Below are 240,352 nucleotides of genomic sequence, written 5' to 3' on the forward strand. Positions count from 1 at the left end.
ACCTGATGGTCGCGTGACCATCAGCTGAACAGTGCCGGCAGCAATCATGTCTCATGACTGATCATCTGATGCTTACCGTGGGGACATTCACAAGAATGTTCCCACGGTCTCTAGGTCACCGGGGCTCATCAGCTGATCTTCAGCTGATGAACCCCAGTGACCTCCTGCATCATGTATACTGACATGGGGTGATTTTACACCCCTGTCAGTATACAGTGCTGTATTCTACAGCAGTGACATCAGTGTTGGCTGATGTCACTGCTGTAGAAGTGACCCGGACCGTCGTGGGACACTCTTTGGCGGTATGTGGACTGCGTTGTTGACGGCGGACAGGTGAGGAATATTGTTTGTTTTTTTACGCTTTTTTCAGGAGAATGAGGGCTTTGTGGAGGCGTGTAATAAAAAAAACTGTAGAACTGTGTGTGTTTTATTTCATTAAAATACTTTATTCTGGCCGTGTCTTTTATTGAAGAAGCGACGACCATTTTACCACGTGGTTAGTAATGGGGTCGTCTTATAGACACCCTCCGTTACTAACCTGGGCTTCAGGTCAGTCACCAATAATGTCAGTGTCCACGGGTGGTTCGCAGCCTCTGATGCACGTATAGCGGACATGAGATTTCTAGAGATCCCATCCACTATATCGTAACATCTGGGCGCTGCGGGTTTGACGTTGTATATACACTCAGCGTCAAACCTGCAGCGGCTCCTGATCGTGGCCGCATACCCAAACTCACCCGCAGCATGTCAATTTCTGTAGCGGACACGCTCGTGTCTGCTGCAGATTTATACCGATTGATGTGTCATTATATGCATTGGATTCACATGTACCGACAACAAAAGTGCGGTATTAGAACACCGCGTTTTGGGCGCAACATAAATATGTTGTGTACAAAGCGCTGCTGAGTGCTGATTGGGGGTAGCAGCTAATAATTAATAATAATTAATGTTATTTAATTGCCAGTGAAATATTTACCTAATGGCACCTTCCCAGGCTAAAAAAAGCAGCTCACAGCAGTCGCATAAATTACATGAATAGAAATGCTAATGAAGATTGGGTGAATGGGACTAGCTGACACCCAGCTCTTTTGTTTGGTAATGTCAAGGTGTCAATCAGACCTTTTCATGACCAAACAAAGTAAAGAAACAGACAGACACAGTGTAAACACTTTATTTGAAATACAACAGACCTATTCTTTAAAAATTTAAATGAACCAATATACTCACCCCAGTTCTAGGTAATCCAAGGGCTTAAGCAATGTCCCACCAAATAGCTTTATTTAGCTCCAAAATCATTAATTGATGCTCAAAAATGCTTCAAAAACTGCTTCAAAAACGCGTGTAAATCCGCATGCGTTTTTTTCTGTCAGGGAGAAGCAAAAACGCTCAGGAAATTTCTGCTTCTTATCCGCATTGTGTGCACATACCCTTTCTGTTAGTGCTAATGTTGCACTAGCTGTAGAGCAATATAAAATCAAAGAATACATTAATTGCAATTCCCAGAACGTAGTCTATATGATTAGATGGGTAGGGTGCAACGTAGTTTATGTCGGCTGCACTACCAGAAAATTAAAATTTCATTTTTTCTGAGCACCTAACTGACATTATTTCTAGTGTTGAGCCACCCCCGTAGTGTTCGAGTTCGGTTCGGTTCGTCGAACACCTTCGAACACTGTTAAAAACAATGGCAGGCAAACAAAAACACATAGAAACACATAGAAAACACCTTCAAAGGTGTCCAAAAGCTGACAAACTGCTCAGAAGACATAACTAACACATGGAAAAGTGACAAGTACATATAGTCATGCGAAAATAAAAGAGGTGGAGGAGTAAAAGGAGGGGGAGACACAGATATAGGCATGTCATGCCCTTCTAAAATCCAAAAAGTGAGAAGCCGACACGGCCAGTCCGCTCCTGCCCGTGCCACCTCCGTGTCGCCGGGTTTGTGCCAGAGCCGCGGTGAACCCTGACGGCCAGCCCCCCTCTCCCAATACTGGTGCCTGTCCGCTGGTGGGTCGAGCGAGCCCCCCTGTGGTGGAGGCAGCTCTAAGCTTTTTAATTTAAATTGTCTCTCTAATTTGAATGAATACACTTTAAATCCATTTACAAGGATCTATTGGAGGGCAAGTCTCATGCCAGCAGCCGCGTAATTCCAGCTCCAGTAGCGTCCACTAAAGCTGCTGCAGTTAAAAAGCTTTTATAAGGATCGAGCTCGGCTGTCCACCGCAAGGCATCCTACTGCCAGTCCCAGCCCCTATGCCTTGGGGTGCCTCCTGATGCTCTTCACTAAGTATCCCATGGTCCCGAATCATTTCCTTTGAAAAAATTAAGTGTCTAAACTACAGGTGGTGTGGCTTGCTTAACAGCCGGGATAATCCGCTGACTAGCAGACACTGCTACTAGGCACAAAGTATTTCCTGGGCTAGATGCAGTTAAAAATTTGTAATTAGATACTGTCGTTGGATGCTGAGAAAGCATTCCATAGAGTCTCCTGGCACGCCATATATGATTCTCTTAAAAAGCTTGGGGTAGGGGTCTAGGGGACCCTTTTATAGCCAAAATCACGGCCCTGTATCGCAATACGTCACCTAGGCTGAAGATAAATGGAACTGTAGCACCCTGAGGGCTCGGTTGCTACAGACGTATTGCACCTCACCCAGAGGTGTGATATCTCACTCTCGGGTAAGGATGGAGTGTGGATCAGGACCCGACACCTGCATGCATTACACCACATTGCCGTGGGGCAGGGCGACCAATATGCCCCTGAGATGGGCACGACAGTCCCTGTCCCTGGCTGGAGTGGGGGGAGGGAACACTGAGGAAGGGGAACCCTGTAGTGCAGGAGCAGGGAGGAAGCAGTTCCTGGGTGCATTGAGAAGGGAGTATAAAAGGTGGGCACCATCTTAGTTCAGTGCAGAGAAGTCTGAGCAAAAGTGGCAGGGAGCAGGGGCTCTGCATGAGCTCTGCTCCGGAGGCGGGCCTAGTAACAGAGGCCCAGGCCTGGAAGAGGGAGAAGGAAGGAAGAGGAGCGGAGAAGGCTCCAGGAACGAGAAATGAAGGGATCCCAGGGGTGCGGACGGGCGAGTCGCCACCGCACGCCCGAATCCACCTGCGTGGAGGGGTCAGGCCAAAGGGGGAGACCGGTCCCCGAACTAGTGGAGGCAGGAAACGACCCTCAGCTAGAAACCGGAGGCTCTGACATTTTATGTGGCGCAGCCCCTCGCTACACCCGCTAGGAAGGCACCACATAGGGTCAGGGAAACTGGCGCCAAGTTTACCAAGAGGAGGCCCGAGGCAGCCGGACAGAAGTGTTGGTAAGAAAGGCCAGACAAAGGACACACAAAGGGGGTCCTGTGAAGTGCTCCAAAGTTATCTGGGAGTTGTCTGAGCCCCTCACCTGGTGAGCACAGTACGACGTGGGCAGCCGTTACCTGCAGACGTGGTCTGGATAATAAGAACTGTGAGTAAAGGCCCTGGACTGCATCACTGACTCCGTGTCGTTACTGCTGCTGCCCTGCACCATCACCCCCATCCTCCGCATACACTGCCCTAAGGCTATACTCCTCCCGTGGGGAGTTATGCTACGCTCTGCTGCACCCACAACACCAGCCTCAGCGGTCTGCCCTGGAGCGGCGGTTCACTCTGACCGCAATCCACGGGTGGCGTAGTCGGACATTTAAACATCAAAACCACATAAATAGTTCTGCCACTGGTTTGACCGCCCTGAGCCACGGAACCCGGTTGCCGCCACGGAGACTACAACCACCAGCATCCACCAAAAAGGGTCCGGCTCCGGGTGTCCCAAGGCCCAGGGGGCGCGTCAGAACATTTTCATCACCTTTCACAATCACCAATGGGACAAGGCAGGGATGTTCTCTGTCCCCTCTCTTATACATCCTAGTGACGGAGCACCTGCTCTCATCAATTCGCCATAACCCCAATATTAGGTGGATTGAGGTGGGAGGCACCGAGTACAAGTGCTCTCTATTTGCTGATGATGTCCTAGTATATATCACTCAATCACATATATCCATCCCTGCTGTTATGGCTGAAATAGATCACTTTGTTACATGGTCAAATTTTAAAATCAATGCAGCGAAGTCTGAGGCCCTCGATGTCTCCCTCCCCAAATCCATATAGGATTCCATCCAGTCCAACTTTCCCTTTGCCTGGCCCTCACAGGGTATCAAATACTTAGGAATTCCTATTCATAGAGACCTCTCCCATCTATGTTATCTTAATTTTGGGCCCTTTATTGAACAACTCCATACAGACCACGGTTGGCAAGTTAGAACTGTAAGATTCACTACGTGAACCGCTGGTGTTTTGTGGAAAAGCACATGTACACTGCGTTCCAAATTATTATACAAAAAGTGTTTAGGAGTGATAAGGGAAGAATTTGTTTGTTTGTCAGTTAAACTCATTGATGGTGATGTGTGTCAGGGCTCTTTATATCACTGTAAGCAATTGCAGACACCTGTGCTAATTAGTTTGGCAGGTGTGTCCAATGAAAGGCAAGACTACTTAAGAAGGCTCTCTCACATTATTAAGCAGCCTACATTTTCTGCCAAAATGGGAAAGAAAAAGGATGTGTCGGCTGCTGAGAAGCAACAAATTGTGGAGTGTTTAGGTCAAGGCATGACTACAATCAACATTGTGCGATGATCAGGATGAAGTGTCTTGGCAATCAAGAAGTATGTAGCTGATTCACAGTACACACGTGTGCGTGCTGATAAGGGCAAATTGAGGACTCTTTCCTACAGGCAATTACGTCAGGTTGAAAGAGCAGCGGCCAAAAAGCCTTGTCATAGCAGCAGACAAGTTTTTGAAGCTGCTTGTGCCTCCAACGTCCCCCGAACAACAAGATGCAGGGTCCTTCAGAGGTTTGCAGCTGTGCATACGCCATCCTGTCGACCTCCTCTATCCACTTCACACAAGCAGAAACGGCTCCAGTGGGCCAAACATTACATGAAGACTGATTTCAAAACAGTTTTGTTCACGGATGAGTGCCGTGCAGCGCTCGATGGTCCAGATGGATGGAGTGGAGGATGGCTGGTTGATGGACACCCCACGCAAACACGGCTACAGCGCCAACAAGGAGGAGGTGGAGTAATGTTTTGGGCTGGAATCATGGGGAGAGAGATTGTCGGCCCCTTTAGGATCCCTGAAGGCGCTAAAGATGAACTCCATAATGTATGTGGATTTTCTCAAACAGCACTTCCTGCCATGGTTCAAGAAGAAGAACTGTGTATTTCACAGCAAGATCATTTTTCTGCATGATAATGCACCATCTCATGCTGCACATAAAACATCTGCATCTCTGGCTGATATGGGCATAAAAGGGGACAAACTTATGGTGTGACCCCCATGCTCCCCTGACCTCTACCCCATTCAGAACCTTTGGAGCATCATTAAAAGGAGTGTCTATGATGGCGGGAGGCAGTTCACATCTAAGCAACAGCTCTGGGAGGGTATTCTGTCCTCATGCAAAACAATTGAAGCAGAAACCATCCAAAACCTGACAAATTCAATGGACGAGAGAGTTCAGAAGCTCCTTTCGAACAAGGGGTCCTATGTGAAAATGTAACATCACCTAGAATAAAGTTTTGAGTTGAAAACTGTTTGATTTCAGTTTCTAACAACCTGCTAATGCTTATAATTTCAAAAATGACCATTTTTTTGGTCTTTATTAAAATGAAAAGGTTGATCGAAAAGTTTGGGGGATCTAAGAGTGTGGCAACCCAGTAGTCATGATTACTTCGAATTCTGACAATATGAGGGTCATGCTGCAGGTAGTGCAGCAAGAAGGCACTTATGTGTCTTGCGCATCTCGGAGCCCCAAAATTATTTTCCGGGCTAGATGCAGCTAAAAATTATTTTTAATTTTAAATCTGGTGAAGCTTTAGTATAGATGGCCTAATAGGATCAGTGCTGCACACTGCTACAAAGCCCAAATTATTTTCCAGTCAAGATACAGATAAACATGATTAGTAATTTGAAAGCTTAAAACGGTTGGTAGGGTGATTTTAACCAATCATCAAGCTTTTACTCTCCCCAGGATGACACAGGGGTAGAAAAGTCGTTTCGGATCCATGATTTGTTCATCTTTATGAACGTGAGTCTGTCTACATTATCAGTGGAGAGCCGCGTGCGCTTATCTGTCAGCACACCACCAGCAGCGCTGAACACACGTTCAGACAGAACGCTGGCTGCGGGGCATGACAAGATCTCCAAGGCGTAAGTGGCTAGCTCCGGCCATTTATCCAGATTGGAAGCCCAAAAAGAGCAAGGGTCCAGTGACACAGTCGTGGCTTCAATGTTTACTTGGAGATACTCCTGTACCATCGTCTCTAGGCGTTGACTATGTGTCAGACTTCTTGTCTCCTGTGGCCTTGCAAAGGATGGGCTAAAAAAGTGGTGAAATGATTCCGCAAAATTGATGTTACCAGCAGATACTGTGGTTCTGTTACGGTTTGAGTGCTGAACACTTGACGGTCCCACGGTTGGCAAGTTGGAACTGTGAGATTCACTACGTGCACCACTGGTATTTTGTGGAAAAGCACATGTAAGATTCTGCAACAGTCTCTGCTGATACTCCTGCATGCGTGCATCCCTTTCTATGGCAGGAATAATTTCTGCAAATTTACTTTTGTACCGGGGATCTAACAGTGTGGCAACCCAGTAGTCAGGATTATTTCTAATTCTCACAATTCGAGGGTCATGTTGCAGGTAGTGCAGCAAGAAGGCACTCATGTGTGTTGCGCATCCAGGAGCACCAAGTCCCTGTTGTGTTGGTGGCGAGGTAACAATCATGCTTCCTTCCTCTGTCCTCTCCCCCCAACCTCGCACAACAGAAATGTGATCAAGGTCTCCCTCATCTGATGAGTCTTCCATCAGTTCGTCCTCCACTTCTTCCTGGGCTCCTGCACCTTCCTCACTAGTTTGGCTGCTACCATGCGCCCTGGTAAAACCATCTCCCCCACCCTCACATGCCTGCCGCCTTGGTGCTGCCGACCGTCTGGACCTTGCAGATGTTAGCCCTTCCGCATACAACTCCTCCTCCTCTACTTCCTCCACCTCCTCTTGTGCCACCACCTGACTCCGAATTCTGTTTAACATGTGCTCCAGCATGTAAATCACCGGAATAGTCATGCTGATAATGGCATCGTCAGCACTAAACATCTTCGTCGCCATTTCAAAACTGTGCAGAAGGGTGCATAGGTCCCTGATCTGAGACCACTCCTCCAGCGTGATTTGCCCCACCTCTGAATCTCGTTGGCCCAGGCTATACGTCAGAACGTATTGCACCAGGGCTTGTCGGTGCTGCCACAGTCGCTGCAACATGTGCAGAGTTGAATTCCACCGGGTAGGCACATCGCATTTTAGCCGGTGAAGTGGCAGGCCCAACGACTTCTGTAGAGATGTAAGTCGCTGAGCTGCGGGATGCGAACGGCGGAAGTGAGCACACAGCGACCGTGCCCTCTGCAGAAGGCCATCTAGTCTGGGATAGTGGGCTAAAAATTGCTGGACAACCAGGTTCAACACGTGAGCCATACAAGGCACGTGTGTGACATTGCCCCGGCGAAGGGCCGCACCCAGGTTTGCAGCATTGTCGCACACGGCCTTCCCTGGTTTCAGGTCCAGTGGAGACAACCATTCATGAAATTGGTTCTCCAGAGCTGACCACAACTCCTCAGCTGTGTGACTCACATTTCCCAGACATTTCAATGTAAAAACCGCCTGATGACGTTGAGCCCTACTGCCAGCATAGTAAGGAGGTGTGCAGGATCCCTTCTGCGCAGTTAGAAAGCTTGTGGCATGACCAGACAGGCTTTGGGTGCAGGTGGAAGACCGAGAGGAGGTTGAGGAGGCAGAAGCAGTGGAGGAACTTTGACATAAAGAGGATTGACGCACAACTCGTGGGGACGGCAAGACTTGGACAGCAGCCCCTTGTCCTGCTGTCACCATAGTTACCCAGTGCCCAGTCAGCGACATGTAACGCCCCTGTCCATGCCTACTCGTCCAAGTGTCTGTGGTGAAATGCACCCTGTCACACACAGAGTTTCTCAAAGAAGCGGTGATGTTGTGTGCGACATGCTGGTGGAGCGCAGGCACACCTTTCTTTGAGAAGTAGTGCCGACTGGGCATCTGGTACTGGGGCACTGCGACGGACATAAGGTTTCGAAAATCCTCTGTGTCCACCAGGCGGAAAGGCAGCATTTCTGTAGCCAAGAGCTTGCAGATGGTGAAATTCAACCTCTTAGCTTTCTCATGGCTAGGAGGAAATGGTCTTTTACTTGTCCACATCTGAGGGACCGAGGGCTGGCTATTGTGCTTAGACGGGGTTGATAAGGGTGTCCCCGGCAAACTGCCGGTCTGTGAGGAAGATGCAGGCAGACATGTTAGGTTGCCTTGATCGAAAGGTGGTGCTATCGATGTCGGACAGCGCTCAACACCAGCTGGTGTTCCCACCTCCAAAGAAAATGATGACCTGCCAATCACGCTGGCTGTTGCGGGTAAAGAGGTGGCAGGTCTGCGCCCCAAAACAGGTGTGACTGCTGTCCCCCCAGTCACAGAGGATGAAGAGGCCGCGGATGCACAAGATATGGCAGACGGTGGTTGGCCCGGCCGGCTAGGCCGCATTGTAGCACACTGAGCTTCCCACTGCAACTTATGCTTCATGTCCATGTGCCGGTTCATGCATGAAGTACTGAAACTATGTATTTTTTGGCCTCTACTTTGCTTTTGCTGACAAATGTTACAGATAACACGAGTTGGGTCATCTTTATCGATCTGAAAAAATGCCCAGGCTATGCAAGGCTTAGCACCCATGCGACCTGAAGAGCCACCACGACTTGTGGTGAGAGGCAGAGTTGTGTTTGAGGATGCAGTTGTTGACGTGCTTCCAGTACTACGTCTCTGTCCAGGAAGGCGCAACCTGACCTCGTCGTCACTAGCATCTTCCTCCACCTCCTCTGCTGACCTCATCTCTTGGCTGACTGTGGGTTGACAGTAAGTGGGATCTCCAACCTCATCATCATCACCCTGTGTGTTATCACACCCGTCGTCCTCAGAGCCAACCTGTTCCTGCCCTGACAAAAAACTAAAGTTGTCGCTCCAATCAGGTATTTGAGTCTTATCATCGTCTTCCTCATTGTCTCCACCAACAGGAGTTACAGTTTGGGAATGAGGGTCTACATTATGGTCAGAACCTTCTGCGTCTGGTCCTGGATCCGACTCATAAAGATTCTGGGCATCAGTGCAGATCATTTCCTCGTCTGGATTCACAGAAGCGCTGGAGTCGACCTCTGATTCCCAGGCTATAGTATGAGTAAACAGCTCTGCAGACTCAACCATCTGTTCTACCTCATACTCAGACGGGCAGCTGGAGATTTGGGAGCTGTGAGGAAGCAAGTGCGATTTGGGTGACACCTTTGAGGACTGGAGTATTTGTGATGTTGAAGTTGATGTGGAGGAGAGCCCACTTAAAGGAGCACTTGATATCCGTTGAAGCACCTGCTGTTTTTGTGCCTCATCTGGAATTTGTAGCGATTGGCGTGGCCGTAAGAAAGGGATCTTATCACATTGTCCGCTAAAAGAAGTAGACATTTTAGTTTGGCTGGAAGATGGTCTTTCTTCTGCAGATGTTACTGTTGCTTTAACACCTACCCCACGGACACAACCTTTTTTCCCTTTCCCAACACGCCTATTCCCCTTTCCACCAGCAGCAGGCCTTTTTCCACTCATTTTGGTGGTTAACTAATTCACAACTCTGGAGTTGTTTGCACAAAAAAACCAATGGATGGTAACCGAGCAGAGCTGAGTGGCCAAACTGTGGTATTAGGCCAAAACTATTGGCTGGGTTAGATGCAGAAAAAAATTATATTCAATTTGCAACCTGATGGAGGTCAGTATAGATGGATTAATACAACAAGTCCCACACACAGCTAGAAGCCCAATATTTTTTCAGAGGTAGATGCAGAAAAAAATATATTCAGTTTGCAACCTGATGGAGGTCAGTATAGGTGGACTAATAGAACAAGTCCCACACACTGCTAGAAGGCCAAATATTTTTTCAGAGCTAGATGCAGAAAAAAATTATATTCAGTTTGCAACCTGATGGAGGTCAGTATAGATGGATTAATAGAACAAGACCCACACACAGCTAGAAGCCCAATATTTTTTCAGAGCTAGATGCAGAAAAAAATTATATTCAGTTTGCAACCTGATGGAGGTCAGTATAAATGGATTAATAGAACAAGACCCACACACAGCTAGAAGCCCAATATTTTTTCAGAGCTAGATGCAGAAAAAAATTATATTCAGTTTGCAACCTGATGGAGGTCAGTATAGATGGATTAATAGAACAAGACCCACACACAGCTAGAAGCCCAATATTTTTTCAGAGCTAGATGCAGAAAAAAATTATATTCAGTTTGCAACCTGATGGAGGTCAGTATAGATGGATTAATAGAACAAGTCCCACACACTGCTAGAAGGCCAAATATTTTTTCAGAGCTAGATGCAGAAAAAAATTATATTCAGTTTGCAACCTGATGGAGGTCAGTATAGATGGATTAATAGAACAAGACCCACACACAGCTAGAAGCCCAATATTTTTTCAGAGCTAGATGCAGAAAAAAATTATATTCAGTTTGCAACCTGATGGAGGTCAGTATAGATGGATTAATAGAACAAGACCCACACACAGCTAGAAGCCCAATATTTTTTCAGAGCTAGATGCAGAAAAAAATTAGATTCAGTTTGCAACCTGATGGAGGTCAGTATAGATGGATTAATAGAACAAGACCCACACATAGCTAGAAGCCCAATATTTTTTCAGAGCTAGATGCAGAAAAAAATTAGATTCAGTTTGCAACCTGATGGAGGTCAGTATAGATGGACTAATAGAATGATGCTATGCCCAAAAGATTTTACTTCACTAGGTGCAGTAAATAAATTGGTATTCTATACACAGGTGGTATATCTTGCAACACAGATAGGCTACTCCACTGACTAACACACTCTGCAATAGGCCAAAAAGGATTAGCTTTGCTAGATTCAGCCAAATGCTGTGAAAAAAACTTGCACAGCACTGGCACAGACCTGCCTGGCAAAAACTGATAGGAACTGATGTAACCTAGTCCTGAAAATGACTCCAATTACAATTAGTCTTTACTCCCACAACCTATCTATTTAAGAGCACAGACCTGCCTGATAAAAGTCGTAGGAAATGCTGTAACCTAGTCCTTAAAAGGACTGCAATCACAACTATTCCCTACTCCCAAGCTATCTGTATATTTGTGCGAAAATTGGCTTGAAATTAACAAGGTATAGCGCACACAGCAACAGCGGTGCCGTCTAACACGCAGCTGCAGCAGTGAGAAAATGGTGGCGACGGGGAAAATGGCTTGGTCTTATAGGGCAAGGACATGTGACATACACTGCCAATGACACATGCCCTTGCTTGTGTGAAAAAAAGCACTTCGCTCCGTGTGTGCGCTGCTGATAGGCTGACAGATTGCACCTTCCCACTGTAAATGCGGGAAAGAGAAAAAAAAATGGAGATCTTCATTGTTCCTGCAGAGATCCATCCCCTGCCCCTCCCCCCACCCCGCTGTACACTCAAACTGCGTATTAACATTAATTTTCATCATTACTGAGAAAAAATCCAGTTATGATTTTGGTGCACGAACAGTTATCGAACATAACCTCGAACAGCCGAATTTTTCTCAAATTGTTCGTGTTCGCCGAACGGCTCGAACACCGCCCAAAACAGCTCGAATTTGAGATTGGCGAACAGTTCGAGTAGAACAACGCTCATCTCTAATTATTTCTTCATCCAGCTCTAATCGTACTATTTCGTATGCATCTAAGCACTTTATTACCGGTAACGAAAGACGCACATCATCCTTCAGAGTTTCGGGCACTGAACGGGTGATGAAACCTTTGAGGGGAGGAGACATCAGGAGACGCATTCTTGATATTCTATCTCGACACCTGTCATGCTTTAGGTTTACATGTCCGCAAGGAGATTGTTTCATCATTATATCTGTAGAACTTTTATCAATGTTCTATATGGTTGTATATAAAATGTATTGTATTGTATTTTATACATGGTTTTTCTTTATTTCTTTGCATATTTTTGCATTTTATCTTTGGATATTTTACCGATCATGTGATATGGGAATGGTAACACATGGGTAAAATACCCTGTGGAACTCATTATGTTTAGCTTTGAAAAGGAACGCCAGCGAGCGTTTGAAACGCATTGCTACATGGATTGTAATGTGAACCGTTCATTTATTATCAACTTTTAAAGATGTTCTAATAAATATTGAATTTTTTTATGAAGCTGGAACAAAACCACCATGGTTTCATTCTTTTACACTTACGTTATATATTTGACCCCATTTCAGCAGTCCTGCTTCACCAGTGCCCCCTGTTTATGTTGCTTAAGAATTGCTCTTCCGGATCAGCAGCTTCAAGGATCCACCTCGCCAGGTGAAATATCACAAGTAACTCGCAGGCTTGCTGATAAGTCTAACATGACCATGACAGAATAATTCTAAGGTACAAATGACTAAACCACCAGTGAGAAAAAATGGTTATCAGGAAACTGCCAAACATATACTGAGAAGAGTGAGACTAAATGAGTGTAAGGGCTCTTTCACACGTCAGTGTGTCTGGTACGTGTGGTGACAGTTTCCACACGTACTGGAGACACTGACACATGTAGACCCATTCAAATGTATGGGTCTGCGCACATGTCAGTATGTTTCCACGGAACGTGTGTCCATGTGCTCCACACGTTGACATGTCCTTTTTTTTCCGGATGCACAGTCCGCAAAATGTCTCATGCTGAACACACATGGATGACATCCATGTGTCATCAGTGTGAAACGGGTGCTGAACACCGGGTGCTGAACACTGCCCTCATCATGGTTCCTGCCAGTGCTGTGATCAGCACGACCAAGAGACAATGTTGGGAGTAGTAGTCTGCTCCAGCAGTATCCCTGTGTAAAAATAAGAATAAAATAACAAAATCCTTATATTCCTGTCTGGAGATGTCCCCTGCTGTGTCTGACCGCTGACATCGAGGAACCGGGGAAAATGAGCTACTTCAGGTAGCAGGGCCCGGGGCTGCATTGAGCTCAGGAGCGGTGTCCTGTCACTCAGTGAGCTCTGCTCAGTGCAGGGCCCCGCTCCATTCTTCACGGCTCCTCGGCGTCAGCGGTCAGAGGATTACAGCGTGGGACATCTCCCCGGCAGATGAGTATATGGATTTTATTATTTTATTCTTATTTTTACGCAGGGACATTGGTGGAGTAGACACTACAACTCTCATCATTGTGTCTGCTGGTGCTGATCACAGCGCGAGCAAGGAACAATGATGAGTGCAGCGTTCTGCAGCGTTCAACACCTAGCGCTTGGGAACAGCGCTAACTGTACACTGATTCCCAGGCGTCGGTACATGTGATCCTGATGAGGCACACAGTTGCCACACGTGTGACACACACGGACACTGATATCTCCGGTACCAGAAATATACGGACGTGTGAAACCGCCCTAAACATGGCTTTAATCAGCAGACAAACAAGTAAAAAGCTCTTCATCAGCTACTTGCTTCAATTTTGCAGACCTATAAATCAGTTATCGGCAGCACATCTCACTAAACAGAGGTGTGCTGCTGACAATATGCGTGCTGTATGGGGACAGAACTATCATATTTTCAGTTGTTCTGTCCCTAAAGAATTTACCCGTGTAAAGTGAGTAACATTTTATGGTCAGTCAGTGCTGCTTATGTGCAAAAATCAACCCTAGCCAAGGGGAGCCTGGAGGATCATTTTTCCATAAAACTACATGTCTCCAGCCTGCATGTTTGCTATGTTGGCATGTCTAGAGCATTTTGGGGTGTGGACATAGCTATATTAAAGAAAATATGTCACCAGGTTTTTACCACGTAATCTGAGAGCAGCATAATGTAGGGGCAGAGACCCTGATTTCAATGATGTAACTTTCTGAGCTGCTTGCTGCAGTTTTGATAATAACCTGCTGATAAAATGACTACATGATTAGTAAACCTGCTGCCCAACAGTCCTCCATATTCATGATCTCAGTATAACCCTGCCCTCACTACTGATTGACAGCTTTCTGCCTATGCACAGTGTATACAGAAAGCTGCCAATCAGTGGTATGGACAGGATTATACAGAGCTCAGCATTCAGAGAACTGCTAGATCTGCAGCATCAAAAAGTATTATTTATCAAAACTGCAGCAAGCAACCCAGTAAGTGATACATTGCTGGAATCCGGGTCTCTGCCTCAACATCATGCTGCTCTTAGATGGGGTAGAAAAAAAGCTAGTGACAGATTCACTTTAAGAACTAAACTAAATACTATATTCAGGGGGGAGGGGGAAATGTTTTTTCCTAATTTCATTAGTAGGTGAGTTACGGAGGAAGGCAGGGTATATATTTCATATCTATCACTTCTATTTTCTATTTTAAGACTCTGAAAGGTATAAGACACCACATTATTACTAACTGTATATTTTAAACCACGGGTATAATTCTTATAAGTAGCTGTGTGTTTTATTTTCAGGGGAATGTGTGTCATTTGCATATGACAAAGCTATTGACTGGCATTCTTAGATTTCTTCTCTGCCTCAAGATGCTAAAAAGATGTTTACCCAGGAGGATTAGAGGCTGCACCAATGTATTATTTTAATTGGATGTATGTTAAGATTTATTAGTGTCCTAATATAAAATATAAAATGTTGTATTTCTCCAGGACTACTGTTCATTCTCACATCAAATCCCAGCGCATTATAATCAAAACCTATTTAATCCAAAATTTCATTAAAAAAAAAAAGTTTTTATTTACTTGTGTCTGGCAGCTCTGACAAGATAAATTACATGAAGAAATTGGAAGTCGGGATTTACATAAAATGAGTAGCACAGTACTTTGAAAAATACACTCCTATATTTATATCTTGTTCCCCCGGCTCTGATGCGTTCTTACTCACGCTAGTATATCGCCTCCTCATTAATGGTACGACACAATCGTAACCATGATCTTCTCTTCTCATCAGAAATTTCATGAATGACACGAGAGTGAGAGTAGAAGAAAACGCTCAGAAAGACAGATGGACGTTTTGTAGACTTGCCTGAAGCTATGTGAAGACTTATAAGCATAATCTGTAAAGGAGCAGGTCCAGATGGACCCGGCAAGGAAATCATATTGATGTGAGACGGAGAAAGAAAACACTCCGGGATTTCTTCTAATTGCTGATTTGCAGTTTTTCTGCACAAAATCACATCTGAAACATTTTGTTATTAAATATTCAGCGCTATCTTAATATTCTGCCACAATATTTCAGAATTTTCTGGTTCGTTTTATTAATCAGATGCCTTGTGTGTTGAATGGTTTTGCAGCTTTGTACTACGAGACCAAAACCCTCACCCCTTTTACTGAATTAATGCTAGGACATATGTGTCCTATATGAAGCAAGCTTTATGGGTGCTACGGGCAGCAGAGATAACTCTCCTGAGGGTCATACTGTGGGGGCAAACATGGGCCGCTCCAGTCAGTGTCGGACTGGGGTGCCAAGGGCCCACCAGTAACCAACTCCAGGGCCCCACTTTTCAGCTACATGCAAATGTGACATTATCTTCAATCACAAATTTATATAACAATGAACTGGGTAGATTGTTAAATGAATAAGATGCTGCCTTTGTCTGTACATAGTGATTCAAGTATATTGTTCCAAGTACTGCTCCTATAAGAGGGTGGTGACCCACCGGAGGATTCTCCTGTTCTCCTGTGGGCCAGTTCAAGCCTGGCTCCAGTATTTACATAATGGAAGCTTTAGTGCCATGACCCTTAACCCTCTGTCACATACAATATCGGTTCTAACGAGTTCACATACAATGTGACTGTCAGGCGCAGGCTAGAAAAATACCTATAATATCTAATGTTTGCAATTTCAGTGCTCTAAAAGTGATCAGTGACCTTCATAGGGATGTAATAAAAGAGACTACACAATCAGGTGCAAAAAAAACCCATTTACTTAACATAAAACTAATAACTCTGAAATACAATCATTTCAAAACTCCCGCCAAATAGTCCCCAGTTCGACTCTGTCCAAAAACTCTACAAAGAAAATTTATGGAAACAAACTTAATTTTAAGGTACCTTAAGTACTATTAAACACATATTCAATCAGAATTAGATCCTGAAGTTTAGAAAAATTACACTTGCAGAGCAAAGAGCAAGAATTACACATCATTTTTGCATGTGTCAGGCAGATTGCATTATGACATTTGTGACATTCATAATTAGAAAGCCTTCTGATTCCGCTTTCCGTGGTGCAGGTGATGCATCTCCTTCTTTTGGGAGGAGGTGCAGGTGGTGAATTTTCACTATCATCTTCTGGGCGGAATCTTTTGAGCTGAACTTGAAGGCGAGAGGGGATACCGATTGTTTTCATACTTCTCCTGCGTAGCTCTCCAAGCACTAGTTCATGGGCCAATTTTTTCAGATAGAATCGTCTATGGAGTGGTTCAAGCTTGTTTTCAAGGTAAATGACTTGTGAATTTATACCACCCAAATTCAACATAGCAAAAAATATGACCATTGGCCAGCGTTTGGTGTTTCTGCTGACGTTGAAAGTTGAGCACATCTGATCAGCTGTATCAACACCCCCTTTGGTTGCATTATAAAATGTAATTATCTCCGGGGTTTTTTGTGCCTCAGTCCCAGGATCGATGGCATCATCATCATGAAGTGTTGATAGAAGAAGTACAATTTTTTTTGCTTGTGGTACATAGGAAACCAAAACCTTTCCATTATGGAATGCAAACATACTGCTGTACTGTTGTCTCCCTTTCACACTTACAAACTGTGTAGGCAATTCTTTTTTATTTTTTCTTACAGTTCCGACATATGAAAGCTTCTGCATTTTCAGATAATCAATCAGATCACAATTTGAAAACCAATTGTCAGTTGTTATATTGCGACCCGATCCAAATAAGGGCTCAGCCAGTCTTTTTACAACATCACTGGGTTTGTTGCTGACACAGTAAGGACCTTCTGGTTGTTTTCCTGCATAAACTTCCAGGTTGTAAGTGTAGGTCTTACTGGCATCAACAAGGGCATACATTTTTATTCCATATTTGTTAGGCTTTGATGGAATATATTGACGAAAGGCACATTTACCACGAAAACCAGGAAGCATTTTGTCAATAGTGAGATTCTCCCCAGGGCAATAGCTTTTTTTACAGTTTTCAACACATTTTTGGAATATATCACGAATTGGAGCAAGTCGGTCATGTGTTTTACGTTCGGTTCGGGTAGTTCTGTCGTCAAACCGAAGGCAACGAATTAGAAGCTTGAATCTGTTTATGGACATAACAAGGCCAAATTTTTCAACTCCATCCCCATCTTTACTCCAAAGTTCCTTCAAACTTTGTCTATTTGCCCTATAAGCTCCTGCATGGTATAATAATCCAAAAAAAGCACGCAGTTCTATTTCACCTGTGGCCTTGATGGTTCTGTTGCAGATGAACTTGTCCTTTATAATGTCTATATATTGGTTGGTATATGTGACAATAGAGTCCAGAATGTCATCTGTGAATAAACTATTCCAGCATTCAACTGCATTTTTTGCATTACTTGCAGTTCCTATAACTGCAGGAAGGTGAGTAATAATGTTTTGAGGTTTCCTACGTTTTTTCTGGAGTGGCTTCTTGTTCCATTGTTTTTTTTTATCTTTTCCCATATAATAAGATTCTACATCTTCATCCTCATCACTGTCACCATCTTGCTCTGTTTCAGAATCCACTTCACATACTTCCACCTCATCATGAGAATCAATCTCACTTTCCTCTCCTAAATCCTCATTCAGTGTGGGGTCTGCATCATCTAACAGCATGTTTGTTACTTCCTCAACATCAAGGTTTTTGGATAAATTGTACATTTTCCTCTCCATTTCAGCAGATAATCTGAAGCAAGAGAAGGAATATGTGTTAGGGAACTACTGTATATGCCTGAGCAGCACACTTTCTTTTTTAATCTGCCTTATTTCTATGAAATATCCTAACACTTTGTGCTATACATTCATAAAACAAGCTAAAAAAACAATTGTGATGAATAAAAACATAAAATACCAACCTTATTGAGTGTGACGTGTTCACATACAATGAGCCTGAGAGATTAGCGCAGTTATATCTGTCCTCCTGAAGCTCTGCAATCCAACTGTGGTATGAGGTTTCACAGAGCTGCTAGAGACAGGAGACTACCTGGAGGGAGGGGATTTCCTCACAATCTGGTGAGGAAGGAGAAATGAAAGTAAAAGAGATGTGCCTGTCAGGCCTATTGTATGTGACGGAGGGTTAACAGGAGGGATCGTTTTTTTATGCAGCACTCTCCCCTTTATGTAACCAAGCTCACATTTCTTCTGCTACTCCATGCTTAAAGAAGCACTCCTCCCATCAAAGTTTTTCTCCTCTTAATATATTGCAGTCATCATATTATATAGCACTGTATACTTACAATTGCTCCTTTTGACCTTCTACCCAGCTAATGCTTCTCTTTTCCATGTCTATGACATCACGTGAGTAAAACAGACTAGGTGATTAGTTGGGCTACCAGAGACTTTTCAGTGATGTAGGATTGTAGCTCTAGTGATGACTCATACAGGGAAAAGAGGCCTCCTGTTTCTACATAGAGCTTAGAAGGATGCAGAGAGTCAGTTTTTAATCAAGTGATGTCATAGACCTAATGGAAAAGAGAAGAATTAACTGGGTAGAAAGGCAAAATGAACAATTGTAAGTACACAGTGCTATATAATATGATGACTACAATATATTAAGAGGATAAAAACTTTGATGGGAGGAGTTTTTCTATAATATATCTAGTTTATAGAGGAGCCAAACTACTTGAAGTTATTTCTAAACTAATTCATCACTTTGCCTGTTACAGATGGCTGTAATGTGGCACCCCAGGGGTCTGGTTGCCACAGTAATAGAAATAGTCTGAGAGCAAGTGGGAGGTTTCTCTGGTCAGGAGCCCTAAGCATGCAACACTGCCCGCCCAGACCTGGGAGGGGAGGAATCTGCCCTTATAAACTGGGTTTGGGGCGGGATTAGGAGAGTTAGAGCTTGGAGAGGGAAAGATACAGCAGGAGCTCTGTAGGAGCAGGAGTGAGAGCCAGAGGCTGGAAGCTAGATAGCTCGCCTTGGCTGAAGACACTAAACCCGGACACGGAGTCCGAGGCTGTGGGGACATCCAGGTCCAGCAGCAGAATCCAACCGGCAGGGGATTCCAGGTCCTCTGGCCTTAGAAGCCCGGAGGCACGGTTGCAAGCAAGGGACCAGCACCGCCGTCGTGGAGCGGAGGCTAACAGAAGGCCCCAAGTCACCGGCCATACGGGTGAGCACGACACGGTATACTCAGGGACGTGGGCTACTTCTACCCGCATAGAGCAAGGTAGCCAGGAAAGAGTGCAGATAGACGGGGAGGCCTACAACTCCACCTGGCCAGGGGGAGATCCTGCTTGCTCACAGACTGACCAGGCCTCTAATGCTAACCAGTACTCCCGGGAGGGTGTGCTTTATACCATCAGTAAAGACCCTGAACTGCACCACACGTCTCCGTGTTTCATCGCCGCACCGGCACCATTAGTACTGGGACGCTCACACCATCACTCCCATCATCCACACTAGCTGCCCTGAGGCAATACTTCTCCCGTGGGGAGTTATCCCATACTCGGCTGCGCAAACAACATCAGCCTCAGCGGTCTGCAGCGCAGCGGCGGTCCCCACTGACCGCAATCCACGGGTGGCGTAGTCGGACATTTGTTATTACACTAAGACTGCCACTGGTTTGACCACCCTGAGCCACGGACCGGGTCGCCGCCACACTGAGACTACCACCCCCAGCATCCCACCAGCGATCCGGCTCCGGGTATCCCCTGCACAACACAGGCCCAGGGGGCGAGTCAACTTTGGCGTAGTCGGCAGGATTTCGTGCCCGCAACCACCGGGTACTGCGTGCCTGAAAAATACTTTTGTACTTACCTGTGGCGAAGTTTCCCGCCGTCCGGAGTCGTTTCCCGCCATCGGACGCCATCTTGGGTCGTTTCCCGCCATCTTCTGCCATCTTCCCGCCATCCGCAGCCGCTTCCCGTCATCGGACGCCATCTTCGGGACGCCGCACGGGAAGAAGAGGGGCGTGGATGCCGAAAGCGCGCGAGATCCGAAGCTCCGCCCCACGCACTGACGCTGCGCAAGGTCCTGGAAGGGAGGAAGAGCGACGCTGACGTCATCGGAGCGCGACACCAGGTCCTCTACCCCGACGATTGACTGCGGAGCTGCGGCCTACGGAAGAAGAGCATCGCAAGGTAGGCCACGGTCCACTAGGGGGGTAGAAGGATGTCGGATACCGAGGGGAGCTCCACCGCCACACCGGCCGCCAGCGCAACCGCTGCTGCGGTCATGCCATTCACCATGCCCTATATCCCGGGGGCAACCTGGCTACCCCAGTACTCAGGGGAGTCACATACCCTAAGTGACTTTAGGGAAAGACTGGATAGTCTCTTCCAGGTATACCCCCTCACGGAAGAGCAAAAGGTGAGCATCCTGGTGGCCCAGTTAATTGGGGCAGCCCAAAGGGAGGTAAAGTCCTGGTCACCTGGGAAGAAGAGAACTGTCAGAGAAATACTAGCCCGGCAGAAAGACACGTTTGATACCCGAACCTCAGCCGAGATAAAACTCAGATTTTACGGGTGCAAACAACGGGCACACGAAAGTATAAGAGACTATGCTCTAAACCTACAAGAGGCCCTGAGAGCCATTAAGCAGGCAGACCCTGACAGCGTGGGGAATGAAGACAAACTGTTGACCGAACAATTTATTGAGGGCCTACTGTGCAATGCCCACCGAACCCAGTTGCGGGCAATGGCCTTACAGGACCCTGACTTGGACTTTGCACAGTTCAAGGACAGAGCCATCCGGGTGCTCCGAGAACCGGCACCAGGTGGCACTGTGACCCCCAGGCGCCCTGCTATCACTTATCACCAGGACGCGGCGCCCTTGTCTGCAGGGCCTGTGGGAGCTGATGCGCAGGCTTTGAACAATAACCCGGCTACAGACCTGCACCATCAGGTCCAAGAGCTGACTAAGAGCGTTGCCGCGCTAGCCAGAACTGTGCAGTCTTTACAGGTCTCTTCTCCAGGAAAGATCCAGCTGGCATCCGGACCGGAGGACGTCCCGTGGCGCCGACTGAGGAGAACCCCACCGGCCAGAGGAAGACCCAGCGACCGATACAATGAGGACGGACAACCCATCTGCCGCCGCTGCAATCAACCCGGACATATGGCAAGGTACTGTCATTTAAACGGGCACAACCTGGGGTAGAGGGCCAACCCCCAGGCCTAAGATCATCAGGCCCATCAAACTGGCATGACAAATACGTAGGGGGACGTCCGGTCTTGCCTGTGGTACTGGATGGCATTCCTATGAGTGCCCTACTAGACACTGGGTCACAGGTGACTACCATCCCGTACGTGCTCTTCAAGCGGTACTGGAATGACTCGGACATAACCCGCTACCCAGATGACGACCTGAGCATTATCGCCAGCAATGGTCAGCCCGTGCCACAGATAGGATTTAAAGAAGTGACCATCAAGGTCGGTAAAGTTGAACTGCCGGCACAAGGACTGATCATTGTGGACATTGACCATTGCGAGAGTCACCCAAAAATAACCCTAGGTACTAACGTAATTGAAAACTGTCTTGCAGAGGTGATTCTTATTTTGCAGTAGGTTGCCAAGAACGCCAGTTCCAGCCAGCAGCGTGTGCTCCAAAAAGAGATCCGGGCACTGATGAAGCGGCAACAAGTGGAACTATCTGGTGGTGAGATAGGTAGCGTGAGAATGTGTGACCCGTTCCCTATTGCCATGCCCCCAAAAAGTGAGATGATGATTTGGTGCCGGGCTGCTATTGGTCTAAGAGGTAGAGACTACCAAGCAATGGTAGAACCCGTCTACTCAGACAGTAGGCCCACCATTTTGACAGCACGGGGGGTGGTCGATGTACGTCATGGGAGGGTGCCCGTCCGCATCATAAATATCGGGGAGAGAGAAGTATACCTGCCCCGGTATGCCACGCTAGCCAAATTGTTCACCATAAACCAGAACTCTGTACAGGCCATGGAACCCTTGCCTCCATCTCAACCAGAGGAAGGTAACGGCTCTAAGAAACCAATGGAGGACTGGTGTCAGCAACTGCATTTGGGTACTGACTCCACTCCCTCACACCAAAAACAGGGAGTCTACCGGGTGGTTCAGGAGTACGAGAGAGTGTTTAGCAAACACCCGCTAGACTTTGGGCAAGTGAAGGGGGTAGAACATCACATCCCAACGGGAGACCATCCTCCCATAAAGAAGAGATACCGACCCGTACCCCCTGCACACTATCAGCACGCCAAGGGGATGTTAAAGGACATGAAGGAGGCTGGGGTAATTAGGGACAGCTGTAGCCCCTGGGCAGCTCCACTAGTCTTAGTGAAAAAGAAAGACAACACCATGAGAATGTGTGTAGACTACAGGAAGGTCAACCGTATCACACACAAAGATGCGTACCCGTTACCAAGGATAGAAGAGTCCTTAGCTGCATTAAAATCTGCTAACTTCTTCTCTACTTTGGACCTCACTAGCGGGTACTGGCAGGTTCCTGTAGCAGAGGCGGACCGGGAGAAGACCGCATTCACCACCCCGATGGGTCTCAGCGAATTTAACTGTATGCCGTTCGGGCTCTGCAACGCACCAGGAACCTTCCAACGGTTGATGGAATGCTGTCTGGGACACCGGAATTTCGAGACGGTCCTGTTATACCTGGACGATGTCATCGTTTATTCCAAGACTTACGAGGACCACCTGAAACACCTGGCAGAAGTGTTTGACGCCCTGGCAAGCTACGGCCTAAAGGTGAAACCCTCCAAGTGTCACCTCCTGAAACCAAAGGTTCAATACCTGGGACACGTGGTGAGTGCTGACTGAGTGGCTCCCGACCCCGATAAGATCACCGTGATTAAAGACTGGCCAAGACCCTCCAGCATAAAGGAAGTGCGGCAGTTCCTCGGGTTGGTAGGCTACTACCGAAGATTCATTCCCGGTTTCACCAAAATGGCAGCCCCTATGCAGGGCCTCCTGATAGGTCAATCTCGGAAAGCTAAAAACCAGAAGCCGCCCTTCAGGTGGGAAAAGCTGGAAGAGGAGTCCTTCTGCCAGCTGAAGATGGCCCTCACGGGGGATGAAATCCTGGCATACCCTGATTACAGCCAGTCCTTTATCCTCCACACGGACGCAAGCAACATCGGGCTAGGAGCCGTACTGTCCCAGATCCAGCAGGGGAAAGAACGGGTAATCGCTTATGCCAGCCGAAAGCTACGGCCCACGGAGAGGAACCCTGAGAATTATAGCTCATTCAAGCTGGAGTTCCTGGCAGTGGTGTGGGCAGTGACCGAACATTTCAAGCATTACCTTGCCTCTTCCAAGTTCACCATGTACACGGATAACAACCCATTGACACACCTGGACACTGCAAGGCTCGGTGCCCTGGAGCAGAGATGGATGGCCCGCCTGTCCAACTATGAATTCACCATCAAATACCGGGCGGGACGCTCAAATGCCAACGCGGATGCCCTGTCGAGAATGCCAAACTTACCGGACGTAGGGGAAGATCCAGAAGATCTGGAAGAAGTCGAGCTCCCTGCGTTCCACCGTCATGGGATTACCCTGTATTCCCACCGTGTGAAGGACAGGCGCTCTGTGACGTTCAATCCCTTACCCCACTACAGCTGGGCAGAAACGCAAGACAGTGATCCCGCAGTCCGTCTGGTGAAGGAAATGCTGACACAGGCCGATGCCCGTCTTGACCCAGACGCTCCGGAGGAGACCAAGCAACTGTGGAAGGAGAAAAGTAAACTGTTCCTCTACAGGGAGAAGCTGTGCTGGAGAATGGTTAACTCTCGAACACATGAGTTGACCTGGCAGGTAGTGGTCCCAAGATGAGACGCGGCTATGGTTCTGGAGGCACACCACAACAGAGCAGGACATTTTGGATGGAAGAAGCTGGAGTACTTGTTGCGTGAACGGTTCTACTGGGTAGGCATGAGAGGAGCCATCGAGAGGTGTTGCAGAGACTGTGGCCCGTGCAACCTAAGAAGAAAGGACCGTGCCAGCCAGAAGACTCCCCTGCAGCCCATCATCACCAGACAGCCACTGGAACTGGTAGCCCTGGACCATAAGAAACTGGCTGCGAGCAGATCTGGGTGTGTCTACGCCCTCACAATCGTAGATCACTACTCCCGGTTCCTGGTGGTGGTTCCCGTCAAGGACTTAACGGCTCAAACAGCAGCTAGAGCCTTCCACCAGCACTTCTGCCGTCCACACGGGTACCCGGAGCAAGTGTTGACAGTCCAAGGACCAGCCTTCGAAGCAGAGGACTTCCAGGAGTTCTGCAACCTGTATGGCTGCAAGAAGATAAGAACAACGCCCTATCACCCGCAGACCAACGGACTCTGCGAAAAAATGAACCAGGTGGTGATAGATCTGCTAAAAACATTGCCCCTGGAAGAACGCAGCCTGTGGCCTGAGAAACTGCCCGATCTGGTGGACCTGTACAACCACATCCCGGTAGGTTCCACCAACTCTACCCCGGCTTACCTAATGAGAGCAAGACCTGGTAAGCTGCCTATTGACCTGGATATGGGAGTCCTGACACCTGAGGACACCTCGCCAGAGGCAGACTGGGATACAGAACGGCAGCAGCAGTACCGGAAAGTACAGGAGAGCGTCGAGCGAAGTCTCTGTCAATCAAGAGAAAGGCAGGAGAGGACTTATAACCAACATGCTCCCGCTGTTCCCCTGGTACCTGGAGAGCAGGTCTTGAAAAGAAAAAGGCGGCTCCATAAGTTGGACGACCAGTGGGAAAAGGACCCGTACACCGTACTGCCCTCAAGCCACAATAATCCAAAGGTGTACGTCATCAGCAAGGATGGAGGAGAGACCACAGCCACTGTCTCCAGAGACCACCTGAAAAAGTGCCCCGAGAAGTTGCAAAGCACGGATGAAGATCAGGAAGACCCTCAACCCGTAGAGGAAAAGGAGGAAATGATCAGCACCGTACTCGGAGACTTTCCCCGGTCCTGGACACAAGTAAACAACGCTATCGTGGTGCCCGTCCTCACCTTTCTCCAGCCAGCCCCTCAAGTGCCTACAGAAGACCAGGTAGAGCTGGAAGAGCAGCCGGCCCAGGAGGCAGAAGAGTCCACACCAGCAGCACAGGAGCATCAACCCTCTGCTAGTAGTGAGCCTGCCGTGCCCCTAGTGAGCCAAAGAGTGCGCAGACAGCTGCCCAGCTTACCCATAACACCTCCTACACCCTGTAGTGCAGGACCAGTTAGTGAGCTCCTTAGGTCCACTAGAGTCACTAGAGGTCAGATGCCCGCTCGCTGGAAAATATAAAGTAATGCACTGTAAATTTACCTGTTTATTGAGAAATGTTGATGGTTTTTGTTGTTGCCTGTTATTAATTATGTTTCTCAGTTACCCTGCAGATTTATTTGGACTAACAGGTTATGGACGCTGGATAACCGGAACAATCTTGTAGATAGTTGCACACTGTGCCTCTTGCGAAGATGGCCGCAGAAGAGAAAACCTGTCTGGCGTGGCCTCCTTGCGGCCCAAAGAAGCTAGCTTCAGCCTTGCTGCCACGCCCAAGGCCAACGCAAGGGGTTTGCTTTGGACAGGTCCCCTACTTCTCTTAAAGCTTCACCTTGGGTGACATGGACACCCTCTTGTTTCACAAACTTCACCTTGGGTGATATGGACACCCGGTTGCGGACATGCCGTGACCTTTAAAGAACTAAAGCTTCTTGTAAATATGTTATTGTATTATCGTTTATACCCTTGTATTTATGTTTCTTTAAAAATGTGTTTAGTCCCGGAGTACTAAAATTTACTACTGGGGAATGTGGCACCCCAGGGGTCTGGTTGCCACAGTAATAGAAATATTATGTCTGAGAGCAAGTGGGAGGTTTCTCTGGTCAGGAGCCCTAAGCATGCAACACTGCCCGCCCAGACCTGGGAGGGGAGGAATCTGCCCTTATAAACTGGGTCTGGGGCGGGATTAGGAGAGTTAGAGCTTGGAGAGGGAAAGATACAGCAGGAGCTCTGTAGGAGCAGGAGTGAGAGCCAGAGGCTGGAAGCTAGATAGCTCGCCTTGGCTGAAGACACTAAACCCGGACACGGAGTTCGAGGCTGTGGGGACATCCAGGTCTAGCAGCAGAATCCAACCGGCAGGGGATTCCAGGTCCTCTGGCCTTAGAAGCCCGGAGGCACGGTCACAAGCAAGGGACCAGCACCGCCGTCGTGGAGCGGAGGCTAACAGAAGGCCCCAAGTCACCGGCCATACGGGTGAGCACTACACGATATACTCAGGGATGTGGGCTACTTCTACCCGCATAGAGCAAGGTAGCCAGGAAAGAGTGCAGATAGACGGGGAGGCCTACAACTCCACCTGGCCAGGGGGAGATCCTGCTTGCTCACAGACTGACCAGGCCTCTACTGCTAACCAGTACTCCCGGGAGGGTCTGCTTTACACCATCAGTAAAGACCCTGAACTGCACCACACGTCTCAGTGTTTCATCGCCTCACCGGCACCATTAGTACTGGGACGCTCACACCATCACTCCCATCATCCACACTAGCTGCCCCGAGGCAATACTTCTCCCGTGGGGAGTTATCTCATACTCGGCTGCGCAAACAACATCAGCCTCAGCGGTCTGCAGCGCAGCGGCGGTCCCCACTGACCGCAATCCACGGGTGGCGTAGTCGGACATTTGTTATTACACTAAGACTGCCACTGGTTTGACCACCCTGAGCCACGGACCGGGTCACCGCCACACTGAGACTACCACCCCCAGCATCCCACCAGCGATCCGGCTCCGGGTATCCCCTGCACAACACAGGCCCAGGGGGCGAGTCAGTAACGTTGCTACGTTTTAGTCTCTATGTTAGTGCCATTTACCAACAATTCTACTAATCCAAACTCGGGTCACCATAGAACCCTATACAAGTTCTAGTGGCTGTAATACACAAGCTAAAATAAGCCAAGAGCACTGCTATGGGAATTTTGACAGATATGTTTCATCAGTGACACTCACTCACAAACAAGTGCCTTTGCCCAGCAAAGTGCATTTGCATCTTGTCTATTTAGCAAAGTTTCAATATACAGGTATAAAACAGAGACACGGGTCCTGCTCTGCCCCCATCTATTTTGAGGCCTAATGGCACATAGTGAGGTGATTCACTAGAGTTAGGGACCATCCTGATTGGGAGCACCTTGTCGTGGTAGGATGGCTTTTACACTTTTTGATAGAATAAAGTCAACCAAGCACCCTATGTTTTTACACGTATTACTACTATTTGCTTACTTAGTGCAGGGTATCTATTCATTGTGTTTATTTTAGGTTAGACTTTATATATTCCAATAAAGAGAAGCTTTATATATATTGGCCAAGTAAAATGCAATAACTTTATTTGAACAATCATAAATAAAACTAATATATATGAATAGATAGAAAATGGAACAGCAGAGAAGAGGTCAATGGTGGATATAGCCAGACAGAAATATGTACGTTAAGTCCTAATCAGATACAGTGTACATAATAGAAATAAATAGTAAAATCCTGTAAATGAATCAAGATATATACAGTACAGACCAAAAGTTTGGACACACCTTCTCATTTAAAGATTTTTCTGTATTTTCATGACTATGAAAATTGTACATTCACACTGAAGGCATCAAAACTATGAATTAACACATGTGGAATTATATACTTAACAAAAAAGTGTGAAACAGCTGAAAATATGTCTTATATTCTAGGTTCTTCAAAGTAGCCACCTTTTGCTTTGATGACTGCTTTGCACACTCTTGGCGAGATTCAAGTGGTAGTCACTGGAAATGGTCTTCCGACAATCTTGAAGGAGTTCCCAGAAATGCTTAGCACTTGTTGGCCCTTTTGCCTTCACTCTGTTGTCCAGCTCACCCCAAACCATCTCGATTGGGTTCAGGTCTGGTGACTGTGGAGGTCAGGTCATCTGGCGTAGCACCCCATCACTCTCCATCTTGGTCAAATAGCCCTTACACAGCCTGGAGGTGTGTTTGGGGTCATTGTCCTGTTGAAAAATAAATGATGGTCCAACTAAACGCAAACCGGATGGAATAGCATGCCGCTGCAAGATGCTGTGGTAGCCATGCTGGTTCAGTATGCCTTCAATTTTGAATAAATCCCCAACAGTGTCACCAGCAAAGCACCCCCACACCATCACACCTCCTCCTCCATGCTTCACGGTGAGAACCAGGCATGTAGAGTCCATCCGTTCACCTTTTCTGCGTCGCACAAAAACACGGTGGTTGGAACCAAAGATCTCAAATTTGGACTCATCAGACCAAAGCACAGATTTCCACTGGTCTAATGTCCATTCCTTGTGTTCTTTAGCCCAAACAAGTCTCTTCTGCTTGTTGCCTGTCCTTAGCAGTGGTTTCCTAGCAGCTATTTTAGCATGAAGGCTGCCGCACAAAGTCTCCTCTTAACAGTTGTTGTAGAGATGTGTCTGCTGCTAGAACTCTGTGTGGCATTGACCTGGTCTCTAATCTGAGCTGCTGTTAACCTGCGATTTCTGAGGCTGGTGACTCGGATAAACTTATCCTCCGTTCAGAGGTGACTCTTGGTCTTCCTTTCCTGGGGCGGTCCTCATGTGAGCCAGCTTCTTTGTATCGCTTGATGGTTTTTGCAACTGCACTTGGGGACACTTTCAAAGTTTTCACAATTTTTCGGACTGACTGACCTTCCTTTCTTAAAGTAACGATGGCCACTCGTTTTTCTTTACTTAGCTGCTTTTTTCTTGCCATAATACAAATTCAAACAGTCTATTCAGTAGGACTATCAGCTGTGTATCCACCGGACTTCTGCACAACACAACTGATGGTCCCAACCCCATTTATAAGGCAAGAAATCCCACTTATTAAACCTGATCGGGCACACCTGTGAAGTGAAAACCATTTCTGGTGACTACCTCTTGAAGCTCATCAAGAGAATGCCAAGAGTGTGCAAAGCAGTCATCAAAGCAAAAGGTGGCTACTTTGAAGAACCTAGAATATAAGACATATTTTCAGTTGTTTCACACTTTTTAGTTTAGTATATAATTCCACATGTGTTAGTTCATAGTTTTGATGCCTTCAGTGTGAATGTACAATTTTCATAGTCCTGAAAATACAGAAAATCTTTAAATGAGAAGATGTGTCCAAACTTTTGGTCTGTACTGTATGTGTGTATACATAACCAATTTTAAACATAGCAATATTAGTATCTTTATGTAGGGTGGTAAAATGAGAGATCTGGCAAAAATCGATCAAGTAAAGTTATGAGTATAAACACAATATTGCAGAGCAGGTATAGTATTAAGATACATATATGTACTTTTGTATGTAAATAAATATATATATATGTATATGTGTGTGTGTGTATATATCCACACACACAAGGAATGGATGTTGTGAGGATACAGCATTTATTATTTATGCCAGACGTATTTTTCAGTAGATCAAGAGACCTAAGCTATTGTTCACATGAGCCTGAATGTTGACTTTTGAATTGATGTTTGTTGAATGCTCGTTGACTACCTATTGTATCAGTCCCTGCAGCTTATTGTTCTGCTATCCTTGAGGGAAAAAGGCACAGGTTAATTGAACAATTGATGTTTGTTAATTTGGTTAATGTCTGCTGACTACCTATTGTATTAGTCCATACAGCTTGTTGTTCTGCCAACATTGAAGGACAAAATATGCATGTTATTTGAATACTCGAACAATGAGAGATTACCTCCTCCCACCTCCCACCAAACCTGAGGATAATGGCCTGAATCAGAGCTGTGTACTATAAAAGAGATATCTGCCTCTGTTTCCAGATACTCTACATGAGAGTAGCCAAGGAACCATGGCACCAACCGGAGGAATACAGAGTTGATTAACTGTCCCAACCTGGGTTTTCGAAACGTTTCCATGGCTTCAGTGATGGGCAATCAGGTCACCTGGCCATATACGTCCATGGACTCTGTTAGCTTCCTAAGCTTGCAGCTACCTCCTCTCTGTGGGTACCCACCAAAAGCAGGGTGCTACTGGTTGGAGTAGTTGGCCCTGGAAGCCCCGAAGTTGTAGATGTTCTAATTCCCGGCGAGCCAGTGGAAGGGTAAGAAAATGTTGGTCGTCCAATAAAGTATTGCCACACTGTTAACATCATCTTGTGTTGTCTGAGTAGTATTATGCCCACAGAGTGTTCAGTGGAGATGAGCCCTGATCCATGCAGACTTTCTAAAGACAGCTAGGCCACTGACCCTCGTGTGTCCACAGATGTCCAGGGTCCCACGACACCAAACTCATGCTTCGTTCAGGATTGCTACCCCCAAATAGATGGCGCTAGAGTTCTAGTCTTCCTCTCTGAAAATGATATTTATATACTGACTGCAGTAATAAATTGAAAGAAAATTGCACCTCACCCCATAGATATTCGCTTGTGAAATGTATGCCAATAGGAGGTTATTTTGGCAAACATTCATCCATAGAATCCAATGTGGACCTTGTAGGATACATTTCAAACCTTTTTTTTTTATTTACAGGCAAAACATATCCTTTTGATGTAGCCAAAAACTTGTATACAAGGGCCCTTAGGGACTTTACAAGAATTTTCTCCAGTGCCTTAGATCATACAAAAAAAGCTGCCTTCATGTGGCCAGACTGCACAGCGTGACATTTTAGCATGAAAAATGCGCATACGTTAATATTAATCCAACTTGTATGTGTTACTTTCTGTGATACTTGGAAGCTATAACTACTGTAGATGTGGACACTTGCATGTGATTTTCCATTCGCATGGGTCAGAGTAAGATTTTTTTTTTTTTTAACATTCAATAGAGCCATATCACCCAATGATAGATCATTTATCTAGAAGGAACGAAACTGCAGCAAGCAGAAAGTTTGCCTCTCATTGAAGCATTACTTCTATTTAGTGATGAGCGAGCACTAAAATGCTCGGGTACTCGTTGCTCAGGTCGGAATACTCGGGTGCTCGACCTGAGCAATGAGCCCAATGTAAGTCGATGGGAAACTCAAGCATTTTTCAGGCAGCTCCCTCCGGCGGTCTGCAGAGGACCTAAAAATTGCCCAAATCGATGGGAACAATGCTCAAATGACATGGGAACAGCATGGGGAAGACCCCTGGAAGCATCTATGACTCCCAGGTCACTGCTGTCAACAACATTGTCAGAGTATTACGCCACTTTTACAGACTCACAATAAAACATACAAAAACAAAACCAAAATGGATTTTCCTGGGAAATATGTTAAGGAACATCCTTTCCAGAGTAATGACTTGTATATAAGGCGAAATAAATAACCAAAAACAAAAATACTCCTCCACACCTTGGGCTATGTTCACACGTAGCATTTTTGATGCGTTTTTGCACTTTTGCATTGCTTTCAACCAAGACAAATGCATTCACCAGGAAATGTCATTTTAACATTTTACAACCTTATCTGGCCATGTGGTGTGTGACACATCATCAGACACATGCATACAGTGCTGAAAAGACATGGGAACAGCATGGGGAAGACCTCTAGAAGCATCTCTGACTCCCAGGTCACTGCCTAAAAGTGTGCCCATCATAAGTGATCCTTGGCGCATGCGAAGATGCCTCCCGCCATGCACCTGTCGTTGCAGACTTGCAACAATCACCGTCCACGTCCTTGTCCCACTGCAGCATTCAGTTGTCCCTACCCCATCCCTTGGAATGCAAGCGCAAGTATGCAGCCAGCCACCCACCAACCCACAGGCTGCAATACTATACTGCCAAATTTTTGACAGCTGCTTGCACTTGAAATGTGGCCTTTTAGGCTCGTGGAGGCGGAAGCTTTTCAAAACCTCATGCCGGCGGCGGCCGGGTGTCCATACTCGGTCCCCAGCCACCACTGTTTCTCCCGATATCTTCTCTGCCTTCCACAAGCACGGGTCCCACAACATTACCCATGCCCTCCCCAGTGCACTTACTGGGAAAGACCACCTAAGCACAAACACGTGGACAGGTGAATGTGGCCAGGGACAGTACGAAGCCAGTCCACAGCTTTTTTTGCGGAGTTGTATTTCACCACAGCCATATTCTTTAGCTCCGTTAAAGGACTGGCATAGAGGGAAACCGTATCTACTCTGGGTGTCCTTTCTCCCAGGAAGTCCTCTAAAGCAGCTTGTTGCAGAAGCAATGGCAGCCAGTCCAACATCAACTCGCACTTCTCGGTGGTGCTTTGACACACAAACATCTTTCTTTGCGCATTTATCTGATCTGCAATGCGGTTTGAGAAATAACATGCATAAGCATGGCCGATCCACATTAAAAAAAACAGCCATAGAGAGTCCAGGAACCTTCCCCCACACTTTTCTTAGCCAGGGCTGCTTCTCGACAGGGTTGGACGGGCCCACCAGAAAACCGGAGACTCCTCCGGTGGGCCCTGGCTTCTCCTTCAGGAGAGTTCATAGTGCTGAGGTGAGGCCATGATGATGATAGAGGCCACCATCTGCTTAGTTTTCTGTTACTTGGAATGCAAGCGCAAGTATGCAGCCAGCCACCCACCCACAGGCTGCAATACTAAACTGCCAGATTTCTGGGCAGCTGCTTGCACTTGAAATGTGGCCTTTTAGGCTCATGGAGGCGGAAGCTTTTCACAACCTCATGCCTCGTGTCCATACTCGGTCCCCAGCCGTCACTATTTCTCCCGATGTTGTCTCTGCCTTCTACAAGCGCGGGTCCCTGAACATTACTGCTGGCACTTTTCTGTGGGAATTTGCTTGCTTCCTACCAGCCTGGAATATTTCCAGTAAACTATGGTACGACGCCATGGTATTAGCACTGCCCCCAGTAACAGTAGCGAAGCCATCCCCAATTTCCTTCTCAGGAATTTTATTTGGTAGACTGAGTGGCTGCCCAAATACATTAGTTTCTCACAAAGGAGCTGAAGATAGAGTGGCAGTGGGTGCAAGTTTCTCCAGCCTGTTAGATATTAGAGGGTGAACGGCAGCACATTGGATCAGTGGTTAGCACTGAAGCCTTGCATCGCTGGGATCCTGGGTTCAAATCCCAGCAAGGACAACATCTGCAAGGACTTTGTATGTTCTCCCCATGTTTGTGTGGGTTTCCACCTTGGTAAAAAAGCAGCCATAGAGTGTCCTGGAACCTTCCAACACACTTTTCTTAGTCAGGACTGCTTCTCGGCAGGGTTGGACGGTCCCACCAAAGAATCCTCTGGTGTGCCCTGGCTTCTACATCAGGAGAGTTCATGATAGCACTAACTTTGCAGCTACTATGGGGCTCTTGAGCGGGGGAGAAAGGTGAGCCCTCAGAATCAAATCCTCTGGTGGGCACAATGTTTTTCAATCTGAAACAGCTTCTCAGTTGGAGTTGTATTTCACCACAGCTATATTCTTTAGCTCGGTGAAAGGACTGGCATAGAGGGAAACCGTATCTACTCCGGCTGTCATTTCTCCGCCTCTAGGTTCTGCCCATTGTCACACACGACCATGCCTGGCTGTATGTTCATCGGTGAGAGTCACAGATCAAGCTGCTGTGTTACAGCTTTCAACAACTCTGCAGCGCTGGGCGGTTTGTCACCTAAGAATTAAGCATGTTATCTTCAGCACAGGCTGTTGCCGCTTGGCCAAGGCAGTGCTGCAGTGCTTTCAGCTTGTGACTGATGTGGTCATTTCGGAGATGGAGGAGAAGGTGCAGGAGCTGAACAATGTGATTACATTGCGGTTACATTGGCGACTGTTTTTATACCAAAGAAAGATCCTACTGTTTTTTTTTTACGTTATTTTTTAAGGCAAATGCATTCACCGGGAAATGAAATTTTAACATTTTACAACCTTATCTGGCAATGTGGTGTGTGACACATCATCAGGCACATCCTGTTTCATTGATGATGGAGGGACTCTGAAAGACACATAGAGCAGGGCTACAGTAACGAGTACGACATGTTCCCACTAGAAAGGAGAGAGTCTGCTATACAGTTATAGGGTATGTAGTGAGTCCAACGGCTGACCAATTTTAGGAAAAAACCCACTAAAAATTTAAAGACACATAGAGCAGGGCCACAGTAACGACAAATTCCCATTAGAAAGGAGAGAGTTTCCCATAGTGTTGGCCTATGCAGTGGATGCAAGGGCTGCCAAAAATTTGGAGGCACTCCAATGCCCCTTGGAAGAGACGTGGAGGAGGGCCTCATAAAAAAATGTTCCCATTAGAAAGGAGCGGGCCTCCTATACTTGTAATGCCCATGCACTAAGTGTATGGGCTGACAAACATCTACCCCTGGGGGGTATACATGAACATACTGTATAAATAAATTTTTTACGGGCATCATAAGCACCCTTTAAAAAAATTATGTGGGTGTTGCATCACGGACCACGGTCACCTTGGTGATATGGTGGTAGAGGATGAGGAGAAGGAGGAGGACAAGAGCAAATAGCCAAAATCAGGAAGCGTATACCCATGTCTGGATGTGAAAAGGTGCATGGGAATACACCTCCCAAGAAAAGACACTGGATTTGAGTTTATGTTACGCTGCTATCATTCGGTGGTGTTGAGAAGTCTGGCCCAATCCAGCCCTTGTTCATTTTTATAAGAGTCAGCCTGTCAGTATTTTCAGTTGACAAGCGGATGCACTTATCAGTTATAATTCCACCAGTGGCACTAAAAACTCGCTTTGATAAAACGCTGGCGGCAGGGCAGGCCAGGACCTCCAAGGCATAGAGAGCCAGTTCATTCCACGTATCCAGCTTGGATACCCAATAATTCTAAGGCACAGCGGAATCATGGAGGACGTTGGTACGGTCGGCAAGGTACTCCCTCAGCATCTTCCCAAACTTTGCACTCCTTGTGAGAGTACCCCGCGCCTCAGGGCCTGTGCGATGGGAGGGTCTGAGAAAACTCTCCCAGAACTTTGACAGTGTTCCCCTGCCTCTGCAGGATTGAAGTTGTGTCTCTCTCGCCTGTACTCCTTGGTTTTCCAACGAAGTGTGCCCTCTGCCGCCAGCGTTTCCAGACGGGAATTTTTTTAATAGTTCGCAACAAGGGCCTTCTGGTACAGCCCCATTTTTGTAGACCTGTCCGCCTCAGGAATAAGATATATAAAGTTCTCCTTGTAGCGTGGGTCTAGAAGTGTCACCAACCAATAATGACTGTCACCCAAAATTTTGAGAATGCGAGGGTCATGGGAAAGGAAGCGTAACATAAACTCAGCCATGCATGCCAGACTACTAACAGGCAAGACTTCCGTGTCCTCACCAAGAGGATGACTGACCATGCTCTCTTCCTCCTCTCTGTCCTCTGGCCATCCACGCTGAACAGACGGTATGACAGCTGTGCAGGTAGTACCGTCTATAGCGCATGAAACTAGCTCCTGTCCTTCCTCCTCCTCCTCCTCTTCCTCATTGTCACCCAATCCACATTGGGATGAGATGAGGCTGGGCTGTGTGTAATCACCCTGTATGGTTACTTGCTCCATCTCATTGTGCTCCGCCTGCAATGCATCCTCTTTGATTGTGAGCAGAGAGCGTTTCAGAAGACAGAGAAGCGGGATGGTGACGCTAATTATGGCGTCATCGCCACTCACCATCTTGTTGGAGTCCTCAAAGTTTTGGAGGATGGTACATATGTCTGACATCCATGTCCACTCCTGAGGTCTTATGTGTGGAGTCTGAACTGAATACCGACGGCCTTATTGATGCTGGTAATGAACAACTGCCCTCTTCTGCTCACAAATCCTTCCCAACATCTGCAGTGTAGAGTTCCAACGCTCAGTCTGTGAGCCGGAAGCTGCAAATGCTGCTGAAACACGGCAAGGGCGGCGGAAGCTGTAGCTGACTTTCTAAAATGGGCACACAGGCGGCGTACTTTAACAAGAAGATCCGGCAGCTCCGGGTAGGATTTGAGAAACCGCTGAACCACAAGGTTAAGCACATGCGCCAGGCATGGTACGTGTGTTAGCTCGCATCGTCTGAGAGCCGCTACTAGGTTCCGGCCATTGTCACACACGACCATGCCTGGCTGTAGGTTCAGCGGTGTGAGCCACAGATCTGCCTGCTCTTTCAGAGCTGTCCACAACTCTTCAGCATTGTGCGGTTTGTCACCTAAGCATATTAGCTTCAGAACAGCCTGTTGCCGCTTGGCCGAGGCAGTGCTGCAGTGCTTCCAGCTTGTGACTGATGTGGTCATTTCGTAGATGGAGGCTGAAGGGGAGGAGGAGGCTGACGAGGAGGCGCAGGAGCTGTAGACCGTGGGGGCAACCCTGATTGGCCTAGGGCCCGCAATCCTTGGCATTGGGAGGACGTGTTCCGTCCCAAAGTCCGACTGGGTCCCGGCTTCCACTTATGTTAACCCAGCGTGCCGTCAGCGAGATGTACTGTCCCTTCCCACAAGCACTTGTCCACATGTCCGTGGTTAGGTGGACTTTCCCGGTAACTGCATTGTTGAGGGCACGGCTAATGTTTTGGGACAAGCAGTCGTGAAATGTGAGAATTTAGTAGTGTCGCCTGTGGGGCATTGACTGCATATTTGCGCTTGCGTTCCAAGGACTGGGGTATGGACAACTGAACGCTGCGCTGGGACCAGGACATGGACATGCTTCCTGATGCTGCTACTTGAGACTGTGCAACGACAGGTGCAGGGCAGGAGGCATCTTCGCATTCACCATGGACAGGGGATTGGCTTGCATGCACAACAGCGGAAGAAGCAATGGTGCCACCCGCAGACACTGTTCCTGGACCCTGGGGTTCAGCCCACAAAGTCGGGTGCTTTGCTGCCATGTGCCTGATTATGCTGGTGGTGATCAAGCTGGTCGTTTTGCCACCCCTGCTGATGCTGGCCTGGCAGGTGGTGCAAATGGCCTTTTTGGGGTTATTGGCAGAGTCTTTAAAAACAACCAGACTCAGGAAGACCTAACAGTTGTACTGGCAACTTCCTTCGTGTTGGTGTTACAGGGAACGGTTGCCTGCCTTCTGTCTGCGGCCACTACACTGCTTCTTCCTGCCTGTTGGGGTGCTCTGCCCCCCCCATGTGCTGCTGTCCTCGTTCTGCATGTCCTCCTGCCAGGTTGGGTCAGTTAGTATATCACCCACCACCTCGTTTTCCACTTCCGCACCCTGGTCCTCCTCCTGACTTTCTGGCAATTGTGTCTCATCATCGTCCACTTCTTGTGACACTTTCCCACCGTCGCCTTCATGTGACCGTGGCTGCTCAAATATTTAGGCATCGCTACATGTGATCTCCTCTTGCCCCGCTTCAAGTGTACTGGGCGAGAGGCCCGAATCTATAAATGGAAAAGTGAACAGCTCTTCGGAGTGTCCAAGTGTGGGTTCAGTTGTCTCCGGACACTCGGCATGGTGGGAGGAAGGAGGATCAGGGTGAGGAATATGCGGTCCAGACTCACGGCTGCTGAGACTTGACCATCTGGAAGACAGGGTGGTGGTGGTGGTGGCTAAGTGACTGGAAGCATTACTCGCTATCCAACCAACAACCTTTTGACACTGCTCTGGGTTCAATAGTGGTGTGCTGCGGTCCCCTAGGAGTTGGGACAGGAAAGTCGGGTGAGAAGATGTGGGTGTTTGTTGTGGCACAATTTCAACTTGCCCACAGCCTTGTCCTCGGCCTCTGAATGCACCATCACCATCACGTCCAGTTCCCCGTCCCTTGCCACGTGCCACGTGCCTTGCCCATTTTAAATGGAGGACAGTATCTTCCACGCTCACTACAAATGACTGAGTTTGGAGCGAACTTATATGTGATCCGTGTGATGGAGAAAACAGAGTTTTAAATACCTGGCCTGTAGGTAACTAGTTTGAACAACAAACTGGTGTGAATTGCTTCACTGACACACTGAAGGAAATTTTTAATGGAGGCCAGAAATGGCAGTATGTTCTGACAATGTTTATGTGATCTGTGTGACGGAGAAAACACTGGATTGCTTTTTAAGCAAATAATGAGGATTAAGATCCAAAAAAAGTATTCCTGGCCCCTGAGACCTGGGCCTTTGTATAGAAATATCTAACAGCAGCAGAAGGCAGAGTTGGAATGGAGCCTCTTGTGCTATATGCACTGCAGTCTGCTATATACACTGCCTGCCTATACACCCTGCCTGCTTGATATCTCTGCAGATGGATTAGTTAGTCCTCAAAAGGACTGTTTGTGAAGATGGATATGTGTAATGTACTGTTTTTCTCCCTACACTACCTAATGCACAAGCAAATCTCTCCCTGACGCAGCAGCACCTCTCCCTACTCTGGCTGATTCCGGAGTGACTGTGACGAGCATGGCGGCGCCAGGTCTGATATAGACCCGATGACGCTGTGCGGCCAGCCAATCACTGTAATGCCACAACCACCATGGCTGCGGCATTACAATGAGTGGCAGGCAATCCATGCATGTTGATTGGCTCTCTAAAGAGCGCCAAACTTGCAGGGAGGGGACTCGAGCTCCCGCCGAGCAACCCCGGAAATACTCGGCGAGCGCCGAGTATCTCGAGCAGTGAGATGCTCGCTCGGGCGAGCACCGAGCAGTAGCGAGCATACTCGCTCATCACTACTTCTATTTCTTTATGTACATTAATCACAAGTAGAAAAGTGACAAGCTCTTGTCTCCAAATCCAGGCAGCTTTGCTAATTATACAATGTATAGCTCTGTTTTGTCACCTTTCAAACTAAAGTAATAATATTGTATTTTTAAAATATTTCCATCAGCCACTTTTAGCCATTTTAATTTGAAATTTCTAAAACAAAAGAATACCCGTGTCAGCCTTGATATACCTTGTTGACCTCGGTGAATGCAATTATTTAGCAGTTGTATTTCAACTTGTTTTTATTAAAATGTATCTTCTTTGAGTGGATTACACTGAAACAGACTAAATATAATTGGATTTTCGTTATACGGCATTGTCATTGATATGCAACATGCTTTTCAAAATTGCAATGTATAACCTTAATATTTGTGAGTCTATCAGGAGTTTGGCATAAAAATGTATATTTTCTAATATTCTGTCTTGCAGTGAAATGATTTCATTTATATGCAAATGAGGCTCAGCTCGGCACCTGTTTCTTGTTTGTTACAACTATGGGAATTATTTGCACTTAGTAATAAAATTCCATAAACTGAATTTGTCACCGGTATTGTAGAGGGAAAGGAAATATATCTTTTTTTTTTCTTTTCTAGAAACATTCTTTTGTGTTTTTTTTTTAGTTTGAAAGATGGATATTGTCTGAAAGTTTTGTATAAATAACAGAGGAAATGTGTAATTTATCTTTTCTCAGGCTTATGGTTCTTTTCCATTGAGTAGATACTGTTCTGCTAGTATTTGGTACAGAAATTATGGATTTTATAGTTGGAAAAAAACTGAGATGTTTATTAAGGAGTTTGTTCATTTTCTGTGACAAGTCAGTCCCTTAAAATAAGATTACAGTACTTGGAAATTTAATATTCTGGGTACCGCAGTTTTTATCAAACACATTGATATAAAAATGATCATGACTGCACTGATAATTAAAGCATAAAGAAAAACTGTTAGATTTATGTATTTAGGAGGAGACTTGGACATATAATGACGAGCAAAAGGGTAACAATGTTTTGAACTTTTGACTTTCAGGCTCCATATCTCACCATCCACTACTGCTTCCAATGTGAGACTACCAGCATTTTATAGACGATCATCTTGGCTATATCATACATAAATTTGACTTGCAACTATTTAGCATATGATTAGTTATGCAGATTATTGTCGTGTCACTGCATTGTTACTGTTTTGCTGCTAAAAATCTAAATTTTAAGTTAGTATTTTGTAAATCCCACCTTTGGCTTTCAACACTACCTGTCACGGGTTTACCGCTACAGAGAGGAGCCAGAAAACCACAGCGTCTGATTCCTCCCACACCTGCACTCATTAGAAGCCTTTCACCTTCATATTAAACAGTGCAGGTTTCTTTTAGCAGTGCAGGGGTTAATCTACAGCTGAGCACTTTTGGAAGCTTCACAGGGGGATGCTCTCAACTGTTCACTGTTAACCACTCCCCTCTCCTATATATATACAGGACCATGGCTAGGAGTCATTTAAGAGCTAGCTTATGTTGCATGGTTTGGAGTTGATGGTTTGTTGTTGTTTGAGAAGGCATTTGGAGGATTTAGCTAAGACTGTTGCTTTTGGGTTGTGTGTTTATCCTCCTTTTCTCTTACTTCTTTTTTCCCCATCTCCTACTCCCCAGTGCTATTCTCTGTTGTTTGTGTGCATATATTTGTATGACTGCTATTTTCCTTTATCCCTGTTTATATTACCTTGTTCGTCTGGTTGGTGTATTGCGATACACTACTTCTCCCCTCTCCCCTGGGTGGGGGGGGGGGGACAGACTGAGGGGAGATTGAGGCTCTCAGATAAGGTACGTGGCCCCGGTGACTTCACCTTCAGAAGTATTCCTGTGAACAGTGCCAGCTGGGGCACCCCTAGTCTTAGGCACAGGGTATGGGCCCCTGGTCCCGGGATACCCGACAACAGAGTGGAGACACTGCCTGAATCCTTCCGGGCATGCTCAATAAGATTCAAGCATGTCTCTACCGAAATCTGAATCTAGGTCTCTTCTACACCTTCCCGAAGTTGGTGCATACTGGTTGACTCACTTGGGTATGTATACAGCTTTTTCTTCAACTCTACCCACAAGGGTTCAATTGGGTTGAGGTCTGGGGACTGTGGGGGCCAATCCAGCACCTCTATTTCATTGTCATTGAACCATTTATTCGCCAATCTCGACATATGCTTCAGGTTGTTGTCCTGCTGGAAAACTGTCATCCTTTTCATACCCATAGTACTTGAGTGTACGAAGTAACTCGTCTTGTAGGATACTCTAACATAACTCAGCATTGAGACGACCATTGATCCTGGGACAAGCATCCAATGCCTTTGGCTGTGAAACAATCCCATATCATCAAGTTTCCTCCACCTAACTTGACAGTTCCTTCAATTTCTCAATCCGTTAGCCCCTTTTCCCCTTGTTTCTTCCAGACCCGTTTGTACCCATCAGAGCATAGTCCATAGACTTTCGCCTTATTGCTCCAAATCACCTGTTTCCATTCCTCTACTATCCACTTTTCGTACTTTTTTGCAAACTTGAGCCGACACTGCTTATGATGATATTGAAGTCGAGGCTTCTTCACCTTTTTTCGGGCCACCATTCCAGACTTGTGTAGTGTGCGTCGTACGGTGCTTGCATGGACATCTGTGATCTCACCATTACAAAGCATATGAGCCACCTTCACTGCAATGTTTGTCGCACCAGAACTGATAGACCTTGTGATGAGCCAACTTGTTGACTCCAATATTTTGCTCTGTTATTGCACTCACATGATGCAGTTTGGCAATTTTCTTGGCCGGGAGACTGCTATCGATGAGCTGAAAGATGCTGTTTTTCTTTTCTTGGGAAATCTTTTTCATGGCTGCTCCTCAATTCGAGCCAGTGACCTTCGCTTGGGAATTAACCTAATAACACACCGAGCTATTAGGGAATGTGAAAACAGGTTGTAATTTGTAGTATACAGGAAAAAATATATTTTTCCACCACCAAGAGCAAAACAGTAACAATGCAGTGACATGACAAGAATCAGCATAACGAATCATATGCCAAATAGTTGTAAGTCAAATTTATGTATGAGATTGTCTATAACATGCTCGTAGTCTCACGTTCAAAGGAATAGTGGATGGCGAGATATGGAGCCTGAAAAACAATGGTTCAATACATTGTTACCCTTTTTGCTCATCAGTGTAAATATTAAGGCCTAGCTCATGTTAGGGCCTCATTCAGAAGTCAATATTTTCCACGTACAAGAAAAACGGACCGATTATTTTGATCAAAGTGTCATCAGTTGTTCTCGTACATGGACAAAGAAAATTTTCCACCTTTTCCTTTCTGACAGTCCTTAAAAATTGGACCACACTGTAATCAGAGTGCAGTCTGATTTTTACACTGACCCATAGACTGCGATTTTCCATGGACTGCTCAGATCACGGACATATAAATGGCCCCATAATCCATCACATGTATGAGTGCTATCTGTGAAAACCACGGATTGCACTTGTACACGAAATTCAGATGTCTGAACGAGGCCTTATACGGTACTTTACACTGAGCACTTACATCAGGGCTTCTGTGTAGATCTCCGAAAAATGGTATTTCCAAGGAACCCAAGATGGAACCATTAACTATAATGGGGCAGACTCCGTTTGGCCTCTGTTCCAGCATTGTGCCACATTTTTCGGTGGACAAAATATCATAGTAGTCTACGCTTTTTTGTTTGCCTAAAAAGATAGTCACCCTTCATTATAATGAATGTCTTTTTCCAGGGAACCTTCTGAATCCCAATTTTCGGGGATTTAGATGGAAACACTGATTTAGTATTCAGCATGGAGCAGTGTATAAATGTCAACCTTGTTTAGGTACATTTTTGAATGGTAAGACTTTTAATAGATAAATCCCTTGGGTTTAGTAACAAAATCCACAAACATACCTAATAGATCTACATGTCTGCTGTAATTCAAATACATCAAGCTGAAAATGAACACGTTTTTTAACTAGAGTCACACACAGAATTTTGTAGCATTTTTCTTGGTGATTTTAGCTAACTTTTAAATTATAACATAGATACCTGACAAAGCATTTGTGAAACGCGCGTCGGGTGTTTGGTGGGTGAGTTTTTTTTACTATTTACTATACTCTGTACTACTACTGTTTGTGACTTTCATCTGTAAGCTACATTATGCAAAACTTTCTCATGTCCATTATTATATGACTACACTCAAAAATACCGGTATATATTCATATACTTTGTCTGTTTTCCATCATGTGTATACATGTCCTATGGAAAGGACTTTTTTACTATTGGGGTTCATACAGTTGCTCATCCACCAATTTATCCTTGTGTCTGTATTTTGGGATTTTTATTTTGTATTTAATAAAGTTTAACATTTTTAACTAATTGGTGTTATAACTTCAGTCCTGGCGCGTTTTTTGTTTGTTTTTTGTTTTTTTTTGGGGGGGGGGAAGGTGTTTTGGGAAGGGGTTGGTTTTCCTAGTTTTTAAACTGATGGCAAAAAAAACACCAACTGTTAACTTAGATACACAAAAATGGGTCATTGTTTACATATTTAGAACAATAAGGTTTGCGGAGCAATAAAGTACCACCAAGTAACCGTGGAAGGCTTATATTAACACTGCATTCAGGCAGCTGTAATGCAGGAGATTTTTTTATGCCAGTATCATGGACACAACACTAGAAACTCATGGGATTTATTAGAACCAGAGTTAAATCAGCATAGAAGCCTATGACATATAGGTGTTATATCCATAATGCAGTAAAAAAAATCACTTATATCACAGACATCTGAAAGCAGCATTAGGTCGAATTCCAATGTTCATTTTTTTCTTGTTTGCAAAAAATGGACTGATTTTTCTTCAGTGTGGTAGGTCTAATTTTCATTGGACTTTAGACCATGTGTCCGTCTACCATTCATTTGTCATCTGCTCTTCTCCTGTACAAAAAATAAAAATCGCAGGTTTCCAAGGCTTCTCCTAGAAAGCAGTCAGTGAAAAATGGACTGCAAGTGAAACTCCGATGATAGCCACATGATATACATGTTTTTTGTGCAAACCCATTGACTGGACTGATATGTGCATCAAAAGTAGCACATTTCCCATTTGTATTTTAAAGCAGAACATCGCTCAGCTGAAAAAAATAACCCTCAGGCTGTGTGCACACAGTGCATTTTTGGTGTGTTTTCGCTGCGTTTTTTCCATTCGGAATTGGGCCAAAAATGCTAGGGAAATCCTTCTGCCAGCTAATTAAATGAGAATCCTGAAGTGCTGTGCATATGATCAGTCATTTTCCTTTGAGTATTTGCTGTGCGTTTAAATCTGCAGCATGTCAATTTTTTGTGCGTTTTTGCCGTGTTTTTCACCCATTGACTTCAATTGAGTCAGTCAACACCGCAGCAAAAACGCAGGTATGAAAATATTTGTGGATTTGCTGCGGATTTTTGCTGTGTATTTGACGTACTCGATTGAAGTCAATGGGTCAACAACGTGGCAAAAACGCTAGTCTCCTCTGCAGATTTTTTTACTGATTCAAATGTCATTACATGCAGTGGATCCGCATGTTCTGACAAAACAAGTGCGGCATTAGAATGCAGCATTTTGGACACAGCAAAAATACGCTGCATCCAAAGTGCTGCAGGTTCCTGATCATGGGGATGTACCCAAAGGCTAACCAAACACCTGTGGCTAGGATAGTGGTGCTGTATGATGAGAGGGGGGGACGTGTTTGATAAGGGGAGGGGTTGGGGGGAGGTCAGAGGAGCGGCATGCTAGTAATCTAATTTTTTTTTTCCATAACTTAATGTGTGCAAATTGCAGTTAACCAGTCAGGGCGCAGGAACCATCCACAATGTCCTGACACAAGGGTTTGTGCCATTGGCTGCTGAAATCACATGTCCATATAAAGAGCGGACATATTATTTTAGTGCCATTTTGTCAGTATAACAGCTCAGAGAGGATGCGCCTGACGCTGCTCCTGGATACTGAAAGATTTTAGCTGATTAGCTAGGCGGTTGCTTCTAAGTCAGATAGTTTAGATAGATAGGGTCATGTGTGGCTGTGAAATCGACCTTCCAGCAGATTTTTGTTTTTGTGCTATTAGTGAGGTCCAGACAAAGATAGCAGGGCACATTTCAGCATAGAACTCTGTTGTGCACTGCTTCTATTGTGCTCCGAGCACGAGAACACCTTTGAAAATCTATTTTTTTCTGTTGCTAATGTGATACAGCACACCACAACTCAGCTTCTAATTTTCTGGCGGTGAAATTCAACTATTTGCAGAGCTCGTTCAGAGTAAAAAAAATCTAATTTCGTCTGTTAGTAACGTGATACAGCAGGCCAGATCTCAGTTTGAATTTTTTTGGAGCATTTATTCTATTTACCGTATATACTCGAGTATAAGCCGACCCGAATATAAGCTGAGGCACCTAATTTTACCACAAAAAACTGGGAAAACTTATTGACTGGAGTATAAGCCCAGGGTGGGAAAAGCAGCAGCTACTGGTAAATTTCCCCATCCTGGTATGCATGGCCCCCTCATCTCCAATCCTGGTATGCATGGCCCCCTCTTCCCCAATCCTGGTATGCATGGCCCCCTCTTCCCCAATCCTGGTATGCATGGCCCCCTCATCCCCAATCTTGGTATGCATGGCCCCCTCATCCCCCAATCCTGGTATGCATGGCCCCCTCATCCCCCAATCCAGGTATGCATGGCCCTCTCATCCGCCAATCCTGGTATGCATGGCCCCCTCATCACCCAATCCTGGCATGCATGGCCCCCTCATCACCCAATCCTGGCATGCATGGCCCCCTCATGCCCCAATCCTGGCATGCATGGCCCCCTCTTCCCCAATCCTGGTATGCATGGCACCCTCATCCCCAATCTTGGTATGCATGGCCCCCTCATCCCCCAATCCTGGTATGCATGGCCCCCTCATCCCCCAATCCTGGTATGCATGGCCCCCTCATCCCCCAATCCTGGTATGCATGGCACCCTCATCCCCCAATCCTGGTATGCATGGCACCCTCATCCCCCAATCCTGGCATGCATGGCCCCCTCATCCCCCAATCCTGGTATGCATGGGCCCCTCATCCCCCAATCCTGGTATGTATGGCCCCCTCATCCCCCAATCCTGGTATGTATGGCCCCCTCATCCCCCAATCCTGGTATGTATGGCCCCCTCATCCCCCTATCCTGGTATGCATGGACCCCTATCCTGGTATGCATGGACCCCTGTCCTGGTATTCATGGACCCCTCATCCCCAATCATGCTATGCATTGCCCCCCATCCTGAAGTCCATGGCCCCCCATCACCATCACTGCACACATGAAAAAAATAAACACTTCTACTCACCTTCCTCCCCTCTGCTCCAGCGCTGCATCCTGTTCTGCCAGCAGCTGATCTCAGCATCTGAGCAGTGCATGACATCACTGCCATGCACCCTCAGACGCTGAGGTGAGCTGCCTAGATATTCACTCCTCTCCACACCGGGACTCTGGGCGTGGAGAGGAGTGAATATCAATTTTCTTTAATAGCGCACACTGTAGCCGCAGCCGCTGGCTTCCTGCTGCGGCTCAATGATCCTGTATGCCCGCTAATAGAGAGTATGAATATTCACTCTTCTCCACGTCCATAAGGACGCCCACGCCTTGGGGATTCCAAGACTTGTGGATTAGCCCATTCCCCGCCTGCCCCTACAGCCACCAGAGTTACCCAGTGCCCAGTCAGCGAGATGTAAAGCCACTGGCCATGTTTGCTTGTCCAGATGTAAGTGGTGAAATGCACCCTGTCAGACACATATTATTTGAAGGAACGGGTGATGTTGTGTGCAACATGCTGGTGTAGCACAGGCACATCTTAGAGAAGCAATGGTGACTGAGCAACTGGTACTGGGGGACTGCGACAGCCATCAGCTTTAAGAAACCATCTGTATCCACAAGGGGAAAGGAAGCATTTCCGTGTCCAACAGTTTGGAGATAGTGAAGTTCAAGCTCTTTCCTTTGGCATGTGTAGAAGGAAACAATCTTTTACGTGACCACAACTGTGGGATTGAGGGCTGGCTGCTGTGCTGAAAGAGGGTGGAGAAGGGTGAACACGACAAGCTGCTGGACTAAGAGAGAGGTGCAGGCGGAGATGTTACGGTGGATTGAGAAAGATGGGGTGTACTCATATGTGAGATCAGTCAAAAACAGCAGGCATGTCCACTTCCGTAACAGCTGACGGGCTCTCACTCACCCCGACTGTAGCGGGTAAACAAGTGGAGGTTCAGTGGCCCAAGACCTGTGCGAGAACACTTGCCACAGTGATGGAGGAAGAAGAAGCAGAAGATGGGTTCATACCAAGTGGGATCTACAACCTCATCGTCATTGTCTCTCTTCTCCCACTCTTCGCCCTGAGAGTCACCCTCCTCATCTTCCTGCCCGGACAGCACAGTACAGTCCGCATGCGCCTCAAGTATCTCAGTCTCATCAGGATCACCTCCACCCCCAGGGGTTAACGTCTGGTGACGAGGATTAGGATTCTGCTCAGACCCTGCTTTGTCCGGCCCCGGATCAAACTGAAAAAAATGTTGGCCATCGCTGCACATGCTTTCCTCCTCTTGAGTCCGTGAATCTTTGGACCAGCCCTCTGATGCTCAGGAAAAGAATGTGTTAACAGCTCTGCAGACTCACCCATCTGTGGTTCCCCACAGTCGGTTGGGTGGTTGGAGAGTTGTGACGCGGGGGGAAACAAGGGTAATTGGGGTGCCATCTCTGAGGACTGTACTGTGTGTGATGTGGAGGAAGAGGAGTAGAGGCCACTTGATGCAGTGCTTGCCATCTACTGGAGCACATGTTCTTTCTGACCTTCAATTATCCTAAACTCTGCTGGCCAACTAATCCACCTGTCACCCCACTGTTCCCCGGCTTCTCTCCTCTGTCAATCCCTACGCTGGCTCCCCGTTGCTCAGAGACTCCAGTTGAAAACCCTAAGTTTGGCATACAAAGCCATCCAAAACCTGTCTCCTCCATACATCTGTGACCTAGTTTCCCTGTACTTACCTGCGTGCATCCTCACAAGATCTCCTTCTCTACTTCCCTCTCATCTCTTCTTGCCACAATCGCATACAAGATTTGTCCCATGCATCTCCCCTACTCTGGAACTCTCTACCCCAACACATCAGACTCTCGCCTACCATGGAAACCTTCAAAAGGAAGCTGAAGACCCACCTCTTCCGACAAGCGTACAACCTGCAATAACCCTTGCTCCACTATACCGCTGCACGACCAGCAGTACCCTCACCCATCCCTTGTAGATTGTTTGTGAGCCCTCGCGGGCAGGGTCCTCTCTCCTCCTGTACCAGTCGGTGACCACTTTTCACATGTAAAGCGCTATGGAATAAATGGCGCTATAATAATAAATAATAATTATACTACTTGTACTCTGGGTCAATTGATACCACTTTCCTGGTGTCTGCCCCTAATTTCAGCTGTGTTGGCAACTTCTGGGCCCCTTTGAAGGTGTTGTTTATGCGTTTGGTTTTGCCTCCCATTCAATCCAATGGGGTTTGTTATGTTTGTCGAACTGTTTGACTAATTATTCGGCAAACAATGGGAAGTTTGCCAAGCTGGGACAAACCGAACATTTAACGGTTCGCTCATCTCTACTAGTGAAGCCTAAGTTCTTTGTTTATATCCAGTATTGATGTAATATTTCTGCTACTATATATGTTTCTTACAATGTGAATTTATAGATTTCATATTTTTCTACCTTATCTAAGCAATAGGATCCATTTATAATAAATATATGGGCAATGAAATGCATTGCATTCAAAATACATTTTCTAAACACAGTTTCCAAAAAAATGGCTGATTACACTTGGCAGCTTATGTTAGTAATAGGATATGATAAACATCTCCGCTATATAAGCCAGAACCCTGGGGAATTTTTAAAATGTTCTCCTCCGGAGTAAGTGCAATGACACACTGTTTTGAGTTGCTTTGTGAGTTTATTTGGCAGTTAGGAAGAACAGTGAAAACCAGTGCAAAGTAAGCAGCTGAAACTGTAGTGTTAGAAAATAAAAAAATATAATATATTTTAGCTATTTTTTTCCATTTCTGCCTCCCGACAATTGTATAAATACTACTGGGAGAAGGAGACATGGGTACCAGTTAAGGGTGGTATGTGGGTTTGTATGCTTTTTTGGTGTACTTGGGGTTCTTCCTGGACATCTATGTTCAATGTTCCTCCCATAAATGATACCTATTATAAAAATCAACCGTTTTAATATTTTAATAAATTACCCATAAAAAACTTATCTAAATCTAATTAAATAAAAAATTGCTGAGTAAAGGCATTTACATACCATACGAAGGGCGTGCACATGATATGGAAGTCTGGCTGTCTGCTGAAAGTCACCTCCAACTCCCAGCATTCCCAGCGGCACTACATCAGCATGATCTCGCAGGTTAGAGGAGACTGAGCATGTTTAGAGCTGTGGCGTTACAGATAATGTCACTAAATGGAGTAAGATGTTCTAGTGAGGCACACACTTTTCGACACATGCTCCTGATTCATTAAAATGAGTCTTGATGAATTGGAACCATAGTGTTACTTTATTAGAGTAGTTTTCCCTGCCTCTCCATAGCCCTTCCCGGCCTATCACCATCACTGGTCTCACTTTCAATATTAATCTCAATCACTTTTGAGAGGCAGGAAACTCCTCTAATAAAGTGAAACTATGTCCCCAGCAGGAGCGCACATCCTGTGTCTTCTACCCATGCATACGCATTACAAGCATCTATGGGGCAGGGGGATCAATGAGAAGCAGTGCCATCCACAAGATGGCAGCTTGCTTTCATTGAAAAAAATAATCTAAAAACCTTTGATTTATATACTAAAACAAGTAAACATATACAGTACAGACCAAAAGTTTGGACACACCTTCTCATTTAAAGATTTTTCTGTATTTTTAGGACTATGAAAATTGTACATTCACACTGAAGGCATCAAAACTATGAATTAACACATGTGGAATTATATACTTAACAAAAAAGTGTGAAACAACTGAAAATATGTCTTATATTCTAGGTTCTTCAAAGTTGCCACCTTTTGCTTTGATGACTGCTTTGCACACTCTTGGCATTCTCTTGATCAGCTTCAAGAGGTAGTCACTGGAAATGGTCTTCCAACAATCTTGAAGGCGTTCCCAGAGATGCTTAGCACTTGTTGGCCCTTTTGCCTTCACTCTGCGGTCCAGCTCACCCCAAACCATCTCGATTGGGTTCAGGTCTTGTGACTGTGGAGGCCAGGTCATCTGGCGTAGCACCCCATCACTCTCCTTCTTGGTCAAATAGCCCTTACACAGCCTGGAGGTGTGTTTGGGGTTATTGTCCTGTTGAAAAATAAATGATGGTCCAACTAAACGCAAACCGGATGGAATAGCATGCCGCTGCAAGATTCTGTGGTAGCCATGCTGGTTCAGTATGCCTTCAATTTTGAATAAATCCCCAACAGTGTCGCCAGCAAAGCACCCCCACACCATCACACCTCCTCCTCCATGCTTCACGGTGGGAACCAGGAATGTAGAGTCCATCCGTTCACCTTTTCTGCGTCGCACAAAGACACGGTGGTTGGAACCAAAGATCTCAAATTTGGACTCATCAGACCAAAGCACAGATTTCCACTGGTCTAATGTCCATTCCTTGTGTTCTTTAGCCCAAACAGTCTCTTCTGCTTGTTGCCTGTCCTTAGCAGTGGTTTCCTAGCAGCTATTTTACCATGAAGGCCTACTGCACAAAGTCTCCTCTTCACAGTTGTTGTAGAGATGTGTCTGCTGCTAGAACTCTGTGTGGCATTGACCTGGTCTCTAATCTGAGCTGCTGTTAACCTGCGATTTCTGAGGCTGGTGACTCGAATAAACTTATCCTCAGAAGCAGAGGTGACTCTTGGTCTTCCTTTCCTGGGGCGGTCCTCATGTGAGCCAGTTTCTTTGTAGCGCTTGATGGTTTTTACAACTGCACTTGGGGACACTTTCAAAGTTTGCCCAATTTTTCAGACTGACTGGCCATCATTACTTTAAGAAATGAAGGTCACTTGTTTTTCTTTAATTAGCTGCTTTTTTCTTGCCATAATACAAATTCTAACAGTCTATTCAGTAGGACTATGTGTATCCACCTGACTTCTGCACAACACAACTGATGGTCCCAACCCCATTTATAAGTCAAGAAATCCCACTTATTAAACCTGACATGGCACACCTGTGAAGTGAAAACCATTTTCGGTGACTACCTCTTGAAGCTCATCAAGAGTGTGCAAAGCAGTCATCAAAGCAAAAGGTGGCTACTTTGAAGAACCTAGAATATAAGACATATTTTCAGTTGTTTCACACTTTTTTGTTAAGTATATAATTCCACATGTGTTAATTCATAGTTTTGATGCCTTCAGTGTGAATGTACAATTTTCAAAGTCATGAAAATACAGAAAAATCTTTAAATGAAGTGTGTCCAAACTTTTGGTCTGTACTGTACATATAGTTACATGTTGTTGTTGTTTTTAATAAAAGTGGATTTATGCAGATAAGTCCTTTTTAAGTTAATTGGTTTCCTATCAAATTGGTCTTAAATAGTGTTGAGCGAGTATGATCTGCTCCGAGTATGCTCGGGCCGAGCTCCGGTGATATGGTTGAATCGCTCCCGTGTGCATGATTTGCAACTGTTTGACAGCTTTATTACATGTGAGGAATGTCTATTTCTTACACATTCCTCACATGTAATAAAGCTGTCAAACAGTTGCAAATCATGCACACGGGAGCGATTCAACCATATCACCGAGCAGCTATAAATACTCGGAGCTCGCCCGAGCATACTCGGAACAGAACATACTCGCTCAACACTAGTAACTCTTAATCTTCAGCCTATTAGTCTCCTAACCCACAGCACCCCTGCAGTTAAAGAATATATTTCACAACAACTTCTAGTTGATTTATTTGAAGATATGAACAGTCAACCTTTGAACTTGAATGACATAGCGACGAAGCAGATGAGGACATGATTGAAAAGCCAAGTTGTGTTGCTGGCTCTGTCAGCCATGGCACTGGCAGTGACACTCCCAGGCAGGACAAATTTAGAAGTGGGAATCTGGCAGGGAGGCAAGGAGCTCAGAATACAAATGCAGCTGTCAGCCAAATGAGGGATGATGATGATAATGATTGGGTGGTGGAAAGGAAATGGGAGCAGATTGGGGTGCTGAGGAGATGATGTCATTATCAGAGGAGGATTTGGACTCAGCGATACAGAGTGGAGGCAACGTGTGACTAAAAAGTCTCCCAGGGTAAAATTTTCTTCTTTTGCAGTTTGGTCAGGAGCAGATGATGCTGCAAACCTGCTACTGGTGGAAGAGGCTCAATAGCACCTGAAAGCTAGGGTCATGGTGGTGGCAAGCCCCACTTGCAGCTATCTTGGGTGTGGAAGTTTTTGTCCACATTTCCAACAGATGAACCTTTGCTCTGCAGGAGGAAAATAAGCTGTGGACATTCTAGTTTGAATAGACTAGGAACTACAGCTCTCTATAAAGAAATTAAGCGACATCATATATTAATTTGGAAAAAGTAAGCTGGCCAGCAATCTAAGGCTAAAGTTGTCCTTCTACCCCTTTTCCTCACACTCTTCTTTCTGGTAGCCTGGCCGCAAGTAGGACCTGGTTGGTGTAATCATCACCCACAATTACTGCTTGTCATACTCCAACTACTCCTCATCTTTCTCCATTACACCACCAGATATCCATCCATGATTGTTTGTCGTGGAAACAGGAGTATGCGCCCAGGCATCTTCTTGTGTGCCCATTGAATTCCATAGTCCAGTCAATGGTAGTGCAGACGTTGCCCTACCAGTTGTTGGAGTTCACCACCTTTCGAAAAATTATAAAAATTATGGCATGCGTACAGCTTTCCTGGAATATACCCAGACACCACTTTCTTGCAGAGCATGGGCTACTGACTCAACTTGTCTTTCAGCTCCAAAGTGTACTGCACAGTAAACATTTGAAGCAGCAATTATGAACAGGGACAGTACTTGTCTTTCATGGCCCACTGGTTGAATGTTTTGAACAGTGGTGATGCACTACCACAACCAGGAAAGGTGATGAAACCCCCATCACTGGGAGCTACGTCTCATTCCACCAGGGGTGGTTATCTGTCTCTTCCTACACCTCCTCTACAGCCTCTTCAACAGACATGACTCCATCTCCAACAGCAACAGGTGCATATATCATTGACTATAGTGTCTATTGGTACAGTCAAATGGTCTATACCATACGTGCCAAATCTGGCCCGCAACACCAAAACCGCCACCCCTATATGTGGTCATTATTTTGTATGGAGGACTATGTGAGGCTCATTATACTGTATGGAGGACTATGTGTGGCCTATTATTGTGTATGAAGGACTATGGGGGGGCATTATTCTGTATGCAGGATATTATACTGTATACTGGTACACCTGGAATCCTTCACTGTTTGACATATCTAAGCTAAGGATAAGGACATCAGGTAGCACTGTTTCCTACTCACATTACCTACAATAGAGTTGTATTTATCACTTGCACAATTTGTTAAGGTGCGACTTCTACTATTACATTAGTTAATTTAAATCTGATTTGTACATACTAACCCTATAAGTGCTTTTACTAGGTTTACTATGCTGTCTTTTGTGGAAAAAAACAGCAGCAGAGTTGAATCCACTTCTGCCCTCATTTTTTTTTGTTCATGCAAGGTAAAGCGCAGCCAAGTAGTTTTACAGCTTGGGAGTATGAGCGACAAAAACCATACAGCGGACTAGTTGTTGCTATGCATCAAAATGAAAATATGTTGGATGGCTCCGTCAACTGCAACTGGGCATTACATGACAATGAACATAACTTTCTGGCTGCCTTACATTTCGGCATATACTGTATGGTGAACTCAACCATGCAAACTTTATTTAAGAAATATACCTGGTGGAGAAAAGTGGTGGCTATGACCAGGAAAGTGTCTTGTCATTTCAACCGTTCCTACATGGCAAAGCACATCCTCCAAGCTTTGCAAAAGCAGAATCATCTGCCTAAGCACCACATGTTTTGTGGCTTCACAACTCACTGCATATGTTGGAGCATCTGTTTGAGCAGTATTAGGTATTGACATATTATATCATGCAGCAGGCAAACTTGTGCTTGGGTTACTTTGACATCCACAATTGGAAGCAAATAAGGTTCATATCACCTACTGAAGCCCTTTGAAGAGGCTACTAAATTTGTCAGTAGAGAGAACTGTGGCATTAACGATGTCATCCTTCTCATATTTATCAGAAAAATACTAACAAGGATGAAACAGTGGATGGGGGAAGAACATCAATTTCATCACCACCTTGTTGCTGTTCAGGATGGTTACAGCCCGCGATGTCTCTTCCTCCAGCCCCCGAGCAGATTCCCGGGGACCGCAGTGCTCAGGCCTGCGCCTACATTTTACCAGCTGCCAGTCATTTAATTCCTCCTTACACTGTGATTACACGCATACAGCATTCACTATGAACACTGCGGCACATGCAATGAAAGATTAAGTCCTAATGCTCGCCAGTGCCAGGATGTTCTTTGTGGGGAGTTAGCGCACTATGCACTCCTGTCCCTCTGATGAAAACATCAGTAGCTGTGTCTCCTACATGATGTATATGCTTCAGCCCCGAGTGTCTCCTATGTGATGTATATGCCCATGCCCCAGTATATCCTATGTGATGTATGTACAGCAATCTCAGAGTATCTTGTGCAATATATACAGTACAGACCAAAAGTTTGGACACACCTTCTCATTTAAAGATTTTTCTGTATTTTCATGACTTTGAAAATTGTACATTCACACTGAAGGCATCAAAACTATGAATTAACACATGTGGAATTATATACTTAACAAAAAAGTGTGAAACAACTGAAAATATGTCTTATATTCTAGGTTCTTCAAAGTAGCCACCTTTTGCTTTGATGACTGCTTTTCACACTCTTGGCATTCTCTTGATGAGCTTCAAGAGGTAGTCACCAGAAATGGTTTTCACTTCACAGGTGTGCCCTGTCAGGTTTAATAAGTGGGATTTCTTGCCTTATAAATGGGGTTGGGACCATCAGTTGTGTTGTGCAGAAGTCCGGTGGATACACAGCTGATAGTCCTACTGAATAGACTGTTAGAATTTGTATTATGGCAAGGAAAAAGCAGCTAAGTAAAGAAAAACAAGTGGCCATCATTACTTTAAGAAATGAAGGTCAGTCAGTCTGAAAAATTGGGCAAACTTTGAAAGTGTCCCCAAGTGCAGTTGCAAAAACCATCAAGCGCTACAAAGAAACTGGCTCACATGAGGACCGCCCCAGGAAAGGAAGACCAAGAGTCACCTCTGCTTCTGAGGATAAGTTTATCAGAGTCACCAGCCTCAGAAATCATAGGTTAACAGCAGCTCAGATTAGAGACCAGGTCAATGCCACACAGAGTTCTAGCAGCAGACACAACTCTTCAACAACTGTGAAGAGGAGACTTTGTGCAGCAGGCCATCATGGTAAAATAGCTGCTTGGAAACCACTGCTAAGGACAGGCAACAAGCAGAACAGATTTGTTTGGGCTAAAGACCACAAGGAATGGACATTAGACCAGTGGAAATCTGTGCTTTGGTCTGATGAGTCCAAATTTGAGATCTTTGGGTCCAACCACCGTGTCTTTGTACGACGCAGAAAAGGTGAGCGGATGGACTCTACATGCCTGGTTCCCACCGTGAAGGATGGAGGAGGAGGTGTGATGGTGTGGGGGTGCTTTGCTGGCGACACAGTTGGGGATTTATTCAAAATTGAAGGCATACTGAACCAGCATGGCTACCACAGCATCTTGCAGCGGCATGCTATTCCATCCGGTTTGCGCTTAGTTGGACCATCATTTATTTTTCAACAGGACAATGACCTCAAACACACCTCCAGGCTGTGTAAGGGCTATTTGACCAAGAAGGAGAGTGATGGGGTGCTACGCCAGATGACCTGGCCTCCACAGTCACCAGACCTGAACCCAATCGAGATGGTTTGGGGTGAGCTGGACCGCAGAGTGAAGGCAAAGGGGCCAACAAGTGCTAAGCATCTCTGGGAACGCCTTCAAGATTGTTGGAAGACCATTTCCGGTGACTACCTCTTGAAGCTCATCAAGAGAATGCCAAGAGTGTGCAAAGCAGTCATCAAAGCAAAAGGTGGCTACTTTGAAGAACCTAGAATATAAGACATATTTTCAGTTGTTTCACACTTTTTTGTTAAGTATATAATTCCACATGTGTTAATTCATAGTTTTGATGCCTTCAGTGTGAATGTACAATTTTCATAGTCGTGAAAATACAGAAAAATCTTTACATGAGAAGGTGTGTCCAAACTTTTGGTCTGTAATGTATACAACAGTCTGGGACACCGATGTTATATAGATATACAGCAGTCTAGGTGTCTCCTATGTGATGTATACATCAGTTCCAGTGTCTCCTATGTGATGCATACTTCAGACTTCCACTGCTTGATTTCTATGAATGTAACTTGAGAAGTGATGAATTTCCCACTTTGAGGAGACATGAAGTGCAATATTCATCTGTGTTTGGAACAACTTACTGCAAAGAGTTCTTGACGAAACTTATCACAGAGTTAACTGCACTCCAGACCGACATAAACCTGGAAAAGCAGTTGCGAGTAGCAGCATCATCAATACCACCTGGCATCACAGCCTTCACATTAGAGGTGAGTTAATTATTTGTTTGACCAAATATGCAGAATAATTTTCAAGTTGATAATTTTGTAAGGCCCGTGGAATAAAAAATAAATCGTATAGTATGGCATAAGAAATAAATAGTCCTTGGCACAAAAAAGATGCCCACCCCTGCTCAAGGTCGATGTTACATGCAACAGGATGTGGAAGAAAGGGAAGAGGAGCAACAGCATGTGGATGTGGAGAGGGACATTGAGTGATCCCAAGCACAGACAGACAATGGACAAGGTGTGAAATTGATGATTATAATGGTGGCCATGTCGACCAACCATCGCAGCCAGCTGTGGAAAGTGAACCACTCGGACTCTTAATCGGGCTGGCAAGCTGTATGTGTGAGAACCAAATAGGCTTTTTACAAGTAAAAGCTCTGTTGCCTGCTCGGCAAAGCCCTACACTGCCAGAAAGTTCCTTGCCTGTCCCGCCATATTCTATACCGTGCGGTTGCTGCCTCTTGCACTGTCGATACACGGCCTTACACATCTCCTGCTTGTCGATTGTGTTCCACAGCTACACTGTACTGCTACCTGGAACCCTACCCTGTTCATGCTAAATAAATTTGAAACTGATCTCACAAAAGTGATCATTTTTGCACTGTCTTTTAAGAAGCCAATGCTTCTTCACTTTCAAAACAACAACCCTCTTCCCAAAAAATTGATAATTTTTGGACAGCTTGGTAAAACCCATTGTTTTTTTATTTATTTTGCAAACAGCATACCAGTTGCTGATCCCAAAATAATAGGGAAAATATTTTGCATGGCTTGTTAAGAAGTCATTGCTTATTCTCTTTCCAAACAGCAAGCCTATTCCGATCACAAAATATGGATAATTTTTGGAAAGTACTTTAAAAAGCTATAGCTTCTTCATTTAACAAACTTTTTACTGCTTCATAGAAAGGGAAACATTTTGTAACACAGCTTATCAAAAAGCCATGGATTCTTTCGTGTACACCACCTGTGTATAAACAGCAATGCAGGAATATGCCTCCAAAAAAAGGATCATTTATGGAACATTTTTACAATTTAAAAAGCCTAAAAAGTCTGATAGCATTGTTAAACAGGCTGCTGGTTACCATCCATTCACACACAGCCAGATATGCTGACTTTTTCCATTTCTAGGACTGGGTTTGTATTAAAAAGCACAAAAAGGGACTCAATGCTATCCCAGGAGACGTCAGACTATTACACATCTTTCTGGGTTATTGAAAGCTTTACAGTATTTGTGAGTCGCTGCAAATCTAATTTTTTGTAAAAAAAAAATCAGCAAATTCAAATGTCAAAAGATTCAATATCTCTAGTAGCTATCATTTGTTAAAAGTTCCAATATAATACAAGGGTTCCAAAATGTTGGCACTGTGGGGGTCTGGTTCCTGAGACCTCTTAACTTAAAGGGAACCTGTCAGGTCCCCCGTGCCCCCAGAACCACCAGCAGTTGTGTCTGCATATGTAAATACCCTGCCTAACAGTCCCTGTATCACATAAACAGATCATTAGAAAAAGTATTTCTAAAGTCCGTTTATGATCTGTAAATGAGGCCCTTGACTAGTCGACGGGGTCTTAGTCTCCCCAGACTAATCGGCCTACTCAGCATGTTATCACGCCCGTTATCAGCAACATACAAAAGCCTTGTAAGGTATAAAACCTTTTTTTTTTTTTTTTAAAAAAAAAACATAAGCCCTTAAAACTATGGTAACCTGTACACTAAAGCTGCCCCCCTCCCTTCCCCACACTTATACAAAACTGAATTTAGAACACAAGGTGGATATATAGTGATACAAGTCCCGTACTGATAAACCATAGGAGGTGGCTGTATTACAATTAGCTAAAGTGATGTGGCAGTATTGCAGTTATTTGAAATGGGCCTTAGCATGTGAACCTATGAATGGGATTGTAAGCTCCATTGGGGAAAAATTTAATCAGTGCATTCGCTGTACAGTGCTACAGAATATTTTAGCACAACAGTATCTAACCTACCAGTTGAATATCAATGAAGGCTATGTTCACACATGTGTTTTTCAGCGTATTTTGCTGCAGATTTTTATGCAAAATTTCAGTTGTGGTTTGCAGTACCAGCAAAGTCTATGAAAAAACAGAATTCTCTGTTCACACATCTTGTTTTGTTTTTTTTTTTGCTGCGTATTTTGTGCCTTGGTTGAGTTTTTGGAAAGTAGAGCATGTCACTTCTTTCAGCGTTTTTTCACCAATAGGAAGTAATGGGTGGTGAAAAAAAAAGCACCGGAAAATGCAGGTACATTTTTTCAGCATTTTTGATGGCAAAATAGAGTGGGGTTCTTTTTATTTTCACAGAACTTTATGTACATGCCTAAATAGAGACAGGAGGACAGTGAAAAAAACGCATAAAAATACGCAGCAAAACCAGCGTTTTTGATGCAGCTGATTTCCTGCCAGAGATCAGTTTTGCTGCAGATTTTTTTACTTAAAAAACACACAACATGTGGGAACATAGCCTAAAGCAGAATTTCAAGCCACACTTAAAAGGGAAATATTTTATTAAAGATTTGACAGAGATCTGGCTCCTGCCCTTGTGTTATCTGACAGTTATATGTTTTGAACCCTGCCCCCTGGAAATGCTACAACCTCCCAGTCTACAATAGTAGGGTTCACAGTGCTGTTCTGTGTTGGTGAATTTGGCTATCCTGGTATAGATGTTTCATTTGTGATACTTCTGCTAAAATACAGGCGCATTTTCTGTGTGAAACTAGCCTTTCTGGGTCTGTGCACTACTAGCAACTGCCACTCACCCTTCTAAGCTAACTGGCCCTCCATCTGAATCCCATTTTGTAGGAATTCAGACAAAACTTGTGATGTGTCACATCCTTGACTGAATATACTTCGGCAACCCCTAGTCGCTAGGTGGCGCCACACTGACACTACTGGCAGAGTGTAGGTGTTTAGCTTTTAGATTGCTGAGACTACTTCTCCCTTTGCTATACACTTGTGTTTTTCTGCAGTGAGCTGGTATGTAATTAGCTCTCTGCTGGGAGCCATGGTTGGGGCTACCTTCTATATAAACCCCAACAGACAATCTCTAGCTGTCAGTTATTAGTGTTCAGACACTCCTAGACTCTCTGTTTTTTGGCTACTGTGTTCTGTTTTGTATTTCCAGGGTTCTGTCTCCAGCTTGAATTTTGATCACCAGCTTGTCTCCTGATTTTGTCCTTGACGTGACTTCTCGACTTTGACCCCGCTTGGCAACCCTTAATGCCTCAGGTCCGCTTCTCTGAACAGCAGTCCTTCTGTGGAAGCAAACCACTGGACAACATTGTAAGACCAGATCTCAGTACAGAGTTTAAAGGGTGAAGGTCGGGGTTCCTCTGGAATCTGACTGTCATGAGTCTGGGTTCGAACCCTTGAGCCTGTGCTTTGTGATCAGCTTCTCAGTCTGCCGAGCCACAGCAGATGCACCTTTTCTCCAGGTGTTTAGTTTTGGTTATCCTGGCTTCAGTATTTTTAGGGTAACAGGTGTTTTCATTTACTCATTTGTCTGCCTTATCACCTTTTGGGTGCGGCTTTATATTCTTTCCCCCTGCTGGTATTTCCTGCAGTTGATAGTCTCATTTGGATGTCCAGCCATACTGCTGTAGTTTAAGTCAGGCAGTGAAAGACCAGCTAGGGTTTATCTCTCTGCTGTTTATGTTCTTTACCCAGCACCTATCTTATGCTTCTTTTTAAGGACAATACATACTTAATTCTTTATTTTGTGGTATGTTTTACTTACTCTGTATTCAGCACTAGATGCTTACATTAATAACGGAGTATTGCAGAGCTAAAGCAGCCACAAACGTGTGACAATAACTAATCTAATGTTTTATAACTACCATGTAACTAGGCGCATATTCGTAATCACCATGTAAATAGGTATGCAAAAACATAATCACTTCCAAAGATATTATGCTGATAGTCAAATACGTTATTATACACTGTTCTATAAAGTGTCCTTTAAAACCAAGAATCTAATGCTGGAATAAAGTGTCGTTGATTTGGGGTAAGAAACTCTCCGGCTGTTTATGATTATAAATGTTGCGTGATTAAATTGCACGCTTAAAACTAACATTTGGAACATGTTGTTAACATTGAATACCATTGTAGAAAATTATACCATAATTCAGAACACATTGCTCTTTTGTAGCAAGAGCTTAAATATCACCATTTACAATGCTGTTCAGAGGTACTTTTCCATTATTCTGAAGAGATTTTTGTTCAAGTAAATTACACACTCGGATTTATTTATACCGTATAAGTCTGAAGGAACAAGCTTGAGCCCACCCCACCCAATCCTCATTTAATGTGAATTAGATGAATGCATTAACACTTTAAAGTAACTTTATTGAGATTTTACATTGCGTACAGGCGGTCTGATGCCTCCATTTATTTAGAAACAGCTAAAAACCATAACAAAGTGGTTTCTATGCTAATGCTAGCAATAAACGTGCAAAGCTTACAAACACTATTTAAATGAATATTGCTAACGCAGGAAAATATCTGGATAACACATTTGAAAGCAAATTTCTAAAAAAAGATTAAAACTGTAATTAATTGATTCATTTGCAAAAAAAAGTGCAATTTAAGTACAACTATGCTATAAAAATGAGAGCGAAAATGCAGAAATGTGTTAGTACATTGCAGGTTTAAGCAGAAGTTCGACTTTTGGCTATTGATAGATAATTGAGGGTCCTGATGCTGTGGCAATATGCTGATAACTGATGACTTTAAGCCTCGTGCATACGACCATAAAAATAGTACGAGTTCTATCCATTGTTTTGATGGATAGCACTCGTCCCCATGTAATTGTATGGGGCCGTGTATATGTCCGATTTTTTTCTGGGACAGAGTCGGTCCAGGGAAAAAAAAAACCACAGCATGCATGAGTTGCATCCGATTATCATTCATGTCTATGGGTCCGTGGAAAAAAAATGGCATCAGAGTGTGGTCAGATTCTCACAGACAGATTTTAATGGAGAATTTTTTTTTTCTTATCCGAGAAAATCGGATCACAGTGTGATTAGCACAATTGGACCGATTTTCTCAGATGAGAGAAAAATGGTCGTGTGATCCCAGCCTTAGGATAGCTCATCAATATCAGATCATTGTGCAGTGACTGTGAATGGTACTGGATGATCTCTCCCAAATGCTTGTATGAGCTTGTATAGGAGAGAGTTGCAGTATTGAGAGTAAATCTGATATTTAGTACCTTAAGGTCATTAATTTTAAAATTCTGCAAAACTCCGCTAAACCACCCTTAAACATATCAAATGTCAAATGCTAACTATGTTGTAGTTACCCACTAATCAACAAAGCTAATGAAAAACACAATAACTGATATATACTATATGGAGTTTTACAGGAACATGAGTACACTATACCTCTGTCTATAACATCAACTATTAAACAATAACTGGTCCATTTTTTTAACATCCTGGCTTAAATGATTGCAGATACAGCATTGGAGATTAAAATATTCCATCAAATATTCCAATAAATGCCCGGGTTTCTTCATCCTGATTTTCACTGAAAGGAAATTACAAGCAGAAAACAGTGAAAATAAATTAACCATTTTAAAGTACAGGGTGGGCCATTTATATGGATACACCTAAATTAAATGGGAATGGTTGGTGATATCAACTTCCTGTTTGTGGCACATTAATATATGGGAGGGGGAAAACTTTTCCAGATGGGTGGTGACCATGGCGGCCATTTTGGATCCAACTTTATTTTTTTCAATGGAAAGAGGGTCATGTGACATCAAACTTATTGAGAATTTCATAAGAAAAACAATGGTGTGCTTGGTTTTAATGTAACTTTAATCTTTCATGAGTTTTTTACAAGTTTATGACCACTTATAAAATGTGTTCGAAGTGCTGCCCATTGTGTTTGATTGTCAATGCAACCCTCTTCTCACACTCTTGACACACCGATAGCAACACCACAGAAGAAATGCTAGCACAGGCTTCCAGTATCAGTTGTTTCTGATGCTGCACATCTCGTATCTTCACAGCATAGACAATTGCCTTCAAATGACCCCAAAGATAAAAGTCTAAGGGAGTCAGATCAGGAGACCTTGGTGGCCATTCAACTGGCCCACGACGACCAATCCACTTTCCAGGAAACTATTCATGTAGGAATGCTCGTACCTGACACCCATAATGTGGTGGTGCACCATCTTGTTGGAAAAACTCAGGGAACGTGCCATCTTCAGTGCATAAAGAGGGCAACACATCATCATGTAGCAATTTCAGATATCCAGTGGCATTGAGGTTTCCATTGATGAAGAATGGCCCCACTATCTTTGTACTCTATATACCACACCATACCATCAAGATACGAGATGTATAGCATCTGAAACAACGGATACTGGAAGCCTGTGCTAGCATTTTTTCTGCGGTGTTGCTATCAGTGTGCCAAGAGTGGGAGAAGAGGGTTGCGTTGACAATCCAACACAATGGGCAGCACTTTGAACACATTTTATAAGTGGTCATAAACTTGTAAAAAACTCATGAAAGAATAAAGTTACATTAAAACCAAGCACATCATTGTTTTTCTTATAAAATTCTCAATAAGTTTGCCATTGAAAAAAATAAAGTTGGATCCAAAATGGCCGACATGGTCACCACCCATCTGGAAAAGATTTCCCCCTCCCATATACTAATGTGCCACAAACAGGAAGTTGATATCACCAACTAATTCCATTTAATTTAGGTGTATCCATATAAATGGCCCACCCTGTACATTACAAATAGTATACAAGACTGTTATTACAGTGTACTGCAGTAACACCATTTTTGTTGTACCGTTGCTTCTGTCAGGAAAATGGGCCATTTGCAATTGTATAAATGAATGCAGCTGAGGAAAGCATAGGAGGCATAGAGTTGAGGGGCACTGACTTACTGCCACCTCTACAGAGAAGCCAAACATCCATGTGTAAGGGGTTTTGGGAGAAATAGCTTTCGGTCAAACAAAGCCGATGGCTATCCAAAGTTTATAGCCTGCTTTAGATCAGATTCACATGGCTACAACATCCGGACGTCTTGCAATTCTACTAATCAAATTACTATAATATCCTATTGTGATCTAAGTTTGGTTCAGTAGATTGGAAGTGTCACGATTCCACCCCTCAGTGTGTCTTGGAGGCCGTGATTGACAGCTCAGTCATCCAATCTAGTGCAAGGGCATGTTGAGCTGTCTCTGTTTTTATTGACAGCTCGGCAGTCCAATTTGAGACTGGAAGGTGCTGAGCTTCTGTCAGGTGTTCCCTGTTCCAAATTACTCAGCTACTTAACTTGTCTGGCAGTTCCAGATAGCTGTCAGTCGTAGCTTCAGTTCACTGTGCTTTGTTTCTCTGTAGCTTGGGCTTTGCTTGTATATCTATTGCTGACAGACCTTGAATCTTGTTCTGACCATCCGTTTGCCTAGCCCCTTTGCTCTGTTCTGCTATCTTCCTGGGTATTCTGACCTCGGACCGTTACCTGACCATGCCTTTGTCTTTTCCCTCTGTTTATAACGTATTCTCCTGGCTCTTGACCTCGGACTCCTTGACTATGCTGACTCAGGGCTTGTCCTTGCGAAGGGACTCAGCATCACACAGGGATTTGTGTTACTGAAGTGTGGATTGATACTTATATAGTTACACATGCTCATCTGAAAGTAGCCTGAACTGCACTGGGTGATATTTCCCACTGCTTTCCAGGAACAGCTGCACCTCAGAAAATACAATATGATGTTTTAGGTGAATTATTTATTGGTGATATTCAGAACTCAGTCATAATAATAAATTGTCTGACAGGTGAAATGAATAACAAGCTGACCTCTGCCTGCTGCTAAAATCCCTTACCATGGGCACATGAGTGTCAGAACTGGACTATGGAGTAAAAAAAAAATGTGGCCAGAATGATCACATTTCTTTTACATCATATACAGTGGTGGCCAAAAGTATTGGCACCCCTGCAATTCTGTCAGATAATACTCAGTTTCTTCCTGAAAATGATTGCAATCACAAATTCTTTGGTATTATTATCTTCATTTAATTTGCTTGCAAGGAAAAAACACAAAAGAGAATGAAGCAAAAATCAAATCATTGATCATTTCACACAAAACTCCAAAAATGGGCCAGACAAAAGTATTGGCACCCTCAGCCTAATACTTGGTAGCACAACATTTAGCCAAAATAACTGCGAACAACCGCTTCCGGTAACCATCAATGAGTTTCTTACAATGCTCTGCTGGAATTGTAGACCATTCTTCTTTGGCAAACTGCTCCAGGTCCCTGATATTTGAAGGGTGCCTTCTCCAAACTGCCATTTTGAGATCTCTCCACAGGTGTTCTATGGGATTCAGGTCTGGACTCATTGCTGACCACCTTAGAAGTCTCCAGTGCTTTTTTCTCAAACCATTTTATAGTGCTTTTGGAAGTGTATTTTGGTTCATTGTCATGCTGGAAGACCCATGACCCCTGAGGGAGACACAGCTTTCTCACACTGGGCCCTACATTATGCTGCAAATTTTTTTTGTAGTCTTCAGACTTCATAATGCCATGCACACGGTCAAGCAGTCCAGTGCCAGAGGCAGCAAAGCAACCCCAAAACATCAGGGAACCTCCGCCATGTTTGACTGTAAGGACTGTGTTCTTTTCTTTGAATGCCTCTTTTTTTTCCTGTACACGCTATGTTGATGTTGATGCTTTTTGCCAAAAAGCTCTACTTTTGTCTCATCTGACCAGAGAACATTCTTCCAAAACGTTTTAGGCTTTCTCAGGTAAGTTTTGGCAAACTCCAGCCTGGCTTTTTTATGTCTCGGGGTAAGAAGTGGGGTCTTTCTGGTGTAAGGTAGCGCTAGTCATCATACTGGGGGGACACTCGCTGCACCCAGTCAATTAAAGCACACATGCAATGTCTTTCCGGTATTTCACAATGCTGCAGTTTATTGTTTATCATAAAACCGCTTTTCACACAGTCCATCTTAGTATATCACCGGCATGTGTACACACATAACATCAGGGAGTCTCTCAAGTAGCAGACAGGCCCATTTGGCCCAAGTTACAGCCTTCAGCAAGGTAATAGCATAAATGTCCACATTAAGCAGTATTTTTACCTTTGCCGGGTTTTGGCTGCTTCAGTCCGTTTGGTTTGCCACCACTGTGGCTTTAGGGCATTCCCAGGTGGGGGTCTCCAGCCCTCGTTCCCTCAAAGACTGCTGGAATGTTTCACACACACATCCAGTCTTCGCCTTCCAGGACTCTTGCCTTCCAAGCCGGCTTTCCCTCCAAGGCCACTGGCATCTACACACAGGAACCAGCCTCGACCTTTCAGGCTGCCAGGCTTCACTGTATCACGGTGTCCCACATGGGAACAGGCCTCACGCCTAACACACCTGTCTCAAATCTATCAGGGTTTATATATCCTGTAGCACACACACACATACACAGACAGGACCTTAGCTGATGTCACAGTCATGTGTTCAGACCGTCTGTGTGCAAAAGGACCTGTGTGATGTCACAGTCATGTGACCAGTCAGCTGAGGGGGAGGATACATGGTCAGGCAAAACACATCCTGGACCATTACCGTAATGCCAAGCAAGGTGCTGCATTACACTGGGTATCCTACCATACAGTCCCTTTTCTTTCAGACGCCGACGGATAGTACGGGTTGACACTGTTGTACCCTCGGACTGCAGGGCAGCTTGAACTTGTTTGGATGTTAGTCGAGGTTCTTTATCCACCATCCGCACAATCTTGAGTTGAAATCTCTCGTCAATTTTTCTTTTCTGTCCACATCTAGGGAGGTTAGCCACAGTGCCATGGGCTTTAAACTTCTTGATGACACTGCGCACGGAAGACACAGGAACATTCAGGTCTTTGGAGATGGACTTGTAGCCTTGAGATTGCTCATGCTTCCTCACAATTTGGTTTCTCAAGTCCTCAGACAGTTCTTTGGTCTTCTTTCTTTTCTCCATGCTCAATGTGGTACACACAAGGACACAGGACAGAGGTTGAGTCAACTTTAATGCATGTTAACTGGCTGCAAGTGTGATTTAGTTATTGCCAACACCTGTTAGGTGCCACAGGTAAGTTACAGGTGCTGATAATTACACAAATTAGAGAAGCATCACATGATTTTTCAAACAGTGCCAATACTTATGTCCACCCCCTTTTTTAGGTTTGGTGTGGAATTATATCCAATTTGGCTTTAGGACAATTCTTTTTGTGTTTTTTCATTGAAGACAAATTAAATGAAGATAATAATACCAAAGAATTTGTGATTGCAATCATTTTCAGGAAGAAACTGAGTATTATCTGACAGAATTGCAGGGGTGCCAATACTTTTGGCCACCACTGTAGATGGGCAGCTGCATGTGTTACCTGGGATGAGATGCCCCAAATGCACTACAGGAAGAAGTCAAGTTGGTGAGGGGCAACAAAATACTTGTCACTAGGAAACATTAGGTCTTGCCATTCATGTGCATGATACTTTAACAAGTACCAATTGCCTTAACATTGTGTCCTGCGATACTGAAAAAACATTTTCAGGAATGGTGTGAGGAACATGAAAAGTTGACCTCCAAATCTTCCAGAGACCCTGGTTGTAGCGTTGTATTCCCTGGTTATCTTCTCCAGCACTGTAGTCCTCATATTTGTAAGCTGAAGCTCTCTCTGCTGCTGATTCACAGATCTCCCTATATTGTGCAAAGGGAGATACAGCAGCTGTCAATCAGCAGTGGATGGGTGAGGGAAGACCAATTTCCCTCTAAAGCTTCAGATGCTGACATCTTAGTGCCAGTTACTACAGGACACCCTCGGTTATCTAATGGCCTTTATGCCTCAATATGTCTATGTTGTTTTGGGAGCACAAAAGGGACTCGTGCAATATTAGGCAGGTGACAGATCTAGCTGTCCACATCATGTAAATGATCATATGACATGAATCGTCAGAACAGGCTTTCTTTCATAACTCTGGGAGCCATTTCTAATACTTAGGTACCCATTGTAACACTTTCAGCCATGAACTGGCGTCAGTATAGGCACTCCCCATATGGAGCTAGCTGTGAAGCACAGAGTTTTTACTCTGTTAATCTTGAAGAGTAGAACTACTTTAGTTTTTGTGCAGTTTGCGTTATTGCTTTTAAACTAAACAAAAACAACAACAGGCACGATCAATTTTATTCAATTAATACATTTTAGAAGTGATATTTGAACAGAAGACATAATGTTCAATGCCTTTACCTTTCATAACCGGTGCTAACAAAAAAGTCATGGTAACTTTTAGAAAGAAGGGGAGAATTCAAAGTAGTCCTCTTAGTTCCTCCAGAGTATTGTCCTTCATTTGCAGCGACCTAGAGGATAAAATTGTGGATATTAAAATGATATGACACTAAGGCTAAGGTGTCATGAATGGTGTAAATAAATATTCACTTACTATTTTATGTGATTTTGATCCATATTTTACTGTTTCAGGATCCACACAATGTACTTGTTTCTGAATCTCTATATTCTTATCGCTCTTGATATTGGAATATCTACAGGAAGAAGTCATGGTCGTAAATATTACTGAATTGTAACAGAATACAGCCTCCTCGAGTAAATATATGTGTTAACATGGATGGATGTGGATATTTCTACTTTTAAACTCAAACTATTAGTACTAGGCACAAGGTCATGTCAGGTCTTGAAAAGCAAAATATTTGTATGTTAAAAGAAGTGTCATTCCTGCTGTCTTCTTAGCTGGAAACACAAGAAAAACTTAGCAAGGGCATACAAAAGGTGTGTGGACAGTATGATGGATTAAAGGGAACCTTTCGGTAGATTTTTGCTAAGTAATCTGAAGACAGCATGTTGTAGGGGTTAAAACACAGATTTCAGTGATGCCTCTCTTATCAAGCTGTGTGGTTTTGTTTGCTTGCAATAATTGTTGTAGCACCAGGAGCTTCTCATTGCTGGGACACAGCAGCAGGTACCTCCAGGTCCAGCAATGCCCCCTCCTGTGATGGGTACCTTACTGTGTGTAGCTATGTACATACGATGCCTGGTGTGGGAGGAATTAGCTTCCTCAGATCTGCTGTATTGTTAAATCTCTGATAGTTTACTAGGTGCAGTCATTCTGACACAAAGTGATAAGTGGATTCAGGGTTTCTTTGTCTACATCATGCTGCCCTCAGATGAGGTAGCAAAAACCAGCTGACAGATGTGTGTCACCCTGGCCTGGATGCCACAAAATGTAATAAAGCTGTGTCTGAGAGCAAGGGGGAGGTTCTCTAGTCAGGGGAACATTAGCATGCAGTACCTCCTGTCTCAGGCCAGTAGGGGGAGCAGGCTGCCCCTATAAAAGCTGGTGCTGGGGGCAGGGTTAGGGAGAACTGGATGACCTGTCTCAGTACTGAGACTTGTCCCGGAGCAGAGCAGGGACAGAAAGTTGTATTGCACCTAAGAGGAAGTGTGGCAGGAGGAGAACCACAAGCCAGAGACAAGAGGCGAAGTGAGCCTGTCTTAGCAGATAAAGGACTTAATTTACCAGACTTTGGTGTCTGAGGCTGGGAGGATTCCACATCCCACAGCAGATAACCAGTCCGCAGGGGACTGTATGTTCCTTGGCCTAAGAAACCTGGAGGCTCTGCCACAACAGAAGGGACCAGTAAAGCCGTACCAGGCCGGGAGCAGAAAGGAACCCACGTCGCAGGCCATACAGGCGAGAGTACACGGAAAGCTCGGAAACGTGGGCTGTTACCCTATAAGGAGGAGATAGCCAGAAGGAGCACAGAAAGCACGGTAGGCCTACACCCTCACCCTGACCAGGGCCAATTTCCCCATTGCTCTCAGACATCCAGGTCCCCTCCTAGCCGGGACTGTTTATGGGTCAGTTTACCTGTTTTAGTAAAGGCCCTGGACTGCAACCTGTTGTCTGTGTGCTCCTTCGCGCCTCCAGCACTACCGGTACTGGGACTCTCACCACCATCACTCCCACCATCCATTATACTGCCCTGGGGCCGCACTCTTCCCGTGGGGAGTCACACTACCCTAGCTGCACACCTCATCAGCCCCAGCGGTCTGCATGCAGCGGCGGTTCCTAATAACTGCAATCCACGGGTGGCGTAGTCGGACATAATCATCAGCGCATAACGAACTACCACTGGCCTGACCACCCTGAGCCACGGAGCCGGGTTGCCACTACTACTCCCATCGTTCCCCTACTGCCCGGATCCGAGTGCCCACGGCCCAGGGGGCGAGTCAGATGCTCAAGGTATTTTCCCCTGCCAAAAAAAATTGTTGCAGAAATTGGTATGCATTCCACCAAAACACCTCCATTCAGATGAATAGGACTGACTTTCACTCACACACATTTCTGAAATAAATTTGCTATGGGCAAACATAGAATACATTTCTAGTATTCATATCAGCTCCTGTATACTTGAGGCACATGAGCTATGTTTTAATGTTATTTACATACAAATCACATGCAAAATCAATAGCACGATTTTCAGAACGCGATGGACCTCATTATACGTCAATGGTGTCCATTCTGTGCACAGTGTGTCCATCATGTGACAGATCCATCACTACTCTCATAAAGCAGAACAATGTAATTAAGAAACGTAGATGTGAAGAAGAGAGCGCTGGTTGAGCAAAGCAGCTTTTCTACCATGCAGCATAAATGTAAACTGGTCTGTTATATCGGCCATGGCCTAATATAGTAAATCTTCAATCTTTTGAAAGTTTATGAATCACTCCTATTGGCGATTCTATTGCTCCACATCAACAGAGCAGCTCTTCCTCTTCTGGGCTGCTCCGTCGATGGGGCGTGACTGCCGATATCATACTGATTGACAGCTGGCTTCCCGCAGTTAGGTAGCTGGGAGATGGCTGTAAATCAGCGTGAGATCTGCAGTTACGCCCCATCAACAGAAAAGAGCGGAAGAGAAGCTGCTGCTCTGTCAATGTGACATCAGTGGAAGCCGCAGAATAGCTAGCAGGAACGGTCTATGACTGCTCTGAGCTTAGCAACTACCTGCCTGTAAGTTCTTATGCCCATAGTAAAAACTAAATTGGCCCCAGATAGCTGGCCGCAATATTATGTGTCATAACCTATAATGCCAGTATATGTGCCATTCTCTTTGCATGGTTCCACCAGAGAAAAACACATAAGTAAAATTATATAGATGGAAAGAGATATATCTCTGGGCATGTAACACTACGTTTTTAGCTTTTGCTTGTGAGCTCACCTTCTTTCTTACATACAGTACTTATGAAACACCATTGTTGTATATGGAAAAACATCTTCATTTATTATAAATTCTGGGTTTCCGCTCAGTTTTTACATCCATGACTGACTTTCTGATGTAAAGTAATAAAAAAAAAAAATGTAGGAGTGTTTTTGATTGTGTGATCCCATGTCTTCGTGCTATGTTCACACTTAAGCAGTATGCAATATATTTTAGCAAATGTGCAGAAAATGTGTGCATGAAGGCAGGTGTATAACAGCATGATTTAATTTGTGAGCTTGTGAATGAGTACATAATTTTTTTTTCTAATAATTTGATTATAATTCTTGTCCTGCTGATCTGTACAACACTACTTTACAGCCGGCACTGTGAATACTCTAATGTGATGATGCCTGCTTGAATTAACCTTGTAATGACTATTGTGACGAAATGGCACTGAGGGACCCTGCAGAATCCCATCACTGCCACCACTTGTGATGGATCCACACCCAGCCACCCGCCCAACTTCACACTTGCGTCAGACGGAGCATGTGATACGGATCGGCCCTTTGCACAAACGTGACGTTCCGCACTCCCCCGAGGACGCATAAGGTCAGGTTGGTACAGTTCTACACAGACACCCCCTATCCACATGGGTACAGGAAGGCACCGGGAGTGAGAAGAGGTGGCCCACTCAGTCACTGACGTGGCACCACACTCGCTCACACCCCTGACAAGCTCCTTCACTAGCTCCAGTGAAGCAGAGCCTGGTCGGCCTGGGAGATATAATGGACTTCTATCGGGCTAGAAACCAGCCTGGTACCGTGTTCATTGGACCAAACAATGGACGTGAGAATTCGTGGATCAAGATAAAAACAGCCCAGTGTTAAATTGTATATTTAATCTCCCTAAGAGCACACTAGACATTACACTATATACATAAGGGTTATACATACACAATGGTCAGAGTTGAAGACATAATAGTAGGGGTACAACAGGTATAAAGCATTTATTGAGAGTCAGTTACTAGTCATATGGAAGACCTGGCTTTCAGGGGATGGGCTGCCACATTGGAGGCTTGTGGAGCCTCTCTCTCTTGCCGGACTCCTTCCACACGACGTGACGTCACAGCCTCCCCAGGAAAAAAAGACACCGGGCTTTAGCTGCAGGGACCTTTAAACTCTCTGGGTCACTCCCACTACTGCCCCCTGGTTGAGCCCAAGTCTCCACCCCTGGTCTAAACTACCAAAAACTACAATGGGCTATACCTCCTTAATGGACGGTCCTAGAGGGCCGGTTCTGGTGTCATCGGACCCAGTCGCATGTCACGCATGGATACCTAGCACCAGGGCCCTAGGAACCCCTGCAAGGCTGTGCCGGGTATCTCCCTTTCCCTATGTGCTGGACTGTGCTGAAAGATAGGGTTACATTCCCCATTCTTTTGGGTTTCCAAAAACCTAGTGGGTTTATCACTGGGATGTATCATATTCCCATAACTCTGTGTTGAATTATAGTATCTTACACAAAGGAACACATGGCCTGGTGGGAGGGGAGGGGTGTCGTCCTGAGCCACTCACAGCTGCTGTGAGGTATGTCACTCCCTGCCTCTCGGCCCCCTACCTTGAAAGAGTATCGAATTACACTGGAGTTCTGTATAATCACCGCCAAACAGTGCACAGTGATTGACATGGGATTATCTTGAATATTCTTCACAACTATGCTTCCTTGGTAAGGGCCACACTAAAATGTTAGTTTTTGTGTTGCCTTATTTTAGTAGTCATACATTTCTTATTTTTGCATCAACATACGGTAACTGGAAGAGTTGTATTTTGGAGACCTTATGACTTAGCAGTTAAAAGCAACCTGTCCCCTGATTCATGCTGCCCAAACCATGGGCATCATGAATCCAAACTTTGCTGCCTGATTGCATACAGGTATATTTTTTTCTTCAACACTCTGGTGTTTCAGAGGAATATACATTAAATATCGAGCGGGGATAGCCTGACACCTCCCTGGCTGGCTTTTCCATACGCTGATGGTGGTGATTGAAGGGTTTTTTCCATAGTGAGAGACCTTTCAATCACCTGCACTGTGAGCAGCTCACCCGGTGGAGGCGCCGGACGAGTCCCATCTCCGGCTATGGTCCCTGGCCGGATTTGCAAAGTACATTTTTGCTGAAATGCTTGAACATTTCAGAGAAAAACATGCCAGGCTGCAATCGGGCAACTAGACTCTGACTCATGTGGTCTGCAGTTTGGGCAGCATGGATCAGATGACGGGTTACCTTTATTATTTTTATTTGTGCTTTTTTTTTACTTTGTTCACACTGTGCAAATTACATGATATTTATATTCTATTAATCACTGCAATTGCGGCAGTACCAACATATGTATAGCTTTTCATATGTTTTACTATTTTGCGCAGTTCAAACACTTTTTGGATTAAAAAAAAAGTTTTATTTTTTATCTTCTGAGTCTTTTTTGATAAGTTATTTATTTTCCATGTTTATTAGTTCCACTTATAAACTTGACGTTTTACATTTTATAAACATTTATATTGCTTGTCAACAGACAGGAACCAATGACAGACCTTGGGAATCTGTTAGGCTTTGGATTCTCATGATAAAGCATCGTTGCCCCATGATAGTAATATGGGGAGGGAAACTCTAGTGCCAATAAAGATAGACCACCATTCCTCTGTCATATAGGTTCAATGGTTATCTCTGACTATGGAATTTAATGGGTTAATCCACCAGAATCGATTGTATTGGGAACAGGAAATTGAATCACAGTCACGCTATTTCCACAAATCTCTGAACAGTGCTTATGATATCACAGGTTGCCTCCTCCATACTTACTTAAATACATTTTTCTTGCACATTTGACTACATAACTATATAATCATCTCTCCCCTATATAGGAACTGACAGTCCAAAGTTTTCCAGATGGTCACAATGAAATGTCTGACTGTACTAAGTTATATAAAGAGGAAACGTAATTGTAGACTAATTTACATGGTATTATACTATAAATTCTGTAATCACAGAGAGGGACATTGCCCAAGACATAGTTATTCAATTTGCAGAACATGGACCACCAAAAATTATTACAGTAAGGCTATGTGCCCACGTTGCATTTATGAAGCAGAAAATTTCTGCTGCATAAATGCAAGTCCTCTCCCGGAAAAACGCATGCGGAATTCCGCACGCGTTTATCGCGCATTTTTCGCACGTTTAACACGCGTTTTCCACATGCGGAATTGCCTTGCGTTTTTTATTCATTGGACAAAGGCAATTCCGCTTGCGGAAACGCAAAATTAAATGACATGCTGCGGATTTTTGAACGCGGCATAAACGCTGCGGAAAAATCTGCAGCATGTGCATAGAACTTGCGGAATCCCATTGGGGACCATGGGGTGCGGATATACATGCGTTTTTCAAGCGTTTACGCTGCGGAAATTCCGCAGCATATACGCTTGAAAAATGCTACGTGGGCACACAGCCTTAGTCACAAACTGTAAACAAAGTACAGTTTTTAAGACAACCTGTCATTAGGATTTTATACCCAAACTAATGGCATGTATGTAAAGGTGCCTTATTGCTGAGGAAATCCTTACCTTTCTTGTAGAAATCAGTTTTATTGTTATAGAGAAATACATAGTTGAAATTATATGTTATTGAGCTGCAAGTGCAGTGGGGCAGACCCTTCACATACAACTCTCCTCCTTCTCAGCCTTTTCCCCACCTGCTGCCTGTCTCTGGCTGACAGGTCACTCATTTTTCAGTGGCTTGTCAGAGACAGGAAGCAGGTAGTAGGCGGGAAAAAGGCAGAGAAGCAGGAGAGCTGTATGTGCAGTGCCCGCCCCTCTGCACTTGTAATGCATTAGCATAAAATTTCAACTATGGATTTCTCTAAAACGGTAAAACTGATTTCTGGAAGAAAGGTAAGGATTTACTCAGCATTAAAGGAAACCTGTCAGGTTAATAGTGTTATCCAATCTGCATATATAGGGTTAGCCTGTAGGTTATTAGCATTAGGAAGGTGACCAGAAGAAAATGAACTTTATTTCTCAAGGGAGTTGCCAGCTTTCAGTCATAGTGCCGCCAGCTTTTAGTCATTCCAGTGTGGCTTCAGTCACCGCTCATAGCAGTGCGAGTGGAGACTGTGAGCATGCCCTGGCATTTTGACTGAATGCAAAGAGCAGAAACCGAATTGTAAAGGGTCAAGCAGAGAGTTATCTTAAAGATAGCGAATCAGATGAGAGTGGACCAAGTGTTCCAGGAATTTAGAGATGAAAGAGAGATTAGAGACAGGTTTGTAGTTAGCAGAGCAGTTCTGGTGGAGGGATATTTATTTTTTTTTAGTAAAAGCTTTCATTTTCCAGACAATTTTGCATGATTTCTCATCATTTGCATTTTTTCAGAAAGCCACATTTCTCATATATGTACTCCAGCCCCCACCGCAGAGATTTTATGTGCGCCAGTTATTTGCTGCAATTTTTAAGCTATTTAGCATTCCATTTTTCTTTTTTGTTAGACTTTTTTCACTAAAAAGTTGTCGAAATTGTTTAATACAAAAATAAAAAGCATTTTGGACTTTGCGCAAAATTTATGAACTAGGTGCAACTTTTAATAAATTTGTCACAAAAAAAACCAGCAGGGAATAACAAAGACAAAAAAAAGAAAAGTGACTTAAAAAAAAAAGCAAATGACGAATTGGGCCCCTTGCATATATTTTAAACGTGTTTTTTTTTTTATAAAAACATAGTAGCTCTGCAAAAGTGATGCCAAACTATTACCAAATACTCACTTGAGTTGATTCATACAATTCAGACCAGATTTCGGTTCTTCTCTAAAATATATCATTTTTGATTGGTTTTTGTTATGTGCTGTAGTTTTGGGAACTTTGGAAAAATCTAATAAATCCAGTTTTAAGCATTCTGATAAAAGAAATAGTACAAGCTTAATTAATCTAACGCGGTTCTCTATGAATCTATAAATTGCACAGATTAAAGTAGTGATCAGAATAAAATTAAGTGTCAATCATCATCTAATTTGTTTCCATTAAAAGGAATTTGTCAGCTGATTAGAAAAGAAAGAACCCTCACAGCAAAATCAAACATAACAGGTCCTTAGATAAGGGCATAGCTTACCCTCCAAGTGTAAAGTACCAGTCAAAAGTTTGGACACACCTCTTGATGCAATGTTTTTTCTTGTTCTTATAGAATGTGCACTGTGTAGATTCAGACTAAAGGCAGCAAAACCATGAAGGGACATGTATGGAAACAAGGGGTAAAGAAACACGTGTGACACAAACCAGAATGTATGTTAAACTTTAGGTTCATCAAAGTTCCTCCCTTTAACTCTGATGACAAACTTGCACCCCACTGGCATTCTCTCAAGCAGATTCATCAGGTCATCACCTGGAATGGCTTCCAGTGGGCAGGTATACCTCATCAAGAATTCATTTGGGAGATCATCTGCCTTCAGAAAGTGTTTGTACCAACAATGCCTTTGCAAAACACATGTAATGGTCGCACAGTTCCATTCAGTGTAGAGTCCTATTCCACAACGGTTAGGCTATGTGCCCACGATGCAGAAATGCTCAGGATTTTTTCCTGAGCGTTTCTGCATCTCCCTGGCAGAAAAAACGCATGCGGATTGTACATGCGGATTGTACATGCGTTTTCCTGCCAGGGACATGCGGATGTGAAGCGTTTTTCGCATGCATTTCTGCATGAGGGTTTCCAAGCGCTTTCCAAGCGATTTTAGCATCACTTGGATGCTAAAGTGCTTGTCAACTATGTCACACTATATAAATCCATGCAAACGGCATGGATTTATATAGTGTGACCGAGAGAATGTCAAAAAAAAAAAAAAAAATGTATACTTACCCTCCGATGGCCCGCGCTGTCTTGCATCACCGTCCCAGCTGCCGGCAGCGGTGGATTGAAGGGCCTGCCGACGTCAGCGTCGCGTGACCCGTCACATGACTCTGACGTCAGCGCAGGTCCTTCATTCCATCGCAAAGTGCCGGGAAGCAAGGAGGAGCGCAGCGCGGGCCGCCAGAAGGTAAGTATACATTTATTTTTTATTTTATTCTTTTTTTACAGCTTTATTAATGGTACCTGGGTGTAGATGAGACTCTCCTCTCCTCTCCACCCGGGTACCATCTGCACATTAGAACGCGTCAATTACGCAAGTACAGATGCAGTCTTGCGGAATTGGCGCGTTCTAATGCAAGTCAATGGCGGCAAAAACGCAGCACTTCCGCAAAATAATTGGTAGTGCTGCGTTTTTTTGCACAATGATAATCCGCAGCGGAAATTTCCGCAGTATGTGCACAGCACATGCGGATTATCATTGGGGGACATGGCAGGCCTTCTACCATGCGTTTATTACGCGTTTCTGAAGCGTTTTTGCCGCTGCGGAAACGCTTAAAAAACGCATCGTGGGCACACAGCCTTATAAGCCAGAATGTGGCAAGAACCAGATGAGTAAAGAGCAAGGACAGTTCATCATTACTTTAAGACATGTAGGTCAGTCAATCTGAAAAAGTGCTAGAACCTTAAAGGTGTCTGCTCATCTAGTCATAATACCCATTAATCTCTATGATAAAACTTCATTTCCGGGTGAAGACTTCTCTAGGAAATGAAGGCAAAAAATTCTCTCTCCTGCAAAGGATAAGTTTATCTGAATTATCAGCCGCAGCAAATGCATAAGTACAACATCTTAGATAACAGCCCTCATAAATTATGCACAGATATCAAGTAGACACATCTCAGCATCAAGTGTCCGAAACTGCAAGAAGCAGGTCTTTATGATCGAATTGCTGGAAAGAACTCATTATGAAGGACTGCAAGCAAGAAGATACTTGTGACTCGCCCCCTGGGCCGTGGGGTACCCAGAACCAGGCCTTCTGTACGATGCTGGGGGTAGTAGTGGCAACCCGATCCCATGGCTCAGGGTGGTCAGACCAACTTGTGGCAGTCTATCAATCAGTGCTTTAAATGTCCGACTACGCCACCCGTGGATTGCGGTCAGGGATAACCGCCGCTGCAGGGCAGGCCACCGGGGCTGGTGTTGGTGTGCAGCACAGAGGTAGAATAACTCCCCACGGGAGGAGTGTAGCCCCAGGGTAGTGTAGTTGGATGTTGGGGGTGATAGTGCAGGCCGTAATAGTAAGAGTTCAGAGTCCACTTCAAACAGTTCAGGGTCTTTATTGTAGATATTATTAATGACCCAACAGTAGTACCGGTTAGGAATGGGCCTGGGTGTCTGAGAGCATTCGGGGAACCCCACTGGTCAGGGTGAGTGTGTAGGCCTACCATTCTCTCTATGCTCTTTCTGACTATCCCCCTCTTCGTGGTGTAATAGCCCACGTCCCTGAGCTGGCCGTGTACTTCTCGCCTGTATGGCTTGCGACTCGGGCCTTGGGTACCTTTTGCTTTCTCCTCACGGTACTGGTCCCTCTGTGTAGCGGAGCCTCCAGGCTTCCTAGGCCAAGGGACCGGAAATCCCTCGCGGGTTGGTTCTCTGCTGCTGGGCTTATAACCCTGACAGCCTCGGACCCCAATGTCCGGTTGTGTGATTCTCTCAGCCAGGACCGACTCTCGTCGCCTCTGTCCCTGGTTCGCAGTCTCTCCTCTGCCTCACGGACTCCTCAGCTGCAGCTGACCTGTCCCTTTTCTCTGAGAACCCTTCTGGTCACTTCAGAAGTGGGTTCTGGTCTCTCTAACCCTGCCCCAGTTCCAGCTTTTATAGGGCAGCCAGCTCCCCCTACTGGCCTGGGACAGGAGGTGCTGCATGCTAATGGTCCCTAACCAGGGAACCTCCCTCCTGCTCTCAGACACAGATTATTGTTTGTGGCATCCAGGCCTGGGGTGACACACTTGTTTGGGCCAAACACAAGGACTGTACATTAGATAAGTGGTAATCTGTACTGTGGTCTGATGAGTCAAATTTAGAGATTTTTGGTACCAACCTCTATGCCTTTGTGAGATGCAGAAAAGGAGAGTGCATGGTTTCTACATGTGTGGTGCTCACCTTGAAGCATGGGAATAAAGGTGTGATAGTCCTTTGTGGTGACATTGTTGGTGATTTATTCCAAATTGAAGGCACACTTACCCAGCAGGGCTACCACACCATTCAGCAATGACATGCCATCCCATCTGGTTTGCACTTAGTGGGACTATCATTTGCGTGACAACAAGACAATGACCCCAAACACTCCTCCAGGTTATGTAAGGGCTATGTGACTAAGGTGAGAGTTGGAGTGCTCTGTCAGATGACATGGCCTCCACAATCACCCAACCTCAACCCAACTGAGATAGATTTCGAAAAGTGGGACTGCAGAGTGATGGCAAATCAGCCAACAAGTGCTCAGCACCTCTGGGAAAGCCTTAAAGACTGTTGGAAAGTCACTCCAGGTTATGAACTGATGAAGCTGCTTGAGAGAATGCCAAGGAGGGGTAAAGCGGTCATCAGAGTAAGAGGGGAGGGGAGGAGAGGGGGGGGGCTTTGAGGAATCTAAGGTTTAACATATTCTGGGGTTTTTCAAAAGTTTTTTTTACTCCTTGTTTATATGTGTGTTCTTTCGTGGTTTTGATGCCTTCAGTCTGAATCTACAATGTGCACATTTCAATATGAACGAGAAAAAAACAATGCATGAATAGGTGTGTCCAAACTTTTGACTGGTACTATATCTCTGGCTTTGTTTTGTATAGCTGATCTTGATGGAAAATACCTATTCTGAGTTCTACTTTATTTCACCTTTACCTTTTAGAAGCCCTCCAGAGAATACTGGCGTACCTGTGGACAAGGCTATACTGAGATCTTGTATGTCCCCACGATGCAGAAATGCTCAGGATTTTTTCCTGCGCGTTTCTGCATCTCCCTGGCAGAAAAAAAAGCATGCGGATTGTACATGTGTTTTTCCTGCCAGGGACATGCGGAAGTGAAGCGTTCTTCACATGCATTTCTGCATGCGGGTTGACAAGCGCTTTCCAAGAGATTTTAGCATCACTTGGAAAGTGCTTGACAACTTGGTCACACTATATAAATCCATGCAGCCGGCATGGATTTATATAGTGTGACCTTAAAGAATGGTAAAAAATAAAAAAATAAATCTATACTTACCTTTTGATGGCCCCCGCAGTCTTTATTTGCTCAGTCCTGGCTTGCCGGCAGCTTGCGGTACACTGAAGGACCTGCCGTCACATGACTATGACGTCAGCGCAGGTCCTTCAGTCCACCGCGATCTGCTGGCAAGTGAAGACAAGCGCACCGCGGGCCATCAGAAGGTAAATATAACATTTCTTTTTTATTTTATTTATTCTTTTTTTACAGTTTCTATGGTACCCGGGTCCGGAGGAGAGTCTCCTGTCCTCCACACCCGGGTACCGTCCGCACATTGAAACATTTGGATTCCGCATGTACAGATCCAGTGATGCAGAGTCCATGCGTTCCAATGCAAGTCAATGGCGGTGAAAACGCAGCGCTTTCGCAAAATAATTGGTAGTGCTGCGTTTTTTTCCGCAATGATAATCCGCAGCGGAAATTTCCACAGCATGTGCACAGCACATGTGGATTATCATCGGGGAACATGGCAGGCCTTCTACCATGCATTTTTTAAGCGTTTCTGCAGCGTTTTTGCCGCTGTGGAAATGCTTAAAAAACGCATCGTGGGCACACAGCCTTACTATACTATGAGACAAAAAAATTGCACAGAAATTGCTGTTTATAGGAATGTATGGTGCTGATTGAAAATCTCTTGATATATTTTTTTAAATTGCTACTTAAAAGGAATGTACAAGGCTCATTTTCTCCAGAGGGTGATTTCTTGAAAATCACATGTTTATGTTTTCATTACTCTGTGGGAAAAAAAAAGATTCAGTGTAATCATAAGGCTATATATGCAAAGTGCCTCTTCAGAGAGGACTAGAACGCTAGCGCCACTTATTGGAAGTAACAATCCTAAAAGTCAATATCGATTCTTTAAAAGAGCCTTGCTATATGCATTCGGATAAAAGCCAAACCAGAATCTCAATTTGCAGACACTGTGTTTTGGGGTGCTGCCCCTCATCAGTGCAAAGTGTGAGATCAGGTTTGGCTGGGTGAGAGGCGTCTGACCAGGTTCCAAGGGGTAATGTTTCTCCTACATTCACACATCTGTCTGATTGTTACCATCTGAGAGAAATGGGTCAATTTCTTTCTCAGATGTTATCCTAGTTGCTTGGTTTTTTCTTCTCATCCTTTTTTTTTTTTTCACTGAAGCAGGTAGACTGTATGAACTTTTTTTATCCATTGACTTTTAATGGATCAAATAAAAACAGATGAAACTCGGATGAAACTCTGAAGTACAAAGTCCGTTTTCAGTGTGGCATCTGATTTACATGCATACCCATAGACTTTAATGGTTGAATCTGATCCTCAAAACAAATGGGAATAGGACCTGCCCTGAGTATTGAAACGTATTTGTGTATGGCTCAATGGAGCTCTTTGGGTCAGTGCGCGGTCCGAAAAACAAAAGAAAAAAAAACTGCACTTGGATGTGTGACACGGATGTGTGAATATGGCCTAAAGCAGATTTTTTTTTTTTGCTCATAGGTAAAAAAAAACAAAAAAACTATTTTCATTAACTTGTTGGATCTAATGTTCATCCCTTTTTGGTCTGTGTGTCCTATATTGAGTAAAGACCCACTTAAAATATGTTGTCGTAAAGCGGCAAGTCGGCTTATACCATTTCATAAAGATGTGTAATAAGAACCTTATGTGCATTTTTATAAATGTTGCTAAGAAGCAATAAATCAGTGTAGAAGATGTCGATGTGTTTTTTTCTATAATTATGGTGTAAGTACAAATTTTCGAAACTCTAAGGCTATGTTTCCACATATTGTCTTTTTCTTACGTCAGAAATCTGCAGCAAAACTGATCTCTGGCAGGAAATCAGTTGCGTCAAAAACGTGGTTTTTCAGTGTTTTTTCACTGTCCTTCTGTCTCTATTTATGCATGTACATAGTTCTGTGAAAAAAAAGAACCCCATTCTATTTTGCCATCAAAAACGCTGAAAAAAATTTACCTGCATTTTTTGATGTGTTTTTTCAGCGTTTTTTTCAACCACACCTTAATTCCTATGGGTGAAAAAACGCTGAAAAGTGACATGCTCTATTTTTCAAAAACTCAACCAAGGCTCAAAATCTGCAGCAAAAAAAAACCATGATGTGTGAACAGAGAATTCTGGTTTCTCATAGACTTTGCTGGTACTGCAAAACGCAGCTGAAAATTAGCAAAAAAATCTGCAGCAAAATACACTGCAAAACACAACGTGTGTGAACATCTGCAGTAGTGGATGCCATTGCAGCTGGTTTATCGGCTTAAAGCTAATTAATTTGTTTGCAAAAAATAAATATATACATCCTGTTTAATCAGAAATCAAATGTATATACAGAATTAAGCATCAGATGCATCATTGGAAACTTTTTTTATGCCACGATAGAAACACACTGGTGTCATTTTATACTTTCTAATTAGGCTTCAATGACATAATTATATACTGTATTTTACCAGCTCGTTCAAAGTGACTCTTAGAAAGAAACACATTGTTAATGATAAAAAGGCCTTTCATGAAATGGAAAGAGTCTGAAATATGTGACAGCCTTTATATGCAAGCAACCAGATTGTATTTCCTTGACTATAATCATTTCCATTTATATTTCAAAAGGAACCTTTCTCTGCCTCACGAACAGCTTGAAGTGAGGCCTTTTTAATGTTTTAATGCATCATTTAAAGCACTCCTTGCTTAACAGTGTGCATTGTCACCGCCTGTAATTCGGGGCACACTTATTTTAGCTGTAAGCTCAGAAATGCATTTCCCTTGGTCTCTATCTAGCCTAGAAAATGGTAGTTCGAAAATGGCTGGCTGCTTACCAACTCTGATGTTTAATACTCCTCTATCAGTTTTGTAAGGAGATGTTCACACGTTCAGGATTTGCTGCAGACATAGGCAGATTATAATGAGGGCAATCTGGGCTGCCTCCAGGGGGCCTGGGGCGTCTATGGCCAGATTGCTCTCATTATATGTGCGGCACATACCGGCAGACAGTGGCGGGGGGCCCCCCGGACGGCTCCCCCAGCAGCGGCGCACGGCCGCTACTTCTTCTTCGGCCGGGCCAGCACTGCAGCTGTTAACTTCCCTGTGCTGGCCCGGCCGCGTCACTGCTAGGAGACACGGCCCAGTGCACGGACGTGTCTCCTAGCTGTGATGTCAAGCAGTGCGCGCCCGGCCTGCACTGCTGCACCGGAGAGGAGCAGGAGGACTGGAGCCGAGCTGGGGGATGGTGAGTGTGTGTGTGTGTGTGTGAGAGTGTGTGTGTGTGTGTGAGTGAGTGTGTGTGAGTGATTGAGTGAGTGAGTGACGGCAGATATCATTGTGTGATGTCTGTTTCTATGTATTTTTGTGTTTCAAATGTGTTTATGCGTATATGTCTATGTCTGTATATGTTTGTGTGCGGCATCCCGCTGTTTCTGGGGGGGGGGGCGAGCGGCCTCCCGCTGTGTATAGATGGCGCCGTGCGGCCTCCTGCTGTGTATAGATTGCACCGTGCGGCCTCCTGCTGTGTATAGGTGGCTACGTGCGGCCTCCTGCTGTGTATAGATGGCGCCGTGCGGCCTCCTGCTGTGTATAGATGGCGCCGTGCGGCCTCCTGCTGTGTATAGATGGCGCCGTGCGGCCTCCTGCTGTGTATAGATGGCTACGTGCGGCCTCCTGCTGTGTATAGATGGCTACGTGCGGCCTCCCGCTGTGTATAGATGGCGCCGTGCGGCCCCCTGCTGTGTATAGATGGCTACGTGCGGCCCCCTGCTGTGTATAGATGGCTACGTGCGGCCTCCCGCTGTGTATAGATAGCTACGTGTGGCCTCCCGCTGTGTATAGATGGCTACGTGTGGCCTCCCGCTGTGTATAGATGGCTACGTGTGGCCTCCCGCTGTGTATAGATGGCTACGTGTGGCCTCCTGCTGTGTATAGATGGTGCCGTGCGGCCTCCCGCTGTGTATAGATGGCTACGTGCGGCCTCTTGTTGTGTATAGATGGCACCATGCAGCCTCCTGCTGTCTAGTGTGTGAGTGTGTGATTGAGTGAGTGAGTGTGTGACAGCAGATATCATTGTGTGATGTCTGTTTATATGTAATTTTGTGTTTCAAATGTGTTCATGCGTGTATGTATATGTCTGTATATGTTTGTGTGTGCGTGACTGCGTGCGGCCTCCCGCTGTCTCAGGGGGGGGGTGCCGTGCGGCCTCCCGCTGTGTATAGATGGCGCCCTGCGGCCTCCCGCTGTGTATAGATGGCGCTGTGCGGCCTCCCGCTGTGTATAGATGGCGCCATGTGCTCAATATTGAGTCATACAATTAATGTAAGGCTATGGGCCCACGATGCAGAAATGCTCCGGATTTTTTTGAGCGTTTCTGCATCTCCCTGGCAGAAAAAACGCATGCGGATTGTACATGCGGATTTTACATACTTTTTTCCTGCCAGGGACATGCGGAAGTGAAGCGTTCTTCACATGCATTTCTGCATGTGGGTTGACAAGCGTTCTCCAAGCGATTTTAGCATCACTTGGAAAAGTGCTTGACAACTTGGTCACACTATATAAATCCATGCAACCAGCATGGATTTATATAGTGTGACCGTAATAGAATGGTAAAAAATAAAAAATAAATATATAATTACCTTCTGATGGCCTGCCAACGTCAGCGGTCGCGTGACCCGTCACATGACTAAATGACGTCACGGCAGGTCCTTTTCAGACCATCGCGAGCTGCCGGCAAGTCAGGACGCATCAGATAAAGGCACCGGGGGCCATCAGAAGGCAAGTATAATATTTATTTTTTATTTTATTCTTTTTTTTACAGGTTCTATGGTACCTGGGTCAGGAGGAGAGTCTCCTGTCCTCCACACTCGGGTACTATCCGTACATTGAAACGCATGGAATCCGCATGTACAGATGCAGTGATGCGGATTCCATGCGTTCCAATGCAAGTCAATGGCGGCAAAAACGCCGCGCTTCCGTAAAATAACTGGTAATGCTGCGGATTTTTCCACAGCGATAATCCGCAGCGGAAATTTCCGCAGCATGTGCACAGCACATGCGGATTATCATTGGGGAACATAGCAGGCCTTCTACCAAGCATTTTTTAAGTGTTTCTGCAGCAGAATTGCCACTGCGGAAACGCTTAAAAAAACGCATAGTGGGCACACAGCCTAAAAAAATGAATATAATTAATGCTGTGCCAAATTAATTTCACGTGAACTATCACATGATCTATCACAGGGGATCATGTGACATGTGATACTTCGGGTGTGTGTGTGTGTGTGTCCTTGCTACTCTTAATCCACCCCTGGCTGCAGAGCTCTCTAGCGATTTACCGTACAATACAAGTAAATGGAGTCATCAAAACCCCATTCATATTTTGTAGGAAAAATCCGCATGAAAATTAAGGCAAACAGTAGATTCTCGAATCTGCAGCATGCTCATTCTTGTGCAAATTTTCACTACAGATTTCACCCTATACAATGCTTTGCAACAGAGCCTGCGACAAAATATGCAACAAACACATGCGATTTTTTTTAGGAGAGTCACTGTAGATTTGTTACATATTTGTGAACAAATTTGCAGTGGAAATTTTCCAAAACTAGAACATGGCCTCAAAGGGGTTGTCCACTGCTGAATAAGCCCTACCTAATCAGTTCAAGACCCCAATTAAAATAAAAACAACCTATACTCACCCCTCTCACAGTGGAAATCATTCTAGACGCCGACACTGTTTTTCCAGCAGGTGATGTGACTTTTTGTTTCGTGAGAGAGGACGTCCGGCCTGATGGAATATTGGTGAGCTGAAGAGGGCACATGACACAACAAGCCACGTCACCCACCGGGAACAGCGTCACCAAATGAAACTGCCCCAGTGTGGGAGAGAAGTATAGCTTGTTTATATTTTAATTGGGGTCCTAAATTAGTTAGCTGGGATTGCTCATTAGTAAAATGAATAGCGTTTTACCCAGATGTGTAGTTATGTACAATTGGTCCATTTATGAACATTTTGAAAGATTCTTTCAAGATTTCTAGCTCTCCACCCACATAGACATCACATACAGTGTATTTTTGCTTGCTAACATCGATGTATATTCACCAAGTTGTTTGCATATTGGCTTAATTTTGTGTAAGGCTAAGGGTAGGTTCACACAAGCATATAAAAAAATTGTTCAAAGTTTCATCCAGAAAAGTGGGACAATTTTTTTCCCCCACTTGTCCTCCATGTGCAAGTTCTTATGCATTCCGATTTTTACAGCAGCAGCTATTAATCATTTACAAGTTTCCTCTTACAGATTTGTTATGTATCCGTAAAAATCAGATGTTATACGCGGCCTCCATACGGCTTCCAAATTTTTTTGTGCACCCATAGACTTGAATGGGTGAGTCTCATCCGATTTACGCAAGAAACTAGTGCACCCGGATTTTTTCACATGCAGAATCGGTCAGTGAAAAAAAAAATCGCTCATCTGCACTGCCCCATTGAATGACATTGGTCCAAGTGCAGTCTGTTTTTTTTCACGGACAGCACCTGGACCGAAAATACGGCCATGTGAATGAGACCTAACAGACATTGTCAAGAAACTGATGTTTATAGTTCAACATCTTCCCAGAAAAGTATCCTAATGATGTTATTGTGGCGCCCCTGAGGGTTCAGTCGCCACAGAGGTACTGCACCTCACCCAGAGGTGTGGTGTCTCCTTCTCTCAGGTAAGGAGGGAGTGCTGCCCGGAACCCCAACACCTGCATCCAACACTACACTGCTCCAGGCCGGCTAGAAGGGCAAGATGCAATGTGTTTCCTGCTGAGCCCTGTCCCTGGCTGGAGTGAGGGGAACCCAGAGGTAGGGGGAACCAGTAGTGGGTGTGGGTGGAGGAAGCAGTTTAGGGGAGCACTTTGACAGTAGGTATATAAAGGGAAGCCATCTTAGGGTGGTAGGAGAGTCAGTAAGAGGAGTGAAAGAAGACAGTCTGGGAGCAGAGTCTCTTTAGGAGCTCTGCTCCACAAGTAGGGCCCAGTCCTAGAGGCCCAGGAGGGGAGCAGAGGAGTAGGCTCCGATCTACAGAAGGGATCCTAGGGGGTATGGCGAGTGCAGGACGGCACCCGTACGCCCCGAATCTGTCAGAAGACAGAGATCGTAGGCCGCAAGAAGGGGCCGGCCCCTGGACCAGTCGTGTAACTTCAAGTCTCGGCTGGAAAAACCGGAGGCTTCTGGCTTTCATAGACCAGTGTCCGTAGCCTTATTCTAATCCCCGTGAGGGTCAAGCAGGTCCAGGAACTCCTGTAAGATAGGAGGGACTTCAGAGCACCCGAGCGGGATTGAGAGTGGGGAAGCGCAGGGCAGGAGGGAGAAGACCCAGCGTGAAGACGGTCTAGCTAGGAACACAAGAAAGCGGGGCTCCGTCAGGTTCTCCTAATCTGCCTGAGGAAGAGCTGAACCCCTGCCTGGTGAGCGCAGCGCGACGTGGGAGGCTGGCACCCGTACAGTGCACCAGTGGTACTTTCCTACGAACTGTGAGTAAAGACTCGGATGACTGCACCGTACTGCCTCTGTCCATTATTTCAGCTGCGCCATCTTTCCCTCCCTGCACTACAACGCCCAGCACAACCGTCGCTTTCTACACTACCCTGAGGCCTGCCGCTTCACCTGTGGGGAGCCATATCATCACAAGCTGCCCTACCATCTGCCTCAGAGGACTGCTCCGCAGCGGCGGCTCCCTTTAGCCGCGTTCCACAGGTGGAGTCACGAACTTTCCAAATCCCCTATAAATAATCCCCCTTTTCGTTGACCGCCCTGGGCCACGGACCGGGCCAGCCACCGTGATATCCCCCACCGGTATCTATAGAGGCCCGGCTGCCAAGTACCCCACAGCCCTGGGGGCGCGTCATTATCAGGTTTGACTCGAACAGATCAACAAGAAAAGGCTACGTTCACACTTCCGGATTTTCACTCAGAGTGCTGTTTGTGAATAAAACTGACAGTACCCGGACCAACGTTATTCAATCGGGCTGTTCAGATGACAGTTTTTCCATACGAACTGAATGCCCATGTGAAAGAGATTGCAACATGCACTATTCTCTAGCGTACAGTGAAGGAAATAATTATTTGATTCCTTGCTGTTTTTGTAAGTTTGCCCACTGACAAAGACATGAGCAGTCTATAATTTTAAGGGTAGGTTAATTTTAACATTGAGAGATAGAATATCCCAAAAAAATAAAGAAAATTACATTGTATAAATTAGATACATTTAATTGCATTTTGCAGTGAGAAATAGGTATTTGATCCCCTACAAACCATTATGAGTTCTGGCTCCTACAGACCAGTTAGACGCTCCTAATCAACTCGTTACCTGCATTAAAGACAGCTGTCTTACATAGTCACCGGTATAAAAGACTCCTGTCCACAGACTCAATTAATCAGTCAGACTCTAACCTCTACAACATGGGCAAGACCAAAGAGCTTTCTAAGGATGTCAGGGACAAGATCATAGATGGGACTCATTAATTCACGTCTATGGGTGTGCCAAAAAAAAATCGTATCTCATACAGATCATCCGTTAGGCATCCAATTTTTACGGATACACTGCAATTCTTTAACAAATTAAACTTTGTTTTTGTAAATCTTAAAAGTTACTGATGTACAAAGATCGCACATTCAAATTGCACATGGATGAAAATACAGATGAAAAATGCCCAATTTTTTCAGGATGAAAATTAGATTTTTTATACGCTCGTGTCAACGTAGCCAAAAAAAGGGTCTATTATTATCATCATTATCTTCTCAGAAATCACAAGATTTTATAAAGGAAGTGAAAATACTCATTTTTTAATATTTTTTTTTTTACCAGGACTTGTTTTCTCCATTGCAATTGCAGTACTGCTGGCATCCAGCAAATTTTCATCATCAAAATCATCCCAGACATCATCTTGCAAATCATCTATCACCTCTGAAGATGTGTGTGACCAGGAGCTATACTTGTCAGCGTCCGTCATATTATTGTGGTATTGGCTTATAAATGCTCTTTGCTGGTTTACACAATCACTGTTTCCTGAATATGAACACTCTGCCAATACAAAAATTTAACACAAAATAGAAAATATAAATGGGTGATAATTACAATATCTCATTTTAACCCTGAACATAGAACTGGTAATTGACAGGGCTCAAAATATTATACAATTTATTCACTATTTTGTACTCTTGATTTTTAAGCAGAATGTTGGGCCACGTTCCCACCACGAGCTTTTGGATGTTGCAAATTTTCTGCAAATATTTGGTAAATTAGGTAACTTGCATTTTTTTACAGGTGTTTTTATCTCTGCGTTTTTTGTCTCTTTTGGTATGTTATGTTTAAATAAAGCACCTATGCTTTTGATACTTCCTGGTATTTAGCTTTGCCGAAACATTATTGATACAGTCGTGTGAATTACATGCATTTTTAGTGCATTTTCCGCATCTAATGCAAGTCTGTGGGGAAAATCTGCACATAAAACTCAGCGTACCTGCAAGAGAAATTGATAGCGAAAACGCACTGCAGGTCAGTTTCTGCAGCATAAAAAAAAGCACAGTGGGCATGAGATTTCTATTAATCCCGTCCGCTTGGCTGGAGCTGTAAGACGCTGCGTTTTTTGTGCGCCAAAAATATACACCATCAAAAACTCACAAAAAGCTCATCGTGGGAACTTATAAGTAATCTTTCACAGCTATATAAAGACGACTTTCTAACTGTAAATACCAGTATATTTTACTATTACTTATATGTACTTTAAGGCTACGTTCACACACAGCGATTTTTTTTCTGCAGCCAAAACCTTCTCTTCTGGCAGTAAAAACTCTGCGTTTAAAATTCAAGTTTTGCTGTTTAAGGGGTTGTCTGAGCATAAGTAGTTGATGACCTATCTATAGTATAGGTCATCAATAGCAGATTGCTGGGGGTCTGACACTGACAATCCACTTATTAGCTGTTTTTTGCTCCAGTGGCTGTCAGACCTAAACACTTTGATCATAGCTGCTAAGTGCAGGTGCATACAAATGTTAGTGACTGCTGCTAGCCAGGGGTGCACAACTCCGATCCTCAAGAGCCACCAACAGGCTATGTTTTCAGGATTTCCCTAGTATTACACACACCTACACGTGATGATTCCAACACCTTGTGTAATGCTAAGGAAATCCTGAAAACGTGACCTGTTGGTGGTTCTTGAGGACTGGAGCTGGGGAAATCTGTGCTAGATGCAGCAGCAAAGCTCTTAGGATACGTTCACACGTTGCATTTTTGCAGTGTTTTTTTACCACAGGCAAAACCTGCTCTCTTGGCAGTAAAGATGCTGCTTACAAAAAGCATGTTTTGCTGCCTTTTTGGTTTTGCCTTCTTCTATTGCACTCTCCAAACACACAGTATGATGACCCTTACAGCGCTCTATAGAGCATGGGTCCTCAAACTGCCGCCCGCCGGGCTGTGGGGGGAGGAGAGCGGTGTCAGCGCCCGCTCCCTCCGCGCCCCGGCAGCCGGATACTTGCCTCTCCCCATGCCTCTGCAGATCCGCTGTCTTCCCGCTCTGCGCTCCCTGTGACATCTCAGGTCAGAGGTTGCAGTGTCATCTTTCCACCGCGCCCTCCCCTGAGCCGTCACAGGCAGCGCAGAGCGGGAAGACGCCGGCGACGCTGGAGTCCGGACCCGAGCAGCGGCAGCAGGTGAGAAGTGAGGTGAGTATTTTTTTTTTAATGTACGGAGGCATGGTGCATAATATTAGGGGTGACATCCTGCATGGGTCATAATATTAGGGGTGATATCCTGCATGGGGCATTATATGGGGGGGTGACATCCTGAATGGGGCATTATATAGGGGGGTGACATCCTGAATGGGGCATTATATGGGGGGGTGACATGCTGCATGGGGCATTATATGGGGGGTGACATCCTGAATGGGCATTATAAAGACAGGGGAGTGATATCCAGCATGGGGCATTATATGGGGGGGGGGTGACATCCAGCATGGGGCATTATATGGGGGGGGTGACATCCTGAATGGGGCATTATAAAGACAGGGGAGTGATATCCTGAATGGGGCATTATATGGGGGGGGGTGACATCCTACATGGGGCCTTATATGGGGGGTGACATCCAGCATGGGGCATTATATGGGGGGGTGACATCCTGTATGGGTCATTATAAAGACAGGGGAGTGATATCTTGCATGGGGCATTATATGGTGGGAGAAAGGGACATCCTGCATGGGGCATTATATGGGGGGTGACATCCTGCATGGGGCATTATAAGGGGGGGAACAGCCTGCATGGGGCATTATAAGGGGGGGAACAGCCTGCATAGGGCATTATAAAGGGGGAACAGCCTGTCTATTGAGGACCTATGCTGCCTATTGGGGACATTTACCTGCACATTGAGGACCTATGCTGCCTATTGAGGACCTATGCTGCCTATTGGGGACATTTACCTGCCTATTGGGGACATTTACCTGCCTATTGGGGACCTATGCTGCCTATTGAAATATCGGTTGATTTAACTTTACTTGTTCTTCATTTTAAATATTATATTTGTTCCTGTATTGTTTTTTTACTTCAAAATAAGATATGTGCAGTGTGCATAGGAATTTGTTCATAGTTTTTTTTAAAAAATTATATTCCGGCCCTCCAATGGTCTGAGGGACAGTGAACTGGCCCCCTGTTTAAAAAGTTTGAGGACCCCTGCTATAGAGTATAAGCCACAGCCCTCCACACAGTATAATGGCCCCCACACAGTCTAATAATCCCCACACACCTCGACACAGTATAATTGCCCCCACAGCCTTCCAGATGGTATGAGACCCCCACACAACATAAAGGTGTCCCCATACAGTATAATGGTACCCACACATCTCTACACAGTATGAGACCCCCACAAAGCCCTCCTTTTTGTTGCTGTGTTTTTGTCAGGTACATTTGTCTCTTGTGCATGCTGATAAAGTTTTGTGCATAAAAAAAAAAAAACATGATTCAACTTCCTCAGGTTTTTGCACCAAACATTCAGCAAAGCCTGATAACTGCGTTTTTTTGCTGCATTTGAAAATGCAACCCGTGGACATAGCCTTAATCTTTTGCAACAAAGCGGTGCTGCAGTAGCCGGCAACGCTCAGCAGTCATGTGCAAAGTGTTGTCAAGTGACAAGTGCAATCTGCTATTGATGACCTATCCTGTACATAGGTCATCAAATACCTATGCCCGGACAACCCCTTTAACACAACTCAAAGGCACCCGTCTTGACTTAGTAAGGCATAGTTAAGAATGGCTTTCATTTTTGTCATTCTGTTCGAATACGTGCCCACGATCAGGAAATGCAGCGGGTTTGTCAAACCCGCAGTGGCCAGATGTTACAGCATAGTGGGTGAGATTTCTAGAAATCGCATGTCCACTATGCGTGCATCTGAGGCTGCGGATCACCCCCGGACACTAACATGCGGTGCGTCATTTAGGACCGAAGCATGTAAATTTCTCTTGCAGAGTCGCTAGTCTCCACAACAGAAATTTGACCACTAGAATGTATTGAATGTGGTAAATCCGCATAGTTCAGTGAGCACATGCGGATTTACCTGCATTCAATAGAACGCAGCGTTTTGGACACAGCAAAAATATGCTGCGTCCAAAGCGCTGCCTGTCCAGATTGTGGGCACATAGTTTGATTATGATGAATTTTCCTGTATGTTACCTACAGCTGAATTTCATTTAAAAGGTAATGTCTCTATTTACAGACAGTGTCCTTTAAGACTCCAGTAATGCCCATGATAGCTTTTAAACTATTACCCCCATGGTCCTCCTGTCACAACTCTTTAACAAGAGTTAAAAGGAAGTTTTAATTTTTTTTAATTAGGTGGATAGATTCATAGGAATAATATGTCAATGATCTATGAAATAAGGGAGATAAATGAAGTCATAAGTAACTTCATATTGGATGAATAACTAGTTATGTCACAATAAAGTCAAATGTTTGTAATAAAGTAAATTTGCCATCACCAGTTTTCATTGTTCTCAGCATCATTAGCTCATCTAATAACTCAATGCAAATAAACATGTAGTACGCCATCTCTTCTACCTACGTGCTCCATCTTGTGGCTGCTGTGTAGAATTCCTGGTATCGGAGAAGGCCTGTTTCTCCAATACTGCTCGTGCAGATGTGGTTGTTGATCTACACAGAGGATAATGATAATTACTTACAGAAAATTACAAATAAAATGCTGCACTAACTAAGCTAAAGATTCACCGTGGTGGTCTCTGTGGTCAGTAATTGTGGCAAGAAAATAACAAAAGAAATTAGTTCTTCTGTTGATCTTTTGAAAAAGTGAAGGATGTTGCATGTATTAATATATTAAAATTCAGAAGAATGCTCAAAATTGCAGGGTGATAAACAGGGATGTACATAAAAATCATGGGGTAACATACCAGATGTCTTACTTGCCTCCTCTCTAAATATTAAGCAAAGGAGGCTGGGTCACGGCCCATAAGCATAGTCACATAACGGTGTACCCCCAATGTTTTAAAGATAAAGAGTGACATTGCTGCAATTACAAAATAATTTTGCCCTTATTGAAGCCCCTTAGTATTCTCACCCAAAACAATTCTCTTTTAATGGCCCCCATAAAGTATAATGCCAATAAAAATGCGACCCCAACACAGTATGATACCTTCACAGTGAATTCTTCCACAGAACCCTCCAAACACACAGTATGATGGCCCTAGCAGCCCTCCATAAAGTATAAGGCCCCCAAAGCCTTCCACACAGTATGAAACCCCCAAACAGTATGATGGCTCCCACACAGTGTAATGGCCCGAACACAGCCCTCCACACGGCATAATAGTCCCCACACCTCCACACAGTATAATCATCCCCCCAACCTTTCACACAGTAGGAGATCACCACACAGCATAATGGTCTCCACACAATATAAAGGTCCCCACATAGTATAATGGGCCCTGCCATAAACACCCCCACAGCTTTCTACACAGAATGAGACCCCCAAACAGGCCTTCATACTGTATAATCATCTCACAGCCTTTCACACAGTAAGACTCCCCACACAGCCCTCTAATATAATGGGCCCCACAGCCTTCCACACAATATATTGGCTACCACACAGCCCTCCACACGGTATAGTGGCCCCCACACAGTTTAATAAACCTCACACAGCCCTCCATATAATATAATGGCCCCACACAGCCATACACACAGTTTGATTATCCCCACAGCCTATTATACACATTATGATGGCCCCATACTCATTGATTAAAAAAAAAAAAAAAAAAAAAAAAAACTACTCACCTCTCCTCACTCCCCTGGTCTCTGCAGCACGTGTTCTAAAGCTCCACATAGTGGGCGCAAGACGTGAGGGCTCAGACGCACATAAAGAATGATGATGGCTCCTTGTTCCATCATTCCTTTCAACTGTATCTACATCCAGGATGCAGCTACTGTTGAAAGTGAGACAACCGGTGAGGTGGACCTCCCCCTGACTCATGGGCCGTGTAGTAGCCTCATGCTCGGTCTTTATTAGTGGTATGGCCCTGATGATAAATACCCCTAAGAAATGAAAGGTTGGAGCGTTGTTCTACACCTTTAAACCTGGTATGCTTACAGAAATCATTTAAATACTACACACCATATACCAGTGCCATCTACAACAGTAAAATAAAGATTCCTGCTTTATAGATAGAGTTGTAATTAAAGGGAATCTGTCACCAAAACCAACACTATAAATAAGCACATATTGTTTTGAGGCTAAATAAGCCACAAGGCTCAACTCCTTTAGTGTTCTAATCACTGCCTCCACTCTGCAGAAACAGAAGTTTAACCAAATGTGCAACTTGGTGTGCTCAATGTACCCATAGTGTGGTCAAGGGGCTAATTGCACTGTTCCACCCACTGATTTTTCATGGTTCTGCCTCTCTCACTGGTGATTGAAAGCTCAGGCAAGTCAGCACTGTGAATGACCAATAAGGTAGGCATGGCATACCAGTGGACAGAACGGTGCACTGAGCCTCTTGGCCACACAAAGGGTACACCAAGCACCCTAAGTAGCATATTTGTTTAAACTTCAGTCCATGTAGAATGGAGACAGCGATTAGAACACTAAAGGTACAATTCTTATAGGGGTTCAATCCTCTACAAGGCCATGTGCTTAGTTTATATTGTCCATTTGGGATGACAGACTTCCTTTAAAAAGGGAATCTGTCATCAGGATTTGCTACCTCATCTGAGAGCAGCATGATGTAGGGACAGAGTCCATAATTCCAGTGATGTGTCACTTACTAGGCTGTTTGCTGCAGTTTTGATAAAATCACTGATCTACGCGTTCTCTGAATGTTGAGCTGTATAGCCCCGCCCACACCAGTGATTGACAGTTTTCTATGTACACTGCATAGGCAGAAAGCTGATAATCAGTGGTGGGGGCAGGGTTATACAGATCTCATGAATATGGAGGACTACAACACCCGGTTTATTAGTCCTGGTGACAGATTCCCTTTAAAATGTCATAAGTTCTAATAGATAAAGAAGCCATTGGATGAATTTAAATTTGAGATTTCTGGATTAGAGCAAAGAATTTATATGAGAAAACTAAGTTAAAGGGTGCTGGAGTAAGGCTTGATCACTTATGAAGGATGGCAGTGAACATGTAATGGTTTAGATTAGCCTTGGATATGACCATATGTGAAATGCACTCACTATCAAAGGAATAATGAAACTTCAAATTGACCAGTCTATTCTACAATCATACATAGAAGTTTAGATATAATTTGCAATCACCGTGAAAACGCTGTCATAGAAGCTTTAGGGATGAAGACAAACTTTTCCAGATTTACATTTGTTGGCTCATTTTGCATCATCATCTAGGAAATATAATGATTTATATTATAGAAAAAAAAAACACAGCAAGTATATAAACACTTTTGGGAACTAAATATGTAAAACATAATTTCAAAATAACTTCAGCTCTAAAGTGTACCATCCATTTTATCCATATTAGAAAAATGCACAAATATAAAAAAAAACATAGAAAATGTTGAAACATAAGGTTGGTTGGTGTTCTTTTGTGGTAGTATTGAGTGCGGATGCACTGTTCAATTCCTTAATGGGGTTGTCCCAAAAACTATTATATAACAGCCCTTGAAATAAAAATAAGTTCCACAATTGGATGTGTTAAAAAAAAGTGCCCCTTCTATGTACTGTCTTATTTGCCGTGTCCAACCATGCAGAAGTGCTCTAGTTGATGGTAAGCACATACTACAGCTACTGGCCAGTAATCATAAGTCACTTATAATAATTTAGTGTACATCACTTATAATAATTGAGTATACATAAACAAAACAGCAGGCGCTCGCAGCTGCTGATTACCATGCTTTCTGAGGTAACATTTCCCTGCCTGTTTTATCACAGGAGCGAGTGGTTCTGTTGTGTCACTAGACTTCTGAGCTCATCATAAATCAAGTCAGAGATATACGAGCTCAGCAGCCGCTGAAGTTCTACCTCACTCACTTGATTTATGATGAGCTCAGAAAGCTGGTGATGAGGCAAAGACACTGGCTCCTGTGACAAAATAGGCAGGGAAAAGTATTACTTCAGAAAGCAGCAGCTGTGATCCCCTGCTGTGTCGGGTCTGTATACTCAATTATCATAACTGACATACGCTTCCTCCCCTGGCAAAGAGCTGAATTATGTACGATCAGAACTCTGATTGGACAACATGCAAATAAGACAGTACATAGAAGGGCCAGATTTATAAGATTTTTTCAGCACATTTTTTAACACATCCTATTGTGCGTCTTATTTTTAGTCCAAGAACTGGTAATTAAAATGTATTTTGTTTGGGGAACAACCCCTTTAGGCCAGTAAACCTGTCCGATATTCTCCACTCCTGGATTTTTGATTTTTTTTTTCAGTCATTTAATTTGATCATATCCTTTTTGTAATAATTTCTGTTTAAATCTGTCCATGCTTGGAACCCTTTTTAACGTTATTGTAAAGATAAGCTGATGTACAAGTCTATTGTTTTTCTTGACTATTTGTTTAGGTTCCCAAGATGAGTTTTGGTGAGTTTTTGACTCTACTGGAACTGTAGGACGCTTTGTTTTTTTGAATATCGAAAATACACGAAGTGGATGGGATTTATAGAAATCTCATGCACACTGTTCTTTTTTTTTTTTAATGCAGCGTAAACTGACCTGTGATGCGTATCCACAACATGTATAAATTTCTCTTGCGGGTACGCTGAGTTTTATGTGCAGATTTTCCCCATAGAACTGCATTCCGCTACGGAAACATACTCAATGCATGTTATCCACATATGACTGTATCAGTCAAGTTTATCAAAGCCAAATACCAGTAACTATAAAAAACAAAGCAACTTTATTTAAAACATGATAAAAACCACAGACTCAAAACCACAAAAATGCATGTAACAAAAGCTCACGCAATGAAAAAAAATTCAAGTAACCTAATAGGTGCAGAAATTTGCAAAATCAAAAACTCATCAAATACTCCTCGTGGGAACATAACCTTAGACAATTCCACCATACTTTTAATCACTGCACACAGATCTTAAAGGGATTTAGCTACCATAATATTGATGACTTATACTTTTGGATAGGTTAATCAATATGAGATTAGTGGCAGAAATGTGAGAAACTACTGGCAGCCATAATGTTACCAGCTCTGACAGCAGCCGGATGTAAACAGGATATGGAGCAGAAAAATAAGGGAACACGCAGACGGCCGTATGAATTGGACCAAGATTGGACCGCAATGCTCGCTTTCCCGCCACAAGTGGGACAGCTTCATATATTTCTATGCAGCCGTCATGCTCAGGTTGGAGAGTCGTAGCTAGTCCGAGCATTACGATCTGATCTTGGTCCGATTTATACGGCCGTCTGCCTGCGCCCTTATAATAACTATTTCACTTATATAGCACCAACATATTCTGCATAACTTTACAACTGATTGGGTATATTTAAAAACAATATTAGACGTTACAGAGCAACACATACTACAATTTAAACAAGAGGAGTGACGGAACTTCTCGCAAGAGCTTATAATCTATACCAGCACAGCTCTATACACTGCAAGACAACAAATCTGTAGCGGCATATGACCGCCAGATAAGAAGAGATTCTGACAAATAATCAGAATATAACAATTTTATTTCAAGAATAAAAACAAATAAAATAGATGGAAAAAAAACTCCAAAAAAAGGGGGTTGGAATAACAGTATAATCCCATAAGTAGTGATAAGATGTAGTAATCAGGGCAGCGAGCACAAAAAAAAAGGGGACCATAGGTCGTGTATCAGGGAGAAGGGATAAATCAAACGTTGAAAACATAAGGTATATTATGCATATCCCCTCAAAAATTAGTAACCTAAGGACAGGAAAATGGGAACTACTCAGCAAAGTACTGTTCAAGTGCAGCAGGGTGATTATTGTATGTGTTTTTCTTGTATGCAATAAATCATGAGACAAAGCTATCTGGCTAATGTGGCTAGTCCACCTCAGGTCCAAGAGCTACAGAGTAAAAGGAAAAAATCAATTACCTAGTGGTGACGTCAGTCACAGGAACGCTGGAGACAACTGTGTCCTCACCACACCCGACTGACTCCGTTTCGCTGATCGCTTCTTCTGGGGGAAAACATGTGTAATATATACCTTATTGTTTTCACCTTTTTATTTATCCCTTGTCCCTGATACATGACATATGGTCCCCCTTTTTTGTGTGCGCTGCCCTGATTACTACATCTTATCATTATTTATGGGATTTTACTGTGTTTCCAACCCCTGTTTTTGGAGGTTTATTTCCCTGTCTATTTTATTTGTTTTTATTCTTGAAATAAAATTGTTATATTTTTTATTATTTATTTGTCAGAATCTCTTCTTATCTGGCGGTCATATGCCACTACAGATTTGTTGTCTTGCAGTAATTAGAAGTGTCTGACGTCATAAAATTGGACTTTTTATTTTTTTTTGAGTACACTGTCTAGTTATTCATTTGAATAGGATCATCTGCAATACCCCTAAACAGTGCAGGAACCTATGCCATTCCGCTGCAAACACTGTGTACTTCCCAGTGCTTATGAAGGCGGGTAACTATTAAATCAGTGGGGTGTCGGGTGTCAGCCCCCCCGCTGATCTCATATTGATCACTTATCCTAAGTATAGGTGATCAACATCGTAGTAATGAAAAATCCCTTTAATACATTATTTTATTCATTTATTCTACAGGTTATGGTTGTGGAGACACATAATATGTGTATAAAATATTTTGTCTTAATTTAAAAATTGTGGGTTTTTTCATTTTAACATTAATTCTTTATTAATTTTACTCTGCTTATTTTTTTTTAAATTAAATACATACAGACATATGTACAGTATATTCTGTACATTAGTGCACACACCCAGGACCGCACTAACAATTGACAATATGGTCATACAGCCCTTCTGCGACTGTGTATACGGCTGTTGCTCTTGCACGGGCAGAGCGAACACTTACTGTTTTTAGCATGAACCCAGGCATGCTAGATCATGCTTTCAGTTGATGACTACAGCCCTCCCCCTGGTAATGATGGTGCTCCCCACAATCTGGAAAAATAGATTACCCTTTAACATAACGTAGATTATGTGATCCGTCTCTGATCACCAATGTCCTAAGTGGTGCTCTTGCTGTGCTTTAGATGTAGCATGTGTGTCCATAGCAAAAATCTGGGTCTTTACGTGTATAATAAGATCATGACCCGCTGGAAATATCTGGCCTTATTGTCACTAATTGTTGTTAAAGCATTTATTATATGGAGCTTTGCCATATTTTCAAAATATTATGATAATGCAGCTTTAGTCTTTGTTCTAGATCACCATTCTTTCATCGTTCAGTGAAATTGAGTTCACAGGCATGAATTAAAGGAAACAATTACCGCTCTGCTGAAAAATACTGAGCACAGAGACATAACGTGAGAGATGTCTCTACCTCATAAACATCAGATACCCGACTCATGCTGTTGTGGATGCCACAGTGGGGGTCTGCTCTTCCGCATGGCACGCTAGCTGCTCTCTCTGCATGACGTTAGTTTAACTATTCCAGCTAATGTAAGATTCATTAAGTAATCCATGTGCTGATGTCGCAAAAGCCATTTTATGTAATGACATGTTCTTTGAATTTTCCCATCCTGCCTTTTTGATCATGTTACCTTTAGTCTCTTTACTGGTGGAGCTGATGAAACTGAATTTCGACTCCTTAGATCACTTAGATATGAAGAGAAGTCTGAATTAGTTTTACCGTCAGCCTTATAAGAAACTCCAGTTTTACCTGTTATTTGTAAATAAACAGATTATATTTTAATGTGTGAATGCCAGTCTGTCTCAGTTTGTAACCAGAATATCTAAGATGCGGAAAATAAACACAGTGCATCTATATTTCTTATAATAATAAAAGGACTTCTTGCTTTACAGATCTCAGTATTGTCTCTGTCTTACAAACCACACCTGGAGGAAAAAAAAGAAACATTGGGGATATATTGTCAGAATAAGAACACCACCTTATTCAGAATTCTGTAAGAAAGCAACTCACACGCTTTTCTTAATAAGTCAATGAATAGTGGTACAAATTAATTAGGTTTGGCCTCATGAATGCAGAGTAGTTCAAACAAAAAGTAGAGCACAAAGGCCCATTTAGAAGAGCCAATAATCGGTAATGAGCATTCAACAGAACGTGTGTTCACCAATTATTGCCTTGTGTGACCATGCTGGCTATCATCTGACATACAGGCAGAAAGCTCATTCATTGAGTAACTAGATCATTCATGTCACATAAAAGTTTTCATTATTGGCAGCACATTGCCCAGTGTAACCAGGTGATGTGCTGCCGATAATGATGATATTTTGTGCACATGAATGATCGCATTAATGAACAATAGTAACCAACACAGAATTCTGGTCGGCCTGTGTAAACAGGCCATTACATGACCTTCGATCAGCTTGTATATCATAGAATGGTAGAGTTGGAGGGGACCTCCGGGGTCATCGTGTCCAACCCCCTGCTCAAAGCAGGATTCACTAAACCGTCTCAGACACATGTCTGTGCAGCCTCTGAAGACTTCCATTGAAGGAGAACTCAACACCTCTCGTGGCCGCCTGTTTCACTCATTAATTACCCTCACTGTCAACATTTTTTTTATAATATCTAATCTGTATCTTCTCCCTTTCAGTTTCATTCTATAGCTTCTCGTGTTTCCATGTGCAAATGAGAAGGATGCTCCCTCTACACTGTGACAGCCCATCAGATATTTGTAGCCAGCTATTAAGTCTCCTCTCAGTCTTCTTTTTTGTAATCTAAACATTCCCAGATGTTGGCAAGTGTAGATGGTAAGTTGGCAAGTGTAGATGGGCCTTAAAAGTGTAACAACCAACCAGAGTCCAGTTTTATTTGGTCTTAGTTTTGGATTGATCACTTTGGGCTACTCATACTCAATCTTTCTTTAATATCCGAAATCCTAAAATTTTAGCAAAATGTATGCAGATTCTAACTTTGATAAAGAAAAAAAAAAAGGAAAGGAGTGCACTCAGTGAAACAAATATATCGCACTTTTGTACTGTTCAATGTCTGAGAATAATCACAATAGTGAAAAGTTAATTACAGTAATATTCCCCTAATCCTGTGACATGACATCCTGGACTGTAGAACTTTACTAATTACTGGTATATTTGACGGTCAGTAAGATTGTTGTGATCCTGGTGAATTATTTAAAAAGTTCAGCTGATTGAATTTACAACTATTTCATGTCATTATGCACCGTCTCTTTCTTCTTTAAGTAATCCTTTAACTGCAAAACCAAGTGTTACAGCTTTTCCCCAAATTCTGAATTTTGTATTTTGGACCCATCAAGCTCTCGAGCAGTAATTCATTTGTGGTAGCATTGTGGCTCAATAAGAACCATTGAAAGTAAGCATGCACTGTTTACAAAAACAGTCCTTTTGGTTACCTGTCTAAAAGGCCGACTTATCTATATATGGGGGCTAACTCACTGATTTCGTCAGAATCGAACAACCATCTAAAGTGTATGGGGCCTCCTGACCTTCCTGCAACAGATAATTTCAGGGTAAAGAAAAACCCAGCTGTTCAAATTTCAACAGTTGTTCCTTTTGTTCGTCAGTGAGAAACTGCTGCGAAATGACTCAGTCGGCGGCTCTCTCAGAACATAGTAGTGCTCAGACCAAGCCGAGCATTTCTGTGTATGAGGGGTTAGGAGAGATAGCTATCAGATGTGCATGGGGGCCTTAAGAGAAATCACTTGAAAGACTACACTGTTAAATATTTTTCTTTTTTTTTTTTACACATCAAAATAGATTTGTAAAAACAAGTACCTATCAAGAATATGGCGTGTTTTAAAGGGACTTCCCCCATTAGATTACGGCTGTAAATCATTATGGAGGTGGTTTGGAAAGTTTAGGAAAACAGGTTCCCTTTAATGTTGGAAAGATATACATTTATTTGTAATGGTGACCACCATGTTTTCCTCAGTTTTGATTGCTTCTGAGAATGCTCCAATTTCTTTCCTCCTGTTTCCACTAACCACTCACAGATCCTTCTTTCCAAGAACTATAAGGCGGATGAACAAAACTCTTCAGATCATTATAAAAAATACAATTAATGTGTATTCTCACTCATCGTGCAATTGCTACATATGTTTGTACTGGACAATCATTGGAAAATTTTGCTCAATCTAAAAAGATTTTTAAAATGATAATCTCCCTGTATATAAGGTTATTAAGAAAGATCTGTGGAATCAACCTGCAAGAAGGGCGTTACTCTCTATATGTTATGTCCCCATTATAGATATTACACCCACTAGTTTAATGTTACTAATGCATCAAAATACATGAGAGCAGATATAGGCACCAATTTATGAAAGCAATTATGTCAAAATTCTGGCATAAATCGCTTTCAACATTTTTGCAAAAAAAATTGTTTCACCGAGCTTTGCCAAAAAGGGAGGCTGACTGGAGTAAGATTTGTTTTACGAGGTGCACGGAGGCACACATCACTTGTCAGACGCTCCTGATTAATTAAGAGGTGTCCCACTCATCGCGAAATGAGTCAACATCGCTGGGCTTGATGAGTCAGAGTCAAAGTGCCTAGAAACTGACCCACAACTTCAAAATAGGTACTATCAAAAGAAATCAGGTCTGACGGATGTGATTAGAAACTTACAACATTCATGCCCACAAGCTTCCTTGTTTTTGCAGTGATGGTTGCATTCCCTCATTCCTGTTCTTATCAATGTCTGCAGGCTTCCTACTAACAGGGAGTAAAATGAAGAACAAAAATTATGCTTTCAGATAATTAAATACATAGAGAGTTATATGTAGCCAGATGTATAGTCAGATTTCAACATTTGCATCCATAACGAATATACACATATACATAATCATACTAATCATTTTTACAGGCATTTAAAATGTGTAATTTGTCAGACTGCATCGTACTGCATGGAGTAACAGGCTGATAAAAAATAATAAAGTTGTCTGTGAACATCAGATAATTGTCACTGACAAACAAATATGTAAGAGAACAAGCTAACAGTCCCCTGAAGGTGGATATAATGGGGGAAAAGATTATCAGGCATATTAACTTTTAATATGCCCCATCCTTTGTTTTGTTAAGAAATAAACCACCTTCAGAGGTCTGGCGGCAGCGTGTCTTCCTCTAATTCTACATGCACGCCCAATTTATTAGGTCATAGGAGACAGATGTCACTGAATTTTCAATGAAAAACATACATATATTGAAGCAAATGAGCATCCATAGAGAAAGTTCCCAGACATTTGTTTTATACCCCAACTCTGGCTATGAAAGCTGACATTGATATTTTTCTAAAATTTTGGTTCTCAAGTCCTCAGACAGTTCTCTTCTCCTCTTTCTGTTCTCTGTGCTTAATTTGGCACGCAGACTCACAATACAAAGATTGAGTCAACTTCTCCCCTTTTTTATCTGGTTTCAGGTGTTATTTTCATATTGCCGACACCTGTTACTTGCCACAGGTGAGCTTGAACGAGGAACACATGCTTGAAACAAAGTTGTTTACCCACAATTTTGGAAAGGTGTCAACAATTCTATCTGCTCCATTTTTGGGGTTTTGTGTGAAATGATGTCTAATTTACCTTTTTTTTCCTCTGTTTTTTTTGTGCTTTTCCAATACACACAAAGGTAATAAACAGTGTATAACAAAACATTGTAATTGCAATAATTTTCTGAGAGAAATACTTAATTTTCTGGACCAATTTCAAGGGTGCCAACACTTTTGGCCATGACTGTAGGTGAATTTAGTCACTGCCCTGACCAGGCACATGTGCAAGGCTTTCAGTAAATGGAGCAAGCACAATAATTAGGCTGGGTCTGTGCAACGACTTTGGCTGGGACATAGGTCAAGCAGCCAAACATTGCTCTGTTCAGCTGCTACATCGCAGTGTAATGAAGGGGAATGTGGTTTCATTGCGAATCCCAAGGTACCACAACAAGTAAATCGCAAAAGTCAGAACCAGTTGGATTCTTTGCAACTTGCTTATCAAGGTACTCTAGGGGTCAGAATGTTATGCCATTCACCTGCATCATGCTACTATGTAGCAGTGACATAGAATGATTTTGGCAGCTTGACTACTGTTGTGGCTAAAACCGATGTATAGCTCCAACCTTACGGCTAGATGTGGATGACATTCCCTCCTTCATCCACATCAATCAAGGCAGGGGAAGGTTTATCTGCACTGCTGGAAGCTCAGAGGAGGTTCTGAGACCGCCCATCAGACTGCTGGGTGAGGATTTGTCTACAGCATAGGAAAGGTATAAAGGCTATTTTTTTGCACGTATTCTGGGCTGTGGTTGTGAACTAAACAATCATTTAGAAAGTTGCTTACATTTGTGTGAGTGCTCACTCATCCAAGAGATGTGGCAGATGAGTGCTCAATTCATAAAAGATATTTTCAATATCTTGCTCCTGTTATCACCAGAGTGGGCTTTGTGTAATATTTTAGATGAACACTATAACTCACTAGTAAACTGACAAGATAGGCGCATCTTACATATATAGCGGCAGCTACCCGCAAGAGCATTTTATACTGTTACACTCAAAACTCACCCCTTTCATTCTCTCTAATGAAAAACAAAACAGACTTTCTTTTTAAGATGGATTGGATAGAAACCTTTCATGAAAAATAAACACTTCTTTAATATTTGGAGAAAATTTATTGTTACGCAACCGTTGACTAAGAGCTGCACTCTTGTTTTCAATGCAGTGATTGGTACATGTGGCAACAATTGGAAGGAGGCACTTATATTCCACTGACTTGATATGACATGATATTGCAAAATCCCAAGTTATGTATATTTAGCAATTTCTTTTAACCCATTTCCACATAGAGAAATTTCCCTCGTTCTGGAATAGATGCGCCGGACAAGTGAAAAAAGGGAGGAGTAATAGATGAAGAGGTGTGGGTCTGTTCTGTTAAATTTAATCTGTAAAATTGGTCATTGTCTTCATAACGGGTTTGTCCTCTTGACAGGGGCCAGCCTTTCAAGTGTTTACTTTATCTGATTTTGAGCTTAAAAAAGTGCTTACAGTAGGAACACAGCAGTAGGTGCTGTTTACATAGGAAAGCTGGTGGCAGATTCACTGTGTGTTCAGTCTAGTACATTCAGGAATATAAAATTTGCATCTGAAGATGGGTTTCATTTATGCACTGCTCTGATTACATTTGGACCAATTTTTAGATATCCTTTTTAGGAGCTCTAGTCTCTTGCACCAGAGGAATCAGAACGTCTGTGTATTATGCAGACAGTCAATAACCCATGTAGTACAAATATAAAAAAAACTGACCGGCACTTCCAAACAGAAAAAGACAAGTGTGAACAAGTGTAAGCTAAGAGAGCCCCTCTATATAACTAACAAATTAAAGCTGCAATCTGAAATGCTATAATATGTAAACACTGAATATATGAAATTCGAACTACATTACTGCTGTAAAAAACATGTTAAAAAATTAAGGTACTTAGCGCACAAATTGGCCAATTCGTTTGTGATACTTCTAGCACACTCCCTCTGATTGACACTCTTCCCATCAGCCCAATGCATTATTAAATAGAGCTTGATCCTATCTGCCCATATAATTGTAGGCTTTTAGCCCAGGAGAGGCATCATGTTAGGTTTGGGGTCCCAACAAGGGGGTACACCTTGTCGCTGGCTGTTGGGCTCACACAAATTGGCCAATTTGCGCTAAGTACCTTCATTTTTTAGCATGCTTTCTACAGCAGTAATACAGTTCCAATTTCATATATTCAATGTTTACATATTATAGCATTTCAGAGTGCAGCTTTACTTTGTTAATAACTCATGTAGTGGCATTGCCCTACAGATTACAGCTGATTATTGTCATAAGCGGATAATCAGTTTAAACAGTATATATTGTATGTTACCATTATTTAAGAGTAATATACGGTTCTATAGTTAATATTTTCATGGGAGAATTTAGTTTTTTGAAGACTCTTACGATATTTATTTTTATTGTCTTTTTCTTAAAGAAATGAGGCTAAGGTGTTATGATGTCTGTGAATGAGTAGAAAAGACGGATTTTGGTAAGACCTTACCTGTAAAATCCTTTTCAGCGAAGGAAGGAAGGGAGACACAGATCCATTACTAGTGGGTAGGCGGAGGCCCACAGGGATAGTTCACCTCAGATTAGGAAAAGTGACGACTGGCCCCTCCAGCTTAGACTCCTCCTACTCTCATGTTCCTCAGTCCGTACACAAGCTAAGGAACAGCAGACAACACCAGCAGAACACCACATCCCCTTCTGAAAAATCAGAAATGCGAGAGAACAGGTTATGCATATAACATAAAGAACACACAGTCCCAGGCACTACTCACTGGACCTGACACCTGCGATGAGCTGGCAATGCTGGAACAGAGCCCTAGCGCGCCGACCCCCGCCCAGATGACCGCCATCAGAGAGGAGTCGCGCCGCATCTGGAAAACAATAATACACTTCTGCCCTGGGAGGGTGCTGTGTCTCCCTTCCTTCCTTCGCTGAAAAGGATTTTACAGGTAAGGTCTTACCAAAATCAGTCTTTCAGCAGCAGAAGGAAAGGAAGGGAGACACAGATCCATTACTAGTGGGACGTCCCAAGGCAGTCCAGAACTCAAGGGTGGGAAACAGTGGCAGAATCGCCAACACCCCAACAGCTTAGTCAAGTGCGCAACAAGCGCCGAAAAGGAGATAAAGAGATAACCTAAACCACCGCCGCCTGCAGGACCCTGCGTCCCAAGGCCGCATCGGCGGAAGCACTCACGTCCACTTTATAAAATTTAGTAAAAGTGTGGACGGAGCGCCAGGTAGCCGCCCGGCAGAGCTGCGCTGCCGAGGCCCCCTGACGAAAAGCCCACGACGAACCAACAGCTCTCGTGGAATGAGCTCGAACCTTAACCGGACAAGGCTCGCCCTTGAGCCGGTACGCCTCAGTGGAAGCCCGCTGACCACGCCGATGACCAGCAGGAATCACAAAAAGAGAGTCCGACTTCCGAAACCCTTGGGTGATTGAAAGATAGAACTTCAATGCTCGCACCAAATCCAACGAGTGCAAGGCCCGCTCCTTTGGACTCTTCGGTTTCGGACAGAGGGAGGGCAACACGATATCCTGATTGAAGTGGAAACTCGATACCAACTTAGGCAAAAAATCGCCACGGGTACGAAGCACCACGTGATGCGAGTGGAATTCCAGGAAAGGGGGCGAGCAAGACAGTGCCGCCAACTCAGAAACCCTTCTCAAGGAGGTGACCGCCACCAGGAAGGCTACCTTCCAAGAAAGCAAGTAAAGCGTAGCTGAATCCAAAGACTCAAACGGCCCATGTTGAAGAGCCTCCAAGACTAGATTGAGCCGCCAAGGAGCCACAAACGCCCTCCAAGGCGGAAACTGACGTGCAATCCCGCGAAAAAACGAACGCACATCTCTGCGCGAGGCAATAGCCTTCCGAAAAAGCACAGACAGTGCAGATACCTGACCCCGCAAGGTACTAACTGCCAGACCCTTGACCAAACCACATTGCAGAAAGGCTTAAGAAGTTGGGAATGTAAAAAACCCTCGGGTTTCTTGATGAACCAGAACACCATGAATTGAAGGCCTCCCCAGTTCTGTGATAAATCCTAGCCGTAGCTGGACCTCTGGCTGCCAGCAAGGTGGCAATGACATCGGCTGAAAACCCACGACGGGTCAAGATCTCGGTCTCAAGAGCCAAACGAAGAGACTTCAAGTCCGGATGGCGAAAGGGCCCCTGGGTTAACAGGTCCGGACGAAGAGGCAGTGGAAACGGAGGCGCCGCCAGAAGAGACACCAGCGTTGAATACCACGCTCTCCTCGGCCTATCCGGCGCCACCAAAATCGCCGAGATCTGTTCGAGTTTGATCCGCCGGAGCACTAGAGGGAGTAAGCATACCGGCGGAAACACGTAGATCAGCTCGAACTGGTCCCACGGGGCCACTAGAGCATCTACCGCCACAGCTTCCGGGTCCCTGTACCTGGACATGAAGGTCGGGATCCTGGCGTTCAACCTGGATGCCATAAGTCCACTTGGGGAGTCCCCCAACGGGAGCACAGCAGTGCAAAAACTTCCGGATAAAGGCTCCATTCTCCGGAATCCACCTGCTCGCATCTGAGGAAGTCTGCCGTGATATTCAGCGCTCCTGGGATGTGAATCGCGGATATGGCTGGAACCCTGGACTCGGCCCAAACCAGGATCCGAGAGACCTCCATCATGAGTCTGGAACTCCTCGTCACGCCCTGACGGTTGATATACGCAACAGCTATCGCATTGTCCGTCTGAATCCGGACCGGCAGACCGCTCAAAGGGCCCGTCCAATGTCGGAGACAGAGAAAAAATGCTCTCAACTCCAGGATGTTGATCGGCAGAGACGACTCCTCTGACGACCAGACCCCCTGAACCCAGAGATCGTTCCAAACGCCCCCCCCCCAGCCAGACAGGCTGGCATCGGTGGTAAAGACCGACCACCGTGGGAGGAGGAAGGATTTCCCCAGGGATAAGGCCTCCGGACGTAACCACCATCCAAGAGACTCTCGCACCCTGCGAGAGATACCGACACAGCGATCCAGCAAAGCTGGCGATCGATCCCAATGGGTCAGAATAAGATATTGGAGACCCCGGGAATGAAATTGTGCAAACGGTACTGCTTCCATTGCCGCCACCATCAGACCCATAAGGCGCATACACTCCCGAAGGGACATCGTCATCGCCGACCTCATAGCCTGGACATGGTGACGAAGGTTCGCTTGTTTGTCCGGAGGTAGGGACACCGCTGCCCGTACCGTGTCGAAATGCATCCCCAAGAACAGGATTGACTGCGAAGGCTCCACAGACGACTTCTTCCAATTGACCAGCCACCCGAAGTCCTCCAGGTGCTGAAGGAAGAGATCGCGGGCTGTCACCACCTCCTCCGCTGTGGGCGACACAATTAACAGGTCGACCAGGTAGGGGAGAATTGCAACTCCTTGCCTTCGAAGGAGCGCCATGAGCGGCGCCAGAATCTTTGTAAAAACCCTGGGTGCCGAGGCCAACCCGAATGGTAGGGCCACAAACAGGTAATGGGCCTGACCTATGGCGAAACGCAGGAAACGCTGGTGAGCCCTGCCGATAGGGACATGCAAATAGGCATCGCGGATGTCGATCGACACCAAGACATCGTACTGTGACAGGGCCGCCACGATAGAGCGAAGAAACTCCCAACGGAATTTCCGGGTCCGGACATAAAAATTCATATCCTTGAGGTCCAGAATGGGGCGAAACTTTTCCTCCTTTTTGGGGACCACAAAAAGGTTGGAGTAAAACCCCCTTTCCTGGTCCTCCGGCGGAACCGGAACCACCACACCCTGCTGCAGAAGAGTGTCGATCTCCCGCAGCAGTGCGGCAGCCAGCTTGGGCTCGGACGGGATGCGTGACTGGCGAAACCTGTCCGGGAGTCGAGAATGAAACTCTATGAAAAAGCCTGCCGACATAACCCGCGTCACCCAGGCGTCCGATACGTGGGACGCCCAAAAACGACCCGAATTGTAGCAGACGACCTCCCACCCGAGAGCCCTCGGTCGGGTTCCTGGCGTCAGTCCGCCTTATCGGGCTTTTAGTCAACCTCCCGTTTGTCCTGACGGAAGTATTGTTTCCAGGGAGTACGGGATTTCTGGGTGGCCTTTTTCCCGGAAGACGAGGGACGACCTGATCTCCAAGAGGGCTGACGGAACCGTCCCCTGGGCCGAAAGGACCGGTGACCACTACCTGCAATTGACTTGCCAGACGTAGAAGCCGCTACCTTCCGCTGCGGCAAAGCCGAATCCTTGGCCTTTGCCTTGGCAATCAGCTCCGTGAGGTCTGAACCAAAAAGCAGACCGCCCTTGTACGCCAGACTCAGCAAACCTTGTTTGGATACTGCGTCTCCAGTCCACTGTTTAAGACACAGTGCTCTACTGACTGTGACGGCAGAGGATTGGGCCCTGGACAGAACCGAAGTAGTATCCAGCACTGCGTCCCTGCCATATCGGGCCGCCTCTTCCAAAAGCTGGAAGAGTCTTTCCACTTCAGACGGCGGATCCAACCACCGCAGAGAAGCCTCACTAGCCCACATGGCCCCCAAGGCCGCTCGGAGTCCATGACCCGCAGCCTCGTAGATGGAACTCGCTGCTAACTCTGTCCTTCTGTCTAGCGGTTCCTGTAGACTCGCCTTCCCTTTAACAGGAAGCAAGGAGGATTTGCTCAGCTGAGACAATGGCACGTCCGCTACAGGAGAGGGGACCCAATTAGCGATTGTCTCCGTGGAGCAGGGATACAGGGCATCAAAGAACCTCAACCCCTGGAAGCGTTTATCCGGACACAGGCGTTCTTTCTCCACCGCCTCGTTAAGTTCCCCATGCGCCGGCAGTGTCGAACGAGCCCGACGTGACTCCTGATACAGACGGGCCGACTTGCCAGGCCTCGTCACCTCTTCAGACAGCTGTAACGCTTCCCGCATGGCTCCAATAAGAGCATCCACGCGGCCCGAAAGCGAAGCAGAGCGACCCTGCCGATCCTCTTCATCAGAATCGGAGATCTCACCAGCAGAGCTCGTCGGTGATTCCGAAGCCTCCGATGCGCTGCGCGGAGGAGACAGCGCCACCACAGGCCTGTGGCGCTTCCTGCCTCGTGACGCCGGATGGGACTTAGCTGATACCCAATGCCCAGGAGGTTAGACAGACTGTCTATGGAGCGAGTGAGCGCCTCCACTTTAACCCCACTGAGACCCCCGACAAGTGTCGAACCTGACGCCGTCGAAGACCCCGGCGCATCAGATACACGTGACCGATCCTGAAGCGGGCCGGGAGAGAGGTCCGCGCCCCCTGGACCCTGATCCGACATGCCCCCCACGCAGCTGCGAGCGTCGCTGATAAGGCGGTAATAACCCTTTACAATGGGTACAGTAACCGGGAATGTGTGATTCCGTTATCACAGCCTGTTCCCCCACAAAAAATTCACCAAGCACTGAAGGGTTAAAGCTTCTCCTTAGAGGGAGAAAAAACTACCCCAGCTCTGCAGAACAAAGGTTAACCTATTACAGAAAGGGTTAACTGTTCTGATAAGGCCAGACCTCCAGAAGGGGTTAATGCTGCTGACCACGCAAAGCACCTTTGCCTTAAAAGGTCAGAGGTGTGCGTTCAACAGAGAAGCAGCAGAGCTCTGCGCTGCAATGGTGAGAAAAAACAAAGGAATCTTCTGCCTTAAGAGACAGAAGTGACTCACCAGCTGGCCGCGTTGTTCCTGGAGCCTGTGTGTGTGTGAGGGGGAGCAGGGAGCAGGGAGAAGGAGGTAAGAAAAGGGGGGGGGGGGCGGGGACAGCTTCAGCGCGCGCTTTTCGGGGCTTCCTGCTTGAGGCTATGATGGCAGGCAGCCAAGAGCGCAAAGCCACGCCCCCCGACACTAACGGGCCTCTGTCCCTGCTCCCCTGCCACCCGGGGAAGAGGAGAGGGCTGTGCATCACCAGCTACTGTTCTCTGTGCTCAGCCAGTCATGGAATCTGCCCGCATGTGGGTCTCTGAGGGTCTTGTGATTCCGGCTCGGGGTGCGGCAGGAAGGAAGCACCCGTCTCCTCAGCAGTCAGGGCCTTACACCGGGGTGCCGTACCCCTCTGCCTGCAAGGACAAAAAGGCAGTCACCATTCAGTCAGTAACAGCGGCTGCCGCTGAAGCACTCCACACACACAGAGGGCACTTACCCAGCTGAGCGCCACAGGGACCCCCAGGGATGTGTGGCGCCGTGGCCCTTGCTCCCCCCCACGGCGGAGCGCGCAGGGACCCCACATGAGCGGTGTGCGTCTCCGCCAGGGAGAAGCCCTGTATCCCCCGGGGCCAGCAGGGTTCTGCGGGGACCTCCTTAGGGGGTACGCAGAGCCGCCAGGGGAGGGTCAGGGGTCCCAGCAGCGCTGAGACCCCCTGAGGCCTCTAGACCACGGGGGTCCAGGTCTCCTGGTAAAAATAAAAAATTCTTCTGAGGAGCTGCAAAGGCAGCAACTATCCTCTGCGACCTCAAATTTTAGACTGAGGAACATGGGAGTAGGAGGAGCCTTTATACTGGAGGGGCCGGTCGTCACTTTTTCTAATCTGAGGTGAACTATCTTCTGGGGCTCCGCCTACCCACTAGTAATGGATCTGTGTCTCCCTTCCTTCCCTTCTGCAGCTGAAATCCGGAGCTTCAATGATATCTTTGACCAATCACATTTACTGTAGCACTGAAGTAAATGTGAGATCACACAAAGGACCAGTCAGCTATCAGTTAGTAGAGAAAGTTGCTTAATTATTTATTCTAGAAGCGAAGAGACTGTAATGAATATTTATGAACAAACCTTTAGATACATACAGTTGTTGCATGTCAGAGGGATCAGAATAACCATCTCATCGTGCAAATTATATTTATTGCTTTGATCACTGAAAATCTTCACTGAGAGAACAATATGGTCTTCTTTGCTACCATTGCAGTCATTGGTGACATTATTTATTTATTTTGCTTATATAGCGCCATCATATTCCACAACACTTTACAGACATCATCAAATCCCCTCTGAGTATATGTGGCACCCCAGGGGTCTGGTTTCCACGGTAACAGCAATGTTATGTCTGAGAGCAGGTGGGAGGTCTCTTGGTCAGGGATCCTATGCATGCCACACCTCCTGCCCAGTCCTGGGAGGGGAAGAACTTCCCCTATATAAACCTAGGGCTGAGGCAGGGTTAGTGAGTAGAGAAGAAGTAGAGACAGAGAAGAGAAGCAGATATAGGAAAAGAACATCAGGAGCTCTGTGGGAGCAGTGCTATAAGGAGTCAGGGGCTGGCAGCTGCAGAGCTCGCCCTGACTGAGAAGCTATCACCGGACCCGGAGTCCGAGGCTGTGGGGACTAATCTTTACCCAGCAGCAGAAACCGCCCGGCAGGGGATTTCAGGTCCTCTGGCCAAGAAACCCGAAGGCACGGTCACACGCGTGGGACCAGCACCGCCGTCGTGGAGCGGACGCCACTAGAAGGCCCCGAGTCACCGGCCATACGGGTGAGCACCACACGGTACACTCAGGGACGTGGGCTACTTATACCCGCCTCTAGCAAGGTAGCCAGAAGAGTACAGTCAGTTTGGGAGGCCTACAACTCCCCCTGGCCAGGGGAGATCCCATCTGCTCAAGGACTGACCAGGCCCCGATCGCTAGCCAGTACTCCGGGAGGGTCTATCTTTATCACCAGTAAAGACCCTGAACTACACCGCATCGTCTCTGAGTGATTCCTGCTACCCCCATCATCCACGTCGGCTGCCCTGAGGCCATACCCCTCCCGTTGGGGGTGATACTATCACGCTGCCCAATCCTACCACCGGCCTCAGCGGTCTGCCCTGCAGCGGCAGCTCCTTCGCTGCATTCAACGGGTGGCGTAGTCGTCCAACATCTACCGCTAGTACAACGCCACTTAGTCTGACTCCCTGGGCACGGACCGGGTCACCGCCACGAGACTACAACCCTCAACAGATCCGGCTCCGGGTAAGCTCCTGCATGCGCAACGCTGTGCGACACAGGCCCAGGGGTGCGTCATATATCTTTAGAGTGTGGGAGGAAACCGGAGAACCTGGAGGAAACAACCCCTGCAAACACGGGGAGAACATACAAAATTTACCTAAGTTAGGCTTTGTGTTACATTCATTTGAGAACGTATCTTCCGATTTCCACTTTGCTCCAATCTCTGTTCCTGATCTCTGTTGCATGGCATAAAGAACGCTGAGGTTTTTCTGAATGTCAAAGCCAACTTTTCAGGACATAAGAATACAACAGTTTTTATTAGTAAAGTGAATGAAGGCTTTCTATACATTTGCCTATCATATTTAAAAACCCCGGCCTAATTTGAGCTTAGAGACCAAAAATTCTTTTTCATTTTTTCATTGTCACATTCCAGAAGCCATCATTTTTTAAAGTTTTCATTGACATAGGGCCTGTGTTTTGCAGAATGAAGTGTATGTTCAGTGGCACCATTATACTGTACATGTAGCTTATTACTTGTTGTTAAATCTTTACGGGGGAAACAGAAAATAATTCTGCTGTTTTTTGACCTTTTACATTTTGCGCTATTCACATGCTGCAAAATGCTAACCTGGAGTATCTCATAAAAATAACTCCATAACTTTGCATTAACAGGGGTTTAAAAGGGATAGGTCTGTCAACCATCAGCTTGTATGAGGAGGTTCAGGATGGATCAGAGTAAAGCTGTGGATGTCCAGTATTGGACTAATCAAAGGAGTTTGATACAGTCCCACATAAAAGATTTATATAGAAAATTAGAACAATGGAAAAATATGTGTAATTGGGTTAGAAGCTCGCTCAGTGATAAGAAACAGAGGGTGTTATTGATAGAACGCATTTTGGCCGGGTCACAGCAAACGGCAGGCTAATAAGGTGTCAGTATTGGGTCTTCTTTTTACTATATTTATTAATTACCTTGTAGAGGCCTTACAGAGTAAAATAAAAAAAATTGCAGAGGATACTAAACTTTGCCAAGTAATCAACACAAAGGACGAAAGCTTTATATTTAAGAGGAAATTGAAGTTTAATGTAGATAAATGTAAGGTCAAGTACTTGTGTGAAGGAATTTGTATGTACAATTTGTATGTACAGATCTTAAATGCACGCCCGCTAGGTTCAGATAGGGTGAGACGGGTGTCATGAATTTTTGGAGAACCGTTACTCAGGGCGACCTTAGGCTGTAGCTTCTCTCAGGCACACGATAGATTCAATTGCTGACCAGACACATCTGACAAGAGTCTTTTTCAACAGTTTAACAGTGGAATTTAATCTGAAGCACGGCCAGTGCAATTCAGGGATATTACAGCAACAATCTTCATTACAGTGCAGTCTGAGTTTCTTGAGCAACCGGCTCCAGTAACAATACAGTAGTTTCTTCACAAGGCACAGTATTACAGTCTCTTCAGTAGCATAATTCAGCACAGATTAGATCTCCTAGCAGCACACTTCAATGCATACACAACCACAGGCTTTTCCTTCACAAGGACACAATAGTACACAGCATTCTTTATCTTGCATGGAGATGGAGGGGGGGAGGGTTTGATGAGGGAGATGATCCCTTTGATACAATTCCTTCCAGTCCTTATCTGCCCGATAATACTCTGCACTGTTAGTTCAGGGAGTTTATCTGACCTGTGTTTAGTTTCTCTCCTGATTAGAATCCTGTTCAGTTGCCTTCTGTCAGATCCAGATAACACACAGCCTTTCTCTTAGGCTTCAGCCAGACTACAACAATAAGTTCCCCACAATCCCCCTGGAGCTCTGCTAAAACACTCCCTGTCTCCTGTGACTGTTAACCCCTCTAGTTGCTGGATGCTTCTGTGCTTGTGTTATTGGTAACAGTTGCTGGATGCTTTGGAAGCAACAGCACTACTTTTGCATGTCACACAGACTTGGGTGTATGGGTGGATAGCAAACTAAACTTTAGTGAAAAATGCCAGGCAGCTGTTGCCAAAGCAAATAAAATCATGGGATGCATTAGAAGAGGCATAGATGCTCAACATAGTTTGCCTCCATACAAGTCACTAGTGTGGCCACATTTAAAATACTGTGTACAACTTTAGGCTTTCAGTGTATAAGGAGGACACAGCTGAACTAGAGAGGGTGCGGAGAAGAGCAACCAAGGTTATTAAGAAAATGTGTGAAATGCAGAACCAAGAAAGGTTATCAAATTTGGGGTTATTTAATTTGAAAAAACAAAGACTTAGGTGTCTGTAGTATAATTGGGTACAATAATACGGCCAGGGTAAATAAACAGGATAGTCAAATAATGCAAACAATTTGAAGCGAATATATGGCTGTTCCATGGGCAGCATGTACGACACTGGCTGTACAATCTTAGCCAGGTATGTTTGACTCTGAAATGCTGCGGTGTTTCAGAGAAAAACATACTTTAAAAGTCACCAAGGACTGAGCCACAGAGGAGACTAGTTGGACAGGTGGGTCCCTCCTACATGCGTGTATAGGCAGAGACCAGTCAATCCAGGACAGTGAGCGGGAGAAGCTGCCAGGGACCCGCCTGACAGACTAGTCTCCAGCAGCTTTTAAAGTATGTTTCTCTCTGAAACGCTGCAGCATTTCAGAATCAAACATACCTGACTGAGATCATACAGCCAGTGCCTGATACATGCTGCTCATGAATCTGGCAGCATATATCAGCTGTCAGGTGCGCTTTAATTGAATCATTTCTCAATGTTAGCAAAGGGCAAGAAACTAGTGTGTAAAATGCCATACGACAAAGTAGAATTTTGTGCTAATTGCAACTTTTTATGCAAGTTAAAAATGGTTGCAATGTAAATGTATTTGTTCCACATCTTTTTAAGACAGCTATGACTTGTCTAAAATAAAAAACTTTTTCGAGCTTTTATGTAGAAATGCAGTTATAAAAATGTCGCACTTCGTGCCAAAAGGTTGGCCACACCCCATTTTCTTGTCATATCAAAGTTTTGGTGTAGGTACTAAAGTATGGTGTAATAAAAGATTAATAATTGGGCTTTGGCATGCATGACAGTCAAATGTCACACCTTGCACAAACGCAATTATAAATGTCTTTTAAGTCTCATAGCTTTTAGTTACTTGGTACCTTACCATATTCAGAGCTTATCAGGTTTATACTAATCTTCTCTGATGTGGAAACTCTCTTGATTTCAATTTTTCTTTTCCAAATTCCTGACTTTATCAGGACAGAATCCCTGGAAGGAAAACAAAGCTAATTACATGTAGCAGAGTGACCAGCAAAATTACTGTACAGCTGCTAAATGGAGTATTCACTTCACCAGTTGAGGTCTACACTAGCTATCAGTATAGCACTGGTTTTATGAGCTGCAGACAATCAGAACATCTCTAGAGAAACTGACTCAACATTATCACTTACATGATTTTCTGCTTAAATACAACATGGTTATCAGAGTCTCCAATAATGAGAGAAATGTGATGCAAGTCAGGAGCCGTTCTTTTTTTCTGTAACTGCTCAAAGTTTGTTAATTTAACAGTGACAAGGATTTCACCTATTGTGGGACTATATCTTCCTACCTGACAAAGAAAAATAAAGATTGATAGATAAATAGTAATAAATGATTTATATAGATGATCTATAGAAGGTACAAAATGTATTTTGGTATATTCATTTTAGAAAGCCCACCAAAAATAAGCTAATAAGATGTTCTGCTGCTAAGACCCACCAACAATTAGTTGCAATCTATAAGGAAAACTGATTGAAAGTAATTGATTTCCTAGCAGCACTATTAGAAGGAAATGAAACATTAAATTAGTATTCCCATCTCCAAGATCCTATCCCAATATGTAGTGGGTGTAATAATAATAATATTAGCAAATTCCCAATTAGAAATGTAGTATAGCTCTTCTGATTCGCTATGTCCCTTACCCCATGTGCAGGGTATTGCCGTAGCTTAGGTATTCATGGCTACGACCACTAACAGCAAACTAACTGTCACTATATGAGTGGTCGTAACCATGGATACCTAAGCTACAGCAATGCCCTGCACATGGGGTAAGTGACACAAATCAAAAGCACTATAATACATTTCTAATTGGAGGTAATTTCCAATATTATTATTATTACATCTACTACATATTAGGATAGGATCTTGGAGACGAGAATACCCCTTTAAGGTATCTACACACATCTTTTTCAGGTGGACTCTGCTCCGTAAAGCACCTGAAAAAGTACTAAAACTAAATGCTCCCAAAAAAAAAAATGAACACATGCATTTATATGTAAAAACTAGTTGCTGTTCATATGTTTAGTCTTTTGAGCGTCTTTTATTCGTTTCAAGTGGTTCAAAGAAGTGAACTGTCCATTCTCCAGGTAATTTCTGCTTTGACGATGCTTTGTACCTTATAATAGAATTCAATGGGATGGTTTGAAAGACACCCAGGAGTCTTTTTGAGTGTTTTGCCAGCAGTTTCTTCACTGTTGAATAGAATTTAAAAAATGTCCAGAAAACGCTGGCAAAAAAGACACCTCAAAAAACGTTAAGAATCACCAGTCTTGATCAATCGGTGCCTATGTCTCTGAATCCTCAACTCTATTGTCAAGCAATCAAGTACAACATTTGGAATTTATTTCACAAATATCTCAGAAATGTAAAAAAACTAGTGCCGCTTCACGTGCTGTACATCTACACTCATCAACACTGAAATTGTAACGCCAAGAAGGAAAAGTGGTAAAATTATGGAAATCAGAAGACCGAGTGTCATGTTAATTATTATTATTTATTTTTAAAGCACCATTGATTCCATCTGCGGTACATGGAGAGGGTTTTCATACTAAATACATATGTAAATTACAATGAACAAGAAGTGACAGACTGGTACAGAGGGAGAGAGGACCCTGTCCTTGCAAGCTTACAAACTACAGGGTATTGGGAAAACAGACAGTAGTTTGGGGGGTTAGAGCAGCTCCGGTGGTAGTGAGATTATTGTACACTGCAAGGTTTCCTGTAGAGATGAGTTTTCAGGTTATGATTGAAAATTACAAATGTGGAAGACCATCGGACGTGTTGAGGCACTGAATTCCAGAGGATGGCGGTTGCTCGGGAGAAGTCTTGGAGGCGATTAGGTGAGGAATGTATGAGCGTAGAGGAGACAGGAAGGTCTTGTGAGGACCGGAGATCACGTGGGGGAATTATTGGGAGATTAGTTTGAAGCCATATAGAGGAGATAGATTATGGACAGCTTTGTAAATCATTGTTAGTAGTTTAAACTTAATTCGCTGGGGGAGAGGCAGAGCAGTAGGGAGGGGAGAGGTGGATTAATTGGGCAGCAAAGTTAAGGACTGGAGAAGTGTGACAGTGTTAGTTGGGAGTTCTCAGAGAAGGATATTGCAGTAGTCAAAGCGGGAGATGATGAGGACTACACTAGCATTTTAGTAGATTTGGGTTGAGGAAAGGACATATTCTGAACTTATTTTTGAGTTGGAGGTGGCAAAAGGTGGTGAGGGCTTGGATGTGTGGTTTGAATGACAGGATAGAGTCAAGAGCTACTCTGAGGCAGCGGACTTGTGATACAAGGGAAAAGTGTGATGTCATTTATTGTGATAGACAGATCAGGTAAGGAAGTTGAGTGAGATGGAAGACAGATGAGAAGTTTGGTTTTGTCCACATTGAGTTTTAGAAAGTGTGATGAAAAGATACTGATCTGCAAATGATGAAAAAAATGTGCAAAGCATCTAGATTCATTCCGTATTGAGTATGAGCGCCATGTGCAGAAATCCCCGCACTTACACACCTTGGTATGCGATCAATGAGAATATTAATGGTTGTCTGAGAAATGTTCTACCACTCTGAATGCAATTGGGAAAATAATCAAGATCCGCTGCAGGCAGCAGCTCCTTTGCAATTGCCGATCAATGACATCCCAGATGTGCTCGATGGGAGACAAGTCGGGAGTAGTGTTGAGCCACACCCGTAGTGTTCGGGTTCGGTTCATCGAACACCGGGATGTTTGTGGAACTGTTCGTCGAACACCTTAGAACACCGTCGAACACCGTTAAAACCAATGGCAGGCAAACAAAAACACAAACACATAGAAAACACATTCAAAGGTGTCCAAAAGCTTACAAACTGCTCAGAAGACACTCTCTTTAAAAAAGCGGGCCGGCAATTCATCAGCGACATACACCGGTACCCGACACTTTAGAACAGAAAGAATAGAGCATCACACATAGATTAGATAGATAGAAACATGTCAGTCACTTATATTAGAAGTACAGTGACAGTGTTGCTTACTGTACTTGTCATTTAGTGTTAAAGGATTTATTAAAAAAAATATTAGTGTTTTCATGCACCGTCTCTTTAAAAAAGCCGGCCAGCAATTCAGCATTGGTACCCGACAATTTAGAATAGAAAGAATAGAGCATCACACATAGATTAGATACATAGAAACATGTCAGTCACATATATAAGAAGTACAGTGATAGTGTTGATTACTGTACTTGTCATTTACTGTTAAAATAAAGGATTTATTAAAAAAAAAATTGGCGTGGGGTTCCCCGTAATTTTAGTCTCTAGCGGGGGTTAAGCAGACGGCTGGGGCAGATGTTTGAAGCCTGGGAAGGGGGTAATACCCACGGAGCTTCCCAGGCTACTAATATCAGCCCCCAGCTGAATACCTAGCCTTTACTAGCTATTAAAATGGGGGACCCCCAAACAAATGACGTGGGGTCCCCACTATTTTAATAGCTAGCAAAGGCTAGACAGACAGCTGGGGGCTGATATTAATAGCCCAGGAAGGGTGCCATGAATATTGGCCCCCTCCCAGGCTAGAAACACCAGCCGTCAGCCGCCCCAGAAATGAACTGAGCTCACCTCATGCACGTCACTGACAGCGTGGGAAAATTCTCCTGCGCTTGCAGTGAGCGTGAGAGAATTCTCCTGCTGTAGCGCTGAGCGCAGGAGAATTTTCCCACGCTGTCAGTGACGTGCATGAGGTGAGCTCATGTCCAATGAATTCAGCTCACCTCATGCACGTCACTGACAGCGTCGGAGAATTCTTCTGCGCTCAGCGCTTGAGCAGAAGAATTCTCCCACACTGGGATGGCATTGAGATGACAGGCTGGATCGCAGCTGAATGCTGCCATCCAGCTTGTCATCCTTCAGAGACACTGAAGAGAGCAAGCATGCCTGCGCTCCGCAGTGTCTATGAAGGATGGCATGCTGGATGGCAGCGCTCAGCTGCGATCCAGCCTGTCATCTCAATGCCATCCCAGTGTGGGAGAATTCTCCTGCTGAAGCGCTGAGCGCAGGAGAATTTTCCCACGCTGTCAGTGACGTGCATGAGGTGAGTTGAGTTCATTAGACATGACCTTGGCTCATCTGGATACCATCACAGCCAGACACTGAGGAGCGCAAGCATGCCTGCGCTTCTCAGTGTCTGCGGCATGGCAAGCTGGATGGCAGCTTTCGGCTGCGATCCAGCCTGTCATGTCAATGTAGCAGAGCTGGAGCCATCGTGGGAACCATGGAAAGGTAAGGATGAGGTTGCTTTATTATTTTACTTTTATTGCAGAAGACATTGGCTACAGCTGGAATGGGCGTGATGGTGAGTATGGTTTCATTTAGAACATTAAAAAATTGTGTGTTTATTTCAATTAAAGGACTTTATTCTGGATGTTGTGTTTTTTTAAATACTTAACTAGAAATTCATGGCGGTCATGTCTAATATTGGCGTGACCCCATGAATTTCGGGCTTAGGGCCAGCTGATAATGCCAAGCTGGCCCTAACCCCTTTATTACCCAGTGAGCCACCGCACCAAGGCCCTGGATGAGTTGGGTACACCGCCAGAAGATGGTGCTTCTATGAACGCGCCATTTTCTGGGGTGGCTGCGGACTGTAATTTGCAGCGAGGGAGGGGGGTGGAAGAAAGCTTGGGCCTCCCTGCGCTGCGTATTCCAGCCCCCAGCTGCCTAGATGTACCTGGCTGGACACAAAAATAGGGCGAAGCCCCACGTATTTTTTTTTTTCAATTATTTCATGAAATTCATGAAATAATTAAAAAAAAAAAGGGCTTCCCTATATTGTTGTGTCCGGCCAGGTACAAATAGGCAGCTGGTGGCTGCGGGCAGCCCGTTCCTGCCTGCTGTACCTGGCTGGACACAAAAATATGGCGAAGGCCACGTCAAATTTTTGGTGAAAAATTCAATAAAATTTAAAAAAAAAAAAAAACATTTAGGGACTGCATCTTTATTAACCCCTCCACGTGAGGGGTTAATAAAGATGCAGTCCCTAAATTATTATTTTTTAATTAATTTTTCCCAAAAATTTTGATGTGGGCTTCGCCATATTTTTGTATGCCAGCCAGGTACAGCATCCAGGAATGGGCTGCCCCCAACCACCAGATGCCTATTTGTACCTGGCCGGACACAACAATATAGGTAACTCTTTTTTTTTTTTTTTTTTTATTATTTCATGAATTTCATGAAATAATTTAAAAAAAAAATACGTGGGGCTTCGCCCTATTTTTGTGTCCAGCCAGGTACAGCAGGCAGGAACGGGCAGCCCCCAACCACCAGCTGCCTATTTGTACCTGGCCGGATATAACAATATAGGGAACTAGGGAAGCCCTTTTTTTTTAAATTATTTCATGAATTTCATGAAATAATTAAAAATAAAAAAAATACGTGGGGCTTTGCCCTATTTTTGTGTCCAGCCAGGTACATCTGGGCAGCTGGGGGCTGGAATCCGCAGCGCAGGGAGGCCCAAGCTTTCTGGGCCCCCCGCTGCAAATTGCAGTCCGCACCCACCCCAGAAAATGGCGCGTTCATATAAGCGCCATCTTCTGGCGCTGTACCCAACTCATCCAGGGCCCTGGTGCGGTGGCTCACTGGGTAATAAAGGGGTTAGGGCCAGCTTGGCATTGTCAGCTGGCCCTAAGCCCGAAATTCATAGGGTCACGCCAATATTAGACATGACCGCCATGAATTTCTAGTAAAGTATTTAAAAAAACACAACACCCAGAATAAAGTCCTTTAATTGAAATAAACACACAATTTTTTAATGTTCTAAATTAAACCATACTTACCATCATGCCCATTCCAGCTGAAGCCAATGTCTTCTGCAATAAAAGTAAAATAATAAAGCAACCTCATCCTTACCTTTCCATGGTTCCCACGATGGCTCCAGCTCTGCTACATTGACATGACAGGCTGGATCGCAGCCGAAAGCTGCCATCCATCTTGCCATGCCGCAGACACTGAGAAGCGCAGGCATGCTTGCGCTCCTCAGTGTCTGGCTGTGATGGTATCCAGATGAGCCGAGGTCATGTCCAATGAACTCAGCTCACCTCATGCACGTCACTGACAGCGTGGGAAAATTCAGAATAGGTAGTGACAGGGAAAGGCATGCTTCACAGGTCTCCGCCCATCACTGACGCAGCAGATGGGAAAGCAGAGAATGTGAGGTCGAAGGACGTGTGACCATTTTTCTTTCCTTCATATATCTTTAGATGCTCAGCACTTGGGCCTCTTGAGACCCTTTTTATTATATTCCTTCCTGTCTCACTATTAGTGATTGTTTCACCTTTGTTGTCTACAGTTTGCACCCCATTGCTTTGCACATTACTTTTATTTTTGCACTTGCTTCCCTCTGGTTATTATATATATTTTGATAACTATATGTGTATCCCATGTTTCACTGGACTAAACACCTTCACTTGGTATGTACTTCATATTTTTCTCCTGATCTGTATTCAATCGTCTTATTTTAGATCGTTTTTTTTGGTTTAATTTATATATACATTTTTTTCATTTATTGCCATTATTTTTTTCCCAATGTCTCTTTGTTTATACACTCATCATGTTAATTTATGTATATTTATGTTAATTTATATATGTTTATATATTGTACTGACACGTTAGTACTAGCTTTGCACAGGCACTTTAACTTGTGCTGCTCCAGTATATATATTATATATATATTTTATATATATATATATATATATATATATATATCTTTATGGTGTGACTGTGTCCTTTTCACGAATGTTTTACACTGAAGCTTTAAAGGGGTTGTCCAAAAAGAAAAGTCTGCAGTCACTCTAAAACATCGGAGTGGAGCAGGGTGAAAGAGGCTGGCCGCATCTAGCAATCCAGCCAGCTTCAGAGAAGCGCTCGCAAAGAGCAGAAATCCGGTCCATCGGCTAGGTCAGTAATCTGTGACTGCTGGACGGGAAAGGCCTGTGAATTTCCTTACCTCCCGGCATTCCCAGGTTTTCTTTCAATTAGCCAGGCTGGTGCAATGTCATATGTGCAGCACACTGCAATAATGTCACTCCAGCCCAGCTAATCAAAAGCAAAGCGGGGAATTCCAGGTGGTAAGGAAATTCTCAGGCCTCCTGTCCAGCGGTCACATATTACTGACATGGCCAAAGAACTGGAGTTCTGCAAATCGATTCTCCCCTGTCTAGTGGTAGGTAACCTCGGCATCGAACAGTTCAAAAAGTTGAGAACGGAGAAGGCTTTTAATAAGAGCTAAATTGCAAAGTTGCATGTTTTTATAATCACTTTTAAATTATACCCATTTAATCAGATAAGACAATCCCTTTAAGTAGATACATATGCCCCAAACCTAATTGAAAGCACTGTAAGATCTGAAGATTATGCTGAAAATGATGAATTGATTTAAAAACACACAGCGTAGCGAATTTTGGCTACAAGCCTTCATGAGGTGCTAACAGGTTAGACACCTGATGAAGGCTTGTAGCCGAAACGTGTTGTGTTTTTAAACCGCACCGATTTTTAAACAAATAAAAATTTATGTCGCTGGAGATAAACACTCAGTCATTCCATCTATGTCCTTTTGGAATATTCCAACATTTTGGAGTTCTCATTACCCCAATGGAAGCGCCTACATCTGGTACCACTATCTTCTATATACTTGTGGTTGGAACTCCATGAAGAAATCATCCACGGCTCACCAGGCTGTCAGCAATCCATATTTGGGATCCTGGATCGGACATACTTATTCCTAGAGTTGTGCCTCATTGCACAACCCCATCAAGTGAACATAATTCTTTACCTCACCTACATTCATTGACATCATTCTCACTACTACGCACCTGTTTTTTTACCCTCTATTCCAGGTATTACCTCATTGAAAATGATGAATTGATCACAAAGCAACATAAGAAAGCATTTCGAATTATTTGCCATTAAGTCAAACAAGGTAGGGAATCGATTCCAACTATTACAATATGCAACAGTATAAATGTTTGTTCAGCTGCTCCTCAAATTACACAGCTAAAATCAGTCATTATAGGAAGGAACATGACCTGTAAGAAAACATCTAATGTACATAACAGACATAACACTTGAGTATGCATTATTGTCTGACCTGTTCAATGTCAAGTCCATACTTTGGAAGATACGTTATAGCTTCTTTTATCTGATTTCCAAATGGAGGGTGCCTGTTCACAATCTGTAATGTGAATAAAGAAAAAAAGGTAACATATAAATGAAGCACACATTAAAATAGAATAAATTGATCTACCTAACTGTATAAAACCATAAGTATTAACAGGTAGCCATCCACCCTTCTGGAAAGTCTTTCCACTACATTTTGAAATGTGGCTGTAGGGATTAGTTGTTTTTTCAGACGCGCATACGCCGCGGTCACAATTACATCACCTAACAGGTCCATCGGATCTTCCTCTTGTATTTTGGGATATTTATAGTGCTGGCTTACTACATCCACATACACTGACAAGAGGATTGTGGACAGGAACTTTAATTTTAACTGGCAAGAAAGCGGTCTGTGTTTTCTGGATCTGAATAAGATCACTTCGATCAGTATCGGTGCGCCGTACCATTGTTTATACTGGGTGAAGGATAGAATCATACTCCGGCATACTACAGAATGATCTATGTTCAGAAATGGGCAGAACTGGTTTTATTGTACATCATGAAGGTTCTTTGAGCTGTTAGGATCTGCATTTAAATGGGTTCTCCACTATATTTTTAAGTTTCTTAAAAGGGAACCAGATAGTTATACCACACAAAAAAAGATAACAAAATAACATTTTCCACAGGTCTACTTAACATCAGCATAATTTTTTAAACATAATTTTATTTTGTTAGGAAGTTAGAAGGCTTAAAAGTTTATCAGCAATTTCTCATTTTTCCAACAAAATTTACAAAAACAATTTTTTTTTAGGGACCACATCCCTTTTGAAGTGACTTTTAGGGCCCTATGTGACAAAAAATACCCTAACATGACACCATTTTAAAAATTACACCCCACATTCAAGAAATGTATTAATGTATTAACCCTTTAGGGGTTTCACCAGAATTAAAGCAACGTGGAAAGAAAAAATGAAAATTTTAATTTTTCCCACCATACTACTGATTTAGCCCCAAATTTTTCCTTTTCACAAGAGTAACAGGAGAAAATGGACCATACAATTTATTGTGCAATTTCTCCTGAGTACGCCGATACCGGATATGTGAACGAAAACAACTGTTTGGGTATACGGCAGGGCTCGGAATGGAAGGAGCACCTTGTTTGACTTTTGGAGTGCAAAACTGGCTGGAGTAGATAACGGACGCCATGTCATGTTTGCAGAGCCCCTGATGTGCCTAAACAGTGGAAGCCCCCACAAGTGACCCCATTTTTCCTTATCAAAGGAAAACAGGAGAAAATGGACCCCAAAATATGTTGGGCAATTTCCCCTGAGTAGACTGATACCTTTTATGTGATGGAAAACTACTGTTTGGGCACCTGGCAGGTCTCAGAAGGGAAGGAACGCCAATTGAATTCTGGAGCGCAATTTTGGCTGGAATAAATTGCAGATGCCATGTCAGATTGGAAGAGCCTTTGATGTGGGTAAACTGCAGCAACACCCACAAGTGACCCCATTTTGCAGACTACACCTCTCAAGGAACTCATCTAGGGGTGAAGTGAACATTTTTAAACCTCAGGCAATTCACAGAATTATATAACATTGGGCTGAGTCAATGGAAAATTACAATTTTTTCCACTAAAATGTTGTTTTGGCCCCAAGTTTTTAATTCTAAAAAGTGGTAATAGGAAAAAATGGACCACACAATTTGTTACGCAATTTCTCCTGAGCACGCCAATACCCCATATGTGGTCGAAAACTACTTTTGAGGCACAGTGGAAAGCTCAGAAGAAAAGAAGCTACATATCTGAGTTCAGATTTGCTGGAATGGTTTGAAGGTGCCATGTCACATTGGCAGAGCTCCTAACAAGCCAGAACCCTCCAAAAGAGACCCTATTCTACAAACTACACCTCTCAATGAATTAATCTAGCGGTGCAGCAAGCATATTGACACCACATGTGCCTCACAGAATTTTATAAAATTGGGTGGAGATGCAAGAATAATTACATTTTTACCACTAAAATGTTGTTTTAGCCCCATTTTTTTATTTTTATAAGGGCTAACAGGAAAATATGGACCTCACAGTTTGTTGTGCAATTTCTCCTGAGTACCCAAATACCCTACATGTAATCAGGAAATACTTTTCAGGCACAAAGGAAAGCTCAGAAGGGAAGGATTGCCATATTGCATATACATTTTGAACACAAAAATTTTGTTTTAGCCCCAAATTTTACATTTTCACATTGTGAAATGAGTAAATCTGGCAACAAAATTTGTCACACAATTTCTGCTGAACGTGGCAATACTCCATGTGTGGCTGTACAGTACTGCTTAGCAACACGGCAAGACTCGGGAGGGACGGAGCACTATATGACTCTTAGAGAACAAATGATTGTAGAATATTTTGTGAACTCCATATACAGAGTGTTAGAACCCTCCTGTTAGTTCTTTTTCTATTTTGTTGGTCACATGACTTTCTGCTTATATAATCCAGCTCCGCCCTTCTGGCCTTGCTGGACTTCAGTGTTACATTTACTCTTAAGCTAGCCAGGTGCCTTGTACCTAACTCTGTAGTTTGCTTGGACTTTGGACCACTAGTACTTTTTGTTTGTTTGTCTTTGCTCTGCTACAATTTCTGCTAGGAGGTGTCCAACTATATCCCAGTCCTTAGTTCTTGTAGGGACCCCTCCCTTATATCTATAGGTCTGCGTTCAGACTAGCCATGGACTTAGGCGGGTCTGTTCACAAGGAACAGGTCCCCTGCTGCATCATAGGGAATCAGCTTAGTCCTATTGTAGGGACAGTTTTCCTATCTTTCCTTAGTGCTTGTAGCAGTTCATAACAGTAAGTCCAGCCCAAAATAAAACACTCTACGGAAAGTAATCCAGAATTCAGCATGGTGTCGGTTCAGGAGTTGGCTCAACGCCTGCAGGGACTGTCTTTGGAGGTGGCCGAGCTCCAGCAACACGTGAGTAGCTGTCCTGGAGCGCATTTTGTCGAACCGAAGGTAGGACTGCCAGAATTTATTTATGGTAAACAGCAAGATTTTTTTTCCTTTAAAAACGCTTGTTTATTATATTTTCGTTTAAGACCCAGATCCTCGGGGAATGAATCACAGCGCATTGGGTTTATAATGTCACTTTTGCGTAAAGATCCACGGGGATGGGCCTTTTCTCTACAACCTAATGATCCGTGTTTTAGATCTGTGGAAGATTTTTTTTCTGCTATGGGGTTGTTGTATGATGATCCTGATCGAGTCTCATCTGCTGAAACGGAATTAAGATGTTTAAAGCAGGGATCAGGTAATGTGGAAAATTATTGTACATACTTCAGAAGATGGTCTGTTTCTTGCTGGTCTAGGTGAAAGGGTTAAGGATCTGCTGATTGCCTTCCCAAAACCTGGAACCTTGCAGGAGGCAATGCAATTAGCTATACGTGTGGACAGGAGACTGCGTGCTAGGATTAATGAGGAGAAATCTACTGCTATGGCAGCTCCTAGTTTTCAGAGGGTCTGCATAAAGGTGGAGAACCGATGGAGATTGGGGCGATGTCACCCCACTCTCAGGAAAAAGACCGCAGGTTTGCTAAGGGATTGTGTTTTTATTGCGGTAAATCTGACCACTTTATTAAGAACTGTGTGCTTCGTTTGAGCAAAGAAAAAAAAAAAAGAGGTCAGTTACACCCGTATAGCTTGTTTAAACTCAAAAGGAGTATTTCTTTCTGGAAGCACCTCATTCCAGGAAGAGTTGATTGAATTTCGGGTATTTGTGGATTGTGGTTCTACACTCAATGTGATTGATAAGGGATTTTTGGAAAAATTTAAATTAGAATCCAAACTTTTGTTATCTCCTATTTCTGTGGTTGCTGTTGATGGCTCTCCCTTGAAATGTATTACTCACAAGGTTTTTGAATTTCCCCTCACCATTAACGGTATTCACCAAGAGAATTTGGATTTGGCGGTATTAAATAATTTGCCTTCTCCAGTGGTTTTGGGGTTACCTTGGTTAAAATTGCACAATCCTGTACTGGACTGGTCTACCCATGAAATTAAGTCTTGGAGTCCTAAGTGTCATGATAAATGTTGTAATGGTCGCATTGCTGCTGTGGAAAGAGGGGAATTACCTGTACCTATTCAGGATTTTTGGAAGGTTTTTTCTGAGGAGGAGTCGCAAGTTTTACCTCCTCATAGGGACTATGATTGCACCATTGAGTTCGTTCCTGGAGCTACTCTTCCCAAGAGTCGCTTATTTAATCTGACTATCCCTGAGAGAAAGGCCTTGGAGGAATACATACAGACAAGCTTGGCCGCCGGTCACATTAGACCTTCTAAGTCTCCTGTGGCTGTTGGATTTTTTTTTTTTTAAAAAAAAGGACGGCGGTTTACGTCCATGTCTGGACTTTCGCAAAATTAATAAAATTACCGTACGCAATTCCTACCCACTGCCATTAATTCCTGACTTGTTCAACCAGTTAGTGGGGGCCAAGTGGATCTCTAAAATTGATCTCCGGGGGGCATACAATTTGTTACGTATCAAGGAAGGTGATGAATGGAAAACTGCTTTTAACACTCCGGTGGGTCATTTTGAGAATCTGGTTATGCCTTTTGGTCTTACCAATGCACCAGCGTTTTTTCAGAACCTTATTAATGACATCCTAAGACCGTTGATTGGTAAGAATGTGGTGGTGTATTTGGATGACATTTTGATTTATTCGCCGGATCTGGAGTCTCATTGGCAGAGCATACGTGAGGTATTGCAGTTGTTAAGTGACAATTCGCTTTTTGCTAAGCTGGAGAAATGTGAGTTCGCTGTGCAGAGAATTCGTTTTTTGGGCTACCTTATCTCCAGCGAGGGCTTTGAGATGGACCCGGTGAAGGTTCAGGCGGTGCAGGAATGGCCTAAGCCTATTGGTTTGAAATCGATACAGAGATTTTTGGGTTTCGCCAATTATTACAGAAAATTCATTAAGAATTTTTCTATAATTGTTAAGCCGCTGACCGATCTCACCAGGAAAGGTGCGAATACGGTTCAGTGGACTACGGAGGCCATTGAAGCTTTTGTGTATCTCAAGGAGAGGTTCAGTTCTGCCCCCATCCTTATGCAGCCTGATGAGACCAAGCCTTTTTTGGTCGAGGTTGATGCTTCTTCGGTGGGGGTCGGGGCTGTTTTGTCTCAGGAAAACAAGGATGGAGTACATCCCTGTGCCTTTTTTTCAAAAAAAAATTCTGAGACCGAACTTAATTACGATGTTGGTAATCGGGAATTGCTGGCTATTAAACTCGCATTTGAACATTGGCGTCATCTCTTGGAAGGTGCTAAATTTCCCATTCAGGTTTTCACTGATCATAAGAATCTGATCTATCTTGATGCTGCCAAGATAGCAGTTTAATTTTTCTGTTACTTACATCCCGGGTACCAAGAATGTAAAAGCTGATGCTTTATCTCGCAGCTTTTCTCCCATGGTTGGTACCGAGGTTGGTACCGAGGAGGAGGAGAGCATTTTACAGGAAGGTGTTGTGATAGCAGTATTGGACTCCGTTTTGGAAGATGGGATTCTGAAAGCCCAGGAGGATGCCCCGTCTAACACTCCCCATGGGAGGTTGTTTGTGCCTAGGAAATTTAGGAGAGATTTGTTTGTGGAGTGTCATGAGTCTCGGTTGGCAGGTCATCCAGGAATTTCTGAGACTAAGAGACTTGTAGGTCGCAGTTTTTGGTGGCCTGAGTGGCAGAAGGAAGTCATTAAGCGGGTGCGTCAATGTACTGTGTGTGCTAGATCTAAGTCTTCACATGCTCCTGCTGCGGGGTTGCTTTGCCCTTTGGAGGTTCCTAGTGCACCTTGGACGCATCTTGCTATGGATTTTATTACTGACCTTCCTTCCTCTGAGGGTTTCACTGTCATCTGGGTGGTCGTGGACCGTTTTAGCAAGATGTGTCACTTGGTTCCTTTCATCAAACTGCCCTGCGCTAAGACACTCGCTAAGGCTTTTGTTAAGGAAATTGTCAGACTCCATGGCGTTCCTACCGACATTGTTTTCGATAGGGGACCTCAGTTCGTGGCTCGTTTTTGGCGTGCCTTTTGTGACAGGTTGGGAGTTCATTTGTCATTTTCATCTGGATATCATCCTGAGTCTAATGGACAGACAGAAAGAAAGAACCAGGATGTTGAACAGTTTTTGCGTTGTTTTGTGGCTGACAATCAAGAGGGGTGGTCTGAGTTTCTGCCACTTTCTGAATTTGCTCTTAACAACCATACATCCTCTTCTGCTGGGTGTTCTTTTTTTTGTTGTACTGGGAGACATCCGTCGTTTGGGTCATTCTCCAAATTGGTATCGGCTGTGCCGGAGGAGGAGAATTTTTCCGGTGATTTGGAGAGAGTTTGGACTGATGTACGTTGTAACCTTCAAGAGGCTAACGAAAAATCTAAGAGGTACTTTGACAGGAAACGTCAAGAGGTTTTGTTTACGGTTGGTGACATGGTTTGGTTGTCCTCTAAGAATCTGCGATTGAGGATTCCTTCTAAGAAATTGGGCCCGAAATTTGTAGGGCCGTTTAAGGTACTTCAGGTAGTTAACCAATCTGCTGTTAGGTTGGAGGTTCCCACCTCCTGGAAGATTAATCCGGTGTTTCATGTTTCCTTATTGAAAAAAGCTGAGGTTTTGGATAGGGACGCCACTGTCTCTGTTCCTCCGGTGGTGGAAGACGGTGAATATGAAATTTCTCGCATTCTTAATTCTAGATGGCATAGAGGGAGATTGCAGTATCTCGTCGCTTGGAAAGGTTTCGGTCCCGAGGATAACTCCTGGGTAAAGGCGGATGATGTCTCTGCTCCTAGACTTATCAGAGCGTTTCACTGGAGGTTTCCTGATAGACCTGGGCCTGGAGGATCCGGAGGATCCTCATAGAAGAGGGGGTACTGTTAGAACCTTCCTGTTAGTTCTTTTTCTATTTTATTGGTCACATGACTTTCTGCTTATATAATCCAGCTCCGCCCTTCTGGCCTTGCTGGACTTCAGTGTTACATTTACTCTTAAGCTAGCCAGGTGCCTTGTACCTAACTCTGTAGTTTGCTTGGTCTTTGGACCACTAGTACTATTTGTTTGTCTTTGCTCTGCTACAATTTCTGCTAGGAGGTGTCCAACTATAGCCCAGTCCTTAGTTCTTGTAGGGACCCCTCCCTTATATCTATAGGTCTGCGTTCAGACTAGCCGAGGACTTAGGCGGGTCTGTTCACAAGGAACAGGTCCCCCGCTGCATCGTAGGGAATCAGCTTAGTCCTATTGTAGGGACAGTTTTCCTATCTTTCCTTAGTGCTTGTAGCAGTTCATAACACAGAGTCATCCATATACAGAGTCACTAAGTGCCAGAAGAGCAGAATCCTCTCTCAAGTGACCCCATTTTGTAAATTACACCCCTTTGGGAATTTATCTACAGGTGTATTAATGATTTTTACTCCACGTATGTTTTCCAGAAACAAGCAGCAGTGAATGTTGCTGAGTGCAAATTGCAAATCTGCCATTTTTGTGCCAATACATTGTAGTGCCCATATATTGTGCCCAGCTCTTACTTCTGGAGACATAGACCCTGTAAATTAGGAGGGCTCTCATATGTACAGAAATGCCAAATATGTGGATGCTAAAAATGGTTTAGGCACACACCGGGACTCAGAAGGAAGGGGGGCACTAGGATTTGGGAGCGCAGAATTCGCTTGATTCCTTTTGGTGGGCGAGGAGCCATAGCACTTTTCCAGAACCTTTGTGCTACTGGTAACGAGGGTGCCCCCTATATTTCCATTGACACATGACGGACCTGTGGGGGAATTGCTTTTTTTTGTGGATGGAGTTGAAGCTTTTGTTGGGAACATTTTAATTAACATTTTGGATCACGGTTATCCTGTGCTCTACGCTGAGCACTTACATCGGTGTTTCCATCTAAATCTCCGAATGACATGATTCAGATGAAACCCCCAAGGGATCCATTCACTATAATGAAGCAGCAGAATTACTGTGGACTCCGTCTGGCCTCTGTTCAGCGGTGTCCCTTCTTTTCAGAGGTGCACAAAACTGTGGGCAACGGCACTTTTATGCACGCCTAATAAAACAACAGACACCGCCGGATCACAGGTCAGACGGCGTCCACAGTGCCTCCATCTTCCGTCTAAATCGCTTATTTCACAGATTTACAAGGAAACTCCGGTGCAAGCGCTCAGTGCAGAGCACAGGATAAATGTGAGCTGAGCCTTAATGCGATCTTTGAGAGGCAGAATGAACAAATCAACAGAAGGTGAAGAATTGGTTCTATTTATTTTTTACGTCGTTCCTTGTGCGGTAAAATTGATTAGATTACTTTATTATTTGGGTCGGTGCGATTACAGCAATACCAGATTTATATCGATTTTTATGTGTGGCTGCTATCGCAAAAAAAATGCTTTTTATTGGAAAAAAAAGTTTTTTGCATCACCATATTTTCAAAGGTATAATTTCTCTATATTTCTACTACCAGAGTCATGTGAGGGTTTGTTTTTTGTGGGACGAGTTGATGTTTTTATTGGTGATAATTTTGGGCACATTACATTTTTTGATCGGTTTCTATTCCAATGTTTGAGAGGCAGAATCATCAAAATCCAGCAATTCATGATTTTTTTTTGTTTTTTTCACAGTAAATACTGTGGCCGGCTTCACAGGAATACTGACATGGCAGCCATGAGGGCTATCTGCAGGTACCCGGCTGACATGGCAACTCATCCACAAACCCACAATCAATTTGCGAGGTGCCAATGGGCGCCTAGAACAGTGCAGCCCAAGGACTGTGTACCATAAATGAGAGATGTTAGAGATTGTCAATGGCATTTAAAGGATTAAAAGCAGCAATCATAGCCTAGCTACGATGCAGATGCCGGATTTATAACATGGCCAATATCTGTTGGGTATGGAGGGAGCATTGCTCCTAAGCCATCTCCATTCACCCGCACTTGCTTCATGATGTAATGTTATGTCTTGTAGTGTGAAGGGGTTAAGTGACATACATAATGTAATGTAACATACCAACTCTAATTCCCTGGCATTAAAATCTTCTATTTTTTTGAAAGTTGTAAGGCCAGCGCTCACCATTGCATTGGCTAAAGTAATACCTGAGTAAAAAAAGTTATGTTACCATTGATAACATAGGAATCATACAAACATATTACACTGAAGCTGTTATACTATTTAAATATATACAGTATAATTATAAATAAATCTGGCAAAGGTTAGTGTCACACCAGTGTATATTCTCTCAATGAGAGAATAGGGTCAATTATGGAAATCAAACTCTGATCAGTGTGTAATCAGAGGGTAATCTGATTCTCTCAGATGAGGAGAAGATGAAAAAAAAAAAATCTCTCCATCTTCTCTAATTTGTCAGTCTGTGGAAATCGGACTGTACGCGGATGTCATCCGAGTACAGTCTGATGTTTTCCATGGACTCATTGACTTGCATAGCTGAGTGCGATCCAAATATGAGATCAAACTGGGGCATGTTACAATTTTTTCCTCAGACCTCCTCAGTCGAGGAAAAAAGATTGAACATGCGCACGGCATAATATTGGTCCGATTACAATCTGATGTTTTGTCGGATCTCACTCGGACCGAAAATTCAGCCATATGCACGAGCCCAAAGAATGTGTGACTAACCTAATTTCAGTGTTAAGGGAATCGGTTACCAGGTTTTTGTTATGCAGTCTGAGAGCAGCATGATGTAGGGGCTGAGACTCTGATTCCAGTGCATATTGATTATTGATGAGTTTTCCTTTTTTTTTTCTTTACTGTCTCCTGTATACATCTCTATTACTTATACCATCCCCTAGTTGGGAACCACTTGCCATTAAATCATTTATCTTAACTAAGGGTCACACCACTATCCAAACTCTCTTTACAAGAATATAATGTATCAATTTTCTTGACACAAACATTAATATTATACAAACTTACCAATCTTATCCAATTGTTTGGACACATGTAATGAATTTTCCCATAATTTGCACCTGAAGCATTTGGTTAGAATTGAAGCATTAAGAAATGCAATGAATTTCTTTTCTTGTAATGCTAAAAACTCAGATAGATCTATAATTGAAATGTTATAAATTAGTTAATTTCTAGAGACATACAATTATTTAATTCTAACTAGTTTAAAATAATATATATATATATATATAGACACACATTTTGCCACTCTTGTGCCATGTCTGAAAATCTTTGCCATATCTTGCGTCAAGGAAAAATCTTGAACAGGAAGACATCCAAGTTGAGCCTGTATGAGACTAGAAAGAAAAAGATCATCCAATAGTTTATGGTATGGTAGGGGGAAATTCATCAAAGCTTGTAACCTAGAATACTGGCATAAAACACTTTAAAAACTCACTAAATTTTCATACAATGTGAAGTTGCACAAAAAATTGTGAGACTTTGGTTATTTTCACATTTGTTTAAAGTAGCTGCTCCAAAATGGGTGGAGATAGGGAGCCGTGGTGGGACATGACTCAACTGCACCACCCATCAAATTCTGCAAAATTTCTGGCGCTTTTTTATGCCAGAAATGCTATTCCAGCCATTAACTGGAGTAGCATTTCTAGCAAGGTGCATGCCACAGAAAGATGCGCCAAATTCATTAAGTGTCGTGCACCAATTAATGAATTTGATGCATTGTACTCCATTAAGTCCTCCATGTTTACTGGTGTACGTAATGGGAGTCTTAATGAATTGTCCCTTATATGTTACATCTGTGTAGCTCTGCCACATCTCCCATAGAAATTCCTACTTGATTGCATCTCTGCACCATCGTCACCTATCTGTGCTGCACTAGAACTGTTCATCCAGACCAAGGTTTTAAGGATCCATCTCCCAGGTGAGACATAACATATATGTTATATAGATAAAGCACATTAAGTATCACTTATGAAGTTCTTCCGCAGTAAGATATCTCTGAGCTGTGCATGGACAAGTCTAAAGTCTTGGGTACAGTGTTTTTGTTGCATTTTTTGTGTAGAAAAAAAGCACCCTTTTACTGCAAAATGGGATTTCTAAAATATCATTCAAAGAGCGGTGCAATTTTTTTTAACCTGAGGTGCATTTAAAAAAATGTAGCATGTTAATTATTTTAGCATTTTTTACTACAGCGTTTCTCCATTGAGGAAAAAAAGCATTCAAAATGCAGGTAATTCCTTTTGAAGTTTTCTGGACATAGCCTATGTTTTTTCATGCACAAAAAACCCACATCAAAAACGCAAAGTGTAATCATTCCCTAATTCTATTGTGTTTTTTATTGAAGCTCATTCATTAGAGTGGCTGTTTACAATGACAAACCTCCAGCCGCTCTGACAGCTCCCTGCTGCCATGTACACATTGTAGCTGCTGCAATGTATATTACAAAGTGTTGCTGACATCTTGTAGCATATCTTTACATAACCAAGGAACTTCTTGGAGTTATCATTATTAGGATGAAAGATACATATGCGTTGCTTACCAATTCACTTTCATTTCCTTAGATTTTATCTTCCCTTCCATTGGAAACCTACATTTTTTTCAACAAGGTAGATATTAGTATACAATGTTCTTGTAGTATGGATGAGTAATATGGTTAATATAATGTTGAATAAGGAGATGGACGAATCGAGGAAATACAGAAAAAAATGTAGATTTTATTTTCAATTAAAACTATAAAAAATTCATGTTCACCCCCCCCCCCAAAAAAAAGTTTGAGATAATCAATTCTACTAAAAAGTGAATAGTAAAAGCACAAAACCATGCATGTCAAATGCTAAAAAAGGTTTTCCACTGTTCGACATTGAAGCTCAGCCTTAATCACTTGATTAAAAATGCGCTGCAATACTAGACACGGCCAGTGGACAAGAGTGTCCATGTTTCTGAAGAGAAAAAAAAAAGACTCCATTCTTCTGATTACTAAAAACGCTTTAATTCAATTATTATGCTAGGCATTGTTTACAAGAAGCAAAAACAAATATATAGAAGAAATAGAGTATATATAAACATAAATACTTTATATAGTACAAATAGAATTATGTTTATTTAATTTATTGGACAAGATGAAGTTCTGCAAAATAAACATTTGTTCTACAAGCATATGTGTAAAATGACAAGGTGAAAATAAGCATATGGAAGTAACATATTAGAGAGGCATGTAACAAGAAAAATAATAATAGTGTGAGCGACACAGCCGCGGGGAGTACAGGAAACAGCAGCGATGTAAAAGAGAGTGACAGTCATATATTGGAAGTACTGTCAAGAGCCCTAGAGACAGAAGTGATGCAATATAAGACATTAAATTATTAATGCCAAAAAACACACATAAATATATATCTATATTAGTGCAACACCAAGAAGGAATTATGAAATTTAGAGAATCGATAGATATGTTAATCATATGGAAATAATGAAAAAATGGAAACAGTCTATTAATTCCACAACGCTTCACAGACAATATCGGCACTGTCCCCATTGGGGCTCACAATCTAAATTGCCTACTAGTATTGTCTGTGGAGTGTGGGAGGAACCCGGAGGAAACTCACACAAACACGGCCGGAGAACATACAAACTCCTTGCAGATGTTGTCCAGTATTGAGAATGAGTCACATGCGCAGAAATACACAAACTTACAGACCTTGGCTGCCATCATTAGGGTTATTACTGGATGTCTGAGGAATGTTCTGCCACGCTGAATGCACTTGGGCACACAAATCATCCAGATCTGCTGCTGGCAGCTCCCTTTACAATTGCCGACCAATGACGTCCAAGATGTGCTCGATGGAAGACAAGTCCGCTGCTGCTGCAGGCCATGTGTTATGAACGTGTACACACTCCCAGACAGGTAATGGACAAAGGGAAGCTCAACCACAGGGAGATGCCGCACCTACACCCAAACTAGTGCCTGTACTGACTAGAAATGCCCTAGCCGCACAACTAAAAACATCACCTCAGAGCTAACTCCCTAAAAGGCGGTGAGGGGTTTCTCATACCTCCTGAAGAACCAGAGAGGAGGCAGCAACACACTGCCAACAAGAGGAGAATAAACTGTGACAAGGGATACGAAAACCCAGGGTGAGATACTAAATCACGTTCATATAAGGTAGAGGCGAAAACTAAGAACCTAACAATGGCAAAAGGAAAAGGTGCTGGGAAGGAAAGCAAACAGACTCACTGCAGGAATACAACTGGAGTTTACCAAACAAGGTAAACTCCTTAGCAGAAGGGGATAGAACTCCTGAACGCACATCCACCAAGAGGTATAGCTAGCAAGGAAGTGGAGTGAAGGGGGAACATATAAAACCCCACCCAGAATGTGATTGAGCAAACCAAAATGGGAAAATGAGAAACACCTGGAGAGGAGCAAACCAAGAAGGGAAAACAAAGAATTGAAACGATCAGCATTTGGACAGTGAAGAAAGGGTAATAGCTCAGCAGACAGGGGAACTGATCACGAAGCAACAAGTCACCATGGTAGCACATATAGGCCATGCAGGCTGCTCACAATAATACGGCAAAGAGGCAGCCTGGTAATGTTGTGTTGAAAAACGGCTTCTTGGACACTTTGGAGAAATGGCCGTACCACTGGTTCCACAATTGATCCATCCTGTGCTAGCCGTGAAAATGGATGTTATATACCAAGCCTAGGGCATCAGTGTCTACACAAATCAATAGAAAGCATTTACACAACATGAGAAAAAGAGCCAGACGTTCAGCAACAGGTGTTCCATTAACCTCCTCCACCACGCTCAAGGGCTATCATAATGCAGAACAAGATGGCATTGGAGGCTAGAATAGAGGACTATAATTTTTGTAGGTGAGAGGTTCCATTGAGGTGTTCCAGTTTTTAACAAAACAAATTCAATAAATTATCGCAACAAGCTAGCAAAGCTCTTGACAGGCTGCAATTAACATCACAACCACTTGGTGATCACACAGAATACAGACAGAGCATACAAAAAATACAAAAAACACATGCAGTGCTTTTAAAAGCTGGCAATGACGACCCACACATCTCATGATATGGTATACCAGGAGGGTCAAGGTGGGGGTGGGTGGGGAGACTTCAACCAGCTTTTTATTCTGTTTCATTTCGGCTTATTCTTCTTGACAGAGTTGCAATGGTAGTTCAAGTTAACAGCAATTTTCCAAGAATACCACAAATTATCAAAAGATCTTCACTTTGAGTTGGCCATTGAAGAAAAGTCATCTTTTGTTGTACAACCACTCCAGTATTTATTTGGCCTTGTTCTATGAATCATTGTTTTGCTTAAAGATTAACTTTCACAATTTGGCCAGACTGATACATTTTTGTTCTGTGTAATTAAAAAAAAACGTTATTCCACCTTTTCCAGTAACCCTTTTATATTAGCCAGCTGTATGCAGAGCTCTAGTTATGTTCACCTTCTCTACCTTCTTCTCACCATCAAAAGTTTTGTTTTTACAGTTGTAAGGGGCCCAGGGCGGTTGTGATGACGAGGGAATACTGTGTTCCTTCACTTCGGCTCCCAGACAAACACAAATGTCCCAATTCTCCTGTGTTGTGCGTATGATGCATGACACTCACGTTTTGGTCACAGGTCTCTGGTTCTTCCACTTCAGGAACTGCCACAGACACACTAAGGGACTTCCACTCCATTTTGTAAAAAAGAACTTTACTTGAAGATCCCAATTCAACATAGTAGAACATACAGCATGGGATAGATACTTTTCCAGGGTCACAGTCCCTTGTACAGCATGTGTTGATGTTCACTGTCCGTTTGTCCTTCTATAGTCGGCCGCTTTTGCCCTTGAGGCGCTCGCAGTTCTAAGAGTCCTGTACAGTCTTCTCTGGACTAATCCCTGTCCGACTTCCCCTTCTGGGAAGATTTTGAGGCAAGCTTCACTGCTGGCTCCTGTGGACCGTAGGCCCTGAATGCTACGGGAAAGTCTGTTTCAGATTTACAGACTGACGTTACTCTGCTGCTGGACAGACCGTGTTACTCATGCCCCCCTGCACCTCTAACTAACTGCAAAACAGGAACTCCCCCCCCATCTTCACTGTCCTGCTCCTTCCACACTGAACAGCTCCCTACTCTTTAACTGTTTCCTGACTTAACTACCTCCTATGTTAAAGTGCCCACCTCTGCACTACCCCAATCGTATCTATCACTATACCTAAACCTAAACTGACCCTGTAGCTAACACGTCCGACAGTAGATCATATACATGCTCATAGAATAAACACAGTACATCATTATGTGCACACAGAGGGAAGAGGTGCATGACCATCCCGGTCACCCTCTTACACAGTCATACCGAGTTTTTACAGAAGACAATATCTAGGCAGTATTTGGTGGTAAGATTCAGCTTTAATTTTCTCAGAATTGATCCAACAGTGCTCACTAAACAATATATATTTTATTATATTTTTTCAATGTTATGCATGTCTATAATTTTACTGTTAATGTCGTTAGAAAGTTATTTTTGTCATTATTTGCAAAGCTTTTCTTCAAATTCAATGTCTGACCAGTAGTACTTAAATTAAGAGTTGTTTCAGGCCTCCATTACTTGTTTTTATTTCTGCATTTTAAAATTCATGAAAAAACATTATGCACTTAAAGCTTTTTAATGGTATTTTGTAGATACTTTTCCCTAGCATTTTTAAATCTCTAAATAGAAGCTTGGGAAAAAAGGCCAAAACTAAAAGGCTGTGTATGCATACTTTTGAATATTTCGATATATACTTTAAACTAACATCTGTGTAATCCTGAAAAGCTGACCTTTTTCTTTCAGCTGTTCACAAGTAGAGACCATTGCTAAGTCAATGGTTGGGGCTGTATCTTTTATTTATGTAAACTTGAAGTTCTATAAAACTAAGTTTCAATTAGCCATTTTAAAAAAACAAACATTTAAAATTAACAGCCGCAATCGCAACTCCGCATTGGCAGCGGCTGTTAGAGACAGGTACTGGCTATTTAATATAGCCAATATCTGCCACGTGTGGAGGGAGCTCAGCTCCTGAGATCCATCCACATTGTGAAGACCCATTCCCAGGACATGAATAAAGTGTCCCTTTGTGGGAAGGGGTTAAGAAGACCTCCAAGCTGGTGCCTCATGCTCATGATGCAGGGGGCTGACGGGAACCGGTGTGCGTGTGCATCAGCAATCGCTCTAATTTGAAAGGGAAGCTATTAAATAAAGTGCAACTGTCATTTTTATTTCTATTTCATAAGTGAATAGTATATATAAAACTTTAATATCTGATCTTTTATACTTAAAATTCTCAATTTACGGATAAAATCTGTATTCAGTGAGGACAGATTATTACATTACTGAGAAAGGAAATAAGAGTTGCTACAATAAGATTCTTTGTAGATGGTAGCGGGAAGGTGGGAGGAGCTAGAAGCTTCTCCTCGCTTTCCCCTACATATAGTCTTATCAGTAGCTACTGTCATCTCCTATCTCAGTAGTGTAAAAAATCTTCCTCCACTGAATACAGATTGCACCTGTGAATTAAGAATTTTGAAAATAAATGATCATCTCAGGAGGAGAAAGAAGCAGATTTTTCTAATAAAGTATATTGCAGAGTTTCTTGTTTTCACATGGGCTATTAATTCATGAAACAAAAAATAAAAGGACAGTTTGTTATTTACATTGGACTATGTAAAAAAAAATCTGTATTAAAAATAAAAATCGAGCAATTTTCACACTGGCCACTTGGGAGTTTTCAGACTAACTTCCTGTTTCAGGAAACAACACATGTACATAGGCACAATTGTCACACCCTTGACCCTATCTTTTATATTGAAGTGTCTTATGAGCATGTGTAAAGGTCATTGTCAAAGGAGGGTGAGCAGAGAGAGTTGTGATATTGTCTGTTGTGATTGTTGGATCCTCTGTTATCAGCTGTGTATAGAGGTTACCTGTCATTGTAATTATGCCTCTGATGATACTGAACCTGCTGAAAACTCTTTCTTAAAGGATAGGAAGTATGAATCCAAAAAAGCTCTAGTGGCCTGTGTGAAAATGCATGATTACTCATTTTGTTTTGTTTGTTTCTTTTTTTCATAAAGGTCATAATCTGAAAATAAAGTGGTTAGCTCAGTTGGAGACATATACTGACTATGTAACATAGCAAGTATTAACCGCATCTGGAGTGTGCTCAGCTCCTCTATGCTTCCCATGCCACTGAGGCAGCCATTTTGAAAACAGGAGGATGTGATGTGAATGGAGGAGGCATTGGGATGCACACATTGGGCACTAGGTAAGATGACTATACATTGGAAGTATATAGTCACTTTTCAGTCCCTGTTTGGAGGGTCACTTCAACTCAGAATTCGTATTGTATGTCACACAATTGAGAGTTGTGAGCCAAATGGAGCTTCCGAATTACTGGTGGTGGACCACTGTATATCGCAGAATTTACTCTTGCTTAAATTAACTTTAAAAAATTAATGCTGATTATTACCAATATTACCTGATGGTTACTCGGTTTTTATCCTTATTCAATGAATTAAGTATTTTCTTTTCGCTGGTTCTGAGTTGCACATCTGAGAATTCTTTACATGTAGATATCAGTAGGACCTATGAATAACAAATAAATACTTTTAACTAATAATATTGCTAATTTAGGCATGCCAAGGTAAGGAAGCTTATTCGCAGTGCAATTCTCTGCAAATTGAGATTCTGATTTGGCTTTTAACCTAAGTCACATTTTAAGGTCCATTAAAGGGTCGATAGTGATTTCTGCTTCCAACAGATAGTGCTATAGAGTTCAAGTCTTCTTCCTCTCTGAAGAGGCGATTTGCATATTAAATTTCCCAGAAGAGCATTGCACAGCGAATAAGCCTCCTTACCGTGGCATGCCACTCTCCTCAAGGAGAAAAGTTACCTTTTAGATCTCAGTCCAGAGCCTCTCACCTAGCCGAATCAATTCTCATACTTTGCACTGATGAGGGGGTAATACCCCGAAACACCGGTCTGCAAACTGAAATTCTGATTTGGCTTTTATCCCAAGTCACATTTCAAGGCCCGTTAAAGGGTCAATAGTAACTTGTAGGATTGCTGCTTCCAACAGGTGGCGTTACAGAGTTCAAGTCCTCTTCTTCTCTGAAGAGGCAATTCACTGATACATTTAGTAATACAAGATGATAACCCATATTAGTAAATTTTGCCTCAAGCAAAATGTCACCTTTTAGAACCATGCTATAGGTATTTTTTTTTATTGCTTAGCGTATTATTTTTTTATTTGTGGGACTGATATTTTTATTTCATAGGCGTTGTTTATTATTTTCATACTTGCTTTTCTGCTAGTTAGTTCGATAAATAATATTTGCCTTTGAAAAGTCTAATTTTTCAGTGTAGAGATATGCTGTATTGGGTATAGTATTAACCTTTTTCCGGTACATCATATCATGGCTCCCTACCTTTGCATCTTTCCCAGCACATGACGGCTGATTTAATCAGCCATCATGTGCCTCTAACAGCATCGGGTGCATCAGAGCTTCTCCTGCGGCTATTAACCTGTTAAATCCCGTTGTCAGTCTCTGACAGCAGCATTTACCATGAGCCGGCAGGGGAGCACATAATTCCAGGTGCACATTGGGGCGTGATCTCAGGGCACTGATGGATTGTCATGAAAGACAAGAGTTTGCTGAAGACCCTCATGCTGGTCATGACAATCCTCCTGTGAAAGGCAGCGTTTATAGGAGATCGGGATTTTCTCTATACATAGCAGTGCTGATGCACTGTTCTTGTCTGGCTTTATATGATTAGCGGTACTAATTGTTGTAGCTTGGAATGTTACTCCGGTACAATGAGTTTTATTAAAAATGAAATACTTTTAAAGAGGTTGTCCACTACTTTTACATTGATGACCTATCCCTTAGATAGGTCATCAATGTCTGATCGGCTGGGGTTGGACACCTGGCACCCCTGCCAATCAGTTGCTATCGATTGTCGGCGGCGGCCGTCGGCAAGAAATACTCACTTGACGTCTACTTGAAGTGGCCGTCGCAGGCTACAGCACATCCGCTTCCTATTAATTTGAACAGAAAGCGGATGTGCAGGACCAAGCCTCGGCCACTATAAGTAGACAGAGCAGCTCGGCAAAGTGAGTATTTCCTGCCGACAACACCGATAACATAAGCTGATCGTCGGGCTGCAGGGTTTCAGACCTAAAGATAGGTCATCAATGTAAAAGTAGTGGACAACCTCTTTAAATTTCACTTATCACAAATAAATTATGGCAAAAAGCAAAATAATGTTACCAGGTCAGCCAGTGTTTCTTTTCCTTGAATTGTGTTAAACAGTTTTGCTGTGTCAAAGGCAATATAGTACGAGGTCATCAGTTTACCATTTTCTAGGAAGGAAAATAAAGATGGTTAAATGATAAAAATAAAATACATTTTATCATGAAGGATGGTAAGATAGATCCAAATCTGGCTTTGGTTTCCAACAAATGCTTTGTGTGAAGCCAATCTTCGTGTTCTGAGGTTGATTTGTGGTAATAAGGGGGCTTTCAAAGGTGTCATTTTGGTGCAATTTTTGAAGCCAAAGGAAGGAGTGGATTGTGAAAACAAAAACATTTAAAAAAAAAAAAAATACACTTCCCCTCCTTTTACATTCCACTCTTAAATCCACTGACTTAAAAAACTTTATCAAAAACTTGCTTATGTGAAGCACCATCACCAGTTTCTAGCATCATACTGCATTAGACCCATCGGAGATCAGCTCTAGACTGATTTCTGGTCAGCTTGTGCAGTTATCTCTAGCATACAACTGGTGTAAGCATGGTATGAAGGAAAACAGGTGGTAGAGTTGAAATATCATAGAGATTTTTTTTATCACATTTACCACAAAAACAGGCGCTATAAAATGGTATGTATAGTAATAGGATTGTCCACATTTTTCATGAAAGTCTGCAGCCACTCTATGTGACTGTAGACTTGCAAATCCCCAAGACCGTGCATGGCTAGTTGGAATGTGGCCAGGAGTATACATATTGCATACCTGTGGTCACACGACCGCTCATTCTGACCGCCAGCACCGGAGAATCCTCACAGCATGTATTGAGTGACTGCAGATTTTCGTGACAAGTCTCTGGCAAGTTTCTTGCAAGGAGCACTTCATTGATAAGATGTGCCAAAGTTTATTAAGTGATGTGCACCTTTCAATGAATTTGGAGCACCTTATTCCTGCACGCCCCACATTAAGATTGGCATACAAAAAGCCAGTCTTAATGGATAATGGCCGGTGTCTTGGATTTTGAATGGCATTGATGTGTATACTGGAAAAAAACTAAGAAAGATGAATAGAAAAAAAGTACGGAAAGTCAATAGGTATGAAGATTAACGTGATTTATTGAGGCATGGGGTACCTGTAGGCTTGAAATTGATTTCTTCATCCATTCTGATTAATCCAACTGATGATAAATCATTAAGATTTCTTAAACAAAGCTCTGTTATAAAAAGGGTTGAATGATTAGTATTCTGGTCCAAAATTATAATTATTTAATTATTTAATTTATTTTGTGACTAGTAAAAAGGATAAATTAAGATTAAAAAAACCTCTGAGATTATATATACTGCTGTTCATATTTAAAAGGCACCCAGTTCACTAAATGGGCTCTTACACAGAGCTGTGTTCTTGATGTACATAATCTCACAATCAGAACCATATGGACCTTTAATACTGTGCCCATAGATATGAACACATGCAGTCTCTCTTAGAAGCATTTCTTCTGGGAGAGAATATCCAAGTAAGTACAGCCCCGAATGGAGTCTGTACAGCAGCAGATGAGGCCATGCAGCCTTAGTAAACTTCCACAAAAGCCCTATCCCTGGCTCTGTCACATGCATGAATCCTAGGTTTGCTTAAATAAAAAAGCACTGTTTTAGCATTTGATAACAACTGTTAATATGTAAATTACACATATGCATACCTCACAGCTTTGAAAGATAAGGGATACATAATGCATAACGTACCATGTTAATTATTTTATGCTAAGCCACTTTCATAACCTCACCCAGTCAGTTGCTTGTGCCCACACAGCAATGCTTCTCCCCCACACAGTACACTGCCTCTATTGTCCCCCACATAGTGTTGCCCCCAAACAGTATTACGACCCCACAGTACCGCCTCCCATTATGGTGTCCCCTCAGCCCCCCTCACAGTATGATGACCCCTCACAGTCCACCCCTCAGCGTATGATGCCACCACTCAGTGTGATGTCATGATGTTCCACTGCCTAGCCAAACAGTAAGATACACCCACAGCCCCCAACAATAATCCCATAATAAGTCGACCCAAACACACAGTATGATGTCCCCCAAATAGTGTTTAGGGCTTTGGGGCATCATAGTATGAATCTCTCATACAGTGTAATGCCCCCACAAACCCCAACACATAGTATGATTCCCCCACAGCCATCAACATACAGTATAATCCCCCCTGATGGTAAAATATCCCCCATTCTCCCCCACACAGTATGATGCCCCCTCAGCATCCAGCAGTCTAATGTCCCCACAGCCCCTTCACACAGTATGATGCCCCAACAGTCACCCACACACAGTGAGATACCTCCACAGCCCCACACATAGTATGAAGACCAACAGTACATTCCCTCATACACAGTATGAAGCCTCACACCCCAAATACAGTATTCAATAATAGAGGGGGACCAGGGACAGTGTGGTAGTGTGCCTGGTACGCCTCTACCCAGATTGAATGGTGGAGTAGGGATCTTTTTGTTCCCTCCTTCACAATTGTATTCATATTCAACTGTATCTGTGTCCTATAGACACAGATACAGTTGAGGCTGAGACATTCTCCCAACTTCCAGTAACAGTGGTACTGTCCCATTTTATCTGAATTGGTTGAAAGGTATGCATATATATAGCAAATAATGTTTAACAAATGCAAACATCCACTTGTCCACTATTGAGGACTAATTGAGGATCTTTTTCCAGAATCTTTATCATCACTATAAAAAATGTTTCTATGATTATAATCACACTTAGTAGCGACTGTGCTAAGTATTGCAGCATTAATCAAATAGTTCCTTCAAACAACTAATTAGGGGGTGGCGGAGAGCTGGACCCTCATTGATCTTATACTGATGATGTAAGCTAAGCCATCAATATTGTGATCCTGAAAAATCCCATTAAAGTGTACAAACAAAAATATAGTTGTCTATTGAATGTATATACAGTAGGTAATTACAGAATAATAATAGATATATTAAAACATAGATAAAAATAACTGCATAGATTACCCTGCAATTTAGCTTCGATTCCTACTTTATCCAATCCTTGTGGGAAACCTGAAAAAATATAAATAAGTCCATGTGATTCGTTTTGCTTTCAATCAATGAAATTAAATGCAATAAAGTGCAATGATAAACCATCAGTAAAAATACAATATATTTATAACTGAAGAAAATCCTAAACTTCAGTTGGAGATTAGTGAAAATAAAGAAACAATTTTATTCTTCAAGTTCACACTCCTTGTATACACTCACTGAAATCTAGTCCAAGATAAATTTCAGTCGGCACTCGTTCAATTTATTCGTGCGCGTGTCTAGGGATGGTGTCCCACACTCAGATGAGTACAAAGGACTGGCACTCACTTGTATGCAGAATTCTTGCAATGTATTCCATAGTCTTCATCTGTTGATGAAGAATATGGAATAAACTTCACAAATTAGGCTTATAAGTGAGTGCCAGTCTTTTGTACTGATCTCACTAAAATATATTTGGAGCAGTCTTAGTGGCAGGTATAATACCAAAGTTGAGAACCACTCTTCAAGCATCTTTTGACCCATTGACATTAGCTTTGCGGAGTCACAATATCACTGTAACAAATCTGTGATGATCCAAATTATAGTGTTCAACAACACTTGGTGTTTTGCCCCTAGAAAAACAGTAGTTTAGTGTTCTTACATGTTTAGGCTCACCTTCATTCAGATGTCTGCTTTCTTGCACAAAAATGGATAATTTTTCCTCATTGTGCTAGACTCATTTGTCAGTCCGTCTGTCAGTTTTTAGGATCATTGTGATATTCGTTTTATTTGTATGCACAAAAAAAAATCCAACTGCCCATTAAACAGTAAAAACAGACAACACGCACATGACACATAGATGACATCTGAGCGTTATCTCTTCTTTTTTTTTTAACAGAACGCTTGCTTTGAATGTGTGATTTTGGTCCAAAAATTGGATCAAAATTCGACATTTCTCTGTATTTTTTTTTTGCGGACAATCAATCTGCAAAAAAAAACAAACAAAAAAAACAATGGATATGGGAAAGCACCCAAACAATAAATGGGGAATTTATTATATCAATAAAAAACACAAATAGAACACGTATGTGAAACACAGTCATCTGAATGAGCCTAACGCCTAGCATTTCTAAGCATTTAAATCCACTCACTACCTCCACACTTAACCTGTGCAACAATGTTTTTTGGTTTCAGTTGATTAGTAAAAATGTTTATTTTTTTGCCATTTTGGATAAGACCCAGACTGTTTCCAGGCTGTACTTTTTGATTAATGTTTGACACTACCACATCTTGTTACATAAATTCTGCCATCTCTGACCTCAGATTTGTGCAACCGCGCTTTTGCTTATTGATTCTGGTACCACGCTTTACCTCCACTCATATCTGTGTATCAGTTCTTTGATGATACTTATTACATTGATGAAGAGCTGTTTTTGCATATAATTATATTAACTAAAATGTACGAAATACAAGATTTTTAATATTCCTATAAATCACTATTGCGCTGCTTGTCATTTGTGACCCTATAGGTGAAAACATACCATAATGAGAGGGATTCTTCAGTGCTCTGATGTACAAGAAAGTTGATCTTATCCACGCTAAAGCAATGTTAACATCAGTTATAGTATGCAATGTAATTTCTGCATTAAGATGTTCAACGAGATGCCTGTGCAGGCTGTGGAAATAGGAAACATACATAAAACAATATGTCTTTTTCTGTAAACTTATTAAAACTTATGGTTCACAATTTACTAAAAATTGTTTGTGTGGAAAAAAAAATTTTTTTAAATGATCTGTTAATAAACAAAGGCCGCAGTCATCGAGATTGAAGATCATGTTTTATGTTCCCCTAAACCAGACAGCTAGATCCAACAAAGTTGAAGTAATAAAACATACAAAAGAAGAAAATAAAACACTGTCCAAATATCTCAGTTACCAAAAGGTCCATTAACTATTCCACATACTAATTGGGAGATATGGATGTCTATGGGTGGCCTCTGTAGCAGGAGCAACTCAGCGCAACCATGTTTAACATTTTGCCAATTTTGTCTCGTCAACCATTAATTGGACATGAAAGTTGGAAATGTTCTGCAACTCTCAGAAAATATGGTAAGTAGGGAAGATCATCACCACATCTGAATAATTTTATAATGGGGCAACCACTTTAAAGAAGCCCTCCTCCCATAAAAGTTTTTATCCTTTTAACATATTGCAATCACCATATTATATAGCACTGTGTGCTTACAATTGCCCATTTTGCCTTTAGACCCAGGTAATTCTTCTCTTTTCCATTAGGTCTATGACATATGATTAAAAACTGACCAGCTGAATCCCTCTAAGCTCTATGTGGAAACAGGAGGTAAATTTTCTCTGCGCAAATTAGGAGTCACTGCAGCTGGGTCAGGAGGTGAAGAGGGGAATAAGTCATGCAGGGGCAAGAGACTTCCTGCTTCTGCATAGAGCACAGAAAAGAGAAGTAATAACTGGGTAAAAAGACAAAATGAGCAATTGTAAGTACACAGTGCTATATAATATTATGATTGCAATATATTAAGAGCTACTTTAAATGTGAAGATTGAATTGTTTAATACGGTGTGGGCTCCATGAGATTATTATTGGACTCAACAATTGTTTAATTTCTCTTCCTTATCATCCAATGCATTATCTTTTTCCTCTTTCCCCTCCTCTTTAACCAAGTACATACCCCCCCCCCACTTCCTCCTTCCCCTGTGTCTCGTGTATTGTGTCAGTTATAATTTTCTTTTCCTTATAGATAAAGTATGAATCTGAGTGGACCATTGTTCCTATTGAGAGGGTTGTCCATAAAGAAAATTTGATGTTAAAGAATTTTGCTGGACACAAGAAAAAATTTATTTTTTGTTATGATTGAAATAAGTGTACTTGTTTGTTCATCTATATGTACTTACCTCTTTTGTTAAATTGGATTTATAAAATATCTGATAATCTTTAATAAAAATAGTTGTTTTTTTTTTTAAAAAGTTTAAAAACTTTGATGGGAGTGCTTCTTTATTATATAAAACCATACACATAAAACCATAAGACCCTAAGGTGGAAACAGTTATAGAACAAATCTTGTGCAGATGATCAATCAACAGTAATCTGTACTAAATCTACCATTGACATGCAGATTTACATGATTTACAGACACTTGACACTGCTTATTTTCAAAGTAGACAAAATATCAAGCAGAAAAATCCATCCCTTCGATCCCAGATTACCCAAACGTCAGCTCTACTCCAAAGATTTCCCAGACACCATAGGAAATAGATAGCCATTTGACAGCCTCAAAATCTGTAAAACGAACCAACAAAAATTTTGTTTGCATGGCCAGCTGATTATAACTCTTCAGGCCTTCTATTTGGCATAAACCATATGTACTGTATATTAATATGCAATTGTTGTTTCAGCTGACTCCTCAAAATGAACAGCCATGTGTACACTATTTTCTACTTCTCGCTATTATGTAACACGTATTCAACATTTTTCCCCCATGCAGGTTCCCACATACCAGCACCTGCTTCCAAAGGAATGAAGTGACTAAAAGAAAAGACCAGTCAATTCTTCTGGCTCCACTACGTTATATATGGAATTTAAGATAAAAAACACAAACGACAAAGCCGCTGCAAAGTACATCCAGAAAGACATCAGAAAAGACACTTCAGGCTGGCGTTTTCCCTATCTTCTGATTAAAAAATTATGCGGGAAAGCTGACATCTACCCTAAACAGGGAAAGAGGAATTTTTCGCAAGTAACATATATTACACAGTTTCTTATCGTCCCTTGTACTGCCAATTTGAAAAAAAAAATTTGAAACACTTAATCTTTACATTGACCCTTACACTGTATATTTATCTCTGGCTGATTATACTATTCTATACCTATAATACGACTCAGTCTAAAGTTAAAATATTTTGTAGGATGAACACTGACCTGCTTTCAATGGTATCCGCTCCATCTAGCATCTGTACATACTTTTCTTTAGTGCTTACCCTTGTCATGATAACGGCTATGGCTGTCGTATCAAACTGGCGACAAACAATTAAATACATATTCAAATATTACTCTTAACTAAATACATATAACTTCTACATCTATGGCCAGCAATACATGTGTCACATGGCAGGAACCTGGTTAGTGTTCAAATACTTTTAATTTCACATGACTGCAGAATTACGGCATACAATGTGGATGTCATTATGGCAGCAATATAAACCTCCAGTCTTTATACATAATGATACTTTATTGTTCGATTTACAATTGGTAAAATGTGATACATTAAACTCATATTAAGTCACTTTTTTTTTACATTTTTGAGTAGCTAAAAATTAGCATTGAGCCCTGCAATTTTGAGTCCTAAAAGAAATAGTTATACAACACCTAAAAGGAATAAAAAAAGGGGAGGTAGCGTTCCAGTACAGCAAATCTACTTACCTGAGGTCTTCCTGCCCTGCCAATCATCTGCAGCATGTCGGTCTCGCTGTACTCCTGAAACATTCCAGCTGCATAATGCAAGGTTGATTTTATGATGACTAAATGAGCAGGAAGGTTAACACCCATAGCCAATGTGCTAGTGGTAACTAAGTAAAAAAAATTAAAGTCTAACGTCATTATCAATGTTTAAAAATGAAAAAATATAATAAATAAATATGCCATAATGTCTGATCTAGAGGGTCGTTCCAAAGAAAGCCATATGTAGCTTTAAAATGATTGTCTGCTCATAGAAAGTAAGGTTGAATTCACACAACCATACTTTGTATGATCGAACAATGATTTTAAAGCCTTTTCTTTTTTCTTTTTTTACCGCAAAAGAGGGGGTTATTTTCATCAATGTACTGGAAAAGATTTTCAACTGTTTTAGGTCACTTTGTCTGTTTTTACCATGAGAGTATAATCAGTTTTTATCATACTCAAAAATAAAAGCTCTGGAGACAGATTCTTGGGTAGTTCTGTGTTCGATCCATAGAGCGTAACAGCTCATTTACACACAATGGCATGTAAAAGTTTGGGCACCCCTGGTCAAAATTACTGTTATTGTGAACAGTTAAGCAAGTTGAAGGTGAAATGATCTCTAAAAGGCCTCAAATTTAAGAAGACACATTTCCTTTGTATTTTAGGGAAAAAAATATATATATTTTAATCTTTTACATTTTAAAAAATACAAAAAGGAAAATGGGCAAATGCAACAGTTTGGGCACCCTTCATGCTCAGTACCTAGTAGCACCCCCTTCTGAAAGTATCACAGCTTGTAAACGCTTTTTGTAGTCAGACAAGAGTCTTTCAATTCTTGTTTGAGAGATTTTCATCCATTCTTCAGTGGAAAATTCTTCCAGTTCTGTGAGATTCCTGGCTCATCTTGCACGCACTGCTATTTTGAGGTCTAGCCACAGAATTTCAATGATGTTCAGATCAGGGGACTGTGAGGGCCATTGTAAAACATTCGGCTTGCGCCTTTTGAGGTAGTCTATTGTGGATTTTGACGTGTGTTTAGAATCATTATCCATTTGTAGAAGCCATCCGCTTTTAAACTTTAGCTTTTTTACAGATGGTGTTATGTTTGCATCAAGAATTTAATGAAATTTCATTGAATTCATTCTTCCCTCTACCCGTGAAATGTTCCCCGTGCCATTGGCTGTAACACAACCCCAAAGCATGATTGATCTACCCCCATGATTAATGATTGGCGAGATGTTCTTTTCCTGAAATTCTGTGCCCCTTTATCTCCACACATACCTTTGATCATTGTGGCCAAAGAGTTCTATTTTAACCTAATAGGTCCAAGGGACTTGTTTCCAAAATGGATCAGGCTTGTTTAGATGTTCTTTTTCATATTTCTGATGCTGAATTTTATGGTGAGGACACAGAAGACGTTTTCTTCTGATGACTTCTATGAAGGCCATATATGTGCAGGTGTCTCTGAACAGTAGAACAATGTACCACAGCTCCAAAGTCTGCTAAATCTTTCTGAAGTTCTTTTGCAGTCAAGTGGGGATTTGGATTTGCCTCTCTGGCAATCCTATGAACAGCTCTCACTGAAATTTTGCTTGGTCTTCCAGACCTTATCTTGACCTCCACTATTCCTGTTAACTGACATTTGTTAATTACCTTGTGAACTGAGGAAAGGGAAACTTGAAAACGCTTTGCTACCTTTTTATAGCCTTCTCCTGTATTGAGGGCCTCCACCATTTTCATTTTCATAGTGCTAGGCAGCTGCTTAGAAGAACTTATGGCTGCTGTTTTTTGGCACAAGGTTAGCAGAGGCTGGGTATTTTAAAGCTGGGCAATTTGTATCACCTGGTCTTGCCTAACGATGATAGTGAACAAGCCATAAACCTAACAGGCTAATTAAGGTCTGAAACCTTGGTCAGAGTTATCAGAGCACACAAATCTCCAAGGTTGCCCAAACCATCGACCCGGTTGCATCAGACTATTTTCCTTTTTGTAATTTTTAAAATGTAAAAAATTACAATACCTGTATTTTTTTGCCTAAAATACAAAGGAAATGTGTCATCTTTAGACCTTTTAGAGATCATTTCAAGTTCAACTTGCTTAAACTGTTCACAATAACAGTAATTTTGACCAGGTGTGCCCAAACTTTTACATGCCACTGCGTAAGAAAAACATGTATTTCTCTGAAATAAAATATTGGATTGCAGGTCCATATAGACAGTTTAAGAGGGATGATCCCACTGAGATTGCCTTTCATACGACTGCCGGAAATAGCTGAGTGACGTACTTGACGCTCTCCACTCCCTTCACAAGACCCCAAGCCAACTATAAGTATATCTAGATTTGGCCATCATTAAATCTAAATACCCAGATATACCAATGTAGCAATACCTTCACAAGTTGCAACATGCAATGTACTTACATTCCCTTCAATGACCGTCCTCTTCCTAATCTAAGCTTATCTAAGGTGTTTGACAATCTTATGGCAAATTAACATTAGTTTGTATTCCTGTTATCAATATAACATATCTAAAGCGACCAAAATAATAACAATTAAAAAAAAAAGCGAAAACTGATCCCGATGGAACTAAAAAACAGGCTGGTACATTCAAACTGATTCACTTTGGCTTTATGGAAATCAATCGGATGAATGATTCTTCATAGTTTCATATAATAAAAAAAAGGGTGAATTTAACCAAAGGCTGGGTTCACAGGTTCAAAACGAAAAGAACCATGAGTAAAAAATGGCATAAAAGATATAAATTTTATTGAGTCAAAATTGTAAAGGCTTACATATATAGGTACATGAAACATGTATAAATGGGACAAAAAAGTGCAATGTGCTGGGGATCCGCAGCCCCACAAGGGGAAAATGTGCTAAGCCTAATCTGGGCAATTGAAGTCCATATAGAAATTGTGGATCACCCATCCAAAGGCATAATATTATATTATTCATCAAATCAAACAATTCATTCCAAGTGAGAGGTACGCCAAATGGAGAAAGGTGCTTACCACAGATGGACACAAATGCCAAGGGGAGCCGCAGACGACAGATGGTGGAGGATACACCTCGAAAAGCGTGGTTCCACCATGTAAGTGTTCTACGTCTAAGAAGGGTTTTAAACTTTGAAATTGCTCTCCCGTATGTCCGGATCCCCTCCCAGTCCATTAGCACCACAAATATTTTTTTTTGCATGGACTATGTTTGTCGTTGTTTATATACTTACTTGTTTTTGTGTTTTCACAGCAATGTTTTGGCCGACGATGGACTTTCGGGCTCGGGATAATTCCTGGCTCGCTCAATTGAATGATATTTCTGGTGACAATGGTGCTAATGGACTGGGAGAGGATCCGGACATAAGGGAGAGCATGGACTATGTTGGTTGTTGTTTATATGGATTCACATGTTGCAGATGCCTTATGTTTTTTTGCCACAATTGCAGCTAAAACACATGGTTTTGCAGCAATTCACAAAATGGGCAGCAAGTGTGTTCCAGTCCTACTGCAATTGGAGTAATTAAAAACATGTAAATGCAGTCTAAGGATTCATTCACATCTGATTTGGAGACCCAGCTAACTGTCCAATTTAAAATCATCGGGGTCACTAAAGCACTGTTTTCATCATGTGACTGATCCATCACAGCAATGAATGTGAATTTAGCGGTACTGACTGACGATACCGAGATGAAATACACCTTGCATGTGGTTTATAAGATCATCTTACATTGTGTCCTATGTTTGCATCAGTGTTTCCCAAACTCCAGTCCTCATGGCCCCCAGTAGATCATATTTTCAGGATTTTCTTAATTCCATTATCTGTGCAATACTATCAAGACATCAGAAACAACCACAGGTTCCATTACTTGTGCAATATTAAGGAAATCCTGAAAACATGATCTACTAGGCGAGCCATGAGGACTGAAGTTTGGGAATCACTGGTTTGTGTCATGAAAAGATGTCCTTATGGCTTCCAAATAATTTTGATGATTAGAATAATTATTTTGCCATGTACGTACAAAGTACTGGTAGGTCTCCGACAGTAAAGATTGCTTCAATTATTTTCCTATCTGATACATCCACGCCGGCATGGTGATATCCCACACCATACAGTATAAGATCTGCAATGATATTGGTAGATAAATACACTTTCAAATATAAGCAGGTTTTCATTTCCAACAACTATAAAACTAAAATATATATAAAAAAATTAATCTCATCCTGTTTAGTAGAGACCGCGCTATACACCTGCAACTCTGAATATGCTGACATTGCTCACTTGCAGTGCAGATATTATCTAATTGGCACAACAATGGAAGCAGACTGTTGTTCAGGAGACATCTGGGGAAGAAGATTGGACCATGAAGTAAACAGGTGTCTGGAAAGCTCACATGTGAGTGTTGCACAGGGAGACTGTGGCAGAATAACCAGAATAGTGAGGTTGGAGCGATCCATCCCCAAACTGGGTAAGTAAAGAAAGTGGGCGAAAGAGCAGAGTGCCAACACAAGACTAAGGCTGGCTATACACATTAGATGATGCTTACATACTGTAGATGACACACCCATACACAGGAGCCTTCGTCGGGCCGAGCGCTCCTCTATTCTCTAGGAGAAACCGACCGGTTGACATGTCAGCCAGCGTCATATCTCAGGGATAACAATGAGATCGGCAATCCGAAATCGGACATGGGCGATCAACATCTATACCCTACCATCAGTCAGCCTGCGTCTTCATGCACATTAGACCATAGGCAGAACCCGTCGATATTAGTCTAATGTGTTGGGGGCCTTTAGTCACAATTTAAAGCCAGAAGTGCAACCCCTAACACCAGCACAATATTGGAGGTTTCACCTGCAACAGAGTGAGGTCTGAGGACAACTCAAGTACTTAAAGAATGGCGGCCCATTTAGATGGACAGATGATCAGGGAACGAGAATTCATATTAACGTTTGTTCCCAAATATCGTCCCGTCTAAACAGGCCAGCAAGCACCCGACAGACAAGCAAAACCCTTGGTTTTTGGGTGTGATAATTTTCAAGCTGCCTTAGAAAACAAAGTTATTGGTGGAAACAGGACATGTGCTGCTGATAAAATTATATTGTAGGTGCACAGTTCGATTGTACCAACGATCATACTGTGCGCATAGAATTGTGGTTGACCTGTCTAAAACAGGCCTATAAACAACCACTGATCAGCTTGCATGTAGCCGATCAGGGGTCAATTCACCGGCCATGGTCAGCACGTGTAAACCCATAAAATGTAAGTTGTCATCAGTTAAAAAGGCAACCGGAGAAAGAATTGCATAATATATATGAAATCAAAGACTATATTGAATTGTTCTGGCTACTAGAATCTGTTTAAAGGGAATTGGTCAAGTGATTTTTCATATCATACTAATAGTGTCCTGAAATAGGGCTTGAGCAGCCCTTTCAGAATATGTAAGGTTTATTGCTCTACCTTGCCCCATTGCCTTGCTGTAAGCTCCGGGCGAGCTGTGCGCCAGCTAGTCAAGCGTATGTAAATCCAAAGTAAATATTCACCCCCATCCATAATCCCATCCACCCCTCTGCGCTCTAACTCACGCGAGGATCGCATCTCAGTCACCAGACTGGCCAGCAGCTCTCCTGACATGAGAGTGACAGCTGCATAGAAATGCATGCTGTCACGCTCAGGACAGCAGAGCTGCCGGCCAGTCCGAGGAATGTGATGCTATGCTCGCAATACGGCAGTATGACTGCACCCTATCACTGACATCGGCGCAGAGGGGTGGGCGGGATTATGGGTGCGGGTACAGGGGAATATTCACTTTGGATTTACATATGCTTGACTAGCAGGCGCGCGACTCTGAGTTGTCTGGAGCTTACAGCAAGACAATGGGGCAAGCTAGAGCAATAACTGTTACACATTGTGAAAGGGCTGCCCAAGCTCAATTTCAGGATACTATTAGTTTGCTATGAAAATAAAAGCACCTGACAGATTCCCTTTAACCTGTTCAACACTGAGCCATTTTCCTGTTCATAAGGCACATTTTCTTTTTTTTCTATACATGTGGTTTTAAAAGCTCTAAAGTCTTTTTCTTGTTCAGTTATTCAAATAATTTTTGCCTCTTTTTTCGTGATACATGTATCTAAGCTTAATGTCATTTTTAGATTCTTTTTTTTTACGCTTTTGGGAATATCGGGTGAAAATGTAAAGAAAAAATAAAAATATCCAGCTACTTTTCACATTTGTCACTAAATTATGATATAAATATTTATTTATGCATCGTGTCCTCCATAAAGATATAAAAGATTTTTTTACTTGTAACTAGGGCTGGCATATTAACCCCAATTACAGGGCAAAATCAGACTCCTGAGTGCACCAGGTCTACCAACACCCAGCAGCTCTTACACTTTTTGAACATCCAATAATCACGTAAGCGCGGAATAAGAGTAGGAAGCGCTAATAGGGTATATGCACACAAACTTTTTTAGAAAGTTTTTTAGAGAGTTTTTTTATGCAAGTCTTCTTTAAAAAAACGCCTGACAAAGAGCTTCAAAAACATTTTTTACTCATTTCCAATGTAAAACCACTTAGCTGTTCATATGTTCAGTCTTTTGAGTGTTTTTTTTTTTTTCCGCTATCGGTTTTGAAAAACGCCTGGTGGAGAAAAATGCATGTAACACCTTGGAAGCAGCTCCTCATAGAATCTGCTCTTAACTAGGCACTGTCCAATCAAAAAGGCAGCACACAAAACTCTTCCAAGATGCTTCTAAAACATTTTGAAAAAACTTCAGGAAACAAAAAACCTCCTAAAATTCCCCCAAAAAGGGGCGTTAGCTGAAGCAATTTCCGTTAGAAAGCTCATTGTTTTTGACTGCATCAAGAGAAAAAAAAAGAAAACTATGTACACAACCTTCAGTGCTTGTCATCAACCACAGGTCCAACCACAGGTCCACAGTAGCAAAAAAGTAAGAGAAGGCCATAGAATAAAAATTAGAAACCTACCGCGCAATTTAGAATCTTTTACAGATTTAGCAGCCATCAGAAGCCTAGCATTGTGGAAGGACAAAAGATTATTTCAACTAATAAATTAAATGTATAAACTTCTTTTCATTAATACATATTGGATATAGGGAAAACAATTGATAGCATTTTTGTAATATACTTTCACAATTCTGTCTTTGTTGTGGTCATTAAAAAAACGCCTGTCTGAATAAGGGCTAATACCTTTTGTAGCATCAATCATTAATCTGGCAGTAGGTATTTGCCATTTAAAGAGGTTGTCCACTACTTTAACAGCATCAATGTCAGTGGGGGTACGACACCCAACACACCCACAAACCAGCTGTTTTCAGGGCCGGCGGCTGCTGAATTGCTCAGTTACGGAGCTGCTCCATCTACTGATAGTGGCCGTGGTCAGGTATTGCAGATATGCCCCCATGATATTACTATCAGTAGACGGAGCAGCTCCGTACCGATAAGAGATTGATAACCTATCCTGAGGATAGGTTATCAATGTTAAAGTAGTGGACATCCCCTTTAATCTGAGAGCAGTATAATGTAGGGTCATAGAGCCTGATTCCACGGATGTGTCACTTGCTCAGCACCTTGCTGTAGTTTCAATATAATCAGTGTTTTATCACCAGGAGATTATCACTGCAGAACTACATGTCTTATGCCAGGCAGTGCAGCTAATCTGTCCAATCTCACCACCACTGGTGCAGCTTTCTGACAATGTACAGTGTACACAGGAAGCTGCCAATCATCGGTGTGTTTGTGTGTGTGTGTAGGGGTATACACAGCTCAGCAATCTGACCACTGCTACATCTACAGTAGAGAAACCGGTGACTATCAAAAGTGTAGCAAGCAGCCCAGTAAGTAATAAATTGCTGGAATCAGGCTCTCTGCCCCCACATCATGCTGTTCTCAGATTCCATAGCAAAAACCCGCTGACAGATTCCCTTTAACTGCATTGCAGTCGGCTGTCAGTCAGTGCTGAGGCATGGTTACAGCTGCTGCTCAGTATGTACTGAATAGTGACAGAAGCCGCACCGGACATTCCTTTGACTAAAAACCAGAGGCTGTCAGGAGGAATAAAGTTAATTTCTTCCTATCAGCTGGCGACAGCACAGCTTTAGAAAGTTATTAACCTGCATATTAACCCCACATCTCCAGGTTAATAGCAATTTTTGACATGGCATGTTCCCTTTAAGCTTGTAGAAATCACAACTCAGCAGCCATTCTATTACCAACTTAGTCAGGATTACAAACAAAAGATAACAGCCGTATAGAGATAACGCAGGATCCACTGTTCACTATAGGCTATTGTTACAGTTCACCTCCTCCCACACTCTGCGCAAAGACCACTGCACAGATCACAGACCATGCCTACAAAACGCTTTAAAATAAGGACAAACACATCTCCTGACTATTGTTTCCACGTAGCTGCTGTAATGCATATCTCTGAAAGCTCAGGCAAGATGGATGCCCCTAATCATTTATAGAAAATATAATTTAAAAAAAAAGCGATCAGAAATTCTAAAGAGATTAGAAAAAAAACAAATAGGGTACATTTATCAAGCTAAAAAAAAAGAAAAACAAAGAATTCTGGTTTAATTTGCGCCCCCCCCCCCCCCCCAAAAAAAAAAAAACACCATCTTCCATGACTTTCCACACAATTTTATAATTTGCTGGATCAGAGGTCATGGCCTCACTAAAAAGGGGTGAGACCCAGCGCGACACGAAATGCAAAAATTGTGGCACACAATTCTGGCATAAAGTCAGTCAACTAATACAGCAGATTTATAAAACTGCATGAACCACTGTGATAAAAAGGTTTTAATGATAAATGATAATATATTCCCTTTAAGAAATACTGAAAATATACAGTATATTGAAATATCTTTTACTATACACCAGCAAAGACCAACCTCTTTTTATGTTCAATGCTCAGGGTAAAATTTGCATCCTTTGCCAGGACAGAAGCTGCTTGTTGAACGCCTTTCCTTGTAGCACAAAACTACGAAATAAAAAAAAACAGATTTTGAAGATATTCAAGGATAAACAAAGGTTCATTAAAAAAAATGGCAAGTTCATGCTTACAACAAGTGTTGGCTTCTTTTCTGAATAGGTCTGTATAACACCCGCTATTTTATAGTTAAGGCTTAAATCAAACTTAAATTCAGTTTGATTACTGCTGCAAGGAAATCCCAGCACTACTTTTCGGAGTTTCACTGGTCGATGCGATTCATCCATTTTCATACAAATGGCAGGATACCTTCCATCCGAAAGCCATTCTGAAATCTAAAATTCAAAGTTATAATAAGTGCTCTTTTGTTGATAAAAGGACAAATCCTATCCTGCATGACTTTTGCTCAGCATATCATTAAAGGGCACCTGTCACTAAATTTTGGTCACCTGATCTGATAGCAGCATAATGTAGAGACAGAGATCCTGATTTCAGTGATGTGCCACTTACTGGGCTGCTTGCTTTAGTTTTTATAAATTCACAGTTTTAATCAGAAGGAGATTATCACTAGAGGACTAGAAAACCTGATGCCATGTTGTCCTCCATAGTCATGAGCTCTGTATAACCCCGCCCACACTACTGATTGGCAAGTTTTTGCCTATGCATAGTATACACAGAAAGCTTCCAATCAGAGGTGTGGGCGGGGTTATACAGAGCTCAGGATTCCAAGAACAAGTGGATCTGCAGCAGATAAAACAGGGATTTTATCAAAACTGCAGCAAGTAGCCCAGTAAGTGATACATCACAGATATCAAGGTCTCTGCCCTTATGTCATGCTGCTCACATATGGGGTAGCAAAAACCTGGTGACAGATTCCCTTCACTCGTGCTTATGATTGTACATTAATTATTAATAGGGTGGAAACTTTCTTATAAAGTCCATGCTGCTATACTACTTTTGTATGTCATATTTAGATATACTGTGCATGTTCTGTGAATATCCTGACATTGTCTTGATTGTTGACAACCAGGAAAGGCTCTTATAGTACTGCGTTTTCCATCCTATCATATACTATACTTAGCACTCCCCATCCCATAAAACAGTCTTCTTCAAGGTATAGAACAGTTCACTAAACTCAAAGACTGAGAGAGATGGAAAATGTTTGTTTTTCCTTTCTCAGTTCGGGTAACCTTTATTTTCAATGGGGTTCGGATTCTGGTTGAAGTTCGGGTATTGTACTCGAAACAAACTTTGAAATAAAGTTGGGTCTGGTACCAAAACCCGAACTTCAACTGGTCCGCCCATCCCTACACTAAAGACCATTGAGGCAGATTCGGGGAAACATTTGCAGTTACCTATGGTCGTTATAAATTGTTCTGTTGATTCAACAGACCCATGATGCATTGAATATCCGCAGCACCCTCATTTTTCCAAGCAGAACATTATTCTACATGTGGCTGGTGCTGTAATTTTTTGCAGACATGCAGTGTGGAATCTACATGCCAAATCACAGCAAATCTGCAAAACTGTAAGTGTGGCGCCCCTGAGGGTTCAGTCGCCACAGAGGTACTGCACCTCACCCAGAGGTGTGGCATCTCCTTCTCTCAGGTAAGGATGGAGTACTGCCCGGGACCCCAACACCTGCACTCAACACTACACTACTCCAGGCCGGCTGGAAGGGCATTATGCACTTCTTTTGCTGCCCCGTCCCTGGCTGGAGTGGGGGGAACCAAAAGTGAGGGGGAACCATGTAGTGGGTGTGGGTGGAGGACGTAGAACATGGGAGCACTTAAAGAGTAGTATATAAAGGGAAGCCATCTTACAAAAGTGAGGTCTTTTTCAGTGAGAGAGAAGAGGAGAGGAGCAGAGTCTCTTCAGGAGATCTGCTTCAGACTGGGGCCTAGTCAGAGAGGCCCAAGAGTGAGAGGGGAGTCACGGAGGAAGGCTCCAGTAATAGAAGGGATCCCAGGGGGTACGGTGAGTGCAGGACGGCACCCGTATGCCCGAATTTGCCAAGTGTCAGAGGGATCAGGCCGCAAGAAGGGAACCGGTCCCTGGACCAGCCATGTTACTTCAAGTCTCGGCTGGAAAACCGGAGGCTTCTGCACTTTCAGGGTGCAGTCGCCACTTTTGCACCCAAGCCACCGAAAAGGGCACCAAGTCAGGTCTGGGAACTTCAAGTTGCCCAGAGGGATCTCAAGGTACCCGATCGGGACTTTGTGTGGCGAGGCGCAGGGCAGGAGGGAGAGACCCAGCGTGGGAAGTCGGCAAAGGGAGGAACCTACAGAAAGGGGGTCCCATTAAGAGCTTCTGATATACTTGTGGGAGTGCTGAACCTCTGCCTGGAAAACGCAGTGCGACGTGGGAGATGGTCACCTGTACAGAGCCACCTGAAGAACCTAAAGAACTGTGAGTAAACTCGGATGACTGCACCCCACTGTTTCTGTCAGTTATTTCTACCACGCTGTCGCTCCTGCACTACAACGCCCAGCATCACCATCTGCACCTACACTGCCCTGGGGCTGTGCTCTGCCTGTGGAGAGCCGCACCAACCCAGCTGCCCTAACATCTGCCCCAGAGGTCTGCAGCAGCGCCGGTACCCATTACTGGGAACCACAGTTGACGTCACGAGACAAAACTGTTATTTATCCCTTCAAGTAACAAGCCCCTTTTAAAGAGTGACCCCAGAGTACGGGCCCGGGAGCCGACTGCCGTGACCTCCCAAGAAGGTAAAGGCCTGGGTACCGAGTCCCCCATATCCCCCTGGGCGAGTCATAAGAGTTACGTCCTGTACTATATTGTTATGTTTATAACTGAATATTTTTAACTTCATACTAATGGGAAAACTCCTCGTGCTTCCCTTCAAAAAGTTCAGCCCCCTTTTACCCCAATTTTTAAGATTCAATAGTCTGCGCCCTACAGTAGGATGAAATGTTATAGCACGATAGGCAGAGGTGCTATAATCTAGAGGAGACGTTTAACTATATTCCTTTGTGATCCTAGCTTTCACAATATACAGAACTGAATCTTTTTCTTTTGTGTTGTAGTTCATGGTGATGAGGACATACATCATCAGCATTAGGGATTGTTGCTGAAACTGCCACAAAGCGCATAGGCAGAAACTCTCCAGTGTTTGTTGCTGCACGGGAAAGGGAGGCGTGCATTGTCTTCATTCTGCTGACAACGACTTCAAGAGTTGCTCCTCGGCTTTCATCTTTCACTGTGTGCACCTGTAAAATTAGTAGCATGTTAATAAGATTATGTGCATCTACTATATATTAAAAGAATAATTATTCTCTAATTTACAGACCAAAATACATTTCAGAGGCATAGTTATCCAGCTCTGTGTTATCCTGTATTTTGTTTTCTTTTGCTTAGAAAAGCTCTAACCTTTCACCGGCTCTTGGTGATGAAATCTTATGCTCTTCTAGAGAAAATTGGCATTATGCTCTGGTATTTTAATACAGCCAGTAACCTTATTGAATGAGAACATATCGTTAATCAAATTGCCATTACATAGTAAAAGACAACTCAATGTAGGAAGATGAGAACCGGCATCTCCCAGTTCTCTTCGGGCCGCTAAATATCGTTTGGCTGACTGCATGTTTTGCAGGCCTGCCACGAGAGGTGGTGAGTTCTCCTTCAATGGAAGTCTTCAGACACCTGTCTGAGATGGTTTAGTGAATCCTGCATTGAGAAGGGGGCTGGACTAGATGACCCTGGAGGTCCCTTCCAACTCTACCGTTCTATGTTTCTATTGAGCTGTGAAAGACATATATAACCTGTCCATAATTTCTACACCACATGTTGATGGTGAACTGTAGTTTCAAGTTCAATGAGCATGTTCTCCTGAACATAGAAGCACAGAACGGACTTCTTTCTGTGAGAATTAATGGTGGGTGAGTATCTTCCTGCGAGACTGAGCACATGCCATCATACCCTGAGAGACAAGAGAATCAACTAAGTGCTGTGGTAGTGACTGCGCCACCAGTGACTTGACCAGGTGGGAGTTGAGTTGTCACATAATCAGATAAATGGACGTGTATTGTTGTTTCCTGGTCGCACAATCAGCTATAGATATCTGACGGAGTGATAGAGGAGGAGAAGTAGTTGGAGTAACAAGAGATAATGATGACACGGACAAGGTACTACTTGAGGATGACGCCTGACTACCAGATAGATGATCATAAGAAGAAGGAAGAAGAGGATAGTTTGAGCCTTGCTCATATTGCTGGTCACTTTGCTTTTTCCATGTGGGAAGGTGATGCCGCTTCAAGTGCAGATGGAGAGCCCTAGTTAATAGTCATTTTGTACAAGGACGTTCACGACTTATTTTTCTTCTGCAAAGCCTTCCCACTTCAAAAGATTTGTTGGCTAGAAAAATTTGTTGTGAAATCTCTACCATAAGCACCCACAGTACTGTACCTTAACGGACTAGGGGTCAAAGAAGACAGAGATGTTATTGACGGAATTTAAAGTCCACAATCAAAAAGACGACGGAGGAAGAGGAGTGTTCAGAAAACTGACTCAAACTGACTGTGATTAACAGAGGTAACATCACTCTGCTATAACGGAGATAAATTATGTGCCATATAGTACATAATGTCACAGAATTAGTTTTTTTCCTTTCAGCAATATTGGTGGTCTGCTTCTGCATAAACGCAAGAATATGTGCAATTGATATTCAGCAGCACTATAACCAGCTATTTCTCTCACTATCAACTGAATCTCTATATTATTCTCTTTTCTTCATACAATTATCTTCTTCACTGATATGATGATCACACACAAACTGTAGAATCTGTCCAATGTTTTATGCCTTTCTCTCCCTATATCTATGGCTACACTGAAAGCTGTGAAATCCTCTCACTGATTCACCACAAAATGGCTGCTGCATTTCCTGCCTCTGCTTTTACACAGGCTGTGATAATTCCTCCTGATTTACTGAAGTATACCACATGATGTGTTAGCTGCATGGTATTATGGTGAGGTCATGTGAGCTTTGGCTGATGTAATCTTCTGCAATGGCTAAAACGGCAGTAGCCATTTTAGGCGATTCGTGCAAATCGAATCTTAATTATTTGAATTTGTCGAATTCAGTGAATTCCTAAAAAATGTATACAAATTCAATACACATTGGAACAATTTGCTCATCTTTAGTTGGTACTAGTTCAAAATGCTTATCTGCAGTGAGTGTGCGCTGCACATCAAAGGACAATTACCTCATCTATAAGAAAGAGACGTACAAGCTGAACCAAGGTGTTATCCCTCCATTTCCTTGTCATACTGTCCCATTTCTCCTGAAGAAAATGAATACATTATATAAAAGTAGTTTAGATACAAACACATAAAATAAAACAACATAAAGATAACTGAACAAAGTTTGATGTAATGAACAATAGTAAAAGACTCTGATAGTTCAAAGTTCTTGATTTTGGCTAGTTACACATCTCAGCTTGGATAAGTCTGTACGGTTTGCTTCAGGAGCTGCAGAAGCTCCTGAAAACTGACAATGGGGCTGACGAAAGTTGTCTTGTCGACAGTGCAAACATAGACTAGACAGTCTTAAAATGTACCAGAAAGTGTCTGATGTTGGTTGATAAATGTGACACATTTTTGGACTGTCTAGTCTAAAGGCCCCGTCACACTAAGCGACGCTACAGCGATTTTAGCAGAATTCCAGTGCATGTGATCAAGATTTATATCAACCTTCTTTCTCTCCCACTTTTTGTTAGACCATGCCCCTGGTCTAGAAATGTTAGCCCATTTTTGTTAGGCCATGTCCCAGTGTTCTAGAATTTTTTTCAGAAAACACAGGTATTAAAATGGTACTCCCATCTCATTATGGGATTGCATATTGCTAGAAGATGCCATCACTAAAAGAAAACCTGTCACTTTATTCATGCAGTCCAAACTATGGGCAGCATGAATCAGGGCCTGCACAATTGCAGTTAGTTATGTTTTCCTCTGAAACGCTCTAGTGTTTCAGAGAAAACATCATTTGAAGAGTGGGCCGGGGAATATAGTGATAGATTAGACTAGTGCGGCACTACCCTTGGGCGGCTTCTCCCTGCAGCACTCCAGGTGACTTATATGTCTCTTCCATGTGTTTACAAAGAAAGAGACCTGTTAATCATCTGAAGAGGAGGTCTTCTAATTCTAACACTCCAGGTTTTAAGAAAAAAAAACATACCTGGCTGCAATCATGCAGCTAAGCTTGGATTCGTAAGAGCATTAAAAATTAGCAAAATTCTTGCAATGCAAAGCTAAAATTTGGGTACTTTTACTGTTCTCATGGCATTTTCATCCAGGTCTGAAGTGGGTGGAGCTGGGGCGGGACTGGGGCGTTGTGACCGCCGCTTGTCAAATTCATAATGAATGGCGACATTTTCTACATCACTATTCTGGAATAACAGCAGGGACCAGAGTAAGATACGGGGCGAGATGCGCGCCACTCGTCAGACGCGTGCTTCATAAATCAGGAGCCTCACACTACACCTTGCTCCCTCATCATCACTGGTCTGAAGATTGCCAGTCTTGATTAATCAGGGCCATAGTAGGGTGGGAATAATGGAGAAGATAATTCTGAAAGTGGACAACCACTTTAATGTCCCCTCTGCAATCACCTACTACTAGTGTTGCACCTTGAGTATACTCACAGGGGTTGTCATTATAATGTGGGCATGCTGAATCTCAAATAAGTCCTCCACTTCTGTGTCTCCGGTCAGCTCCTTACAGAGGAGTCCAATAGGTTCAAATTTCTCTTTCCAGTCTTCAAATCTTTGGCCACATAAAGCTTTTATAGGAGCCACTTAAAAGAAATGCAAATTATAATGACAGCACAAAACATGATTTTTTTACTTAACTGACTTATAATAGTATTATTATCTTCACATATAAAAGTTGCCTAGAGAACACAGTCAATAGACAAATTCTATAGAATGTCTGCCTTAAAAACACCGCATTAAAGTTTTTCCGGTCCTCTCCCAACAACAGATATTGGAAGAAGTAAGAATGGAGCAGGTTGGATTTGATCCTTTGTTGCTGTGGGAGAAAGGTAGCTGCCAGGGAAGTCTGGCTGCTGCTTATCCTATATGGGGTTAGTAGAATACATTCTTTTAAAAGTATATTAGTAGCATATTTCGCCTATAAAAATTGTAACGGGTCCGGGAGGCGGAACCTCTGAGCTATTATACAAGGGGGCGGCCCTTGTAAGGGAGCGGGTGGCAGTCTCTGGGTGAACGGACAGGGAGTTACGGCAAGTGATCAGGGCAGTCTCTGGGTAACGGGTAGGTACGACCTGTGATGGCAGAGCCTCCGGGTAGGCTAGCAGGCAGATGGTAGATGTGTGCTCCCAGGTGAGCAAGCGAGAGTCTCTGGAATAGCAGGTGGTCACGGCACGTGACGGCGGGACCTCCGGGCTGGCAAGTAGGCAGGTAACGGAGATGCGCTCCCAGGTGAGCGGGCAAGAGTCTCTGAGATAGCTGGTGGTCACAGCACGTGACAACGGAGCCTCCGGGCTGGCAAGCAGGCAGATAACGGAGAAGCGCTCCCAGGTGAGCGGGCAAGCTGGTCCATAGACAGACTGACCGGAGTAGTAAGGCAGACCGTCGGACCTCAGGCAAGCAGGCAGGGAGCAAGTATTCAGGCAGGAATCAGGCAGGTAACTAGCAGGAAACTGGCAGGAAACTGGCAGGTAACTGGCAGGTAACTGGCAGGTAACTGGCAACGGGACCTGAGGGCTGAAGCACAGGTGAGACACAGGTGCAAACAACATTGCTCGGGCACCTCCATTTTGGAGGAGGTGCCCTATATATGATGAAGTCCTCCGGCCATTGGCCGGGGACTCCTTAGGACGGCGCGCGCGGTCCCTTTAAGAGGAGGGGAGCGCGCGCGCGCGCGCCCTAAGCACAGGGGCCGGGAAGGAGCGCGCGCTGAGAGCAGAGCGGGAGGAGGACGCCGGGAAGGAGCGCGCGCTGACAGCAGAGCGGGGAGAGGACGCCGGGCACGGAGCAGAGCGGTGAGGGGAGCAGCGTCCCTGCCTAGCAGAGGGCAGGGACGCCAGCGCTACAGTACCCCCCCCTTTAGGCCCCCCCTTTTTTAGGCCAGACAGAAATTTAGCTAGGATGAGAGGGGCATGGATGTTCTCCCGGGGCTCCCACGTTCTCTCCTCAGGACCAAACCCCTTCCAATCTACCAGAAAAAAGGTCTTTCCTCTTACCCTTTTGGTGGCAAGAATGTTCTCTACCTCAAACTCGTCCTCAGCAGAAACCGGAGCAGGAGGCGTACCTGTAGACTTGGAAAAAGAGTTAAGCACTACAGGTTTGAGGAGAGACACATGGAAGGAGTTAGGGATCCGTAAGTTGGCCGGGAGTTTCAATTTATAGGCCACCGGGTTGATCTGACTGATGACCTCCAGTGGGCCGATGAACCGAGGCCCTAACTTATAGGAAGGGATCTTGAGCCGGACATATTTGGACGAGAGCCAGACTTTATCCCCAGGGCGGAATTGAGGAGGGTCCAGACGTTTTTTGTCAGCGTGTCTTTTCATACGCTCGGATGACAGAAGGAGTGCGGACCGGGTACTCTCCCATATGGAGGAAAATTTGTTAACAAGAGATTCCGCAGCCGGATTGTCCGCCGAGGTGGAGACGGGAAACGGGATCCGAGGATGCTGACCGTAGACTACAAAAAACGGGGATTTGGAGGAAGACTCGCTCTCGTGATTGTTGTACGAGAATTCGGCCCATGGCAGGAGATCCACCCAGTCAGAATGGTGGGCATTAACGAAGTGCCGAAGGTAACTGGTCAGGTTCTGATTGATCCGCTCCACTTGACCATTAGACTGTGGGTGGTAAGCGGAGGAGAAGTCCAGGGTGACGTCCAGCAATTTACAAGTGGCTCTCCAGAAACGGGAAGTGAACTGTACCCCACGATCCGACACGATGTGACGGGGCAGGCCATGAAGACGGAAGATGTGGTGGATAAAGTCTTTAGCCAGCTCAGGTGCAGACGGAAGACCTGGCAGTGGAATGAAGTGAGCCATCTTGGAGAAGCGGTCAGCGACCACCCAAATGACCGTACAACCGGCAGAGACGGGTAGATCAGTAATGAAGTCCATCGCTATATGCTGCCAGGGGGCAGCAGGTACTGGCAGAGGTAGGAGGCGGCCGGCCGGCAGGTGTCTCGGAACTTTGTTGCGGGCGCAGGACACACAGGCAGAAACAAAGTCTATTACATCCTTGTGCAGGTTAGGCCACCAGTAGTGCCGGGTAATAAGCTGGAGGGTCTTTTTCTGACCGGCGTGGCCAGCTAGTTTAGACGAATGACCCCAGTGTAGGATCTTCTCCCGATCAGGTACTGGTACGAACGTCTTACCAGGAGGAAGACGATTTAGACTCACGGGAGCCACCTGCATTACTCTGGCGGGATCGATGATATGTTTCGGATCCTCCTCGAGATCAGACACCAGAAAGGACCGAGACAAGGCGTCCGCCTTGACGTTTTTGTCAGCCGGGCGAAAATGAAGGACAAAATCAAAACGAGCAAAAAACAAGGACCACCGGGCTTGGCGCGGGTTAAGTCTCTGGGCATGCTGGAGGTAAGCCAAGTTCTTGTGGTCAGTGAAAATTATTACCGGGTGAAGAGCCCCCTCGAGCAGGTAACGCCACTCCTCCAATGCCAGTTTGATGGCCAATAACTCTCGGTCTCCTATGGAATAGTTGCGCTCAGAGGAGGAGAAGAGTTTAGAGAAGAAGCCACAAGTTACCATCCTCCCGGAAGATGATTTTTGAGTAAGTACCGCTCCGGCTCCAGAGGAGGAGGCGTCAACTTCCAGGAAGAACTGTTTGTTGCCATCTGGGCGATGCAGCACCGGGGCGGAAGAGAAGGCCTGTTTAAGGGAAAGAAAGGCCTCCTCTGCTTCGGGTGGCCACTCTTTGGGATTAGTACCTTTACGGGTGAGCGCAGAAATTGGGGCCGTCCGGGAAGAGAAGTGTGGTATGAAGAGGCGGTAGTAGTTGGCGAAGCCCAGGAATTGCTGAATGGCCTTCAACCCCTCCGGTCGGGGCCATTTCTCGATGGCAGACAGTTTCTCAGGATCCATTTGTAGGCCGGTCTGAGAGATAATGTAGCCCAGAAACGGAAGCGAGGTCTGCTCAAAGAGGCACTTCTCAAATTTAGCGTAGAGATGGTTCTGCCTTAGCCTGAGCAGGACCTGACGAACGTCCCTCCGGTGAGTCTGGAGATCCGGAGAGAAGACCAAGATGTCGTCCAGGTACACCACTACGCAGGAGTAGAGAAGGTCCCGGAAGATGTCATTGACCAACTCTTGAAAGACGGCAGGAGCGTTACAGAGACCAAAGGGCATTACCAGGTATTCATAGTGGCCGTCCCGGGTGTTGAATGCCGTCTTCCATTCATCCCCCTGACGAATACGAACCAGGTTGTACGCCCCACGAAGGTCCAGTTTGGTGAAGATCCTAGCCCCCCTCAGGCGATCAAATAATTCTGGAATGAGCGGAAGGGGGTACTTATTCTTCACCGTGATCAGGTTTAGGCCTCTATAGTCTATACAGGGACGGAGAGAGCCGTCCTTCTTTTTGACGAAAAAGAAGCCTGCTCCCGCCGGGGAGGTAGATTTCCGGATGAATCCTCTGGCCAGATTCTCCTCAATATATTCGGACTTTGACCGGGTCTCAGCAGCGGATAAAGGATAGATACGCCCACGGGGAGGAGTAGTACCGGGTAGCAGATCGATGGGACAGTCGTATGGTCTATGTGGTGGTAATGTCTCTGCCTCCTTTTTATTAAAGACATCTGCATAAGACCAATAAGGAATCGGAAGTCCAGGTAGATTAGCTGGGGTAGGAGAGGGACGGACGGGATGGACGGGAACCAGGCAGGTTTTATGACAGTCTTGTCCCCAGCGAAGGACCTCTCCGGTTTGCCAGTCTAGCACGGGTGCATGTCTCTGGAGCCAGGGCAGACCTAGCAAGAGGGCGTGAGAGAGTCCAGGCAGAACATGAAAGGAGATACTTTCAGAATGCAGCATTCCCACCTGCAGGGTAATGGATTCGGTGATGAGTTGAATGGGGCGAGGTAAGAGGCCCCCATCCACGGCAGCGACAGACAAGGGTACAGCCAGAGGTTTGGTAGGGATGCGGTATTTCTCAACCAGGGACTGTGAAATAAAGTTCCCGGCTGCTCCAGAGTCAAGTTGGGCTAGTTCGAAATAACGGTTCTCCCCGTAGATGATCGAAACTGACAACAGCAGGGATGGAGAGGATTTATTCTTGTCTAGGTGGACCTCTCTGAGCGAACCTAGACACAGGCGTTTCCCGGCCTCTCCGGGCAGGCACGGATCCAGTGCTCCTTACTGCCACAGTAGAAGCAGCTCCCCTCGGCACGGCGTGAGTCCTGACGGGTTTTGACCATCTTGGTCTGGTCGACCTGCATAGGCTCAGGAGAGTGTACCTGGGGAGAGATGGAGGGAATGACGGGTCTCTGGGAAGTAGGAGCTAAACGTGGAATCCTTCTCTCACGGGTGACCTCTTTGGCACGCTCCTGGAACCGTAGGTCAATCCGGGTGGCAAGGGTTATTAGATCATCGAGAGAGATAGGAATGTCCCGACCAGCAAGTTCATCTTTAATACGACCGGACAGACCCTCCCAGAAGACGGATACCAGAGCGTCGTTATCCCAGGCCAGCTCCGAGGCAAGGGTGCGGAACTGTATGGCATATTGGCCCACGGTGAGACCCTCCTGACGGAGGCGTAGCAGAGAGGATGCGGATGAGGTCTTCCGTCCGGGTTCGTCGAAGACTTTCCGGAAAGCCGAGAGAAAAGCAGGCAAGTTGGACACCAGGGGGTCTCCTCTCTCCCATAGAGGATTTAGCCAGGCCAGGGCCTCCCCGGTGAGATGGGACATGATAAAGGCAATTTTGGCCCGGTCGGAATTAAACTGATGGGACAAAAGTTCAAAGTGCAGGGTGCACTGATTTATGAAGCCCCGAGCCTGGACGGGGTCGCCTCCGAAGCGAGGAGGTGCAGAAAGCCGGGGTCCGGGGTAGGATACCATAGTATTAGTGGGCAGCGGAGCTGCCGGATTGCAAGATATGGCACTGGCGGAGGTTGTTGGTGGATCAGACAGGGTGTTCAGGCGAGTATTAACATTCCGCAGATGACCCAGGATGGCCTCCTGTTGGGACTTCTGACGGGACAGTTCAAGACAGAGGTCCGAGAGCGAGGGAGCTTGGGTGCCACCGGGTTCCATGGCCCGAGCAAACTGTAACGGGTCCGGGAGGCGGAACCTCTGAGCTATTATACAAGGGGGCGGCCCTTGTAAGGGAGCGGGTGGCAGTCTCTGGGTGAACGGACAGGGAGTTACGGCAAGTGATCAGGGCAGTCTCTGGGTAACGGGTAGGTACGACCTGTGATGGCAGAGCCTCCGGGTAGGCTAGCAGGCAGATGGTAGATGTGTGCTCCCAGGTGAGCAAGCGAGAGTCTCTGGAATAGCAGGTGGTCACGGCACGTGACGGCGGGACCTCCGGGCTGGCAAGTAGGCAGGTAACGGAGATGCGCTCCCAGGTGAGCGGGCAAGAGTCTCTGAGATAGCTGGTGGTCACAGCACGTGACAACGGAGCCTCCGGGCTGGCAAGCAGGCAGATAACGGAGAAGCGCTCCCAGGTGAGCGGGCAAGCTGGTCCATAGACAGACTGACCGGAGTAGTAAGGCAGACCGTCGGACCTCAGGCAAGCAGGCAGGGAGCAAGTATTCAGGCAGGAATCAGGCAGGTAACTAGCAGGAAACTGGCAGGAAACTGGCAGGTAACTGGCAGGTAACTGGCAGGTAACTGGCAACGGGACCTGAGGGCTGAAGCACAGGTGAGACACAGGTGCAAACAACATTGCTCGGGCACCTCCATTTTGGAGGAGGTGCCCTATATATGATGAAGTCCTCCGGCCATTGGCCGGGGACTCCTTAGGACGGCGCGCGCGGTCCCTTTAAGAGGAGGGGAGCGCGCGCGCGCGCGCCCTAAGCACAGGGGCCGGGAAGGAGCGCGCGCTGAGAGCAGAGCGGGAGGAGGACGCCGGGAAGGAGCGCGCGCTGACAGCAGAGCGGGGAGAGGACGCCGGGCACGGAGCAGAGCGGTGAGGGGAGCAGCGTCCCTGCCTAGCAGAGGGCAGGGACGCCAGCGCTACAAAAATTACATGTGGCTTCAGTAACATCTATCTTAGCTGTGTAGACTCATGTCTAACAATTTTGTTAAACTTTTGTGTTATTTCTGACACAGGCACAGTGAATTAGGAGAGGGGTGGGGGAGCATAAGAACATCCTCAAATTGTGCCCGAAATAAGGAATCACACATTGTAGAAAGCAAATATGAAGTAGCTGTGAGCAAAATGAGGCTCTGAACACCATCTGAACTTAAAAAAGTTAATACATTTAGATTCCAAAAGGTACATTGGGGTTAGGAGATCATAGCTGGGTCTTGACAGTCGGTCCTTCATAGGAGGATATGATGTGAAAAATAAGAGCGATGTAAAGAAAAAAAGTAATGACCATCAATTTCTTTCTTCACTTGCTTCTTCTCTACAATCTTGGAAGTAGTTATTGAGGTATTTTTCTAAAGAGCAATTTTCATCTTTTTTTGCTTCAATTTAAGTAAATGAAAATTAAGCGTAAACCATTAATGGATTTCCCATAGAACTCCTTAAAGAAAACTCAAGAATAAGTGTAAACAGATTGACTCTAAAACCATCAATTCTTAGAAAATATGTACTCGTGCTTGACAGTCGAAAAATGAATCAAATTTATTGTAATGCCTGAACAGTTTGATGCATCTTCAGATCGTTTTTTCTAACTTTACACCACCTATAAGTTTTCAGAGTTTGCATCAGTAATTTGAGCAAAAATCTTTGTTCGATTGTTATGCATGCTCTTTCCAGTCATGTTTATTTCTACAAGGCCAGGCCAGCACAAGGGGGTTGAGGGAAACAGAAAAAGGGTCCAAACCCCCCCCCAAAAAATATCGAGCACAACATGTGCAATGACAAAATGACTATCTCCACCACTCATACACAGTGAATGGAGTAATCAGGGGTGGATTAAGAGTAGCAAGGGCCCCGGGCAGTTTAGACGGCATGGGCCCCCCCCCCCCCCCCCCCCCACACACACACACACACACACACACACACACACACACACACACCTGATATATCACATGACTTGTCACATGATCCCCCTTTGATAGATCATGTGATAGTTCACGTGAAATTAATTCTGCACAATATTAACGTATTAATTATAATTATTTTTTTTATATTAATTGTATGGCTTAATATTGAGCACAATTGAGTATGCGGACATCCCCCTATGTATGTAGGGTCTCATACTGTATAATATGAGCTTTCAAATAATCCTCCTATACACAGCAGGAGGCCGCACGGCGCCCCCCCAGATACAGCCGGAGGACGCACGGTGCCCCCCCCCAGATACAGCCGGAGGACGCACGGTGCCCCCCCCCCCAGATACAGCCGGAAGACGCACGGTGCCCCCCCCCCAGATACAGCCGGAGGACGCACGGTGCCCCCCCCCAGATACAGCCGGAGGACGCACGGTGCCCCCCCCCCCAGATACAGCCGGAAGACGCACGGTGCCCCCCCCCCAGATACAGCCGGAGGACGCACGGTGCCCCCCCCAGATACAGCCGGAGGACGCACGGTGCCACCCCCCCCAGATACAGCCGGAGGACGCACGGTGCACCCCCCAGATACAGCCGGAGGATGCACGGCGCCCCCCCCAGATACAGCAGGAGGCCACACACACACAAACACAAACAAACATATACAAACAAACATATACAAAGACAAATACATACACGCATAGGCTGCGTGCCCACTGTGCGTTTTTCAAGCGTTTTTGCCACGGAATTTCCGCAGCGAAAACGCTGAAAAAACGCTTGGTAATATGTGCCCCATGTTCCCCAATGATAATCCGCATGTGCTGTGCACATGCTGCGGAAATATCCGCTGCGGATTATCATTGCAGAAAAAAACGCAGCATGTCCATTAATTTTGCGGACACGCAGCGTAATTGCCGCCATTGACTTGCATTGAATCACTTAATATCCACATGACTACATGTGCAGACGCGGATATGAAGCGTTTCAATGTGCGGATGGTACCCTGGTCTGGAGAAAAGGAGGCTCTCATCCAGACCCGGGTACCATAGAAACTGTAAAAAAAAGAATTTAAAATAAAAAAAATAAAGATTATACTCACCTTCCGATGGCCCCCAGTCTCCTCAGCGATACGTCCGGTCTGTTGTATGCGTCGCGGTGGTGTGAAAGGACCTGTCAGCTGACATCGGCTGTCGCGTGACTTGTCACATGACTAAATGACGTCATGAAAGGTCCTTTCACACCACCGTGAGCCGCTCAACACACCGGACGCATCGCTGAGGAGACCGGGGGCCATCAGAAGGTAAGTATAATCTTTACTTTTTACCATTCTTATTCTTTTTTTTAACTATTACTTGGTCACACTATATATGCCGGTTGCATGGATTTATATAGTGTGACCAAGTTGTCAAGCACTTTCCAAGTGATGCTAAAATCGCTTGGAAAAGTGCTTGATAACCCGCATGCGGAAATGCATGCAAAAACGCTTGACAAACGCTTCTACCTGGTGGGAAAAACACATGTAAAATCTGCATGCGTTTTTCCTGCCAGGGAGAAGCAGAAAAAATCTGCAGCATTTCTGCATCGTGGGCACATAGCCATAAACACATTTGAAACACAAAAATACATATAAACAGACATATCACACAATGATATCTGCACACACTGACACATCACTCACCATCCCCCTGCTCGGCTCCAGTCGTCCAGCTCCTCTATGGTGGTAAGAAGCAGTGCAGGGCACACTGCATGACGTCACGCTAGCAGACACTGCCGCGCACAGGGCCGTGTCTTCTAGCTGTGATGCGGCCAGGCCAGCACACGTGCGCACGCATGATATGCAGATATGCGCACACATGCACACGGTACGCAGATATGCGCACAGACACATGCATACGTACATATCTTATAAACACATAAAACTGTCCTGTCCAGCAGCTCCTCATGCATGTATCAGTGCAGGGCCGCCGGCATGTCAGAGACATAGCCCTGGACCATCAGAGGGGCCCACTCGCCGTTGGGGCCTGGGCTGCTTCTACAGTATCTGTGTAGGACCTCTGGCGCTGCTTGATTGCCGGCACTTCACCTGACATGGCCGTGCGCCGTGCGGTTGTGTCTGGTAGTAATGGCGCGGCAGGGGCAATACACAAGCACAATTATAGGCGCAGTGTCGCCCCTGCCGTGTCATTAATACCAGACACAGCCGCACAGCTCACGGCCATGTCAGGTGATGTGCCAGCGGTCCTGCACAGGGAAAGCGGCCCAGGCCACGACAGAGAGTGAGCCCCTCTTATGATCCACAAATACATAGACATAGATACATACACACACACACACACACACACATATACATACATTCACATATATACATACACACATATATATATATATATATATATGTATATATATATATATATATATATATATATATATATATATATATATATATATATAAAACACACACACACTGCACATGGACGTACCCTTTCTGTACATGATGCAGGTTCTTCCATCTTCTCTGTGGGGCAGCCTCCCCTCCTCTTGAGGCCCGACTGCAGAGCTCTGGTGTAATTGCAGGGCAGGAGGGGGAGAGCGGAGAGGTAACATTCAGACCCGGGTAGGGGGCAGGGAGAGCAGTGGCCATGCTGTAAGCGGGCTCTGTGCTCTGCCGGAGGCCGGAGCAGGTGGGCGGAGCCTCCTCTCCTGCACTTACACAGTCAGCAGCTGGTGAGTCATCCTCGCAGCGTCGCCGGACACAGCAGGGCAGATTCCATCTTCCGACTCCCGGGCCCTCCTGTCACACATTATAATGAGGTCAATCCGGCCACAGGCCCCTGGAAGCCCCGGGCCCCATGGCAGCCCAGGGCCCCGGGCGGTAGCCCGGATTGACCTCATTATAATCCGCCTATGGGAGTAATGATCACTCGCACACCACTACCTATTCACACTGGGTGATTTGGGACCCTTCATAATTGGGATTGAGAGGGGTCCAAGAGCTGAACTCCTAGTGATCATATATTTAGCATTTGTGGAGAGGTGATGTATTAGGTTGATAGCTTTTGAAAAATGAGGGTACATGTCAGCATTTCCTCTTTTGGATGTTATTTCTTTTGTAGGGCATTATAGAATGATACTGAAGCCAGTTTAGATGGAAGAGAACAATATTTCTTGAGTATAGGGCAGTGACATTGAAATCAGGAATATGAGCTGCTTGTGATTGTGCACTAAACCAAGAGCTCAAACAACAAGAAAGGGGTAATGTATCAGGCAAAATTCATGCACCTATCAAAGTTACAATCGAGGGCAGCAACTTCTCTGCATGCCTCTGTAGAAGTAGCTATCTCTGTGAGAAACGTTTAATATTCTGAAGAATCGCCACTTTCTGCCACAAGAATAAGGTTTCTTCAAAACACTTTTTTTTTTCTTTTTCTGCAAATGTCATAATACAATGGAAATCAAAGATAATAGTCTAAGAGCTTAAACGTTACTTACTGTATACTATTTTAACATTTGTCCAAGGTGCAGGAGTTTCCATTAGTAATCGCACAATTGCAATCTCAAATATGACTGTCTTTCCAGATCCGGTTGGAGCACACATGACAAAGTTTTTGTCTGAATATAGAAGCTAAACACAAATAAGAAAAGGCAACAATAATATTTTAGAACAAAACTCTTTTGAGAAAGAAACAATCATCCATATTTTTAATGTTGTATTCTTTTCTGGCACGATAGATGGGGGTCCCATTGGGTCCACAGGATATTCTTTAAATGTATCATATAGAACTACCCTTTTATGGATCAAATGATCCATCATTATGTTCACTGACTCCAAAAACATAAAACAAAGTTTCCTAGTGAATGTACTACTTTTTCCATCAAATGTAATAATTCATTTACAAATTTGACATTATTCAATTTTTTTCTAGGATGTCTTATGCTGAGCAAACACAATTGTCATTATCTAAAACCATATTGTTAAAGGAGTTATCCACTTTAATGACAAAAATTGAAAAATGCATGAAACTGTGACGTCATGCTAGGAAAAATATACAGTAAGTACCTCCATATTAAAACCCCACTTTGCCAATAAAGGTCTCTAGCTGCCCATCATTGTGCTGTGCAAACAATGGAGGAAAAGATCTCCGAGTCCACATGATGAAGATGGCGGTGGGTCATGTGATTACATGTTATCACTGGCTCCATGGCTGTTCAGACATTTGCACTTATGCAGGTACAGGAGATCCTGGGGAGTTGGGAAGGTGTTTTGGATACTGTGGCAACATGGTGTTAAATGGGTGATTATAATATTGAGTTTCTTGGTATTTGATTAGGCTTAAGTTAAGGAGTAGCAGCTACGTCTATATAGCTGCCGGTATCTGCACAAGTACAAGACATGTTTAGCACCTGCACAGACATGAGGATGGCCGAGGAGGTGGTCATCATGCCATTTGCATCATGTGGATAAAGAGATCACAGCTGGGGCGTGACAACCCATTCCATTCATTATTGTCAGTATTACAAGCCTTTTTGCATGACGGAATATGCTACCACCAAATGGTAATTGTTATGCATGCATAAAACAGGCAAAGCCCAGCAAGGTAACAATCAGAAATGAATGCTCATCGCCCCATGTAAAAGGCCCCTAAATGATGGAACCTGATAAGTATATAGCAGATTTTTAATTTTTAGACTGTATTGTAAGAAAGGCAGCAATACTTACGTCATCAAAAGCTTTTGACTGTATATAATTGAAATATGGAAACTCATAAAATACATTTCTAAATTGTTTAGCTTTAATGTTAAGGAAAAGTAAAAAAAACAAAAATAAATAAATAAAACTCATCCAACATTTTTCTAAATATTTAAGATCATTGTCCAAGTGAGAATTATGAAGATGGCAAAGTGATGTTCTTCAATAACGTATCACTTACCCCATGTAAACCATAACCTAAGCATAAAGCCTGGTAGGGGGTCTAAGCCCTATAAAAATCATACTTTCAGTTCTAATCGCTGCTTCCATTCTTGCATTTAGGGTTCTTGGTGTACCCTCAGTTTGGCCCCTCAGTGGTGATTGACAACGCTCGCTCACTTGGCTGTAGCAAACTGTGAGTGTAAAGAAAGCTCAGACAAGCCAGCGCTGTCAATCACCAGTGAAGGAGGTGTGGCATGCAAAAACAGTAGTTAGAATGATGCACTGCGCCTCTCGGCCACACCCAGGGTGCATCGAGCATGCTAATTACCATCCTTGATAAAACTTACATTTCTGAAGAATGCAGGTAGTGATTAAATCACCAAAAAGTGCAATTTTTTTCCATAGGGCTATGTGCATAATTTATAAATCCAGTTTGGGCTGGCACTTTCCCTTTAATTAGTCTTTTATTGCATACATTACACATTCTTCTCTAAATAGTCTTATCAATTTATGTTGAAAGGATGTCATAAAGAAAGGACCACTATATACATAAAATGCAAAACAAAAAAAAAATATAACATCAATTTCGCACTATCTCCACATTTTCTGTTAATCTTCTTAATCTGCAATAAGACAAAATCTGGCCCCTATGTATACAGATGTGTATGCATCCCTACAATTATGCTTTCATAGTTTGTGAACCCTTCAGAATTGTCCATATTTCAGTATAAAACCACATCAGATTTTAACAAGTCCTAAAAAAAGCTAAAGAGAACCAAATCAAATAAATGTGTAAAAAAAATTACACTGTCATTTTTTTATGGTGGAAAGTGATCCAATATCACATGTCTGTCAGTGGCAAAAATATGTGAACCTTTAGCATTAGCAGATAATCTGAAGATGAAAATTAGAGTCTGGTGTTTTCTATCAATGGGAACACAATCAGGTGTCATTGGGTGACCTGTATTATCTAATGAACAGGGATCTATGAAACTCTGAACTTCACGATTCTTGTTTTTGGAAGGGGGTATCATGGCAGGAGCAAAGGAGATTTCTGCGGACCTCAGAAGAGCTGTTGATGCTCATCAGGCTTGAAAAGGTTAAAAAAAACATTGCTAAAGAGTTTGGTCTCCACCAATCCATCAGACAGAATGTGTCCAATAGAGGAAATTCAAGATCATTATTACCTTTCCCAAGAGTGGTCGGCCAACAAAGATCACTCTAAGAGCTTATAAAAGTCCATGAGTACACATAGGAACCCAAAGTAACTTCTAAAAACTAAAGGCCTCTCTCACATCAGCTAATGTTAATATTCATGAGTCAACCATCAGGAGGACCTAAAACAAGAATGTTGTGCATGGCGGATGGCAGGGAGAAAGCAAATGCTCTCTAAAACCAACCATTACTGCCTGTCTGCAGTTTGTTGCTATTGGAACATGTTTTGTGGACGCATGTGGTAAAAAATAGAGCTTTTTGTTTTAAGTGAGAAGTGTTATGTTTTGAGAAAAAAAAAGCGCTGCACTACAGCATAAGAACATCATACCATCTGTGAAACGTGGTGGTAGTATCATGGTTTGGACCTTTTTATGCTGTAAGAACGTCTGCCATCCTTATTGGAACAATTAATTCTGAATTATACCAACAAATGCTAAAAGGAAAATGTCAGGACATCTGTGAGCTTATTCTTAAGAGAACGAGATCATGCAGCAAGACAATGACCCAAAACACAAGTCGTTCTACAAAAGAATAGTTAAAGAAGAAGAAAATTAAGTTTTGGAATGGTGAGTTCAAAATCTTGACCTTAATCCTATAAAAATGTTGTGGAAGCGCCTGAAGAGTGCAGTTTATGGGAGAAATCCACCAACATAACCAAGTTAAAGCTGTTTTGTGGGGAAGATTGGGTTAAAATTCCTTCAAGGTGATGTAAAGGATTAATCAACGACTATACCGGAAACGTTTGGATGCAGCTATTGCTATGCAAGGGGTCACATCAGATACTGGAAGCAAATATTGATATACTGTCACAGTTGCACTGTTCGTGGTAGTCTGTCAGCTGTTAACAGGGCTTCCACAGGCAGACTTAACACAAGCCATTCTGTTACTCAGATCCCAGGCGTTGCCCTGGCTTTTACTCTAACCCCATACAGGGATCTGGACTTACACAGGGATCCCTCGGCGGGGACCATGGAGTCAGCTGCAGACTAGTGAAGCAAGCTGGCAGTAAGAAAGATAGTCACTCAGGGTCGATACCAAGAGGTCACATCCTGGACAAAATCAGAAAGCAAGTGGATGGTCAAAATACAAGCTGAGGTCAGAAAACAGGATAAATCAGAAGTTGCAACAGGAGTAAGAACTAGGGCGTTAGACCAAATAAAATGAATTTATTGACTGCAGTGGAAGTCAAAGGTTCAGGGGTTTAAACAGCAAACAGCCTCGCCCAGGGCTCTCAGGAAGGAATTATTAAAACCAGAAGAATTACCCTCGTAGCTCCCAGATTTAGCTGCAGCAAAAATCCTAGGAATAAATCAGGAATGCCACGCATGACCAGCAATAGAGGTGCAGCACCACCCTATTGGCCAAAGCGGAAACAGAGGGAACAGGAACCTGTACAGATGTTACACATGCTTTTGCCACTCAGGACATGTGATATTGGATCATTTTCCACATTTAAAATAAATTACAAAGTCTAATATTTTTTACGTATTTCTTTAATTTGCTTCTCTTTGTCTACTTTTAGGACTTGTGCGAAAATATGATATAGGATTAAATTACATTTAGACTGGAGTATGAAAACTTCTAAAGAGTTCAAAAAGTTTCAAGCACCACTGTATGTAAGAATTATAACATGTACACCCTGCTTTACAAAAATATATATGGAAAAGAAAGGATACGGATCTCGGAGACAGGCTTTAAAATCCCATATGGAGTGGTGGCTAATGAAAAAAAAATACATGGCATTAAGATTGTGATATTATCAGTTGTTTAATATAAAATTAGACACACTGCACATTACTGTAAAAACCTCACAATACACTAATATACTAGGAAACAAATGTGATAAAATGTTATACAACCTCCAGCCTCAGGCAGGAAAGGGAAAGGCCACGCCATAGCTCATCTAATTCATGAGCTGTGGCTTTCTGTACACCAGAAATTTAACTCTAGTTACAGAATGGAGTAAGATTTGTGAGGAGGTGTGAACATCATCAGTCTTGATGAATTGGGACCAAAGTCTCTCTAAAAGTGATATTACAAGAGTATTCCCCATCTTAGAATGTTATGTAGTATCTCAAGTAATTAGCATAATATATTGATGAGTGAGGGTGAAACATTCAGGACCTCTACCTATTATGTGGGACCCTTATAACACATTAAAACTGTCCTTAACATTGTCTAAACTTGTTCTAAAAGCCTCAACTTTACAGCAGAAGTTGGTTTTGAACTTCTGTTATGAGGGATCCCAGCGGGAACACACAAACCTCCATAGAGCCATCCCTGTTAAAACACAAAAGTCCTAATTCATCAAAGGGTTTTTAGCAGATTTCTGAAGTAAAACACTTAGAGAAGTGCAAAGCTACACATAAATTGGTATTTTCACGCCAGACCTAGCCAGATTTACCAAAGTGGGTGCAGCAAGGGTGGGACGGGGGGCGTGTCGAAGACTAGCCAACAAATTATTCAAATGTTACACAACTTGACAGTGTCAATTTAAAGGGAATCTGTCAGCATGTTTTTGCTACCTCATCTGAGTGCAGTATGAGGTAGGGGCAGAGGCCCTGATTCTAGCAATGTGCAACTTACTAGGCTGTGTTTTGCGGTTTCAATAAAATCACTGTTTTATCAGCAGGAGATCACCACTAGTGGACTAGGTGTCTCGTGCCTTCTGGTCCAACCACATCCCCACAACTCATTAGCAGCTTTCTATCAATATGCACAGAAAGCTGCCAATCAGTGGTGTGGGTGGGGTTATACAAGGCTCAGCATTCAGAGCACTGCTAGATCTGCAGCAGAGAAAACTGTAATTCTATCACAACTGCTGCACCCATTAAACTAAGTGATACATCACTGGAATCAGGGTCTCTGTCCCATTGCTGTCAGGTTATGTAACAATTTCCTACTGACTATTCCCTTTCAAGTTACTGGTACTGACAAAATTTACTATAAGTACATTTTTTTAAAACACCAAATGGCACAAATCCTACAGAAAATGTGTGTTAAAAAGGTAATAGCATTTATTGAATATATTAAAAATACTAAGCATTCATTACCTTCACCAGTCAGCAATTTCAAAGATGTAGGAAATGAGACTCTAGCATGATCTTCATCGCAAGTTGGATGAGCATCTGCACTTTCATTAGGGCTACATGATAAATCTTTACAGACGTATTTGCCATAGGTGGCATTTTGTGGAGCCCTAAAAGAATCCATTTGTCGGTCTTCAAAAGTGAATGGATCATGTTGTTTAAATAAGCTGTGAAAATTAAAAGGTACATTTGAGACAGTAGAACAAACAAAAACACATTTCAGCAAAAGGATATGTCCCATGTCTGTTTGTCTATTGAGCTCAGCTTACTTTTCAAAGTAAAATAATTTCAAATAAAATAGACAAAGAAAAAAAAAATAATTTTAATTTCCAGTCTAGAACTAAGGACTAGTGTTGAGCATTCCGATACTGAAATATCGGGTATCGACCGATATTCGCTGTATCGGAGTTCCGATACTTTTACAATATCGAATACCGGAATCGGAAGTTCACATAATGCCTGCGCTCTGCAGTGACTCTGAAGGATGACAAGCTGGAAGGCAGCGCTCAGCTACGATCCAGGCTGTCATCAGAATGCCATCCCAGCGTGGGAGAAATCTCCTGCTCAAGCGCTGACATTACATTATCTCCCTTACATTACAATTAAATGGAATAGCAGGAATTAATATTTTTTTAAGACGCTAATGCCACAGCCATGGTGGTTGTGGCATTACAGTGGTTGCCCAAATCGATGGGAACAGTGCTCACAGTGAAACATGAAAAGCCGGCAATTCATCAGCGGCATATACCGGTACCCGACAATACAGAACAGAAAGAATAGAGCTTCACACATAGATTAGATAGATAGAAACATGTCAGCCACATATATAAGAAGTAAAGTGACAGTGTTGATTACTGTACTTGTCATTTAGTGTAAAGGATTTATTTAAAAAAATATTAGTGCTTTCATGCACCGTCTCTTTAAAAAAGCCGGCCGGCAATTCAACAGCAGTACCCGACAATTTATAACAGAAAGATAGAGCATCACACATAGATTAGATAGATAGAAACATGTCAGTCACATATATAAGAAGTACAGTGACAGTGTTGGTTACTGTACTTGTCATTTAGTGTTAAAATAAAGGATTTATTAAAAAAAAAAAAATTGGCGTGGGGTTCCCCGTAATGTTAGTCTCTAGCGGAGGTTAAGCAGACGGCTGGGGCAGATGTTTGAAGCCTGGGAAGGGGGTAATACCCACGGAGCTTCCCAGGCTGACGTGGGGCTTCGCACTATATTTGTGTCCAGCCAGGTACAGCAGGCAGGAACGGGCTGCCCCCAACCACCAGCTGCCTATTTGTACCTGGCCGGACACAACAATATAGGGAAGCCCTTTTTTTCTTAATTATTTCATGAATTTCATGAAATAATTAAAAAAAAAAAAATACGTGGGGCTTCACCCTATTTTTGTGTCCAGCCAGGTACAACTAGGCAGCTGGGGGCTGGAATCTGCAGCGCAGGGAGGCCCAAGCTTTCTGGGCCCCCCATCCGCTGCAAATTGCAGTCCGCAGCCACCCCGGAAAATGGCGCGTTCATAGAAGCGCCATCTTCTGGCGCTGTACCCAACTCATCCAGGGCCCTGGTGCAGTGGCTCACTGGGTAATAAAGGGGTTAGGGTCAGCTTGGTATTATCAGCTGGCCCTAAGCCCAAAATTCATGGGGTCACGCCAATATTAGACATGACCGCCATGAATTTCTAGTAAAGTATTTAAAAAAAAACACAACACCCAGAATAAAGTCCTTTAATTGAAATAAACACACAATTCTTTATTGTTCTAAATTAAACCATACTTATCATCATGCCCATTCCAGCTGAAGCCAACGATCTCCTGCAATAAAAGAAAAATAATAAACCAACATCATCCTTACCTTTCCATGGTTCCCAGGACAGCTCCAGCTCTACTACATCGAGATGACAGGCTGGATCGCAGCAGAAAGCTGCCATCCAGCCTGTCATGCCGCAAGCAGACACTGAGAAACGCAGGCATGCTTGCGCTCCTCAGTGTCAGGCTGTGACGGCATCCAGATGAGCCGAGTCTCTCACGCTTACCGCATGTGCAGGAGAATTCTCCCACGCTGTCAGTGACGTGCATGAGATGAGCTGAGTTCATCTTATGCTTAGTGATAGTTAATTAATCCAGGGATTTAATCTGACTGCCAGATTGGTGTCGGGAAGTGAATTTTTCCTCAATGATGTAAATTGGCCTATACCGCATGGTTTTTTTTTTTTTTTGCCTTCCCCTGGATCAACGCTGCGGAATAGCTGCAGTGCACAAGAAATAGGCTGAACTGGATGGACGCTTGTCTTTTTTCGGCCTTATAAACTATGTAACTATGTAACAGACACTGAGGAGAACAAGCATGCCTGCGCTTCTCAGTGTCTGCGGGATGACAGGCTGGATTGCAGCTTTCTGCTGCGGTCCAGCCTGTCATCTCGATGTAGCAGAGCTGGAGCTGTCCGGGGAACCATGGAAAGGTAAGGATGATGTTGCTTTATTATTTTACTTTTATTGCAGAAGACATTGGCTTCAGCTGGAATGGGCGTGATGGTAAGTATGGTTTAATTTAGAACAATAAAGAATTGTGTGTTTATTTCAATTAAAGGACTTTATTCTGGGTGTTTGTGTTTTTTTTTTTTACTTTGACTATGGGGTTAGTAATGGGGGTGTCTTATAGACGCCTCTCCATTACTAACCTGGGCTTGATGTCAGCTGGCATTATAAGCTGACATCAACACCAACCCAACCCTATTACCCCACTGCCACCGCTACAGGGCAGTGGGAAGAGTGAGGCTAAGTGCCAGAAATGGCGCATCCTATGGATGCGCCATTTCTGGGGCGGCTGACGGCTGGTGTTTCTAGCCTGGGAGGGGGCCAATATTCATGGCACCCTTCTTGCACTATTAATATCAGCCCCCAGCTGTCTGCCTAGCCCTTGCTAGCTATTAAAATAGGGGGGACCCCACATCATTTTTTTGGGGGGGTCCCCCATTTTAATAGCTAGTAAAGGCTAGGTATTCAGCTGGGGGCTGATATTAGTAGCCTGGGAAGCTCCCTGGGTATTATCCCCTTCCCAAGCTTCAAACATCTGCCCCAGCCGTCTGCTTAACCTCCGCTAGAGACTAAAATTACGGGCAACCCCACGCCAATTTTTTTTTAAATAAATCCTTTATTTTAACACTAAGTGACAAGTACAGTAAGCAACACTGTCACTGTACTTCTTATATATGTGACTGACATGTTTCTATCTATCTAATCTATGTGTGATGCTCTATCTTTCTGTTCTAAATTGTCGGGTACCGCTGCTGAATTGCCGGCAGGCTTTTTTAAAGAGACGGTGCATGAAAACACTATTATTTTTCTAAATAAATCCTTTACACTAAATGACAAGTACAGTAACCAACACTGTCACTGTACTTCTTATATATGTGACTGACATGTTTCTATCTATCTAATCTATGTGTGAAGCTCTATTCTTTCTGTTGTAAATTGTCGGGTACCGGTGTATGCCGCTGCAGAATTGCCGGCTTTTCATGTTTCACTGTGAGCACTGTTCCCATCGATTTGGGCAACCACCTCCCCCAATACATTCTACATTATTGTTAGTTGTTTTCCTTCATGTAGAATTAACCTACAAGGAAAGAAAGGGTTTATTTTCATTCCGATATTTGTCTCCCATTGACTTGCATTGGTTTCCGGTATCGGAATCGGCGATATCCGATACTTTTTGAGTATCGGCCCGATCCAATCCGATCCGATATTTCCTGATATCGGAAGGTATCGCTCAACACTACTAAGGACCCTTTACCATTTACGCCAATACAGCAGGTAGCACGTCCGGATCTCTACAATATCTGCAGGGTGTGTCCTCAATTGGCACTGACATGTTAAAGTGGTTTTCCAAGTTATTGAAACATCTACTGTGAGCCAACAATAAATATAGAATTAGTAAAAAAAAATAAAAAATGTATGCTTACCCATGTAATCGTTTCTGTTCCAGCACCAAGCCCTGTTCCATCCTGGTGGTCTTCTGTTTATCTGGCTCCAGCGTCCACACTCCTCTGTATACCCCTAATCATCTCATAAGATTACCATACATGTCATTATGACTTTTCCATGGTAAGTTTCTATCATAAGTGATCCACTATGCCGCTGAACCTTTAACCTTAAAGCGGATGGCATGCCATCAGTAGCAAATCTCTTACTGGCTTGCAGAAATCCATTAGGCCTCTGCTTCAGGTTTACCTTGGCTACAGGACCTTGCACCGGACAATGAATGAAACACTAGGCAGATTACTTGCTGGGGAGACTCCTTCCATTCACTCTGTTTACCAGTCATTTGTTGGTTTTTGCCCCATCCCTCGGATTATGTTTAGGTGACTTGACAGAGCATTATGATGATTTCACTGATGTTTTCAGTGAGCAAGAACAGGAGACATTTACTTTCCACAGGCCCTTGTGCAGTAGAGTTGCATCCATATGTTTGAGTCTATTCTTAATCCTTTTCAGAGATTGAAGCCAATTACAGTAAATCATAAAAGAGGTTTTCACACACAAGTCCGGTTGTTCTGTAGAAGTTGGCTTCTTTTTTCATTGACAAAAAAAGGATGTATCTTCGCTCACCTGTATTGTCCTGCTCCATCCTCGATTTCAGAACATTTTGACCAAAAACAGGGGAAAAAGATTTTCACTAAACTAAGAGAAGCCTACAATTTGCATCCAATTTGCGTTCCTTTATCTGTTGTATTGAACGCTAAGTATCTAATCATGCCTTTTGCCATCAGTAATACTCCAGTTGCCTTACAAGAACTTTTCAATTACATATTCTGGGATGTAATCTGAGACAACCATGATTTAGGGGAAGAGACCTTGATTCCAGAGATGTGCCACTTACTAGATTGTGTTTTGCTGTTTCAATACAATCAGTGTTCAACAGCAGGAGATCACCACTACAGGACAACTGGCCTCATGCATCCTAGTCCAACCACGCCCCCAGTGCTGATTAGCAGAAAGCTGCCAATCAGTGATGTGGGCTGGTTTATAAAGAGCTCAGTATTCACAGAACTGCTAGACCTGCAGCAGAGAAAACAGGGATTGCATCACAACTGCTGCACCCAGCAATCTAAGTGATACATCACTGGAATCGGTGTCTCCGTCCCTACATCATGCTGCTGTCAGATTACATAGCAAAAACCTGCTGATCGGTATACTTTAATGTCTGTGTGGTGGTAGACTTGGATGACACCCTCATGTTCTCCTCAGAACTAAAACATACCCAACAGGAACAAGTTCTCGTCTGTAAATACTACCATATTCCTACCCCCACATGGAATTATGCTCTCATTTATTGCTCCCTAGATCTGGTCTTCTGCAGCCAATTGTAACGGGTGTGTCAGAAGTGAAAGAGTCACCCTGCAGTTGGTTGCAGGAGATCTCTTCATTTGGCATGACAAACAACTTCTTAGAGGCTGTCTCTAGGACCCAGCGGCTACCTTCCTCTGGCTAATTAACACCCTGGTACTGGGTGTATAAATACCTGCTGTGTGCAAGAACAAGGTGCCGGTGATATTCATTACTCCTTGTGAAGGCTTGAGCAAGAGAAGTACTTCTTCCTCTCTGGTGCTAGAGGACGTGTGCGCATTTGTCTGGAGTCGACTAAAGCTAAGCGATTTTCCCTTGTTTGCCCCTCCCCCCTTTGTTATCTTTAGTGTCCAGTGGGGATCGACTAGCGCTCATCCCCTCCCTTCCCTAGCCTGAGCCTAACGCCAGGGAAAGACAGGGCGAGGTACGCGTTCGGTGATTGGTGAAGAACAAATATAGGGACGTTAGTGAAGACAGGGTGACACTAGATCAGCCTAGGAGGTCTCCACTGCCCCCTTTCCCTCTTCCCTTTGTGTTGTACTTAGTCTTTCCCACACCTTGCATGACACCAATGTGCTCTCACTGACACTTCAGTTTTGGGCTCGGTGTCCCATCTATCCTTCTGCAACCTATGGTGCTGTTTCACATGTGTGCCTATATGTACTCCTGGCAACTTAAAGGGCCAGAACAGACAAAAGCACTCCTTCACCTGCCAATGCCAAGCAGCCACAGGTTTATTAAGGAACTATTTCCTATCGTCCTGTGCCTGAGCAATTATGTCCTTAATTTACAAGATATTCTTCTTTTCTGTATCCTTTGACATGAACGTGGCTTATCTTCTGACCCTGTCTACTGAGTTTGTCCTGTCTTTTGTTGTGAATGAACTCTACAGACCTCAAACACCAACTAAGAACAGCACATGGGGCTTGTGTGATTCAATACCGGGGGCCATTTAAGTGTCGTACACTGGCTTCGTGAACTGGGATCTACCGTAAGAGTCATGTTTTCACATTATTTTCTGTGTATTATTTAAATATCAGTCCATAGGAAAAAAAATATATACTTTCCATACCAATAGCAAACCTTACCTTTTTCTAAGCATGACTGAATTTTCTTTGACTCCTTGGGTTTGTGTGAGATTCTGTTCACAAGAGTAAAAATCTTTGCTTTGTTCATCATCATCACCAAACGAATAACAGGGATACGATGATATAACATCCTGAGTACTTGTGTTTCCTATGTTTGCGGTCATTGTTTTGCTACTTTTAATGTTATGCTGAGAGGAATAAATTGCTGCAGGATTGGCTTCCAATGCTTTTGCCTTCTTAAGAGGAGGTATAAATGTTTTCAGCTTTCTAATCATACCTTTTTTAATTAAAAAAACAAAACAACAAACAATTAAAAGAAAAACAATACAAGTTATAAAAATAATGAAATACGTCATACTAAAATTGTATTAGGATAGTAGTCTTAAAGGGAATGTGTAAATGAATTTTAAGGTTTTTCTTATTTTTCTGATCACCATCTATATTAAAAAATATAAGACTGCTACTTCCTTTCGGGCACATGTACATTAAGAGCAACAGACTGAAGAAAGTAGGAGCAGGTGGATTTTAAAGGGAACCTGACATCACCAGAAACGCTATTTACCTGAAAGTATTGGATTAATCTGCGGGTAAATAGCGATAAACCTTGCCTGTTAATTGGAAGTGCGGCTACAGAGAGAAAATGACGTTTTAGTCAAGATGTAATCTCCATGTAATGGCTCTTTCCTAATCATTGGGGCACATATAACCACTCCAGGGAAAGATTACAGTACATTTGTGCAAAAATGTTGCAACTTTTTAAAAAGTCGCAATTAATGGATTAGATAAAAAAAGGTGGAAACCTCAAATCCCGTCCACAATGACAAACATCGAAAACAAACAAACAGGTAAACTCATCTAAATAGACTTTAAAAAAGTAACAATTCAAAAGAATAAAGAGCAAATGCAAACAAATAAAAGACACCAAAAACTAGACACAACTGCAAAAATAAATCGGGCCATAGAAGGTGCAGAGTACGTGGTCTGTCGATCTAGTTATTATAGACATCACCCTCACGCATATTTTACCTGATGACTGACTGCTTCCTATTTCATTTTGAAGATCTTGACTTAGTGGAATGTCATGAATGCAAGGAGCTGATGTATGAAGCCAATCTTTTATACCTTCTTTATCCAAACTGTTAATAAAAAAAATAAACAAGTAATAAAATTAGTAAATAGGTAATTTGTGTTATCAACCAAAAAACACATTATTAGAAGGATTGCCTTGCTATGACAACCTCTGTCGACATGAACTATTAGGGACATCATTGAGAAATGCCTCCTACTGTATTTGGGATTCTCCTTTATGTGCCAGAATGGAGAGTCTTTTTGTAAGAGCGTCTCCCACAGTTGCAGACTTGGTTACAAGAATGGCCATTACAAACAGATGGGTGGTATGTACAATGCCTTGAAAAAGTATTCATACCCCGTGAATTTTCCATATTTTAACGTTACACCCACAAACTTAAATGCATTTTATTTGGATTTTATGTGATATACAAACACTAAGTAGCAATTACTTGTAAAGTGTAAAGGAAATGATACATGGTTTTCTAATTATTTTAAAAATACAAATCTGAAAATAGTGACGTGCATTTGTATTCAGTCCTCTGTAGTCTGATACATTGTAGGACCACCTTTGACAGCAATTACCACTGCAAGGCTTTTGGGGTATGCCTCTACCAGCTTTTCACATCTAGAGGCTGACATTTTTGCCCATTATTCTTTGCAAACTGATTGGATGGAGTCGTCTGTGAACAGCCATTTTCAAGTCTTGTCATAGATTTTCAATGGGATTTAGGTCTGAACTTTGACTGAGCCATTCACATACATGAATATGATCTGTTCTGGAAACTATAATTTTGAAACTTTCTGGACTAGGTGAGAAATTAGGGCTTGTTCAAACAAGTGTTTTGGTCCATGTGAGCACTGATAGAACAAGGTCAAATGGTAGCCAATGTGCACATGAAGACATTATCCACATGGACCAAAAAAGAAAAAAATATCACAGCATGTACTATTTTACTGACCAGAATAGTGCATAAAAAAGGCGACTGGTTCTGCATTCATCCATGATGTGATCAATCAAGTGTAGCTAATCCCAACCGCAATTTACAGACGCGATTGGCTCATCTAAACCCAGCATTAAACAAGAAACCCATACAATACATTTGCAAAAAAGTTCTAACACTATATTTTTATCAACAAACATTTATTTACACTTTTTTATTAGATGGTCCATTATAAAATAAGTCTTCAAGAGAAAGATCAAACTCTTCCATCGTGTCCACCTACAACAAAGAATGAGATAATTATTGCTTTCAATATACAATTTACTAATAGTGAGTGTGGTCTTTAATAAGAATATGGTTGGGTATAATTTTATCAAAAACAGATACCATTTCAAATAAATTAACAAAAATAGAATGTATTCTTTGTTCACTAGCTCTGTGGCTTTTCTGTTTAATTGCTGCAAAACTACAGCAAGATATATCACGTGAGCATACAGCACAAGCCATGTGAGAGTTACCATCTCAAAGAAAATTACCAATTTTTGTCTTCACTGAAGCAGGTAGATTGTATGAACTTTTTTATCCATTGACTCTTTTGCTATGTTCTCACCATGAGCTTTTAGGTGACTTTTTTTTGTGCTGCGTAATCTCGAAAAAATGCAAGTAGCCTTTTATACTTAGTGGGTAAAGAAATGGTGTAGAAAATCTGAAACATCAAAAACTCACCAAAACCTCATTGTGGGAACATAGCTTAAATGTATCAGTTAATGGATGAAACTCTGAAGTACATAGTCTGTCTTTCTAGTTTCATCCGTCTCTTATGGATCTCCATAAACTTTAGCGGCAGAGTCTGATCTGCAAAATTGGGAAGAACAGAACATGCTCTGAGTTTCACGGACTAGACACACGGATACGTTTTTAAAACTGATGTGTATCTGGCTCAATGAAACAATGGGTCAGTGTGCTGTCCGCGAAAAAAACAGACAGCGCTAGGATAAGTCACACACGTGTGAGTGAGCGTAGCCATAAGCAGAAGCTTTGCTCATGTTAGTGAACACCAGTAAGCCCTTAAAGACAATGTCACTAGCTCAAAAAAATTTGGAGTTAAATACATTGAAAAAAATCTCAGAGCTCCTCTGATCCTGCTGCTCTTTTTCGTTCTGCACTGCATCACTCCTTTGCAGAGATATTCACATTTGCTTCTTCTGGAGTGCAGCATGTGAAATTTCTGCTTGCAGTCCAATTTCTTCAGTTTTCCCTGGGAGGGGGGGGGGGGGGGTTTAACCTCTCCCAGATGCAGCTAATCACAGCTTTGCATTGGATCTAGCAGTTTCAGATGCTGCTGAGCTGTGATTGGCAATTTCTGGGACAGAGGGATGAAAGCGCAAGCCTCCAAACTGGATTCTGTAGAAACGTTGGATTTCAAGCAGAGATTTCACTTACAGCTTTACAAAAGAAACAAAACTGAGCATCTCTGCATTAGAGAAAAGCAGTAAAAAAAACAGAAAAGAGAGGCAGAATCATGGGAGCTCACAGATTTTGACAAGATATTTGACTTATTTTTTTTCAGCAAGAGACAGTTTCAATGTGTGGGTGTCATGCCGCAACAAAGACACCACACCAAGAGGAGCTAAGGATCCCACCAGACAGGAAACAGTTGGCACGGCTCCCGCCCAGCGGATATGGAATTTGAATGCTGATCGGGTCGTTGGACCAGGGTCCTGCGAATGAAATCACTCATCTCTATTCCTAACATATCCTATCGATCATGACTAGTGTTGAGCATTCCGATACTGTAATATCGGGTATCGGCCGATATTCGCGGTATCGGAATTCCAATACTTAATTTCGATACTTTTACAATATCGGATACCGGAATCGGAAGTTCCCATAATGCCTGCGCTCTGCAGTGTCTGTGAAGGATGACAAGTTGGATGGCAGCGCGATCCAGCCTGTCATCAAAATGCCATCCCAGCGGGGGAGAATTCTCCTGATTGTTTAAAAGCCGGCGGCTTTTAAACAATCACACAGCCCCATACTGCTTCCCCGCAGCCTCCCACCCCGATCCTCCGCTCCCCTCGCCACCTCCAATCCCAATCGTAAATTAGGACCGGGCGGGGAGCGCAGCACCAAGGAGCGAAGGACCCGGGCGGGGAAGCCGGCAGTGAAAAGACTTCACCGCCGGCTTTCCCGTTCTATGCTGCGCTTTCCCGCCGGTTATTTCAAATGAACAGCTGAGGTATCAGGTGATGCCGATCAGCTGTTCATTTGAAGTCGCCGCGGTGCCCTCAGAGGGTTCATGTGAGTTCATGCTTGACTGCATGAACTCACATGAACTTTCCCACGGCCGCACAGGTCAGCCTCACCTCCCAGACCATCAGACCGGTCATGATTAGTGTGTGTGCGGGGTGTGTGTGCGGGGTGTGTGTGCGATGTTTGTGCGGGTGTGTGCGGTGTCTGTGCGATGTGTGCGGGGTGTGTGTGCGGGGTGTGTGTGCGGGGTGTGTGTGCGGGGTGTCTGTGCGATGTTTGTGCGGGTGTGCGCGGTGTCTGTGCGTGCAGGCAGACATAGGCCGATGTGACACTACTACTCCCATCGGCCTATGTCTGTCCCCCGTCCACTCCTGCCAGCAGGATCAGCTCGATGGGAGCAGTAGTTCCCATCAGCCTGATCCTGCTATTTAAATTGCCCTACTGTGTCCCCAATAAATGTTAAATACATGTCATTGGTGGCCAGTGGTTACCTAAAAGAAATTAGTTCATACATTACCTGTCCCCGCCGATCGCCACCTAAAATAAAGTAAAAAATAAAAAACTACACCTATACTCACCTAGACACCTAATTCCCCGAAGCCATCGATCTCCTGTAATAAAATATAAAATAATAAACCACAACCTTATCCTTACCCCTCCGTAGTAGTCCACGAGTGTCCCACGAAGATCTCCAGTTCAGAGCAGCCACATAGAATGTGACCGCTCTGAACCGCTGCCGCCGCTAGAATGACGGGGCCGTAAGGGTTCACCGGAGTTCAGGCAGCGCTGCTCCGGTTAGCTCCTTTACGGCCCTGCTGTATCGTGAGAAATTCCCACGGTACAGCAGTGCCGTAAAGGAGGTCTCCGGAGCTGCGCTGCCTGAATGCACTCCGGTGCCTCAGTCAGTGGCTCCCGCTGCCGGGAGCGGACGTGTTCCCGGCAGCGTGAGCTTACAGCAGCCATGACAGCTGTCACCATCTCCAGATGTGACAGCTGTGCATGGGAGATCAGCGCAGGAACGTGGACAGGTAACTATTATTTTTAGTAAACTAAGAATTAAATAAAATTGTGTGTTTTATTTCAAATAAATTATTTTTTTCTGGGTGTAGTGTGTGTTTTTTCTTTTTAACACTTTGTAGGTTAGTAATGGGGGTGTCTTATAGACGCCCATCATTACTAACCTGGGCTTCATGGCAGCTGGCGCTGACATGAACCCCACCACTATTACCCCCTGCCACCGCACCAGGGCAGCGTGGAAGAGCGAGGCTAAGTGCCAGAATTGGCGCATCCTATGGATGCGCCATTTCTGGGGCGGCTGACGGCTGGTGTTTCTAGCCTGGGAGGGGGCCAATATTCATGGCACCCTTCCTGGGCTATTAATATCAGCCCCCAGCTGTCTGCCTAGCCTTTGCTAGCTATTAAAATAGGGGGGACCCCACGTAATTTTTTTGGGGGGGGTTCCCCATTTTAATAGCTAGTAAAGGCTAGGTATTCAGCTGGGGGCTGATATTAGTAGCCTGGGAAGCTCCGTGGGTTTTACCCCCTTCCCAGGCTTCAAACATCTGCCCCAGCCGTCTGCTTAACCTCCGCTAGAGACTAAAATTATGGGGGATCCCACACCATTTTTTTTTTTAAATAAATCCTTTATTTTAACACTAAATGACATTTGAGGAGTTAATAAAGATGCAGTCCCTAAATTATTATTTATTTTTTAATTAATTTTTCCCAAAACTTTTGACGTGGGCTTCGCCATATTTTTGTATGCCAGCCAGGTACAGCATCCAGCTTCTATGAACGCGCCATTTTCCGGGGCGGCTGCAGACTGCAATTTTCAGCGGGGGGGCAGAATGCTTGGGCCTCCCTGCGCTGCAGATTCCATCCCCCAGCTGTCTAGTTGTACCTGGCTGGACACAAAAATAGGGAGAAGCTCCACGTTTTGTTTTTTTTAATTATTTCATGAAATTCATGGAAAAGAAAAAAAGGGCTTCCCTATATTGTTGTGTCCAACCAGGTACAAATAGGCAGCTGGTGGTTGGGGGCAGCCCGTTCCTGCCTGCTGTACCTGGCTGGACACAAATATAGTGCAAAGCCCCACGTCAATTTTTTTTTAATTATTTCAGGAAATTCATGAAATAATTAAAAAAAAATTATGTGGGGCTTCGCCCTATATTTGTGTCCAGTCAGGTACAGCAGGCAGGAACGGGCTGCCCCCAACCACCAGCTGCCTATTTGTACCTAGCCGGACACAACAATATAGGGAAGCCCTTTTTTTCTTAATTATTCCATGAATTTCATGAAATAATTAAAAAAAAAAATGCGTGGGGCTTCGCCCTATTTTTGTGCCCAGCCAGATACAACTAGGCAGCTGGGGGCTGGAATCCGCAGCGCAGGGAGCTTTCTGGGCCACCCCCGCTGCAAATTGCAGTCCGCAGCCGCCCCAGAAAATGGCGCGTTCATAGAAGCGCCATCTTCTGGCGCTGTACCCAACTCATCCAGGGCCCTGGTGCGGTGGCTCACTGGGTAATAAAGGGGTTAAGGCCAGCTTGGCATTATCAGCTGGCCCTAAGCCCGAAATTCATGGGGTCACGCCAATATTAGACATGACCACCATGAATTTCTAGTAAAGTATTTAAAAAAACACAACACCCAGAATAAAGTCCTTTAATTGAAATAAACACACAATTCTTTATTGTTCTAAATTAAACCATACTTACCATCACGCCCATTCCAGCTGTAGCCAACGATCTCCTGCAATAAAAGTAAAATAATAAAGCAACCTCATCCTTACCTTTCCATGGCTCCCACGACAGCTTCAGCTCTGCTACATCGAGATGACAGGCTGGACCGCAGCAGAACGCTGCCATCCATCCTGTCATCCCGCAGACACTGAGAAGCGCAGGCATACTTCCACTCCTCAGTGTCTGGCTGTGACGGCATCCAGATGAGCCGAGGTCATGTCCAATGAACTCAGCTCACCTCATGTACGTCACTGACAGCGTGGGAAAATTCTCCTGCACTCAGCACTTCAGCGTGAGAATTTTCCCACGCTGTCAGTGACGTGCATGAGGTGAGCTGAGTTCATTGGACATGACCTCACCTCATGTATGTCACTGACAGCGTGGGAGAATTCTCACGCTGAAGCGCTGAGTGCAGGAGAATTTTCCCACGCTGTCAGTGACGTGCATGAGGTGAGCTGAGTTCATTGGACATGAACTCGGCTCATCTGGATGACGTCACAGAGAGACACTGAGGAGCGCAAGCATGCCTGCGCTTCTCAGTGTCTGCGGGATGACAGGCTGGATGGCAGCATTCTGCTGCGGTCCAGCCTGTCATCTCGATGTAGCAGAGCTGGAGCTGTCCTGGGAACCATTGAAAGGTAAGGATGATGTTGCTTTATTATTTTTCTTTTATTGCAGGAGATCGTTGGCTTCAGCTGGAATGGGCGTGATGGTAAGTATGGTTTAATTTAGAACAATAAAGAATTGTGTGTTTATTTCAATTAAAGGACTTTATTCTGGGTGTTTGTGTTTTTCTTTAACTTTGACTATGGGGTTAGTAATGGGGGTGTCTTATAGACGCCTCTCCATTACTAACCTGGGCTTGATGTCATCTGGCATTATAAGCTGACATCAACCCCAGCCCTATTACCCCACTGCCACCGCTACAGGGCAGTGGGAAGAGCGAGGCTAAGTGCCAGAATTGGCGCATCCTATGGATGCGCCATTTTTGGGGCGGCTGACGGCTGGTGTTTCTAGCCTGGGAGGGGGCCAATATTCATGGCACCCTTCCTGGGCTATTAATATCAGCCCCCAGCTGTCTGCCTAGCCTGTGCTAGCTATTAAATTAGGGGGGACCCCACGTTATTTTTTTGGGGGGGTTCCCCCATTTTAATAGCTAGTAAAGGCTAGGTATTCAGCTGGGGGCTGATATTAGTAGCCTGGGAAGCTCCGTGGGTATTACCCCCTTCCCAGGCTTCAAACATTTGCCCCAGCTGTCTGCTTAACCTCCGCTAGAGCCTAAAATTAAGGGGAACCCCACGCCATTTTTTTTTTAAATAAATCCTTTATTTTAACACTAAATGACAAGTACAGTAATCAACACTATTACTGTACTTCATATATATGTGACTGACATGTTTCTATCTATCTAATCTATGTGTGAAGCTCTATTCTGTCTGTTATAAATTGTCGGGTACAGATGCTGAATTGCCGGCCGGCTTTTTTAAAGAGACGGTGCACGAAAACACTAATATTTTTTTAAATAAATCCTTTACACTAAATGACAAGTACAGTAAGCAACACTGTCACAATACTTCATATATATGTGACTGACATGTTTCTATCTATCTAATCTATGTGTGAAGCTCTATTCTGTCTGTTATAAATTGTCGGGTACCGCTGCTGAATTGCCGGCCGGCTTTCTTAAAGAGACGGTGCATGAAAACACTAATATTTTTTTAAATAAATCCTTTACACTAAATGACAAGTACAGTAAGCAACACTGTCACAGTACTTCATATATATGTGACTGACATGTTTCTATCTATCTAATCTATGTGTGAAGCTCTATTCTGTCTATTATAAATTGTCGGGTACAGATGCTGAATTGCCGGCCGGCTTTCTTAAAGAGACGGTGCACGAAAACACTAATATTTTTTAAAATAAATCCTTTACACTAAATGACAAGTACAGTAAGCAACACTGTCACAGTACTTCATATATATGTGACTGACATGGTTCTATCTACCTAATCTATGTGTGAAGCTCTATTCTTTCTGTTGTAAATTGTCGGGTACCGGTGAATGCCGCTGATGAATTGCCGGCTTTTCATGTCATTCTACATTATTCTTAGTTGTTTTACTTCATGTAGAATTAACCTACAAGGAAAGAAAGGGTTTATTTTCATTCCGATATTTGTGTCCCATTGACTTGCATTGGTTTCCGGTATCGAAATCGGCGATATCCGATACTTTTTGGGTATCGGCCCGATCCAATCCGATACGATATTTCCTGATATCGGAAGGTATCGCTCAACACTAATCATGACCCATTATTACCCACACAGAAGGTGAGGTTATAGAAACAAAATAAAAGAAGAAGATCTGGCCCTAGTCACCTAAAACTGCAAAGAATTAACTAATTTTAAAGGGTTGCACCACAAAGACTTTTAATACTTATCCACATAATAATGGAGCACTCAATCTCCAACAGTGCCACAGACATTTTCCCATGATGAGTTTTTGACGCTGTGTTTTTTCGTTGCGTCAAAAACGCAATGTCTTACAGTTCTAGCAATGTGGATGGGATTTATAAAAATCTAATGATCTGGGTTTTTTTTTATCTCATCATAAGCTGGCCTGCATTGCATGTTTCAAATCTACAACATGTCAATTTCTCTTGTGGGTTCGCTGAATTTTATGTGCGGATTTTCCGCATAGACTTGCATTAGATACGCAAAATACACAGGTAAAAAAACTGTATATGTGCTGCAGAAACACACTAAAAACGCAAGTAATAGACATGACTGCATCAATAAAGTTTTGTCAAAGCCAAATACCAGAAAGTATCAAAAACAAAGAAGCTTTACTTTACCCCTTAGTGACCGGACCAATTTTTTTTAAATCTGACCAGTGGCACTTTATGTAGTAATAACTCTGGAATGCTTCAGCATATCCCATTGATTTTTAGATAGTTTTTTGTGACACATGTTACTTTATAACAATGGTAAATTTAGGTTGATATGTTTTGTGTTTATTTATAAAAATATCAGAAATTTGACAAAAATGTTTTAAAAATTGCAATTTTCAAACTCTGAATGGCTATCCCTTTAATTCCAATAGTCATACCACGCAAAAACATTAATAAATAACATTTCCCTCATGTCTGCTTTACATCAGCACAATTTGTAAAGTGTTGTTTTATTTTGTTAGCATTTTAGAAGGTTTAAAAATGTAGCAGTAATTTTTAATTTTTTCAAGGAAACTTACAAAACTTATTTTTATTGGGACCTATTGTTTTGAAGTGACTTGTGGGGTCCTATATATTGGAAACCCCCAAAAGTGATACCATTTTAAAAAACGCACCCCTCAAAGTATATAAAATTGCTTTCAGGTAGTTCATTAACCCTTCTGTTTTTTTTCAGGAAGTAATGGAAAGTGGCATGACAAGAATGAAAAAGTTTATTTTTACTACCTAAATTTTGATAACTTCTTAACAGACCGCTATAACCAGCAGACTCTAAGGCCATTATTTGGCCATGAACTGCCAAGGCAAACATCAGGACCACACAATCAAGATCTCAGGGTGCCGATGTGATTAAAGAGGGAGCCCCTACACTCTGTTAACTATTTAGATTCTGTAGTCACTAATAACAGCAGAATCTGAGGGGTTAAACGTCCATGGTCGGTGCCAACACTGATCGTGGCTGATGCAGCAAGTTGTCAGCTATAGTGTACAGGTGACAGCTAGAGGACTGTCACCTGTCGGGGAACGCTAGTCTCTTATATCGCAAGTCACAAAAAAAAAAGACAACTGGTGGCCATTAAGGGGTTAAAACATGACATACCAAAAAGAGACAAAAATGCAATAAAAACGCGTGTAAAAAAATACACTCAAAACGCAATGAAAAAAAAACACAAGTAACCCAATTTACATAACAAGTGCAGAAAAATACTCGCCAAATACTCATCGTGGAGAATAGCCTTCATGGGGTGGCATCGTGTATACTCAACCATTTAACCATTCATTGCCGTCAGGATTGAGAGAGAATGGTGGATGGGGACCCTTGTTCTAGTGATGGCTGGGGGTCCCATCAGTGAAGCCTCCAACAAATCAGACAGTCACACCAAATCCTATGGATAGCTCATAAACATCTTTGACTGTAAGACTGCGTCAATTCAGAATTACATGCAATATTAAAATACTGTAACTTCGGGATTGTCAGCAATCTTAACTATTAACATTACGTCCAATATTTTTTTTATAGCGCTACAATAAAAGTCTGGTTATTTTGTAGTATGTGCATACAACAACAGCAACCTTATCGTGTCAGTATGCAAAATGAGCATTGAGGCTTTAAACCATTAACAAAGTGGCAATTCATAATTAACAGTGATAACTGGCAGCTCTTCACCTAAGCATCTTATTCAGATCTGAAGTGTGTTTTCAGTCTGCCATGGGCATGAACATTATTCGGTATGCCTCAATGCAGCGTGGTAATAAAAGAAGTGAAAAAATGTGAAAGTATAAAGTGAAGTCCATTCTTATGCAAGAACAAAATGAAATGTTTTGTAAAACAGTCATTTTTTAATGAAAAAAAACAGTAACTATTTGCAGCCTTAAATAAGTTGTCCACTACTTTATCACTGATGTCCTATCCAATAGCCGGCACACCCGCCGATGAGCTGCTTTCGGAGTTGGCGGCGGCCGCAGTCCACAAATGCTCAATTGCAGAGTTGCTCTGTCTTCTGATAGTGGCCGCAGCAGGGTACTGCACATCCACCTGCTATTGATTCCACAGAACTCCATGTTGTGCCAATCCTCCCAAAAAATAAGTGAATGATTAAATTGACAATGGGACATTAGCATTGCCTTTGTTAATATGTTGTGCCCCAACTCAGTCACCATTGACGTTGCTGTATAAAGCCTCACTCAGAAGACAGGGCAATAGGCCTCCAAAAAAGGGGGGACACAAGAGGTATATTACAGATCCAAATAGTAAGATACGGTTTTTATATATGCAGATGCATCCAAAGCAGAATGAACGAAGTGCAAATGCAAAAAAAAAGTTTTTATAATCAGAAGGAAAGGGCATATAAACATATGGACTATTAATGTCACAATTATATGGCTATTATTCTAATTATCTGATTATAATCAGAATGCAAGTGCAATCTAAGTAATAAATGAGAATACCTTCTTACTTATATGCTGGTTATGCCTGGATTCCGCATAGCCAGCCTTAGGTAGCAATCAATCAAATAAGCTGATGCCGCTGGAAGAAGAGTAGGTAAAACGGCATCGGGTGTGGGGAGGATCCAGCATCTGTTATTTCCTCTGATGGTCTCTAGGATGGTAATATACCGTTTATGGTCAGCTTATTTGATTGATGGTGTGTTCTAGTATGTCATGGGGAGGGTGTGAGTGTATTTGGTATCTTGTTTTTATGTATTAATAAAATAATATTTCAATTATATAGCTTGAAACTTTTTATATCTGACAGCGCCTTTATTTGCTGTGACAGATATAGGTTGTGAATCTATAGGTAAAGTGACTAGCAGTTCTAATTTGTTTTTGGGACATATATGATTACTTGATATAGCTGGATCCTGTTTGTCCCCGTTTGGGGGAATCTCACCCACACCCTGGATCCCCTTGACCTATATGCAGTGAACACAGACTATAGGTCTGATGAAGGGTCTTCATCCGAAACATTACACAATACTATATTTATCGTGGTGTAACCAATGGCTATGAAATACTGAAAATAAATCCTATTTGAAGCATCTAAAAGTGCCTTTAGGTGAGTAGTCCCTTCACTCTGTATACTATAACATCATGGAGCAAGAAAGGGTTACTGAGAGGCACTGATGTGTTGCAGAGCCCGCTGTCAGTCAAAGTGCCAGGGCATGTATACAGTCTAAGCTCACAGTATAATGAGCGATGACTGAAGCAGCAAAGTCACACCACTATGATTGAAAGTTTTGCAGCTCCTGGGAGAAATAAAATTCATTTTTTCCCTGGTGCCGCTCTTTCAGTACAGCAGCCAGGACCTTCATAACATTATTAACCTACCCTACAGATTACCCCTATATCTACAGTTTAGTGGTGTTATCGGACATAACAGGTTCAGCAACGCACAGACTAACCACCAGTCTCCCGACCCGAACCTATAGGTTCATGGGCAGAATATACAGTGGCATGTAAAAGTTTGGGCACCCCTGGTAAAAAATGACTGTTATTGTGACCAGTTAAGCAAGTTGAAGATGAAATGATCTCTAAAAGGCCTAAAGTTAAAGATGACACATTTCCTTTGTATTTTAGGCAAAAATATATAAATATATTGTCATTTTTTACATTTTAAAAATTACAAAAAGGAAAATTGTCAGAAGTAAAAGTTTGGGCACCCTGCATGGTTAATAGCAAGTAGCACTCTCTTTTGAAAGTATCACAGCTTGTAAGCGATTTTTCTAGCCAGACAAGAGTCTTTCATTTCTTGCTTGAGAGATTTTCATCCATTCTTTCTTGGAAAATTCTTCCAGTCGTCTTGCATGCACTGCTATATGAGGTCTATCCACAGATTTTCAATGATGTTCAGATCAGGGGACTGTGAGGGCCATTGTAAAAACTTCAGCTTGCACCTTTTGAGGTCGTCTATTGTGAATTCTGATGTCTGTTTAGGATCATTATCCATTTGAAGAAGCCATCGTCTTTTCAACTTCAGCTTTTTTACAGAAGGTGTTATGTTTGCATCAAGAATTTGTTGAAATTTCTCAAAGTCTGGTGCGAGCATGACCGGCTGTTTACACGGTGCTAGCTTCAACTGCTGGAACGCCGTCTGTTTCCTCCGTCCATTTCTGGTGCCTTTTAGCGTATCTGTAAGTGGCACGGCCATCATGGCAACATTTTTTGGATAAACCGCCGGTAATATCCCACAATTCACAGGAACGTTCTCACTTGCTTCTTGGAGAGCGGTTGCGGCCAGTTCTGGATTGCCTCCACTTTATAGACTTGTGGCTTTATTTCGCCTCTCCCGATGACATAGCCCAAGTACTTGGCCTCCTCCTTTCCAAGTGCACACTTTTTCGGATTTATAGTAAATCCTGCCTTCCTCAGGGCATCCAGAATTGCCTGTAGGTAGATGACTAGCCCAGTCTAGGCTGAAGACCATAATGTCGTCAAGGTAGGCTGCGGCATACTTCTTATGTGGGGCTAGGATCCGATCCATAGCCCTCTGGAAGGTGGCTGGGGCCCCCTGCAGTCCGAACGGCATCCGAGCGTATTGAAAACACCCATTAAGTGTCGAGAAAGCTGTCTTCTCCATGGCTGTCTGGGACATGGGGATCTGCCAGTAGCCCTTAGTCAGGTCAAAGGTGGTGATATACCTCACCGGTCCAAGCCTCTCGAGGAGTTCGTCGACGTGGGGCATCGGGTATGTGTCACACTTGGACACCTCATTCAACCGGCGGTAGTCGTTACAAAACCTCCACTCCCCATTGGGTTTTGGCACGAGGACCATGGGACTCGACCATCCACTCTTTGACTCCTCTATCACACCAAGGTCTAACATCCTTTTCACCTTGGTTGAGATCACCTCTCTGCGTGCTTCAGGAATCTTGTAGGGTTTCAGGTTCACCCTTATATGCGGCTCTGTTAGCATGTCATGCTCGACCACCTGTGTATGCCCCGGCAACTCTGAGAACAGGTCACGATTCCGCTGTAACAGTTCTCGACACGGTTGCTTGTGGACCGGTGATAGAGTCTCCGCTATTGTGACATCTTCCACCTGGCCTTCGGGAGTGGCTCCCAGGCAAGGAGCTCCCATGGGTTCCTGATCTTGCCACGGTTTAAGCAGGTTTACATGGTACACCTGATGCGGTTTTCTTCGGCCAGGCTGTTGGACTCTGTAGTTCACTTCACCGAGTTTCTCCACCACCTCATACGGGCCTTGCCACTTGGCCAGGAACTTACTTTCAACGGTGGGAATGAGAACCAGAACGTGATCCCCAGGCTGGTACTGTCTCAGCCTTGCTGACCGGTTATACACCCTCGCCTGGGCTTCCTGCACCTGAAGGAGATGTTCCTTCACGATGAGCATCACTTTCACCATTCTCTCCTTTAACTGGGCAACATGTTCAATGATGCTCCGGTGGGGCGTGACCTCGGCCTCCCAGGTTTCCTTGACGTTGTCTAGGAGACCTCTTGGATGCCAGCCATACAGAAGCTCGAATGGAGAGAAGCCAGTGGAGGCCTGAGGGACTTCTTTGATGGAAAAAAAGCAGAAATGGAAGCAGGTAGTCCCAGTCTCGCCCATCCTTTTCAACGACCTTCTTCAGCATAGCGTTTAAGGTTTTATTAAAGAGCTGCACTAGGCCGTCTGTCTGCGGATGGTAAACAGAGGTTTGCAGCTGGGCAATCTGGAGATTCTTACACAGCTCCTTCATTACCTTGCTCATGAATGGGGTTCCTTGATCGGTTAGTATCTCCTTCGGCAGACCGGTCCTGGCAAATATATGGACAAGTTCCCGGGCTATGCTACTACTCGACGAGTTCCTAAGTACTGGGTCGGATAGTCCATGACCACCAAAATTTATTGGTGGCCCCGTGCAGATTTAACTAAGGGCCCCAATAGGTCCATGGCAAGCCTCTCAAAGGGGATTTCTATCACTGGTAGGGGGATTAGAGGACTACGGAAGTGGGAGCAGTTATCAGGCAGGTGGGGCAGGACCTGCAATAGTTTAGGATCTCCCGCTAACATCCTGGTCAATAAAACCTCCTCAATATACTCTGAATTTTCTCGACCCCCAGGTGTCCCCCCAGAACATGTAAATATGTAAATGGGCCATATCTAATACCCTCCATCGGTATGGCCCCAGAACTAACAGCTGTTCCACTATCTCACCGCCTCTTAGTTTAGTCACCCGATATACCAACTCCCCCTAAACTTCAAAGTAGGGGAATCTTGTGTCGGCCGCCCGCTCTTGAGCAACTCCATTACATACAGTAACCTGATCAAACGCCCCCTTTAAGGTCAGGTCCCGAACTTGTGCAGTCCCAAAGTTCTCTCCGGGCACATCTAACTCTAGAAGGTTGGCCTCCTCGGTCACTGTCTCACCCTCATTGCCGGCAAGGACACACAGTGGGAACTCATCCACTTAACGGGGGTTCTTCCCTAGGAATCGGGTTTTTGTCCATGCTACTTAGCCCGGTTCCCTTCCCCCACAAGTCCCAAAACAACGAAAAATTGCGGCCCAGTATGACAAGATGTATCAGGTCCTTGACCACCCGACCTCGTGGGACTGGGCACCACAGTATGTTCCCACCATCACTGTGGCCACGGGGTAGTCCTTAGCGTCCGCATGGATGCACTGAACAACCACGGTTTTAATAGGTACCAACTGGTGGGGAAGGGTGGCTCTGATTAGGGTCACCAGACTCCCAGAGTCTAACAGTCCATGCACTTTTACTCCATTAATGGGCACAGCACACGCCTGCGGCCCCTCACCGGGCTGACAGTCCACACTGCAGGCTGGATAAGCATATGATCACCGTCAGCCTAGGTTGAAGTCCAATGGCTCAGTGGACTTCATGACACTGGGCGGCTACGTGTCCAGGGTTGAGACAGAGCCAACATACCACATCCCTCACAGCAGTCTTTTCGGCACCTTCAGTGGAAGTGGGATGCCCCCCAGTTGTGGCTCTGAACCCCTTCCGTTTTGAACCCACCCCTTTTTGGGTATCCCAGTATGGGGAAGTGACTATACCCGGTTTCCCGAGGGATTGCTCAACGACCTGGTACCTCTCTACTAGGCCGACGAGGTAGCCTGCATTCTGGGGATCACCTTGGGTAACCCAAGTCAGTACAGACTTGGGAAGAGAGTGTATGAACCTATCAATCACCACCTGCTCGACCATCTGGGCAGGAGTGGAGGACTTTGGCTGCAACCACTTCTGAACGAGATGCAGCAGGTCAAACATCTGCGAACGAGGGGGATTGTCGGCAGCGTACGCCCAGTGGTGGACTCGTTGGGCTCTCAACGCCATATTCACTCCCAGGCGTGCCAAGATTTCTGTCTTTAGTTTGGCATATTCTTTGGCATCCTGCAGTGCTAAGTCATAATATGCCTTTTAGGGTTCACCCGACAAATATGGAGCCAGAACCTCTGCCCACTATTCTGCTGGAAGTCTCTCCCAATCAGCCACCCTCTCAAAGACTGCCAGAAAGGCTTCTACATCATCACCGGGGGTCATTTTCTGCATGGCCCATCTTATCGCCGCCCTGATGCGCGAGTCGGCCCTGGGAGTGTGACGGTTGCTCTGCCCTGGAAGCTGCATCTGCTGCTGCACTTTCTGCTACAACTGGATCTGTTGCAGCAACAGTTTGGTCATTTCCTGTTGAGCTTGCTATTGCTGCAGGATCTGCTGCTGCTGTAATTGCTGCAGGTGCTGCTGGTATTGCTGCCCTTGGCTCTGGACTAAATTCTTAATTAGGTTCTCTATGTTGCCGGACATCTCTGGCTGGCTGACTGCCTTCACCCAGGACATCCACCATTCTCTATGGCAGGTAAATGTGTTCCTGGAATCTTGCCAGCACTCACACCAGTTGTGGTAGGACGACTTACTTGGCTGCTTCCAGAAGTCTAAGGAATAGGTGCATGTGGCCTTCTAGACCACTCCAGATGTTTTGCAATTCTGAAGACTCTGATTAAGAAGACTCTCCCAGGGGAGGCGCTATTGAACACCTAGCAGGAATCCATCCAATCACACGCACAGCAATTACCACATCTGAAATAACCACATATCTTCCTATCTAGCCAGGTTTTGGTGGATTTTGATAATGGCTATGAACTAGTCGGTCCCCAATGTACCGTCCCCGTCTAAAGGTGATGTTAGGAGTTGGTGGCAGAATATCCTGCAAGTCTAGGTCTGCCAGTAAAATACCCCAATGTATTTTCAGGGTACGTAACACATGATCAGACTGATTGTCGAATGTGCCTATTATGCTCGTGATCCCACAATCCTGTTTTCCCATCTAGGTACCAAGGAGAGAACGCCTATCTCTTTCCATATAGCATACGAGAATGATGAATTAAAGAAGTTGTCCACTACTTTTACATTGATGCCCTATCCATAGGATGACTGGCCGGGGTCCCGCACGAGGCACCCCCGACCATCAGCTACCACTTGACGACAGAGCCCTGCAGGTGAGCACTTCTGGCCGGCACCGATAACAGCTGATCAGCGGGGGTGCCGCGTGCGAGACCCCGGCCGATCATACATAGATGCCCTATCCTATTGATAGGGTATCAATGTAAAAAGTAGTGGACAACCCCTTTAAGGACCTGATGTGGATCGCCCCTCTCTTGAAACCTTTTGTGTAGGTCTGCAAGTTGAGTCTTAACGTTTCTGATTCTGCAGCAGTTCTTCCTCAGTCAGAGGAACTGACTCTTAGGTATACCTCTTCTCAGGGGTAAGTGGGGTTGTGGCTGTCCCATTTTAACCCTCCGTCACATACAATATCGGTTCTAACGAGTTCACATACAATGTGACTGTCAGGCGCAGGCTAGAAAAATACCTATAATATCTAATGTTTGCAATTTCAGTGCTCTAAAAGTGATCAGTGACCTTCATAGGGATGTAATAAAAGAGACTACACATAATCAGGTGCAAAAAAAAAACATTTACTTAACATAAAACTAATAACTCTGAAATACAAACATTTCAAAACTCCCGCCAAATAACAGTCTATTCAGTAGGACTATCAGCTGTGTATCCACCTGACTTCTGCACAACACAACTGATGATCCCAACCCCATTTATAAGGCAAGAAATCCCACTTATTAAACCTGACAGGGCACACCTGTGAAGTGAAGACCATTTCCAGTGACTACCTCTTGAAGCTCATCAAGAGAATGCCAAGAGTGTGCAAAGCAGTCATCAAAGCAAAAGGTGGCTACTTTTAAGAACCTAGAATATAAGACATATTTTCAGTTGTTTCACACTTTTTTGTTAAGTATATAATTCCACATGTGTTAATTCATAGTTTTGATGCCTTCAGTGTGAATGTACAATTTTCATACTCATGAAAATACAGAAAAATCCTTAAATGAGAAGGTGTGTCCAAACTTTTGGTCTGTACTATATATATATATATATTATCATAAATTTGTATTTTCATGTATAAAAAAAGAAACAAGAAAGTACATATATTTGGTATCACCGTGTCTGGAAACGAGCTGCCGCATAAAACTGTCACACTAGTTAACCCCTCCAGTGAACACAGTTATAAAAAAATAAATAAATAAATTGGGGCAAAAAATGATGCTTTTTCATCATACCGGTGAACAAAAAGTGGGATAAAACGCGATATAAAAGACAAATGTAAATAAAAATGGTACCGTTAAAAACGTCATCTTGTCTTGCAAAAAATAGGCCTCCATACAGCTCCATCAATGGAAAAATAAAAATATATAGTTATAGTTCTCAGAACATAGCGATGCAAAGAATTCTTTTTTCTATAAAATAGCTTTTATTGTGTAAAAGTGCAAAAACATAAAAAAAAGATATAAATGTGGCATCGCTGTGATCGTACTGACCCGAAAAATAAAGCTGCCTTATCAATTTTACCACATGTGGAACGGCATACAAAAATAATTCCTGAATTGCTGGTTTTTGTTCGTTCTGCCTCCCAAAAATTGTAATACAAAGCAATCAAAAAATGTCATGTGCCCAAAAATACTACCAATAAAAACGTAAATTCATCCCACAAAAAACAAGCCCTCACATGACACTGTCGACCAAAATATGGAAAAATTATATCTCTCAAAATATGGCTATGCGCAATAAAAAGCGTCTTTTTAGTATGTGACAGCAGCCAAACAAAAAACCCCGATATAAATCTGGTATCGCTGTAATCGCACCAACCCGAAGAATAAAGTCGTCTAATCACTTATACCGCATGAGGAAAGGCGTAAAATATAAATAAAACCAATTATTGACCTACTGTTATTTTTTCATAATGAGGCAGATGGAGGCACTGTGGACGCCGTCTGGCCTATGATCTCGCGGTGTCCATCTTTTTAGGCGTGCATAGAAATTGTGGTCCGCGAGTTTTTTGCACTTTTGAAAAGAAGGACACCACAGAACAGAGGCCAGATAGATTCCAGAGTAACTTAGCTGCCTCATTATAGTGAATGGATCCCTTGGGGGTTTCATCTGAATCACGTCACTAAGAAAATTTAGATGGAAACCTACATGAAAATGCTCAGCGTAGAGCGCAGGATAAATGTGATCCAAAATGTTATGTAAAATGTTCCCAACAAAAGCTTCAACTCAATCCACAAAAAAAGTCCCCACTCAGGTCCGTCATCGGTCAAGAAAAATAAAGGGGGCTTCCATGTTACTGGTAGCACAAAGGCTCTGGAAAAGCAAAATGGCTCCTCGCCCCCCAAAAGAAATTCAGCAAATTCTGTGCTCCTAAGTCCAAATGCCCCTCTCCCTTCTGAGCCCCACAGTGTGCCTAAACCACATTTAGTGTCCACATGTTTGGCATTTCTGTAGCGATGAGAGCCTGCCTAATTTACGGGTGCATGTCTCCAGAAGCACAAGTTGGGTATAATGTACTGGGCACTACAACGGCAGTTTGCAATTTTCACTCAGCAACATCCACTGATGCTTGTTTCTGAAAAATACCCGTGGAGGCAAAATCGTCAATAAACCTGTAGATAAATTCCCAAAGGGGTAACAATTCCAATATGGGGATACTTGAAAGGGAATTCTGCTCCCATAGCAGTAAGGGCTCTGTATATGGACTCTGCAAACTATTCTAGGAAAATCTGCGCTCCAGGAGGCAAATAGCGCTCCGTCCCTCCCGAGTCTCGCCGTATGGCAAAGCAGTACTGTAAAGCCACATATGGGGTATTTCTACCTTCAGCAGAAATTGTGGGATACATTTTGGTGTAATTTTTACCCATTTCCCAGTTTGAAAATGTAAAATCTGGGGCTAAACGAAATTTTTGTGGTAAAAATGCAATTACTTTTTCTTCACTGCTCAATGGAATAAAATTCTGTGACACACCTGTGGTGTCAATATGATCACTGCACCCCAAGATGAATTGAGAGGTGTAGTTTGTAAAATGGGGATACTTATGGGGGGTTCTGATGTTCTGTCACCTCAGGGGCTCTCCCAGTGAGTCATGGCACCCACAAACCATGACAGTAAAATCTGCCACTAAATGATGGCGCTCCTTCCCTTCTGGACTTTGCACTGTGCCTGAAAAGTATTTCCAGACTACATGTAGGGTATTTGTGTACTCAGAAGAATTTTTTTTTTACAACAAACTGAGGTCCATCTTTCCTATTAGCCCTTAAAAACTTGGGGCTGAAACAACATTTTAGTTGTAAAAATATAATTATTTTCTCTTCACCACGCAATGGTATAAAATTCTGTTAGGCTCATGTGGTGTCAATATGATCACTGCACCCCTAGATAAATTCATTGGGGGGTATAGATTGTAAAATGAGCTCACTTATGGGTTGGTTTCTGTTCTGTCACCTCAGGGACTTTGCCAATGTGACATTGCACGCTCAAACCATTCCAGCAACATCTGAACTGCAATATCGCGCTTTTTCCATTCTGAGCTTTGAACTGTGCCTTAAAAGTAGTTTTCGACCACATATGGGGTATCAGTGTACTCAGGAGATATTGCACAACAAATATTGGGGTCCATTTTCTCCTGCTATCCTTGTAAAAATGAAAAAATGTGGGGATAAAACAGTATTTTTTTTTTTCACAGATCAACATAAAATTCTGTGAAGCACCTGGGGGTTCAAAGTGCTCCTCACACATCTACATACATTTCTTGAGGGGTCTAGTTTCCAAATTGGGGTCAATTGTGAGGAATTTTAACTGTTTAGGCACATCAGGGGCTCTCCAAATGCGACATGGCGTCAGCTCTCCATTCCAGCCAATTTTGCGTTCAAAAATTCAAACAGTGCTCCTTTCCTTCCGAGCGCCCAAACTGTAGTTTCTCCCAAATATGAGGTATCGGTGTACTCAGGAAAAATTGCAGAACAAATTTTGTGGTCCATTTTTTCCTGTTACCCTTGTGAAAATAAAAACATTTGGGTCTAAAGTAAAATTTTTGTGAAAAAAAGTTAAATGTTCATTTTTTTCCTTCCACGTTCCATTAATTCTTGTGAAGCACCTGAAGGGTTAATAAACGTCTTGAATGTGGTTTTGAGTACTTTGAGGGGTGCGGTTTTTAAAATGGTGTCACTTTTGGGAATTTTCTGTCATATAGGCCCCTCAAAGTCACTTCAAATGGGATGCGGTCCCTAAAAAATATGGTTTTGTAAATTTTGTTGGAAAAATGAGAAATCGCTGGTCAACTTTTAATCCTTCTAAGTTCCTAACAACAAAAAAAAATTATGTTTCAAAAATTGTGCTAATGTAAAGTAGACATGTGGGAAATGTTATTTATAAACTATGTTGTGTGACATATCTCTCTGATTTAAGAGCATACAAATTAAAAGTTTTAAAATTTCGAAATTTTCAAAATTTTTGCCAAATGTCCGATTTTTTTTTTTTTTTTTTTTTAAATGCAAGTCATATCGAACAAATTTTACCACTATCATGAAGTACAATATGTCTCAAAAAACTCTCACAAAATCAGTGGGATCTGTTGAAGCATACCAGAGTTATTACCACATAAAGTGACATTGGTCAGAATTGTAAAATTTGACCTGGTCATGAAGGTGAAAACAGGCTTGGGGGATAAAGGGATTAATCCCTGCACTCTATGCCTATTACCTTTTGGCCATTAAGAAGGTAGAAACACTTAGGAGAACAGTCAAGCTGTTTGTGTCATTATCCTGCCCAGCCCAGCTTGTTTGACATTCCTGAGGACAGGGATTTCGGCTGGTCTTGGGATGATGTACCCTATCCTATCGGGCATCAAACAAACCAGGTTGGGATTAAGGTGAGGCCAGTTGGACTTAGTTTCCTAACGTCTATATCTCAGTCTCTGCAAAATGGTAATTAGAATATAGAATGTAAAAGGACTGATTAAAGTTCTTTTTTGACAAAATCCTGCTTCATTGTTGGAACCTTAGTAAAGTGCAGCTGTTGGCGGTGGTTTGGAGAGCAAAAAAGCCTTTTATAGGCTCCCTTTAATAAAAATTGACCAATTGGTTATATGTACCTGAGAATGGTGGCACTAAAAAATGCAAGTCATCTGGGAAAAAAAAAGCCCCCCTCCCCCCTCCCCCCTTGAATAGAAGTTACAATGAAAAAATGTGTAGGATTTGCATCTTAGAAACATCATTTCCATTGTGCAACAAAAATATCAAAAGTAAAAATTAGTAACGCCAGTCTCATATATTTCTGGTTTCATGGTCTGTACTCAGATTGTGATCCACGGTCGCCTATTGATGTGTCTTTTGACCCAAACTCGGCAGTCTCAAATATGCCCATAGCCGGTCCATGCATCCCGGTCTGAGTACAAGTCATTAAACAAGGATGTGTGAAATCGGCCTTAATAGACAAAAAGCTCAATGATTTTCACTAAATAGATTCTCCACAGATTCAAGTCATTTCACGGGATTATTGCTTCTTAGCAAAGTGCTCTAGGATTCATAGCCAACAAATTCCTCAAAGCAGACACATACCTGAGCGGTGCCAAAAAAAAATCAAAAATTAAAAATACACAGAAAGTAACCTGAGTATAGTAAATAATTGGGGTTTGTGAACCTGCACACATATTTAACATGTGCTGTAGTGCCTAAGTCTTTCTGAAAAAACAAATAGTTTCTCAAATACATTTACAAAAGTTAAAATAAAATATATATGACTAAATCATTTAAAGGGGTTTTCCACCGCAGGGCAAAGTTTGGGAAAGCAGTGGAACATGCCAAATACTCACAGTGTGAAGTATACACGCTGTTAGGATTCGGCTCTGCAAACAGTTTCAAGCGGTCAACACGTATCACGTGACAGCAAGTGTGCAATTTGTATTCTTGCAGTCACGTGCTGAGTATCTTATCATCCGGTTCTCACAGTAGAACAATGATGAGACTCTAGTTGACATATGTCCTGTGGTAGATATGCTCACTCAGCTGCACATGGAGGTGGTAGACACGGAACACTGTCTCTTTAAATTTTCTGCTGGTTTATTAAACGGCATAAACCAAGGTAGAGTTCATAAAAATAAACACAGCCCATCTGGCATAATGGGAAAACAAAAATAAGAAAATGTCCAGCTTAGTCCTTGTACCGGCCACTCAGGGTTTAGGAAAAATACACAGTTCAGCACAACAAATGCAAGCTCCTCTCTGGATCAAGCTTCTCCAGATACTGACCCACACCTGAGTCAAAAGGCTGGCTACTTATAGCCCAGACCACACCCTGAGGTGGAGATATGGAGAACAACCTCCTGCCCGCTCTTTGGTTGTTCTCAGTCAAACATGACCTTATGAAATGGCTGATTAACCATCTCTGCACCTATTATGCAGGAGAAGACTTCTACGTTTCACATCACTAAAGCGAACAGCCTGAGCGAAACATATCTCCCCTCTGGTATTCTGCCAGTGACAGCCACAGACCGCAAGTATGCAAATCACAAAGAAGCGGTAACGTGACAACCGCTCGTATTGTCTAGCAGAGCCAAATTCCAATCAGTGCGTACATTATACACTATTAATATTTGGCAGGCTGCACTGCTGCCTAAAGTTTGCCCTTTATTTATTATGCTTGCTTATGTAGTGCCATTAATTCCACAGCTCTTTACAGACATCATCATCGCTGTCCCCACTGGGGCTCACACTCTAAATTCCCTATCAGTATGTCTTTGGAGTGTGGGAGAAAACCCACGCAAACACGGGGAGAACATACAAACTCCTTGCAGATGTTGTCCTTGGTGGGATTTGAACCCATGACTCCAGCTCAGCAAAGAAATATTGTTAAACACTAAGCCCCTCTAAAGAGGCATTACATTTGCTCCCCAAATACATTATTTATTAACCAGTTGTATACAACAAATTAACAAATAAAGTTCACAACAAAAGCAAAAGGTTTGTTGCTGCAGTAATGGTCCTTGCTCTTTTTAGTGCAGGTATTTGCTGGCCAGTGCCCACATTGTTTTTCATAAATTAGCTCATAGCGCCATCTAGTGGTATGTTATTAAAATTACAAAACTATATATCTCATTTCTGAATGTTGAACTGTAATTTTCCAGTGTCACCAAATTCTAACAAATCAATCAAAATTTGAGAAAAATAAATCTAAAAGCAAAGTAATGAATTGTGACACAAAAAGTATCAGATTACCCTAACTAAATGTTATAGCCATTAAACGCACATGTAGTAAATACAATTCTCACTTAAAAATACAAAAAGAACCCCCCCCCCAAAAAATACAGAACTTTTTTTTTTACCTCAGGCTATGTTCACACAAGTTTTATTGGCACCAGTGTACACATACAGTTGTGCTCAAAAGTTTACATAACCCGGCAAAATTTTTCCTTTCTTGGCCTTGTTTCAGAGAAACAAGGCCAAGAAATCTTAATGACAACCAAAAACATCCAAATGACCCTGATCAAAAGTTCACATAGCCCAGTTCTTAATACTGTGTATTGCCCCCTCTAACATCAATGACAGCTTGAAGTCTTTTGTGGTAGTTGGGGGATGAGGTTGTTTAATTTCTCAGATGGTAAAGCTGCCCATTCTTCTTGGCAAAAATCCTCCAGTTCCTGTAAATTCCTGGGCTGTCTAGCATGAACTGCGCGCTTGAGATCTCCCCAGAGTGGTTCAATGATATTGAGGTCAGGAGACTGAGATGGCCACTCCAGAACCTTCACTTTGTTCTGCTGTAGCCAATGACAGGTCGACTTGGCCTTGTGTTTTGGATTGTTGTCATGTTGGAACGTCCAAGTACGTCCCATGTGCAGATTCTGGGCCGATGAGTGCAAATTTGCCTCCAGTATTTGCTGATAATGTGCTGCATTCATCTTTCCTTCAACTTTTACCAAGTTTCCTGTGCCTTTGTAGCTCACACGTCCCCAAAACATCAGCGATCCACCTCTGTTCCTTTTATTATAGGCCTTGTTGACCTCTCTCCAAATTTATCGTTTATGGTTGTGGCCAAAAAAGTTCAATTTTGGTCTCATCACTCCAAATTACCTTGTTCCAGAAGTTTTGAGGCTTGTCTCTGTGCTGTTTAGCGTATTGTAGGCAAGATACTTTGTGGCATTTGCACAGTAATGGCTTTCTTCTGGCGACTCGACCATGCAGTCCATTTTTCTTCAAGTGCCTCCTTATTGGGCATCTTGAAACAGCCACACTGCTAGTTTTCAGTGAGTCCCGAATTTCAGATGATTCTATTTGTGGGTTTTAATTTGCATCCCAAACAATTTTCCTGGCAGTTGTGGCCGAAACCTCTATTGGTCTACTTGACCGTGGTTTGGTTTTTACAGAGCCCCTGATTTTCCATTTGTTAATCACAGTTTGAACGCTTCTGACTGGCATTAACAATTCCTTGGATATTTTTTTGCATCCCTTTCCTGTGTTTATACAGTTCAACTACCTTTTCCTATAGATCCGTTGACAATTCTTTTGCTTTCCCCATGACTCACAATCCAGAAACATCAGTGGCCGGATGTAAGAGTGTGTCTAGATCCCAGAAACTCACTCAGCTTTTATGCACACACACTGATTACAAGCAAACAGGTCACAGGTGAGGATGTTACCTTTAGTAGCCATTCAAACCCATTTGTGTCAAATTCTGTACATGTTATCAGGCTAAAATCACCAGGGTATGTGAACTTTTCATCAGGGTTATTTGGATGTTTTTGGTTGTCATTAAGATTTAAAAAGAGAAAACACAGTAGTTTGACAATAAATGGCTTCACCCAACCAATAACCATGAGTGGAGAAAAGTTTTTTTGTTATCATTCATATTCTCTGAAACAAGGCCAAGAAAGGAAAAATTCTGCCGGGGTATGTAAACTTTTGAGCACAACTGTAAAACAACAGATATGCGATGTTTAAGCCACACAGGGCCTTTTTCAAGCCAAAAACAAAGTGTACGTTAGGTGTTTTTGGCTTGAAAAAGGCCCTGTGTGACTGAAAAATCGCATGTCCGTTGTTTTATGTGTATACTGGTGCCAATAGAACTTTTTTGAAGACTACTACCCGATGCCTTGAATTATTCACATTTTTTACAACCGAGTTGTACCAAGTCTGCATGGGACACATAATGGTGCATGGGATATACCTTTTTAAATTTAGACAGCTGAGTATATTAGATGATGTTTTAATATCGCTGGGATCGACTACATCCACTGCACTTTCTTCTGTAATATACACACAGCTGAAAAACCCATTTAGCAATTCTGCATTTTCTTGAACCTCACTAATCAACTCCACATTACCAATAATGTCTTATACTCCAGCCACATTAAAAACTGCAGTCACTATTCTGTTATATTTGGTGTTATACTCCAGTTACCTCCAGAGCTCCATCAACTATCTGGCTTTTACATCAAGACTGCTACTCCAGTCACCTCCAGAGCTGCAGCAACTATACTGTTACATCATGTCTTGTACTCCAGTCACATTCAGAGCTGCACTCACTATTCTGCTGTTACAGCATGTTTTATACACCAGTCACCTCCAAAGCTGCAGTGACAATGTCTATATAAAACTTCACAATGAATGTGTATCATCCTAACAATTTTACACTATCTAATCTATGTATTCTTTAAATTCTGTTATATTTATGATTCTTTGGCATTATGTTGAGGGCATAACACGGAGGCATGGGGTTTTTTAGGGGTGTGGCTTATCTCCGTTAAAATTTGTGACTGTCCCAGAGGGCAGGTAGAAAGTGAGAGGCCCACACTAAATATGGAGAGCAGGAAGGAAGTGAGTGACAGACCCTGTACTGCACATGGAGGGAAGGTAGTGAGTGACAGACCCCACAGTGCACATGGAGGCAAGACAGAAAGTGACAGATCCTCCACTACACATGGAGGGCAGGTACTAAGTGACAGACCCTGCTCTGCACATGGAGGGAAAGAAGTGAGTGACAAACCCCACACTGCCACATGGATGGAAGGTAGTGAGAGACAGACCCCACACTGCACATGGTGGTAAGGTAGAAAGTGACAGAACACACATAAGATCTCATACAGCTATATCTAAAAAAAAAAATGTCATGGCTCCAAGAACATGACTAGAACTCTAGTGCCACCTATAGGAAGTAGCAATCCTAAAAGGCTAGTTAGAGAGTCGATATTGACTTTTAGGATTGCTACTTCCTATAGGTGGCACTAGAGTTCTAGTCCTCTTCCTCTCTGAAGAGACAATTTGCATATTTCCCAGAGGAGCATTGTGGCTTAAAAGTCTCCTCACCATGACATGCTTAACATGTCACTCTCTGCAAGGAGAAAGTTACCCCTTGGATACCGGTCAGACGCCTCTCACCCAGCCAAAAAAGATCTCACACTTTGCACTGACGAGGGGCAGTACCCCGAAACACAGTGTCTGTAAATTGAGATTCTGGTTTTGGCTTTTATCCTATGTCATGTGACAAGGCTCGTTAGAGAGTCGATATTGACTTTTAGGATTGCTACTTCCTATAGGTGGCACTAGAGTTCTAGTCCTCTTCCTCTCTGAAGAGACAATTTTAATATAGAGAGGCACATTTCTCTATATTGCTAACTGTTCATATTGCCCTCCTTATCAGTTGGTTTAATTATGTGGGAGTCTTTTTCCAAAGTGCAAAGGGCCATCATTTCTTTCTTAGATAAATTATGAGGGCCTCTATTAGTTCTCAATGCTGTCACATCTTTCTTTTAGTGTAGCGAGTAGCGTCAGACGAAAGTAGATCGGGAGAAGAACGCTCGCACATGCTGGCAGCAAACAGTCAGTGCTCGCTCTGCGAAGCGAACCCTATCAGTCAGAAGTGGATATGCCAATGAGAAGGCATAACGGTGCACCAAACTCCTTTATTTCTACTATATTTGATTGTCTAAACCAGTGTTCCCCAACTCCAGTTCTCAAGGCCCATCAACAGGCCATGTTTTCAGGATTTCCCTAGTATTGCCCAGGTGATAATTACATCACCTGCACATGCAATAATTCCACCACCTGTGTAATAGTAAGGAAATCCTGAAAACATGACCTGTCGGTGGGCCTCGAGGACTGGATGGTCAGCAAAAACACACAGACATGTGAACAAGTCCATAGATTATAACGGAAGTATGTTCCATCCGTGAAAAACACAGATAGGACACTTACATGAAAAACTAGCGTATTGCTGGGATTTACTCTCTAATTTAGGCATTAGGTAACGTTCACACAAGCAATGCAGTTTGGTACAAACCGGTGCAGTTTTATTGCTTTCATAAAATACCAAATAATTCAAAACCAAAAACAGCCTCTTCTGGGCACTAAGGTATCACAGCAAATAAACAAGTTATTTAGCAAGGCACATATGTCAGTGCGGGCTCACCCGAACAGATTACAGTCATTTCTACCAGAGCAAACTTCATACACAGAAGAGGCACGATCTTACCAGTCTCAGGATCCTCTTCAACCCGAGCTTCAGCAGCCTCCAGCACCAAATAGAAGTATTCAACTCCAGGCACAGTTCACACTGAACAGGCTACAGCTTCCACATGGTTCTCTGCACACACAGACTGCTCAGCTTTCCTAACTGACCCATGCAATCTACATTCAGAGAGACACCATTGCACGTCTCTCTTTCTCAGGTACAGCTCACAATTTGCCTGGTCTGTCACCAGCAGCATACTGACACATAGTGAACACAGGCCCTGGTTCTTAGTCAAAGCTAGTCAGGTGCATCTAATCAAGACCTGCAGTGCTAGGATTTAACCCAGTCCTACCTGGCTTTGCTACAATTTGAATAAGATCTTACGTAAGTATTTATGTACAAAAAGCATTTAAACTTGGACTAGACATACTACAATGGTAGCAATCCTTCCACACTTGTAGTAATTCTTCCAGTACTGTTTTGTTGTCTCTCAATGAACACCTCGGTTGTAACTACTCTTGTGTTTCTTGTTATCAATAAGAGATTATTCAACAGAACAATGTCTGGTATCTGACCAGGTAATTCCATGCCAGATTGTGGGGCTCCGAGATAAAGAATAGGGCCCGATAGACTCTGCAGCACACTTCAGTAAGCCTTAGACAAACTGCATGGTTCCACTTTTCAAGGTATGTCTGCCTATCAGTATAGTCAGGTTATGAAACTAACAGACACTGCTCTGCAAGAAGGGAACTGGCAGCCATCTAATTATCAAGTTGCTTCAGGGAATTTCCTCACATCTAAATTTCCCTCAGATTGTACTTGATCTTCCGCCAGAAAAACTCGCACTCCTGCAATGGGAACCGTTTGATACCTTTTAGCTGTTTTGTGACATAATACAGACCCCAAAACTTTTAACCAGTCCTCTAACCAGTGTTTCAGTTATTAAATCTGTTACAAAATTTCCCTTTGACCAGTCTAAGTCTGCCTACATTATTTCTCTGCTTGAAGCTCAGGCCTGTACATCAGCTTTCTGGCAATGCAATGACTCTTACTTTTCCTCACTACCACTTTTTCTGGCAACTTTCAATATGGTGTTTAAGTTACTTGGGAACCCATATAGCATTGCAATTGTTATGCACCCGTCTTCCCCTATTGCAGCCATCCTTTGTTGTGCTCCACATTGGGTTTTACGGTAATTCTCAGTGATAACATCTCCAAAGGCCTTTTAAAGCCCACTCATATATACACCCAGGTCTGAGTATTGAGACTGTAATGTATAAAGTTTTCATTTGTTTGGAGATTATCACCATACAGGTTCAATGTGATTTGTTTTATTTACATCTGATGTTTCTCCCGTTGTTTATTTTAAGCATCATGAACTGTTATTAGAGTCTGTTCACATTACATTGCAATCTGCTGTGGATTTTAAAACTTCCATCTGCTACTTCTGTTACCTCGTTTGCTGTAAGCATCATGGACTGTAATTAAAGATTGTTTATACTACGTTACAATCAGCTGTGGATTCTGCTACCTGCATCTAAGTGCTGCTGCAGACCTGCTATTTTCCTCTTCATCTGCCCTCCTGGTTCTAAGGTTTCCAGTGTGACCTTTGCCATCCAGCATAGTCTGTTATCCGGGTGCTTACTATTCCACATGCATTCCAACCTGCTGTGCCAACTCTATGGGTCCGTGTGTCCCTGACCTGCGGCTCTGTGAATCCACCTCACCAGGTGAGCCTAAAATCAATGTTCCAATGAAAACAAGGATCTTCCTCCCTTGGAAAATATACTCTCAAATTCTATACCAAATCTTTCCACAAGACAATGAAGCTATGGTGGCTTATCCCACCTCCCTGGACTTTTAACTTTGCCTACCTCCATTGAGTTTTGCCTTTGCCTATGCTTCACCTTTTGGATTTGTGTTCTTCTAACTACCTGCTCTGGACGAACGTCTGCCTATCGATCTGTGCCTCACCATTTGTCACTGACAATCAGTGATCAATGGGAACCATGAATTGAATATCCGACCAGTTAATATCAAACCTTCTTGAGCGAGAACCATACATGAAGGAGAAAGGCTGCGTGCCCACTATGCATTTCTCAAGCGTTTTTGCTGCGGAATTTCCGCAGCGAAAACACTTAAAAAATGCTTGGTAATACGTGCCCCATGGTCCCCAATGATAATCCGCATGTGCTATGCACATGCTGCGGAAATTTCCGCTGCAGATTATCATTGCGGAAAAATACGCAGCATATCCATTAATTTTGCGGACACGCAGAGTAATTGCCGCCATTGACTTGCATTGAATCGCATAATATCTTAATGAGCACATGCAGATATTAAGCGATTCAATATGCGGATGGTACCCGGGTCTAGAGAAGAGGAGACTCTCCTCCAGACTCGGGTACCATAGAACCTGTTAAAAAAAGAATTTAAAATAAAAAATAAAGATTATACTTACCTTCTGATGGCCCCCGGTGTTTTCTCCGCTGCGTCCGGTCTGTTGTACAGCTCGCGATGGTTTAAAAGGACCTTTCATGACGTCATTTAGTCATGTGATAGGTCACACGACCGCCGACGTTAGCAGTCGCGTGACCTGTCACATGACTAAATGACGTCATGAAAGGTCCTTTTAGACCACCGCGAGCCGTACAACAGACCGGACGCAGCAGAGAAAACACCGGGGGCCATCGGAAGGTAACTATAATCTTTATTTTTTACCATTTTTATTCTTTTTTTTTAACTATTACTTGGTCACACTATATAAATTCATGCCGGTTGCATGGATTTATATAGTGTGACCAAGTTGTCAAGCACTTTTCCCAAGTGATGCTAAAATCGCTTGGAAAAGCGCTTGATAACTCGCATGCAGAAGTGCATGCAAAAACGCTTTACAAACGCTTCTACCTGGCAGGAAAAACGCATGTAAAAACCGCATGCGTTTTTCCTGCCAGGGAGATGCGGAAAAAATCTGCAGCATTTCTGCATCGTGGGCACTTAGCCAAAGCATTAGACTTCTCATTTCACTTTAGTCAGCACAATACCAGTTGAAGAACAAAGTTCTACTTTACAAGGTACCCACCTGCCTCACAGTAACATTACTGTAGTCACAGCGTTCAATATGCAATTTTAGTAGCCATATAAAAATGTTGCATACATACATATATGCAGAAGTCAAGCTTTTCCACCAAGTAAAATTAATCCACAAAGTATACTATGGCAGGGTTTGTATTCCATTGCAAAAATATGTAATTTAATGTAAAAATAACAAAAATACAAGCAATAAGAGGACTACGGCCACAACTACTAATGGCAGACATCATACAACTGCAGTCATGTCACTGCTTTATACATTTATTGCACATTATTTGTTGGACTCTAAGTAAAAGAATCTAAACTTAGACCTTCTGGTGTAAATGATCTGTCACTCATCTCCTAACTATTCATGCTTGGGGACCAGCATGTAATCTTTTGAAGCTGCAAAGATTCAAAGCATATGGTAGATCAGGTGTTGGACTTGGGGGAAATCAAAAATTAAACTGTCTTGGAGCTGTAAAGAGTCGGTGTACTGTATTTTTAATGTGTTGTTGTATATTTAATGTGTTTTTGGTGTGCAAATCAGAAGAGGCCAGAAAAGCAAAGGAGCAATTGCCTGAAAAAATATTTCTATTAGCAGTGTCACCTTAAATGTAAAAGCCTGTTTATTTTAAAACAGATGTTCCATGCAAAGTAAAATTGCCATAGGCAAATCGATTTGGAGTAGAAAATTTCTACAAGCAGGAGCAGAAAAAAGACAAAATGGAAAACCTGCTTATATTTTGTAACACTTCACTGTCCTATTACAGAACCATATAAAATGTTTCTATTTACAAATTGCATTGCATTGAATATAAACTTTCTTGTGGGTCCAATAAATCTGTGAAACACTTGTGGGGTCAAAATGATCACTATAGCCCTATATAAATTCCTTGAAAGGTGTATTTTCTCAAATTGGGTCACATCTGAGGGTTCCAACATCAAATATTACTGGAACTTTTATTATGCCCCATTCAAAATACATAGGAATTAATACAGTGTTGGTGCTTCCTTTGCTGCTAAAGTAACCCCCACTCTTCTGAGAAGGTTTTCTACAAGATTTTGAAGGTGTTTGTGAAAATTGCCTCTTCAGAGAGGGAGAAGACTAGAACTCTAGCGCCACCTATTGGAAGCAGCGATTCTAAAAGTTAATATCGACTCTTTAATGAGCCTTGCAATATGACTTAGGACAAAAGCTAAACCAGAATCTCAATGTTTCGGGGTGTTGGCACTCATCAGGAGATGTTTTCGGAAATTATTGCCCAATCATCCAGAAGAGCACTTGTGAGTGTCACGGTTTCATAACTGACTGTGGCCTAGGGATCATATTCCTCGCCAACCGCTACACCGATGCCTCTTCCCTGTGTCAGTCATTGCATTGGTTGCCCATCCAATATAGAGTTCAATTTAAACTTATCACGCTTACCCACAAAGCGCTCCATGCTTCAGTACCCCCCTACATCTCCTCTCTTGTCTCAGTCTACCACCCTACACGTGCCCTCCGTTCTGCAAATGACTTAAAACTAAAATCCTCCATAATCCGAACTTCCCACTCCCGTCTCCAAGATTTCTCGCGTGCTGCGCCAATTGTTTGGAATGCACTACCCAGGACGGTTCAATTAATTTCCAATACCCACAGTTTCAAGCGAACCCTAAAAACACATTTCTTTAGACTGGCGTATCGCCTAAACACACTCTGTCCGTCCCAGTTTTCCCCCATATTAAAATCTTCTTCAACTTCAGGTTCATACCAACCATGCACTTAATAGCCTCTGTCAGGACTGTACACATACTGGCTGGCGACCAGTCCATGTATTATTATTTATCCTATTTAGTATATCAAGGCTGCAATATACAATATATGTACTTTTTACCTTTTGTGTCTCCCCCATTTCCTCATAGACTGTAAGCTTGCGAGCAGGGCCCTCACTCCTTTCAATATCAGATATGCTTATTCTGTATTGTCTGTATATGTCCCCCCTAAAATTTGTAAAGTGCTGCGGAATATGTTGGCGCTATAAAAATAAAAACTATTATTATTATTATTATAGGGAAGCTGTGAGTGACAGCTCAGCTGCCCTATGGAATCTGGAGTGTGCTGAGCTGTCAACATTTTGATTGACAGCCCTGCAGTCCTATCTTAGAATCCTAGAATGTTAGAGTTGGAAGGGACCTCCAGAGTCAGTGTCCAACCCCCTGCTCAATGCAGGATTCACCAAACCATCTCAGACAGATAGCTGTCCAGCCTCTGATTGAAGACTTCCATTGAAGAAAGTTTGTGGACGTTTCCCCCCAGGTGTCTCCCATCCTTAATCATCAGCAAGGTATTTAGCTTGCTACCTGCTAGTAGTCTGTGTCAGTTGCATCTTTGCTTAGCTGGGTGTGTTTGCTTAGCTCTGTGTCTCTTTCCTCTGACCCAGTTGACGAACCTAGAATTTGTCGTGACTATTCTTGTGGATTCCCCCTACTGGTTTTGACGTAACCTTCTGGCATCTGACCCCGGATTTGACCTCTGACTATCCATTTGTTGTACCCCCTGGTTTTGACGTACCCTCCTGGCATTTGACCTTGGACTGTTTGGTGACCATGCCTTTGACTTACCCCTCTGTACCATGAGCCCTCCTGGTATCTGACCTCCTGACTACCCTGTCTCACGACTTGCCTGTGAGTGACTTGCCTATGACTCAGCGTCACAGTGATATCAGATATTGATATTAACCCCTTTACCTCCGAGGGTGGTTTGCACGTTAATGACCAGGCCAATTTTTACAATTCTGACCACTGTCACTTTATGAGGTAATAACTCTGGAATGCTTCAACGGATCCCACTGATTCTGAGAATGTTTTTTCGTGACATATTGTACTTCATGATAGTGGTAACATTTCTTCACTATCACTTGCGCTTGTGAAAAAAAAAATGGAAATTTGGTGAAAATGTGGAAAATTTTGCAATTTTCAAACTTTGAATTTCCATGCCCTTAAATCAGAGAAATATGTTACACAAAATAGTTAATAAATAACATTTCCCACATGTCTACTTTACAACAGCACAATTTTGGAACCAAAAATTTTTTTTTTTGTTAGGGAGCTATAAGGATTAAAGGTTGACCAGCGATTTCTCATTTTTACAACAAAATTTACAAAACCATTTTTTAAAGGGACCACATCACATTTGAAGTGACTGAGGGGCCTTTATGACAGAAAATACCCAAAAGTGACACCATTCTAAAAACTGCACCCCTCAAGGTGCTCAAAACCACATTCAAGAAGTTTATTAACCCCTTCAGGTGCTTCACAGGAATTTTTGGAGTGTGGAAGAAAAAAAATGAACATTAATTTTTTTTCACAAAAATGTTACTTTAGACCCAATTTTTTTATTTTTGCAAGGGTATCATTAAAAAATTAACCCCAAAATGTGTTGTGCAATTCCTCCTGAGCACGCTGATACCCCATATGTGGGGGAAAACTACTGTTTGGGGGCACGGCAGGATTCGGAAGGGAAAGATCGCCATTTGACTTTTTTCATGTAAAATTTGCTTGAATAATTAGCAGATGCCATGCTGCGTTTGGGGAACCCCTGATGTGCCTAAACAGTGGACATGTGACCCCATTTTGGAAACTACACCCCTCAAGGATTTTATCAAGGGGTATAGTGTACATTTTGAACCCAGAGGTACGACACAGAATTTGATAACATTAGGTCATTATATTGAATAAGTTGTCATTAGTCTTGAGCGCAAGTGCTCGCTACTTGAGTTTGTACCGGGTACTCAGGTAAGCACCATGTATTGCGGCTGCTCGAGTGACATGCTCGAGTCCCCGCCCACATGTTTCAACGATATTAGACACCAAAAAAACATGCGAGGATCGCTTGTGCATGGCAGGCAATCCCCGCAAGGTCTTTTTGGCTGTATAACAGCTGCAAAACATATGGGGCAGTGACTCGAGCATGTCTCTCAAGCACCCGCTATACTCGGTGCATACCCGAGCACCCGATGCAAACTCAAGTAGCGAGCACTTGCGCTCAACACTAGTCGCCATATTGTCTTAATTTTTTTTTCTTTACTTCTGAAAAAATCCCTAGCCCAACCCTAACCCTAACCCTAGGACAACCCTAACCCTAGAGTTTATTTTTTACGGTATAAGTGATTAGACAACTTTATTCTTCGGGTCAGTGCAATTACAGCGATACTAGATTTATATTGGGTTTTTATGATTGACAGCTGTCACACACTAAAAAGTAGGCATTAGACCTACCGGTAATAGAGTTTCCAGGAGTCCTTCATGACAGCACCATCAGGAGGTCGTCCTTCATATCCTTGATAGGGACAGGAAACACACAAGAGGTTAAAAGGCCCCTCCCTCCACCCCCACTTCAGTGATTTTTCAAGTACCACATCAGGATGGATGCAATTCTATTTTTTTACTTGCCTTTCAACAATCTATGTTAATTTCTCATAGCCGTTTAGGAATATTTAGGGAGGGAATATAATGGGTGCGGTCATGAGGGACTCCTGGAAACCCTATTAGTGGTAGGTCTAAAGCCTACTTTCCAGGACGTCCCTTCTGACAGCACCATCAGGAGAATACCAGAGTATACATTTTAGGGGGGGACCATTGCCTGGAGGACCTTCCTTCCGAAGGCCATCTTTTGGCCTGATAGAATGTCCAATTTATAATGTTTACAGAAGGTGTTCAGATTTGTCCAAGTTTCCGCTCTGCAGATTTGGTCCACAGATGCCCCTGCTCTTTCTGCCCATGATGCGAACATAGCCCTGGTAGAATGGGCTCTAATATTTTCTGGAGGGGACTTCCCCTCAGCTAAATAGGCTAGACTAATTACTGATCTGACCCATCTTGCTAATGTAGATTTTTCAGTAAGGGGAACAAACTTCTCTTGGGCCAGAAAGGTAGGATTATTATTACCCTGGCTCGGTCTTTCTGAATCTTCTTTAGCACCCACGGTATCAAGGGTATAGGAGGGAATGCATATGCTAGATTCATGTTCCATCTTTGAGATAAAGCATCTATCCCTTCTGGTCTGTCTTGTGGATTGAGGGAGAAGAATTTTTCTGCCTTTGCGTTTTTCCGAGTGGCGAAAAGATCCCATTGGGGAATGCCCCATCGATTTGTTACCTGACGAAACACCTCCCAGTTTAACTCCCATTCCAACTGTAGAACAGTTTCTCGACTGAGGAAGTCTGCTACTATATTTTGAGAACCTTTTAGATGTACTGCAGATATTGAAAGGACCGATCTTTCTACCCACTGGAAGATTTTGCCCGCCAAGGATTGTAGAAGGTGGGGACGAGGACCTCCCTGATGTTTGAGGGAAGCCACTGATGTCATGTTGTCCGTTAATACTCTGACATGTTGACATTTTAGATGTATTTGACACCTTTTCAACACCTCCCAGACGGCCTGAAGATCTCTTAGATTTGATGATCTGGGACGATCTTGCTTCCGCCAAGTACCTTGTAGGTATTGACCGTTTACGTGAGCCCCCCAGCCTCTGCTGTTCGCATCGGTAGTGAGAGTCACAAATGGGGTTAATTTCCACATGACTCCTTCCTGTATGGTTGGCCTTGGACATCCACCAAGTCAATGATCTTTTGGTTACCTTCGATAAGGAAACGCTTTTGTCAGATCGACCATTTTCCGATTCCAGGTTGATAGAATTTGTTGCTGCAATTGTCTCGAATGGAATTGGCTCCACCTGACTCCCGGTATGGAAGCTGTCATGAGACCCAGGATTTTCATACATTCCCAAATGGTAACTTTTGTGTTCCTCATGAATTTCTTGATCTTGACCCGGAGTTCTGTTTGTTTCTTTTCTGGAAGAAAAGACTTTTGTTGTTCTGAGTCTAGAAGGATTCCCCAAAAAAACTTTCTTCTTTCTGGTACAAGAACTGGTGATTTTTCCCAGTTTATAATCCATCCTAAATTTTTTAGGGTCAGGATGGTTGATGTTGGTTGGTTTTTAGCTGCTGTGGAGAGTCTGCCAATACCAGGAAGTCGTCTAGATACTGAATAATTAACCCCTTTACAACCCAAGGTGGTTTGCACGTTAATGACCAGGCCAATTTTTATAATTCTGACCACTGTCACTTTATGACGTAATTACTCTGGAACGCTTCAACGGATCCCCCTGATTCTGAGAATGTTTTTTCGTGACATATTGTAATTCATAATAGTGGTAAAATTTCTTCGATATCACTTGCATTTATTTGTGAAAAAAACGGAAATTTGGCGAAAATTTTGAAATTTTCAAAATTTGATTTTTTTATGCCCTTAAATCAGAGATACAGTACAGACCAAAAGTTTGGATACACCTTCTCATTTAAAGATTTTTCTGTATTTTCATGACTATGAAAATTGTACATTCACACTGAAGGCATCAAAACTATGAATCAACACATGTGGAATTATATAGTTAACAAAAAAGTGTGAAATAACTGAAAATATGTCTTATATTCTAGGTTCTTCAAAGTAGCCACCTTTTGCTTTGATGACTGCTTTGCACACTCTTGGCATTCTCTTGATGAGCTTCAAGAGGTTAAGAGCTTTAAAGGGGTTAATATTCCTTGTTCCCTGAGGAACGCCATAACTTCGGCCATCAGTTTGGTAAAGATACGTGGAGCTGAAGATAGGCCAAACGGAAGACAAGTAAACTGGTAATGTAGAATGGTGTCTCCTTCTTTTAGTGCAAACCGTAGAAATTTTTGACTCTGACGGTGAATTGGGACATGATAATAGGCCTCTTTGAGATCTATTGTACACATCACCATGTTGTGTCCAATTAAGGGAATTGTCGACCTGATTTATTCCATTTTGAATTTTTTGTTAACGACTGATTTGTTTAGAGACTTCAGATTTATTATGGTATGATAATCGCCCCCGGGTTTCTTTATTGAAAAAAGACCCGAGTAAAAGCCTAGGAACTATTCTGTTTCTGGTACTGGTATTACTGCTCCCGATTTTATCAGTTTTCTCACGTCTGTTAGCAGCTTTTTGGAGACCTGGGCGGAATGGGTTGTTGTCAGGTGAAACCTTCCCTGTGGAATCTGTCCGAATTGTATCTTGTAGCCCTGTGCGATAGACTGGAGAATCCATGGGCTGTTGGTAATCTTCATCCAAGCTCCGTGGAAAAGATGGAGTCTTCCTCCTACTTTCCTGGCGTCATCTTCTACGTGTGTTAGCACTTGTAGTGGGAAGGGGATTCGTCGAGATACCTCCCTACTGGTAGCTCTATCTACCTGATGTAGCGCCGGCATCCCTGCCCTCTGCTAGGCAGGGACGCTGTTCCCCTCACCTCCCTGCTCCGTGCCCGGCGTCCTCCTCCCGCTCTGCTGGCAGCGCGCGCTCCTTCCCGTCCACTGTGCTTAGGGCGCGCGCGCGCGCTCTCCCTCCCTCTTAAAGGGGCCGCGCGCGCCGTCCTAAGGAGTCCCCGGCCAGTGGCCGGAGGACTTCACCATGTATGGGGCACCTCCTCCAAAATGGAGGTGCCCGAGCAATGTTGTTGCACTGTTTACTACTCTGCTTCAGCCCTCAGGTCCCGTTGCCAGTTACCTGCCAGATTCCTGCTTGATTATCTGCTACCTGCCTGCTAGTCTGAGGTCCGACGGTCTGCTTTACTACTCCTGTCAGTCTGTCTAAGGACCAGTCTGCCCGCTCACCTGGGAGCGCACATCAGCCACCTGCCTGCTTGCCCGAGGTCCGACGGTCTGCCTTCCAACTCCTGTCAGTCTGTCTATGGACCAGCTTGCCCGCTCACCTGGGAGCACACACCTGCTACCTGCCTGCTAGTCTACCTGGAGGCTCCGCCGTCACGTGCTGTGACCACCTGCCTGTTCAGTGACTCCTGCCCGCTCACCTGGGAGCGCTCATCTGCTGCCTGTCTGCTAGCCTACCTAGAGGCTCTGCCGTCACGTGCTGTGACCACCCGCCTGTCCAGAGTCTTCTGCCCGCTCACCTGGGAGCGCTCATCTGCCACCTGTCTGTTGGTCTTCCTGGAGGCTCCGCCGTCACATGCTGTGACCACCCGTTCTTCCAGAGACTCTCGCCTGCTCAACTGGGAGCTCACGTCTATCATCAGCTGCCACAGGTCGTACCAACCCTTTACCTAGAGACTGCCCCGGTCACTTGCCGTGACCATCTGCCCGTTCATCCAGAGACTGCCCCGGTCACTTGCCATGACCATTTGCCCGTTCATCCAGAGACTGCCCCGGTCACTTGCCGTGACCATCTGCCCGTTCATTCAGAGACTGTCCCGGTCACTTGCCGTGACCTCCTGCCCGTTCACTCAGAGACTGTCCCGGTCACCTGCTGTGACCTCCTGCCCGTCTTCCCTGGTCGCCACCCGCTCCCTTACAAGGACTGCCCCCTTGTATAGTAGCTCAGAGGTTCCGCCTCCCAGACCCGTTACAGTTTGCTCGGGCCATGGAACCCGGTGGCACCCAAGCTCCCTCGCTCTCGGACCTGTGTCATGAACTGTCCCGTCAAAGGTCCCAACAGGAGTCCATCCTGGGTCACCTGCGGAATGTCAATACTCGCCTGGACACTCTGACTGCTCCACCAGCAACCTCCGCCAGTGCCATGTCTCGCAATCCGGCAGCTCCGCTGCCCACTAATACCATGGTATCCTACCCCGGACCCCGGCTTTCTGCACCTCCTCGCTTCGGAGGCGACTCCGTCCAGGCTCGGGGCTTCATAAATCAGTGCACCCTGCACTTTGAACTTTTGTCCCACCAGTTTAACTCCGACCGGGCCAAAATTGCATTCATCATGTCCCATCTCACCGGGGAGGCCCTGGCCTGGCTAATCCTCTATGGGAGAGAGGAGACCCCCTGGTGTCCAACTTGCCTGCTTTTCTCACGGCTTTCCGGAAAGTCTTCGACGAACCCGGACGGAAGACCTCATCCGCATCATCACTGCTACGCCTCCGTCAGGGAAGTCTCACCGTGGGCCAATATGCCATACGGTTCCGTACCCTTGCCTCGGAGCTGGCCTGGGATAACGACGCTCTGGTATCCGTCTTCTGGGAGGGTCTGTCCGGCCGTATTAAAGATGAACTTGCCGGTCGGGACATTCCTACCACTCTCGATGACCTAATAACTCTTGCCACCCGGATTGACCTACGGTTCCAGGAGCGTGCCAAAGAGGTCACCCGTGAGAGGAGGTTACCATGTCTAGCTCCTACTTTTCAGAAACCCGTCACTCCCTCCGTCTCTACCCAGGTACACTCTCCTGAGTCTATGCAGGTTGACCAGACCAAGATGGTCAAAACCCGTCAGGACTTACGCCGTGCCGAAGGGAGCTGCTTCTACTGTGGCAGTAAGGAGCACCGGATCCGTGCCTGCCCGGAGAGGTCGGGAAACGCCTGTGTCTAGGTTCGCTCAGAGAGGTCAACCTAGACAAGAATAAATCCTCTCCATCTCTGCTGCTGTCAGTCTCAATCGTCTGCGGGGAGAACCGTTATTTCGAACTAGCCCAACTTGACTCTGGAGCAGCCGGGAATCTTATTTCACAGTCCCTGGTAGAGAAATACCGCATCCCCACCAAACCTCTGGCTGTACCCTTGTCTGTTGCTGCCGTGGATGGGGGCCTCTTACCACGCCCCATCCAACTCATCACCGAATCCATTACTCTGCAGGTGGGAATGCTGCATTCTGAGAGTATCTCCTTTCATGTTCTGCCTGGACTCTCTCACGCCCTCTTGCTAGGCCTACCTTGGCTCCAGAGACATGCACCCGTGCTTGACTGGCAGACCGGAGAAGTCCTTCGCTGGGGACAGGACTGCCATAATACCTGTCTGGTTCCCGTCCATCCCGTCCGTCCTTCTCCTACCCCAGCTAATCTACCTGGACTTCCGATTCCTTATTGGTCTTATGCTGATGTCTTTAATAAAAAGGAAGCAGAGACACTACCTCCTCATAGACCATACGACTGCCCTATCGACCTGTTACCTGGTACTACTCCTCCCCGTGGGCGTATTTATCCTTTATCCGCTGCTGAGACCCGGTCGATGTCCGAATATATTGAGGAGAATCTAGCCAGGGGATTCATTCGGAAATCTACCTCCCCGGCGGGAGCAGGCTTCTTTTTCGTCAAAAAGAAGGACGGCTCTCTCCGTCCCTGTATAGACTATAGAGGCCTTAACCAGATCACGGTGAAGAATAAGTACCCCCTTCCGCTCATTCCGGAGTTATTTGATCGTCGGAGGGGGGCTAGAATCTTCACCAAACTGGACCTCCGTGAGGCGTACAACCTGGTTCGTATCCGTCAGGGGGATGAATGGAAGACGGCATTCAACACCCGGGACGGCCACTATGAATATCTGGTAATGCCCTTTGGTCTCTGTAACGCTCCTGCCGTCTTTCAAGAGTTGGTCAATGACATCTTCCGGGACCTTCTCTACTCCTGCGTAGTGGTGTACCTGGACGACATCTTGGTCTTCTCTCCGGATCTCCAGACTCACCGGAGGGACGTTCGTCAGGTCCTGCTCAGGCTCAGGCAGAATCACCTCTTCGCTAAATACGAGAAATGCCTCTTTGAGCAGACCTCGCTTCCGTTTTTGGGCTACATTATTTCTCAGACCGGCCTACGAATGGATCCAGAGAAACTGTCTGCCATCGAGAAATGGCCTCGACCGGAGGGGTTGAAGGCCATTCAGCGATTCCTGGGCTTCGCCAACTACTACCGCCTCTTCATACCACACTTCTCTTCCCGGACTGCCCCAATTTCCGCGCTCACCCGTAAGGGTACTAATCCCAAAGAGTGGCCGCCCGAAGCAGAGGAGGCCTTTCTTTCCCTAAAACAGGCCTTCTCTTCCGCCCCGGTGCTGCATTGCCCGGACGGCAACAAGCAGTTCTTCCTGGAAGTTGACGCCTCCTCCTCTGGAGCCGGAGCGGTACTTACCCAAAAATCATCTTCCGGGAGAATGGTAACTTGTGGCTTCTTCTCCAAACTCTTCTCCTCTTCTGAGCGCAACTATTCCATAGGAGACCGAGAGTTATTGGCCATCAAACTGGCATTGGAGGAGTGGCGTTACCTACTCGAGGGGTCTCTTCACCCGGTAATAATTTACACTGACCACAAGAACTTGGCTTACCTCCAGCATGCCCAGAGACTTAACCCGCGCCAAGCCCGGTGGTCCTTGTTTTTTGCTCGCTTTGATTTTGTTCTTCATTTTTGCCCGGCTGACAAGAACGTCAAAGCAGATGCCTTGTCCCGATCCTTTCTGGTGTCCGATCTCGAGGAAGAACCTAAACATATCATCGATCCCGCCAGAGTAATGCAGGTGGCTCCCGTGAGCCTAAATCGTCTCCCTCCCGGTAAGACGTTCGTATCAGTACCTGATCGGGAGAAGATCCTAAACTGGGGTCACTCGTCTAAACTAGCTGGCCACGCCGGTCAGAAAAAGACCCTCCAGCTTATTGCCCGGCACTACTGGTGGCCTACTCTGCACAAGGACGTAATAGACTTTGTTTCTGCCTGTGTGTCCTGCGCCCGCAACAAAGTCCCGAGACACCTGCCAGCCGGTCGCCTTCTTCCGCTTCCTGTGCCTGCTGCCCCCTGGCAGCATATTGCTATGGACTTCATAACTGATCTCCCCGTCTCTGCCGGTTGTACGGTCATTTGGGTGGTCGCTGACCGCTTTTCCAAGATGGCTCACTTTATTCCCCTGCCTGGTCTCCCGTCTGCACCCGAGCTGGCTAAAGACTTTATCCGCCACATCTTCCGTCTTCATGGCCTGCCCCTCCACATCGTGTCGGATCGTGGGGTACAGTTCACCTCACGTTTCTGGAGAGCCACTTGTAAACTGCTAGACGTCACCTTGGACTTCTCTTCCGCTTACCACCCACAGTCTAATGGTCAAGTGGAGCGGATCAATCAGAACCTGACCAGTTACCTCCGGCACTTCGTTAATGCCCATCATTCTGACTGGGTGGATCTCCTACCATGGGCCGAGTTCTCCTATAACAATCACGAGAGCGAATCCTCTTCCAAATCCCCGTTTTTTGTAGTCTTCGGTCAGCATCCTCGGATTCCTTTTCCTGTCTCCACCTCTGTGGACAACCCGGCTGCGGAATCTCTCGTTAGCAAATTTTCCTCCCTTTGGGAGAGTACCCGATCCGCACTCCTCCAGTTGTCCGAACGGATGAAAAGACACGCTGACAAAAAACGCCTGGATCCTCCACAATTTCGTCCTGGAGATAAAGTCTGGCTCTCGTCTAAATATGTCCGACTCAAGATACCTTCTTACAAGTTAGGGCCTCGGTTCATCGGTCCTATGGAGGTCATCAGTCAGATCAACCCGGTGGCCTATAAATTGAAACTCCCGGCCAACTTACGGATCCCTAACGCCTTCCATGTATCTCTCCTCAAACCTGTGGTACTTAACTCTTTTTCCAAGTCTACAGGTACGCCTCCTGCTCCGGTTTCTGCTGAGGACGAGTTTGAGGTAGAGAACATTCTTGCCACCAAAAGGGTAAGAGGAAAAACCTTTTTTCTAGTAGATTGGAGGGGGTTTGGTCCTGAGGAGAGAACGTGGGAGCCCCGGGAGAACATCCATGCCCCTCTTATCCTAGCTAAATTTCTGTCTGGCCTAAAAAAGGGGGGGCCTAAAGGGGGGGGTACTGTAGCGCCGGCGTCCCTGCCCTCTGCTAGGCAGGGACGCTGTTCCCCTCACCTCCCTGCTCCGTGCCCGGCGTCCTCCTCCCGCTCTGCTGGCAGCGCGCGCTCCTTCCCGTCCACTGTGCTTAGGGCGCGCGCGCGCTCTCCCTCCCTCTTAAAGGGGCCGCGCGCGCCGTCCTAAGGAGTCCCCGGCCAGTGGCCGGAGGACTTCACCATGTATGGGGCACCTCCTCCAAAATGGAGGTGCCCGAGCAATGTTGTTGCACTGTTTACTACTCTGCTTCAGCCCTCAGGTCCCGTTGCCAGTTACCTGCCAGATTCCTGCTTGATTATCTGCTACCTGCCTGCTAGTCTGAGGTCCGACGGTCTGCCTTACTACTCCTGTCAGTCTGTCTAAGGACCAGTCTGCCCGCTCACCTGGGAGCGCACATCAGCCACCTGCCTGCTTGCCCGAGGTCCGACGGTCTGCCTTCCAACTCCTGTCAGTCTGTCTATGGACCAGCTTGCCCGCTCACCTGGGAGCACACACCTGCTACCTGCCTGCTAGTCTACCTGGAGGCTCCGCCGTCACGTGCTGTGACCACCTGCCTGTTCAGTGACTCCTGCCCGCTCACCTGGGAGCGCTCATCTGCTGCCTGTCTGCTAGCCTACCTAGAGGCTCTGCCGTCACGTGCTGTGACCACCCGCCTGTCCAGAGTCTTCTGCCCGCTCACCTGGGAGCGCTCATCTGCCGCCTGTCTGTTGGTCTTCCTGGAGGCTCCGCCGTCACATGCTGTGACCACCCATTCTTCCAGAGACTCTCGCCTGCTCACCTGGGAGCTCACGTCTATCATCAGCTGCCACAGGTCGTACCAACCCTTTACCTAGAGACTGCCCCGGTCACTTGCCGTGACCATCTGCCCGTTCATCCAGAGACTGCCCCGGTCACTTGCCGTGACCATCTGCCCGTTCATCCAGAGACTGCCCCGGTCACTTGCCGTGACCATCTGCCCGTTCATTCAGAGACTGTCCCGGTCACTTGCCGTGACCTCCTGCCCGTTCACTCAGAGACTGTCCCGGTCACCTGCTGTGACCTCCTGCCCGTCTTCCCTGGTCGCCACCCGCTCCCTTACAAGGACTGCCCCCTTGTATAGTAGCTCAGAGGTTCCGCCTACCAGACCCGTTACACCTGACTTCCCTTTTCCGGAATATTCTGGCTTTTGCTGGTAAAGAGGTTTCCGAAAGCGGGACACCTTCTTAGGTTTCTCCTCCGGAAATCCCTTTTTTTTTTCCATCTGAGGCCTTCTCCAGTATTTCATCCAATACTGGACCAAACACCTGGAGGCCTGAAAAGGGAATGGCACACAATTTACTTTTATAATGACTGTCTCCTGACCAGGTTTTTAGCCATATTGCTCTTCTGGATGCAGTAGAAAGGGCCCCATTCCGAGCAGCAAATCTTATTGATTCTGCCGAGGCATCGGAGACGAAACCTGTTGCCATCTTACGTAGGGGAATAGAGTCGAGGATCTCCTCTCTGGATGTCTTCCTCCTCAGGTGGTCTTCCAGTTGTTCCAGTCATATACTCATGGATCTTGCTACTGAGTGGATGCGATATTGGCTTTTATTATTGCTGCAGATGTTTCCCAGGTCTTTTTAAGGAGACTGTCTGCCTTCCTATCCATTGAATCCTGTAGAGATGATGAATCCTCAAACGGGATGGATGTTTTTTTCATTACCCTGGCAATCGGGATATACATTTTTGGGGTTTCATCCCATAATTTTATATCTTCTGGTTCGAATGGTAGGCGAGTTCTGAAGCTTCTGGGAATTACTAGCTTCTTCTCTGCGTCCTCCCACTCTTCCAGGATCATTGCCTTAATGTGATTATTCACGCGAAAAACCTTATTCTTGCGGGTTCTCAATCCCCCAAACAACTCATCCTGCACTGATGATCGTTGGTAAGTGTCTTCTATTTGCATAGTGTTTCTTACTGCAGTTAGCAGTGTATCAGTATCTTCCCAGGAGAATAGATATTTTTTCTTCTCTTCTGGACGGTTAATGATAGAGTCTTCCCTGTCCTGATCGGGGGCAGAAAAATCCGACAACTCTTCTTCCCCAGAACTGGACTCCAGTTCCTGAAGTGGCCTCTTGAGACGGGGCGCACCCTGAGGAGCGACTAAATCTGTGACAGTACTCTGTACTTCCTCTCTTACTATGGCTCTTAAGTCTGACATGAAGGAGAAATGTTCTTCTTTGACAATTTTTGCAATACAGGTAGAGCATAACTGCTTCCCGTATGTGTCCGGTAGTTTATTGTTACAGATAGAGCATCTTCTTTTCCTAAGAGCTGATGTCATCGAGTCTTTTTTAGGTGTCTCCTTGTCCTAAAATGACAAGGAGCACAAGACTTTTACTACCATATACAAATGGGAATGAGGTGAGAAGAGGGGAAGTACCCAGTAAACTTACTTGGACTTGGAGGTTCAGTCGGAGTGTCAGAACGACCAGTGGTTTAATCTGCCATTACTGGTGTGCTGGTTGACTGATAACCTTAGTCCCATCCCCCCTTAAATAGACCTCTCACCTGTCTTCCATCTGCCTCGTCAGAAAAAAAGGCGTTTCTCCTTTAATTTTTAGTTTGGCGCCATTTTTTTTAAATTTTCCGGAAGTGCGTTCCACTGTGGAACGCACGCCGGTTACTAGAGGTTCGCGTATCGCTCCCTCTGTAACCGGAAGGGCTGTCTCCGCCATCTTGCGCACGCTGGAGTATGGAGGGCTGCAGCTGCCGGAACCAAGAGCCCCCTTTGCGGGGGAAACGGTTTCACTCCTACCGGAAAAAAGGCTGAGGGACCCCTGGTTTCAGCGGGGTGTCGGCCTCAGGACAAAGGCAGGAGGGAGGGGAGGAGTGAAAGGACCCCGGCCGATCCTCCTGCGCCCGGCTTCAGGAACACCTGCTCCCGGTACGTAATCCTCTTCGGTGTCCGTCCCTGATAGGGACAGGAAAAACACTGGAGTGGGGGTTGAGGGAGGGGCCTTTTAACCTCTTGTGTGTGTGCTGTCCCTATCAAGGATATGAAGGATGACCTCCTGATGGTGCTGTCAGGAGGGACTTCCTGTAAAAAAAACATTTTTTTGCAAAGACTAGTTTTTGCATCTCCATATTTTGAGAGCTATAATTTTTCCATATTTCGGCCGACAGAGTCATGTGATGGCTTGTTTTTTCCGGGACAAGTTGACGTTTTTATTGGTACCATTTTCGGGCATGTGACATTTTTTGATCGCTTTCTATTCTGATTTTTGGGAGGCAGAATAAACAAAAACCAACAATTCAGGATTTTTTTTTTCTTTATGTCGTCCCGCGTGTGGTAAAATTGATAAGGCAGCTTTATTCTTCGGGTCAGTATGTTGACAGCGGTACCACATTCATATTGCTTTTTTATGTTTTGGCACTTTACACAATAAAAACTTTTATAGAGAATTGTTTTTGCATCACTTTATTCTGACAGCTATAACTTTTTTATTTTTCGGCTGATGGTGCTGTATGGCAGCTTATTTTTTGCAGGACAAGATGACGTTTTCAGCGGTATCATTTTTATTTACATTTGTCTTTTTGATCGCATTTTATTCCATTTTTTGTTTGGCGGTATGATGATAAAGCATCGTTTTTAGCTTTGTTTTTTTTTTTACAGTGTTCACTAAAGGGGTTAACTAGTGGGACATTTTTATAGGTCAGGTCGTTCCAGACGTGGCGATACCAAATATGTGTACTTTTATTGGTTTATTTTTTTTCAGAAGATTTATGGGTACAATATTTTTTTTTTCATTTATTTTTTTACATTTTTATTTTTTTTTCACTTTCTGATTCTATTTGATATTTTACACCATGTCCCACTATGGGACTTTTACTTTTTGCAGCCTGATCGGCTGTATAGCACAGGAATGCAGCACCATCCCTGTGCCATCCAGGCTGTCAGCGCTGCACAGGGAGACGTTACTTTGGTCGGGCACTGCACATGACCAAAGTAACTTCCTGCCTCCTGGTGACCCAGATGTTGTTGTCATGGTGACCCGATGTCATCATGACAACATCAGGGACCGGTCTCAGAGACGCCGCTGGACACCGGAAAGGAGGTAAGTATTGCGCTTACCTCCCCTTGCCACCGGAACGCTGCAAACGATTTCGCAAGTTGGACAGTAGTACCCCACCTTAAAATCACATGACATCAAAATCCAT

At 43.8% G+C, this 240,352-nt stretch overlaps 1 protein-coding gene across 1 annotated transcript; it reads right to left on the bottom strand.

The window, feature by feature from the left end:
* Window positions 1–67,663: 67,663 nt before the first annotated feature.
* Window positions 67,664–229,438, bottom strand: HFM1 (helicase for meiosis 1). Its single transcript, XM_073645240.1, has 43 exons — window positions 228,770–229,438; window positions 193,112–193,182; window positions 191,918–192,027; window positions 191,454–191,518; window positions 190,892–191,127; window positions 184,411–184,613; window positions 183,034–183,075; window positions 179,951–180,021; window positions 178,723–178,855; window positions 167,709–167,860; window positions 166,272–166,349; window positions 164,118–164,279; window positions 161,184–161,384; window positions 161,012–161,100; window positions 159,087–159,130; window positions 156,118–156,219; window positions 152,087–152,232; window positions 151,586–151,680; window positions 149,176–149,309; window positions 147,629–147,676; window positions 145,733–145,813; window positions 144,624–144,715; window positions 142,832–142,938; window positions 136,856–136,903; window positions 135,556–135,653; window positions 135,325–135,456; window positions 134,401–134,486; window positions 125,356–125,439; window positions 117,380–117,537; window positions 117,094–117,197; window positions 114,107–114,235; window positions 103,092–103,175; window positions 100,072–100,190; window positions 95,649–95,731; window positions 92,947–93,035; window positions 92,792–92,828; window positions 91,873–91,909; window positions 89,362–89,404; window positions 88,704–88,922; window positions 75,577–75,706; window positions 67,993–68,092; window positions 67,800–67,909; window positions 67,664–67,703 (listed from the first exon to the last, which is right to left on the bottom strand). Exons 1-43 carry the CDS (start codon window positions 229,436–229,438, stop codon window positions 67,664–67,666), a joined length of 5,061 nt encoding a protein of 1,686 aa, XP_073501341.1.
* Between the last annotated feature and the right edge of the window lie 10,914 nt (window positions 229,439–240,352).

This window comes from Phyllobates terribilis, unplaced genomic scaffold (genome assembly GCF_046119375.1).
Source record: "Phyllobates terribilis strain yellow unplaced genomic scaffold, ASM4611937v1 Scaffold_8__6_contigs__length_399053987, whole genome shotgun sequence".
NCBI classification, from domain to species: Eukaryota; Metazoa; Chordata; class Amphibia; order Anura; family Dendrobatidae; genus Phyllobates; species Phyllobates terribilis.

Coding starts and splice junctions, on each gene's coding strand:
- HFM1 (XM_073645240.1), bottom strand. CDS start 229,438: ATGGATTATAAACTGGGAAAAATCACCAGTTCTTGTACCAGAAAGAAG. Junction 142,939..144,623: donor AAGAAACACTGGCTGACCTG/GTAACATTATTT, acceptor TGTTATTCATAG/GTCCTACTGATATCTACATG. Junction 136,904..142,831: donor AAAAACCGAGTAACCATCAG/GTAATATTGGTA, acceptor AAAAAAATGTAG/GTTTCCAATGGAAGGGAAGA.